The sequence below is a fragment of the Dama dama genome, chromosome X (genome assembly GCF_033118175.1).
Source record: "Dama dama isolate Ldn47 chromosome X, ASM3311817v1, whole genome shotgun sequence".
NCBI classification, from domain to species: Eukaryota; Metazoa; Chordata; class Mammalia; order Artiodactyla; family Cervidae; genus Dama; species Dama dama.
This window is the reverse complement of record NC_083714.1, coordinates 30,370,242-30,658,599: the sequence shown is the minus strand read 5'-3', so window position 1 is coordinate 30,658,599 and position 288,358 is coordinate 30,370,242. Positions and strand designations below refer to the sequence as shown.

At 37.0% G+C, this 288,358-nt stretch overlaps 1 pseudogene; it reads right to left on the bottom strand.

Moving 5' to 3' along the window:
* Positions 1–5,749: 5,749 nt before the first annotated feature.
* Positions 5,750–8,484, bottom strand: LOC133052585 (histone-lysine N-methyltransferase SETMAR-like; annotated as a pseudogene).
* Positions 8,485–288,358: the final 279,874 nt, after the last annotated feature.

Here is a 288,358-nt window from a genome sequence, read left to right as displayed (position 1 = left end):
ACAAAAAAGGATGGATAGCTGGTAAAGAGAACTTACAATTTGGACATTGACAGATAAAAATACCTATGAAACATGTCATTTGCATTCTGTTGTGTTTACTGGATAAAACTGATTACAAAAAGAAAATCATTGATAAGAACAGTAAGCACCCTAAAGGCCATGGACAAAGATGTCAAGGTAGAAGAAAACTTTCCTCTACCTTTCAAAGATCTTCTGGCTGCTCTAGGAATTGAACTGACATGATACAGATTAACAGGAAAAATCAAATTTAATTTTATACATATGGGAACCCCACATACATAAGAAGGTCAGAGACTCCACATATGAGAGAGATTCAGAGATAGAATGGAAAAATTAGATATATTTACTACCCTGTGGTTAAGTAATGGGGAGTTTGGGGGGCCTCAAGGACAGAAGGATCATTCTCAGAACAATTAAAAAAAAAAAGTAAATGTTGGGTACTTAAGATGTTTGCATGACATACAGATTGAGCCATTTAGATAAAGTGTATCTCCAGCAATTATTTTCTGGGAAAAAAATCCCCCAGTTAAATTATTCTAGGTTGGTAAGCAGTAGTCTCTCATAAGCCTGCATGGTCTTGACTGCCTTTCACTCAGAAAAATTCCCATGGCACAGAAGTACATCTTGTGGAGGGCTGTCTGAAGCACTACAAACACATGAATACTGAAGTCATCCAAGATGATGTCTAAACATCCAAGACTGAGAAATTCACTACAACCTTCAATAGGTAATAGTGTGGGGGCATACCTGGGATAATGATTTGGTAGTATACACTATTTCAAGGCTAAGGGAGAATATGCACAAAATGTTAAACACACTTGAAGAATTTTGAATTTTATAATGAAGAATGTTGCCTCAGACATCTTCCTACATATAGTTTGGTACAATTTTTATTTTGGTACCTCTTCCCCACACTAATTTTCAACTCTATCATAGTTGTATATCACTTCAATCACACATTTATATAAAGAAATCTCTAGAGCCAGAATGTAGAGAACCCATTTTAATGGCAGATAGTAAGATCTTAATCTTTAGAAAACGCTATTGATTTTTTTTTTTGTATGTCAGTTTCCAGGCTAGTCTCAAAATGGTTATTTCTAAGGACATTAAAGGGCTCTACCAGAAAAAGCACAGCAGTGTGAGAAATAGGAAGAGACAAAGGAAATGACAATAATTGTTTAAAAAAAACCCACAGGCCCCTTTGATAGAACAAATTCAATGTAAGAAGCAGAATGATAGCATCTCCCCCACCCCTTATTTATAACAAATCCCTTGATAGATAGCAGAAACCTTTAATATGTCAGCCCATGGCAAAGAAAACATTCTCAAATCTATTATTTTGCAACAAAAAAATAGTCCAGCTCTAGTCAAAGGGAAACTATGAAAGAACTGTCCCCTGACAATAGTCCTCTTTAGAGAGCAAAAACTAAAAGTGACTTGGAGAGACACTGTGTAAGTGTGTGTGTGTCCACACGCACGCTCATGCAGGTGTCTGTGCATTCACAGGCTCTGACGAGAATGACTTGATAAGACACAGGAAGAAAGAAGATTTAAAAAATTGTTTGGCTATAAAAGAACAGTTAAGTGAAAAACTGCTCAAGACCTAGTGGTAATATTTTTAGGATAATATTATGTCACAGAGAGAGACTAAATTAAACAAAAAACAGTGTAAAAAAGAAAGAAAAAAAGAGAGGCTGAAATTGAGTTAATAAAATGACCCCATCCATTAACAGGTAGCTCTCTGGTTTATTGAAGATTTATATACTCTGCTTTCGCCACCTCTACCCAAAATGCTATACTTTGAAAAGAACTGTACAGATAAAGATTTCCATGTTGCTAGTGAGAACAAGTCTGTTAGTATCTTTATTTCATGTGCCTCTTTCAGAAAAGTTTTTCATTGTTAACCAATAGGTAAATTCAGTATTTCACATTTTGGCTATGATTAGAAAAGTGTAGGAAAGGATGATTTGGAGAGGGCCAAGTACATGAAAATGTCCTGAAAACAATGAGACTGTACTAAGATTGCAGGAAAAAATGCAGGACACCCAGTTAAATTTGAATTTCAGATAAATAATAAGTACCATTGCACACAACATATTAATGCTAAAATATTATTATATGAAATTCAAATTTAACTGGGTCCTCTGTATTTATTTGCTAAATGTGGCACCCTAGGCATAGGATGAGGTAAATAAGAGAACTGAATTAATTAGAAATATGAGAGGGGAGCATTGATTTTTAGCATGGAATGACCCCATGGTATGTGCTGACTCATTTCTATCCACATAAAGATCAGTTACAGTGGACAGAGACTCATATTTAATAGTATAATTTTACATTTATTCATGAAATTACATGATACATTTACTCTGGCAATGATACAGTTCATACAATCATATGGTACATTAATCATAGAGTATTCATGGCCTTAATGGCTATTTTTATCAAAAATTAATTCCATAATAAAGTTTACTTTTGAGAGCCAAGATACTATGCCAAACCAAATGGAAGTTGGCAGCCTCTAATTACATCATAGAGTTTGAATGGTATTAAAGAAATTTTTTTATCAGTATCTGTCCTCTTTGCTAAATTTGACACTATTAATTGCCTCCAGTACTTCACTGAAATACCTTGTCTCTCCAGCCAAGCTTGCTCTCTTCCTAGGCAGATTTAATTGGGTAGTATATTCCTAAGATTGTCAAATATACAACTTATAAAAAATTCTTCTACTTTCCTTCAGCCTTCACATTTCCTAATTTAACACTCATTTTAATAAAAAAAAATTCTTACATAGCTTTCTTCCCAAAGTGTTGATGCTGGAAGTACATCCAGGTTTTAATTCTCTATTTTGCATTTATACTGTTGAATTTCCTTGAATTTTCCTATTTCTTGAACTTTCAATCATGAAGTAAAATTCTTACCTCATTAGGCATTTTTCTTGATTATTTCAAACAAACAAAAGCTGTTACTACCCTTACTGTGGAGGAATATATAATGAGATATTTGACTCATTTTATATGAGGAAAATATATATGACTATTTAAGTATAATTGGCTGTCTATAGGAAATTGAATGACCTTAGCTACTTTCTCTCATAAAAACACATGACTGTAGTAATTTATGTTCTTGGTTTACTGCCAGAGGGCCAGATTTATTGGAAAATCCCCTATTCCAAACCACTCCAGTTTCACTGGCTTACTGCAAATGCCCTCTTGGGTGAACAGTTCAGTTCAGTTCAGTTGCTCAGTCGTGTCTGACTCTTGGCGACCCCATGAATCGCAGCACGCCAGGCCTCCCTGTCCATCACCAACTCCTAGAGTTTACTCAAACTCATGCCCATCGAGTCAGGGATGCCATCCAGCCATCTTATCTTCTGTCGTCCCCTTCTCCTCCTGCCCCCAATCCCTCCCAGCATCAGGGTCTTTTCCAATGAGTCAACTCTTCGCATGAGGTGGCCAAAGTACTGGAGTTTCAGCTTCAGCATCAGTCCTTCCAATGAACACCCAGGACTAATCTAGTAGCAAACTACTATTGAACACCCACCCAACTTCTGCCCTCAACTATGGAAAAATCATAAATTAGGACCAAAGAGAAAGCATGAAAAAGGCAACTTCAGTATACTTAATTTCTAGTTAGATCATTCTATAAATATAAACTGCATCTGTGTGCATGTTCAGTCATGTTTGAATCTTTGTGATCCTACGGGCTGTAGTCTGCCAGGTTCCTCTGTCCATGAGATTTCACAGGCAAGAATACTGGAGTGGGTTGCCATTTTCTCCTCCAGGGGATCTTCCCAACCCAGGGATTGAACCCACATCTCCTGTGTCTCCTGCATTGCAGGCACAGTCTTTACTATGAACCAACCAGGAAGTCCATACATCTAGACTGTATTGTTGTGGTAACTGGCACATACTCACAGATAGATAGAAAGTGCTAAGTCATCAGCTCATATTTCATGTGTGCTCTGTCATGTCTGACTCTTTGTGACCCCATGGACTGTAGCCTGCAGGCTCTTCTGTCCATGGAATTTTTTTTTCATGGAATTTTTAAAAATTAATTTATTTTTTATTGAAGGATAATTGCTTTATAGAATTTTGTTGTTTTCTGTCAAACTTCAATATGAATCAACCATAGGTATACATATATCCCCTCCATTTTGAACCTCCCTCCCATCTCCCTCCCCATCCCACCCCTCTAGGTTGATACAGAGCTGCTGTTTGAGTTTCCTGAGCCATACAGCAAATTCCCTTTGGCTATCTATTTTACATACAGTAATGTAAGTTTCCATGTTACTCCTTCCATAAACCTCCCCCTCTCCTCCCCTCTCCCCATGTTCATAAGTCTGTTCTCTATGTCTATTTCTCCATTGCTGCCCTGTAAATAAATTCTTCAGTACCACTTTTCTAGATTCCGTATATATGCATAAGAATGAATGGATAAAGAAGTGTGGTACATATACACGATGAAATACTACTTAGCCATAAAAAGATCACATTTGAGTCAGTTCTAATGAGGTGGATGAAACTAGAACCTATTATACAGAGTGAAGTAAGTTAGAAAGATAAATATCATATTCTAATGCATATTTACAGAATCTGTCCATTGAATTTTTCAGGCAAGAATACTGGAGTCAGTTGCCATTCCCTTCTCCAGAGGATCTTCCTAACCACTGGTCATTAATTCATCATGTAAGTTTATATGATCAAACCTAAAATTCACTATAGCTGATATGTGTCAGGCCAATGAATGCAGCACTTCTCAAAATGTAATGTGCTTAAGAATCACCTGGAGATCTTGTAAAATGTCAGGAAGTGCTCTAGTGGCCTAGGACAAAAGCTGGAGACTCAGAATTGCTAACAAATTCCTGGGTGGTGTGGTTGGTCCAAAGACCATACTTGGAGTAGCAAGGATCTAGAGCCACTGCTGTTCAACAGAAATACAATGCAAGCCCATGTGTAACTTAAAATTTTATAGTAGCCACGGTACAAAAGTAAAAAAGAAACAGTTGTGATTAATTTTATTAATATGTGTAACCCAATATGTCCAAAATATTATTTCAATTTTTAATGTATATAAAATATTAATAAGCTATTTTAACTTCCTTTTACCTTTACACTAAAGTCTTCAAAATCCAGTGTGTATTTTACCCTTACAGCACATCTCAGTTTTGACTAGTCACATTGCAAGTGTTCAATACCACTAGTTGTTGTGCTCAGTCGCTTCAGTTGTGTCCAACTCTTTGCGAACCTGTGGACTGTAGCCCGCCAGGCTCCTCTGTCTATGGGAAGGCAAGAACACTGGGATGGGTTGCCATGCCCTCCTCCAGGGGATTTTATTGACCCAGGAATCAAACCCATGTCTCCCGTGTCTCCTGCACTGCAGGCAGATTCTTTACCCACTGAGCCACCTGGGAAACCCACATGTTGTTAGTAGCTACTGTATTGGATAGCACAGATCTAAACCATTCACAATAGGTGGCAATGTGTTGTTTTCTTCATCAATAAGAGAGGCCTTGCATTTCCTAAAGTTTTGTTACATTGATGGAAAGAAATTCATTCTTATGTATCAATTGAAACCATGATCACTTTTTACCTTATTTTAAGATTTCCATTTTTTTCCAATTTTCCATGGAACTAGAAAACAAATGTTTCTTAGGTTGGTCCAAAAGTGATTGCAGTTTTGGACGGTGAATTTAAAATCATTATAACTAGGCTCAAATGCATCTTTATTAATCAAAATAGGAACCATTACAATAAATACATTTTTGTCAATGAGAAATTAATTGGTTTATTCCTGTAGCATAAAAGTCTGTGCTTTGACATTTGATGAATACTTGGAAAGCATTTTCTGTATCCTGCTGGTTGTAGAAACGTTTTCTTTGTGAAAGGTTGTCAAGATGCTTGAAGAAGTGGTAGTCAGCTGGTGAGAGGTCAGGTAAATATGGCAGATGAAACAAAACTTCACAGCCCAATTCATTCAACTTTTGCAGCATTGATTGTGCAATATGCTGTTGGGGGTTGTTACAGAAAAGAATTGGGCCCTTTCTGTTGAATAAAGCTGGCTGTAGTTTTCAGTGCATCTCACTGATTTGCTGAGCATACTTCTCAGATGTAATGATTTCACCAGGATTCAGAAAGCTGTGATGGATCAGATGGGCAGCAGACCACCAAACAGTGACCATGACCTTTTTCTTGATGCACGTTTGGCTTTGGGAAATGCTTTGGAGCTTCTTGGTCCAACCACTGAGCTGGTCATCACTGGTTATATAAAATCTACTTTTTGTCACATCTCACAATCCACTCCAGAAATAGTTTGTTGTTGTTGCATAGAATAAGAGAAAATGACACTTTAAAATGATGTATTTTTTTTTTTTTATTTTGGGTCAGCTCATGAGGCACCCACTTATTAAGCTTTTTCACCTTTCCAATTTGCTTCAAATGCTGAATGAACATAGAATGGTCAACACTGAGTTCTTATGCAAATTCTCGTGTGGTTTTAAGAGGATCAGCTTTGGTGATGGCTCTCAATTGTCATTACCAACTTCTGATGACCGGCCACTGTGCTCCTTATCTTCAAGACTCTCACCTCCTTTGCAAAACTTCTTGAACCACCACTGCATTGTACGTTTATTAGTAGTTCCTGGGCCACATACATTGTTGATGTTAGGAGTTGTCTCCACTACTTTATGAACCATTTTGAACTTGAATAAGAAAACTACTTGTTTTTTAACATCATTTCCATAGTTCAAAATAAATATAAACAGCAAGTGATAAATCATTAGAAAAAAAAATAAAGCAAGAAATGTGCATTAAAATGATGTATAACATAACCATATTTATTAAGAATGTATTCCAATATCAAATGGCAAATTTCAACATTGCAAAAATCACAGTTATGTTTGTACCAACCTAATAGTATCTTTCTTATAAAAAATTCACTTCAAGTGTGTAACTAAGAATGAGAAATAATGCTAATTCTGAGTATATTTCAAACACTTTGTAAGTTCCCTATATATAAACTAATGTAATTATCTCAAAAACCCTTTGAGGTAGATATTACTTTTATCAACTTCACTTTAGAGTTGAGGAAAAGTGACTCAAGATGTGGAGTAACTTTCTTGAAATCACAAACATAGTAAGTAGCATAAGGAAGTTCAAACTATGGAAGTCTGTCTTTAGGGTTCTTGACTTTGACCATTACATTTGCTTACACATCTGGAGAGCATATTCAGTTCATTAACTGAGGTGCAACACTATTTGATGGACACATTTGCATGTTGGGAAAGCATTCCATCAAATTGTATGTTAATGCAACAAGTTGGATTTTACACAAATATGTTTATTTACTGTTTATGTGGAAGCTGCCTCCATTTGTCTTAGATAATTCACTGCTAAAGATCATCCATTGTAATTAAAATTAAATTCCTGCCCAAGTACTTTTATCAACTATTTTTACCTTTCCTTTTGTTTTGATTCAGATTATATCCTGCCACGTACTAGTCAAGCCAAGTACTAGTGGTTAAAAAAACAAACAAACCTATCTATCTGGATCATGATGGTGATATAAGATGTTTCTGGCTTCAGTCCTCTTCACACGAAGACCAACTAGCAACTATCCATAGAAAAGACAACCACTGTGAAGATCCCAGGGTTGAGGGTGAACCTGCCCCAGACCACAGAGACCAAGAAGAAATGCATCAGAAGGTTAAAAGGAATTGAAAGGTCGGGTATGTTGAGACATGCCCCGGAAAAGTGCTGCAAGGCAAATTCCGGAGGCTGGCTAAACTTCCAGAGACCGACCCCCTGCAGCCTGGTCCAATCAGGTACCAACACAGAGCCCTTAGACACTGACTGCCGCTGTAGCCCATGTTTTCTTCCTTATATGAAAAGACCTGGCTTGGACGCCGGCCCTGGCTATAAAACCCCTCCCCACCCCTCATACCTCACAGACTCCCTTTGTCTCCTCACTCACCCGCCCCTGGGAGTTCTGCCCGAGAGCGACCGCTCAATAAAGGCCTTTACCACCGGTCCTTAGAGGCGGCTTTTTTCCTCCCGCGGCGTTTCCTAACATCTGGCGCCCCAACGTGAGGCTCGAGTTGAGGGCCCCCGGCACTCGCCGTTGAGGCCCCCTCGAGCTCCACCGCCGTGGAAGCCTCGGACCCAGGCGGCTGACCAACCCCCTGGACAGCAGGATACGGAGTAAGTCCCTTCGGCTTTGGGGCCTGCCCTCCCTGGCGACCACCTCCTAGGGCCCTGTAACGGGTGCGCACTTACTGGGCCCTCCCGGTCACCAGCTGGTGGGGAGACGTCCCCAGCGGCTGAGTAGACCTCCGGCTTCGGCCTTTCCGGGTCCCTGCGGTCGTGAGGAAGACGTTCCCCGTGACTACATGGACCTCCGGCTCCCCTTGACTCGTCCGAAGACGTTCAGACAGCAGGGGTTGCCTCCACGCCCCGTGGTCACCATGGGATCGACAGCCTCCAAACCCGATCCCCAATACTCCACCCCCTTAGAGTGCCTGCTGACTAACCTGCGGACTCTAAGACTAAGGGGAGATATCCGCCCCAAGCAGCTCACTTTTCTGTGTTCACAGGCCTGGCCTCAGCATTCCCTAGATAATGGCTCACAGTGGCCAGCCACAGGGACACTAGACTTTGACGTCCTCCGTGATTTAGATAATTACTGCCAGAGAATGGGAAAATGGTCTGAGGTCCCCTATGTTCAGGCCTTTTGGGCGCTGCGCTCTCACCCCACCCCTTCCTCTCCGGTTCCTACCCCCTCCCCCTCCTCTCTGGCCCCTCCTAACCCCTCCCCCTCTAACCCTACTCTGGCCTCTTTTGCTTCTGTTCCCGCCCCTGAGGCTTCACGGCGGCCCCAGATCCTCCGGCCCTTAATCCTATCTTGTATCCTCCCCTTTCTCCCGTCACTCCCTCCTCTTCTCCGGTTAGCTCCCACACTCACTCCCATAGCAACCCTCCAGGAGCCTCCCCTCTCCCAGCCCCGCTATTCCCTTTGCGACAAGTGGCTGGAGCCAAGGGCCTGGCCCAGGTCCACGTCCCCTTCTCTCTCCAGGACTTAGCACAGATTGAGGCCAAGCTGGGATCCTTTTCCTCCAACCCCACTCAGTACATTAAGCAGTTTACTGGTCTGACCCACACCTACGCCTTAACATGGCAGGACATATATGTCATCCTGGGGTCTACCACCACCCCCGAAGAGAGGCAGGCCATTTGGACGGCAGCCAGGGCTAAGGCCGATCAGTGGCACAGTGCCAACCCCTCCCCCGAGCATCCCCCGGGAGCTCAGGCAGTTCCTGACACCGACCCTGATTGGAACTACCAAGAAGGGGGTGGCGGCCAGCTGCAGGTACGCTATTATGATAGAGTGTCTCCTCGATGGGATGGAAACGTCCTCTCATAAGGTAGTAAACCTCCTCAAACTAGATGAGGTGACTCAGGGGCCCGACGAAAACCCAGCCATGTTTCTTAATCGGCTGACTGAGGCCCTTGTTAAATACACCAGACTGTCCCCGGAGTCCCCCATTGGGGCAGCTACCTTGGCCAATCGTTTTATCTCCCAGTCCACACATGACATCTGAAAAAACCTGGCCAAGGCCGAGGATGGCCCTCAGACCCCTATTCAAGACCTGGTAAAAATGGCCTTTAATGTTTATAACGCCTGTGAAGAAACTGCTGAGGCCAGCCAAAGGGCAAGGCTCAAGCAAGAGGCTGAATTTCAGGCAAGCCTCCTAAACCAACAAACCCAGGCCTTGGTAGCGGCCCTGCGGCTGGCGGCGGGCTTGGGTTCCCAAAACCCCCCTCCGGGGGCCTGCTTCAAGTGCGGCCAAGAAGGACACTGGGCCATGATGTGCCCCAATCCGCGGCCTCCTTCCAAGCCATGCCCATTGTGCAAACAGCGAGGACACTGGGCTAGTGACTGTCCCCAGGCCTCTCGGGCCCCAATCTCTAGGGGCCAGGGACCAGAGTGCCCCAGGGAGACCTCCTGCCTTCCTCCGGCCTTCGAGCTGCTGAGCTTCGACGATGGCTGATGCCGCCCAGACTCGGGAACCCCGATAACCCAAGCCAAGCCCAGGGTAACGCTCCAGGTCACGGGTAAGTCTGGTTAATGCGGGGGCTACCTATTCAGTCCTTCCCTCTTTCGGGGACACTTTACGTCCTTCCCAGGTTTTGGTTATGGGCATTGATGGCCAACCCTCATGTCCACTCCAAACCCAACCACCACCCTGTCAATTAGATTCCTGCCTATTTACCCACTCCTTTCTGGTCATCCCCTCCTGCCCTACTCCTCTCTTAAAAAGAAATATACTCTCACAGATCTCCCAGCAGGTGGCTACGGCCCTGGACATCGACTGGCATCTCCACATCCCCTATCGGCCCCAATCGTCAGGCCTAGAACAAAGGTGCAGACAGCTCCAAGAAAGCCCCCTCTGGACCGGACTCAATGGGTCCAAGAAATAGCGCAGGCTGCGACCGGACGGGCCATGCTCCTAACAGCTTACACTCGACTCAATCAAGAAGACATAGACCCACCTCACAATCCTGCATAAGCTGACCTTTCGTCCCAGCTGGCCCCTACCCCTCGCCGCCCCTGTTTGGCAGGAAATACCCAGAGAGAACCGGCGCTCCTTGTCCTATAACAAAAAGGCTGGGATGAAAGGTCGGGTATGTTGAGACATGCCCCGGAAAAGTGCCGCAAGGCAAATTCCGGAGGCTGGCTAAACTTCTGGAGACCGACCCCCTGCAGCCTGGTCCAATCAGGTACCAACACAGAGCCCTTAGACACTGACCGCTGCTGCAGCCCGTGTTTTCTTCCTTATATGAAAAGACCTGGCTTAGACGCCAGCCCTGGCTATAAAACCCCTCCCCACCCCTCATACCTCACAGACTCCCTTTGTCTCCTCACTCGCCCGCCCCCGGGAGTTCTGCCCGAGAGTGACCACTCAATAAAGGCCTTTACCACCAGTCCTTAGAGGCGGCTTTTTTCCTCCTGCGGTGTTTTCTAACAGGAATGGCTACACTCTGACCTCATCACTTTCTCTCCTAGAAAAGCACAGCAAAATACAGAAAAAGTACTTTACAAAATTCAACATCCCTTTAAGATAAAAATCGTAACAAACTGTGTATAGAAGAAATGCTTCCCAACATAATGAAGACCATATATAACAAACCCACAGCTAACATTATACTCAATGGTGAAAGGCTCAGATCTTTTAAGATCAGGAACAGTCACTATTCCTATTCATAGTTCTGAAATTTCTAGCAATCAGGTATGAACAGAAGGGAAAATTAAAACTGTCTCTATTTGCAGATGATATGAATATCTAAGTGAAATGAAAGTTGCTCAGTTGTGTCCAACTCTTTGTGACCCCATGGACTATACAGTCCAGTCCATAGAATTCTCTAGGCCAGAATACTGGAGTGTGAAAACTTTCCCTTCTCCAGGGGATCTTCCCAACCCAGGGATCAAACCCAGTCTCCCACATTGCAGGTGGATTCTTTACCAGCTGAGCCACATGGGAAGCCCAAGAATACTGGAGTGGGTAGCCTATCCCTTCTCCAGCGGATTCTCCCAACCCAGGAATCAAACTGGGCTCTCCTGCATTGCACTGCAGGTGGATGTTTTACCAACTAGTCAAAGCTATGGTTTTTCCAGTAGCCATCTATGGATGTGAGAGCTGGACCATAAAGAAGGCTGAAGGCTGAAGAATTGATGCTTTTGAACTGTGGTGTTGGAGAAGACTCTTGAGAGTCCCTTGGACTGAAAGGAGATCAAATCAGACAATCCTAAAGGAAATCAATCTTGAATATTAATTGAAAGGACTGATGCTGAAGCTCCAATACTTTGGCCACCTGATGTGAAGTGCAACTCATTAGAAAAGACCCTGATGCTGGGAAAGATTGAAGGCAGGAGGAGAAGGGGATGACAAAGGACAAGATGGCTGGATGCCAACACCGATTCAATGGACATGAGTTTGAGCAAGCTCCAGGAGATTGTGAAGGACAGGGAAGCCTGGAGTACTGTAGTCCATGGGGTTGCAACTGAACCATGACTGAGTGACTGAACAATAACAACCACCATAAGACAGACTCTAGTATAAGTTTTGTGGAAATAACTTAGTTTTAGGAGCCCTAGTGAAGGCTTCCCTACAGATATGACACTTAGGCCAAATCCAAAAGGATGAGTAGAATTAACAAAACCTAGAAGGAAAGGCACATCTGAAATGTTTTCTAGCAGAGGGAATTTAATATTAAACTGTTGTTTATTATTTCTGTTGAATTAGAATCATAGTTGTTTGCTTGTTGTTTGTTTTTAACCCACACATAAAACCAACAGTAAAAAGATACAAATGGTTGTGTTTCACTTTGAGTCACTAAAAACAGCCATGTCAGTCTGCGAGAGATTACCAATTTCAGTTTATCAAATAAGGTGGTTTAATTTTCTAAAGCTTGGTATTTCGCTAAAGTATAGAGTCCACAGGTTTATCATATTGCAAAATTCTTCTAATCTGTGCTTGATTTCACAGTGGATACTGACAGAAATTTAATGCCTATTTTTATTAGAATTCTTCAGTTGCTATGATATAAAATTGATGTTTATTTCTAAAATAGATTTGGGCTTTTTGTTGTGGATATTTTTGTATTTTTTGAATTAGTGTGTGTGTGTGTGTGTGTGTGTGTGTGTGCGCGCGCGCGCGTGCACGTGCTCAGCTGCTCAATTGTGTCTAACACTTAGCAACCCCATGGACTGTAGCCCACCAGGTTCCTCTCTCAATGGGATTTCCCAGGCAAGAACACTGGGGTGGATTGCCATTTCCTCTTCCAAGGGATGTTTCCAACACAAGGATCAAACCAGCATCTTCCTGTGTCTCTTGCATTGGTAGGCAGATTCTTTACCACTGCACTACCTGGGAAGACATATTTTGTGTGTGTGTATATATATAAAAGAGCTAGCATAAAATATTGCTAGTATGTTAAGTGAACTCTAAGATTATGCTGATTATTACTAATAACTTTCTAAGGAAGTATCATCATATCCATTTTCACAGATGACAAAGTTAAGATTCAGAAAGATTAATCAATTTGTTCAAGGTCACATAGTAGGTAAGAATTAGAACCAAGATTTAAAGCTAGGACTGAACTGAGTCAAAACTATATTAAATTGTGTATTCCACACATATTTTACATATATATATATATACACATATAACACAAACATATATATGTAAAAATATATATATAGACAGAAATACTCAGTGTATCTCTATATTTGTATAGACATGTATATCAATAGACTGTAGATCGATAGATTAATAGGAGACAGAAATAATGCAAAAATCATTATGTCTCTTGCTCTGGATAGCATAGGATATTGAAGGAGGAGCATGAGGACAGTCTCATTTTTGGCAATATGTCATATCATTAAATAACATTAAAATTGCATGTAAACATAAGCTTCCCAATCTTGAAGTCTTATACTAGTAAAGTTGGTAGAGTTGGATGTTGAACTCATACTTTTTGATTGGTAAACTAAAGTTGTTTCTCTGTACTTCATGGCTTCCAAGGGCTTCTTCATTCTTTATTTCATCTCCATCCATCAGCAAATCAGCCTCAATTTTCAGAAGAATACATTCAAGAGAAATGTCTGGCACAGTATTTTATATATTAATGCTTACTTAAGCAAGTAAATTCTGATTCAACTGACAAATTTAAAACAGCTTGTAGAAAGAGAAGGAAATCCTGTTATTTGCGACAACATAGACTTTGAATCAGCCTTGGAGCTCAGATGGTAAAAAATCTGCCTGCAATGTAGGAGATCTGGGTTCGATCCCTGGATTGGGAAGATCTTCTGGAGAAGGGAATGGCGACCCAGTATTTTTGCCTGGAAAATCCCATAGACAGAGGACCCTGGTAGATTACAGTCCATGGGCTCACATAGAATCAGACACAATTGAGTGACTAACATTTTCACTTTCAATATATGAAATACTTTTATGAATATAAAGATGATGTGGACTTAATAACTGATAAAAATAATAATGAAATTAAATAACAATAAATATTTGAGGATTTTTAAAACTTGTATTCAAAGTTCTGTTAAACCAAAGTTAATTTAAATCAAAATTTTAAATTGGAATTTAGTAATGATTTTGTTTGAATATACATTTCATTTAAAGGTTACATAAAAACTGGTATATAATCAAGATCATATAACATCCCAAATCAAAAGTTGAGAAAACCTACTTGAGAGCTGGTTTGGGACATTTAATATTAATGGGAAACTGACACTAGAAAATTTAATCTAAAGGTCAGTTATATCTCACAGCCAAATAGAAAAATAATCCAAATTTAGATCCACTATTCTCATATGAATTATAAATGGTATTATTCATCCAGTACTTTTTGAACCAATACATCTTAAATTTTATGGATAATGACTTTCTGTACTAGTTTTTCTATGCAAAGGTCTTCCTCAGTTTCACAAAATGGGTTTACCATCTCATTTTCTCTTAGCATTGTAGTAGTGATTCTTACTACTGTTATAGAAGTTTCATTTTAATCTTTCATCCTATTGAGAAATTACTTTTAAAATCTAGATTGAATTGTTGTTACAACTGGTACCTCCTCACAGGTAGAGAGAAAGTGCTAAGTTAACAGTAACTCAACTCATAACTATTAAGCTACATAGCTACTAAGTTAACAGTAGCTAAGCTCATAACTCATAACACAACTCACGTGTGCTCAGTTGTGTCAGACTCTTTGCGAACCCGTGTACTGTAGCTCGCCAGATTCCACTGTCCATGGGATTTCCCATGCAAGAATACCTGCATGGGTTGCCATTTCCTCCTCCAGGGGATCTTCCTGACACAGGGATCAAACCCACATCTCCTGCATCTCCTGCACTGGCAGGCAGATTCTTTACCACTGCACCACCTGGGAAGCCCCAAGCTGACAGTAGATAAATACAAACCAACCTTCCTTCATTTTTTGGAAAGAAAAAATTTTGTACACATGGGTCTGAAACAAAGGAGAGAACTAAAAAAAAAACACACACAAAATTGAAAAGCTACAGAAATTTTAAGGGTCTCCTCACTTTTCTAGTATCACTTGACTCAATCTGTATTATTTATACAATGAAAATAAGCAATTGTAATATAATCCTGTTACATATCAAACACTGGTACGTGCCTAAGGCAAGAATACACAGAACTGTACAAAGAAGCTCTTAATGACCCAGATAACCATGGTGGTGTGGTCACTCACCTAGAGCCAGATATCCTGGAGTGTGAAGTCAAGTAGGCCTTAGGAAGCATTATTACAAACAAACCGAGTGAAGGTGATGGAATTCCTGTTGAGCTATTTCAAATCCTAAAAGATGATGCTATTAAAATGCTGTACTCATTATGCCAGCAAATTTGGAAAACTCAGCAGTGGCCACAGGACTGGAAATGGTCAGTTTTCATTCCAATCCCAAAGAAAGGCAATGCCAAAGAATGTTCAAACTACCACACAATTGCACTCATTTCACATGCCAGCAAAATTATGCTCAAAATCCTTTGAGCTAGGCTTCAGCGGTACATGAACCAAGAACTTCCAGATGTACAAGCTGGATTTAGAAAAGGCAGAGGAACCAGAGATCAAATTGCTAACATATGCTGGATCATATAAAAAGCAAAGACATGCCAATAAGACCATCTACTGCTTCATTGACAATGCTAAAGCCTTTGACTATGTGGATCACAAACATCTGTGGAAGATTCTTACTTAAAGGAATGGAAATACTAGACTACATTACTGCCTCCTGAGAAACCTGTATGCAGGAGAAGAAGCAACACTTAGAACAGGACATGGAGCAACGGACTAGCTTCAAGTTGGGAAATGAGTACATCAAGTCTGTACATTGTGACCCTGCTTATTTAACTTAAATGTAGAGTACATCATGAGAAATGCTGGGCTGGATGAAGCACAAGCTGGAATCAAGACTGCCAGGAGAAATATCAACAACCTCAGATATGCAGATGATACCACCCTTATGGCAGAAAGTGAAGAGCAACTAAAGAGCCTCTTGATGAAGGTGAAAGTGGAGAGTGAAAAAGCTGGCTTAAAACAACATTCAAAAAACAAAGATCATGGCATCTGGTCCTATCACTTCATGGCAAGTATATAGGAAAATGTGGAAACAGTGTCAGATTGCATTTTCATAGACTCCAAAATCAATGTGGATGGTGACTGCAGCTATGAAATTAAAAGACGCTTGCTGCTTGGAAAAATAGCTATGACAAACCTAGACAGTGTATTAGAAAGCAGAGACGTCACTTTGCTGACAAAGGTCCTTATAGTCAAAGCTATGGTTTTTCCAGTAGTTATGTATTGATGTGAGAGTTAGACCATAAAGAATGCTGAGCACCCAAGAATTGATGCTTTCTAACTGTGGTGCTGGAGAAGATTCTTGAGAGTCCCTTGGACAACAAGGAGATCAAACCATTCAATCATAAAGGAAATAAACCCTGAATATTCATTGGAAGGACTGATGCTGAAGCTGAAGTTGCTCAGTTGTGTCTGACTCTTTGTGATCCCATGGACTGTAGCCTACCAGGCTCCTCCATCCATGGAATTTTCCAGGCAAGAATACTGGAGTGGGTAACTTTTCCCTTCTCCTGGGGATCTTCCCAACCCAGGGATCGAACCCAGGTCTCCCACATTGCAGGCAGACGCTTTACCCTATGAGCTACCAGGGAACTGAAGGTAAAGTTCCAATACTTTCATCACTTGATGCGAAGGTCTGACTCATTGGAAAAGACTCTGATTCTGGGAAAGATTGAAGGGAGGAGGGGAAGGGGACAACAGAGGATGAAGGCTGGATGGCATCACTGATTCAATGGACATAAGTTTGAGCAAATTCAGGGAGATCGTGAAGGACAGGGAAGCCTGGTGTGCTGCAGTCCATGGGTTCGCAAAGAGTCAGACACAACTTAGCAACTGAACAATAACACCTCTCAACCCAAATTTCTTGGCTTAAAACCCAGCAGTCTCACAGGTCAAAGAGGGATGTGAAGAGTGTTTTTACCCTTCTGTACTTAAAATATATTTTGAATTGTAGTCCTTTTTTCCATCATCAGTTACTTATCTCACTATTTACTTGAACAGAAAATTTATTCTAGGGTGTTGAAGACAGAATTTTTACACAGGTTAACCCGTATGGGGTAAAAATGAGGTAAGAGCCTCATTACTTTAATGTTGACAGAACTCTGGTGATGGCAGGAGTGAACTTTTTTGACAGAAGATGATGTTTAAACAGTTCTTACCAACCTAGATTTTCAGTATGCATCAAATTCTCCATATTTCCCACACTTTGCTTTTATTTTGCCTTTCCTGTTTTTGCTAATTATGAGTCCTTCCTACCAAGTATACTGGATTGTGTTTGATTCTTCCTTATTACTAATGTTCGAACATTATTAAGGTCTGCTTCTTTAACCTTTATGGTGCCTTATTTTTTTCTCTAATCTAGTTTTCACCTCTACAGCTACCCCTCTTTATTGAGCATAAAATTTCTCTTCTGTAAACCACTGCTTAAGTCTTCCTGCTTTCGAGCCCTTCATTCTAAACATCCTTGTATTGATCAGTTCAAACTTCATCAAATAGAGCAGAGACCAGGGCATTCTCCTGCTCCCTAACCTTCTCTGTTCTTTCCTAGTCATGAATCATTTGTTGTCCCTCTTCTGAACTCCCATGAAGTGTTTTAATCTCTTATACCACACACAACACTGCATTACTGTGCTTTGCGTACATATTTTATCTTTCTGCTGCAGTGGTAGGAAAATTGTCTTATCACTGTAGGAATTTGTTAAGTATTGTTGACTAGATGAATCTATGGATAAACATATACTCATTATACAGAGATATGATTGTTTTTCTTTTATTTAGATAACTTCTGTGAAACTTGTCCTGTGAACCTATATTACTAATTATGAAATCTAGACAGTCTGGTAAGCATATAATAATCTAAAATTAAATCCTACATGTAAGCTAAGGAGATAGCTCCTTATATGAAAAGTTATTAGGATCCCTGTAAAAGGACTTTATCCAATTCTCACTTCACCCCCTCCAAAAAGCTCAAACTTCTGTGGAAGTCAGTTCTGAAGATTTATGTATCTATACAAGGGGTTTCTTATGAACTCAGAACCAAAAGTAACAGACCTCATGCTTTTTGTTTTGTTTTCCTTACCCTTACATTGACAATATTGACCATTTACATTTGCTGTGCACTTAATTTGATCCTGGGAAACATATCTTGACTTTTTGGCTAGTAGATCATTAAATTTCTTATTTTTTAAAGTTTCAAGTGTTCAAGCTGGTTTTAGAAAAGGCAGAGGAACCAGAGATCAAATTGCCAACATTTGCTGGATCATCAAAAAAGCAAGAGAGTTCCAGAAAAACATCTATTTCTGCTTTATTGACTACACCAAAGCCTTTGACTGTGTGGATCACAATAAACTGTGGAAAATTCTGAAAGAGATGGGAATATCAGACCACCTGACCTGCCTCTTGAGAAACCTGTATGCAGGTCAGGAAGCAACAGTTAGAACTGGACATGGAACAACAGACTGGTTCCAAATAGCAAGAGGAGTACGTCAAGGCTGTATATTTTCAGCCTGCTTATTCAACTTATATGCAGAGTACATCATGAGAAACGCTGAGTTGGAAGAAGCACAAGCTGGAATCAGGATTGCCAGGAGGAATATCAATAACCTCAGATATGCAGATGACACCACCGTTATGGCAGAAAGTGAAGAGGAACTAAAAAGCCTCTTGATGAAAGTGAAAGAAGAGAGTGGAAAAGTTGGCTTAAAGCTCAACATTCAGAAAACTAAGATCATGGCATCTGGTCCCATCACCTCATGGGAAATAGATGAGGAAACAGTGGAAACAGTGTCAGACTTTATTTTTCTGGGCTCCAAAATCACTGCAGATGGTGACTGAAGCCATGAAATTAAAAGACACTTACTTCTTGGAAGGAAAGTTATGGCCAACCTAGATAGCATATTAAAAAGCAGAGACATTACTTTGCCAACAAAGGTCTGTCTAGTCAAGGCTATGGTTTTTCCAGTAGTCATGTATGTATGTGAGAGTTGGACTGTGAAGAAAGCTGAGCACCAAAAAATTGATGCTGTTGAACTGTGGTGCTGGAGAAGACTCTTGAGAGTCCCTTGGACTGCAAGGCAATCCAATCAGTCCATCTTAAAGGAGATCAGTCCTGGGTGTTCATTGGAAGGACTAATGCTGAAGCTGAAACTCCAAACACATGGCCACCTCATGTGAAGAGTTGACTCATTGGAAAGACCCTGATGCTGGGAGAGATTGGGGGCAGGAGGAGAAGGGGCTGACAGAGGATGAGATGGCTGGATGGCACCACTGACTCAATGGACATGAGTTTGAGTAAACTCCAGGAGTTGGTGATGGACAGGGAGGCCTGGCATGCTGCAATTCATGGAGCAGCAAAGAGTCGGACACGACTGAGTGACTGAACTGAACTGATTAGATTTATGATTATAATACCAATGTTAATACTTTGATGCCACAGGAAAAAAGTGTATTCTTTTTGAGTAAAAGGTCCTATAGTTTTCTGAGTTAGTTCATTTCCCAAAGAGACTAGCTCATTACAATAGAGAGCCATGTATTAAGAGAATTCCTCATGAATAAATATTGTCCTCAATTTCAAAGGTCCTTAATTGGAGGATGAGCTTAAAAACATTAATGAATCATTTGAAATTGTATAGAGGCATATATATCTGTGTTACCTTACCCCAGCTTAGGGGAAAAAGTCATAATTTCTATCACATTTTCAAAGGGTTTCATGACCCATTGTTAGGAATTATCCAAAAACAAGACATTTTGGAATTTTGTTTATAACGACCAATACAGGAAATATAGACTAGAAATATACATCTCTATCAGAGTTTAGTGAATTTAAAATGCATATTAAACACAGAACTTAATAATTATCTCAGCTAACCATGTGGTCAGTATGGAAGTCCTGTGATTCAGTCTGCTCTCACTATTGTGTCACTCATTCATTTATTCCATATCTATTCTTCGCATGCATATCCTTCATGAGGCATTGGGGTATTCATAGAAGAAGCAGAAAAAAGGTAAGTGGCACTTTGTCTTCACTGATTCTATAAAGTGCATCCACACATAAGATCATCTTTTCCCACTTTTTGAACATAATAAGTTGATTAATTATTTCAGTGTTTACATACCCCAAAGCCAGAGACCTAATAGTACAGTGAACTGAAGAAACATTTTCTGTTTCATCATACTTTCCTGTACTTCTTAGAAAAACCTATAAATTAGCCTATATAAGTATGCTCTTATGAGAGCCTATAGGGATATTACTAATGAGTAACTCCTCAGTAGTCTATGTCTAAGATATTTTAGTGGGTGCAAAAAAAATAAAACAAAATCACACACACACAAAACTTAATTGGCTCTCATTATATAGTGCTTCTATAGCCAAAATAATCTGGGAAGTAATCACCAATTTGAAATAATAAAAAGCAAAGTCACTCTTACAAATTTTCTCCCTGGATTTAAAAGTAATGTTACAGACTTATACGAGCATATTGATGTCAAAACTAAGGTAAAGATAAGCACTGCCAGTTAAGTCTTCCCCCATGCTTTGTTTACCCTAAAAGGATCTATTATTTCCTATTAAGGTTGGACATTTAATCATTAAAAATGCAATTCTTACTAGTGCTTCTATGCTATGCTCATTCTTTCTTTCTTTTTTTTATTTTTTAGAATGTTCATAGGAAAAGATAATCCACAGAAAAGCCACATATTATTTTAAAGGACTTCCATATTTGCCACCATAAATATATCAATATTTTACTTTTATTTAAAATTTTATATATTATGCTCTTTTAGCCATTTACCTGATGGGTAAAATAAGCAAGGTTTTTTATTATTATTATTTTTTTTTTCCAGTGGGTTTTGTCATACATTGATATGAATGAAACAGATCACCAGCCCAGGTGGGATGCACGAGACAAGTGCTCTGGCCTGGTGCACTGGGAAGACCCAGAGGAATCAGGTGGAGAGGGAGGTGGGAGGGGGGATTGGGATTGGGAATACATGTAAATCCATGGCTGATTCATATCAATGTATGACAAAACTCATTCTTTATTTCATAATAAAATTTATTTTTCTTTTCCCAAACCTTTTTTTCCTATCAAGAACAATTCAAGACATCTTCTTCAGGCCACAATAATTCTTTTCTTCTTACGATCCTCTATGTTGCTGTTCTTTAGTCACTAAGTTGTGTCTAACTCTTTGCAATCCCACGGACTGTAGCCCATCAGGCTCCTCTGTCCACAGGATTTCCGAGGCAAGAATACTGAAGTGGGTTGTCATTTCCTTCTCCAGGGGATCTTCTCGAACCAGGGATCAAACCTGCGTCTCCTGCATTGGCAGGCAGTTTCTTTACCACTAAGTCATGAGGGAAGCAAGATTCCCTGTACCACTTAAAAATATGCAACATTGTGCAATAAAATCATTTTTCCAGTAATTTTAAATATTCTTTTATTCAGACACTCTTCAAATATTTAGTAATATGCACCTATATGTTATAAACTACTTTTAAAATTTGGGGTATAGCAGTATGCCAAATAGTACACTCATTCTCTCTGTACATACCTTCAAAAGAAATCAAGGAGACAATAAAAGTGTGGTTAAGAAAATCCTCTCTGAGAGGTAATATTTGAGAAGAGACCTATAGGTTGTAGGAAAATAAACCTTATGGTTATCTAAGCAAAGACACTGCAGTGTTGACTTAAAGAAAACACACAACGTAAGAGTTGTGAATTTAAGTTTTATTAAGGGTCTTACTATGGGCTATAGCCTGGGAGACAGCCACTCAGTTAGCTGTGAGACTTTGAAATTACTCTGAAGAGGTCGGGGATAAGCCAGGTTGTCTGTGACTTTTGGCTAGGAAATACTTGCAGTCAAAAGTAGAACTTTGTAAGGAATTACTCTAGTCACAAAGAACAGATAATCTCAAGTTAACGATTTTAGTGCTTTTCTATGTGTGGGAAGTTTCAAGAACCTGGAGTAATTAAAATTCTTCTTGAAATTTTCATTGAATTATGCTTAAGGCCTACTTGCCCAAATCATGGAGTGCCTTATCATGCTTTTCATCCTGAATTCCTCTCAGGATACATTGTTGGTCAGCAAATGCAGTGGGTTATGACTTAACCCCTGTAGAACTAGGTGGTGATCAACACACTGTGTCTTAGTGATCCTAATTTTCCTGTCTCCACAGCATCATGTGACCATCTTCAACCTATCATTTCTGCTTTCCATTTACCCACAATTCAGTCAAGCTCAACTCTTATTTAATCTCACTCTCTTCTCCATCCCAACTCCAGGCCTACTGTCTCCCAAATAGTTCCATATGGAAGGTACTGAAATTAAAACTGTAGGTTAATTATTCACCATTCTAATGCATTTCTCATAAAATATTAAGGGCCAATACTTTGTCCACCTAATACAAAGAGCCAGCTCACTGGAAAAGACCCTGATGCTGGGAAAGATTGAAGGCAGGAGGAGAAGGAGATGACAGAGGATGAGATGGTTGGATGGCATCACTGACTTAATGGATGTGAGTTTGAGCAAGCTATGGGAGATGAAGGACAGGGAAGCCTGGTATGCTGCAGTCTATGGAGTTATGAAGAGTTAGGCATGACTGAGCAACTGAACAACAACAACCAAGGGCTAAACCCAATGGATACTTTTCAGTCCTTGTTTTATTGATGTTTATTTGCTCAATCATGTCCGACTCTTTTGCGACCCCAAGGACTGACTGTAGCCTTCCAGGATCTCTGTCCATGGGATTTCCTAGGCAAGAATACTGGAGTGAGTTGTCATTTCCTTCTCCAGGGGATCTTCCCAACCCAGGGGTTGAACCCATGACTCCTGCATTGCAGGTGGATTCTTTACCACTGAGCCACACATTACTTTATTTCTCTATTATATTTAGAACTAGTGACTCCTTTATTCTTCTTGAAACATTAGGTCATTTGAAGGTGTAGCAATGATGAGATGTAAATTTTCCTACTGCCACTAACTCTTTCATTCAGAACAGAAGTATATGGGATCAGGAAAAAGAGCCTGAATTTTCTCACACCATAATGTTCCCAGAAAACTAAATTGTTGCCTACCTAGACACCTTATTCCTGCCAGCTGGTTGTTCTATGTTTTAATACATACCAGAAATCAGATTTCTACTGATTCCCTCCAGGAAAAAGCAGAAGAAAAGTGCAACAGGCAATAGCACTTAGGAAGAGCTAGATAACCACATGATCTATTAGATTCTTTATCCCCAGTGAAAACTGGCTTCTATGTTTCCCTGCAAAATGCATCCCAGGTCTTCTCTTTACTCCTTCCCACTACACTGCATGAAGATACTCCTACCAATCTCTTCTGTAAAATAAGACAAATTCTACTCTGAAAAAAAAAGTTATATTTGCATTTAAGACAACCTACTGAGTGGGAGAAAATATTTGGAAGTAATGCAACCAACAAGGGATTAATTTCCAAAATATATAAACAGGTTATACAGCTCAATATAAAAAAATGGGCAGAAGACCTAAATTGACATTTCTTCAAAGAAAATTTACACACAGCCAACAGGCACATGAAAAGATGCTCAAATCACTAATTAGAGAGATGCAAATCAAAACTATAATGAGGTACCACCACTACAGTCAAAATGGCCATCATCAAAAAGTCTACAAATAAATGCTGGAGAGGGTGTGGAGAAAGGGAACCTTCTTACACTGCTGGTGGAAATGTAAATTGGTACAGCCACTATAGAGAACAATAGGGAGATTCCTTTAAAAACTAAAAATAGATTTGCCATATGATCCAGCAGTCCCACTCCTCAGCACATATCTGCAGAAAACTGCAATTTGAAAAGAGGCATGCACCCTAATGTTCACTGCAACACTTTTTACAGTAGTCAAGACATGGAAGCAAAGCAAATGCCCATCAACAGATGAATGGATAAAGAAAATGTCATATATACATATATAATGAAATATTACCCAACCATAAAAAGAATGAAATAACGCCATCTGCAGCAACATGGATGGACCTAGAGATCATCATACTAAGTAAAATAAGTCAAAGACAAATATTTTATTTCTTATATGTGGAATCTAAAAAAAGATACAAATGAACTTATTTACAAAGCATAAATAGACCCACAGACATAGAAAACAAACTTATGGTTACCAAAGGGGAAAGAGGAAGGAATAAAGTAGGAGCTTGGAATTAACACATACATACTATTGCACATGAAATAGATAACCAACAAGGACCTATTGTATAGCACAGGGAACCATATTCAATATTTTTTAATAACCTAGTATGGAAAAGAATCTGAAAATGAATAGATATTTATCAGTATGAATCACTCTACTATAGACATGAAACTAACATGAAATTGTAAATCAACTATACTTCAATAAAATATTTTTCCCTCTAAGTGTTTGAAATTAAGAAATGTTGATTTTTTTTTCCAGAATGACTATAACATTATATTCCCTATTTAAGAAGTGTTAATTGTTAATAGCTTTATTTCCCTAAGCTAGGAATATTATGTTAGGAGATACCAACTCAAAAAAAGAAAATAAAAAGTGAATCATGAGATCATACCCCCTGTTAACTCCACATTTTAAAAGAATGGCTAATGCTATTTTAAGATTAAATATGCATTTGAATATTTTTAGCTTGAACTCTTGACTTTTTATACATTTAATTTACAAAGAGCTACCTGCAGTGCAGGTGAGAGCTTTATTTTTTAAATAGGTCATGTTTAGCATTCATAAAAAAATACTTTGTTTTTGAACATGAAGTTATATGAACTGGCAATTTCCAAAGAAACAAATGGGATAAATATGTAATTATCTGTGAGTATATGTATAAAACATCCTTTCTTATGTTTTATTTATTTTGGGGCTCTATGTATCTCCCATAAAAACTAAAGTACATATATTTTATATCTTCTAAAGAGAAAGACATCACCTTTAAAGTTTCATTCTAATTGATTTTTAGATTTTTAAAATTAAATAATTCAACAAATGGGTATAAATACAGCTGATCTATTTTATCTATAGAACTAATTCTAGACTGAGACTGACCCTAATAATCTAAAGATATATTGCTTGACTTCAGTAGAACATTTTGTGTTCATAAAACTTATTTCAAACTTTGAAAGATGAATACTGTATTTTCTTTAAAATAAGTGACCATAAAATTATATTATTATAATAAAATAGTTGTTAAACCTTACTGTATCACTTGGGTCATTTTAAGTATCATTTTATTTAATCTTCAATACAACTGAAGGTCACTCTTTTTCAAAGGTTTTACTCTTTAATCCCTTTAATATGATTTCCTTCTGCTCAGATTATTCATTTAACAGTTAAGTATCATCTTGACCTTGACAGAAAGTAGATTTGATTTTAACTACCAACCTCCATTGGAGAAGGAAATGGCAACCCAGTCCAGTGTTCTTGCCTGGAGAATCCCATGGACAGTGGAGCCTTGCGGGCTACAGTCCATGAGGTCGCAAAAGTCGGACACGACTTAGTGACTAAATCAATCACCAACTTCCATAGACAGATGATGGTTACTTGAGGTTTTACATTCAAAAGGACTGTAAAGCCATTAATATTTAGAAATAGCATTGTGATCAATTAATGATATCTTCATGGTCAAACAGGAGAATTGCTTTGTGTATATACAGGTCTTGGTATTGATTTATTCTCACCCACTAGATTGCAAGGGTAGAGATATTTCATACCTTGGTATCACTCACAGTACCTAAGATATATTTGACATTCAATAAATAAGGAACACTCTCCTATTCACAAATCAAGGTTTTCTATAAAATCAGTCTCTTTTAATTGGTTCCTGTTTTAATACAGAGTTTAGGAAAATATATAAAAGAGCAGTTTCTTCTATTTTAAGCCTGAGTTGTTTGATTATATCCAGAAGCAGTGCAAATGTAACAAATACTATTGCAATTTGGAATTACAAATTAATAAAATCCTAGTATTATTGTACCTGTTTTAAAAAGTAACCATCAAATCCTTAAAGGAATGATAATTATAATAATTATAACACATTAAGAGGATATGTGTTCATAAGCACTATAAAAATAAACTCATTAATTTCTCACATATATCTGTAAAGTGCATTCTATCAATATACCTACACAGATGTTAAATGAGTTACCTAAGGTCACGTGGTTATTAAATGGCAGAGGAGTTGGGGTTTTGTGTTTATGATTATAAGTTTTTTGTCAATTTACTTAGAAAAATAAGGGGGAAAGAGCAGTGAAAATAGCAAGGTGGAAGGGTCCATGGGAGTAGTCAGTCACGACAGGAAGAGTATCTTATCACCAACAATGTTTAGAAATTCTGACATATGGTGATATTAAAAGTTGATAGTCGTGTAAATCTATGGCTGATTCATATCAATGTATGACAAAACCCACTGAAATGTTGTGAAGTAATCAGCCTCCAACTAATTAAAAAAAAAATAAAATAAAACAAACAAACAAAAAGTCTGTTTGATTATTTTAAAATTCTCTTCAAGTACAGCATCCTCTTATTCATTATATTCATGGCCGACTATCCTCACCCCATCCTGTGCTCTCCCCATGCTGTTTGGCACAACCTTGAAAAAAAGTAAAGATTAAGATGACTAACACTGGTACCTGTTCTCCTGATTATACTGTTTCTAGAGCAGCTTGTCTACCAGGCTGAGAAAAGTCACTCTATTGGATCAGTAGAAAAACAAATACCAGGCTACACAGGGCATTATGAGCCAGGGGTGGCCTATTCTGAGCTCTGAGCCAAGGAGTATGAATACTCTTTTACCAAACTGGGAACATTAAGGCAAAAAGCAACTTGGAATCATATCTCACTCTCTCATGAATTCCTCTTTCTCCAATCCCAGTGAAGAGTGACTTAATATTACTCTGAAAAACTTTCAGGAAATAATCTCCCAACAAATAAAAAAATGCTTTCATGAAAAATCTGTCAGGAAATAAATGCACAAGAATAAAAGAGAGCTTTTGAACTGTGGTGTTGGAGAAGACTCTTGAGAGTCCCTTGGACTGCAAGGAGATCGAACCAGTCCATCCTAAAGGAGATCAGTCCTGAATATTCATTGGAAGGACTGATGCTGAAGCTGAAACTCCAAAACTTTGGCCACCTGATGCAAAGAGCTGACTCATTTGAAAAAACCCTGATGCTGGGATTGAAGGCAGGAGGAGAAGGGGATGACAGAAGATAAGATGGTTGGTTGGCATCACCAACTAAATTGACGTGTGTTTGAGTAAACTCCGGGAGTTGGTGATGGACAGGGAGGCCTGGCGTGCTGCAGTCCAGGGGGTCGCAAAGAATTGGACATGACTGAGCAACTGAACTGAACTGAATCATCATTATCCATATAAGTTAAAGTGGGTATGTATACCATTTTATTTGAGGAGCTCTGGAAAAGGCCTTCCCTTTGCCTCTACTAAAATAATCTTTTCACAGATGGATGTAATTCTGTTAAAATGTTTAAATGCAAATTATATTAATCACATGCTTTTAGCATCATTCATTTTGAAGCATATATACATTTCCACAAGGTTGAGGAGGAGAGTGTAGGATAAGAGAATTCCTCTTGATTTATATAATTCATCCCTTTGCCACAACTTGTCCCAATCATCCATATTTGGTCCTCAAACACTATGTCAGGGATTGCAAACTCAAAGGCTCACAAGGAAATAGAACATAATGGAGTGAAATGAGCTGGGAAGGTTGTTTGGAAAATTAAAGTGCTTGCCTCATCTAAAGGAAGTATCTGCTCTTCACTTTTGGCTGATTGCTGACATCTGGAAACGTGAGGTCAGTGTTGCTCAATCTTTTAAATTTTCAAGAGAGGCTAGAAATTCAAACTTGTAGTCACTCTGAATTTTTAAACACTGAAATTGTATTAAAGAATGATTAGAACACTAGTCATAATTGTTAATTAGTAACTAATAATTATTTGCTATTATTATTAATGGCAGAACAATATATGCCTGTAAGCTGCCACTTTGCTCCCTTTATCAAATTTATATATAGATTAGCTGTCTACTTAGTATTTAACTATAAGAGAAGGCTGTTTCCCCTAATTTTTTTTAAAAAAAGTGTATTTTCTAAATCCTATATTGACATTGCTTGCATTCTTTTCCTTTAAATAAGAAGTACAAAAGGGGGATGCATTTTTGTTTAGTATGATTATATGGAATCACTTTTTACTCTTTGAAATCCCATCTTAGATTATGTCTAGATATCTAGAAGAAAAATAAATGTACATTTATTTATCTGGATATTTCATCTATACAATACTTGAAAACATCAGCATGATTGAATATTCAATATTTATAAATCATTTGGTATCATATAGCCATAAATATAATTTGATACTTAATGTTCCCTTTTGTTATGCATTTTGGATCATTTTTCCTTGAGAATTCCAAACCTTTTATATATCTAAGGGAGTTAATTTTTTACATTTCAGATCTTTTATTTACTTCATTTGTTCCAGTTACCTTTCACAAAGAGTGCCATCCCATTGCTGCTCATCCTTTACTTGATTAAAGCCTATAGTTTACCCCAGAAACAAGTCTGCCTCTACCACAAAAACAAGGATTATATTAGACTGAACTATATGAAATTATTATTTCTATAGGTCAAAATGTCAAATGTCAGCAATTTCATATGGTTTATCATAAATGAAAAATATTATTTCTTTGGGCCATATTGATGCCAACATCAATCTAAATTTAAACTCAATTGTTAAACTTTAAAATATTGCTACACAAACCTCAACACAATGCATCCTCAGTCTTTATTGGCAATGGTAATAAAAAGTACAAAACCTATTAATTTTTCTTTGTAATTTATATCATTAAGATCTTATCTTTCCATGTTTACCATTTTATCTTAGTCTGGAGGGTCCCAAAGCACCTGAAATCTAAAATCCTAGAGTTGATACTTAATTGATTTGCTGCCTCCTCACTATGATTAAACATTGGGACCTCATATGACTTCTCCCCAAAACATCCAACCAACTCTGATTCTTCTCGCACTATAGTCAATTTTGAGATGTATCACAAGTAATTCTTTACTAATATGGAAGTACAATTTACATATGATTTAAATAACACATTTGACTAGATTCACAATTATTCATATAACAACATTATCACTGATTCAGAAACACCATTTTACATGGAAGAGAAGAGGGTGGAGCCAGAGCTCTTACTCTGGGAGTTAACATGTATCGCGGGATACACTTATGGGAATGCACTGTTCACCTGAATACCATCCATCAGATGCTACTGTTAGGTAGTTAGAATAGGAAACAGGAGTCCAAAATGGCGGTGAATAAAAGACAAGGAAGGGAAAAGCCCATGAAAATAGAAGAAAGGAAGGTCAAAGGAAGGCCCGAGGACCAGAGTGAGGACTTCAGGTAGAACAGCACTCCTGGCTAAGCCCAATTTGCATAGGCCAGTCCCAGGGGGAAGAAACCATATAAAAAGAGGAGCCAAAGGGCTCTCTCTCGCCTCTGCACTGGGGCGCTCTTCTCTTTGCATCTTTGGATAGACACGCCCTCATGCCTCGAAGATGGATTTTCCTGCTATCTTCTAAATAAAATAGAGCTGTAATATGAAGCTGTAACACTGATTTGTCTAAGAGCTATAACACGGTCTGTCCAAGACCTGAGAGCTGTGACACCGAGGGGGGCTTTACTGTCCATCACTCCAAATCTTTGTTGTGATGAGACAGAACCAAGGAGCATACACTCGCCTGACATCTATGGTTCCGTGACTTGGGTTTAACCTGGCTGAAACAACCTCCACGTGGAAGAGGCCAAGCGCAGCAGGAGCCCAACTCAGCGAAAGCTCCCATGGTCAAAGCGGAACGTGAAGAAAACCCAGCACAGGAGACTCAAGCAGAAAGCTCATGCGATTCAGCCTCAGATTCCAGAAGACCTCCGGTTAAGGTAGGAGGTCCTCTCTCCTATGGCAGGAGGGACATGCCTAACAATATCTTAATTCCTTTACAATCTCTCGTTTCTTTTTTCCTTGAACTCCCCCGTAAACAGGCAGGCAGCAGTGGGCACAATTGAGGGACCCTGGAGAGGCTCTAGCCTTTCTCATTCTGTTGTTTCCCTCTATTTCTCTGCACTGATTGCTAAGGAAGGCTTTCTTATCTCTCCTGGTTATTCTTTGGAACTCTGAATTCAAATGGGAATATCTTTCCTTTTCTCCTTTGCTTTTTGCTTCTCTTCATTTCACAGCTATTTGTAAGGCCTCCTCAGACAACCATTTTGCCTTTTTGCATTTCTTTTCCATGGGGATGGTTTTGATCCCTGTCTCCTCTACAATGTCATGAACCTCTGTCCATAGTTCATCAGGCTCTCTATCAGATCTAGTCTCTTAAATCCATTTCTCACTTCCACTGTATAGTCATAAGGGATTTGATTTAGGTCGTACCTGAATGGTCTAGTGGTTTTCCCTACTTTCTTCAGTTTAAGTCTGAATTTGGCAATAAGGAGTTCATGATCTGAGCCACAGTCAGCTCCCGGTCTTGTTTTTGCTGACTGTATAGAGCTTCTCCATCTTTGGCTGCAAAGAATATAATCAATCTGATTTCGGTGTTGACCATCTGGTGATGTCCATGTGTAGAGTCTTCTCTTGTGTTGTTGGAAGAGGGTGTTTGCTCTGACCAGTGTGTTTTCTCGGCAAAACTATATTAACCTTTGCTCTGCTTCATTCCGTACTCCAAAGCCAAATTTGCCTGTTACTCCAGGTGTTTCTTGACTTCCTACTTTTGCATTCCAGTCCCCTATAATGGAAAGGACATCTTTTTTGGGTGTTAGTTCTAAAAGGTCTTGTAGGTCTTCATAGAACCGTTCAACTTCAGTTTCTTCAGTGTTACTGGTGGGGCATAGGCTTGGGTTACTGTGATATTGAATGGTTTGCCTTGGAAAGAAACAGAGATCATTCTGTCGTTTTTGAGATTGCATTCAAGTACTGCATTTCAGACTCTTTTGTTGACCATGATGGCTACTCCATTTCTTCTAAGGAATTCCTGCCCACAGTAGTAGATATAATGGTCATCTGAGTTAAATTCCAGTCCATTTTAGTTCCATTTTAGTTCCATTCCAGTCCATTTTAGTTCACTGATTCCTAGAATGTTGACATTCACTCTTGCCATCTCCTGTTTGACCACTTCATGGACCTAACATTCCAGGTTCCTATGCAACATTGCTCTTTACAGAATCGGACTTTGCTTCTATCACCAGTCCCATCCACAACTGGGTATTGTTTTTGCTTTGGCTCTGATCCTTCATTCTTTCTGGAGTTATTTCTCCACTGATCTCCAGTAGCATATTGGGCACATACCGACCTGGGGAGTTCCTCTTTCAGTATCCTATCATTTTGCCTTCTCATAATGTTCATGGGGTTCTAAAGGCAAGAATACTGAAGTGGCTTGCCATTCCCTTCTCCAGTGGACCACATTCTGTCAGACCTCTCCACCATGACCCGACCGTCTTGGGTGGCCCCACATGGCACGGCTTAGTTTCACTGAGTTAGACAAGACTGTGGTCCTGTGATCAGATTGGCTAGTTTTCTGTGATTATGGTTTTAGTGCGTCTGCCCTCTGATGCCCTCTCGCAACACCTACCATCTTACTTGGGTTTCTCTTGCCTTGGACGTGGGTTATCTCTTTATGGCTGCTCCAGCAAAGCACAGCCGCTGCTCCTTACCTTTGACAAGGGGTATCTCTCACAGCCGCCCCTCCTGACCTTGAACGTGGAGTAGCTCCTCTCGGCCCTCCTGCGCCCATGCAGCAGCCACTCCTTGGAGGTGGGTTTGCTCCTCTCGGCCACTGCCCCTGACGTCGGGCATGGGGTAGCTCCTCTTGGCCACCGCCCCTGACCTTGGACGTGGGGAAGCTCCTTTCTGCTGCCGCTTCTGCGCTGTCACAGCCAGGTGCTCTCCGTGGCTACCCCTAATCTTGGGCGAGGGGTAGCTCCTCACAGTCACGTTTCTGTGCTGTCCGTTGCAGCCAGCGTGCTTCTGCGCAGTCCATTGCACAGAAAATTAGAGGTAGCAAGGGAATATTTCACACAAAGATGGGTTCGATAAAGGACAGAAATAGTATGGGCCTAACAGAAGCAGAAGATATTAAGAAGAGGTGGCAAGAATACACAGAAGAACTGTACAAAAAAGATCTTCATGACCCAGATAATCACAATGGTGTGATCACTCACCTAGAGCCAGACAAACTGGAATGTGAACTCAAGTGGGCCTTAGAAAGCATCTCTACGAACAAAGCTAGTGGATGTGATGGAATTCCAGTTGAGCTATTTAAAATTCTGAAAGATAATGCTGTGAAAGTGCTGCACTCAATATGCCAGCAAATTTAGAAAACTCAGCAGTGGCCACAGGACTGGAAAAGGTCAGTTTTCATTCCAATCCCTATCCCTAAGAAAGACAATCTGAAAGAATGCTCAAACTACCGCACAATTGCACTCATCTCACACGCTAGTAAAGTAACGCTCAAAATTCTCCAAGCCAGGTTTCAGCAATACGTGAACCAAGAACTTCCAGATGTTCCAGCTGGTTTTAGAAAAGGCAGAGGAACCAGAGATCAAATTGCCAATATCCGCTGGATAATTGAAAAAGCAAGAGAGTTCCAGAAAAACATCTATTTCTGCTTTATTGACTACACCAAAGCCTTTGACTGTGTGGATCACCATAAAGTGTGGAAAATTCTGAAAAAGATGGGAATATCAGACCACCTGACCTGCCTCTTGAGAAACCTGTATGCAGGTCAGGAAGCAACAGTTAGAACTGGACATGGAACAACAGACTGGTTCCAAATAGCAAGAGGAGTACGTCAAGGCTGTATATTTTCAGCCTGCTTATTTAACTTATATGCAGAGTACATCATGAGAAACGCTGGGCTGGATGAAGCACAAGCTGGAATCAAGATTGCCGGGAGAAATATCAATAACCTCAGATATGCAGATGACACCACCGTTATGGCAGAAAGTGAAGAGGAACTAAAAAGCCTCTTGATGAAAGTGAAAGAGGACAGTGAAAAAGTTGGCTTGAAGCTTAACATTCAGAAAACTAAGATCATGGCATCTGGTCTCATCACCTCATGGGAAATAGATGGGGAGACAGTGGAAACAGTGTCAGACTTTATTTTTCTGGGCTCCGAAATCACTGCATATGGTGATTGCAGCCATGAAATTAAAAGATGCTTACCCCTAGGAAGGAAAGTTATGACCAACCTAGATAGCATATTAAAAAGCAGGGACATTACTTTGCAAACAAAGGTCCATCTGGTCAAGGCTATGGTTTTCCCAGTGGTCATGTATGGATGTGAGAGTTGGACTGTGAAGAAAGCTGAGCATTGAAAAATTGATGCTTTTGAACTGTGGTGTTGGAGAAGATTCTTGAGAGTCCCTTGGACTGCAAGGTGATCCAACCAGTCCATCCTAAAGGAGATCAGTCCTGGGTGTTCATTGGAAGGACTGATGCTGAAGCTGAAACTCCAGTACTTTGGCCACCTCATGTGAAGAATTGACTCATTGGAAAAGACCCTGATGCTGGGAGGGATTGGGGGCAGGAGGAGAAGGGGCCCACAGAGGATGAGATGGCTGGATGGCATCACCATCTCAATGGACATGAGTTTGAGTAAGCTCTGGGAGTTGGTGATGGACAGGGAGGCCTGGCATGCTGTGATTCATGGGGTCGCAGAGTCAGACATGACTGAGTGACTGAACTGAACTGGAGAGGCTACTCTTTGGTATGTCCCAAAGGCACTATCTGCTGGACCCCAGTAGCTGTTACCCAAGCCGGTGGGGGTTCTTCTGTCCTCAGTCTTCTCTGTGCCAAGAATCAGGCCAATGAAAACTGTGAGCACAGGTCAGGAATTTAGCAGATTTTCTGGATGGCTATGAAGGGGATTCCTTGGCATGTTTTTCCCACTGCTTTTTCCTCCTGTCCTTGAGATCTCTCCCGGAACTCAGTTCAGTTAAGTCGCTCAGTCGTGTCCGACTCTTTGTGACCCCGTGAATCGCAGCACGCTAGGCCTCCCTGTCTATCACCAACACCTGAGTTTACTCAAACTCATGTCTATCGAGTTGGTGATGCCATCCAGCCATCACATCCTCTGTCGTCCCCTTCTCCTCCTGCCCCCAATCTCTCCCAGCATCAGGGTCTTTTCCAATGAGTCAACTCTTCACATGAGCTGGCCAAGGTATGGAGTTTCAGCTTCCTTATCAGTCCTTCCAATGAACACCTGGGACTGATCTCCTTTAGGATGGACTGATTGGATCTCCTTGCAGTCCAAGGGGCTCTCAAGAGTCTTCTCCAACACCACAGTTCAAAAGCATCAATTTTTCAATGCTCAGCTTTCTTCACAGTCCAACTCTCACATCCATACATGACCACTGGAAAAACCATAGCCTTGACCAGACGGACCTTTGTTGGCAAAGTAATGCCAACTTTGTTGAGTCCTGGGACTCAAGCCCAGCCAAATCCCAGGATGCCTGGCTTCAGGACCTAATGAAGCTCAGGCTCTGATGTCTCATTGCAAAAATTCATTGAGAGACAAAGTGATAGGTAAGAGGTGAATTTGTTAGGATTCAGAGAGAATATTCAGGGTGTGCACCATTGCCGAGGGCAAGGGCTCAAGCCATGGAATGTGGCCTGGTTAGGTTTTGCAAGTGGGGTGAATTCATATGCTAATGAGTGGGAGGATCATCACAACCATTTGGGGAACCACCCACTCCTCCCTCTTTTGACAGTGCCTTAGAGCTGTCCTGCCACCTCTGGGTGTGTCTGTTGATTTATAGATTGGGGATTAAGGTTTACTTGAATTTGACTTGTAATCTTGGACCCAATTGATTTTAATTGGTTTACGTTATGCCCTTGTGCTATGACATTCTTTCAAAAGTTGTGCTCTGCCTCCTTCCCTCCTGTTTCATGCTCCTTTCCTCAGCCCCATCTGGGCCCACAATGTTGCCTCTACAATCTTCTGGAGGGACAACCAGAAAATAACTGGCCTTGGGAGGGAAATACTGTATAATATCCAACCCCTCAATCCTACCCAGCACTGGTCATGCTGGAGATCTTGGGGACGCCCAACTCCAGTCCAGGTGTCCCAGGAGGTCAACCTGCCTTGACTTGCCTAGGGATCTGGTGCTCGAAAGGTTATCACGCCTCAAGTTGCTCGGGGACCTGCCAGTCCCAGGGGTCCCAGGAGGTCGTCACGCCTCGACCTGCCCAGGGACCCAATTCTCAGGAGGCCGTCATACCTCGACCTGCCCGGGGATTTGATCTCTAGGAGGCTGTCATGCCTCAGCCTGCCTGGGGATCTGCACCCTGACCCAGGGATGCCTGGCTCTCAGATTGCAACAGTACTGGGTAGGATAAGCTTCAGAAAGACTCACCCCTAAGGAAGTCCACCCATGGGAATAGAAGGAAGCCTATTACTTGTGGGACTGTGCCCAGTCTCAGCAATAACTCAGGAGTGCAATGAGAACCCCATTACCTTTCTGGAAAGGCTAAAAGAGGCCCTCCAAAAGTTTACCAATCTAGACTTAGACTCTTACAAGGGACAGGTGATTTTAAAGGACAAATTCCTGTCCCAATGTGCATCAGATATCAGAATTAAGTTACAACAGCTATAGCAGTAGGACCCTGCTTCCTCTTTAGATGAGATGGTCCAGACTACCACCAATACCTTTTATAACAGGGAACAAGAGAAGGAGGCCAAGCCCAGGAGAGGGAGAGAAGGAAAGAGACAAGGCATGCCCAGATGCTGGCCACCCTCCAGAGAAGCCCTATGGCAAACCCTGAGTCCTTGAAGGACAAGGCACGAGGCAAGTGCCTAATCTGTAGACAGGTGGGGCATTGGGCCAAAGAGTGTCAGAACCGTGACAAGTCTCCTAAAACGGCTTGCTACAAATGCCATCAACTGGGACATTCGGCGGCACTCTGCCCTCGGGACCCAAGAACCTCAAGGTCAAGTGCCAAGCCTTCCTTCATGATGGTTCAAGAGGACTGAAGCGGCCCACTCCAGCCAGCCTGCCTGTCACAGATAACCATCATGGGGCTGGAGCCAAGGGTGCAACTAGATGTGACAGGTAGGTCTGAGAATTTCTTGGTTGACACCGGGGCTACTTACTCTGTCTTGATATCCTACGCTGGAGCCTTCTCCTCCCAAACCTGTACCATTTTGGGTGCTACAGGAAAAGCAACTACTAAAAGATTCACCCAAGCACTTCTTTGTTGCTGGGATGGACAAATATTTTCCCACCAGTTTCTGATGGTCCCTGAGTGTCCTACTCCCTTATTGGGAAGAGATATACTCATTAAATTGGGGACCACCCTTGTGATGGGAAGCTTTTCAATCCCTGAGCTCTACAGCTCCTGGTTAGTACTGAAGAACCCATTACACCTTCTCCAATAGAGAGGGGCCAAAAACTATGGGAAGACAAAATTAACCCCCAGGTGTGGGACCAGGGAATTCCTGGATGAGCCCACCAAGCTGAACCAGTCATCAATTGTCCTTTGAGATCCCACTTGGTTTCCTAACCGGAAACAATATCCCCTCAAAACAGAGGCTTGGGAGGGACTACAGCCTTTAACAAATAAATTCCTTGCTTGTGGGCTATTGGTCCCCACCAACTTGCCATGTAACACCGCAATCCTCTTAGTAAAGAAAAAGAATGGAAACTGGTGAATGGTTCAAGATCTCCAGATCATAAATGAAGCTGTAGACCCCCCCCCCCCCATCCCACAGTACCCAATCCCTATGTAATTTTGGGAGAAATACCACCCAGTGCCAAGTGGTTTACAGTCTTGGATCTCAAAGATGCGTTTTTTTTTGCATACCACTGGCTAAAGAATCCCAATATATTTTTGCCTTTGAGTGGGAGGCCCCAGGAGAAAAACACCAACAGATGACTTGGACAGTATTACCTCAGGGGTTCAGAGATAGCCCCCACTTGTTTGGACAGGCCCTTAGCCAGGATCTCCTAGATCTGGACCTGGGATCTAATGGGGAATCATTACAATATATAGATGACCTATTAATCTGCTCTCCAGATGAGAAAAGTGCCCAACAACATGCAATTCAGGTTCTAAACTTTTTGGCAGAAAGGGGATATAAAGTCTCCTGTGCTAAGGCACAAATGGTCGAGACAAAAGTCACTTACCTGGGAGTTCAGATTACACATGGGTCCAGGAGGCTGTCCTCTGATCAAGTACAAGGAATCCTCCAGCTGCCCTCCCCCATGACTCGGAAACAATTGCGAGCTTTCCTGGGGCAAACTGGGTATTGTAGAATCTGGATACCCAAATATGGTCTAGTTGCCCAGTCCTTATATGAAAGCTTAATGGGACGAGATGATTCAATCCCACTGATGTGGGGAACTCCTCAAAAGAAGGCAGAGGCTACACTAAAACAGGCCTTAACTTAGGCACCTGCCTTGAGGTTGCCAGACCCAGAAAAAGCATTCCAAATTTATGTCCATGAAAGAGAGGGAATAGCCTTGGGAGTGTTAACTCAAAGGCTGGAGTCTGAGCCCCAGCCTGTAGCTTACTTAATCAAGAGACTCAGTCCGACCACCTGAGGCTGGCCCCCCTGCCTTCGAAATCTTGCAGCTATTGCAATCATGATAGAAGATGCTTTAAAACTCTCCTTTGGGGGCAAACTAACTATTTTTACCAGCCACCAAATAAAACAACTCCTAAATGGGAGAGACCATTTATGGATGCCTGATCAAAGAATCCTCAGGTATCAAGTAATGCTGATGGAAAATCCAGGCCTCACTATATCCCCTTGTGAGGTTCTTAACCCAGCCACCCTCCTGCCTACCCCCGAGGGCTCTTTCCCCTTTCACTCTTGTCTAGAAACCTTGGACCACTGGACAAAACCCCGAGAGGGATTGTCAGAAGATCCTCTGACCAATCCTGAGGCAATCTGATACACTGATGGAAGCAGCTTTGTCTTAGATGGAAAAAGAAGAGCCAGGTATGCAGTAGTCTCCAATTTTGAGACCATAGAGGCTAAGCCTGTGCCACCTGGTACTTCAGCCCAATTAGCTGAACTCATAGCCCTGATTTGAGCTTTAAAACTGGGAAAAGGAAAAAGAATAGCCATTTACACTGACTTCAAGTATGCCTTTCTGGTGCTACATGCACATGTGGCTATTTGGAAAGAAAGGGGTCACTTGACCACTTGAGGGTCCCCAGTCAAATATGGTGATCAAATTCTTAGACTCTTGGAGGCAGTCAGTCTGCCCACTGAGGTTTCAGTCTCTCACTGTAAAGGACTCCAAAAACGGAGCACGGAAGTGGCACGAGGGAACCAAGCAGCTGATCAGGCAGCTAAGAGAGCAGCATTACAGAACCATGACCTAATAGGGATTGCCACCTTAGTTCCACAGACTAATTTGCCAGAAACTCCTTCATATACTGAAGGTGAGACTCTTAAAGCTAAGAGTGAGGGCTTTCAAGAAGATAATATGAGGTGGTTCCAAAAGGAGGGACTCCTTTTTCTGCCCGGGAACTTCCAATGGAAGTTGGTTAACTCCTTACATGCTACCAGTCATTTAGGGGAAAAGGCCCTTCAAAGATTACTAGAAAGGCCCTTCAGAGGAACAAGCTTCCAAACAACTATAAGACAGGTGGTCTCCTCTTGTCCCACTTGCCAATTAAACAACCCCCAAGGAGCTTGAAGACCCCAGCTGGCTCAGCCCATCCAACGACATGGGACCTACCCAGGAGAGGACTGGCAGATGGACTTCACCCAGATGCCAGTTTCTCAAGGGTATAAATACCTATTAGTTATGATAGATACATTCACAGGATGATTTGAAGGCTTTCCCATCCAGACTGAGAAGGCTGAGGAGGTAGTAAAAAAACTGCTCCATGAAATCATATCAAGATTTTGTCTGCCCAGGTCATTACAAAGTGACAATGGGACATCGTTTACTTCTAAGGTCACCCAAGGGGTCTCTAAAGCATTGGGCAATACTTATTATCTCCTTTGTGCCTGGAGGCCTCAGTCTTCAGGAAAAGTAGAAAGAACCAAATAATTCTTAAGATCAGTGATAAAAGAGATAACCCAGGAGACCTCCCTGGGATGGAAGGAGGCTTTGCCAATAGCTCTCCTTCACACCTGTATTGCCCCTAAGGAACAGGTTGGTCTTAGTCCTTATGAGATGCTATATGGGAGACCTTTTGTTTATGTCAATGACCTCTTCCTAGATCCAGAGGTTCAGACCCTCCAGTCTTATACCATGGCCATTGGGCAATTCCAACAAGATATATGCTTGTGGGGTATGGACCAGGACCCAAAAGATTCTAAGGAGTCACCACTATATGCTCAAGGGACTCAAGTCCTAATTAAAGTCTGGAAAGATTGGTTCCCAAAGGCTCAATTCCAGCCCACAAGGAAAGGCCCCTACCCTGTAATACTTTCTACCCCCACAGCAGTCAAGGTACCAGGACATGACTCCTGGATTACTACTCACGAGTTAAGCCATGGAAGAAAACAGAAGAGGACAATCAATCCACCTGTGAGCCCCTTGGAGATCTCAGATATCTATTCAGAACTACAAATGAGTGCCATTCCAATGAACACCCTTAAAATCAAGTTTCTGGAGATAAGATTTCTCAGGATACTCTAAAGAGCCAACACAGCTTGGCAGAGACTGTACTCCACAACAGACAGGAGATAGATACTCTGATCCCTGAACAAGGAGGGACTTGAGTCATCCTGGCGATGTAAATTTGGAATTTGCTAATGCTCCTACTAGCCCTTGTTATGCCATATTGATGCTGCTTATGATTGTTCCATGTATTGTCAATTGTCTAACCTGTTTTGTCTCTGCCCAGGTCAACAAGCTACAACATGCAGTGCCAGTTCAAAAAAGATATAAAACTACAGCTGACCACAGAAAATATCACTCACCCTTAGAAGGACATCACTATAAGGACTCTGAAGCTTGAGACTAGCAAGAGGGGGAGGCCCTATACCCCTCGCCATCCCAATTCAGTTGGAAGTAGCCAGAAAGACCTCGATGCCCCTATTCCCAAAGAACTGGGCCTCCCATGTCTTGAGGGAGGAAAGTTAGGTAGTTAGAATAGATAACAGAAGTCCAAAATGGCGGTGGCTAAAAGATAAGGAAGGGAAAAGCCCACAAAAATAGAACCAAGGAAGGTCCGAGGACCAGAGTGAGGACTTCAGGTAGAACAGCACTCCTGGCTAAGCCCAATTTGCATAGGGCAGGCCCAGGGGGAAGAAAAAAACATATAAAAAGAGGAGCCAAAGGGCTCTCTCTCTCTCTTTATCCCACGTGCTGGGGCGCTCTTCATGTCTTTGGATCAACATGCTCTCACACTTCGAAGATGAATTTTCCTGCTATCTTCTAAATAAAACAGAGCTGTAACACGGAACCGTAACACTGATTTATCTAACAGCTATAACATGGTCTGTTCGAGACCTGAGAGCTATAACACGGTCTGTCCAAGACCCAAGAGCTTTACTGTCTGTTACTCCAAATCTTTGTTGTAATGAGACAGAACCGAAGCGCATACACTTGCCTGACACTACCAAAGAAAAAGGTTTGAGAACTGAAGTGTTACAAGTTAACACCACAAAAGCTTCAACTTGCCTTTCATAGCTTTCTATAACTGGACCTATTTCAGCATATATATTTCTTACATAAAACCTCTCCTTTAGCTCAGAAGGGCAATTTACCTTCCAAAGAATAAGCAATATGCTCTCCTGCTCCTACTCCAGGTATGGGAAATAGTTTCTTATCAGAAGTGCAAACTCTTATTATTTTGTAGTAGTGGCCTAAAGCACTGTTAAAACTAGGATAGGCAGAAAAGGAATGTCAGATGAGAGTTCTTCCAACTATATCCTAGTTTCCTGAAATTCCCTTTTCCTTCTCTGTCAAAAGTAATGTTATTTTGGTATTAAATACCTGCTTTTAAAAAAACAAATTTACTCATCATATACTAGGAATTTATTTTCATGAGCCTAAGCAATATTTGTCTATAAACACTAATTTTACATTAGTATGTTTGTGGTCTTTATTCTTAAATATGGAAATCCCTTTCCTTGTGTACACTTGATATTGCTGAAAATAGAAACCTTCATTTTTTTAAATAGAAGGAAACAAAACTTTAACCAAATATATCCAAGTGATTATAAATTTTAAATTACTGGGTGATTTAATTATACCAATTTACTGTGTATAATTTAGCTTTCCACAAATGAATGCACAAGTCAAACATTGATCTATTTTATATTAAACATATTCTCTCTGAAATGTACTGTCAAGTTAGATAGTTTGGTGAGATTTTCCTTTAAAAAAGTAAAATGCTAAATATACTCTGTATGTGGCCACTTGGAAAAGGAGCCACGTTTTCATTCTTAATGAAAATCCCTTCAAACAACTGAATAGAGTTCATTCTTATTAAAAGCTGTTCAACCTAACCTCTCCTCAAATGCAAAGAATGGTATTTTTGAACGTTGTCCTTTTTTATTGTGATTTTGCATTGCTGAAGTGGTGAATACAGATTGCTGACAAGCTCTGAAGTTGCTATTGGAAGAGTCCAATTAAGTTTGGCTTAATTTGCGTATAAAAGGCAGCACTCCAGTTCATACTAGTGCTGCCTATAAAGGAGTGGTTTATATTTTCTTCTTAGAACGGACTTTGATAGAGGTTTTTTCCAAGTGAATAGTGTAATCAGAGATGGTTTATGGGAATGAGTCTTTAGTAATCATTTCTGGCAGGTACAGGTATGGTACAGCACTTGAACAGTTTCCTTTTTTTTTTTTTTTTTTGACATTTCATTTATGTTTGACCATTTTCATCTGGGAGAAATGATGGAGTGGCACAAGAGTTTTTTTGAAGATGGTAGAAATAGTACCCTTCAGTATTGCCTCATTGTAGAGAGAATGTTCTAGTTACAGTCATTAATCCTTTTATATCTAGGGGAAACTTGAAAAACTGTTTTACATAACCTAAAAGTGCTTTTTAGTTAAAAAAGGCTGCTATAACAAGATGTTTTGAGTGCCCTGGATTCTCCTGTTTTTAAATTTACTTGGGATTTCATCTTCTTTACAACATTCTCTTCTAGGAAGTTTTTCTTATTTTAATTGTATTTGCCTGATATTAACCAATACAGTGTTAATAAACATGCAAAGTGAGTCCTTAGTTGTATCTTTGTTTCTCTGTCTTCTGTAATGTCTCTGTAGTTGGTTACAAAGCTATAATCAAGACATGATAATGAAAAATAATTTAAAGTCCTAGTTTATGTCATCCTAGCATGCTTTATTCCTGATATCATGTTCAAGTACACTTTCTTCTTATCTTAATACATTTCTATCTAGTTGGGTTGACAAGTTCTGACATGTAATGATATAGATAAAGCACAGAATTAATGTATGAAAAGTACTAATTTCAGCTCTTTTTCTAGAAATTATTTTTATAATTTTTGTATGTATACTTATCTATTGACTCCCTCTCTATTATTTCTGACCTTTAGAACATAATTCACTTAAAGAAGTAGAAATTAATTCAAGTACAAGCATCATTTTTCAGTATTTTTGTTTACTTGTGACAATATGCAAAAGATAACCCTAAATCCAAAACTTTCTGAGTGGAAAGTAATCTCAAGGAATGGTCATGTTTGTTATTTTTTGGACCATGGTTTTGTTCTCCTATCAAGGCAAAGGGGAGAATATGTTATGAAATTTTGTCATCATAAAAATGTTTGAAACTTTAAAATTTACCTCAGATTTACTGAATTTAAAAATTCTAATAAATTAGTTTATTGAGTCAATTAACTCTGTTAGGAAGATTATTTACATATTGTTGCTTGTGTATTAGACTTAAAGGGATGGTAAGAATAATCCAAACCTACCTGTTGACATTTAAAATATCTTGAGTAGACATCCTTTTTGTCCTTATCATAATTAAAGTGAAGGCTAAATGCCTTGGTAAACTAATACAGTACCTTATATTCATAATATATGAATGCCTATAGTTAAACTTTTAATTAACAATCAATGTAGACACTTGCTTTATTCTAAGAACTGAGATTGAAATGACACTCTTTAGGAACTTATGACCCAATGGAGAATTCAAACATGTAAATAATTATAATACACTGGGAGTAGGCTATAAAAGGTGAGAATCCCTAGAACCAGGTAACATTAAACAAGAGGGAAGAAGACTTCTAAGTGTGAAAAGACAGTTAACCAACCAAAGGAGGGGCTGAAGGCCTAATCTTTGGCAGCAGAGATGGTTCAATAGAATGATATTGAGGAGTTAGAATTGACAATACTTGGTAAATTATTGAGTGTGGAGAGTGTGAGAGAGGTAAGTATGAAGGAAAACTTCAAGATTTTTAGCTATATAAAATGGTTCAATGGCACTATCATTAACCAAAGTATGGACAATGGGAGCTGGAGTTACTTTCAGGAGATTGAAGAGTTAAGGAATTTGCTGGAGTAGCCTATCAGACAAGCATAAGGGGATTTCAGCAAGAAATTGAAAACATGATTGAATATCAGAAGGAAAATGAGTAATGAGGATATGGAAAATATAACAGAAAAAATAAAGACTTTTGGAGAGGATGAGAATGCCCAGAAAATTTTGGTAAGTGATAAGAATAACTGGATGGAATCTTAAGAACATCAGTGTTTAAAATGTGGTTAGAAGAGAAATTCAATAAAGGAAGCTGAGAAACAGACCCAGTACAGGGAAACCAAGAGGGGAAAAAATGTATAAATAAGAAAGAGTTTTAATGTAGTTATAAGGGTCATCATAGTCAAATGCCACAAATGAGTAAGGAAGGAAATATTTTTAAAAGCAGACCATTAATGAAACTTTCTCTAGCACTTCAGTAAAATAGAAGATGGAAGACAGACAATATCGATTTAAAGTGTTTGGTCAAATACAAAGAACTAAGAAAGTTTAAAGTATTTAAGCAAGTATGTCAGATAATTTTTTACATAAAAAGCATAAATATGATAACAAAATAACTTGAAGTTCCCAAAAATGTGAGCCAAAAATGATAAGGGATACTATCCAAAAGTTTAAAAAGGAATGGAAAAAAATGAAACCTGAGAAGTAAGCAAAGAGATACAGATTATAAACTCATGAGAGACAAACTTTATGTATATATATTTATATTCTAAATATGTATCTGTATTTATGAAGCATACTATCCCCATAACCTTTCCTGACATTGTGAAATGAATTCAGCACCAGCATGAATTACTTCTACCATTGTCAACTGGTACAATCTTTTAGACATTCATGTGATAATTTCTATGAAAACTATAAAATATTTATATCTTTTGACACTCTAACTCAATTTTTAAAAATCTACCATAAAGGAATTGTCCAAAATGTGCTCCAAATATGTATTAGGGTTATTCTTCTGAGAAGTATTTTCAGTGCTGAAAAAGTGGAAGCTAAATGCTCAACAATAAAAATATGTTCTTTTAAATAATGTCTTATCTAATAGATGACTTGCCAGAAAATCATTAAAGATTATGTTCATAAAAATAGCAGTAAGGAAATGTCTTCTCTATAATATTAAATGGAAAAAGTGTACAAAATTATGTTAACAACGATTTTAACTATGTGAAATATACTGCTATAATAATAGGTTTTACCCCATGTGTCAGCATTTTTTTTTTTATAATGAAAAGGGCCAGATAGTAAATATTTTTGGTTTTTTGGACGACACAGTCTTGGCTGCAGCTTTCCATTATGATGTGAAAGCAATCATATATAACACATAAGTAAATGGTTGTGCTGTTTTCCAATGAAACTTTATTAACAAAAGCAGGCGGTAGGCTATAGTTTGGTAGGCACCAAGCAATTAGTTTTCTAAAACTACATATAATATTTTTACTTTTTGTCTTCCTAGTTTATAAAAATAATTAAAAAAATCAAAAGTAGAGGGCAGGATCAAGATGGAAGAGTAGGAAGATGCTGATCTTACCTCCCCCTGACAAATGCATTAAGATTGCAACTACATAGACAGCAACTCTCTCTGAGAATCACTTGAAGACTACCAGAATAGTTCTACAACTAATGTTATAGGTAAAGAACCATATGAACTCTATTTGGAATGGAGGATAAGTGGTACAGTTGGGACCCACACCCTGGTGGGCACACCTGAAGAGGATGGTCATATCACAGGCTCAGGGATCCTGTGTAGGAGTGAAGGGATTCAAATCTCACATTAGGCCCTTTAGCCTCAGGGTCTGGCATTAGAAAGATGCGACCCCTTGGCTGGCTGGAAAAGCAGTGGGGCTTAGTGGAGGGCTGTAGGAAATTGAAATCTGCTTTTGAGGAGTGCACTTATAGATTTACTTGCCCTCAGGCCTAGTATAGAGGTAGCATATTGAAAACTACCTGGTACTTTGGCCAGTCTATCAGGACTACCCCCTAATTCACCCTCCAGCCCAGACCAAGTTCAGGCTCCAGTCCTTCCAGCTCTGGCACTGCTCCCTGCCCAGGTGGAAATCACCACTGCACTTTGGGAGAAACCAAGATTTCTACTGGGCTCCTGTTCTTGGGGCCACAACCCTACCTCTGGTCAAGGCAAAGGCAGACATTAAGCTAGGGAGAAGCCTAGGCCTTTTGTTCCAGCCACTCAGGTTCTGGCACTGTCTCTAGCCAAGGGGGAAACCACCATCATGCTAAGATAAACTTAGCTTGATTCAGACTGTGGCTCTAGCTCTTGGGGCCCTGGCCCCACCAAATGACAGGACATTTGAGTATCACTGAGCCTGGAAGAAGTCTCAGCTCTGATCAGGCTCCCACTATGCCTCTCTAGTTCCAGCCATTTTTGTTGTTGTTGTTCAGTTACTCAGTTGTGTCCAACTCTTTGTGACCCCTCACACTGCAGCATGCCAGGCTTCCCTGTCCTTCACCATCACCCAGAGCTTGTTCAAACCCATGTCCATCAAGTCAGTGATAACCATTCAACCATCTCAAACTTTGTCATCCCCTCTCCTCCTGCCTTCATTCTTTCCCAGCATCAGGGTCTTTTCAGAGATTCAGCTATTCACATCAGGTGGCCCAAGTATTGGAGCTTCAGCATCAGTCCTTCCAATGAATATTCTGGACTGATTTCCTTTAGGATTGACTGGTTGGATCTCCTTGCAGTCCAAGGGACTCCAAGAGTCTTCTTCAACACCATGGTTCAAAAGCGTCAATTCTTCTGTATTCAACATTTTTATGATCCAACTCTCACACCCACACATGACTATTGGAAAAACCAGTTTTGACTAGATAGACCTTTGTTCACAAAGTAAGGTCACAGATTTTTAATATGCTGTCTAGGCTGTTCATAGCTTTTCTTCCAAGGAGCAAACGTCTATTAATTTCATGGCTGCAGTCACCATCTGCAGTGATTTTCGAGCACAAGAAAATAGTCTGTCACTGTTTCCTTTTTCCCCCCATCTATTTGCCATGAAGTGATGGGACCAGATGCCATGATTTTAGTTTTCTGAATGCTGAGCTTTAAGCCAGTTTTTTTTTCACTGTCCATTTTCACCTTCATCAAGAAGCTTTTTAGTTCCTCTTTGCTTTCTGCCATAAGGGTGGTGTCATCTGCATATTTGAGGTTATTTATATTTCTCCTGGCAATTGTGATTCTAGCTTGTGCTTTATCCAGTCTGGCATTTTGCATGGTGTATTATGCATATAAGTTAAATAAACAGGGTGACAATATACAGCCTTGACTTACTCCTTTCCCAATTTGAAACCAGTCCATTGTTCCATGTCAGGTTCTAACTGTTGCTTCTTGACCTGCATACAGGTTTCTCAGGAGACAGATAAGGTGGTCTGGTATTGCCATCTCTTTTAGAATTTTCCACAGTTTGTTGTGATCTACACAGTCAAAGGATTTAGCATAGCAATGAAGATGTAGATGTTTTCTGGAATTCTCTTGATATTTTTCTATGATCCAACAGATACTGGCAATTTGATCTCTATTCCTCTGCCTTTTCTAAATCCAGTTTGAACATTTAGAAGTTCTCAATTCACATACTATTGAAGTCTGGCTTGGAGAATTTTGAGCATTACTTTTCTACTTTCTAGTTCAACATTCAGAAAACTAAGATCATGGCATCCGGTCCCATCACTTCATAGCAAATAGATGGGGAAACAGTGGCTGACTTTATTTTTGGGGGCTCCAAAATCACTGCAGATGGTGATTGCAGCCATGAAATTAAAAGATGCTTACTTCATTGGAAGGAAAGTTATGACCAACCTAGACAGTATATTAAAAATCAGAGACACTACTTTGTCAACAAAGGTCTATCTAGTCAAGGCTATGGTTTTTCCAGTGGTCATGTATGGATGTGAGAGTTGGACTGTAAAGAAAGCTGAGGGCCAAAGAATTGATGGCTTTGAACTGTGGTGTTGGAGAAGACTCTTGAGAGTCCCTTGGACTGCAAGGAGATCCAACCAGTCCATCCTAAAGGAGATCAGTCCTCGGTGTTCATTGGAAGGACTGATGTTGAAGCTGAAACTACAATACTTTGGCCACCTGATGTGAAGAGCTGACTCATTTGAAAAGACCCTGATGCTGGGAAAGATTGAGGACAGGAGGAGAAGGGGATGACAGAGGATGAGATGGTTGGATGGCATCAACGACTCAATGGACATGGGTTTGGGTGGACTCCGGGAGTTGGTAATAGACAGGGAGGCCTGGCGTGCTGCAGTTCTTGGGGTTGCAAAGAGTCAGACATGACTGAGTGACTGAACTGAACTTTCTAGCACGTAAAATGAGTGCAATTGTTCAGTAGTTTGAGCATTCTTTGGCACTGCCCTTCTCTGGATTAAAACCAAGGCGGAAGCCAACAGTGCAACCCAGGAGAAGATGCAGCCTATGTTAACCACTGATTCAGCTTTCCCACCAAAGCCAGTGAGCACAGATAGACTATATAGGGATACGCCTACACAGGGACATGCCTTCAAGACAAGGATGTGTTAACCATTTCACTTAATTTCATAGAGACAAACTGAGATAGTCAAACAAAATGAGAAGATAAAGAAGTATGTTCCAAATGAAAGAACATGATAAAAAATCCTGGAAAAACTCTCAGAAATAGTGTTAAGTAAATGATCTGATAAAAAGTTCAAAGAAATCATCGTGAAAATGCTCATTGAACACAGGAAAAGAACAAAGGAACCTAGTGATAACTTCAACAAAGAACTAGAAAATATAAGAACTAGTCAGATTTGAAGAATACAATAAGTGAAATGAAAAACTACTATAATTAACAGCAGATTTAGTGGTACATAAGAATGGATAAGAGACTTTGAAGATAAAAGAGTGGAAATCACCCAATGCAAACAGCAAAAAGAAAAATAATTGATGAGGATAATTTAAGGGACCTCTGGGACAACATCAGGCATACTAACACTCACATTAGAGAGGTCACAGAAGGGAAAGATAGAAATGGGCAGAAAACATTTGAGGAAATTATGGTTGAGAACTTCCCAGACCTAAAGGAGGAAATAGGTATCTACTCCAGGAAGCACAGAGAATCTCAAACAGGATGAACCAAAAGAGGCCCACATAAACACATATGATTAAAATGGCAAAAGTTAAGGACAAAAAGTATTTTAAATACAGCAAGAGAAAAACATTCATATAAAAGGGAACCTCTACGAGGCTATCAGGTGTCTTTTCAGCAGAAATTTTGCTAGCTAGAAGAGAATGAGGTAATGTAAAGTGCTGAAAGGAAAAATCCTACAACCAAAAATATTCTCTCCAGCAAGGCTATCATTCAGAATTGAAGAAGTAAAGAATTTCCTAGATAAGTACAAACTAAAAATGCTTGCGCCATGGAAGAAAAGCTATGACCAACCTAGACAGAATATTAAAAAGCAGAGACATTACTTTACCAACAAAGGTCCATTTAGTCAAAGCTATGGTTTTTCCAGTAGTCATGTATGGATGTGAGAATTGGACTATAAACAAAGTTGAGTGCCAAAGAATTCATGCTTTTGAACTGTGGTGTTGGATAAGACTATTGAGAATCCCTTGTTCTGCATGGAGATCCAACTAGTCCATCCTAAAGGAAATCAGTCGTGAATATTAATTGGAAGGACTGAGAATGAAGCTGAAAATCCAATACTTTGGCCACCTAATGCGAAGAACCAACTCTTTGGAAAAGACCCTGATGCTTCGAAAGATTGAAGGCGGGAGGAGAAGGGGATAGCATGGGTGAGATGGTTGGATAGCATCACCGACATGACAGACATGAGTTTGAGCGGGCTCTGAGTGTTGGTGATGGACAGGGAAGGTTGGTATGCTGCAGTCCATGGGGTCACAAAGAGTCAGACATGACTGAGCAACTGAACTGAAATGAAAACAGTTCATCGTTTGCTATTATTTTCTCCCAATCTGAGGGCTGTCTTTTCACCTTGCTTATAGTTTTCTTTGTTGTGCAAAAGCTTTTAAGTTTAATTAGGTCCCATTTGTTTATTTTTGCTTTTATTTCCAACATTCTCGGAGGTGGGTCATAGAGGATCCTGCTGTGATTTATGTCGGAGAGTGTTTTGCCTATGTTCTCCTCTAGGAGTTTTATAGTTTCTGGTTTTACATTTAGATCTTTAATCCATTTTGAGTTTATTTTTGTGTATGGTGTTAGAAAGTGTTCTAGCTTCATTCTTTTACAAGTGGTTGACCAGTTTTCCCAGTACCACTTGTTAAAGAGGTTGTCTTTTATCCATTGTATATCCTTGCCTCCTTTGTCGAAGATAAGGTGTCCATAGGTTCATGGATTCATCTGTGGGCTTTCTAGTGTGTTCCATTGATCTATATTTCTGTCTTTGTGCCAGTACCATACTGTCTTGATGACTGTGGCTACAGACAAAGGATTAATCTCAAAAATATACAAGCAACTCCTGCAGCTCAATTCCGGAAAAATAAATGACCCAATCAAAAAATAGGCCAAAGAACTAAACAGACATTTCTCCAAAGAAGACATACAGATGGCCAACAAACACATGAAAAGATGCTTAACATCACTCATTATCAGAGAAATGCAAATCAAAACCTCAATGAAGTACCATTACACTCCAGTCAGGATGGCTGCTATCCAACAGCCTACAAGCAATAAATGCTGGAGAGGGTGTGGAGAAAAGGGAACCCTCTTACACTGTTGGTGGGAATGCAAGCTAGAACAGCCACCATGGAGAACAGTGTGGAGATTTCTTAAAAAACTGGAAATAGAACTGCCATATGACCCAGCAATGCCACTTCTGGGCATACACACTGAAGAAACCAGATCTGAAAGAGACACGTGCACCCCAATGTTCATCACAGCACTGTTTATAATAGCCAGGACATGGAAGCAACCTAGATGCCCATCAGCAGACGAATGGATAAGGAAGCTGTGGTACATATACACCATGGAATACTACTCAGCCATTGAAAAGAATTCATTTGAATCAGTTCTAATGAGATGGATGAAACTGTAGCCCATTATACAGAGTGAAGTAAGCCAGAAAGATAAAGACCATTACAGTATACTAACACATATATATGGAATTTAGAAAGATGCTAATGATAACCCTATATGCAAAGCAGAAAAAGAGACACAGATGTACAGAACAGACTTTTGGACTCTGTGGGAGAAGGCGAGGGTGGGATGTTTCGAGAGAATAGCATCAAAACATGTATATTATCTAGGGTGAAACAGATCACCAGCCCAGGTTGGATGCATGAGACAAGTGCTCGGGTCTGGTGCACTGGGAAGACCCAGAGGGATCGGGTAGAGAGGGAGGTTGGAGGGGGGATCAGGATGGGGAATACATGTAAATCCATGGCTGATTCATGTCAATGTATGACAGAAACCACTACAATATTGTAAAGTAATTAGCCTCCAACTAATAAAAATAAATGAAAAAAAAAAAAAAAAGAATTTTCCACAGTTTGTGGTGACCCACACAAAGGCTTTGGCATAGTCAATAAAGCAGAAATAGGCACTTTTGTGGAACTCCCTTGCTTTTTTGATGGTCCAAAGGATGTTGGTGATTTGATCTCTGGTTTCTCTGCCTTTTCTAAAACCAATTTCAACATCTGGAATTTCACGGTTCACATACTTTTGAAGCCCAGCTTGGAGAATTTTGAGCATTATTTTTCTAGTGTGTGAGATGAGTGCAATTGTACGGTAGTTGGAACTTTCTTTGGCATTGCCTTTCTTTGGGATTGGAATGAAAACTGACCTTTTTTCTGTCCTGTGGCCACTGCTGAGTTTTCCAAATTTGCTGGCATATTGAGTGCAGCACTTTCACAGCATCATCTTTTAGGATTTGAAGTAGCTCAACTGGAATTCGATCATCTCTACTAGCTTTATTTGTAGTGATGCTTCCTAAGGCACACTTGAGTTCACATTCCAGGATGTTTGGCTATAGGTGAGTGGTTACTCCATCATGATTATCTGGGTCATGAAGATCTTTTTTATATAATTCTGCTGTGTATTCTTGCCACCTCTTCTTAATATCTTCTGCTTCTGTTAGGTCCATACCGTTTCTGTCCTTTCTTGAGCCCATCTTTGCATGAAATGTTCCCTTGGTATCTCTAATTTTCTTGAAGAGATCTCTAGTCTTTCCCAATCTATTGTTTTCCTCTATTTCTTTGCACTGGTCACTGAGGAAGGCTTTTTTATCTCTCCTTGCTATTCTTTGGAACTCTGCATTCAAATGGGTATATCTTTCCTTTTCTACTTTGCTTTTCACTTCTCTTCTTTTCACAGCTATTTGTAAGGCCTCCTCAGAAAACCATTTTGCTTTTTTGCATTTCTTTTCCTTGGCGATGGTCTTGATCACTGTCTCCTATACAATCTCATGAACCTTTGTCCATAGTTCATCAAGCATTCTGTCTATCAGGTCTAATCCCTTAACTCTATTTCTCAATTCCACTGTATAATCGTAAGGGATTTGATTTAGGTCATATCTGAATGGTCTAGTGGTTTTCCCTATTTTCTTCAATTTAAGTTTGAATTTGGCAATAAGGAGTTCATGATCCGAGCCACAGTCAGCTCCTGGTCTTGTTTTTGCTGACTGTATAGAGCATCTCTATCTTTAGCTGCAAAGAATATAATCAATCTGATTTCCATTATTGACCAGTCTTCTCTTGTGTTGTTGGAAGAGGGTGTTTGCTATGACCAGTGCATTCTCTTGGCAAAACACTATTAGCCTTTACCCTCCTGCATTCTGTACTGCAAGGCCAGATTTTCCTGTTACTCCAGGTAGGTCTTGACTTCCTACTTTTGCATTCCAGTCCCCTATAATGAAAAGGATATCTTTTTTGGGTGTTAGTTCTAAAAGATCTTATAGGTCTTCACAGAACCATTCAACTTCAGCTTCTTCAGCATTACTTGTCGGGGCATAGACTTGGATTACTATGATACTGAATTGTTTGCCTTGGAAACAAACAGAGATCATTCTGTCATTTTTGAGATTACACCCAAGTATTGCATTTTGGCCTCTTTTGTTGAGTATGATGGCTACTCCATTTTCTTCTAAAGGATTCTTGCCCACAATAGTAGATATAATGGTCACCTGAGTTAAATGAACCCATTCTATTCCATTTTGTTTGCTCATTCCTAAAATGTCGATGTTCACTCTTGCCATCTCCTGTTTGACTGCTTCCAATTTGCCTTGATTCATAACTTTCCAGGTTCCTATGCAAGGATGGAACAGGTTCCTATGTAGCAAGATGGTAGGCAGTGTAGCAGTGGCTGCATGGTGCTGGAGCGGCTATGAGGAGATACCCCCACTCCAAGGGCAGTGGACAAGCCCCAGCAAAACGGTAGGGGGGGCAAATTCGCATTTAGAATCAAACCCCATTCCTGCCAGGGATGCTCAGAGGGCTTAAACAAACCTTGTGCACACCAGGATCCAGGGACTGCACAGTGACAGAACTGTGTTTGAGTGTCTCCTGTGGACGTGTGGGTCAGCAGCAGACTTGGTTATGGCATAAGACCTCTTGGAGGAGGTCACTATTAACCCCATCATAGAGCTGTCAGAACTTACGCAGGACTGGGAAACAGAATCTTGTAGGGCACAGACAAAACTTTGTATGAACCAGGACCCAGGAAAAGGAACAGAGTCCCCACAAGAGACTGACCCACACTTGCCCAGGAATGTCCAGGAGTTTCCAGCAGAGGCGTGAGTCATGGTGGCCTGTTGCAGGGTTGAGGGCACTGAGTGTAGCAGTACATGCATGGATTCTTTTGAAGGAGGTCACCATTATCTTCATTACCTCCACCATAGTTTGCTACTGCTACTGCTAAGTCACTTCAGCTGTGTCCGACTCTGTGCGACTCCATAGACGGCAGCCCACCAGGCTCCCCCATCCCTGGGATTCTCCAGGCAAGAATACTGGAGTGGGTTGCCATTTCCTTCTTCAATGCATGAAAGTGAAAAGTGAAAGTGAAGTTGCTCAGTCGTGTCTGACTCTTAGTGACCCCGTGGACTGCAGGCTACCAGGCTCCTCCATCTATGGGATTTTCCAGGCAAGAGTACTGGAGTGGGGTGCCATTGCCTTTTCCGCCACCATAGTTTGGCCCCGGGTAAATAGCAAGGAGGGAACGCAGCTCCACTCATCAATAGAAAGTTGGATTAAAGATTTACTGAGCACGGTCCTGCCCATCAGAACAAGACCCAGTTTCCCCCTCAGTCAGTCTCTGCCATCAGGAAGCTTCCATAAGCCTCTTATCCTTCTCCGTCAGAGGTCAGACAGACAGAAAAACCATAATCACAGAAAACTAACCAATCTGATCAAAGGGACCACAGCCTTGTCTAACTCAATGAAACTATGAGCCATGCCATGCAGGGCCACCCAAGATGGACAGGTCATGGTAGACAGTACTGACAAAACGTGGTCCACTGGAGAAGGAAGTGGCAAACCACTTCAGTATTCTTGCTTTGAGAACCCTATGAACAGTATAGAGAACAACCTGCTAGTTACTAGAGGGGAGAGGAGATGGGGAGGATAAAAATAGGTAAATAGGATAAAGAGGTACAAACTGTTAGGTATAAAATAAATAATTTACAAAGATGTAAGGTACAGTAGGGAAATATAGCCAATATTTATTAATAACTTTGTATGAAGTATAATATATAAAAATATTGAATCACTATGTTGTATAGTTTAATATTTGAATTAAATACAATTGTATAAAAAATCAAAAAGTCTATGTGATATAAGAACATAGGGGAAGAAACTTTTGGGGAATAATACATAGTCAAGAGTAATATGCATATGCACACACAGGCAATTATTATAAATAGTTAACTCACTGTACAAATTCAATAGAAAGAGTAAAAATAGGAAGTCACACTTGTCATCTCGAAGTCCAGCCCAAGCACTATAATTTGAATTATTATACCTTATTCTTATGAAATTTTAAATGTTAACATTATTAGGGAACATCCTTTGTAAGTATATTTCTATCTACTGCATTATTTTTGGGCTTCTCTGGTAACTCAGATGGGGAAAAAAAATCCATCTGCAATACAGGAGACATGGGTTCAATCCCTGGGTTGGAAAGATCTCCTGGAGAAGGCAATGGCAATCCACTCCAGTATTCCTGCCTGGAGGATCCTATGGGCAGAGGAGCCTGGTGGGCCACAATCCATGGGGTCACAAAGAGTCATACGTGGCTGAGCGATTGAGCGCACACACATCCATTATTTTTATCAGTGACATAATATTTAACTATATGAATAAGATACAATTTATTTAATAATTCTCCTACTATGGCCAATTAGGACAGATTGCTTCTGTATGTATTACATTTATTTTAGGGTAGGGAATATTCAAGCATGTGTAGGCTGATAAGGGCTTCTCAGGTGGCTCAGTGGTAAAGAATCCACCTGCGTGCAGGAGAAACAGCAGACGTGGGTTAGATCCTTCAGTAGGGAAGATCCCCTGGAGAAGGGTATGGGTATTCTTGCCTGGAAAATTCCATGGATAGAGGGGTATGGTGGGCTACAGTCCAACGGGTAGCAAAGAGTCAGACATGACTGAGCGACTGAGCACACATGCATTCATAGACTGATAAACAGTAAATTGAGGGTATAAGAAATAGTGAATATTGATGGGGAGGGAACTAAAAGGTCAGAGGGGATAAGTGCAAGTGAAAGAATATAATGAACTTATCTGAGAAAGGAGGAAAACAAGTAGGTTTAAAGATGGAGGAAAACAATATTGAGTTAATTTTTTTCTCTATTTTCTTTTAGAAAATATTATGCTAGGATTGAGGGTATGGAACTTGAGAAGGTAAAGTTTAAAACAGCTTTCAGGGACAATGGAAGCAGGACATAAAATAATCACTCAGCTGCATTGACAATTCAGCAAACACATTCTGAGAGGTAGTGGAAGGAAGAAAAATGAGTGATTTAAGCACATAAAAGAATTGAGAACAAGACATCTTTCAATGTGGATTGAAATGTTGCTCCATATTTTATAGTAGGTTTTTTACTGAGATTGTGTTTCAAGATTTTTTTAATGACTAAGATTGTGTGTTAAATAAAAGTGAGCAAACTATTCTTTTTTAAAAAAGACTTGAGAATGAAAATGGAGTTTAAACAAAGGGGTAGATAACCTACAGGGAAAATTGGCAGTAAAGAATCTGCTTTAATTTCTGACCCCATTTCTGACTGAGATTAATATTACAAAATGGCTGATGAGACTGTAAGGATAATGCAATTAATCTTGGCTTGCTTCCTAGTTTTGCTTGGATTACGTATTTAAAATAAATTTGTGAAGAGGTGCATTAAAACATAAGATTGTAAATTTATGCTAAACTGTCTCAAATTTGTACTGGAGACAATCTGCACATTTCTACAGTACACCCCTAGAGGCCAGTTGTAAAGTATTGCTAATGATTAACAAAAAGAATTTATTCTATATTCAAGAAATATTATATAGAATCAACAGGAATAGGTTACCAGCTAGATTCTTAAGTGTGTGTATGGGAAGGTGAAAATGCAGGGAGTAAACAATGGTTACTGTTAAGACTAATAGGGATATTGTAAGGGAGGAGAGGCTTTGGGAAAAGATCTAATTTTGAATCTCAGGATAACATATTCTGTATATTGAAATAAATTATTATTCTAATTTTACTAATTATTCTAATTCTAGATTGTGATTTGTCTAAATTCAGTTTCCACAGATAATTTCAGAGAAGTGTTTTTCCCATATTAGATATTAATTGAAGCAGCTTTAAAGAAACCCAGGACTTTTCAACCTTCTTGTGTACTACTTCTTGGCAGTCTTGGGTAATTAATCCATTTTTAATTTTCTAGATCAGAAACAAATCACAGTATTTTATACAGTATTCTACCATTCCAGGCCCTTTACTCAGTAACTTATTTTTGTCTTTCTGTACTTAAAGCTGTTAATGAGTATTGACAGCCTTAATTGTGATTGCTTCCAATGCTGGAGGCTACTCATTTCACCAAAGGGTTTCATTATAAACATGACATTAATAAGGGTTGTTTTAATTAAGTTATGGATAGTTTTTGGAAGTCAATTTGTTGAAACTTGGCAAGAGAAAAGGCAAAAACGTCCAATCAGAGTTATGTGTCATGAATTCTTGGACACATAAACAAAATCAAAGTAATTGTGGGAAATATGTTGATATATCAATATTTTATATAACATATGTATATATATATCAGTTAATTTAGTGGTTTAAATTCTGGCTGTGCCACTTGTTAGTAGAGTTATTGTTATTTATCCCCTCTGAATTCAGTTTTCTCATCTCTAAAATGGGACTAATAGTTGATTTTATCAAGTCTACTCTGTGAATAAGTTTATAAAACAGTTTAAGTGCTCTATAAGTGTTAGATGTTATCATTTTGTTATTTCATAATCTAATCTTTACTGCATTTCTAGCCAACAACCTTGACATGGAGGATTCATATTATTTGATCTTGAATTCTTATTCCTCATTGTGTTGGTTGTTTGACATTAAAAAATTATATTTAACCTCTCAACATTATTTTCATTGTCCAAATGAATAAGTATAATTATAGAACCCCCTACACTGTTACTTATGTATGTTGTATTTCTTACTATTGCCTAAATAATTACAATCTACAAATAAGGAAACCAAGACTTAAGTACCTAGTCCCTTATTCTACACTTAGTATTTGGGAGAGCAGGGACCCAGTCCAAGCCAGTATTGTTAATACCATATTTTCTCCATTAGCATCATCAAAATCATGTCCTTGATTTCTATTCTCTCTGCCACTGTTGTTATCTTTGAGGCCTTCATCGTTTACTGGATTACTGCAAAAGCATGTTAACACCTGTCATTCATTTCCAATGCATTTTATTTTTTTCAAGGATGAATTCTGTAAAACTCAATTCTAATCATGTCACGTTTGTGATGGAAACTTTTCATTATTGAATGGTTGTCTGTTGCCCCAAGGAAATATGTATTCTAAAACATGTATTTTAAATATGTGGATTTTTAAAATATATTTGAAAGACCAACACAGATCTACTGAATCAGAATTGAGGCCGCTGTGATTTGGGAATTAAAAGACTACAGTATAAATTTTAAGCTCCTTAGAATAACATGTAAGACTGCATGATCTGACCCTTTCCTACTTTTCTTTCATGATCCCTAACTTCCTCTATCCTTTCCCTCTAGCAATATACATGTTATTACATAAACACACATACATGGAACCTACTCATCTGCAAATATGCGCATGCACACACATCCAGTTACTAGCTTGGAGCTTTGGGCAAGTAACTAAATCATTCTAGGCCTTATATTCTAATCTGAACTATGTGGATGACAAAATATTTTTTGTGAGCATTAAAAATAATAATGAAATTAAATATTTAGCAGTGTTTGATACAAAGTATGTTCTGAATTGTTATTGTTAATGTTACCATATAGTACCTTAAGACATACTTTTACTTAGGACATCTGTTCCATACTTGCCAATTCTAGATTTCCAAGCTAAACCTATAATTAGTAGTGGCATCAAATAGAGAGTCCTCAAACACTGAGTTGGAAAGCCTATTCTTTCACATTTCAAGCAGAATCTCTATTAAGTTGTTTCTAAAAAATGGAAAATGTTATAGTCATACACTTTGTTATATGACAAAATGTTAGATAATTTCCAATCAACTTCTTAACCATGGAGTATGCTTGTAACATTCTGATTACAAGGCTGTCTTTTCTCTGCAACCTGGCTTTCTCTCCATCTCCCACAAAGCTAATGGAAAGAGAAAGAAGACTGGGAAAAAATTACTACACATTTTATGTTTTGGGTGTTTGCTAAATATGCTGCCTTGTTTTGTTCTTGCTTTGTTCTCAGGAACATTAGAAGGTCTGGAGATTTTCTTCACACACTGACAAAAAAACCAAGAAGGTTCCGGAATGTGTCCTCCATTTTAAGGCAATAACTAGAGGTGAAGGGAGAGGCAAAACATAGAATTTCCTTTTTCTCTTGTTTTCATACTGTATAATTTCTCTCTTACAAGAACTCTCTGAGGATATGATGTTATACTGATAGAGTTAAGTGAACCTATAATATAAGTAACAATAAACTGGTATGCAAAACACATAACAATTAAAAATATTTCGAGACCATAGCATAAATCAACAAAGCTAAAAGTTGGTTTTTTGAAAAGGTAAATAAAATTGACAAACCGTTAGCCAGACTCATCAAGAAACAAAGGGAGAAGAACCAAATCAACAAAATTAGAAATGAAAATAGAGAGATCACAACAGACCACACCGAAATACAAAGAATCATAAGAAACTACTACCAGCAGCTCTATGCCAATAAAATGGACAACTTGGAAGAAATGGACAAATTATTAGAAAAGTATAACTTTCCAAAACTGAACCAGGAAGAAATAGAAGATCTTAACAGACCTATCACAAGCATGGAAATTGAAACTGTAATCAGAAATCTTCCAGCAAACAAAACCCCAGGACCAGATGGCTTCACAGCTGAATTCTACCAAAAATTTAGAGAACAGCTAGAACCTATCTTACTCAAACTCTTCCAGAAAATTGCAGAAGAAGGCAAACCTCCAAACTCATTCTATGAGGCCACCAACACCCTAATACCAAAACCAGACAAGGATGCCACAAAAAAAGAAAACTACAGGCCAATATCACTGATGAACATACACACAAAAATCCTTAACAAAATTCTAGCAAACAGAATCCAACAACATATTAAAAAGATCATACATCATGACCAAGTGGGCTTTATCCCAGGGATGCAAGGATTGTTTAATATCTGCAAATCAATCAATGTAATACACCATGTTAACAAATTGAAAGATAAAGACCACATGATTATCTCAATAGACGCAGAAAACGCCTTTGACAAAATTCAACATCCATTTATGATAAAAACTCTCCAGAAAGCAGGCATAGAAGGAACATACCTCAACATAATAAAAGCTATATATGACAAAACCAAAGCAAACATTATCCTCAATGGTGAAAAATTGAAAGCATTTCCCTTAAAGTCAGGAACAAGACAAGGGTGTCCACTCTCACCACTACTATTCAACATAGTTTTGGAAATGTTGGTCACAGCAATCAGAGCAGAAAAAGAAATAAAAGGAATCCAGATAGGAAAAGAAGTAAAACTCTCACTGTTTGCAGACGACATGATCTTATACATAGAAAACCCTAAAGTCTCTACCCAAAATTACTACAGTTAATCAATGAATACAGTAATGTTGCAGGATATAAAATTAACACACAGAAATCACTGGCATTCCTATATACTAATAATGGGAAAACAGAAAGAGAAATTAAGGAAACAATACCATTCACTATTGCAACAAAAAGAATAAAATACTTAGGAGTATATCTACCTAAAGAAATGAAAGACCTATATATAGAAAACTATAAAACACTGATGAAAGAAATCAAAGAGGACACAAACAGTTGGAGAAATATACCGTCTTCATGGATTGGAAGAATCAATATTGTGAAAATGGCTATACTACCCAAGGCAATCTATAGATTCGATGCAATCCCTATCAAGCTACCAACGGTATTTTTCACAGAACTAGAACAAATAATATCACAATTTGTACAGAAATACAAAAAACCTCGAATAGCCAAAGCAATCTTGAGAAAGAAGAATGGAACTGGAGGAATCAACCTGCCTGACTTCAGGCTCTACTACAAAGCCACAGTCATCAAGACAGTATGGTACTGGCACAAAGACAGAAATATAGATCAATGGAACAGAATACAAAGCCCAGAGATAAATCCATGAACGTATGGACACCTTACCTTCAACAAAGCAGTCAAGGATATACAATGGAAAAAAGACAACCTCTTTAACAAGTGGTGCTGGGAAAACTGGTCAACTACTTGTAAAAGAATGAAACTAGAACACCTTCTAACACCATACACAAAAATAAACTCAAAATGGATTAAAAATCTAAATGTAAGACCAGAAACTATAAAACTCCTAGAGGAGAACATAGGCAAAACACTCTCTGACATAAATCACAGCAGGATCCTCTATGACCCACCTCCCAAAATATTGGAAATAAAAGCATAAATACACAAGTGGGACCTAATGAAACTTAAAAGCTTTTGCACAACAAAGGAAACTATAAGCAAGGTGAAAAGACAGCCCTCAGATTGGGAGAAAATAATAGCAAACGAAGCAACAAAGGATTAATCTCAAAAAGATACAAGCAACTCCTGCAGCTCAATTCCAGAAAAATAAATGACCCAATCAAAAAATGGGCCAAAGAACTAAACAGACATTTCTACAAAGAAGACATACAGATGGCTAACAAACACATGAAAAGATGCTCAACATCTCTCATTATTAGAGAAATGCAAATCAAAACCTCAATGAGGTACCATTACACTCCAGTCAGGATGGCTGCTATCCAACATTCTACAAGCAATAAATGCTGGAGAGGGTGTGGAGAAAAGGGAACCCTCTTACACTGTTGGTGGGAATGCAAACTAGTACAGCCACTATGGAGAACAGTGTGGGGATTCTTTAAAAAACTGGAACTAGAACTGCCATATGACCCAGCAATGCCACTTCTGGGCATACACACTGAGGAAACCAGATCTGAAAGAGACACGTGTACCCCAATGTTCATCGCAGCACTGTTTATAATAGCCAGGACATGGAAGCAACCTAGATGCCCATCAGCAGACGAATGGATATGGAAGCTGTGGTACATATACACCATGGAATATTACTCAGCCATTAAAAAGAATTCATTTGAATCAGTTCTAATGAGACAGATGAAACTGTAGCCCATTATACAGAGTGAAGTAAGCCAGAAAGATAAAGACCAATACAGTATACTAACGCATATGTATGGAATTTAGAAAGATGGTAACGATAACCCTATATGCAAAACAGAAAAAGAGACACAGATGTACAGAACAGACTTTTGGACTCTGTGGGAGAAGGCGAGGGTGGGATGTTCTGAGAGAATAGTATTGAAACAAGTATACTATCAAGGGTGAAACAGATCACCAGCCCAGGCTGGATGCATGAGACAAGTGCTCAGGGCTGGTGCACTGTGAAGACCCAGAGGGATCGAATGGGGAGGGGGGAAGGTGGCGGGAGGCGGGATCGGGATGGGGAACACATGTAAATCCATGGCTGATTCATGTCAATATATGGAAAAAACCACTACAATATTGTAATTAGCCTCCAACTAATAAAAATAAATGAAAAATAAATTTCATGTGATATGTTTGGTGACAAAAAAATAACATTTAAATATTAAAGAAATTATCTTAAGTAAACAAGTATTCAATTGTTTTCTCTTCTGTTCTGTGAACAGTGCCCATCAGGAAGACATGCATGTAGACATTTCTATTTTTCTCCTGTCATCAAGGTAAAATGTCCTGACTTCCTCTATCAAAATTTACACCTGTCACACACTTTAAAGATTTAGACTTGAATTTCCCAGGGGAAATTCCAAAGCAATATCTTAATATTTATGCAAATTTCTAGGTAGGAATGTTTACATTGGCAAGATTACCTCCAGCTCCCTACTATTACCTTTGTTAGACAATTGTTTCCTGTTAGGAATGTTGAATTTTTTTCTTCTCTTGTATTTTCTTCAAATTGGAATTATCTTCCCTCAAGTGTCACACTCATAAACCCCTTTACAATGCAAACTTTAAACATTAGATGAGATTTGTTAAATAATGAGTCATGTAGATATTCCACAATATTTGAAACCTTCCCTCTCCTTTTCTATTGTGTTTTCATTCATTCCCAAATTTCTGATCCTTTCAAAAATAAAACAACATGTGCTTGCTATGCTTGTCTTGTTTCTCCTAAAACATGAGTTTTAAATGTCACCACCTTTCCCATCAAGCTTTATGAAGTATTACTAAACAATGCACCCAAAGAAATTTTGTTTCCATTTATTTAAAAAACATTTTCTTATCACACTGTATGTGCAACTTTGAAGTACTTGTCTGTATTTGAGCTTGTTTCACATTTCTCTCTCTAGTATCTTTGTAGTAATAACATTTTTCTCCATTATCCTTTAGAATCTTATTACTGACATTTAAGCAATTGCATTCTTCCATTTTGTTATCCTATTTTCTCCAGTATTTGCAATGAAGACATAGCACTAATGACAAATGTAACACTGAATAGTGTGAATTATAAAAATCTATCTTTAAGTATTTTAAGAATAATGCTTGCATTTAACACTCTACTCTTACCTCTGCTCATGTTCATTAAAGAGATGGAAACTCAATGACAAATATTTATGTGATTTGATTTAAAAATTTTGTCTAGTAATCATTGTGCCTAATAGGATATAGATTCCTGTTCAGGGTAAAGGTGTAACTGTGATTACAATGGAAAGCTAAACTAATAGTCAATATGTGGATAACCTGTGACCTTGTCATTTAAATCTGAGCTCTGCATAAGTAGTTTAATAAATGAGAATAAATTATCTGATAGCAAGCAGGCAGAAAAAATTATTCATTAGGGACATACTTTGGGAATATTTTTCATGAACACTGGACCTTCTCTTGCCAGAACTGAAATGACATGCTATATGATAATTGAAGTTAAATATAGACTTGAGTTTCCTGAAAATACTTCTTTCTTTGATTAGTTAATGCTGTAATTGTGAGCCCTGTGCTAACTCACCAGTAAAGCCAGTTGGCCTTAGAATTTTCTTCGCCAAAATAAAATAATATTTAAATTGAGATAGGGCTATTTAGATTTTCTACTTCCTGTTGAGTTAGTTTTGGTAACTTACGTCATTCAGGATATTTGAACGTTTTATTTATGTTGTCAAATTTAGTGCATAACATTGTTCCCTGTATTCCCCCCTTAATTTTTTTTAATTGATAGCAATATCTTCCCTTTTATGACAGATGTCAGTAGCTTGTGTAATTTCTTCTGCTTTATAAGTTTAACTAGACTTTAATCATTATGTTGAAATTTTCAAAGAACCAGTTGTGGGTTTCATTGTTTCTATTTTTTGCCTATTATCTATTTCAGTGATTATCACATTTTTCTTGTTTCCTTCTTTCAACTTAATTTGATTAGACCATGCTCTTTTGTTTTTCTAACATCCATTAAGTAGAAGCTTAAAATATTGATTTTGGGGGTAATTTTTCTATAATATAAGCATTTAAAGCTTGAAACTTTTCTCAACCCTACTTTAGCCACATACATTAAACATGCTGCATTCTCAATTTATTATGCTTAAAATATTTTATTAATTCCCTTGAGACTTGCTCTTTGTCCCATGGGCTATTTAATGGAAGTGTATTGCTTAATTTTCAAATAATTGAGAATTCCCAAAGATTTTCTGTTATTGATTTCTAGTTTAATTCCACTTTTATAGAAACAATTTTTGCATGATTTAATTTCTTTTATATTTATTGAGATCTATTTTATACCCAGTTTGCCTACCTTGAGGAATAGTCTGTGCCCTTGGAAAGAGTTTGTCTTTTGCTGTTGGGTAAAATGTCCTATGAAAGTTATTTTATAGTGTTACTTAAGTCATAAATTCTTATCTTTTCTCTTAATTACTTAGAAGTGTTGAAATACTCAACTATAATTGTGGATTTATGTCTTCTTTTTGTGCTGAAAAGTTTTGCTTCATGTACTATTGAGTCACGTATTAATTGTATGGGCATTAAGAGCTTTTAATGACTTACTAGTGAAGTGATTCCTTTATCATTATGAAATATTTATCTTTATTCCTAGCAATAATCATTGTTTTGAAGTCTATAATGTTTGAGATTAATACAGCTACTCCAACTTTATGATTAGTGTTTATTTGTAATATCTTTAAAAAATTCTATGAAAGTGCTAGTTGCTCAGTCATGTCTGACTCTTTGCAATCCCATGGACTGTAGCCTGCCTGGCTCCTCTGTCCATGGAATTTTCCAGGCAAGAATACTGGAGTGGGTTGCCATTCCTTTCTCCAGGGGATCTTCCTGACCCAGGAATCAAACCTGTGTCTCCCGCATTGCAGGCAGATTCTTTACTGTCTGAGCCACTAAGGAAACTATATTTCCTTTATATTTAAAAATGAGTTTCATGTAGACAGAATAAGGTTTTTCTTTATCCATCATATAATCTCAGTCTTTTAACTAGATATTTACTCATGCATGTAATATCTTTATTGATACTGTTGGTTTAAATCTACTGACTTTTCTATTTACTCTATTTTTCTTTGACCCAATCTATTTGTGCTTTGGTTTTTATTACATTATATTATGATGTGACCAAATACACTTATCTGTTTTCTTGGAGTATCTAAAGCTCTGTTAATCCAATACAGTTCAATTTGTATGTCCTACGTCTTTTTTTTCTTTTCTATAAATTTCACTTATTTTTGTTATGTGTTCTATTTTATTCTTCATTAAGTTTCTGTTTTCCAGTAAATACCTGAACATATTAATTACATTTTCAATGGCATAGTTTAATGATATCATCTGCTAATAGTAGAACCTCTGTAATTTCTGGATATGTTTATAATAAGATCTCTACTGCTAATGAAACCCATTTTTCTTCTCCTCTTTACAAGTTATTTGTTGAATTATAGACATTTTTACCTTAATATTCGTGAGTCAGAATTTGTTGTATTCATTCAAAGAGTGCTGGTCTTTGTTTTGGTAGGTAGGTTAGTTACTTGGAAATAAGTTTGATCCTTTTAAGGATTAATTTTTACCAGGGCAGATTGAGAATATTTGATAGTATAAGGTTCATTTACTACCATCACGAATATGTAATCTCTTGGGGTTTCTACTAAAAGCCTTGTGTATTCTAAGGTTGAAATCTTAAATGCTCCACGGACCTACCTGAGCTTGTAGAATTGTTACTCTTACTCCCCCCTAGTATATTTCTCCCAGGAAGTGGTTATATTCTCAACCTCTTACAATTTCTCCAAGTGTTTGTACAAAATGGATTTAAGTAAAACAGCTGAGGTGACCCTTATACTAGTTTGTAGAGCTCTTTCTTTGTTGGTTCCTTCTCTCTGGAATTCTGCCCTGCAACTTCCAGTTATTGTGGTCTCTCCAAATACCAATCTCTATCCCCTAAATGATGTAAGAATTTAGGGGTCTGTTTTGCTTCCCCCATCTGTGGCATGGTCCGGATTACCTTTAGGCTAAAAGCTAAAGTGAAAGCATGTCTCACCTTGGATGTTTCCATTTGCTCAGGACCTACAATCCTGTGATATCTGTTTTCTGGTGTCAGTGATAACTGTTTTCCAGTCTTTTACATACCTTTGTCTAGTTTTCAAGGTAGTCAAAATTCAAAGGCAAAGTGAGACCCTGTTATTCCCTTATGGTTATAAACACATATATTTTAATAATGTCACTCTAAAAGTAAGCCACCACCATGGAAGATAGTTAGTTGTCTTATAAGCAAAGAAGGAGTTGATAACACACACTAAGTCCTAGAAAGGATTTGTAATTTGCTTAGTGTCACACAGGTAGTAAATGATGGAGTAAAGTTTAAAAATCAGTCAATCTGGAGCTCGTGTTTTTAACCAAATTAGCTATTGTATTAATGAGATTTGTAGTTTATTTAGAAGGGTACGTTATTAGATAACCCTTCAATGCACAGTAAAATAGTAAAGTTTTTTTAAACTTTCCTTTATACTAAATAATCAGATTTCCAGCTGCATGTTATTATATTATGTCACTAATCTAAAAGGAAGTAAGATTTCAACTTGCTTTTAAAAAGTTGAAGGTAAGCATCATTTTATCTAAACTGGAAACCCTCAATCATACATTCATTCAATAAAGATGTATTGATCTTGGCACTGTTCTAGTATGCTGATGACAATATCCCTATAGAAAAAAAAAATTTTTTTTACAAAAATCAGCAACCTAAAAACTATATAAATCCCTCAGTCATTTTTTATTTTTATTTTTTTTCCATTTTTTTCATTTATTTCCATTAGTTGGAGGCTAATTACTTTACAATATTGTAGTGGTTGTTGTCATACATTGATATGAATCAGCCATGGATTTACATGTATTTCCCATCCCGATCCCCCCTCCCACCTCCCTCTCCACCTGATTCCTCTGGGTCTTCCCAGTGCACCAGCCCTGAGCACTTGTCTCATGCATCCGGCCTGGGCTGGTGATCTGTTTCACACTTGATAATATACATGTTTCAATGCTGTTCTCTCAAAACATCCCACCCTCGCCTTCTCCCACAGAGTCCAAAATCCTGTTCTATACATCTGTGTCTCTTTTTCTGTTTTGCATATAGGGTTATCGTTACCATCTTTCTAAATTCCATATATATGCGTTAGTATACTGTATTGGTCTTTATCTTTCTGGCTTACTTCACTCTGTATAATGGGCTACAGTTTCATCCATCTCATTAGAACTGATTCAAATGAATTCTTTTTAATGGCTGAGTAATATTCCATGGTGTATATGTACCACAGCTTCCTTATCCATTCGTCTGCTGATGGGCATCTAGGTTGCTTCCATGTCCTGGCTATTATAAATAGTGCTATGATGAACATTGGGGTACACGTGTCTCTTTCAGATCTGGTTTTCTCGGTGTGTATGGCCAGGAGTGGGATTGCTGGGTCATATGGCAGTTCTAGTTCCAGTTTTTTAAAGAATCCCCACACTGTTCTCCATAGTGGCTGTACTAGTTTGCATTCCCACCAACAGTGTAAGAGGGTTCCCTTTTCTCCACACCCTCTCCAGCATTTATTGCTTGTAGACTTTTGGATAGCAGCCATCCTGACTGGCGTGTAATCGTACCTCATTAAGGTTTTGATTTGCATTTCTCTGATAATGAGTGATGGTGAGCATCTTTTCATGTGTTTGTGAGCCATCTGTATGGTTTCTTCAGAGAAATGTCTGTTTAGATCTTTGGCCCATTTTTTGATTGGGTCATTTATTTTTCTGGAATTGAGTTGCAGGAGTTGCTTGTATCTTTTTGAGATTAATCCTTTGTCTCTTTCTTCACTTGCTATTATTTTCTCCCAATCTGAGGGCTGTCTTTTCACCTTGCTTATAATTTCCTTTGTTGTGCAAAAGCTTTTAAGTTTCATTAGGTCCCATTTGTGTATTTTTGCTTTTATTTCCAACATTTTGGGAGGTGGGTCATAGAGGATCTTGCTGTGATTTATGTTGGAGAGTGTTTTGCCTATGTTCTCCTCTAGGAGTTTTATAGTTTCTAGTCTTACATTTCGATCTTTAATCCATTTTGAGTTTATTTTTGTGTATGGTGTTAGAAAGTGTTCTAGTTTCATTCTTTTACAAGTGGTTGACCAGTTTTCCCAGCACCACTTGTTGAAGAGGTTGTCTTTTTTCCATTGTATATCCTTGCCTCCTTTGTCGAAGGTAAGGTGTCCATACGTTCGTGGATTTATCTCTGGGCTGTCTATTTTGTTCCATTGATCTATATTTCTGTCTTTGTGCCAGTACGATACTGTCTTGATGACTGTGGCTTTGTAGTAGAGCCAGAAGTCAGGCAGGTTGATTCCTTCAGTTCCATTCTTCTTTCTCAAGATTGCTTTGGCTATTCGAGGTTTTTTGTATTTCCATACAAATTGTGATATTATTTGTTCTAGTTCTGTGAAAAATACCGTTGGTAGCTTGATAGGGATTGCATTGAATCTATAGATTGCTTTGGGGGTAGTATAGCCATTTTCACAATATTGATTCTTCCAATCCATGAAGACGGTATATTTCTCCATCTGTTTGTGTCCTCTCTGATTTCTTTCATCAGTGTTTTATAGTTTTCTATATATAGCTCTTTTGTTTCTTTAGGTAGATAAACTCCTGAGTATTTTATTCTTTTTGTTGCAATAGTGAATGGTATTATTTCCTTAATTTCTCTTTCTGTTTTCTCATTGTTAGTGTATAGGAATGCAATGGGTTTCCATGTGTTAATTTTATATCCTGCAACTTTGCTATGTTCATTGATTAGCTCTAGTATTTTTCTGGTAGAGTCTTTAGGGTTTTCTGCAAACAGTGAGAGTTTCACTTCTTTTCTTATCTGGTTTCCTTTTTTCTTTTTCTGCTCTGATTGCTGTGGCCAACACTTCCAAAACTATGTGGAATAGTAGTGGTGAGAGTGGGCACCCTTGTCTTGTTCCCGACTTTAGGGGAAATGTTTTCAATTTTTCACCATTGAGGATAATGTTTGCTTTAGGTTTGTCATATATAGTTTTTATTATGTTGAGGTATGTTCCTTCTATGCCTGCTTTCTGGAGAGGTTTACTCATAAATGAGTGTTGAATTTTGTCAAAGGCGTTTTCTGCATCTATTGAGATAATCATATGGTTTTTATCTTTCAATTTGTTAACATGGTGTATTACATTGATTGATTTGCGGATATTAAAGAATCCTTGCATCCCTGGGATAAAGTCCACTTTGTCATGATGTATGATCTTTTTAATATGTTGTTGGATTCTGTTTGCTAGAATTTTGTTAAGGATTTTTGCATGTATGTTCATCAGTGATATTGGCCTGTAGTTTTCTTTTTTTTGGAATCTTTGTCTGGTTTTGGTATTAGGGTGATGGTGGCCTCATAGAATGTGTTTGGAGGTTTGCCTTCTTCTGCAATTTTCTGGAAGAGTTTGAGTAAGATAGGTTCTAGCTGTTCTCTAAATTTTTGGTATAATTCAGCTGTGAAGCCATCTGGTCCTGGGCTTTTTTTTGCTGGAAGAATTCTGATTACAGTTTCAATTTCCATGCTTGTGATGGGTCTGTTAAGATCTTCTATTTCTTCCTGGTTCAGTTTTGGAAAGTTATACTTTTCTAATAATTTGTCCATTTCTTCCAAGTTGTCCATATTTTTGGCATTGAGCTGCTGGTCTCTTATGATCCTTTGCATTTTGGTGTTGTCTGTTGTGATCTTTCCATTTTATTTTCTAATTTTTTTGATTGGTTCTTCTCCTTCTGTTTCTTAATGAGTCTAACTAACGGTTTGTCAATTTTGTTTATCTTTCATTTCTTGCAAAGTCAAAACAGATGAGATTGTATGCATTTTTTGGGTGTGAACAAGGGCGAAATTATCTTTGTATCCTTTAAAACAGCTAGCCTAGTCATAACAGAAGCTCTGTAAATATTTAATATTACAATATTAAAATTCATTGAAAGGCAGTTAAGGAAGACATTTTATTTTCAGTGTATTTTTTGCTTATATTTATTTGACTTCCTTAGAAAACTAAGGAATCTGCCTTTTTTCCTCTAAAATGCAGTATTTTTAATGCTAAGTAGTGACAAATTATATCCGACATTTGTCTGAGTGACTATTTTACTTAAGTAGTAAAAAGGTACAAAAAAAGAAGGCTGTATAAGAGTATCTAAGACTTTTCTGATCATATTTAACCTCTGTATTTTTGATTCAGGGCACTGCCTTACCTAGAATCACACCCTCCTTCCCCAGAGGTTCTACGTTCATTTGAACACATTTTCCTAGTTAAACTTGTTCCAGAACTGCATGGTTTTTATATCTTGCTCATTTGTAAATTGTTAAGTTAATGTTTGTGATCTATTGACAGTAGAATAAATGCAATTTTTCTGATTGGTTGCAAGAATTAAACCATAAAAAAGGTTAGGAATTAATTTCAGAATGCACATACTGGATTCTTCTAAAATGTGACTATAGGTATTTGTTAACTCAAAATTCAGCCCTCTTTCACAACGTGGCTGGATTAGAAAAATATTGAATTTCAAGTAAAAATGACTTTAAGACAGTAATTAACACTTCTAGTATTAAATTCTTGAGGTGGCTATTTTTTCTGTGCCTCGATCATCTTTCAAGTATTTTTTTACAATGAACATTAATTTGATATTTAGGCATACATATGTGTTTATACATATATATATATATATATATATATATGTGTGTGTGTGTGTGATTAATGAAAACAAAAGAGAAAGCATAGGAAAATATATCAATCCTTGATTTCCCACCTTATTCAAAGCATTTTACAGTTTAAAAGGAAGCATCTACTTCAAATCATAATTTATATTCAAAGTGCCTGATGTTCAGAGATTACCCAAAGTAGTATGTAACTAGTCAGTCAGGACTTCTGATTCACAGTCCAGGATTTTTCCATCCATCTGTACTGAATGTTTTCTTTGCCTTTAGCTACCCATGAGACATCAAAATCACCCTCTCTTTCAAGGCTTCAAAAAATGTCTGATTAATCTGCTGTGCTAATGTGAGAAACAGTTTTCTCGTATAGAAGTTTACACCTCATTGACAGTTTCCCATGGAAGTCTAAAGTGGAATTGACTGAAAAAAAGGAAGAAGAATGTATATGGGATTGAAGCAAGTAGAACCAGAAGTACTTTTAGAGAGAAAGGGCTACTTGAAAAATATAGTAACTGGTTCAGATGGATTGGTGAAGCAAGACAAAGAGGAATGATTCAGGCTGATGGAAAGTGGACTGTTTTTGAAAAGAGCATATAATGAAAGACAATGACAAAGTAAATCCATTTCCAATGAAAGAAGTCAGATACTTCTAACTTATATTTTAATTACAATCTGCTATTATTTATTTCCCATAATATTGTGACCTCATGAAAAGACAAGAAATTCGGGATTTAAAAACTTACTTCTAATAATAACTCCTACAAACTGGCTTTCAGTGGGATTTTTTCTGTTTGCTTGTTTTGCTCTTTATTTTTTATTTAAATTGATCAGTTTCACTGGACATATTGTTTTTAAAAGGACCAATTCATTGTTTCCCAACCATAGTTCACAAACAAAAGATACACTCTAAATCTCTAATTTCTCTAATTTTCATTCCTGGGATAAGTAGGACTGAAATAACACAAACCTGATATAAAGAGAATGGGACAAGACAGTGGAGTAGAAAATCTTTGAACCCACCTCCTCCCACAAGAACAACAAAATCACAACTACTTGCTGAATGATCGTCAATAAAAAAGACTGGAAGCTACCAAAAATGATATTCTACATCCAAAGACAAAGAAAGCACAAGATGGTACAAAGGGTGCACCTGTGATATAATCAAATCCCATACCCTCTGGGGGGACAACCCACAAACTGTAGAAAAATTATACCTCAGACGTACTTGCACAAGAGTGAGAGTTTTGAACTTCACATCAGGCTCCCGGTCTGGGGTCTGGCATGGGGAGGAGTCATCTCCAGGGCATTTGGCTTTGGAGGCCAGCAGGACTTGATCAGAGGCACGCCATAGGACTGGGGGAAACAGAGACTCCATGTTTGAAGGGTGCACACAGGGTCTCACGTGCACCAGGACACAAGGCAAGAGCAGTGACTTCATAGGCACCTCAACCAGATCTACCTGCTAGTCTTGGAGGATCTCCAGGGGAGGAAGTGGTTGGCTGTGGTTCTTTCTGGGGACATAGGAAATGGTGGCCAACAAATCTAAGAGTATTCTTCTGAATACTGGACATTTTGCTTAGGTTGTTAGCGCCAAGACCTGGCCCCACCTAACAGCCTGTAGGCTCCAGTGCTGAGATGCCTTAAGCCAAACAACTAACAGGACAGGAATGCAGTCCCACTCATTAACAGACAGGCTGCCTAAAAACTTCCTACACCAAGAACCACCCCTAGACAAACCCTTAGACATCGTCATGCGCACCAGAGGGCCAAGATCCAGCACCCACCAATGAGAGCCAGTCCCACTAGGAAGGTGCACAAACCTATAGACTAGCCTCACCCACTATGGGGAAGACACCAGAAACAAGAAAACTAAAATCCCACAGCCTATGGAACTGATTCCACAAACACAGGTCAGAAACTACCTTGGGACCAACTGGTCCCTAGCCACTGGGAGACAAAAGGGGAGTGTACTGCAGGGACACATAGGAGATTCCCTACAGAGGGCCAATTCTAAGGTTGAGAAACATAACTAACCTTCCACATACATAAAAATACAAACAGAAATTCAGACAACATGAGATGGCAGAGGATTAAAACCCTAGAAGAATAATTAAGTGACATGGAGGTAGGCAATCTATCCAAGAAAGAGTTCAGAATAATGATCATAAACATGATCCAAGAACTTGGGAAATTAATGGATGCAAAGAGTGAGAAGTTACAAGAAGTTTTTAATGAAAAGTTAGCAAACATAAAGAACAATCAAACAGAGTTGAAGAATACAATGACTGAAATGAAAAATACACTAAATGGAATCTATAGCAGAACAAATGAAGCAGAAGAATAGAAAAATGAGCTAGAAGACAGAGTGGTGGAAATAACTACCACAGAATATTGCTTTAGGTGTAGAGTTAGGTTATTTATTTGGCTTTTTTCTTGTTTCTTGATGTAAGCTTGTAATGCTATGAACCTTCCCCTTAGCACTGCTTTTACAGTGTCCCATAGGTTTTGGGTTGTTATGTTTTCATTTTCATTCGTTTCTATACATATTTTGATTTCTTTTTTGATTTCTTCTATGATTTGTTGGTTATTCAGAAGCGTGTTATTTAGCCTCCATGTGTTTGAATTTTTAACAATTTTTTTCCTGTAATTGAGATCTAATCTTACTGCACTGTGTAGATCAATGGAACAGAATAGAAAGCCCAGAGATAAATCCACAAACCTATGGACACCTTATCTTCGACAAAGGAGGCAAGGATATACAATGGAAAAAAGACAACCTCTTTAACAAGTGGTGCTGGAAAAACTGGTCAACCACTTGTAAAAGAATGAAACTAGAACACTTTCTAACACCATACACAAAAATAAACTCAAAATGGATTAAAGATCGAAATGTAAGACCAGAAACTATAAAACTCCTAGAGGAGAACATAGGCAAAACACTCTCCGACATAAATCACAGCAAGATCCTCTATGACCCACCTCCCAGAATATTGGAAATAAAAGCAAAACTAAACAAATGGGACCTAATGAAACTTAAAAGCTTTTGCACTACAAAGGAAACTATAAGTAAGGTGAAAAGACAGCCCTCAGATTGGGAGAAAATAATAGCAAATGAAGAAACAGACAAAGGATTAATCTCAAAAATATACAAGCAACTCCTGCAGCTCAATTCCAGAAAAATAAATGACCCAATCAAAAAATGGGCCAAAGAACTAAACAGACATTTCTCCAAAGAAGACATACAGATGGCTAACAAACACATGAAAAAATGCTCAACTTCACTCATTATCAGAGAAATGCAAATAAAAACCACAATGAGGTACCATTACACGCCAGTCAGGATGGCTGCTATCCAAAAGTCTACAAGCAATAAATGCTGGAGAGGGTGTGGAGAAAAGGGAACCCTCTTACACTGTTGGTGGGAATGCAAACTAGTACAGCCGCTATGGAAAACAGTGTGGAGATTTCTTAAAAAACTGGAAATAGAACTGCCATATGACCCAGCAATGCCACTTCTGGGCATACACACTGAGGAAACCAGATCTGAAAGAGACACGTGTACCCCAATGTTCATCGCAGCACTGTTTATAATTGCCAGGACATGGAAGCAACCTAGATGCCCATCAGCAGATGAATGGATAAGGAAGCTGTGGTACATATACACCATGGAATATTACTCAGCCATTAAAAAGAATTCATTTGAACCAGTCCTAATGAGATGGATGAAGCTGGAGCCCCTTATACAGAGTGAAGCAAGCCAGAAAGATAAAGAACATTACAGCATACTAACACATATATATGGAATTTAGAAAGATGGTAACGACAACCCTATATGCAAAACAGAAAAAGAGACACAGAAATACAGAAGAGACTTTTGAACTCTCTGGGAGAAGGTGAGGGTGGGATGTTTCGAGAGGAATCGGGTGGAGAGGGAGGTGGGAGCGGGGATTGGGATGGGGAAGACGTGTAAATCCATGGCTGATTCATATCAATGTATGACAAAACCCACTGAAATGTTGTGAAGTAATTAGCCTCCAACTAATAAAAAACTTAAAAAAAAAAAAAAGAAATAACTGCCACAGAATAAAGAATGAAAAGAATAGCTAGAACATGGAAGCAACCTAGATGTCCATTGACAGATGAATGAATAAAGAAGCTGTGGTACATATATACAATGCAATACTACTCAGCTATAAAAAGGAACACATTTGAATCTGTTCTAATGAGGTGGGCAAAACCAGAGCCCATTATACAGAGCGAAGTAAGTCAGAAAGGGAAATATAAATATTGTATACTGACACATATATGTGGAATCTGAAGAGATGGCACTGATGAATTTATTTTCAGGGCAGCAATGGAGAAATAGACATAGAGAACAGGCCTATGGACATGGTAGGAGGCTAGGCGGGAGAAGGGGAGATGTATGGAGAGAGTAACATAGAAATTTACAATACCTTGTGTATAACAGATAGCCAATGGGAATTTTCTGTATGACTCAGGATACTCAAACAGGCGCTCTGCAACAGGCTGGAAGGTGGGGAGGAGAGGGAGATGGGAAGGAGGCGACATGGGTGTACCTATGGCTGATTCTTGTTGATGTATGACAGAAAACCACAAAATTATGTAAAGCAATTATACTTCAATCAAAAAAATAGAGAAACCTCTGGGATGTAAAATGCACCAATGTTCTCCCAGAAGGAAAACAGAAAAAGGGTCTAAGAAAATATTTGAAGAGCTAATAGCTGAAAACTTCCCTAACATGGAAGGAAAACAGTCACTTAAGTCCTATATAGTATTAACCCAAATAGGAAAACAAGACACCAAGTAATCAAATTGAAAACATTAAAAGCAACCAGGGAAAAGCAACAAATAATATACAAGGGAACCTCCATAAATCTATCAGCCAATCTTCAGCAGAAACTCTGCAGGTCAAAAGAGAGTGGCATGATATATTTAAAGTGATGAAAGGGAAAAACCTACAACCAAAAATACTCTACTCAGTAAGGCTCTCATTCCGAATCAATGGAGAAATCAAAAGTTTTAAAGCAAAAGCTAAGAAAATTCAGCACCACCAGCTTTACAACAAATGTTAAAGGAATTTCTCTAGGCTGAAAAGAAAAGGCCACAATCAGAAACAGAATTATGAAATGGGAAAGGTCATTGTCAAAGGCAAACATACAGTAAATGTAGGAAATCATCCATACATAGGTACAATATCTAAACCAGTAATTATGAGAGGAAGAGTGTATAAATGCAGGATATTTGAAATGCATTAGAAATCAAGAGAAAAGCAACTTTAAACAATTGCATATATATGTGTATATTCACATATGTATATATGCTTCCCAGGTAGAACTAGTGGTAAAGAACTTGCCTGCTAATGCACCTGACATAAGAGTGATGGGTTTGATCTCTGAGTCTGGAAGTTCCCCTAGAAGAGGGCATGGCAACCCAATCCAGTATTCTTGCCTGGAGAATCCCATAAAGAGAGGAGCCTGGCTGTATATGGTCCATAATGTTGCAAAGAGTCAGACACAACTGAGTGACTATCACATTCACAAACACACACATATATATGGAAAGAGAGAATGCTATATCAAAACTTCATGTTAACTACAAACCAAAAGTCTATAGTAGAAACACATACACAAAGAATCCAAATACAACACTAAAGAAAGTCAGCAAATTACAAAAGGAGAAAACAAAAGCGAAAGGAGAGAACAAAGATGTACCAAAACAATTAATGAAATTAATAATTACAATTAATAATTACCTTAAATGTAAATGGATTAAGTGATCCACCCAAAAGACACTGACTGACTGACTGGATACAAAATAAGATCCGTATATATGGTGTCTACAAGAGACCCACTTCAGATCTAGGGACACATACAGACTGAAAATGAGGTGATAGAAAAAGTAATTCCATGCAAGTGGAAATCAAAATAAAGCCATGGTAGCAATGCTTATATCAGGGGAAAAAAAAAACATATTTTAAAAGAAACTGTCACAAGAGACAAAGATACTACATAATGATCAAAGAAGTTGTAACAGTTGTAAATACATACGTACCCAGCATAGGAGCACCTCAATATATAAGGCAAATTCTAACAGCCATAAAAGGAGAAATTAATGGTCACACAGTAATAGTGGGAGACTTTAACACCCTACTCTCATCAACAGACTGTTCATCCATATAGAAAATCAATAAGGAAACACAAGCCTTAAATGACACATTAGACCAGATAAAATTAATGTTTATAGAGCATTCCATCTTAAAGCAGCCAAATACATTCTTTTCAGGTGCACATGGAAGAATCTCCAGGACAGATTACATACATGCTGGGACATAGCTCATATAGCTCAATATCAAAAACAAACAAAAACTCAAACAACCCAGTCCAAAAAAAAAAAAGAGGGCAGAAAATATAGAAAGACATTTCTTCAAAGACATATAGATGGCAAAATGGCACAATGAATATACTCAACATTGCTAATTTTTAGAGAAACGCAAATCAAAACTAGAATGAGGTATCACCTCACACTGGCTAGAATGACCATTGTCTAATAGTCTAGAAATAATAAATGCTGGTGATGGTGTGGACATAAACGAACTCTCCTATACTATTGGTAGGAATATAAATTGGTACAGCCACTATGAATAACAATATGGAGGTTACTTAAAAAAATAAAAATAGAGCAACCATATGATTATGCAATTCCACTACCTTGGCATATATCCAGAGAAAAACTGTAATTTGAAAAGATACATACACTCTAATGTTCACAGCAACACTATTTACATTAGCCAAGACATGGAAGCCACCTAATGTCAATCAAAAGATGAACAGAGGATGTGGTGTATATAAACAATGTAATACTACTCAGTCATAAAAAGAATAAAACAATGCCATTTGCACCAACATGGATGGACCTAGAGATTGTCATACTAAGTGAAGTAAGCCAAAGACAAATATCATCTGATATCACTTATATATGGAGTCTAAAAATAAGAATGATACCAATGAACTTATTTACAAAAGAAACATACAGAAAAAAAATGTTTGGTTACCAAAGTGAAAATGGGGGAGGGATAAAATAGAAGTTTGGATTAAAATATCTACACTACTGTCTGTAAAATAGATAACTGACAAGTGCCTATTATATAGCATAGGGAACAATATTCAATATCTTCTAATAACCTATAATGAAGAGAATATAAAAAACAATATATATGTATATATAAAATGAATCACTTTGCTGTTTCATTTGAAACACAACACTGTAATTCAAACATTTCAAAAAAATTTTTTTAAATAAAATTACAGAAAAATCCTGATATAAAATATATTGTCAAATACTGCTCCAGATTTTCACTCAAACCTCAAAGTGACAAGTGGACAGTTTCCAGGGTCCAGAACACATTTACAAACTATAAATTATTAAATAAATTCAAATACTTGAAATTCTAAACTGACATTTTTAAACTGAAATACCCAAGTAAGAAAATGCAACTAAATATCATCACAGAAAACCACTTTCATTTCTGGAATATTAAATTCTATTTCATGTCACATAAGTGTAGAATATTGTTTACCCTATTTGGCTTCACTGAAGAAAGTAAATTTCAAGACAGTGAAATTTTAATGAGAAATAGTCACTTTTTTTTTTTCCACTTTATTATTTTTTTTAACCTTTTTTTTTTATTAGTTGGAGGCCAATCACTTCACAACATTTCAGTGGGTTTTGTCATACATTGATATGAATCAGATGGGGAATACGAGAAATAGTCATTCTTGATGGAAAACTTTCTATTATCTATTATACTCCTGGCATTCCAAGAAGGACACTGCACATAATTTACCTATTTCTTGATAACTCAAGATGAACATTAAGAGCAACCTTTATTGTACTGTGACAAATTATGACAAATTAAATTTCACTACTATCTTTTAGTTATTCTATTCCTATCATTGAAGTAACATTTTGAGCTATTACTTCTCTTGTTGCCGTTATAAATGCCTTAACAGTTTCCTCCAGTTTCTCTCTGGTTTATTGCTTCTAATGTTCTCTGAGTCAGAAAACAAGGTTGCCAATCTGCCTATTAAAACAAAGTCACTATATCTCTGAGAAATTGTTTCGACTATTTTAGTAATTTATAATTTTACCCCTTATTTTTTGTTTCTATGTTCTTAAGGGTTGAGGCTATACTTTAATTTTCTTTGAACATTTATATGACATTCTGATAAATTTGTGTATTAGATAGTTTTATATAAATGAAAGCAAGTCTAGCACTTAAAAAAAACTGTTAATTTTAGAAAATTTACATTGTAAAAGCCAATAGTTAAACTTTGCGGGGGAGGGGGGCATATCATGGCAGTTTGTTCCTATCAGAAGATAGAATTATCCTTCAAGGTTGAGTGGATATAATTGACCATCATATAACTCTCTTGATAAATAGTGCCTTTAGGCAGTGTGGCTGCAATAATTGTTCAATTACATACTTTTGGCTTTCAAATGACCAAAGCCATTATTATGCATCACATTAATAGATATACAGGCATATTTTAATCACATGGATAAAATGTTTTCTTTGGAAGATGAGTTTAGCTTTGAAATTTAGCTGTATTGTAATTACCTGTAATTTTTAGTAATTGTAATTTAATTCCCTGTAATCTAATAATGATGATTACTCTCTAATCAAATAATTTTACCAAATGCAAGCTCTGTCATCCAACTGAACTGAAAGAAGACTGATCCCTGTTGAATTCAGTAAAACTGGAACTGGTAAAAAAAAAAAAGTGTATTTTTGTTAAAATAAAAGTTGTGTATTTCTGAAACACAACATCTAGGATTTGAATTTTGTTGGCTATATCTAGGGTACACTGAGTACACAAAAGTTCAAAGTTCTTAAGTGTTGGCATATTTATAAACTAATTTGGCACATATGCTTTCATCTATAAAATTATATTTAAATCTATAAACATATCCTTAACAAGAAACATTGTTATACTAAGTTTAATGTTTTATGTTATTATCATCCCTTATAGATATAATAGAGAACGGAGTCTATTTTCTCTTAATCACACTCTCATATTGAGTAAGTTAGCTTACACTACTGTTTATTACTTTGTATTTCTATAGGATAAATGTCCATTATTCTTAAAGGGTATTATCATATGGAGTCCATCATAACAGTATCATCTTAAGTTAAAAGGAGAAATGGTTTGCCATAATTATCATTGCAAGCCTGGAATCTGTGACATATTAATTTTATACATAGAACATTTGGAATTCAGAATTTATTTATGGAAATGATGCAATGATCAGTGAAAAAAAAATTACAGTGTATTACAGAATTGTAGTGCAGAAGCACAAACAAGCTGTTAATTAAAGAAATGGGAACTGAGGCAGGAAACCAAAGATGCAGTCGGTGGCTTTTTAATCAGGGAAGGCTTTATATCTGAGGTTCTCAAGCAAATTGAGGCCAACTTTATTATTTTTTAAAAAGCAAAGTGAAATAAATGTTATCTGGAAAATCCTCTTTAATACTTTGACTTCTAGATAGAAAAGAATTTCAGTTGGAATATCCAGGAAAAAATAAAGAGCAAAAGATGTACTGTCAAGTTTTCAACTATTTCAACAAGTATCTCTGAGTTTTCTACTTAGCAATGGCTACATTTAGATTCCCGGCACTTGTTTGTGAAGCGTCTCAATTTATTTCCGAGTTATATTACTACATTATATACATTTAAACATTTTCCTATCCACTCTCTCATTCAAGAAATATAATTACTTTTGCTTCCCAGGATTTAAAACTGTGAAATTCAACTGGGTTTATAAAGCTAGTTTGGTTCATGAGCAACCTTTTTCTGAAATGATGGACAAGCTCTATACAGTCAGCAAAAACAATACCTGGAAATGACTGTGGCTCAGATCATGAACTCCTTATTGCAAAATTCAAACTTAAATTGAAGAACAAAGGGAAAAACACTAGGCCATTCAGGTATGACCTAAACCAAATCCCTCATGATTATACAGTGGAAGTGACAAATAGATTCAAGGGATTCTGTCTGATAGAGTGCCAGAAGAACTACGGACGGAGGTTCACAACATTGTATAGGAGGCGGTGAATAAACACCATACCCAAGAAAAAGAAAAGCAAGAAGGCAAACTGATTGTCTGAGGAGGCCTTACAAATAGCTGAGAAGAGAAGAGAAGTGAAAGGCAAAGGAGAAAAGGACAGATACACTGATCTGAATGCAGAGTTACAGAGACTAGCAAGGAGAGATAAAGACTTTTTAAGCGAACAATGTAAAACAATGCAAACATTCTATTGATTTTTCCTCTAAAAACAATAGAATGGGAAAGATTAGAAATATCTTCAAGAAAATTAGAGATAACAAGGGAACATTTCATGCAAACATGGGCACAGTAAAGGACAGAAATGGTATAGACCTAACAGAAGCAGAAGATATTAAGAAGAGGTGGCAAGAATACACAGAAGAACTATACAAAAAAGATCTTCAGTTAGTTCAGTCGCTCATTCATGACTGACTCTTTGGGAACCCATGAACCATAGCACACCAGGATTCCTTGTCCTTCACCAACTCCAAAGCTTGCTTAAACTCATGTCCATCAAGTTGGTGATGCCATCCAACCATCTTATCCTCTGTCATCACCTTCTCCTCCTACCTTCAATCTTTCCTAGGATCAGGGTCTTTTCAAATGAGTCAGTTCTTCCCATCAGGTGGCCAAAGTATTGGAGTTTCAGCTTCAGCATCAGTCTTTCCAATGTATATTCAGGACTGATTTCCTTTAGGATGGAAATGTTGGACCTCCTTGCAGTCCAAGGGACTTTCAAGAGTCTTCTCCAACACCACAGTTCAAAAGCATCAATTCTTCGGTGCTAAGCTTTCCTTATATTCCAACTCTCACATCTATACATGATGACTGGAAAAACCGTAGCTTTGAAGAGATGGACCTTTATTGGCAAAGCAATATCTCTGCTTTTTAATATGCTATCTAGGTTGGTCATAGCTTTTCTTCCAAGGAGCAAGCGTCTTTTAATTTCATGGCCACAGTCACCATCTGCAGCGATTTTGGAGCCCCCCCAAAATAAAGTCTCTCAGTCTCCATTGTTTTCCCATCCATTTGTCATGAAGTGATGGGACCAGATGCCATGATCTTAGTTTTCTGAATGTTGAGCTTCAAGCCAACTTTTTCACTCACCTCTTTCACTTTCATCAAGAGGCTCTTTAGTTCTTCTTCACTTTCTGCCATAAGGGTGGTGTCATCTGCATATCTGAGGTTATTTATATTACTCCTGGAAATTTTGATTCCAGCTTGTGCTTCATCCAGCCTGGCATTTTGCATGATGCACTCTGCGTAGAAGTTAAATAAGCAGGGTGACAATATACAGCCTTGACGTACTTCTTTTCTGATTTGGAACCAGTCTGTTGCTCCATGTCCTGTTCTAACCATTGCTTCTTGACCTGCATACAGATTTCTCAGGAGGCAGGTCAGGTGGTCTGGTATTCCCATCTCTTTAAGAATTTTCCAGAGTCTGTTGTGATCCACACAGTCAAAGTCTTTGGCATAGTCAATAAAGCAGTAGTAGATGTTTCTCTGGAACTCTTGTTTTCTCAATGATCCAACGGATGTTGGCAATTTGATCTCTGGTTCCTCTGCTTTTTCTAAATCCAGCTTGAACATCTGGAAGTCCCTGGTTCACATACTGTTGAAGCCTGGCTTGGAGAATTTTGAGCATTCCTTTGCTAGCGTGTGAGATGAGTGCCATTGTGCAGTAGTTTGAACATTCTTTGTCATTGCCTTTCTTTGGGATTGGAATGAAAACTGGCCTTTTTCAAACTGGTGACCACTTCTGAGTTTTCCAAATTTGCTGGCATATTTTGTGCAGCACTTTTATAGCATCATCTTTTAGGATTTGAAATAGCTCAACTGGAATTCCATCACCTGTACTAGCTTTATTCATAGTGATGCTTCCTAAGGCCCACTTCACTTCTCATTCCAGGATGTCTTGCTGTAGGTGGGTGATCATACCATCGTGGTTATCTGGGTCATGAAGATCTTTTTTTGAATAGTTCTGTGTATTCTTGCCACCTCTTCTTAATATCTTCTGCTTCTGTTAGGTCCATACCATTTCTGTCCTTTATTGTGTCCATCTTTGCATGACATGTTCCCTTAGTATCTCTAATTTTCTTGAAGAGAAATTGTAATGACCCAGATAACCATAATGGTGTTATCACCCACCTAGAGCCAGACATCCTGGAATGAGAAGTCAAGTGGGCCTTAGGAAGCATCACTACAAATAAAAGCTAGTGCACGTGATGGAATTCCAGCTGAGCTATTTAAATTTCTACAAGATGATGCTGTGAAAGTGCCATACTCAATATGCCAACAAATTTGGAAAACTCAGAAGTGGTCACCAGTTTGAAAAAGGTCAGTTTTCATTCCAATCCCAAGGCAGAGTATTGCCAAAGAATGCTCAAACTACCACACAATTGCACTCATTTCACATCCTAGCGAAGTAATGCTCAAAATAACCAAGCTAGGCTTCAACAGAATGTGAACTGAGAACTTCCAGATGTACAAGCTGGATTTAGAAAAGGCAGATGAATCAGAGATTGAATTGCCAACATCATTGGATCACAGAAAAAGCTAGAGAATTCCAGAAAAACATCTACTTCCGCTTTATGAAAGTTAACATCGCTCAGTCGTGTCTGACTCTTTGCAACCCCATGGACATAGTCCATGGAATTCTCCAGGCCAGAATTCTGGAATGGGTAGCCTTTCCCTTCTCAAGAGGTTCTTCCCATACCAGGGGTTGAACCCAGGTCTACCATATTGCAGGCAGATTCTTTACCAGCTGAGCCACAAGGGAAGCCCCAAAATACTGGAGGAGGTAGCCTATCCCTTCTCCAGGGGATCTTCCTGATCCAGTAATTGAACCAGCATCTCCTGCATTGCAGGTGGATTCTTTGCCTACTGAGCTGTGAGGGAAGCCTCAATGGCTTGAGTAAGCTAAAACCTGTGATGCGTAGATCACAACAAACTGTGGGAAATTCTTAATGAGATGGGAATTCCAAACCACACTACCTGCCTTCTGAAAAACCTGTATCCAGGTCAAGAAGCAACAATTAGAAGCAGATATGGAACAACAAACTGGTTCAAAATTGGGAAAGGATACATCAAGGCTGTATATTGTCAACCTGCTTATTTAACTTATATGCAGAGTTGTTGTTGCTGTTCAGTTGCTTAGCCATATCAGAATCTTTGTGACCCCATGAACTGCAGCATGCCAGGCTTCCCTGTATATGCAGAGTACATCATACAAAATGCCGGGCTGGATGAAGCACACACCAGAATCAAGATTGCAAGGAGAAATATCACTAACCTCAGATGCAGACAACACCAACCTTATGGAAGAAAGTGAAGAGGAATTAAAGAGTCTCTTGGTGAAGGTGAAAGAGGAGAGTGAAAAAGCTGGCTTAGATCTCAACATGCAAAAAAACTAAGATCTTGGGATCCAGTCCCATCACTTCATGGCAAAGAGATGGGGAAATGAAACAGTGACAGATTTTATTTTCTTGGGCTCCAAAATCACTGTGGATTGTGACTGCAGCCTTGAAATTAAAATACATTTGCTTTTTAGAAGAAAGGCAGTGACAAACCTAGACAGCATATTAAAAAGCAGAGACATTACTTTCCCTACAAAGGTCTGTCTAGTCAAAGCTATGGTTTTTCCAGTAGTCATGGATATGAGAGCTGGACCATAAAGAAGGCTGAGCACTGAAGAATTGATGTGATTGAATTGTGCTGGAGATGACTCTTGAGAGTCCCTTGGACTGCAAGGAAATCAAACCAGTCAATCCTAAAGAAAATCAACCCTGTATATTCATTGGAAGGACTGATGCTGAAGCTGAAGCTCCAGCTCCTGTACTTTGGCTACCTGATGAGAAGAGCAACTCATTGGAAAAGATTGAAGGTTGGAAGAGAAAGGGATGGCAGAGAATAAGATGGTTGGATGGTGTCACTGACTCAATGGACATGAATTTGAGCAAACTCTGGAAGATGGTTAAAGACAGGGAAGCCTGGGTTGCTGCAGTCCATGGGGTTGCAAAGAGTCGGACACGACTGAATAACTGAACAACAACAAAAAGTGAAAGTGTTAGTCTCTCAGTTGTGTCCATCTCTGGATATTGATCTTTTCAACCCAGGCCCAGAGACTGAGCCTGGGTAAGTGCCCTCCATTTTAAAATAGAACATATTCAGGACTTCTTGAACTGTGTTGAGAGGGTGAGTTACAAGATGAGTGAAGGAACATTCCATTCTCAGAAAAAGAGCTCTTCATATCCTATCTCACCTAAACTATATAGTGAGAATTTGCTTCCCTTAAAACATGAAGTGAATTCTTGTCTTATACTGTTTGCTAAATGAATATTTAAATTATTTATCTAAATCATATATATTTCTATAATTTAAGGGACTGTAAATACACACACACACACACACACACACACACACTTTATTGACTGAATTGTATTCCCTCATGATTTGTATGTTGAATTCCTAACCCCAGTACCCTAGAATGTGACATTATTGCTGATGTGGCTTTAAAGTTAATTAAGGTTAAATGAGATCATATGGGTAAACCTTACTCCAGTATGATTGGTATTCTCATAAGAAGGTAAAATTTGGGCAAATGAAGAGACACCAGGAATGCTTGAGCACAGAAGAAAGACAATGTGAGGATGCAGCAAGAAGGTAGCCATCTGCAAGCCAAGGGTAGAGACCTCAGAAGAAACCAAACCTCCAGAACTGTAAGAAAATAAACTTCTGTTGTTTTAAGTCAAATCAGTCTGTTATTATATGGAAGTCCTAGCAAACTATATGTGTGTGTGTGTATACGTGTGTGTCTATACAGACACATATATACATATTCCACCATATTCCATCATTGTTTACTTCTATGCATTCTCCTGCCAACTGATAAAATAATATTTTTCAAAAAGATTTTCAATCCATATGTCCGCTCCCTCATAGGTATACCTATGGCTGATTCATGTTGATGTTTGGCAGAAAACACAATTCTGTAAAGTGATTATCCTTCAATTAAAAAATAATTTAAAAAAAGATTTTCAATCCAATGCATTATGATGACAATCTCTATTGACAGAAGCTCTTCAGAAAGTAATATATATTACCTGGCAAAGATAAATTATAATTGCCATTTCAACCCCTAGGTAAATACCCAAGAAAAACTCCTGCACATGTACACAAGGAGACATTCATACACTGTTTATAATAGCAAAAAAAAAAAACAACCAAAATCAATTTAAAACCCATATGTAGAGGTCCATATAGTTTATGGTATATGGATACAAAGACATAGAACTATATATGATTAAATGACTAAAATAGGTCTGTGTGAATCAAAATGAATATATATGAAGAACATAATGTTAAGTGAAAAACCAAACTGCACAATGATACAAGCAATAAAGTGCCATCAATATATATTTAAAATGTACAAATATTAATACCCAGCAGTATATGTTGCTTACTAATATAAATTAGAATTATAAAACATTTACAATAGTGATGTGCCCCTATGACGGTAGGAGGAGAACTGGACTGAGGGAAAAAACAAGTGGTTTTAAACAATGTTCTCCATGTTAAATACATATAATATGAAAAAAAAGATGACAAATCTTTTCATTAGTATTAAATTTGTTAACTGAAAGTTATATCATGGGTGTTTGTTGCAGTTTTAACATATTTTTGCACAAAATTTAGCTAATATAAGGTAAAGTGGAAGTCTCTTAGTTGTGTCCAACTCTTTGCAACCCCATGGACTGTAGCCCACCAGGCTCTTCTGTCCATGGAATTTTCCAGGCAAGAATACTAGAGTGGGTTGCCGTTCCCTTCTCCAGGAGATCTTCCTGACCCAGGGATCGAACCTGGTTCTTCTGCATTGCAGACAGATTGTTTACCATCTGAGTCACCAGAGAAGCCCAAAACACAAAAAATGAATCCTAACAGAATGATTGTATCATGTACTTTTAGAAGCATGGATATGTTAAAGGCAGTGACTGAAATCTAAGATATAATGGAAGAAACTTCCTTTAAACCTTGAATTTTCAGTTTCTGTGGCTATGTTCTAGACATTGTTATGCTATATACATGCAATTGACCTCATTAAAAAAAGCCTTAAAATGATAAATGTAAATATGACATTACTTAAGATAATAGCTATTTTTGAGACCACTTTCTGAAAATGTTGTTTTTGTTGTTTTCTGTCATTTCTTGAGAATAAGAAGGAGTTTTTTTGTGTGTTTTAAGTTCTAACATTTCTTTTGTGGTCTGATTGATCTTTGAGTATAAAGAAAAGTCCACTGAAATGTATAGACAGGCAGGAACTGTTGAGCAGAAGAATGAGCCCTACTGGGAATTTCACAGCTAGTTTCTACTAGGTAAGCACATGATCTTCTAAATTTCTCATGGATAAAAGTAATGGATGTAATACACTAAGCCTTTCCTGAAGTTTAAAATTAGAGTTGATCTTGCTTAAAATGCAAGATTTGCAGTCTACATCAAAGTAAGTTGGTATTGTAGTAATTTACCAACCTTTACAAAATCGATACGGTCATTTCTAGCCTATCTAGCTCTCCCAAATTTTGCATTTTTGACATTTTTGCAAAATTATCTCCTAGCATCTCTGTAGTAATTCGCATTGATTGCAATGCACTTGATCAGAGACAAAGCAATAAACTGCAGGTCCTGATGCTGCTAAAGTCAGCAAATAAGCCAGTTACTGTTTCATTTTCTATTTTTGCTTTTTTTTTAGCCCCCCCCCTTTTTTTTAAGTTTTGCATCAGGGTATTTTTATGCTTGTGAACTTAGAAACCATCTTCACACCAGGCTTGGCTAAACCATCTAAGCTAACTTCATTATCCCAAATGTTAATAATTGCATTTCAATAATGGCTTTCATTAAAGTACCTCCAGGCACTTAACACACATCAATTAAGGTACAGCACGCCTCTGTAAAGCAGGTCAGGATTATTATATCCTCTGAGACACAATGAGGTTACTGACTGAAGGTCACAGAGCAAATTAACAACCAAGTAAGTGGTAGAAGACCACAGTTCAAACTGAAGTCTTGTTTTCACTCTTAAAATTATATTTGGTTTCTTAAATGCTATCTGCTTCTCGTTCTCCTTTAATTATAAATGAAGTGGAAATTTAATACTTCAAATACTATGAACTTAAAATGCATAACTATAGGTAGTTTAACCAATTCAAATCTACAAAGATTGATCAATTTATGTCTAAATTTTAAACACTGCTTGGGCTTTATACTTTCTGTTCATGACAAATCTATTCCAAGCCACTTGAATTTTAAATATTAATGCTGATGTTTATCCTTATGTATAATTTTCTCATGAGTCCCCTAAGGAAGATTAAATATCTATGAGTTAAATTACTCCCTACAGAAGCCAAATCAGTACTCATAATTATACACAGTGAATAGCTGATCACTATCATACCCTTGAAGGAACTAAAATAAATAGATAATAAAGAAATAATTGTTTCTTGATAGAGTATTTGGTAGTACCTACTTGGAAAAGAATCTCTATTTGACAGATATTTAACTTGGGACACTAGAGCAGTTTTCAGAGAAACTCAGCTGCAAAAGGTTTGGTGAGAGAAACTAAAATGATAGAAAGATTGGTGAGACACATACATACTCAGGCAACAGTGTTAGGACTTGTGAGTCTAGGAAGATGAAAGCTGTGGAGATATGTTAAAATATAGTCAAGGAGCATGTGGCAAAAAGCATCCTGGGCCTTGAAACAGGACCAAACCATTTCTTGGATTTTCTAAAGGGCATCTTAGAACCATAGAAAATATCCATTTAAATATCAGGCAATAGCTATATGGTGAATGTGTAAATCTCCCAAAAATGGCACTAGCAGAGGTTATAAAAGCTTCCAAATTGTGTAGATACATTCCATAATGATAGTTAAAATTTATATATAAGTTGCTGGATTAAAGATGTTTCAGAAAGACAACCCCATTATAGAAGTTACTGTTCATTTTAAACAGATGTTATCTGGGTTATTTGTGGAGCTTTTGTCCCTGAAACTAGATAATGAATATCGATTCCAACTGTATGATTATCCATAGACCACTTAAGTGATCTGAATAAATCACTTGGTCCCGGACCATGTTGAGGCAAAGATGAACCATTTTCCCTGACAACTGATGGCCTGTTTCATTACCCAACCTTTCAACTTTCATATAGCATTTCTGTTATAGCAAGGACATAATATATGTTTAATGGTTAAATATCAGAGCTATACTTGTGGATAAACAGACTTCTAAATCTTTGTATGTCCATTCACTGTAAATCACTGCTTAATTCAATAGTTTATCATTCTCTCTTGGAGGTTTATTTATGCTGTGTTTCTTTTCTTTCTTTCTTTTTTTTTTTTTTTGCTTTAGCCTTTTCATTAATTTCTCTGAAAAAAAAATTCAGTGAAGAGGGAAAATACCTTTTAGCAGGAAAACTTAAAGGGGTAGAAAATCTTAACGCAGAATATGAGACTTAAACATATCATGTAAATGACTACATTAATGATGAAGTGATTTGATTACTAAAAGTTCATTTTGCTCAAGATGGTTTCCTTCATATTTATTTAACTTCGGAGAATCTGGTCAAGGTGGACATGACAGACTCTGGTCTCTACATAGTTCTCGCCTAATCAGCACTAGCCATCTTGTGAATTGCCTGTTCGTTATTTTCCTATTACAGACAAGTGTGGTAATGTGGGTAGGTGATAATACCAACTAAATTTGTTTTCTTTTGAACTATTTTGAATTTCATATGGAAAGGTTGACTCACATTTTCTGGGCCAGTAAATATGAAAAAAACCCCAAACATGAGATAACTCTAAAACTAAATTCTAAAATAAAAATCAACATTACAGTGTGAGCTTTTAAAATTTAAAACAGAGCTAACTAAAAATTCAGTGATACTGTAACATTAAAAAAAATGTTTGTCATGAAGTCACAGAGAAATGAAGAAAACCTAGTAACCAACCCAGGAAGAAAGGGGGTACTCAATAGTATACTTATAGCAAGTGCAGTTTTCCATCTTCTATTGCATGCTAGTTGAGCAAACCAGTGTGGGTTGAGTAAAGGGCATGGAGGGAGGGGCATTGGTAGACATGTGTACTGCTGATCCTTGATGATTACTTTTGAACTTTATTACTCTTGCAGTGTTCAGGCAGTTATTTTATAAACACCAAAGAATGCAAAGGAAGATATCAAGAAGAGCTGCATATTAACATTAAGGGATGTTAATTGGATTCCCTTATTCTTTGATAAACCTAAGAAAATCGTGCATTCTGGCCATTACAGGAAGATAAAATGACATAAAGGAAAGGCTATAGAAACTGTAGAACTGAAAATATTAACTCAGATTTGCTTCTCTAACTCTATTTGAGCATCCTTTAAGTAGAAAGGAAGGAAGTGGTATACTCAATTTAAAAAAAAAGAGAGAGAGAGAAATTGGTCATTTCACTGACTAGAACTGAGAAAACACAACCAAAATTGCAATCTTCATTTTATTGCACATAACTACAGCACATGGAGGTGAGTTTTCAAATAAATAAAAGCATAAACTATATCAATATAGACAAAATAACTATTTGAGCTCCTGGGCAAAGTTGCAACAAATGAAGCAATGATTTCTCAGACCAGGAGAACTCGTATTCTACTACCTCTCTTAAGAAATGCTGCTGAGATTTCTGCTAGCTACCAAACTATAAAGACATCTGAGATTTGATTGAATAATTTTATAACACACACACACACACACACACACACACACACACAATTCTTCAGGGAAGTCAGTGTGACCAGGATGGTGTCATGCTTAGAATTGATGTACTGAAGTGCAAAGTGAAAATCTCTCATTGAACACAATTTTCTTGACACAGAAATTACAAAAGGGCTGAATCTCTTAAAGTAGAGCAAAAATTGGCTCCTACTTCTCAGGTCCATGTGTACAGATGATGCTAATGACAGCATAGGTCCAAAGCTTGACATACTGACAGGAAATATGCCTCCAGAGTGTTTCACACTGGAAAGGAGAAAAGCCCAATACTGAAAATCACCATACAGATGGCAAAGTCACAATCCTTGCTTCCAAAGTACTTACATTTTAGAGAAAGGGAGCGACATAAACACATAAATAGTTACTCTGAATACAAGGAAATATTACTCATTTAAAATTAATTATGCCAAGTGCTGTGCAAGTAAATGAAAGGAAGTTATTAACTGTGATGACCATTAATAATGGTTTCATTGAAGAGATGGTACTGAAACAATTGAGATGGGCACTAGAAATATGGTTTGGAAGTAACAAGCACATAAGATGAATCTGGGGTATTAAGATTAAAATAAAATATGAAAAGAGAAGGAAAAATTCAACCACTGTACAATATCTAATAATTAAGGGTGAATAAAGGCAGAGAACTTAGAAAAGTAGAAAGAGAAGATATGATCAAATAGAATGTGAGCTAGAAGTGAAACCTGTCTTATAAAAGAAGGTGTGGGGAAAGGAGAATACTAAGAAAAGGGTGTGGTAATCAAATTCTGGTGAGAGATAATCAAAATGCAGTAAGTAAAGTTGGCTGATGGGTTTGGTAATGAGCTGATGTTTATTCCATGAGGTTAATAAAGGGGCATCTAGTAAAGAGTTATATAAATGTGTGTGTGTAGAGAGACAATGAAAGACAGTTTGAAAGTGATGGTTTTTCAAAAAAGTGTTCTAATCATTGTTTTTCAATAGGCACATTTGAAAATTGTTAGGCTGAACAGTAAGGCCTAGAGGCAGGGGAAGACACATATACATTCAGAGGTTCAAGGAGATGAGATATGAGGGTATATGGATCAACAGAAAAAGAAGAGACAATTCTTCTGAAGTGGAATGAAGAGAAGAAAGATTGAAAGAATACATGGAGCCATTTGAAAAAGTTGAGAGAGCTCAGATTGGATGGTTTCTTTCTTCTCAGTGAACGTGAAAACAAGGAGAGCAAATTCAGCTGCAGTGTGAAAAGAGAAAGATTCAAAACATTGACAGCGAGGGTTGAGATAATTCAGTCAGTTCAGTTCAGTTCAGCCGCTCAGTCATGTCCGACTCTTTAAGACCCCATGAATCGCAGCACGCCAGGCCTCCCTGTCCGTCACTAACTCCTGGAGTTTACTCAAACTCATGTCCATCGAGTCGGTGATGTCATCCAGCCATCTAATCCTCTGTCGGCCCCTTCTCCTCCTGCCCCCAATCCATCCCAGCATCAGGGTCTTTTCCAATGAGTCAACTCTTCGCATGAGGTGGCCAAATTATTGGAGTTTCAGCTTCAGCATCAGTCCTTCCAATGAATACCCAGGACTGATCTCCTTTAGGATGGACTGGTTGGATCTCCTTGCAGTCCAAGGGACTCTCAAGAGTCTTCTCCAACACCACAGTTCAAAAGCATCAATTTTTCGGTGCTCAGCTTTCTTCACAGTCCAACTCTCACTAATTAGAGGTAAGTAAAATAACTGAACAGCATTGTCAGGACTTGTCTGGGGAAAGTTGATGTGGATTTGATCACTGAAGATTCTCTGATTTCTAACCAACTTTGTGTTCACTCACCTGGGATCAAGAGCAAGGCACATGATATCTCATTTGACCAAAGTTAGGAAATCAGCCAATGAAGGGAGGTGTGTGAAAGCAGGAATGATTTCAAAGAGTAAGAAAATAGAATGTGAGAAAATGGTAGACTGGGTAGAGTGTGGGTGAAGGATCAAAGGACATTTTGGCTTAGAGGGAGAGAAAAGCCTGAATTGTAGATGAGGAAAAGTTATCATTGTTGTCCCAAGAGAATGAAAGTACACTCAAGTAGAAGTATACGTCTTCAGAGGAGAGTTAAGGAATTACAGTACCAGTCACATGGATTATGCAATGTGAAAATTATGTAACCTTGAATAGGAATCTGTGTAAAAGGAAACATTATTAGAAACAAATGTGAGTGAAGGACCTAGAGTGGGTAATACCAATAGGGAGGATGAGAAGTTGAAGGTGTGCTTGAACTACAGTGTGTTTCAAAGAAGGAATTGTAGCGCAAGAAGGTGATGGAATGATGGAAGGTAAGCAGCTGCTATAAGTGAGAAAGCTGAACTGCTCTTTTGGCTCTGAGAGGAGATTTAGCAGCTTCTCTTCAAAGAAAAAATCTAATGTATTGAAGATATTATTCCTTATTAATATTATTAGATTCATTAGTTTCAGTCATATTGGAATATGTGATCTACTTGAATAATGTGTGTGTGTGTGTATGTGGTGTCAATTAGGGGTTCAGTTTCATTTTCCTTCACATTAATATCAAGTTGAGTCAGCTCCATTTATCAAAAAGTGTTTTGTTTTCTTACTTATCTTCCATGCCAACTTTGTAATAAAATAAAAATCCATGTATTTATGGGTTTGTTTCTGGATTCTCAACTCTGTTACACTTATGTTTCTATACTTGAAACAATACCATGCTGCCTTAATTACCGTTGGTTTATAGTTATGTAGGCTTCCCTGGTAGCTCAGCTGGTAAAGAATCTGTCTGCCATGCAGAGGACCCCAGTTCAATTCCTGGGTCGAGAAGATCTTCTGGAGAAGAGACAGGCTACCCACTCCAGTATTCTTGGGCTTTCCTGATGGTTCAGCTGGTAAAGAATCTGCCTGCAATGAGGGAGTCCTGGATTTGCTCCCTGGGTTGGGAAGATCCTCTGGAGAAGGGAAAGGCTACCCACTCCAGTATTCTGGCCTGGAGAATTCCATGGACTGTATAGTCCATGGGTCACAAAGAGTCAGACACAACTGAGCAACTTTCACTTTCTTTCACTTTATAGTAATGTATTTGCTAAAGAGTTATTTTAACAGTGATTTATTTGACATCTACTAAATTACATCCTCCTACATTGTTCCCACCATCTGAGCAACCAGGGAAGCCCAAGAATATTGGAGTGGGTAGCCTCTCCCTTCTCCAGGGGATCTTCCTGACCCAGGAATTGAACCAGGGTCTCCTGCACTGCAGGCAGATTCTTTACCATCTGAGCTACTCAGGGAAGTCCAAATTTAATGTAATTACTGATATATTTTCCTTCAGCATAAAGTAACCTTTGTACAAGTCTGCTAGTAACTAAATTACCAATTTTTGCTTTTAAAAGTCTCTATTTCAGCTTGTTGAAACCTATCTTTCTTGGTATAGAATCCTATGCATGCAATTAAGTTCTGTAAGCTCACTGACACTATTTTTGTATTATATTCTACCTGCATTGCTGTTGTTCTTTGGAAATTATTTTTTTCTCCTAAAACTTTTAAGATTTTTTTTTTTAGTCATTGGTTTTATGTTCATGTTCCTAGGTATTCTTTTCCTGTATTCTTATTAGGGTTCATATGGATTATTGTATCTGCATCTTGATGCTTTTCATAAATTTGAGAATTTTCATCTATTATAATTTAAAATATACTCAGATACATTATCCTCCTTCCCTTTCAGTGACAATACTTGCATATAAAAGCTCTTAAGTCTGTCCTATCCATGTATTTTCTCTGACTTCATAATGTATATATATATTTTCATCTACATTTTCTAGTTTTCTAATTATACAACCAGCTATCTTTAATATTTTAGTAAAATCATACATTAATTTCTTACTTTCACTTGTTATACTTCACTCTAAAATTTCCATTTTTTTTCAGCTTTCAGTTCTTTGCCAAAAGTACCATGTCTTTAACCAAATTATTTAAAACTTTGATACCGGGATGGGGAATACATGTAAATCCATGGCTGATTCATGTCAATGTATGACAAAAACCATTACAATATTGTAAAGTAATTAGCCTCCAACTAATAAAAATAAATGAAAAAAAAAATAAAGCAGAAGTAGATGGTTTTCTGGAAAAAAAAAAAAAAACTGATACCTAAATTGTCTGGAGCCCTAGTGGGTCTGCTTTTCTTCTGTGATTTTGATGTTAGTATTATTGTTCATGCTTATCTCATGTGCCTGGTTATTTTTAATGAATTAATTTTACATGAAAAAATATAGAACTATTTTGAAGACTTGGATGGTATTTTCAAGAGAGGATTAACATTCAGATTTGTAATGAGGCTGGTAGTACTCACAATCTCCTTATTTCAGTTTTAAAGACTTACAAAATCTGAAGTTGGATTCTTTTAACTTATTTGGAGTGGTATGGTTGGTTGGCCAGTCACCTCTTGGCTGACAAGTGACCCCAATTTATGCCTTAATCAGATTAGGTAATCAATAATTCTTGTTATATTCTGAGCATTATCTTCTTCCCCCAATGCAATCCACAAATGTTCATACAGGCAGAAGGAATTCCATATTTGCAGATAACCTCGATGAGTTTTCTTTCTCAGACCTTGACTCCATATTTTTTCACTGCCAGTTATCTCTCATAAATGTAAAACATATGTTTTAAATTCCCCATTTTCTATTTTTCTCAGATTTATTATTAAAATAACTGAATTTATCATTACTATAACTGAAATTAAAATTATCTAACTTTTACAGTAGAAACAATACACATGATTGTTAAAGTGATATTAGCCTAAACTACTGTTCTATTAGGTCAGGCTATCTTATAAGTATTTAAGGTAAACTAGAAAAGTATATTGTTTTTTTAAAGGGATGGGGTGGGGAGGGAGGTGGGAGGGGGGATCGGGATGGGGAATACATGTAAATCCATGGCTGATTCATGTCAATATATGGCAAAAAACCACTACAATTTTGTAAAGTAATTAGCTTCCAACTAATAAAAATAAATGGGAAAAAAATAAAGGACTCTTATGAAGAAAGTATTTTAGAAATCTAAAAAAAGGCAAGGAAGGGCTGACAGAGGTGCATGGGATAAAAAGGAAAAAAAAAAATCCCAAGTTATAAAATGGCAAAATGAAATGCACATCAATAATCACATTTTGTGAATTATCTTTAAAAATCTATTACAGACTCAAATTGTAAAAGGAGCAAAAAGACCTTATTGTATTCTGCCTACAAGGCATACCCATATTACAAAAAAATACACAGAAAGAAAGAAGAATGAAAAAACTTGTATAATGAAAAAAGTAATCACAGAGGCTGGAGTTCATAGTTTAATGACAGATAAAATAGATCAAAACAAAGTTTTATAACTAAAGAACGATGTGTCATAATGATAAAAAGGAAAATTATCAGGAAAACATAATGAGTATATTGACTACACATATGCCTTTTAAACGTTTCTTAAATTACATGAAGTAAAATTGACAATATGAAAGGGAGGAACATATTCTACATTTGCAGGAGTAGGCTTTATATGCATCTCTCAGTAATTGATACAGTTAGAGAAATTCCATAAGGATGTAGAATACCAAAATAGTACTATTGATTACTTTAACCTGATTGACAAACATCAGAATACATGCTTTACAAGGACATATATATTTGAACAATATATAAGGACAGGGGAGTGTGGCATGCTGCTGTCCATGGGGTTGCAAAGAGGCACAACTGAGCGACTCCAACAACAACAAAATAAATTATATTGGACTTTAAAACAAGTATCCATGTGTCTAAAAATATTAAATACACCAGACCACCTGACCTGCCTCTTGAGAAACCAGTATGCAGGTCAGGAAGCAACAGTTAGAACTGGCCAAGGAACAACAGATTGGTTCCAAATAGGAAAAGGAGTAGGTCAAGGCTGTATATTGTTAACCTGCTTATTTAACTTATATGCAGAGTACATCATGAGAAACGCTGGGTTGAATGAAGCACAAACTGGAATTAAGATTGCCAGGAGAAATATCAATAACCTCAGATATGCAGATGACACCACCCTTATGGCAGAAAGTGAAGAGGAACTAAAAAGCCTCTTGATGAAAGTGAAAGAGGAGAGTGAAAAAGTTGGCTTAAAGCTCAACATTCAGAAAACTAATATCGTGGCATCTGGTCCCATCACCTCACGGGAAATAGATGAGGAAACAGTGGAAACAGTGTCAGACTTTATTTTTCTGGGCTCTAAAATCACTGTGGATGGTGACTGCAGCCATGAAATTAAAATACACTTACTCCTTGGAAGGAAAGTTATGACCAAAATAGATAGCATATTAAAAAGCAGACACATTACTTTGCTGACAAAGGTCCGTCTGGTCAAGGCTATGGTTTTTCCAGTGGTCATGTATGGATGTGAGAGTTGGACTGTGAAGAAAGCTGAGCACCGAAAAACTGATGCTTTTGAACTGTGGTGTTGGAGAAGACTCTTGAGAGTCCCTTGGACTGCAAGGTGATCCAACCAGTCCATCCTGAAGGAGATCAGTTCTGGGTGTTCTTTGGAAGGACTGATGCTGAAGCTGAAACTCCAATAATTTGGAGACCTCATGCGAAGAGTTGACTCATTGGAAAAGACCCTGATGCTGGGAGGGATTGGGGGCAGGAGGAGAAGGGGATGACAGAGGATGAGATGGCTGGATGGCATCACCGACTCGATGGGCATGAGTTTGAGTAAACTCTGGGAGTTTGTGATGGACAGGGAGGCCTGGTGTGCTGCAATTCATGGGGTCTTAAAGAGTCGGACACGACTGAGTGACTGAAATGAACTGAACTTTCTGACCACAACAGAATTAAAACAGAAGTCAATAACAATATCCAGAAATACCCCACATATCTAAGAGTATAAGCATCATGTTGTACATGCTAAGTCTATTCAGTGGTGTCCAACTTTGTGACCTCATGGACTATAGCCTGTCAGGCTCCTATGTCCATGGGATTCTCCAGGCAAGAATACTGGAGCGGGTTGCCATGCTCCCCTCCAGGGTATCTTCCTGGTCCAGTGATTGGATTCATGCCCCTTAGGTCTCCTGCATTGGTAGGCAGGTTCTTTACCACTAGCACTACCTGGAAAGCCCATAAGTTAAAGAACTGTGAATAAGCATCACAGTTCTATTTAAATCATGAGTCAATCACAAAATTAACATATCAAAATGAGTAGGATTCAGCTAGAGCAGTGTTTAGAAATAAAATTTTAGCTTTAAATGCTGAAAAACCCTTAGAGAAAACCCTTAGAGAAAAAATTTCAGTGTAAGTGCTTTTGTTAGTAAAGATAGCCTATGGTTCAAATTAAGAAAGTTTACAATAGAAGAGCAAAGAGCAAAAAGTAGAAGGAATGAAATAAAGATTAGAACAGAGATTATTGGGATAGTTCTTTATGTAAATAAATTCTTGTCATAATGATAAAAATTATATAAAAAGAACAGAAAAATGATAAACTCCTAGATGAAGTTTTGTCAATTGAAACACTTAATATTTTTATTTTTCATCTCAGTTTAAAAAAATTATTTTTCAGATGTTGGTTGAGGTATAATTCACAAATGCCTTTCATAACAATTAGGTTGTTTTTTATATTTTACAACATGATGCATATTTTTCCAAGGAAAAAAAGAGGGCCCAAATCAATAAAATGAGAAAGGATTGGTTGAAACAACATACTTGCAAAAAATCTAATTATTGCTTCAGCTTCACTCAAATACTACAACTAGTCAAAAGATACAAAGTAACCTATATTTTATACATAACCTTTCTCAAGATTCCTCACAGCACTGGTAAGTGGAAAGACTGAAGCAAGATGGGGGTTGTTTACACCTCATAAACTCAGGATGTTTGACTCCAAAAAGGTGGTGGCTTCTGTTGTGAATCCCTTGTTACTTGTATTAGAGGATGCCTGGCGTGTGTCTGTGTGTGCATGTGTGCATGCTCAGTCATATCAGACTCTGCGACCCCATGGACTATAGCCTGCCAGGCTCCTCGTCCCACGGGGATTCTCCAGGCAAAAGTACTTCTGTGGATTGCCATTCCCTTCTCCAGGGGAACCTCCTGACCCAGGGATCCAACCCATGTCTCCTGTGTGGGCAGACAGATTCTTTACCACTGAGCCACTATGGAAACCCCAGAAGATATCTTAACATATGCTTCAAATAACCCAGGTATGTTTGGAAGCATACAGGTGTATGGATGAAACAAAACTGGTCATTAGTTAAGTGGTTTTTGCTGGATGAAGAGTATGGGTGTTTTCTTTATGTCCTCTCTACGTTTGGATGTGTTTGAAATTTTTTTTTTCATTTATTTTTATTAGTTGGAGGCTAATTACTTTACAATATTGTAGTGGGTTTTGTCATACATTGACATGAATCAGCCATGCATTTACATGTATTCCCCATCCCAATCCTCCCTTCCACCTCCCTCTCTACCCAATCCCTCTGGGTCTTCCCAATGCACCAGGCCCGAGCACTTGTCTCATGCATCCAACCTGGGCTGGTGATCTGTTTCACTATAGATATATACATGTTTCGATGCTGTTCTCTTGAAACATCCCACCCTCGCCTTCTCCCAGAGTCCAAAATTCTGTTCTGTACATCTGTGTCTCTTTTTCTGTTTTGCATATAGGGTTATCGTTACCATCTTTCTAATTCCATATATATAATATGCAAAAAGATGAAAAAGAATGCTTTTAAGGTATGACTTAAAGGAGTTAGTAACAAAGTACATTCCACATATTAAGGCTGTGATTAAACAACTTAGACCCTCAAAATTATGAACATCTTAATTCTAGAAGACAGGTTGAAAGATAATAGTGTAACTAGGAAATATATACCTGAATTGCCATTTATTTAACCCTATGTTCCAGTACTAGAGAATCAGTCAAAAATACAAGAAACCAAAGACTGTATAAAATATCTAACAGTTTACTGAAAGTAACAGAAAAAATATTAAAGAAAGAAATCACAGTGTTAGAATTCACCCATGAAGAAAAATACGGCAGGTTTAAAAAACAGGATAGGAGCCTAGAGGTTTGGGGGAAATGGGATCAGATGCCATTTTAGATAAGTCTTCTCTCAGATGGGGAAGTTAACAAGATACAATCTACTGAGGGTTAGTCGACCAAAGCTAGTAAAGGTCTGTTTAATATTGAACTCTCTCCCTTTTCCCTTGGGCTGCAATTCAAGTAGAAATGCAAGAAAAGAGCAGCATGCAAAATAAAGAGTAAACACGAGAAAACAAAAATTACAGAAAAAGAAACATCTGAAAGCATGTGTTGTAATTGAAATTGAACTACTTCACTGATGTGGTTATCCTATACAACATATGTTGCAAAGGGGCGTCCAAGATTTTTATTATACACTAACTTATCCCACTGTGCTTCCTTCTGCAGTAACACCCAATCACAGCACAGCAGGATACACACATTGGCTGCAATATTCTCTCGCCCTGTCTTTGGGTTAAAAATAGGAACCCAAAGAGTTGTATATATCTGGATTTCACAGATTACTAACAAGTGTGTCTACTGATAGTATTATGCTCTCCTCTTTGTTTAGCTTTCTCATGAAGAGCTGAAAAACTTTGCACTTTCTGGCAATGGGAAACAGTGAAAATATAAATAGTATATCAAGGGTAAACACTTTTAAATATTAAAGATGTGTAAATTTCTTATTTGTTCCAATATGTGTAGGAAGATTTATTTATCTTGTAGAATCAGTTAGAAAAGTCAATATTTACATGTATACATCAAATAATATAAAAAGTACATGCAATGTGTTGTGTTATGCCACACACAGAGAGAAAACTAAATAGAAACACTTGATATATGAGTTAATTTCTATCACATCAGCATTGCTTAGCCATCATATCGTATTTACTGCATATTACCCAGCTCAGAGCAAAGAATCACTATACTTTCTTGCTAAAAGAATATAATTCAAATCAAATAGTACTTACAGAGGAAGAAACCAGGTGTTGGATGGATGTGGGCAGATGAAATTTTCAACTTATACCTCTCTGAAACTATGGAGAAATAAATTTTGTACCCATTGGCAGGCGACCACTTTTTCTTGTTCTGTTAGAGTATATAGCAGACGCCATGATGCTTCTCCTAGAACGCCCCTTCAGGAATGAACTTTCCCCTGACTTTAGCACTCAGCTGTCAGCCTTCTTTGGAGATTGCCTCAGCTGGAAGATATTGCCTCACCCAAGATTCCCTTACTTTTGGCAGCCTACATCAAATTACTGATCATTGTGACGATACAAAGGCTCAGCCTCTTTGCTTCTCTCTGGAATAATCTGGAGGGGCAGTACCAGCTCCCGAGTTCTCAAGGAGGGCCAGCTGAGACCTTATTTGGGATGATACCACAGCTCAACTTCTCCCTTCCATTCAATGCTTCTTCCCCCCACCCCCGCCGCCCTCTCTTGTTTCTACAGGTGTTGATTCTAAGAGCACTGATTAGCATCTTATATAGTAAATCCTGCCTCAGAATCTGCTACCTGGACTTCTCAATTTGTGATATGTTATGAGAGGGATATTACATGATACTTAATGCTAGATTGTTCAAGTGTTTTATATTATGTATTAGTCTCAAAGCTTTGTATAGACAACCACAATATTCCACTAACCAGGCAATTTCTCAAGTACTGTGATTAATCATAAACACACATTAATCCAAGCCTTGTTACTAAATTAAGAATTATCATTGGGGAATCTATAAATATACATAGACCTTATTCTTATTGCTGCAATATCATTCCTAAAGCCTGATAGGGCAATAATATAATTCAGAGCTGTGGAAGATTTGGAAATCTTTACTCAGTATAACAAATCCCTGTTCATACTTTCTATGGTCTGAATGTTTGTGTTCCTCTAAAATTTATATTTTGAAATCTCAATGCCCATTGTGATGGTATCAGAGATGAGGTCTTTGGGAGGTGATTAGGTCATGACAGTATAGCAGGCATGAATGGGATCAGTGTTCTAATAAAAGAGAGTGCACAGAGCTTCCTGGCCCCTTAATACCATGTGAAGACACAGCCAGAAATGTGTCTTCAACCAGGAAAAGGGTCCTCACCCAACCAGGCTGTCACCATGATCTTGGATTTCTAGCCTTCAGAACTGTGAGAAATAAATTCTGTTATTTATGTTTCCCAGTTTCTGGTGTTTTGTTATAGCATCCTAAACAGACTAAGATAAATATTATATAGACAATTATTCTTATGGAGGTGCATTTAAAATGTGTCATGGTGACCATGATTCTCCAATGTCCTTATTTTCATTGACTTGTGAAATATAGGCAGTTTCTATTACAACTAGTTCTAAATAAATTGTAGCATATTTTTCTATGAATAATATATATTGAACACCTAATCTTTAGTATTAAGGCTGGTGGTTGAAATAGTCATTCTGAAAAAAATCATTATGTGATTGCATAATTTTTATTGCATAATTCCAGACTTGTGAAACTATGGCATTTTCTTCCTCTGAGTTCCAATTGTTAGAGAAAATACTTTGAAATGCCTTGTTTCACAATGTAGTGTATTTCAGCACCTATGTTCTGTTAATTAGCCAATCACCTGTGTTTTGAAGGGTGTTTTAACTTTTCATGTTGTAATGTTACAAAAACGTAAAGAATAGCTTATATTTTTTTACAATAAATTTCCCAGTATAACCAGCTTTTTTGCTACATTGCCTGAAATTAAAAACCTATTTGACTTGAAAATATGCGGCTACAGAATTAACCATTCTCAGTATGTTATTTTACTGAATAATGTTCATCCCCAATACTTAAAAGATTGAGGCAGTATTATCCTAAATGATAATCGACATACCTACATGATGGATAGAGGTTTTTTATTATAGTATGGAGGGCAATATTCTTAACAAGGAAACAACTATATAGCAAATTGATCAAAACAGACTTGTTCTTTTCCCTTTATTTCAATAGTTAGGAATGATAGATTTCTCTTCTGTTTCCATCATGCAGCTCTGAAATCCACTACGGTCAGAGAGGAAGTTTGAGATGAGTCAAGTGATATGCTGGAGCCAACTCATACTGATTTACAAGTACCAATTCTATGCTTCTATTTCCAACTCTATGTTTAGTGAGATAACATTGGTAGCTTGAAACTGACATGGTGGGTGGGCATATATACATACTAGAAATTGGGAAACAGTGTAAACCCAAACTTGTATTCCTAAGAGAGCCAGCTGTTAAACATTTCCCAGCACACCACTTTAATTCCTGTATAGCCAGTAGTATACTAGTGAGCTAGCTGTCTGAAATGAGTATAATCAACTTTCTTAAGCTGGTGTGCGCTACCTCTAGCAGGCCGTTGTATATAACTCCATTGGTACCATTTATATTAAAACTGAGAAATTATACACATGGCTCTTTTGTTATGAAGGAAGTTGGCATTTTATCAACATGGTAAAAAATTAAAATATCCAAAAAACATCATTGTTTTTGTAGTAAGTGTAACTGAGTAGCACCTTATGGGGTCCTCCCGGGATAGACTTGCCCTCACAATGTCCTTCAATTGTCTGTTTGTAGAAAAACCTGAGTTACTTAGGCCTTCCCCAAGTTCCAAAGAATAAATTTAATCAGAGAATTGAAAATATACAAAACAAAGGAAAACAGTCAAGCAAGGCAAAATAATAACAGTTTAGCCATCAGACAAAGTCAAGGATCTTAAGTTCCTCCTCAAGGGATATAGTAATATTCTGAGCCATATGCTTTGATATGTTTTGTGGATACTGAAACCCCTAACAGGTGGAAGAACTTAACTGTGTGCTGACCACCGCAGCACATAGTCCTCAGAGCAGTTGGAACCAGAAGGCTGATGATGGACTCCAGATTACCTCAGTTCAGTTCAGTCACTCAGTTGTGTCTGACTCTTTGTGACCCCATGGACTGCAGCATGCCAGGCCTCCCTGTCCATCACAAACTCCCAGAATTTACTCAGACTCATGTCCATTGAGTCGTTGATGCCATCCAACCATTCCATCCTCTGTCATCCCCTTCTCCTCCTGCCTTCAATCTTTCCCAGCATCAGGGTCTTTTCAAAAGAGTCAGTTCTTCACATCAGATTACCTCACCACCAACAAATCAGAAGAATGTCCATCAGCTGATTACTCTCACTCTATTTTTAAAAACTTTTCCCTCAAAGCTATTGAGGATTTCAAGTATTTGGGTCCTTAGCAGCCCGGATTACTTGTTTCATGCCTGCAATAAATGCTACCATTTCCTTAACCACAACCTGGTATCAGTAGATTGGCTTTACTGTGAGCAGGAGAGCAAATCCAAGTTTGGTTCAGTAAGGATGTAGTGTACTCATTTCTTAGGATACAAATGTTCTTCCAGATTAAAAATTTAGGAAGTCATCAGGAGTGTAGAAATGATTGCATAGTTATTTGATCTAAATCGTTCTGATTTGGATATCTTTTTCAGTTATTATTTTTTAGTATCTTCTAGCATTCATTAATGACTTCATCCAAGTTTTAATATGTAGTGTTTATTAGCACAGCACTTAATATGTTTTGTACTTGCTTCTCTGGTATCTTAGATGGTAAAGCATCTGCCTGCAATGCGAGAGACCTGGGTTCAATCCCTGGGTCAGGAAGATCCCCTGGAGAAGGAAATGGAAACCCACTCCAGCACTTTGGAGAGTAAATGGAAATTGTCTGTCCTGGAAATCCCATGGATGGAGGAGCCTAGTAGGCTACAGTCCATGGGGTTGCAAACAGTCAGACATGACTGAGTGACTTCACTTTCTTGAATATGTTTTACTTTCCATTATGCTTTCTGTGAACCATGTATTGTTTTAAAGTAAGTTTCTGAGCAGTCTTAAGATGGCAGAGGGATAGGATGGGGAGACCACTCTCTCCCTAAAAAATTCATCGAAAGAACATTTGAACACTGAGCAAATTCCACAGAACAACTGCTAAATGCTGGCAGGGGACATCAGGAACCCAGAAATGCAGCCCATTGTCTTGGAAAGAAGGTAGGACAAAATATAAAAGACAAAAAGAGAGACAAAAGAGGTAGGGACAGAGATCTGTCCTGGGAAGGGAGTCTTAAAAGAGGAGAAGTTTTCAAACACCAGGAAACACTCTCACCAGTACATCTGTGGGGAGTTTTGGAATCTCAGAGGGCAACATAACCCGGAGGAAAAAATAAATAAATAAATAAAAACAAACAAACAAAAAAACCCACAGGTTACATGCCTAATGGCAACTCCCAGCTCTCACAGCCACCACCAGCAAGCAGGGGCTGAACAGGGAGGTGTGGGCTGCATTGCTAAGGGTAAGGACAGGGCCCAAATGCCCTGAGGGCAATCTGAGGGAACTAACATGAGATAGCAATCCCAACTGTGGGATAGCCAGAGAGAGAGAGGAGAAAAAAGAGAGAGAGAGAAATATCCTGTGAAAAGCCCTAACCTAAGGCACTGCTCACAGAACAAAGGACTGAGCGAATACCAGAGGCGAGCTAGCAGGCTGTGGACCGGCCCATCCCCCGCCGGAGACAGGCAGGCGGCGGGCAGCCAGAGCTGGAAAGGGGCAATCTCGGCCGCAGAGAGGCATCCTCTGCCAAACTGCAAGCAGGCTCCGTTGCTAACCAAGACTTCTTGGGATTCTGGATTATTGACATCTGCAGGGAAGGTTGCAGCTAAAGATCAGCTCCCCAGAAGAGACACACAGCCCAAGTGAGAAGGCGTGCCTGCTGCGCACCCAGAAAACCTAGCAACTAGGATGGGGGAAGGTGATAAGATGCAACCCCACCTGGGGGAGACTGCGCTTGCCAAACACCTGGTCACCTGAGCTGCTTGAACCTGGGAAGGGCACAAAGCGCAGGCCCAACTGAGTCTGAAACTTTGTGAAGTACCCAAGAACCTGAACCTGAGCGACGTACACCTGGGAAATGCACACAACCCAGGGCCCGCCTGAGACAGTTCCCCAGCAGAGCAACCTAGAGCCTGAGAAGTGTGGACCATGAAAGCACAAACACCGTGAACCGGGGCAAACCCAGTGCAGCTGAAACACTGCAAGCACTCCCCACACACGCCAGTGAGATTTGTCTGCAGTGTTCCTCCTCCCCACAGCACGACTGAACTAGTGAGCCTAAATAAGTGACCACCTTCATGCCCTTGTGTCAGGGCGGAAATTAGACACTGAAGAGACCAGCAAACAGAAGAAGCTAAAATAAATAGAGGGAACTGCTTTGGAAGTGACAGGTGCAACAGATCAAAACTCTGTAGTTAGCACCGACTACCTTGGAAGGGGCCTATACATCTTGAGACGTATAAGCCAGATCAAGGAACTATCTGAAACTGAACTGACCCCACACTGTCTGCAACAGCTCCAGAGAAGTTCCTAGATATATTTTTACTATTATCATTTTTTTAAATTTTTGAAAATATTTTTTATTTTAAGTCCTCTATTACTCCTTTAATTTTCATTTTTACAACCTACTATTACCTTGCAAAAGAAGACCCTATTTTTAAAGCAAATTTCATATATATATATTACAATTTTTATGACTCTTTTATTTTTTTAATATTGTATTTTTGAAAGTCTAACCTCTACTCTAGATTTTTAATCTTTGCTTTTTGGCATTTGTTATAAAATATTGTACCTTTAAGAACCCAATCATCAGTACCCATTTTTACTTGGGAGTGTGATTACTGGCTTGATTGCTCTCTCCCCCTTTTGACTCTCCTTTTTCTCCACCAGGCCGCCTGTATCTCCTCCCTCCCCCTTCTCTTCTCTACCCAACTATGTGACTCTCTTTGTGTGTTCCAGGCTATGGAGAACACTTAGGGAACTGATTACTGGCTGGATCTGTCTCTCTCCTTTTCATTCCTTTTCTCCTCCTGGTCACCTCTATCTCCTTCCTCCCTCTTCTCTTTTCTGTGTAACTCCATGAACATCTCTGAGGGGTCCAGACTGTGGAGAGCACATAGGGAACTGATTACTGGCTAGCTTGCTCTCGCCCCTTTTGATTCCCCCTCTTCTCCTCCTGGTCACCTCTATCTCCCTCCTCCCTCTTCTCTTTTCCATGTAACTCTGTGAACCTCTCCAGGTGTCCCTCACTGTGGAGAAACTTCATCATTAACCTAGATGTTTTATCATCAGTGATGTATAGATGGAGAAGTCTTGAGGCTACTGTAACAATAAGACAGAATACCAGAGGCAGGAGGCTTAAGTCCAAAACCTGAGAACACCAGAGAACTCCTGACTCCAGGGAACATTAACTGATAAGAGCTCATCCAAAAGCCTCCATACCTACAATGAAACCAAGCACCGCCCAAGAGCCAACAAGTTCCAGAGCAAGACATACCATGCAAATTCTCCAGCAACACAGGAACATAGCCCTGAACTTCAATATACAGGCTGCCCAAAGACACACCAAACCCATAGATATCTCAAAACTCACTACTGTACACTTCATTGCACTCCAGAGAGAAGAAATTCAGCTCCACCCACCAGAACACTGACACAAGCTTCCATAACCAGGGAATCTTGACAAGACACCCATCCAACCCCACCCACAGCAAGGAACCTCCACAATAAAAAGCAATCACAAACTGCCAGAATACTGAAAGGCCACCCCAAACACAGCAATGTAAACATGATGACAAGGCAGAGAAATACTCAGCAGGTAAAGGAACATGATAAATGCCCACCAAATCAAACAAAAGAGGAAGAGATAAGGAATCTGCCAGAAAAAAAATTCTGAATAATGATAGTAAAAATGGTCCAAAATCTTGAAAACAAAATGAAGTTACAGATAAATAGCCTGGAGACAAGGATTGAGAAGATACAAGAAATGTTTAACAAGGACCTAGAAGAAATAAAAAAAGAGTCAGTATATAATGAATAATGCAATAAATGAGATCAAAACACTCTGGAGGGAACCAACAGTAGAATAATGGAGGCAGAAGATAGGATAAGTGAGGTAGAAGATAGAATGGTAGAAATAAATGAAATAGAGAGGAAAAAAGAAAAAGGAATTAAAGGAAATGAGGACAACCTCAGAGGTCTCTGTGACAATGTTAAATGCCCCAACATTCGAATCATAGGAGTCCCAGAAGAAGAAGACAAAAAGAAAGACCATGAGAAAATACTTGAGGAGATAGTAGTTGAAAACTTCCCTAAAATGGGGAAGGAAATAGTCACCCAAGTCCAAGAAACCCAGAGAGTCCCAAACAGGATAAGCCCAAGGTGAAACACCCCAAGACACATATTCATTAAATTAACAAAGATCAAACACAAAGAACAAATATTAAAAGCAGCAAGGGAAAATCAACAAATAACACACAAGGGGATTCCCATAAGGATAACAGCTGATCTTTCAGTAGAAACTCTTCAGGCCAGAAGGGAATGGCAGGACATACTTAAAGTGATGAAAGAGAAAAACCTACAACCCAGATTACTGTCCCCAGCAAGGGTCTCATTGAAATATGAAGGAGAAATCAAAAACTTTACAGACAAGCAAAAGCTGAGAGAATTCAGTACCACCAAACCAGCTCTCCAACAAATGTTAAAGGATTTTCTCTAGACAGGAAACAAAGAAAGGGTGTATAAACTTGAACCCCAAACAACAAAGTAAATGGCAACAGGCTCATACTTAACAATAATTACCTTAAATGTAAATGGGTTGAATGCCCCAACCAAAAGACAAAGACTGGCTGAATGGATACAAAAACAAGACCCCTATATATGCTGTCTACAAGAGACTAACCTCAAAAAAAAAAAGGACACATACAGAATGAAAGTGAAGGGCTGGAAAAAGATATTCCACTCAAATAGAGATCAAAAGAAAGCAGGAGTAGCAATACTCATATCCGATAAAATAGACTTTAAAATAAAGGCTGTAAAAAAAGGCAAAGAAAGACACTACATAATGACTAAAGGATCAATCCAAGAAGAAGATATAACAATTATAAATATACATGCACCCAACATAGGAGCACCACAATATGTAAGGCAAATGCTAACAAGTATGAAAGGGGAAACTAACAATAACACAATAGTAGTGGGAGACTTTAATATCCCACTCACACCTATGGATAGATCGACTAAACAAAATTAACAAGGAAACACAAACTTTAAATGATACAATGGAACAGTTAGACCTAATTGATATCTATAGGACATTTCACCCCAAAACAATGAATTTCACCTTTTTCTCAAGTGCACATGGAATCTTCTCTGGGATAGATCACATCCTGGGCCATAAATCTAGCCTTGGTAAATTAAAAAAATTTGAAATTCCAAGCTTCTTTTCTGACCACAATGCAGTAAGATTAGATGTCAATTACAGGAGAAAAACTTAAAAATTCCAACATATAGAGGCTGAACAACATGTTGCTGAATAGCCAACAAATCACAGAAGAAATAAAAAAAGAAATCAAAATATGCATAGAAATGAATGAAAATGAAAACACAACAACCCCAAACAGATGGGACACTGTAAAAGCAGTGCTAAGGGGAAGCTTCATAACAGTACAGGCTTACCTCAAGAAACAAGAAAAAAGTCAAATAACATAACTCTACACCTAAAGCAACTAAAAAAGGAATAAATGAAGAACCCCAGGGTTAGTAGAAGGAAAGAAGTCTTTAAAAATTAAGGCAGAAATAAATGTAAAAAAAACAAAACAGACCATAGCAAAAATCAACAAAGCTAAAAGCTGGTTCTTTGAGAAGATAAATAAAATTGACAAACCATTAGCCAGACCCATCAAGAAACAAAGGGAGATGAATCAAATCAACAAAATTAGAAATGAAAATGGAGAAATCATAACAGACAACACAGAAATACAAAGGATCATAAGCGATTACTATCAGCACCTATATGCCAATAAAATGGACAACATGGAAGAAATGGACAAATTTTTCAAAAAGTACAACTTTCCAAAACTGAACCAGGAAGAAATAGAAAATCTTAACAGACCCATCACAAGCATGGAAATTGAGACTACAATCAAAAATCTTCCAGCAAACAAAAGCCCAGGACCAGATGGCTTCACAGCTGAATTCTACCAAAAATTTAGAGAAGAGCTAACACCTATCCTACTCAGATTCTTCCAGAAAATTGCAGAGCAAGTTAAACTTCCAAACTCCTTCTATGAGGCCACAATCACCCTAATCCCAAAACCAAAGATGCCACAAAAAAGGAAAACTACAGGCCAATATCACTGATGAACATAGATGCAAAAATCCTTAACAAAATTCTAGCAAACATAATCCAACAACATAATAAAAAGACCATATTTCATGACCAAGTGGACTTTATCCCAGGGATGCAAGGATTCTTCAATATCTGCAAATCAATAAATGTAATATACCACATTAACAAATTGAAAAATAAAAACCATATGATTATCTCAATAGATGCAGAGAAAACCTTTGACAAAATTTGGCATCCATTTATGATAAAAACCCTCCAGAAAGCAAGAATAGAAGCAACATGCCTCAACATAATAAAAGCTATATATGACAAATCCACAGCAAACATTATCCTCAATGGTGAAAAATTGAAAGCATTTCCCCTAAAGTCAGGAACAAGATAAGGGTGCCCACTCTCACCACTACCATTCAACATAGTTTTGGATGTTTTTGCCATTAAGAATCAGAGCAGAAAAAGAAATACAAGGAATCGAGATTGGAAAAGAAGAAGTAAAACTCTCACTGTTTGCAGATGACATGATCCTCTACATAGAAAACCCTAAAGACTCCACCAGAAAATTACTAGAGCTAATCAATGAATATAGTAAATTTGCAGGATATAAAATTAACACACAGAAATCCCTTGCATTCCTATCCACTAACAATAAGAAAACAGAGAAATTAAGGAAACAATTCCATTCACCATTGCAATGAAAAGAATAAAATACTTAGCAATCTATAAAACACTGATGAAGGAAATCAAAGAGGACACAAATAAATGGAGAAATACAACAAGTTCATGGATTGGAGGAATCAGTATAGTGAAAATGAGTATACTACCCAAAGCAATCTATAGATTCAATGCAATCCCTATCAAGCTACCAACAGTATTTTTTAACAGAACTAGAACAAATAATTTCACAATTTGTATGGACACACAAAAAAACCTCAAATAGCCAAAGCAATCTTGAGAAAGAAGAATGGAACTGGAGGAATCAACCTGCCTGACTACAGGCTATACTACAAAGCTACAGTCATCAATACAGTATGGTACTGGCACAAGGACAGAAATATAGATCAATGGAACAAAATAGAAAGCCGAGAGATAAATCCACACACCTATGGATACATTATCTTTGACAAAGGAGGCAAGATGGAGAAAAGACAATCTCTTTAACAAGTAGTGTTGGGAAAACTGGTCAACCCCTTGTAAAAGAATGAAACTAGAACACTTTCTAACACCATACACAAAAATAAACTCAAATGGATTTAAGATCTAAGTGTAAGATCAGAAACTGTAAAACTCCTAGAGGAAAACACAGGCAAAACACTCTCTGACATAAATCACAGCAGGATCCTTTATGACCCACCTCCCATAGGAATGGAAATAAAAGCAAAAATAAACAAATGGGACCTAATTAAACTTAAAAGCTTTTGCACAATCAAGGAAACTCTAAGCAAGGTGACAAGACAGCCTTTAGAGTGGGAGAAAATAATAGCAAATGAGGCAACTGATAAAGAATTAATCTCAAAAATATACAAGCAACTCCTGCAGCTCAATTCCAGAAAAATAAACAACCCAATCAAAAAACGGGCCAAAGAACTAAACAGACATTTCTCCAAAGAAGACATACAGATGGCTAACAAAAACATGAAAAGATGCTCAACATCACTTATCAGAGAAAAGCAAATCAAAACCACAATGAGGTACCATTTCACGCTGGTCAGAATGGTTGCTATCTAAAAGTCTAGAAACAATAAATGCTGGAAAGGGTGTGGAGAAAAGGAAACCCTCTTACACTGTTGGTGGGAATGCAAACTAGTACAGCCACTATGGAGAACAGTGTGGCGATTCCTTAAAAAACTGGAAAGAGAACTGCTGTATGACCAGCAATCCCACTCCTGGGCATACACACTGAGGAAACCAGATCTGAAAGAGACACGTGCACCCCAATGTTCATTGCAGCACTGTTTATAATAGCCAGGACATGCAAGCAACCTAGATGTCTATCAGCAGATGAATGGTAAGGAAGCTGTGGTACATATACACAATGGAATATTACTCAGCCATTAAAAAGAATACATTTGAATCAGTTCTAATGAGGTGGAAGGAACTGGAGCCTATTATACAGAGTGAAGTAAGCCATAAGGGAAAACTCCAATACAGTATACTAATGCATATATATGGAATTTAGAAAGTGGTAAGGATGACCCAATATGCGAGATAGCAAAAGACACACAGATGTATAGAACTGTCTTTTGGACTCTGTGGGAGAAGGCAAGGGTGGGATGATTTGAGAGAATTGCCTTGAAACATGTATATTATCATATGTGAAATTTTTGGACTGGACTGTCCACCTCAGGACTTCCGGGTCAGGTTGTTGACTGCTTTTGTCAAATTTTTACATTATTTAAATTTATTATATGTTGATAACAAATTTAAGAAATCCCACTACATGTGAAAAGGGAAACATTCTGCAAATAAAAATAAATTATTCCTCTTATAGAAATCTGGACATTTGAAATCTAAAAAAAATTACTTAAGTGTACATTATATACAGGAATAAACACATACACATAGCATATGCACCACATAATTAGATTAATAACATAGAACCACATAAATTCCAACTAGATTGACTAGTTTGACAGAATTGATCAAGCAAGCAAGTAACTACCCAGGTAGGAAGACAAAGAGGTAAAGAGAGACAGACAGAGACAGAGATATTTTAATTTGATTCATTACTAAATTCAGTCGAAAAGCATGAGCTGGTGCATGTGTAGACATGACTTCTAAACAATAATTTGAGGGGCTCTTATTCTTGCCCTTTAGAATGAATATATGAAATATGTAGGTGTAATTCACCCCTCCACCAAGGTAGGCATAACCTTGCCACTTTTATGCTGACTTCCTAAGATATAGAAGTTGTTTGGTGACAGTCACACCTCCTCTGTGAGGTACTGCATTTGAAGACTGCATTGTCCTTCAAAATGACTATGAATATTGGACGGTGATTGAATGTCGTCTGGTGCTTATTAATATGCATGTTGTCATTTGTCATCTCAGTCATCACTGACACTTTGTCATTTATGTTACTGTAAGCATTATATCTACCCTGAGTTGCTAGATTTCAGGCCCTTCTGTCTTGCTTGCAAACTCATCGAAAATACAGGTTACCATCTTCAAGAATCCATGCTGATAAAAAAGGTAGGCTTAAGGTTGTTTGACTCATTCTATACTTTAATAGAGAACTACCAAAATTATAAAGGAAAAAAAAATGATACATTTTGAACTCTTTGCCATTTAAATAGATTGTGTCTAAGTGTACTGATTACTATGTAAAAAGGTTGAATTTCCTTTCTCAAAGATAGCTAAATATATTAAAATAAGATAGTATTTCTAAGTAAAAGAGCTCTCATATTTATTATTTCACTTTACGATCATAACGTGTACTTGACTAATAATAAGTTAGTAATACCATATATGTAGGTAGGGAAACTGAGGCTCAGCTATTTTAAGTGATTATCTATGGACATAGTTTTGTAATGTGAAAACTGACACTATATCCCAGACCTTCATATCTTTGGTCTGATGTTTCTCTTCAATGTTTCTCTATTTCAACTCAGCCGATTATTTCTTTGATTGTCTTAATATTTGCTTGAGATTATGCAACAGAACTTGTTTTTGTCTGCTCAATATTTCATACCCTTCTCCCCTCTAAACGTATACTGCTTTTTTTTTTTTTTTAACAATTATCAACTTTCCAGCATATAATCATGTATTTCAGGGGAAGCTGCCTGATCTCTATTTCCAAATGGTGGATAAAATTTGGATCAGTTCACTCATGGTAACCGTATCTTTGTTGGCAGTATCTGAATTAAGAATATACAAGTGACCGATGACATATGAAGTCATCTGAAGAGCTTCTGAAAATATTTTCCTCATTCCTAAGAAAAGAACACACGAAAAGGTAGTCATTTTCTCCTAAATGTCTCCATATCTGGACTGATGACAACTTCTATAGCCGTTGTAATATATGACTGGAAATAAAACCAATATCTAAGTTCAAACTAAAAAATTACAGAGAACTGAAAGTACAACTCCTTAACTCTGTCTTACTTTTAAATCTTGTTATATAACAATGCTTTTATAATTAAAGCCAATGTGAATCAGGATTTTGTATTATTTTTATTCAACACATGACTGATTCATAGAAACTCTACCAGAGTGTACTTTTCAAGCAATAAGAATAAGTAATTATTGAGTGTTGCAAGCATTGTTTTGAAGCATCACTAAAGAATTGCAGTAAGAACCATAGAATGTACCAGAAAGACCATCAGAGAGAAGAACATAATCTTATATTTCCCAAAGCATGTTCCATTGAAAATATTTTATATGGGAGATAAGGATGGACATAAGCAGGAGAGTATTTCCATATCAGACAAAATTTAGAAAAAAATATGGGTTAAAATATTTCTGCACTGAGTTTCCAAGTTCCTTTACTGAGTACATCTTACAACAACATGATTGTGTACGCCAGGCCTCCCTGTCCATCACCAGCTCCTGGAGTTTACCCAAACTCATGTCCATTGAGTTGGTGATGCCATCCAACCATCTCATCCTCTGGCGTCCCCTTCTCCTCCTGCCCTCAATCTTTCCCAGCATCAGGGTCATTTCAAATGACTCAGCTCTTCGCATCAGGTGGCCAAAGTATTGGAGTTTCAGCTTCAACATCAGTCCTTCCAATGAACACCCAGAACTGATCTCCTTCAGGATGGACTGGGTGGATCTCCTTGCAGTCCAAGGGACTCTCCAGAGTCTTCTCCAACACCACAGTTCAAAAGCATCAATTCTTTGGTGTTCAGCCCTCTTTATAGTCCAACTCTCACATCCATACATGACTACTGGAAAAACCACAGCCTTTACTAGATGGATTTTGTTGGCAAAGTAATGTCTCTGCTTTTTATGTGCTGTCTAGGTTGGTCATAACTTTCCTTCCAAGGAGTAAGCATCTTTTAATTTCATGGCTGCAATTACCATCTGCAGTGATTTTGGAGCCCCCCCAAAATAAAGTCAGCCACTGTTTCCACTGTTTCCCCATCTATTTGCTATGACGTAAAGGGACCAAATGCCATGATCTTAGTTTTCTGAATGTTGAGATTTAAGCCAACATTTTTACTCTCCTCTTTCACTTTCGTCATGAGGCTCTTTAGCTCTTCTTTACCTTCTGCCATAAGGGTGGTGTCATCTGCATATCTGAGGTTATTGATATTTCTCCTGGCAATCTCGATTTTAGCTTGTGCTTCATTCAGCCCAGCGTTTCTCATGATGTACTCTGCATATAAGTTAAATAAGCAGGGTGATCATATAGCCTTGATGTACTCCTTTTCCTGTTTGGAACCAGTTCCATGTCCAGTTCTAACTGTTGCTTTCTGACCTGCATATAGGTTTCTCAAGAGGCAGGTCAGGTGGTCTGGTATTGCCATCTCAGAATTTTCCACAGTTTATTGTGATCCACACAGTCAAAGGCTTTGGCATAGTCAATGAAACAGAAATAAATGTTTTTCTGGAACTCTCTTGCTTTTTCGATGATCCAGTGGACATTGGCAATTTGATCTCTGGTTCCTCTGCCTTTTCTAAAACCAGCTTGAACAACTGGAAGTTCACGATTCATGTATTGCTGAAGCCTGGCTTGGAGAATTTTGAGCATTACTTTGCTCGCATGTGAGATGAGTGCAATTGTTGTGTGGTAGTTTGAGCATTCTTTGGCATTGCCTTTCTTTGGGATTGGAATGAAAACCGACCTTTTCCAGTCCTGTGGCCACTGCTGAGTTTTCCAAATTTGCTGGCATGTTGAGTGCAACACTTCCACAGCATCATCTTTCAGGATTTGAAATAGCTCTACTGGAATTCCATCACCTCCACTAGCTTTGTTTGCAGTGATGCTTCCTGAGGCCCACTTGACTTCATATTCCAGGATATATGACTCTAGGTGAGTGATCACACCATCATGATTATCTGGGTCATGAAGATCTTTTTTGTACAGTTCTTCTGTGTATTCTTGCCACCTCGTCTTAATATCTTCTATTTCTGTTAGGTCCATACCATTTCTGTCCTTTATTGAGCCCATCTTTGCATGAAATGTTCTCTTGGTATCTTTAATTTTCTTGAAGAGATCTCTAGTCTTTCCCAATCTATTGTTTTCCTCTCTTTCTTTGCACTGATCACTGAGGAAGGCTTTCTTATCTCTTCTTGCTTTTCTTTGTTTAGTTTGTGGTTAAACTTATTTAACTAGAGAATATCCTGTGCATGGGTGTGTGATGTTGTGGGATAGTGTTCTCAGAAACATATTTTAGGAGAATATGATGACAAACTAAAATTCAGAATAGGGATAAGACTCTTCAGCACTTTCAGATACCTTCATGGAAGATTTAAGATTAGCATCCTGGATTGCTGATTTTCTGGTCAATAATATTTCAGTCACATCAGTTACTTTAACAAGCTAAATAAAATACTGTTCCTACTCAAATACAAAGTTTTAATTATACATATTTGATGGTAATAATGGAATTTTAGGGAGTGTTTGTACATAAAAAGTAAAAACTTTAAAAACAGGAAGAGAGAAGCATATTGAAAAGGATATAGACTTGAAGTCATACATAACTGGGTGACTATACTTATATCAGACAAGATACAGTTTCAGTTAAAAACAGTAACAAGAGAGCTTCCCACTCAAGATGGTGGAGTATAAGTAGGTGCACTCATCTCCTCCTGTGACAGCACCAAAATTGCAGCTAGCTGTTCCACAACCATCAAGAGGAGGATGCTGGAACCCACCAGAAAAAGATACCCCACAACCAAAGACAAAGAAGCCTCAGCAAGATGGTAGGGAGCAACCAACATAAAATAAAATCCCATACCTGCCAGGTTGGTGACCCACAGACTGGAGAACAATAATACCAAAGAAGTTCTCACACTACTGTGAAGGTTCTGAACCACGTATCAGTCTTCCCATCTTGGGGATCTGACAAAGGGACTGGGAATCTCCAGGGAATCTGGCCTTGAGGGCCAGCCAGATTTGATTATAAGCCTTCCAGAGGACTGAGGGAAACAGAGAGTCCAAACTTTGAGGGCACAAGCAAAATTTGGTGAGCACCAAGATCCAGAGGAGAGGTCTTGGACTGAATAAAACTACCCACAACCAAAACTACCTATTAGTTTTGGAGGGCCTCCTGTGGAAGCATGGGTTGGCAGGGGATTACAACAGGGAGGGGGGCACTGGAAGGGTCCCTTTGGTGTAAACCCTCTTGGAGTTCACCATTAACCCTACCATAGACCCCCAGGGCTGGGTCACCTCAGGCCAAACAACTACCAGGGAGGGAGTGCAACCCCACCCATCAGCAGATAATTGGACTAAAGGTTTACTGATCAAGGCCCTGCCCACCAGAGCAAGACCCAGTTTTTCCCATTGCCATTCCCTCCCATCAAGAAACTTACACAAGCCTCTTAGCCTCAGACATCAAAAGGCAGACAGAAGAAGCAAGAAGAAGCATAGTTTCACAGTGGCTAAAACAAAAACCATATTACAGAAAGTTAATCATGATGAAAAATCAGAAAGTTATGTATTAGGTTAAGGGACAAGATAAAATCCAAGAAAAACAACTAAATGAAGTGGAGCTAGGCAAGAATTCAGAATAATGATTGTGAAGATGATCCAGGATCTCAAGAAAAAAAAAATTGAGGCAAAGATTGAGAAGATGCAAGAAATGTTTACCAAAGACCTAGAAGAACTAAAGAACAAACAAACAGAGATTAATAACACACTAGAAGCAATCCACAGCAGAGTAACTGAGGCAGAAGAATGGATAAATGACCTGGAAGACAGAATGGTGGAAATAACTGCCACAAAACAGAATATAGAAAAAAGAATGAAAAGAAATGAAGATAGCCTATGAGGGCTCTGGGACAACATTAAATGCACCAATATTCACATTTTAGGAGTCACAGAAGGAGAAGAGAGAGAGAAAAGACTTAAGTATCAGTACTCATTGTTATTATATTATATGCTCTAATAGTTTCTGGGTACAGAAATGAATATTGTATGACATCTGCCTTCATTAAAAGTAATGCCAAGTTGGAGACCTTAGGGTAGACACTTTGCACATTTTAAGTTTAACTGAGTGTTTTCGTCAGTTTGGGCTGTTGTAACAAATTTCCAGAGACTGGGAGACTTAAACAACAAACATTTATTCCTCACAATTCTGGAGGCTGGAAGTTCAAGATTTAGGTGCCAACATGATCAGGTTTTTGGTGAATGCATCTTCTTGGATTACAGAGAGCTTATTTTTGTGTTCTCACATGGTGAAAAGAGAGTTAGCTAGTTATTTGGTGTCTTCTGGTAAAGACACTAATTACATTCCCAAGGGATCCACCCTCTCATCTTAATTACTTGCCAAAGGTGCTTAGGGTTTCAATATATGTATTTTGGAGGAACACAAACATTCAGTCCATTGCAGTGCTTGTGAGACAATCAAAGAGAAATGTCAACTATATCTAAATCTTAAGGGAATTGATCAAGGGAAGTAGAGATTTATCAGTCACCACAAAATTAGTATATAAAACAGCAGAAAAGAGAAGATGCACTGAAGAAGAGCATGTATAATAAGGAGATTAAAAAGCACTTGATCTTGGAAAATGTCAATATTTGTGGGTCAAGCAGGCAGGATATGGATGTACTATGATTCTTTATTTTTGTTGTTTGTTGTTGTTCAGTCACTAAGTCGTGTCTGACTCTTTGTGACCCCATGGACTGCACAGCATGCCAGGCTACCCTGTCCTTCACAATCTCCCAGAGTCTGCTCAAACTGATGTACATTGAGTTGGTGATGCCATCTAACCATCTCATTCTCTGTTGCCCTCTTCCTGCCGTCAATCTGTCCCAGCATCAGGGTCTTTTCCATGAGTTGGCTCTTCCCATCAGGTTGTCAAAGTATTGGAGCTTCAGCTTCAGCATCAGTCCTTCCAATGAATATTCAGAGTTGAATTCCTTTAGGATTGACTGGTTTCATCTCCCTGCAACCCAGGGGACTCTCAAGAGTCTTCTCCAGCATCACAAATCAAAAGAATCAATTCTTCAGCACTCAGTTTTCTTTATGGTCCAACACTCACATCCATATGTGATACTGGAAAAACCACTGCTTTGACTACATGGACCTCTGTTGGCAAAGTGATGACTCTGCTTTCTAATGATTTTATTTTTTAATGATTTATAATGATTCTTTATAAAAAATACAATTAAAAATCCTGTAAGCATAAAAGGGTTAATCTGAAAAAGTAAGTACATAACTACATATAATGTAGTATTTATACCAAAGGTCTCATAAAGGTAAATCCTAAAGTAAGATTAGCTTTAAAAGAGACCAATTAATATCACTAGATCCCTGGGGCCCATGTTGCATCTATATCCAATGAATAAGACCTATTTTTACAGTCAAGGAGGCTGAAAAATTAAAACAAAATCTTAAGTCCATTAAATTGTGACATTTATAAGACTCAGATAAATAAGTAAAGAATGTTTTCAATGGATCTTAAGAGTGTGTAACTTTAAGACCTTCAATCATTTGTGAAACTATTTTAAGTTTCTGATACAAAGAAAGACAAAATTCTTATTAAATTACCACCCTAGACATAATCTTATTCTTTTGGAATCAACTTAACCTCCCAGGAATCAGTTTTCTGGTTATAAATAAGATTTTTATGCATTTATATTTGGTATATATTTTTGATAGATTCATAAATTCATAGTATATTATCCATTCTGAATCCTTATGCATACATTCCAATTATTAGTAAAGCTTCAAGTGCTGTTAAATATTTTAGAGTACTTTAAATTGGATTATCAGATGAACACAAGGACATTTTTGTGAATATATGTTAAATTATTTGGTGGAATTAGCATTTAAAACATTATTAGAATACATGTTAATGTCCTTGGATATTTATCAAAGAATAAGCTACTTTCAGCTCCTCAAGTATTTGATATGTTCAAATTCCATATTAAATATTGAGTATTCCTCACTCTCATAATTATCTACCTTGATTTAAACTCTGCCTACAGAAAATATTCTAGGAAATAATACTAGAAGTCATTTTAATGTTCCAGAACTAATAAGACACTTGTTTTAAAGATCTATTTGAAAACTGATCTACACTTGGAGCTATTCATTCAGAGACACTCATATAGAGCCTCATAGTTAAAAGGAATTATGCTTGTTGCCAGGGATCTCCATTCACGGGAAAAATGGGTTATAGGCATTATTTGTTTCTTCTTGCATTTTTCCCCCCATTTTTTAATATATAATCAAAATCAATGAGATATTTTGGATGATTTGCATTTTCACAGTGGTATACCTGAATCTATGATGCCACAGACCTATATTAGAGAGCCCTAGTTTAGAGTCTTTAGAATATAACATCACATAATTTAATTAAAATCCAGGGAATTGCTTTATTGCTAAATCACCTTAATTTTATTGCTCTCTTTCTCAAGTTGTTACATTGTTTACCAAATAATGCAATAAAGCAATGGAAGTTCATTACTGTGTCCTATAAATAATAGAATAAAATGTTAAATAGAACAATAAAAATGATCAATAGAAAAATAATTTAATTATAAATGCCAGTATATTTTAACTATTTAGGCAATATGCTTTTGAAAAGCAAGCAGCTTTCCTAAAGAAAGCTGTACTTGGGGGCAATTTGCATACTAAAATTTGAGGCATATACTTTGGAAGAAAAACGTATGAAATACATAATGAAATTTATTTTTGATTTGAACATTAACAGCATTGCTCCATGAATAAAAATGACTAAATGATTCTAATTATTCATTTATTTTCCCCACTTTTGGCCTATTAAATAATGGGAGTACATGTGAAGTCGCTCAGTTGTGTCCGACTTTTGCAACCCCATGGACTGTAGTCTACTAGGCTCCTCTGTCCATGGGATTTTCCAGGCAATAGTACTGGAGTGGGTTGCCATTTCCTTCTCCAGGGGATCTTCCCGACTCAGGGATCGAACCCCGGTCTCCCACATTGTAGAAAGATGCTTTACCGTCTGAGCCACCAGGGAAGTCTATGAGAGTACATGTAATGCATTTAAAATACTAAAATTCTGAATAGGTGGACCAGTTTTGTAAATACAATAGATACTAAAACTATAATACCAGAAATAATTTGAATCTGCTAATTAATAATATATAAATTTGGACAAACCAGAGCTGAGATTAATCTGCCCACTGATACATTGCATTAAAGTGTATCTATACTTCATACCTATATCTATATACACATACATATATCTATATACACAATAGTATATGTCATATACAAAGCATTATATATTACATTATATTATAGTAGAGTACTACTATATACAATAATTACTGTTGTTCAGTCCCCAAGTTGTGTTTGACTCTTTGCAACCCCATGGACTACAGCATTCCAGGCTTTCCTGTCCTGTACCATCTCCTGGAGTTTGGGCTTCCCTGGTGACTCAGATGGTAAAGAACCCACCTATAATGCAGGAAACCTGTGTTTGATCCCTGGGTCGAGAAGATCCCCTGGAGAAGGGCATGACAACCCACACAAGTATCCTTTCCTGGAGAATTCCAATCCTGACAGAGGAGCCTGGTAGGATATAGTCTATGGTGTCATGGAGAGTCAGACACAACTTGGCAAATAACATTTTCACTTTTCATAGTACTACTATATATTATAATATAGAGTACTATATATAAAACATATAAACACATATTACATGTATGCTTTGTTATCTTCTTGAAGGGTATTTTGTTAAACGTTTGAATTTAGAAGAGGCATGGAACAGTTGTTAGGGTGGAGAGGGTAGACACCAACATCTTTATCAAAAGATACTGAATCATCCTTCAAGAGATTTAAAAAAAATAAGTATATGTATAAACTTGAAAAGAAATGTAAGAAGTGCAAATACTGTTTCAACCATTTTGAGATTTTTTAACTCTGGGAACAGTAACTCAACAAGAGAACAGTCCTATTTTTTAGTTCCATATGGTAGGATGAATCTTTTTAGCCCAGAAATAAAGAATATGCTAAACAAAAATGTTTTAATTTTATCTCTTGGTTAAAGAAAATTCTACTAAGAAAATATGTGTTGTATATGCATAGATCAAATTACACACACACAGGCACACACACACATACACACACACACACATGTATATGCATATGATCAATGGATTGAAGCCTTCTCTCTTTCTCCCTATTTCTCTTTCTCTCTCTTCTTTCTTTCAGGTTTTCCACTATTTATTCAACAGCAATATGCAACACTAGTTGTTCAGTTCTTACTGAAACTTAGAAACAGTGACCTGAAATAAGTAAGGTTTACTTACAATTGTCTTTGTAGAATGCAGGGTTGAATAGGCCCTGGCACAGCCATTTGTTTTTAGTTCTTCCTACTACATTTTCTACAATAGAAGCTAATGTTTATGTATTGAATCTACAGGCAAAAGGCCCTTTTACCAGTTGAGGAAAAAACAGAACCACTTCATCAAAGGAAGTGTATTTTCAAGTGAAGGGTATACACACGGAAGAGTATTTATATCTTGAAATATTTAGGAAGCATTTTGATTCCATCTGCTGCTGGAAAATCCTGAAAACTTTTTGTCCATGGAACATTTTTAGAATCTCTTGTCATTTTGAGACAAAATATTTCAACATCCATATGTAAAAAGTCAGCCACATCACTTTGATCTACTTGTTTCTATTTTATATCTCTGTCTACAAAGATGTATCTTGTTACCAGATTAAAATATGATATATGACAGTAAAGTGAAATGACTTTTCCAAAAGTTATCTTATAGTTAGATTTGAAGCCAAACTCACAGTTTCTGATATCTAAGAATCTTAATGTTGAGTGCTCTCCTTTCTATAGCATACTGTTCTTATTCCTTATCACTAATTCATCCTCTTTAATAATAAAGCCATTTTTTAAAAAATAGCATTTGAAAAAATGAAGAAACCTCCATTATATATCAAATTAAATTTGGATGCTATAAGATATATTAATCTCTATATAAGTAATATATAATTTATTTTCAATGTTTCCAGCATCAGATGAATAATCAACAATAATGACTAACTTTACACACAAAGCTTTGCACCAATGTTCTACAGGTAGGATATTAAAAGTAGAAATGATAAGATTGGTGACCCCATGAATCTTGTAATCTAAGGAGATTTAGCATGCATGCAAATGTTCCTGTATATTATAGCATAAAAAGGAAAACATAATCAAGTGTAAAGTATTATAAGAATACCCAAATTTTATCTATCTCTTACATTTAACTAATGCCATGTTTTAGAAACTATGATAGTGACTGGGGATACAATAGTGAACAAATTGTATATAGTACTTACAACTGAAGAGTTTACAGTTCTGAAATAAACAACAACAAAAAAAGAAATCTTCACAAAAGAGTGTGATGGGAAGGAATGCACAATATTCTGTGAGAGCACTAGCACAGGTAGCCAATATTTGGGGGGAGTTGAAGAGGCTTTCCACAGAATAAATAGCATATATATAAATTTTACCACACATATGTTGATTGTTTTCAGTCAAAACATCAATTTAAAAACCTACACACAAAGTTCTGAAGGCTGGAGAGGAACAGATGGAAATATGGCTGCAGAGAAGAGTAGATGGAAGGTATCTGGAGATGACTTTAGAGAGAAAGGAAGCTAACTGAAGTGCTTAAGTGCTTAAATATTAACAGACCTTTTGGTTTGAATCTTGAATCCAAAACAAACTAAATGTATACTAGCAACATTCATTGGATCATAGAAAAAGCAAGAGAGTTCCAGCAAACATCTACTTCTGCCTTATTGACTACGGTAAAGTCTTTGATTGTGTAGATCACAATAAACTGTGGAAAATTCTGAAAGAGATAGGAATACCATACCACCTTACCTGACTCCTGAGAAATCTCTATGCAGGTCAAGAAGCAACAGTTAGAACTGGACATGGAACAACAGACTGGTTCCAAATTGGGAAAGGAGTCCATCAAGGCTGTATATTGTCACCCTGCTTATTTAACTTCAATGTGGAGTACATCATGCAAAATGCCAGGCTGGATGAAGCACAAGCTGGAATCAAGATTGCCAGGAGAAATACCAGTAACCTCAGATATGCAGATGACACCACCCTTAGGGCAGAAGGTGAAGAAGAACTAAAGAGCCTCTTGATGGAAGTGAAAAAGGAGAGTGAAAAAGCTGCCTTAAAGCTCAACATTCAGAAAACTACAATCACGGCATCTGATCCCATCACTTCATCGCAATTAGATGGGGAAACAGTGAGAGAATTTATTTTGAGGGGCTCCAAAATCACTACAGATGGTGACTGCTGCAATAAAATGAAAAGACCCTTGCTCCTTGGAAGGAAAGCTATGACAGACCTAGACAGCATATTAAAAAGCAGAGACATTACTTTGCTGACAACGGTCCATCTAGTCAAAGCTATGGTTTTTCCAGTAGTCATGTATGGATATGAGGATTGGACTATTAAAAAAAAAAAACTGAGCACCGAAGAACTGATGATTTTGAACTGTGGTGTTTGAGACGACTCTTGAGAGTCTCTTGGACTGCAAAAAGATCAAACCAGTCAATCCTAAAGGAAATCAGTCCTGAATATTCATTGGAAGGACAGATGCTAAAGCTGAAACTCCAATACTTTGGCCACCTGACGCAAAGAACTGACTCATTTGAAAAGACCCTAATGCTGGGAAAGATTGAAGGCAGGAAGAGAAGGGGATGACAGAGAATGAGATGGTCGGATGGCATCACCGACTCAATGGACATGAGTTTGAGCAAGCTCTGGGAGTTGTTGATGGACTGTGAAGCCTGGTGCGCTGCAGTCCATGGGGTCGCTAGAGTTGGACACAACTGAGCTACTGAACTGAACTGAACTATCTGTTTTTATCAGTAATGTGTAAACAGTTTTATCTACTGTATAGTTCTGATGAGAGAACTTAAAAGCATATTGGATTCAAAGGAGTAGGCACATAGTAAGCGGCCAATAAAAGATAGTGATTTTTAAAGGGTTTCTCATCTCCATCACTGGGATTGTGACCTACCATATTCCAAAAGAAATCAAGGTAATTTTCCTTTTAGCTTATTTATAATATCTTTGGTTGATGATCATTGCTGATCATCGCATTTAGAGCACACTTTTTTGTCATATGTGTTATATTGGCGATCATTTCCATTGATTTATTTCAGGAAATATTAGGTCTTATAGGTACCAAATATTTATGTCTAAACTGCATATTTGACCCTTAAAGAGAGTTGACATAGTATATGCTGCATTTTTTCTATGATCTGCCAGTTTTATAAAACCCTCGTATAATCTTCTAAATGATTTTGGTATGTCTTGGTAAATAATACATAGCTATTGCCTAGGTGTGAATTTTTCTGATGATACTGCAGAGAAAAAAAGGAAATAATTTGTCTTAAAATACTCTGAGAAATTATAGTTCCCTTAAAACTCTACCATCAATAAACTCCTCATCCTTCTTATTGTATGTATCAATATCAATAATAATAAAGGTTCTATCATTGAGATTTTGCCAGTGCTGCTTGTAATCAATATTGAGACTGAGACCCATCCAATGGCTAGAAAAATTAACTAATTACTAATTATTTGCTGAATTCCTGAAAGACATTAAGCATATATCCAGTGAAGACAAAAAAGGAGTTAAAGTGTTTCATCTTGGATCAGCCTAATCATTTATCTTTAAACAGTCTGTCTCAGACTGAAGCATAAAAAACTTAGAAGAATCTTTGATAGTTTTCATTCATGATAATAGAAGGAAGGCAATGGGCATCACTCGGGTTGAGACCAGAGTTAACACCAAAGACAGTGTCAAAAAGAAAGACTGCCAATCCCATATAAGTAAAATCTCACCACCATAGGTGACAGAGTTTTAAGGGAGGATTGCTATTGACTGAGATTTCCTGGTGGCTCAGACAGTAAATAATCTGCCTGCAAATGCAGGAGACCTGGATTTGATCCCTGGCCTGGAGATCCCCTGGAGAAGGAAATGGCTACCCGCTCCAGTATTTTTGCCTGGACAATTCCAAGGACAGAGGAGCCTGGTGGGCTACAGTTCATGGGGTTGAAAAGAGTCGGACACAAATGAGCAACTAACACTATCTTTCTACTGACTAGTAGTTATCTTTCCTTTCACCTAGAAATGAAATGTTGACTTCTAAAAATATTCAAAGGGCACTGATGATCTTACAAGTCAACAGGCAAATTGCTATGCCGAGGGATATCTTTCTCTTGATATAAACATCAGGGATGAAAAATAATGTCTTCAAATGGTTAAGTTTAAATAAAAATAATATGTACGGTGGATAAGAAAATAGACTTTCAAATTAGTCTTGGGTTTAATCTGAGATTTCCCAGTTTACTAGCCTACTTTCTTCAGCTGTAAACTATGAATAATAAAGTCACTTGCTTCTTAGAATAGTTTTGTACACTAAATAAGATCATAAATGCAAGGTACTTATCAGAGTGTATGAGAAATAATATATAATAGACATTCTTTTTATTACTTTAAAAAAGAATGACTTTGAACAAATAGCTAAATAGACTAATGCCATTATCTGGGTCAGTGCATAGCTGTTCAGTCAATCTGGCTCAGGCAGAATAAGCTTATGGGCCAATGATCAGCAAGTGGCACCTCTAGTTTCAGGGAAAACATTTCCACCCACCAGGACACTTCAGTGTCAGTATTCTAGGGGGAATCCTAACCCATACTAGATCTGGGAATTCAGCTAGACTGATTCTGTTTTCATCGTGTGTGGACTGAGTAAGAACTCAGAGCACTAGAGGGATATGCGATATTTATACATTGACAACTGAATATTAGAATTCTGATGCTCCAGAACTCTTACTAATGATAAGAAAGGTAGCCAATAGTGAGTCACAGGCCTGCTGGAAGAAAAGCTAGATGACAGGCTGGTCAAATGGGAAAAGTACACAAATACAGCACCATAGTTTAGAGTATGAATTTGGAGTTACTTGGGGGTCCTTCCTAACCCCCAAACCATCCCTTACTGGTTTAAAATTGTAACTGTCCATTATTAGCTGTATGACTACAGGCACACCACTTAAGCTTATCTATAAAATGGAGAAGGTCATTGAAGCCACTGCACAGGTTTCTGGGGAAGATTACAATGAGACTCCATGTGAAAAAATGTTCTTGTGCCTGGCACATATTAAGTACACAATAAATGTTATTATTGAAACACATACACAGACATACATGCACACATGGGTAAATCTAACTTCATAGTTGGTATAGAAAAATATAAATAAATAAAGCTACCCAGACCCCTTCCCATTTGTTTCTTGAGGAGAGAGCAGCAGGAAGTAGAAGTAAAAAGTGGAAAGAGAGAGAAGAAAAGGTTATAAAATTCAAAATGCTGGGAAGAAAGTGTGGTTGGCTCTTAGTAGTAGGGAGAGAATACGAAACTAATAAAAGAACCCAGGTGTTATATCCCATTCTATTCAGCTCTGTGCTTGATTCACCTGCTCCCTGCTCATCTCAAACTTTGGTAACTCATGGAGAACAGCTAGCAGATGGTCCAGGCTGACCTCCAAAAGTCATGAATTCATAAAGCTACATGGAGAAATTGAAATGCAACAAAACTCTAAATAGGATTCTTTTAAGAACTAGCTGTTGAAATGGCTCAATGTTCACATTGCTGTCTCCTGCTAAGATTTCTACTGAACTCTGAATAATGGAAATTTAGAACCCCCAGATGTGTTTATTGATAACAATGAAAAAAAGACTCAGTTGGTTAACTCTGTAAGGCAAAGAAGAATATCAAGAAATGGTTATTATTTTCTATGTCTATGCAGCATTTCAAATCGTTATTTCATTCCTGTTTGTATAACAACGTTAATACAGACACGACCATCCAATTCAAAAGATGTCAGCAATTAACACGACTCCAGTTTCCAGCAAAACACAAAGTCAACATGTGCATGACTGGCTAAATCAATTTTATTTAGACAACTAGGCATGTTTATCAAGTGAGTTAATCAGTCACACTGTGTTTCAATTTTTTTTTATTCCTACACAAGAGAGCCCTTCTAGGATGCAGCAAAAGACATTCATCAAAGTTAGGAAAAGACAAAAACGAGGGCAAAAATGAATGGCTCCAAATGATGGACAGAGGGAATTTTGCTTCACTTCTGAATTTATCTCAATGTTAAAATCAAGTTCATTAATATATTCCTGAATCAAATTATTATATATGTATTGAGCACAAAATTGCCATGTACTTAGCATCCAGTCCTCCAAAAGTTATCCATCTTGTTGAGGAAAAAATAGAGATAAGAACAGATATGTAAGCATCAGAATGTTTAGCAATGTTTTTAAATGTTATATACGAAATGAAAAATGAGGTTATAAGTTTGAATTGTAATGATTGAAGATTTTTTAGAGAAGATGTTAAACTGGGTTTGGGGGGTAAAATTGCATTCCTCCATTCAATAAAATAATTTTCAGTTAAAATTTAACATGGTGTTTACAATGCCAGAAACATCACCAGGGTGCTGAAGATCCTTACCAAAACCATCTTAAACTATAGAGTTTATGGAAAACTGGCTCTTGTGTTGCCACTGACACAAATGTCTTAGAGACTATTCATAACTTTATTATGAAAATTTGTCACTTTTTTGCAGTCTTTACTTGAAATCTCTGCAGGTTTTGACAATGATGCTTTTTACTATTCTTTTTGAAATTTTCTTCTCCTTTGGCTTTTAACACAATACACTCTAAGTTTTCCATCTATTATTAGTAGTTTATCAATTATTCAGGTATCAACACTCTTCTCTAATTTCACTACACATATTCTATTGGTCATCCTATCTATTCCAGCTGCATGACACTTAAAGGGAGAGATGTTATTAGTTTTGTTCACTGCTAAATCCCCAGATCAGTGACAGACAGAGTATGGACTCATTAACTATTTGTCGAATGTATTGATAAAAAAGCTTCCAGTAACATCTGCACTGATTACTTCCAAATATAATTTTCCAACCTCTTCTTTACTGAACTCAAGGCCTATATCCCAAACTGCCTAATGTAACTTCTTCAACAAATATTGAGTGTTTATTGTGATAAAGCAATGTTCTGGACTATAGTGATACAATGAATAAGAGAAGAGTACCCTTTTTTTTTTAAATAAATTTACATATTAAGCATAAGACTTTTCTTAATAATGAGGAACACAGATGCAAAAGAAAAGGTCTAAATTTTGGTTCTGATTGAGATTATTTGGGGAGACACGAACTATTGTGAAGAAGTATGCTCTTAAACTTTAGATTCCTCATTTGTAAAATGACTCATGGTGTTTTAAGGATGAAATGAGATAATATAAGAATACAACTAGACTTTTCAAGGCTCAATGGTCATTAACAATTATTGGCAATTTAAAAACATTTTTCAATTGGTAAAATAGTTCAAGAATAAATGCAACACATTTTTAATATTTTTTATTTTTATTTGGAGGATAACTGTTTTACAATGTTTCTATCGAATTCTTCCATACAATAACATGAATCAGCCTTAAGTATATATATGTCCCCTCCCTCCTGAGTCTCCCTCCTACCCTTCACCCTATCCCACCCCTCTAGGATGTTACAGAGCACCAGGTTGAGCTCCCTGTGTTATACTTCCCACTAGCTATCTATTTTGTATACAATCAGTATCATTTTTCCAGGTTCCATATGTATATGTTAATATACAATATTTGTTTTTCTGATTTACCTCACTCTGTATAACAGGCTCCAGGTTCATTCTCATTACATCTACCTCACTACATCATCTTGCTGCACCATCTCACTCCACCTCACTCCACCACCTCACTACAACTGACTCAGATTCATTACTTTTTATGGTGGAGTAATATTTCACTGTATATATGTACCACAACTTCTTAATGCATTAATCTGTTGATGGACATCTAGGTTGCTCCATGTCCTAATTACTGTAAATAGTGCTGCAATGAATACTGGGGTACATGTATCTTTTTGAATTATGGTTTTCTCAGTGTAGTTGCCCAGTAGTGGGATTGCTGGGTCATATGGTAGTGTTACTCCCAGTTTTTTAAAGGAATCTTCATACTGTTGTCCATAGTGGCTGTATCAATTTACATTCCCACCAACTGTGCAAGAGAGTTCTCTTTTTACCACATCCTTTCCAGCATTTACTGTTTGTGGATTTTTTTGATGATGGACATTCTGACTGGTGTGAGGTGATACCTCATTTTAGTCGTGATTTAATGCAACACATTTTTATAACTTGTCTTTATTCTATTCCCTATATATTATGAGATTATTTTCATTGTCTTTTAGTACAACTCTTCCATTAAGTCAAAAAACATTTCATTCATATACCAGACACTGTCCTGTGTGCTTCAGCAGTTAAAGGCAAGTAAGGTTTCATCCTTCCTCTGAAGAAAACTGGATTCTGGTAGAGGTTGGAGACAAACTATAGATGCCCTTTTCTTTCAGATTCTTTTTCCTGTATAGTATATATAGAACCATTTCTTTAATCAGTCCTTTGATTCTGACTGAGCATCTCAATGTTCTAGGCATTGTGCTCTGTACTCAAGTTATAGAACTAGACAAAAATAGATCAACATCTGCTCTTCTAAAACTCACATTATAATGAAAAACCTACTAAAATATGTTAGACAGTAGTGCAGAAAAATACATCCAGGTAAGAATTAGATCATTTTTTTTCTCTAATTTGTCCTTGAATTCAAAACACAGAGTTGATCTGTATATTCCACACCAGCTCTTCCATTTCCATTTTCCTTTGGGAGACTATTTTAACTTTGGGGGACTGCTTCTCCAAAAACATCACATATGAGCTCTCCCACTGAGCCTCCAAGGTTTTCTGGGGGTTAAAGTTTATCAAATGGATGCCTGGATAGATTAGATAGATGGACAGATGAACAAATTAGTTAAATAAATGGATAGACAGGTAGATAGATGATGATGATAGAATGCATGCAATAATCACTATAACAAAGGAGTGGCTGCCCAAATATCTGGAGTAATAGAAATAAAACCAAAATTAAACAAATGGGACTTAAACTCAAAAGCTTTTGCACAGCAAAGGAAAGCATAAACAAAACCAAAAGGCAGAATATTTGCAAATCATGCAACTGACAAGCGATTAATCTCTCAAATTTACAAATAGCTTATGCAGCTCAATATCAAATAAAAAACACCACCAAAAAAAAGCAATCAAAAAAGGGGAAGAAGACTTAAATAGACATTACCCCAAAGAAGATATACAGGTGGCCAACAGGCACATGAAAAGATGTTCAACATGCCTAATTATTAGAGAAATGCAAATTAAAACTACAATGAGATAGCACCTCACACCAGTCAGAATAATCATCATCAGAAAGTGTACCAAAAAAAAAATGCTGGAGAGGGTATGGAGAAAACGGTTAGTGGGAATGTAAGTTGGTACAGCCACTATGGAGAACATGGTGGCATTTCCTTAAAAAACTAAAAACAAAACTACCATATGATCCAGCAGTCCCATTCCTGGGCATATATCCGGGAAAGCTCTACTTGGAAAAGATATATGCTGTGTTCATAGCAGCACTATTTACAATAGTCAGGACATGGAAGCAACCTGAATGAACACTGACAGAGGAATGAAAAAAAAAAAGATGTGGTACACATATACAGTGGAATATTAGTTATAAAAACGATGAAATAATGCCATTTGCAGCAACACAGATGAAACTATTCATACTTAGTGATAAGTCAGACAGAGAAAGACAAATATCATGTGATGTCACTTACATATGGAATAAAAATGGTACAATGAACTTATTTACAAAACAGAAATAGAGACAGAGATGTAGAAAACAATCTTATAGTTACAAGGAGGAGGGAGGAGAGATAAAGTGAGAGAGGGATTGACATGTTACACACTACTATATATAGAAATAGATAATAAGGACCTACTGTATAGCACAGGGAACTTACTCAATACACTGTAATGACCTGTATGGGAGAAGAATCTAATAAAGAGTGGATATATGTATATATATCACCGATTCACTTTGCCATACAGCAGAAAGTAACACAACACTGTAAAGCAGCAACTATGTATGCGGGTTAAGTCACCTCAATCATGTCTGATGCTCTGTGACCCTATGGACCATAGCCTGCCAGGCTCCTCTGTCCATGGGATTCTCCAGGCAAGAATACTGGAGTGGGTTGCCATGTCTTCCTCCAGGTGATCTTCCAGACTGAGGGACAGAACTCGTCTCTTATGTCTCTTGCATTGGCAGGTGGGTTCTTTACCACTAGTGCCAATTGGGTCTATACTCATTTAAAAACAAAACAAAACAAACAAAACATGGTTCAAAAGGATACATGTGCTCTACCTCAATGTTCACTGCAGCACTGTTTACAAGAGCCAATATATGGAATCAACCTAAATGTTCATCAACAGATGAATGGATAAAGAAGATGTGGTACATATATATAATGGACTACTACTCAGCTGTTAAAAAGAATGAAATAATGCCATTTGCAGCAACATGGATGGACCTGATGAGTATCATACTAAGTGAAGTAAGTCAGAGAGACACAAATATTGCTTATATGTGGAATCTAAAAAAAGATATGTATGAATTTATTTACAAAACAGAAACAGGATCAAGGTATAGAAAATAAACTTATGGTCACCAAAGAAGAAAGGTGGGGGGAGGGATAAATTGGGAGTTGGGATTGATGCATACACACTACTAAAAACAGATAACCAACAAAGATCTACTATATAGCAAAGGGAACTCTGCTCAATATTCTGTAATAACCTAAATGGGAAGAGAATTTGAACAAAAATAAATAGATGTATATATATAACTGAATTACTTTGCTGCACACATGAAACTAAACATTATAACTAAACTATACTATAATATAAAATAAGAATGAAAAAAACACATATAAAGAAAAACACCATGATTTACTTATTGAAAAAGAAAAATAGGCTGTGTGGGCCATTCTGTCATTGCTGAAACTACTCTATTTTGCTGTAGACTGTAAGCAGTATTAAATAATAGGTAAACTGACAAATGTGGCTGTGTCTGTTCTTGACCACTTAGCCACCAGAGAAGCCCATTACACCTATAGTCTTCCCTATTGTTCTAATGTATCTCCTTGCACAGTTAAAAGAACTGCACTCTTAACCTAGCAAAGTTATAGGATGATGACCTTCTCGTAATCCTTGGAGAATTCTACTTAAGAAGGGCAAAGTGAATAAAGTTGATATGTATGTGTGTGTCTATGAAAGTTTATCAGTCATGTCCGACTCTGCTATCCCATGGACTAGAGCCCACCAGGCTCCTCTGTCCATGGAATTCTCCAGGAAAGTATACTGGAATGGGTGGCTTTTCCCTTCTCCAGGGGATCTTCCCAACCCAGGGGTTAAATCCAGGTCTATTGTATTGCAGACAAATTCTTTACCATCTGAGCCATGAGGGAAGTATGTATAAAAATATATAAACAGACCCACACAGCCTAATTTTTGCTAAGTAATATGCAGTATTTTTGTCTGTTTTTAATTTTTATTTTATAATGGACTATAGTTGATAGTCCTGGAGAAGGAAATGGCAACCAGCTCCAGTATTCTTGCCAGTAGAATTCCATGGGCAGAGGAGCCTGGCAGGCTATAGTCCATGGGGTCACAAAGAGTCAGACACATCACTCATAGTTGATTTACAATGTTCAGTTCAGTTCAGTTCAGTTCAATCGCTCAGTCATGTCCGACTCTTTGTGACCCCATGAACCCCAGCACGTCAGGCCTCCCTGTCCATCACCAACTCCCAGAGTCCACCCAAACCCATGCCCATTGAGTCGGTGATGCCATGCAACCATCTCATCCTCTGGCGTCCCCTTCTCCTCCTGCCCTCAACCTTTCCCAGCGTCTTTTCAAATGAGTCAGCTCTTCGCATCAGGTGGCCAAAGCATTGGAGTTTCAGCTTCAACATCAGTCCTTCCAATGAATACCCAGGACTGATCTCCTTTAGGATGGACTGGTTGGATCTCCTTGCAGTCCAAGGGACTCTCAAGAGTCTTCTCCAACACCACAGTTCAAAAACATCAATTCTTCAGTGCTCAGCTTTCTTTATAGTCCAACTCTCACATCCATACATGACCACTGGAAAAATCATAGCCTTGACTAGATGGATCTTTGTTGGCAAAGTAATATCTCTGCTTTTTAATATGCTGTCTAGGTTGGTCATAACTTTCCTTCCAAGGAGTAAGCATCTTTTAATTTCATGGCTGAAAAAAAAATTGTAGAATAGAAATTAAGTATCTTATTACAGTCATACACACACACACACATACACACAGATTTACAATGTGTGTGTGTGTGTATATATATGTATGTATATATATATATATATATATATATATATGACTGTAATAAGATACTTAATTTCTATTCTACAATTTTTTAGGTAATTTCACTTTTGTGGAAATTAAACTCTTCCAAAAGAGAAAGAAAATAAATATAGCTCTTGAATGGGATGCAGAAAAGCTTTTAAGGAAAGAAATCATCTTGAAATGAAGAAAGAAAAAGCCATAACGTTTTTATTAGCAGAAACAAGCCTACTAATAGTTACCTCAGATAATGGCTATTCTAATGAATGGAAGAAAACTGCCTAGATTTTTTTTTTTTAATTTTCAGATTTATTGCAACAGATAAGCACTAACAATGATCAGATAAGCATGTATCAGCCAAGCTTTGCATGAAAATGTCTTTTATGTTTAATATAGGGGAAAAGTAACACAATTCTGGAGTATTGTGAACCACCTAGAGATGTTAGGTATAATTATTTCTGTGCTTTTCTTCTATAAAAATGTGCAGTCTTGTTTCAAAAATAACACTGGAGATTTTAAAAGTTGCACCAGAAATGGATTAATTTAATTGCCATTCATGGAGATCTTACTAAATACAATTTTCCTATAATATATGCAGCATGAGGGCAAGAATTAGGTCTTTTTGTTCACTATTTCCCCTGAGGTTAGAACGATTCCTGGCAAATGGTAGGTACCTGATAAGTACTTATAAAGTGGAATAAGGAAGGAAGAAAAGAGGGAAGAGAGGGGGGAAGGGAAGTATGATATACTGTGGAGTTAATATAACTTTCAATCCATATCTTATATATGCAAAGTGTTTATTCCCCTGTAGTTCTTTGTCAGGTCAATAGTGGATAAGGCTTTATGTTTTCTGGCTGATTGTAAAACTATGCATGTGTTCTTGCTAAATTGCTTCAGTTGTGTCCAATTCTTTGGGACCCTAGGGACTGTAGCCTGCCAGGCTCCTCTGTCCATGGGATTCTCCAGGCAAGAATACTGGAGTGGGTTACCATGCCCTCCTCCAGGGGATCTTGCTGACCCAGGTTTTGAACCCGCATCTCCTATGTCTCCTGCATTGGCAGATGGGTTCTTTACCACTTATGCCACCTGTAAAACTATAAATAGCCACAATAAGAAGGTTCTCAAACAATCAGAACTTAAAAAAAAACTCATTATAGATTTCAATCACTTGAATTTACTGAGGCTGCTTTTAGAAAAGGTTTATTTTTATGTCATTTTCTTTTGATAAAATTTTCTCTCTTTAAGAATGTAAGCATAAGCATGTTTTACAAATGTATAAATGACATCATCACTCTAATAGTGACATAAAACATTTATCTCACATCAGAATAACCTGTAAACCATTTTGTAGTAAATTCTCATGTATTGCCTCCCATTCTTGAAAACCACTGACAGCTTACTGCCTCTGTAATTTTGCCTTTTCCAAAATGTCATATCTAAGAAATCTTTGTAAAACATCAACTCACAAAGATTTTCTTCTATGTTTTCTTCTGCAATCCTTTATCAGTTAACAGAAAAATAGGGCCTCCAATTTTTTTGTCTGTCTGCAATACCATTATTACTAACAGGACTATAAAGCATTTATAATTTTTAATAATGTATTATGTATAAGCAGCTCTGATATTTGGGCCCTTTTTGAATCCTTTTATATTTTCAGCTTATATGAAATCAATATTAAATGTGCATTAAATATTACATTTAATATTTGTTAAATTTTACTTAATAAAATTTATATTACACATTAATGATTATTTATATAAAATTTAAGGAGAATTAATAGACTTATAAAGTTCGTGAGAAGAGAGGCAATCATTCTGTTTTATTCCTCTTGACAATATTCAGAGCAAATTTAAGGCAATTATCAATTAGGATAAGCTAGAATATTTTGAGGGCACAAGCAGTCCTTGATGGTTCCTTTGGAACTCAATTTTCTTTAAAACTGATTAGGTTTTTTACGTATTTGATTCTAGTCAGGTACACCTGCTACTGTCTACACCCAGAATTATTTTCTTGTTACTTTCTTTAGATTTGCTCTATTTCTTCACTATCTTGTTCTCATGCATCTGTTAACATAATTGCAGAGACTTTGGGGCCAATTAGGCTGTGGTGGAAAAGCCTAATATTTCTTTTCCCCTGAACCATCTTGTCAACTGGAGGAATTTATTGGATGCTAGAAGGTCTTATAGGTCTTCATAAAACTGTTCAGCTTCTTCAACATTATTGGTTGGGGCATAGACTTGGATTACCATGATATTGAATGTTTTGCCTTGGAAACAAACAGAGATCATTCTGTCATTTTTGAGATTGCATCCAAGTACTGCATTTTGGCCTCTTTTGTTGACTATGATGGCTACTCCATTTCTTCTAAGGGATTCTTGCCCACAGTAGTAGATATAACTGTCATCTGAGTTAAATTCACCCATTCTAATCCATTTTAGTTCACTGATTCCTAAAATGCCATGTTCATTCTTGCCATCTCCTGTTTGACCACTTCCAATTTGCCTTGATTTGTGGACCTAACATTCCAGGTTCGTATGCAATATTGCTCTTTACAGCATCGGACTTTACTTCCATCACCAGTCACATCCACAACTGGGTGTTGTTTTTGCTTTGGCTCCATCTCTTCATTATTTCTGGAGTTATTTATCTACTGATATTCAGTAGCATATTGGGCACCTACCGACCTGGAGAGTTCATCTTTCAGCGTCCTATCTTTTTGCCTTTTCATACTGTTCATGGGGTTCTCAAGGCTAGAATACTGAAGTGGTTTGCCATTCCCTTCTCTAGTGGACCACATTTTGTCAGAACTTTCCAACATGACCTGTCCATCTCAGGTGGCTCTACATGGCATGGCTCATAGTTTCATTGAGTTAGACAAGTATGTAGTCCTTGTGATTAGATTGGTTAGTTTTCCCTGAGTGTGGTTTTCAGACTGTCTTCCCTCCCATGGGGAAAGATAAGAGGCTTATGGAAGCTTCCTGATGAGATAGACTGACTGAGGGGGAAACTGGGTCTTGTTCTGATGGGCGGGGCCATGCTGAGTAAATCTTTAATCCAATTTTGTGTTGATGGGTTGAGCTGTGTTCCCTCCCTGTTATTTACCTGGGGCCAAACTATAGTGGCTCCTATAGACTTCCTTGGTGGCTCAGATGGCAAAACGTCTGTCTACAATGTTGGAGACCCGGGTTCGATCCCTGGGCCAGGAAGATCCCCTGGAGAAGGAAATGGCAATCTACTCCAGTACTATTGCCTGGAAAATCCCATGGACAGAGGAACCTGGTAGACTACAGTCTGTGGGGTTGCAAAAGTCGGACTGAGCGACTTCACTTTAACTTCATGGTGGAGGTAATGAAGATAATGGCAACCTACTTCAAAAGGTTCCATGCATGCACTGCTACACTCAGTGCCTGCGATCCTGCAGCAGGCCACTGCTGATCCATGCCTCCACCAGAGACTCCTGGACACTCATGGGCAAGTCTGGGTCAGTCTTTTATGGAGTCACTGCTCCTTTCTCCTGGGTCCTGGTGCACACAAGGCAGGTCAGGTGGTCTGACCCACATAATCATGATGACATGATCACTCACCTAGAGCCAGACATCCTGGAATGTGAAGTCAAGTGGGCCTCAGGAAGCATCACTATGAACAAAGCTAGTGGAGGTGATTGAATTCCAGTGAGCTATTTCAAATCCTAAAAGATGAATCTCTGAAAGTGTTGCATTCAATATGCCAGCAAATTTGGAAAACTCAACAGTGGTCACAGGACGGGAAAAGGTCAGTTTTCATTCCAATCCCAAAGAAAGGCAATGCCAAAGAATGCTCAAACTACCACACAGTTGCACTCATCTCACAACTAGTAATGCTCAAAATTCACCAAGCCAGGCTTCAGTAGTTTATGAACTGTGAACTTCCAGATGTTCAAGCTGGATTTACAAAAGGCAGAGGAAACATAGATCAAACTGCCAACATCTGTTGGATCATCAGAAAAGCAAGAGAGTTCCAGAAAAACATTTACCTCTGCTTTATTGACTATGCCAAATCCTTTGACTGTGTGGATCACAACAACTTGTGGAAAATTCTTAAAGAGATGGGAATACCAGATCACCTGACCTGCCTCTTGAGAAATCTGTAGGCAGGTCAGGAAGCAACAGTTAGAACTGGACATGGAACAACAGACTGGTTCCAAAAATGGAAAGGAGTATGTCAAAACTGTATATTGTCACCCTGATATTTAACTTATATGCAGAGTACATCATGAGAAACACTGGGCTGGATGAAGCACAAACTGGAATCAAGATTTCCAGGAGGAATATCAATAACCTCAGATATGCAGATGACACCACCCTATGGCAGAAAGTGAAGAAGAACTAAAAAGCCTCTTGATGAAAGTGAAAGAGGAGAGTGAAAAGACTGGCTTAAAACTCAACATTCAGAAAACTAAGATGATGGTATCTGGTCCCGTCACTTCATGGCAAAAAGATGGGGAAACAATGGAAACAGTGAGAGACTTTATTTTGGGGGGCTTCAAAATCACTGCCAATGGTGACTGCAGCCATGAAATTAAGACGCTTGCTCCTTGGAAGAAAAGTTATGGCCAACCTGGACAGCATATTAAAAAGCAGAAATATTACTTTGCCAACAAAGGTCTGTCTAGTCAAGACTATGGTTTTTCCAGTAGTCATTTATGGATGTGAGAGTTGGACTATAAAGAAACCTGAGTGCTGAAGAATTGATGCTTTTGAACTGTGTTGTTGAGAGTCCCTTGGACTGCAAGGAGATCCAACCAGTCCATCCTAAAGGAAATCAGTCCTGAATGTTCATTGGAAGGACTGATGCTGAAGCTGAAACTCCAATACTTGAGCCACCAGATGTAAAGAACTGACTCATTTGAAAAGATCCTGATGCTGGGAAAGATTTAAGGCAGGAGAAGGGCACGCCAGAGGATGAGATGGTTGGATGGCATCACCGACTCAACGGACATGATTTTGAGTAAACTCTGGTAGTTTGTGATGGGCAGGGAGGCCTGGCATGCTGCAGTCCAAGGGGTCAGAAAGAGTCAGACATGATTGAGCAACTGAATCCAACTGAAGTAATTGAATGCTAACTTAACCCATTGAAAGGTTTTTTTATTTTTATTTTTATTATTATTATTTTTTTTCCAGTGGGTTTTGTTATACATTGATATGAATCAGCCATGGATTTACATGTATTCCCAATCCCGATCCCCCCTCCCACCTCCCTCTCCACCCGATTCCTCTGGGTCTTCCCAGTGCACCAGGCCCGAGCACTTGTCTCATGCATCTCACCTGGGCTGGTGATCTGTTTCACCATAGATAGTATACATGCTGTTCTTTTGAAATATCCCACCCTCACATTCTCCCACAAAGTTCAAAAGTCTGTTCTGTATTTCTGTGTCTCTTTTTCTGTTCTGCATATAGGGTTATCGTTATCACCTTTCTAAATTCCACATATATGTGTTAGTATGCTGTAATGTTCTTTATCTTTCTGGCTTACTTCACTCTGTATAATGGGCTCCAGCTTCATCCATCTCATTAGGACTGGTTCAAATGAATTCTTTTTAATGGCTGAGTAATATTCCATGGTGTATATGTACCACAGCTTCCTTATCCATTCATCTGCTGATGGGCATCTAGGTTGCTTCCATGTCCTGGCAATTATAAACAGTGCTGCGATGAACATTGGGGCGCACGTGTCTCTTTCAGATCTGGTTTCCTCAGTGTGTATGCCCAGAAGTGGGATTGCTGGGTCATATGGCAGTTCTATTTCCAGTTTTTTAAGAAATCTCCACACTGTTTTCCATAGCGGCTGTACTAGTTTGCATTCCCACCAACAGTGTAAGAGGGTTCCCTTTTCTCCACACCCTCTCCAGCATTTATTGCTTGTAGACTTTTGGATAACAGCCATCCTGACTGGCGTGTAATGGTACCTCATTGTGGTTTTGATTTGCATTTCTCTAATAATGAGTGATGTTGAGCATCTTTTCATGTGTTTGTTAGCCATCTGTATGTCTTCTTTGGAGAAATGTCTGTTTAGTTCTTTGGCCCATTTTTTGATTGGGTCATTTATTTTTCTGGAATTGAGCTGCAGGAGTTGCTTGTATATTTTTGAGATTAACCCTTTGTCTGTTTCTTCATTTGCTATTATTTTCTCCCAATCTGAGGGCTGTCTTTTCACCTTACTTATAGTTTCCTTTGTAGTGCAAAAGCTTTTAAGTTTCATTAGGTCCCATTTGTTTAGTTTTGCTTTTATTTCCAATTTTCTGGGGGGTGGGTCATAGAGGATCTTGCTGTGATTTATGTCGGAGAGTGTTTTGCCTATGTTCTCCTCTAGGAGTTTTATAGTTTCTGGTCTTACATTTAGATCTTTAATCCAGTTTGAGTTTATTTTTGTGTATGGTGTTAGAAAGTGTTCTAGTTTCATTCTTTTACAAGTGGTTGACCAGTTTTCCCAGTACCACTTGTTAAAGAGGTTGTCTTTTTTCCATTGTATATCCTTGCCTCCTTTGTCAAAGATAAGGTGTCCATAGGTTCGTGGATTTATCTCTGGGCTTTCTATTCTGTTCCATTGATCTATATTTGTGTCAACATTAGGTATGACAGCCAGAACTTCAATTTGAATCTAATCACTAGGATGGTTTAAATAGGCCTTTGTAAATTAAATCATTTCTTGATTTCTTTCATTTGTTGTTTGGAATTGAGAAGCAGTTGCTTGTTCCACCCCAACAAGTCCATGACTTTATGGAAACTTTCAATTCACTTTACTCATACCTGCAAAAATAATCCAATCAGTCCATCCTAAAGGAAATCAGTCCTGAATATTCATTGGAAGGACTGATGCTGAAGCTGAAACTCCAACACTTTGGCCACTGGATGGCGAAGAATTGACTCATTTGGAAAGACCCTGATGCTGGGAAAGTTTGAAGGCAGGAGGAGGAGGGGACAACAGAGGATGAGATGGTTTGCTGTCTTGGCACTGGGGTGTGCCAGGAGCTTCGGACTATGGGAACTGGCCTGGCACTGGGGAAAGCCAAGAGCCGAGATCTGTAGGAGTCTAGATCTGAGGAGCAGGCTGGTACTACTACCAGTCCAGCACCATGAACCCAAGATTTAGGAGGATTCCTACAGATCTTGACTCTTGGCTGTCCCCAGTGCCAGGCCAATTTCCATTCCCAGATGGAAATAGGGAAATGTTAGATAGGAGTTTTTAGTTCTCCTCTCCTCACAGATATATCAGTCTGAACAACTATTCATGCACAAAAACATCTTCCCCAAAACTAAGGATTTCATATGAGGGATTACAGAACCTGGGTGGAACACAGAAATAAGAGTAGGAAAAACAGTATGACATTGTCCCTGTCACTCATTCCCGTAATGGAGAAAAAAAATTAAACAGGTGACAGATGCAGATTTGAGGAGCAGAACAGTACCAGTATCAGTCCCGCACCATGAACCCAAGATTTAGGAGGACTCCTACAGATCTAGGCTCTTGGCTGTCCCCAGTGCCAGGCCAGTTCCAATAGTCCTAAGCTCCTGGCACACCCCAGTGCCAAGCCAGCTCCTATGGCCTCAGGATCCCAGTGCACCCCAACCACCAGGCTATCTGCCATAGCTCCAGGCAATAGGAGGGCTCCTGCTGATAGATCCAGCCTCCAGGCCCATCCCAGGGCTAGTTATGACATGGTCTGCTTTCCAAACAGTCATAAGCAGCCATTTTACTGATAGTGTGCCACTGAATAACATTGATCTTCACCTTTCAGCTTCCAGTTTCTTATAGCCTGCTACCTAATCTCTTAAGTCACTGCCACATAGTTTAGTTTGCATATGTATATGAAAGCAACACACATTTATGGTAACAATTTCTTCATCAATCAAGATAAACTAGATTGTGCTGTCATAATTAACAACATTCAAATCTCAATGAATTAAAATATTAATCATACATTTTAATTTCTTGCCCGTTTATATGTCCAGAATGGAAAGTGTAGACCCTCTAGTGTTGCCTTCACTCTGAGATGTAGACTGGTGGAGCAGCCTGTTTACGGTCGCCGTGAATGAGGAAAAAGAGTGATTGTCATGGATTCTATGCTGACTTTGAATCTTTCACCTTGAGGTAACACAAGCCATTAACATAGGCAATTCATTGGGCAAGGTAAGTTATTTGGCCAGTCAAACTCCTAGAGGATAGGGAAATAGAATATTGTCATGTGCACCAAGGATAATAATATTCACTGAGCAGTGCTAAGAACTACCCAGTTATCATCTCCAGTTCTCATCATAAGAATTAAGTGGAACATGAAGAAACGGGTATATATCCAGAGTAATGTGATCTAGATAGTAAAATGAATTGATATACTTTGGATGAAGAATTGAAATAATGTTTTGCCAAAATAAGAAAGTCCATGATTATAATATGCAATATATGAAGCATTATGTTGAATAAAATGGACAGGTAAGCCAGCCAATAGGTATGGGTCTTTGGCAACCAGAAAGTACCTGCCTCATCTGAAGGTATTATATTTGTTATTTTTATCAACATAGTTTAGTTTGCATATGTATCAAACTCTGGTGCCATATCAACACTGCGGTGCCAAACAAAATAGCTAAATAGTTTTTCAGACTAAATTGATTGAACTGCTGACTGCCAATTTGGAACACTTGTAAATTTTTTTTAGAAATAGTTTCACTGTTGGCTGTTTTGATTGTCCTTCTCTGGATCTCCTACAGTGCCAATTGTCAAAATTTTTATTTTGCTCTTATTGGTTTTCCTTTCAAGGTTGTTGTATATTTAGAGTCATTTTGACTCATTTTAAGTCACACCAGTCTTTCAATATATTAACTCCTAAAATAATTACAAAAACAACAAAATTATATCCTTTAGGTAAGTATAAAGGACAATGGCAAAATAATATTATTTTATATAGAAGTTAAAATTTTTTTGAGAAATATGATTGCCAGAAAATATGCACTAAATATTTTATTTCTAGCTTTCAGTGAAATCAGAATTGTGAAAATAACACTCATGGAATAGTTAGAGATTAATGGAAGACAATAACAAATGTTAGTCAACATACATGCTAGTAGAAAACCAGCAAAACCAACAAAGGATTACCTATCACATTATCACATTATGAATCAACCACTGACCTGGAGTGTGGTGTGACTCTTTGTGATCCCATAGACCATAGCCTATCAGGTTCCTCCATTCATGGAATTTTCCAGGCCAGAGTACTGGAGTGGGTGGCCATTTCCTTCTCCAGGGGATCTTCCCAACCTGGGGATCAACCCCAGGCCTAAAAGGCACTAAAAGGCAGACACTTTACCCTCTGAGCCACCAGGGAAGCTCCAGGGAGTGGGGTAGAAGGGAACAAAATCAAATTAGAAAAATCATTTCAGAGCATTTTCTGATTATCTATATCTGGTAAAGGTGTGGTCAAAGGCAAATGTTACAGGTGTAAAAGTAGTCTGATGTCAACTGACTAATGACCAACAGACATCTAGGGAAAATACAAGCTATCCAGAAAGGAAGTAAAGAAAAATGCATAAAGAAATGGGACTGCCACTTATGCAAAAAAGTTTAAGTAAAACAAACTTCATAAAATAAGTCTTGCTGAACTGCTACTAGGTTTAATGCTTCATGTTTCATATACTTTGTTTAAAAAAATTGGGAATGACATTCTTTTACATGTTGTCCAGTTTTCCCACCATTTACTGAAGAGGTGGTCTTTTCTCCATTGTATATTCTTGCCTTCTTTGTTAAAGATAAGGTGCTCATAGGTGCATAGGTTTATCTCTGTGCTTTCTATCTTGTTCCACTGGTCTATATTTCTGCCTTTGGGCCAATACCACACTGTCTTGATGACTGTAGCTTTGTAGTATACTCTGAAGTCAGGAAGGTTGATTCCTCCCACTTCATTTTTCCTTCTCAAGATTGCGTTAGCTATCCAGGACCTTTTGTGTTTCCATACAAACTGAATTTTTTTCATTCTGGTTCTGTGAAAAGTACCAAGGTAGTTTGATAGGGATTGCATTGAATCTATAGATTACTTTGGGTAGTATAGTCATTTTGACAATATTGATTCTTCCAATCCAAGAACATGGTATATCTCTCCATCTAGTTGTGTCATCTTTGATTCTTTCATCAGTGTCTTGTAGTTTTCTGCATACAGGTCTCTTTTTCTCGTTAGATAGGCTTATACCTAGGTATTTTATTCTTTTTGTTGCAATGGTGAATGAGATTATTTCTTAGCTTTCGCATTTTTCATTGTTAATGTATAGGGATGCAAGGGATTTCTGTGTATTGATTTTATACTTTGCAACTTCACTATATTCATTGATTAGATCTAATAATTTTATGGTGGAATCTTTAGGATTTTCTAAGTATAGTATCATGTCATCTGCAAACAGTGAGAGTGTTACTTCTTTTCTGATCTGGATTTATTTTATTTCTTTTTCTTTTCTGATTGCCATGGCTAGGATTTCCAAAACTATGTTGAATAACAGTGGCAAAAGTGGCCACCCTTCTCTTGTTCCTGATCTTAGAGGAAACCTACATCATACATAAAAATAAACTCAAGATGAATTAAAGACTTAAATGTAAGGCCACAAACTATAAAGCTCTTAGAGGAAAATATGGGCTACACTCTTTGACATACATCACAGCAAGATCCTCTTTGAGTAATGGAAATAAAACAAAAATAAACAAATAGGACTTAATTAAACTTAAATTTGTCCATTTGCTTTTGGACAGCAAATGAAAAAATATACAAGATTAAAAGACAACCCTGAGAAGGGAGAAAATAATTGTAAATGAAACAACTGACAAAGGATTAATCTCCAGAATATATAAGCAGCTCATATAACTCAACATCAGGAAAATAAATAGCACAATCAAAAAAAAATGGGGAGAAGACCTAAATAGACATTTCTTCAAAGAAGAATATAGATGGCTAATAAACACATGAAAAGATGCTCAACATTGCTCATTATTAGAGAAATGCAAACCAAAACTACAATGAAGTATCACCACACACCAGTCAGAATGGCTATCATAAGTCTACAAAAAATAAATGCTGTAGAGGGTATGGAGAAAAGGGAACCCTCTTGCACTGCTGGTGTGAGTGTAAATTGGTGTAGCCACTATGGAGAACAGTATGGAGATTCCTTAAAAACCTAGGAATAAAACTACCATATGACCTAACAATCTCACTACTGGGCACATACCCTGAGAAAACCATAACTGAAAGAGATGCATGTACCCCAGTGTTCATTGCAGCACTATTTACAATAGCTAGGACATGGAAGCAACCTATGTGTTCATTAACAGATGAGTGGATAAAGAAGTTGTTGTACATATACACAAGGGTACATTACTCAGTCATAAAAAAGAACAGATTTGAGTCAGTCCTAATGAAGTGGATGAACCTAGAACCTATTATATGCAAAGTGAGGTCAGAAAGAGAAAGAAAATATTGTATATTAATTCATATATATGGAATCTAGAAAATGGTATGGATGAGCCTATTTGCAGGGCAACAGTGGAAAAGCAGACATATAGAACAGACTTGTGAACACAGTAGTGGAAGGAGAGGGTGGAAAGAATTGACAGAGTAGCATGGAAACATATAAATTACCATATGTGAAATAGATAATCTGTAAATTTGCTGTATGATGCTTAGAGCTCAATTCAGGTGCTCTGTGACAACCTAGAGGGGTGGGATGGGGTGGGAGGTGGGAGGGAGGTTAAAGACGGAGGGGACATATGCACCCCCATGTTTGATTCATGTTGATTTATGGCAGAAACCAACAAAATACTGTAAAGCAATTATCCTCCAATTAAAAAAAATTTTTTAAAGCTATAAAAAGTTACGGAATGGCAAAGGAGGTTAAAGTGGCAAGGAATGGTTCATGAATCACCTCACATTCTTAATCTTGTCCTACTACGTTTGAAATGCATGCAATGCTACTAACAAAAGACAATTATGTATCCATTTTATACTTTATGTATAGTATTCTAAACGACAGGACAGGAAACCAACTGGCATATTTTTTAAAGATTGAAGAAGGGACTTGCCTGGTGGTCCAGAGGCTAAAGCTCCAAGCTCCCAATACAGGGGTCCTGGTTCGATCTCTGGTCAAGGAACTAGATCCCACATGCTACAGCTAAGACCCAGTGCAGTCAAATAAATATTTTTTTAAAAAGATGATTGATGAAAAAGGTGAGAATTTTGTAGGATATAGTTGATAATGTTGATAGCTATAGGAGATTTAACAATTCACTACAGATGAAACTAATTTTTTGCCCTTCATAGCTTGGGTTTTCTCAGGCATTCCTTAGTTTTCCATAAGTTTAAAATTAGCCATCATTTTTTTCTCATATTTTTTCATATTTCTCTCATTTTTTCTCATATTTTCTCATATTTTTCTCATATTTGCCAATCAGCATTGAGAAATGAGGAACATTTAAAGTCATTTTGAGAACCGAACGGAAAGAAAAAAATAATTAATAAGACTTCTACCCTCTTGTGCCTTTGTGCTGTGCTTACTTGCTAAATCATATCAGATTCTTTCTAACCCCATGAACTGTAGCCAGTCAAGTTCCTCTGTCCATGGGTTTTCTCCAAGCAAGAATACTGGAGTGGGTTGCCATGCCCTCCTCCAGGGGGTCGTCCCAACCCAGGGCTCACCTTTAACAAATCCAAAAGTACACCATTTATAGAAAATAACAAGCAATTTGTCATAATGAGATATTTAGCTCCTTGATGAGGAAATATCTCTTACTATTCAGTACTTGGAAGAAATGCACAGTTTCAATAAGTTCATTCATCTCTAATTTGCTAAGGCAGTTTTTCTTGCTCTGGGTAACATCAACTAATATTTTACAAAACACCTTTCTTACTCTTTCAAATTTAATGGACAGGCACTAGGGAGTGGCAGAATTGAATGTGGGATAAGCCAAGGCAGGAGGAAGGAAAACTACAACACAGTTTATAAAGCCATTTTTTTTTTTTACTATTGATCCTGGTTTCAAAATGTTTTGTTTTCATTTGTAACCACTACAACCTGTTTTCCAAATTTCCTAAAAAATACATGAGCTTAGGCTGTATGAAAGATTGTTTTGCCTGCTGAATGAAGAAAATATCCCCTTGGGCCTCCCAGTTTGGAATCCAAATCTGTATTTCCTGGTTAATGATAAATTGTTGATACTGAAAAATGGTTTCAATACCTCTGTTACATAATACCTGTTTCAAAATGACATTTACAACTTACAGTTATGTTTTGTAAACATAGTTACCTATTCAAAGATATAGAACATAAGCAACTCATATTCAGGTAAAATAAAAGAGGCAAGTTAAACTGTACTCTGATATACCACATTTATATAATTTTAAGATATTTTATAATACAGACCTTGAGAAATTTTATACAGGTAAGTTTTGCTAAAATGTAGGCAATTACAGTAAATAAACCCAGGAAAATCTTTGTAACTGAGTTGCTATGCTTCTTTGGATAAGTCACAAACTCCTTGAGTCTCAATTCTTTCAATTGTGTTATGGACATAAATATAACTGCTATATATAATATGTACCTTGGGTTACTATTTTGAGGCATATATGAGTAATACAATTTTAAAACAGAAAAATAACTTTTAAATTATCCAATTTGCCCCTACCACTAGTATGTTTACAATAGATTTTAAGAGATTTATATAAGGAGTCGAGGTCTTTATTTTTCTATTGATATTTCCACTACTGTTCCACAAACTACATTGATTTATGTAGAAATATCCAGAGATCAAATCGCCAACATCCATTGAATCATAGAAAAAGCAAGACAATTCCAGAAAAATCATCTACTTCTGCTTCATTGACTATGCTAAAGCCTTTGACTGTGTGGATCACAACAAACTGTTGAAAATTCTTAAAGTGATGGGAATACCATACCACCTGACCTGCCTCTTGAGAAACCTGTATGCAGGTCAGGAAGCAACAGTTAGAACTGGACATGAGACAACAGACTGGTTCCAAATAGGGAAGGGAGTACGTCAAGGCTGTACATTGTCACCCTGCTTATTTAACTTATATGCAGAGTACATCATGCAAAATGCCAGGCTGGATGAAGCACAAGCTAGAATCAAGGCTGCTGGGAGAAATATAAATAACCTCAGATATGCAGATGACACCACCTTTATGGCAGAAGTCAAAGAGGAACTAAAGAGTCTCTTCATGAAAGTGAAAAAGGAGAGTGAAAAAGTTGGCTTAAACCTCAACATTCAAAAGACAAAGATCATGGCATCTGGTCCCCTCACTTCATGGCAAATAGATGGGGAAACAATGGAAACAGTGAGAGAATTTATTTTCTTGGGCTCCAAAATCACTGCAGATGGTGACTGCAACCATGAAGTTAAAAGATGACTGCTCCTTGGAAGAAAAGCTATGACAAACCTAGGCAGCATATTAAAGAGCATAGACATTACTTTGCTGACAAAGGTCCAGATAGTCAAAGCTATGGTTTTTCCAGTTGTCATGTATGGATGTGGGAGTTGGATCATAAAGAAGGCTGAGCACTGAAGAACTGATGCTTTTGAATTGTTTGAGAAGACTCTTGAGAGGCCCTTGGACTGCAAGGAAATCAAACCAGTCCATCCTAAAGGAAATCAGTCCTGAATAGTCATTGGGAAGACTGATCTGAAGCTGAAACTCCAATAGTTTGGCCACCTGATGTGAAGAATTGACTCATTGTAAAAGACCCTGTTGCTGGGAAAGATTGAAGGCAGGAGGAGAAGAGGATGACAGAGGATGAGATGGTTGAATGGCATCATCGACTCAACGGACATGAGTTTGAGCAAGCTCCGGGAGTTGGTGATGAACAGGAAAGCCTGGCACGTGGCTCACAAAGAGTCGGCCACAACTGAGTGATTTTCACTTCCCAATAGTATTATTACTCCTATGAAAATTTAGAAATATCCTAATTAAAGTAATAATAATAATAATTGTAATGGTGACACAGATTTTTAGGACACATAGATCTCAGATAATGTTATGAAGAGATCTAGAGTCGTCTTGGTGGCTAAAATGACAATGTCCCATGAATATAAAAATACTTTTCCTTCAGGTCCATCAGTTTGAATTGAGGACAATAGTTACTATTTTAAAAAGAGGACCTAAAACTGTGTCCATAAGAAGTAACCCATGGCAACTTTTATGCTGCCAAATTTTGATTACTGTGTAAAATATATCTTTCCTCCTATTAAGTGAGCATTGTCTTACAGAAAGTTTTATCAGATATAAAGTCAAACCAAATAAATAATAATTATACATTTTTTGAAACATGGAGACATTTTGTCTTGTTTGAATACAGGACAGTGAGATCAGGGCATTAAACACCTTTAAGCAAAAACTAACAACATGCCTAAAATCCATGAAGTGAATAGTGCAATTAATGGAGCTGCTCTGCCAAATACTGTGAGACATCATATTGCTGTAGTAGTGATATTATCACAATTACACATTGTTTGTTAAATATTGTTTTGGAAATTTTTTTGATATTTTTAATCCCTTCATGATTGCCACAGATTTTTTTTACCAGTATTACACTGTAAACAAAAATTAATTTGCCAGTCACTGGTTCATAACATCTTTTTGGAAATAGATTTATCATTCGTATGCATCCAAAGACAGAATTTTTTCTATTGGTATTTTACACCTTTTTGACTGACACACCAAGTCATCTGTGTTTTTCTTGTGAATAATAACTGGAACATTGAAGAGAGCATAGTAGGTGGTGAGACATCTGAGATTATCTTTTGTCTACTTTTTACACATTGTACTTAATTGACTAATCTATATCAGAAAATGGACAAGTCAGTAGAATATAACCATAATGTTAAATTTTATTCTTCACCTTTGCATTATTTTTGGCTCCAGATGAAATGAGGACTTGTTTGTGGAGTCTTGTGTAAATACTGTATTGATTTGAAAGAAATTATTCATCTTTCCTTTATGTAGTGGACGACAGAAAAGCATTAAGAAGACTGAAAGACACTATCAGGGAAAGAGCAAAATCACAAAGTACTGCTTTGTTGAATAAAAATAAGCCTTTATTACCTTCAGCTGGAAAAGAACATGAATTAGGATAAAATGTCTTGTCACTCAAAGGATGATAATAAAACTAAGCTAGAGAAATAATAGTCAGTGATGAAACTTATGACTCACATAAACACCAAATATAATAGCTATTAGCCTTTGTGTCACTTGCTTTTTGAATCAGACTCATAACTTTCACTTTCATTTATTCCAGTTTTCTTTCATGTTAGTTATTGTGAATAAAATTATTAACTTAAATTGTTTGAATTAAGACTAGGATGTAGGGCTAGTCACTAAAAGGCAAATAACATTTATGATTTATAACAAAAGAGGAGGAAATTGGGTAAGTTAAAATATATATCGGTCAGAGTAGACAAAATGACACCCTTAAAATAAATTCAACTCTATATCTTAAAGGAAATATAGAAATGTGTCCATATATTCAGTAAGTTGTTTGAAAATCTGTTTGTCTTGAGTTACCAAATTTCTATTACTCGGATTCATAATGTAAAATATTTTAAATAATAATCAAATTTCAGATCACTTTAACAGATATTATTAAAATGTTAAACTACATGATGACTTAGTTTGAAAATTGTCAAGGGAGATTCATATTATGCACACAGATTTCTATCAAATCAACAGTTCTGACCAGAATGTATGCTTCTCCATAATAACGGTTCCACACTTGACTACTCATGACACAATGTCGTACTTACAACACATTGTGGCTGACTTGACAGAAACATCCAAAATTTATTTTTAGGGTTTGAGCAAAAATCTCTTGTAGTTTAGTCTGCTGTGTAGTTTAGTCTGCTGTGTCTGCTTGTAGTTTAGTCTTTAGTGTGTGTAGGCCACTCTTGAGAGCAAAAGAGTAGAAATAAAATTCACTCATTAATTTGGCCTCAGCCAGTCAAAATTTGAGATCCACTCACCTTTTTTGTAAGGTCAGCTGGTTAGTGTGAGGAAATGTCTCCAGCTCTTCCTTCAGAGACTTCGCTTTTGGCTCAGATGGTAAAGCATGTGCCTACAATGCAGGAGACCTGGGTTCAATCCCTGGGTTGAGAAGATCCTCTGGAGAAAGAAATGGCAACCCACTCCAGTACTCTTGCCTGGAAAATCCTGTGGATGGGGGAGCCTAGTAGGCTACAGTCCATGGGGTCGCAAAGAGTTGGACACGACTGAAAGACCTCACTTCACTTTCAGAATCTACTGTTTATCATTCACTTAAAATGTCTGAATTGTTCCAACACATTAGTATGTATTGTAGTCTATCTCCTCAATATATGGGGCAAAGAAACAGCTCATCTCTAAGCAAAAGAAATCCCCAAAAGACTGTTCTCTATATTACTTGAATTATCATTCAGCTGAATTTACCTAATCCAAGTAAAACTAGATTTGGGAGGTTATACTTTATTTGATCATTCAGTTCAGTTCATTTCAGTCACTCAGTCATGTCTGACTCCTTGTGACCCCATGAACCACAGTACACCAGGCCTCCCTGTCCATCACCAACTCCCGGAGTCCATCCAAACCCCTGTCCATTGAGTTGGTGATGCCATCCAACCATTTCATCCTCTGTCGTCCCCTTCTCCCCCTTCCTTCAATCTTTCCTAGAATCAGGGTCTTTTCAAATGGGTCAGCTCTCCACGTTAGGTGGCCAAAGTATTGGAGTTTCAGCTTCAACATCAGTCCTTCCAATGAACACCCAGGACTGATCTCCTTTAGGATAGACTGGTTGGATCTCCTTGCAGTCCAAGGGACTCTCAAGAGTCTTTTCCAACACCCCCCACTTTAAAAGCATTAATTCTTCTGTGCTTAGCTTTCTTTAGAGTCCAACTCTCACATCCATACATGACTACTGGAAAAACCATAGCCTTGACTAGATGGATCTTTGTTGGCAAAGTAAAGTCTCTGCTTATTAATATGTTGTCTAGGTTGGTCATAACTTTCCTTCCAAGGAGTAAGCATCTTTTAATTTCATGGCTGCAACCACCATCTGCAGTGATTTCGGAGCCCAGAAAAATAAAGTCAGCCACTGTTTCCCCGTCTATTTGCCATGAAGTGATGGGACCAGATGCCATGATCTTAGTTTTCTAAATGTTGAGCTTTAAGCCAACTTTTTCACTCTCTTCTTTCACTTTCATCAAGAGGTTCTTTAGTTCTTCTTCACTTTCTGCCATAAGTGTGGTGTCATCTGCATATCTGAGGTTATTGATATTTCTCCCAGCAATCTTGATTCCAGCTTGTGCTTCCTCCAGCCCAGCATTTCTCATGATGTATTCTGCATATAAGTTAATTAAGCAAGGTAACAATATACAGCCTTGACATACTCCTTTTCCTATTTGGAAGCAGTCTGTCCATTGCCTATATCCAGTAAAATATGCCTAAATAAGGTAACCCAAGAAAAGAACTTGGAGAAAACACTTCTGCAATTAATCAAGATGATGTCCTTATAATAATTAGCTTTCTGTATTAATTACATTCCAAAATTCTACCCCCAAAGCCCATAATTTGAACATTTGACTTTCCCTTTGTAACTCTAATGATATCTGAAAGTTCAAACTCTCCTTCTACAGAAATAAGGAAATAAGTGTTAATAATATATAAAATATTTTTTCCATTTATTTTTATTAGTTGGAGGCTAATTACTTTGCAATATTGTAGTGGTTTTTGTCATACATTGACATGAATCAGCCATGGATTTACATGTGTTCCCCATCCTGTTCCCCCCTCCCACCTCCCTCTCTACCCAGTCCCTCTGGGTCTTCCCAGTGCACCAGGCCTGAGCACTTGTCTCATGCATCCAACCTGGGCTGGTGATCTGTTTCACCCTAGATAATATACATGTTTTGATGCTGTTCTCTTGAAACATCCAACCCTCGACTTCTCCCACAGAGTCCAAAATTCTGTTCTGTACATTTGTGTCTCTTTTTCTGTTTTGCATATAGGGTTATCATTACCATTTTCTAAATTCCATATATATGTGTTAGTATACTGTAATGGTCTTTGTCTTTCTGGCTTACTTCACTCTGTATAATGGGCTCCAGTTTCATCCATCTCATTAGGACTGGTTCAAATGAATTCATTTTAATGGCTGAGTAATATCCATGGTGTATATGTACCACAGCTTCCTTATCCATTCGTCTGCTGATGGGCATCTAGGTTGCTTCCATGTCCTGGCTATTATAAACAGTGCTGCGATGAACATTGGGGTGCACGTGTCTCTTTCAGATCTGGTTTCCTCAGTGTGTATGCCAAGAAATGGGATTTCTGGGTCATATGGCAGTTCTATTTCCAGTTTTTTAAGAATTCTCCACACTGTTCTCCATAGTGGCTGTACTAGTTTGCATTCCCACCAACAGTGTAAGAGGGTTCCCTTTTCTCCACACCCTCTCCAGCATTTATTGCTTGTAGACTTTTGGATAGCAGCCATCCTGACTGGCGTGTAATGGTACCTCATTGTGGTTTTGATTTGCATTTCTCTGATAATAAGTGATGTTGAGCATCTTTTCATGTGTTTGTTAGCCATCTGTATGTCTTCTTTGGAAAAATGTCTGTTTAGTTCTTTGGCCCATTTTTTGATTGGGTCATTTATTTTTCTGAAATTGAGCTGCAGGAGTTGCTTGTATATTTTTGAGATTAATCCTTTGTCTGTTTCTTCATTTGCTATTATTTTCTCCCAATCTGAGGGCTGTCTTTTCACCTTGCTTATTGTTTCCTTTGTTGTGCAAAAGCTTTTAAGTTTAATTAGGTCCCATTTGTGTATTTTTGCTTTTATTTCCAATATTCTGGGAGGTGGGTCATAGAGGATCTTGCTGTGATTTATGTCAGAGAGTGTTTTGCCTATGTTTTCCTCTAGGCGTTTTATAGTTTCTGGTCTTACATTTAGATCTTTATTCCATTTTGAGTTTATTTTTGTGTATGGTGTTAGAAAGTGTTCTAGTTTCATTCTTTTACAAGTGGTTGACCAGTTTTCCCAGCACCACTTGTTAAAGAGGTTGTCATTTTCCATTGTATATTCTTGCCTCCTTTGTCAAAGATAAGGTGTCCATAGGTATGTGGATTTATCTATGGGCTTTCTATTTTGTTCCATTGATCTATATTTCTGTCTTTGTGCCAGTACCATACTGTCTTGATGACTATGGCTTTGTAGTAGAGCCTGAAGTCAGGCAGGTTTATTCCTCCAGTTTCATTCTTCTTTCTCAAGATTGCTTTGGCTATACGAGGCTTTTTGTATTTCCATACAAATTGTGGAATTATTTGTTCTAATTCTCTGAAAAATACCGTTGGTAACTTGCTAGCGATTGCATTGAATCTATAAATTGCTTTGGGTAGTATACTCATTTTCACAATATTGAGTCTGCCAATCCATGAACACGGTATATTTCTCCATCTGTTTGTGTCCTCTTTGATTTTTTTCATCAGTGTTTTATAATTTTCTATATATAAGTCTTTTGTTTCTTTAGGTAAATGTACTCCTAAGTATTTTATTCTTTTTGTTGCAATGGTGAATGGCATTGTCTCCTTAATTTCTCTTTCTGTTTTCTCGTTGTTAGTGTATAGGATTGCAAGGTATTTCTGTGTGTTAATTTTATATCCTGCAACTTTAGTATATTCATTGATTAGCTCTAGTAATTTTTTGGTAGAGACTTTAGGGTTTTCTATGTAGAGGATCACGTCATCTGCCAACAGTGAGAGTTTTACTTCTTCTTTTCCTATCTAGATTCTTTTTATTTCTTTTTCTGCTCCGATTGCTGTGACCAACACTTCAAAAACTATGTTGAATAGTAGTGCTGAGAGTGGGCACCCTTGTCTTGTTCTTGACTTTAGGGGAAATGCTTTCAGTTTTTCACAATTGAGGATAATGTTTGCTGTGGGTTTGTCATATATAGCTTTTATTATGTTGAGGTATGTTCCTTCTATTCTTGTTTTGTTATCTAGTGAAGAAATAGGTTGGAAACAGTTGATCTGATAGCATGAGAGCTTCCTTGACCAATGTTTTTGGAAACTACAAGTAGAAATACATTATGAGTCTTGAAATAAATTGAATAGGCTGCAACCAGCAGTTAAAATATAAATAGAATAAAAAATGTCAGCAAGCATTGCACATAGTAAATTTCCATTAAAATATTTTTCAGAGTGTGTGTGTGTTTATACAGTCTATATAAAATATATTTTCACTATTTCTTACCACAGGTCAAAATAAAAACAGGCTGGAAAGTCACTGGTCAAGGCTACGTACAGCCGATTCCATTATCTATAGACCCATAGCTAAGGAAATGTGACCTCAGCACACAGGGAAAAATGGTTTTATAAAGACCTTTCAGGCTTGCTCTTGTCCATTTTGAGAACAGTGACAGAACAATGAAAGTGAGCGTGAGGTGGATGTGCCCCAGGGGTATCAAATAATTTCCAAATAGTCAAGAGATAAATGTCACATTTTGCATGCTCTTTCAGGGCTGTCTTCACTCACTGAAACCACTCATTCCTGTGGGGACAGTTGGGTGGCAGTGGCAGCAATTCTGTCATTTACAATACAAATACATCTGGGATCCCTTGATAATAAGAAGATGCCCTGTGTCACCTTAATTTATATCACTGCTAATTTTAAAAAAAAATCTGCTGTCTAAAAAGCTGACATATTTGGGATGGCACTGCTTCCTGTGGATTGAACCAATTAGCAGAACTGTTACTATTCACAAATGTCTCCACCATGTACCATGTGTACATCTCATGACTTTATGTTTTTTTTTTTATTTTGTTTTTCTGATAAATCAAAACAAATCCTGCATGTTACCCATTTCAAACCAAAATAAAATCCCCCACTGAGCCATTTCATTTTTCTTGTATAGCTACAGCTACTTTGCATTTCTTGTAGAACAAAATGTTCTCATAGATTTTTAATGCAATAATGTGAATGGAATCAATGATGACTTCATCTGGTAAGCTAGAAGAAATACCTTGATACAGCACAATGTGCTACTTGGGAGAGAGTAAAATAAGCCAAATTTTACAAGTAAACTACATGAGCTGATTTTCCTTTTAGCATAATTCCTTTCTAATTGTATCTTTCTGTCATTAAAATTTGACATTTTCTTGTTGCTTTACCAGGAAATATGACCATTTTTAGTTCCTCTGGACAACAAATTAGTTGTGCTTATTGCAAAACTGTTTACCTGTATCTAAACCATATGTGAATTAACAGACTGCCTTTTTTACAGCCTATCTTTTTCAATATGAGGTTCAATGCCTACTGCATTTTCATTTAGTATCACACGATTGATAGTTCTCCAGTTTTTTCATGTGTATTTATCAAATAACTCCATTTTTCTTCCTTTCCATGTAACCCTCTCAGAATCTCACACAATCTTGGCCTATAGTAGATTTTTATTGCTTGTAATACTGTTTCCAATTCACACATACTTGGGATAGTCATTGCTTATATGGCTGAATATGAAATTCTTTCCCTATAGGAAAGATGTCATAGAAAAGGACCAGTAACTGAACATTATGATAATTTGTTCATCTGCTTTAGTGAGGTTTGGAGACATAATGGTTTATGATGAAAAAAGGCCTTAGTAGAACACTTGGTTTGAGTCCTCACATGTGCCATCCAGAAAGCACCTGAGACCCACTAGTGTCTCATACTGATCCTCTCCTATCCTTCTGAGTTAATGTAAATCCAAAATGAAATAAAATGGGTGAGGGTACTCAGTTGACTGTAATCATCTATAAATGTCACTGGTTAACCCTGCCTGGTTATAAACTGCTTGCAGTGGAAGAGACTCTGGTTCAATCCCTGGGTCAGGAAGATCCCCTGGAGAAGGAAATGGCTACTTATTTCAGTGTTCTTGCCTGGGAATTCCTATGGACAGAGGAGCCTGGTGGGCTACAATCCATGGGGTCACAAAAGTCGGACACGACTTAGCGACTAAACCACCATCATTGCCTCACCTTCTGCATGTGAATTTGAGTGCATTTATTTAAATGCTCATCTTCCTCAGTTTCTAACTATTACTCCTTTTTCCTCTAGAGCAATCAAGATGACAAGGTGATCCAAACATACAGCCAACTTTTTACTATCCATGAAGAATTTAGCCACGGTATCCTCTCTCATAACTAGCTTTGATATTGTTTGTGAGATGGGCTGCTGGAAGTCAAATTAAATCAGAAATAGGTTAGAAATGGAAAAAAAATGAGTCTGAGGATGTTTACATGTGTTGCATATTACTGATTATCAAGCTGATTATGCTTAGTTTAGGAGGTCCTCAAATGCAGCACGAGCTCGCTAAATTCTAAGAATGCATACTGTTCCTTTTGACTAGAACTATTTCTTCTCTTCCCCATGCCATCCTTCTGCCATCAGCTGGCAAATCTCTAATCATCCCTCAGTTATCTACTTAAAAACACTTTCTACATGAAAATTTTCATGACAGATTAAGTCTGTTTCAGGGGTCTCTTTAATATAATTTTATACAATTTTGTATTATAAGTCCCTGAGTACCTATCTCTATCACTCATTATACTATAAGGACATTGTTGTTGTTGTTCAGTCTCTCGGCTGTGTCTGACTCTGTGACCCCATGGACTGCAGCACACCAGGTTTCCCTGTCCATCACCAACTCCCAGAGCTTGCTCAGACTCATGTCCACTGAGTCGGTGATGCCATCCAACCTTATCATTCTCTGTTGTCCCCTTCTCTTCCTGCCTTCAATCTTTCCCAGCATCAGGGTCTTTTCCAATGAGCAGGTTCTTCACATCAGGTGGCCAAACTATTGGAGCTTCAGTTTCAGCATCAGTCCTTCCAGTGAATATTCAGGGTTGATTTCCTTTAGGATGGACTGGTTTGATCTCCTTGCAGTCCAAGGGACTCTCAAGAGTCTTCTCCAACACCACAGTTCAAAAGCATCAGTCCTTCAGCGCTCAGCCTTCTTTATGGTCCAACTCTTATATCCACACATGACTATTGGAGAAACCATAGCTGTGACTAGATGAACCTTTGTCAGCAAAGTAATGTCTCTGCTTTTTAATATGCTGTCTAGGTTTGTCATAGCTTTTCTTCCAAGGATCAATCATCTTTTAATTTCACAGCGCCATCACCATTTGCAGTGATTTTGGAGCCCAAGACCAAGAGATATCATGATTATCTCTTCACCAATGTTCACCAATAACCCCTGGAATCATGACATTGCCATGAATACTGTGGTAATACTTGTACTGGATCCTTGCCCTAGTCCTTAACACTAGGACAATATAACTCTGATTTCTAGGCTTAGCTCTGAATTAGATTCTATTAGCAAATATGAGTGCCTGAGTGAGTGAAAGTTGCTCAGTCATGTCCAACTCTTTGTGACCCCATGGACTGAGCATGACAGGCTCCTCTGTCCATGGAATTCTCCAAGTAAGAACACTGGAGTGGGTATCTGTTCCCTCCTCCAGGGGATCTTCCCAACCCAGGGATCAAACCCAGGTCTCCCACACTGCAGGCAGATTCTTCACCATCTAAGCTACTAGGAAAGCCCAAGCACACTGGAGTGGCTAGTCTATCCTTTCTCCAGGAGATCTTCCTGACCTAGGAATTGAACCGGGGTCTCCTGCATCACAGGCAGATTCTTTACCAGCTGAGCTACCAGAGAGTACAGTCATCATTTAATAAACAGCTTGGTGACCAAGAAACGAATCAGACTTGCCACTCCAGCCTTATAACTTTTACTGACATTTTCCTATTTTCCTTTTAACCAACAGTCTTCCTTCTATAAACTTGATCTTTGTCTTTATTTTATGCTAAGTCCCTAACTTGGAGTATAGACCAAGGTGTACCTTACTCTGCTTTAACATTCTAAAGGCTGAAGCCCTACTGAGGTTGGATCTCAACTGATCCAAGTCCACCCTGAGTTCCACTACTGGACTGCCTACCTGGATTCAGGGTTATTAAATTATCCTTACATAATGTTCTTATTTCAGGTATTACCCATGCTTTTTTGAAGTCTCCTGCTGGCCCTCTTTGATGACAGTTACCCACTATTCTAGGATTCCTCTAATCTTCCTTGCTAGATCTGTCTTGACCTGTTGTGTAAATTCCAGTTAATGCTAAAACTTTGGTCTATAGTCAAGTCCTGCCTCAAGCAATCCACAAGCCTTATATTTGAAAAGAAAAATTGCTTGGAACTTTTGAGCACTTTCTGTGGGGTTGTATGAAATAATAAACAGAAGAGGAATTCAGTTATTTGGATCAGAGATACTTGATACTACAATTGGGTATATTTCTTACTCATAGACTATAAGAACATTTCTTATTCATTTAAAAGTGCCCACTATTATCTTCATAATAGAGATAGTTAGCAAAATTAATCATTAAGGCTTATGTTAGTGTTTTAGTGGGCCAAACAGCACCTTATTCATCTTCTGTAGCATTTGGAATCAATTAAGAGATGCATTCAGGAGTAAGAGAAAACCAGATCAAAATGTCAATATTTTTGTCAATTAAAAGCTATTCAATTAAATTGGAGAATGTGACTTACAGTTATAACTGCTTGCTAGCCTCCACCCAAATCACTGACATTTGCCTACCCATTCAGCTTTGAGTAACTGCCATCCATTCTCTTCCGGGACAGGGTCATTCTCTCTAGGTTTATCATATGACCTAGAGAGAACAAGAATGTACCTTTTCTGAGGACAGGCCAAGCCAGAGAAAAGATAGAAGAGTCAAATAAAACACCCACTTCTCTTCCAAAAGGAGTGGGGAAGGAGTGTCATCTTATAAAGGATAGATATTGCCATTGTTCTTAAAGGTGTCGATGTGCATAAAACTCTTTCACTGAAAGATGTTCTGCAATGATGGCCACAGAAGCAATTTACAAGAATTAAATAGGAAGCAATTTAATGCATGGCTGTGGGGACAGGCTGACCTAGGTTCTTATGTGGGCTGTGCCATTTACCAGAGCACTTAAGCTGTCCAAGCTTTTATTCCTACATCTGTGAAATAAGAAAACGTGTGCCTACTTTCTCTAGTGATTGTGTAAATAAAATTAACTATTTTATTTGTTATCTTTAAAGCCCCCACACATGAAAGGTGATTATTACTTTCACAGAAAGCACAGATGGGGAACTCCACAGAAGAATAAATCTCTAAGAAAGGAAGAGAGATATGCTCATATTTTCTAATAACTGTCAATATTTTTGGTTCACTGGATCATATAGTCACATCTTATTTGTATCAGGGCAAAAACAGATACTTGAGTGCAATCATTATGCCACCTTCAGGCATCTTTCTTAGAATTCTTTTTAAAATAAACTTTGCTTCTTATCCCTCCAAAAGTCATTAATCAAACCATTGATTGATGCTTGAAATAGTGCAGGTGCTGCTATTACATATTCATTATTAATCAAATTACTTATTCAGCCCAGTAGATTCTATACGCACAACACAATCTCCAGCATCCCGTCATGCTATCCAGAATCTTTAATTTATCATAGTAATATTCAGATACATTTTCTTAGGGTTATATGAAATGCTGGTGCTGCTGCTAAGTCGCTTCAGTTGTGTCCGACTCTGCATGACCCCAGAGATGGCAGCCCACCAGGCTCCCACGTCCCTGAGGTTCTCCAGGCAAGAACACTGGAGTGTGTATATGAAATGCAAGTTCTCCAAATTAAGAGTCCCAAAAGACTAACTTCTCTACTTTTACTTCTTAAGAATATTGGTTGCCTTTTTTAACGCAATCTTTAACACATTTTAAAATAAATTTTTGTTCCATTTTCAATAATAAGATTAGATTTTAATATGCAGATTCAGATTTTTTAATATCATCATCCTAGAGTGATTCAGGGACAAAATCTTCAGGATGATCTAGTTTAATGCCCTCTGTTTCAGACAAGAAAACTAGAGACTTAGAAGTAACTTATTCAAGATTACAGTGTGCAGAAGAATCTGGTCTGCTTATGTCTGTATTCTTTCCATGGCTTCCCAATGTGGTAAGGTTATTGACTGAGCTGTTCAAAAATACAATTTGTGATGCAGAAATAGCAGGAAGACCAATATGCTGAACTTGCCAAGGTGAAGTATTTCAAATTCTATCAGGTCAAGTTTTAACTGATGAGCACAATCTGGTAAAGTGCATATTAATATGCACATGGTAAGGTGCCTTGCATAAAGTAAGTGTTTAATAAAAATGTTTTGAGGACAATTTTTATCCTTTTGTGCTGTAGTTGTATCTCTAGCACGTGAGACCCCCAAGCCATCCAGGCAGAGTGTAAATGCATATGCTAATTCACTGCATTTATATCAAGCATAAATGTAAGTATCATCCTGCTTATTGAGAAATATCGCTAACATTTTACTGCAAGTGAATCTACAGAACTGTCTTCAGAAACGAAACAAAGAATGCACTGGATTATTACATCATATGTTAAAATAAGAAAAAATTAAATAAATTGACTTTTCAAAGAGCAAATTTCTAAAAATAGCCACTAATTTGCTTGCATAGAGCCTAAAATACATCATCTGCCTCTTCTTTGTATTTAATCAACATCTGTTGAGACTAGTTTGACTTAGAGCCCATTACTGAGTGTCATGGGAAGATAAAAATAAAATCAACACATCCTTTATGCTTAGAAAGTGTGCTCTTTACTTGTAAATCTATATTGTACGTGGGGAGGAGGAGAGAATGCCCCATAAAACTTTTAAAGTAAGTTAAGTCTCCTGTTATAATTTACCATAATTTCCTTTGGCTTCATTTCTGTTCATTGAAATTACTCCATTACCAGTGAACATCTAACCACCATGAACATTTTATTTTATTATTGTTAACATTATTAAATATTTAATGCCTAAAAATTATAGACTGTAATATAACAAATACCCAAGAATTTAAAACATTAACCTCATAGAGCAAGATCAAATAACTTAAAAAAAAAGATCAAATAACTTAATACTTATGAAATACCTGAGTAATACTAAATACTGAATAAATATTGATATGATAATATCATCCTCATTTGCTGTGTTTTCTTTTGATATTTTAAAGAAGAAAGAAAACCTTATTGTTACAGTTGATATTCCCATTGTAATCTTCTTCATTCCATGTTTTTATAAATTACCACATATGTATGTGTATTTTCATAAATAATATAAAATGCTTTGAAGTTCTATGTTATATCATGATATTTTAAAATGATATAATTGACTATTATATCATTTATATTATAAATATCATATATAAATGATATAATATTGCAACATAATTCTGTATTTTAAAAAAATCATCCTGTTCTTGCTATCTGAACAGGTTAAATGGATACATAGATTGATTGATTGATATATAGATGATAAATAGTTGATTTATTTTAAAAATGTTACAGTATTCCATCCTATTCATTGGTCTGCTACTGGTTAATACTAGTAGTACTATCATTTTTTTCCATATTTTGGCAGTCTATCTTCATTAAGACATATATGGATTGTATCTCTACCAGTCTTTTACTAGATTATTTAATAATTTTACTTGTAATTATTATGTAATTGGATTCATCTCTACTATATTTCCTGCCATATAAATTGATCAAGTTTTTATCATAGTTTCATACATTTTTTCTTTCCTCTACTTGTCCTAAATTTGTATTTATATTATGTTAGTGGTATCCTTTACATTGTAACATGTGTGCTTAACCTAAAAATACTATAATGAATCAGTATCTATATCCTCTTTCTCACAAAGATCTTAGTATGCAGTGAATCAAACATCTCTTGCAAGTTTTCAACTATTGTTGTCCAGCATTTTAAACGCATGTTGCTTTTAAATTCTGCAGCTATCATCATTATTATTGATTATCACTTTAAAATATTTATTTATGTATTTATTTGGCTGTGCCAGGTCTTACTTGCAGCACAAGGGATCTTCCATCTTTGTTGCAGTGTATGGGATCTTTAGTTGCGACATGCAAACTGTTAGTTTTGGCATGTGGGTCTAGTTCACTGACCAGGGGTCAAACTCAGACAACTTGCATTGGGAGCAGAGTCTTAGCCACTGGATGACCAGGGAAGTCCCCAAGGAGTTGTGTTCTATCAGGTTTCTGAAAACATTCCATTTTCTTCTGACATGCATTGCTGTTGATGAGAAGTCTTACATGAGTCTGATTAGAGTTCCATTGGAAATAAGTGTTTCTTTCCTCTGGTAGGCATTAAGATTTGACTTTGACACTTTTCTTTTTTACCACTTAAGGAGTCTAGATGTAAGTTTGTTATTTGGGATTTTATTTAGTACCTACTGCATTCCTTAAGGTTAAGCAGTTTTGTCTTTCCTCAGTTCTGGGAACTTCTCAAGCAACTATTTTTGGAAAGTTGTCTCTTTCTCATCTTCATTCTCTCTTCTGGAACTCTGGTTAGATATTTCTTGACTTGATCTTTTTGAATATTGTCCTCCACATTGACTGGATTTCTCTCTTGTTTCTTCTATTTCTTTGATGCTCTGTGCTGCAATCTGGCCAAGTTCCTCAGATCTATACTCTATTTCAATAAGCTCTTTTTCAACTATGTCTAATCTACTTTCCTATCTTCCTCACATTATTTACGCCTGTATTTTTATTTCAAGAATTTCTACATGATTGTTATTTTTGCTTTCATGTTCTGATATTGCTGTTTTGGTAACTATTATTTCCTTTAACTCTTGATTATTTTTAAAATACTTACTTGAAATACTATTTCAATCTTTTTCACAATGTGTTACTTTTTATGATTATTTTTATTTTCTTACTCTCTCAGTGATTTGCCTCCATGGGTAATATGCAATTTTAATTGTAACCTCATTTTCTGAGTAACTGTTTTTTATGGGATTCTTGTATGTTCTGGACAGTGCAGATTTGCTTCAAGCAGTTTCATATTTACTACCATTGAGCCTATAGAGGTCTCAATGTTTCTGAGGCTTCCTTTATATTACTTTATTGGTTTTCACTTTTCATTCTTTTTGTACAGTATGAACTGTATGTTTTTTGTGTGTGTGGCACTGGCTTGGGGTTCTAATTCCTTGCTGGTGATTTTTTTAAAATAACACTTTCAAGAAGGCCAACTTTCTTACTAAGTCCCTAGGCTAGTGGATTGAGACATTTTAATGCCTATTTTATAGCAATATGGTTCCTAGCTTCTTGCAGAGAACTTAGTTCGAGTTCTAAGCTACTCAGAAATCCAAAACCTTGCTTGCTTCATTTATTTACATAAGTATTGAAAGAGCAATGTCTACACAATATTCTTGGATCTATTCATCCATTAGGCATTCGAATTCCACTCTCATGATCCATATACCTCTGACCATATAAGTAACAAACATTTAAATCCAATCTGAGCTTCAGTTCTACTTTTATTAAGTGCTTTCTAGCACCTTTCTACCTTGATGTTCACCAACACTTAAAACTGCATTTCTAAAAAAATGTCAAAAAAAACCTTGTTAATAGGCATATTTCATTTTACTGCACTTTATTGTGCATTGCAAATATTGATGGATTTTTGCTTTGTTTTACTTTGTTATAACTTGAAGGTTTGCGGTAACCCTGTCTGAGGCATGTTTATTGACACCATTTTCCCAACAGCATTTGCTCACTTTGTGTCTCTGTGTCACGTTTTGGTAATTCTTCCAGTATTTCAGACCCTCCACCAGAAAAAAAAAAAAAAAAGATTATTGGCTTATTGAAGGCTCAGATGATGGTTAGCATATTTAGCAATAAAGTATTTTCATAAGGCATGTAAAGTTTTTAGACATAATGCTATTGCACAATTAATAGACTATAGTACAGTGTAAAAAAGAACTTTTATATGCACTGGGAAACCAAAAAAATTGTATAACTTGCTTTATTGTGATGGTCTGGAACAGAACCCACAAGATCACCGAGGTGTGCCTGCACCTTCATAAATTTCCTACTGTCAGCCCTTTACTATAATGCTGCTGCTGCTGCTCCTCCAGCTGCTGCTAAATCACTTCAGTCGTGTCCGACTCTGTGCGACCTCATAGATGGCAGCCCACCAGGCTCCTCTGTCCCTGGGATTCTCCAGGCAAAAACACTGGAGTGGGTTGCCATTTCCTTCTCCAATGCATGAAAGTGAAAAGTGAAAGTGAAGTTGCTCAGTCATCTCTGACTCTTCACAAACTCTTGGACTGCAGCCTACCAGGCTCCTCTGTCCATGGAATTTTCCAGGCAAGAGTACTGGAGTGTGTTGTCATTGCCTTCTCCGTTACTGTAATGCACATCAGAGCAAACATACCAAGCCAAATATGTCACATGCCAAAATTAGAATTTTGTACTACATAAGGCCTCCTGCTCTTAAAGACAACAAATTAAAATCCTAAAATACAACTTATTTAGATACACATTTAGTTGATATATTTTTGTGATGTGATTTATCATAAAATTCTTCTTTTCATAATTTAGTACAAGCTTAAATCCAACAAGTCTAGACAGAATTCATTCCACTAGATTTTCATCTTCATTTTGTTTGAATTAATTCATGAGACCTGTGCTATTATAAGTGTCAGAGCTTTCTCTTTTATTCATATTCTCTCTCATTTGTCATAAAATGAAATTAAAATGTATCTAAATAGTCAACACTTGTACCAACAGGTGCAACTGTATAGACATAGATGAAGATGCCACCTAAACTAAATTACTGGCTGGCAGGTAGCACCAGTATGTGACAATTCCTAATTATTATTTGTCAACTGATACACAAGTCCAAATTAGGCAAAGGAAAGACATTTTAGAGTGTCATTGTTGAGTATATGAAAGTGAGGACTCCATGCAGACTAAGTGTAACAAAGCCGACAATATTTCCTTTTTGGTATTTATGAATGTGTTTTATGAATCCCCCATGTTATACCATTCCCACTGTCACAGTAAGCTCATGATCTTGTGATCACTTATGGAGGCTTATAACTCACCTCAATGATGCCAAAGTATTCATCTCACAGGGCCCAAAATGCCCCTCATTTTCTCATATTTATCTTGTTTTCATCTCGGTATCCTCAGAGGAAATATGGTCCTTCGTTATGTCAACCACTGTCCCTGCGATGCTTATCAGAATTATATGCTTCTTTGAAACACTATTTCAAATTCTGCCTGTTCTATGAGGCTTTCCATTACTATGTTAACCTGCAATAATCTCTCACCTCTCACTTAAGTATATGCTACTTGTTTCACACACATCATTATATTGCCTTGCATAGTGATGAGTATGTTATGATAAAGGCAAAAATTCCATGGACCACTAGAATTCTGTCAACACAGCAGTCTTTATGAGTACTTGGAAGCTGACTTATTCTGCAGACATATTCAAATCATTTCAAATGTCTAATTATTCTCAAATAGATTGTAGTTTGCAATTGATCTTAGCATTACAACCTTAGTTTTTAATACAGGACTCATGAGATATGATGTGACATGTCTTTGTCTCAAGCATACTGCTATTCTTTTGAAGCTTTGATCATACACCATGATCTATCTCAACACCAGGCCTTTCTGCATGCCATCCTTTCTTCTTAGAATCCACCCTTCACAGATTCTAACATTCACTTGTGTGATTTCTAATCATACTTCATCTTTCAGTTTAAAATTCCTTCTTCAGGGATGCCTCCCCCGGGCTCTAGGATTAGTTTGTTGTTGTCACTGTTTTACACGTTCATAGTATGCTGCAATTTCACTCTACAGTATATTTCATAACCTGAGTTTATGGACCAGTGGTGACTAATATAAATACTCTCCAGTAAAGATTTCTAATCTTTATTACTTCCAAAATTTAGGGTAAGAGAGGAATCTACATATTCTGTCCAGAACAACTCTAATTAAACTCTATTACCCTCCCATAATCTTTAGTACCTATAAATTCCTAGGATGATCCTGGTTTTCCAAACCTATAGAATTTTCTTTATAGTCATTTCATTCTACTTAAAACCTCTTGGTCTCTTAATCTTTCTCCCCCATAGTATGTTCAGCTCTGCATAGTCAATGTGTCACTAATGTATAATTTACTGGAGTGGTATACAATTCCTTATGAGCTCGGGGACTGTGATTCTTATTCCATTCTAAGTGCTTTTTTTCCCTTAATACTCTACTTACAAATCAAGTGACGCATTTTTAATTCTTTGCCTGTATTGGGAGAAGGAATGTTTATGAATGCCTACATTTGATAATATGTATTTCATTAAGCATTTAAAAATTTTTATTTAATACCTTTATGCCTAAATGAACTTCTTTCCTTCACTTTCTTATACCTAAATAGAGGGTCAGCTCTAAATGAGTAAAGAATGTTACCTAGTTTTGTTAAATGTTCTATCTCCAGAACCTAGTGCTATATTTTGCACACAGATTTGCTAAATAAGTCTTTGTCAAATAAATGAATAGTGAGCAAAAAATCAATAAAAATCACAATTTGGCAGCCATCTTGACAGCTAAAGTACTGAGTGGAGGTTTAAAAAGTTGAGTGTGGAAGTTTAGGAAGGGATGTAGAGGAAAAGTAATAGTGAATATGGATGAATAAAGGAATAGTAAACTAATCCATATAAGCTATTGCCTCTGTATTGAAGAGCTTGTAGTTTTCCTTACTCTTTAACATTTATTACCTAAATCAAGATACAGCGTTAGCCTCGATGGAACAAGAGTTTTGGGAGAGAATGGATACATGTACGTATGGCTGAGTCCCTTTGCTGTCCACCTTAAACTATCATAACATTGTTAATCAGTTAAACTCCAAATAAGATGGATTCAATACAGTCTTGTGCCAAAACAGAAAGATAGATCAATGGAACAGGGTAGAAAGCCCATGGATAAACCCACATACCTATGGTCAATTAATCTACGACAAAGCAGGCAATGATATACAACGGAGAAAGGACAGCCTCTTCAATAAATGTCCCTGGAAAAACTGGACAGCTATATGTAAAATAATGAAATTAGAATACTCCCTAACACCATACACAAAAAATAACTTGAAATGGATTGAGACCAAAATGTAAGGTTGGACTCTTAGAGAAAAACATAGGCAGAACTCTCATTGACATAAATCTATTTTGACCCACCTCCCTGAATAATGAAAACAAAAAGCAATCAAATAGGACTGAATTAAACTTAAAAGCTTTTTCACAGCAAGTGACAATGAAAGTCATTCAGTCATGTCTGACTCTTTGTGACCCCGTGGACTATACAGTCTATGGAATTCTCTAGGCCAGAATCCCAGAGTGGGTAGCCGTTCCCTTCTCCGGAGAATCTTCCCAACCAAGGGATCAAACCCAGGTCTCCCACATTGCAGCTGGATTCTTTACCAGCTGAGCCAACAGGGAAGCCCAAAATTATATTAATTAAGTGAGTGAGTGTATGAAAGTTGCTCAGCTGTGTCCAACTCTTTGCGACCCCATGGACTGTTGTCTGCCAGGTTCCTCTGTCCTTGGAATTCTCCAGGCAGGAATACTGGAATGGATACCCTTTCCCTCTCTAGGGGATCTTCCCAACCCAGACATCGAACCCAGGTCTCCTGCATTGCAGGCAGATGTTTTACCATCTGAGCCACCGGGGAAGCCCTAAAACTTAATATTGTTACTATGATAGTGGTGGTTGGGGTTTAATCACTAAGTCGTATCGGACTCTTTTGACCCCATGGACTGTAGACCACCAGGCCCCTCTGTCCATGGGATTTTCTGGGGAAGAATACTGGAGTGGGTTGCCATTTCCTTCTCCAGGGTATCTTCCAGACCCAGGGATGGAACCCAGATCTCCTGTGCTGAAGGAAGTCTCCTTCACTGCAGGCAGATTCTTTGCCAATTGAGCCACCAAAGAATCCTTCCGCAATGTGGGAGACATGGATTCTATCCCTGGCTTGGGAAGAGCCCCTGGAGAAGGGAACGGCTATTCATTCCAGTATCCTGGCCTGGAGAATTCCATGGACTGTATAGTCCATGGGGGTGACAAAGAGTTAGACATGACTGAGTGACTTTCCCTTTTACTACTTTGCACAGCAAAGGAAATAATAAACAAGAAGACAGTCTTCAGAATAGGAGAATATATTTGCAAATGAAGCAACTGACAAGGGATTAATCTCCAAAATATACAAACAGCTCATGCAGCTTAATATAAAAAAATAAATAATCCAATCAAAAATTGTGGGAAAAGCCTAAATAGACATTTCCCCAAAAAGACATACAGATGGTTAAAAAACACATGAAAAGATGCTCAATATCAGTCATTATTAGAGAAGTGCAAATCAAGATTAGAATGAGACAGTCATTGGTCAGAATGTGTGCATGTGCATGGGTGTGTATGCTCAGTCATTCTGACTCTTTGCAACCCCATGGACTGTAGCCCACCAGGCTCCTCTGTACCTGGAATTTTCCAGGGAAGAATACTGGAGCAGGTTGCCCTTTCCTTCTACAGGTAAACTTCCTGACCCAGGGACTGAACCTATGTATCTTGCATTGGCAGGCAGGTTCTTTACCAGCTGAGCCAGAATGGCCATCATCAAAAAATGCACAAAACAATAAATGATGGAGAGGATGTGGAGAAAAGGTAACCCTCCAACACTGTTTGTTGGAATGTAAATTGGTAGAGCCATTATGGAGAATATTATAGAAGTTCCTCAAAAAGCTAAAAACAGAACTACCATATGATGCAGCAATCCTACTCCTGGGCATATACCTGGAGAAAACCATAATTCAAAAAGATGTATGTAACCCCAATGTTCATTTCAGCATTGTTACAATAGCTAGGACGTAGAAGCAACCTAAATGTCCATTGACAAAGAAATGGATAAAGATATGGTACATATATACAATGGAATGTTGCTCAGCCATAAAAAGGAATGAAATTGTGCCATTTGTAGAAACATTGATGGACCTAGAGACTGTCACACAGAGTGAAGTCAGAAAAAGAAAAACAAATATTCGATAATATTGCTTGTATGTGAAATCTAGAAAAATGGTACAGATGAACTTATTTGCAAAGCAGAAACAGACATGGATGTAGAGAACAAATTTATGGATACCAAGCTAGGGGTGTGGGAAGAATTAGGAGATTGGGACTAACATATATACGTTACTATGTATAAAATAAATAATTAATGAGAGCCTGCTATATAGCACAGGAAACTCTATGCAATGCTCTGTGGTGACCTAAATGGGAAGGAAATCTACAAAAGAGGGGACATGTGTATCTGTGCTTTCCTGGTAGCTCTGTGGCAAAGAATTCACCTTCCAATGCAAGAGACATACATTCAATCCCTGGGCTGGGAAGATCCCCTGGATAAGGAAATGGCAAACCACTCCAGTATTCTTGTCTGGGAAATCCCATGGACAGAGGAGCCTGGTGGGCTACAGTCTACGGGGCTGCAAGAGTCAGATATGACTTAGAGACTAAATAACAACAATATATGTATATGCATAACTGATTCACTGTGCTATACAGAAGAAATGAACACAACATTGTAAAGTAGCTATACTCCAATAAAAATTAATTTAAAAAATTAATTTAAAAAATGAGTAAGTTCTATAGGTACTACACTAGGCCTATAGTTAACAATATTTTATTGTGTACTTAAAAGTTTTCTGAGGGTAGATCTCATGTTAAGTGTTCTTACTGAAATAAAGTAAAATAAAACAAAATTAAATTAAATAATAAAATATAATGAAAATTTTAATTTTAAAAACATTCAACATTACCAAAATAATTCATTCAGCTTTATTTTCTCTATAATTTATTTATTCATTTTATTTTTTGTCTAAAATTTTGTTTTCCACTTTTTTAGTTCTAGAATTTATGTTTTATATTTGTTTTAAAATAGTGGGGTTAAATGTTTCCCCTATCTTGGTGTATAGGATTTGTGCTGTATTTTTTTTGAGCATATTTTTAAACTATAAAGAAATTGGTGTAAAAGGTAAATGTAAAGTTATTAATGCTGAATTATTATCATATACATATAGGTGCATATTTGCCTATATTCTATGATCTAACATGCTGTCATATGGAGTTTTATCTTTATGCATTGCTTTCTAACAACACTGAATTAGAGCAAGAGAAGTTTGTGTTCATTTTCTTTGGCTCTTTACTAACTGAATCTTTCAAACTGTCTCTTTACTTTGGTTAGTGTGGCTAGTTTAAATGTCAATATATAGATACATATATCTTAATAAATATATATATATAGATAGATATAGGTATAGATATAGATATATAGGGAGAGAGGGAGACTTATAGTCAATGGTTTGGCAAACATCCCTGATTTAGAGTATTCTAAATCCACATTTCATTGAAGTGCTTCTTTTTGCATGTTTGTTGTTAGGTTGTATTTGTCAAAATCTTGCCAGTTCCTTTCTGTGTATTGTTGAGACAAAAGTCCTTTCATTGACTGCTTCTCAATTTCCTTGTTGATGGCCCCCATCAGACAAACAAGCCCTGAGCTAATTAGCAGAGCTTTGTTCTTCACTTCTCATTTCCTCAAATTCTCTGCAGGGAAGGAAACTTATGAACACTGTGTGAAATTCAATCATATACAGGATAATTATATAATGATAGTAAATATGCTGCAGAGATTTTTAATAAATTCAAGACATAATACACCAATCTATACATCAATAACTGGTAAAGGGACAATCACCATGAAAGTAGTTGGGGTAATATCCATGATGCCAAGTCACTGAATGCTCTTCCACTCAACAAAATTCAGAAAAGTAAGGTGCTCTATGGTCCAATGAGCCAATGCCTGTTTGATCTGACCCTATCTTATTTTCTGGAGCTAACATTAATAGCTGAATATTTTAGGCCTAGGAACTTCCTCATCTTTTGAGATAATAATAACAATGTACCATGGGGCTTTTAAAGGTATTATATGATAGTAATAGGACATAAAATAGCATTAAGGGTGTTACATGAAATTATTAAGTTAATGCATACCAATTGCTTGGCATGGTAACTTGAATACACAGTAAAAGCTTAACAAATATTAATATTAGTCATTATTGCTGTCATGTTGTTTCTGCTGCTGTGTGGTTATTGCTACTTTTATTGTCATATTTAGTGAAAAGCTCCCATGTAAGAAAGTACATGACATTTATAACATAGGTAGAGTGACTGTATTTCCTCACCTGTGGCCTATGTTGATTGCATGTATGGAGAAAACCAAAGACTGTATTGGAAAATCCTTGATAAGTAGGCTCATTAGGTGAAGAACACAATGTCAACCCATTTTATAAATACCTTCAGGCTCAGGATTAGATAGGGTTCAGTAGTCCTAGAGATTGCTCACAGATTTGCAATTTTCTTTGACTTGGAAAAAGAATCAATTCAATGCTTAAGATGTTAAAGTTGTACATCCATCCTTTGATATATTTCCCCTGATTTGTCATTTGATGTATAGAGACAAGACAGTGACTGTTTGGATCCTAATTCATACGTACACCTGAGTAACCAACTCTGAGTTCATTTGGTACTGATAAGAGGGTCTCGGAAAGCTTTTGCTGAATGTGAATATTATACATTTCTCTATGTAACACTGTCTTTCAATTATCTTAGCAACATTTCCAGGATTAGAATTCCACCAAAGCAAGTTTTACTCAGGAGAGACTCAAATTAACATACTTGTTAGGTCCTCTCTCTTACTCTTACTACCAAAACTTGCCCCAAGGACTATACAGTCCATGGAATTCTCCAGGCCAGAATACTGGAGTGGGTAGCCTTTCCCTTCTCCAGGGAATCTTCCCAACCCAGGGACTGAACTCTGGTCTCCCACATTGCAGGCAGATTCTTTACCAGCTGAACCACAAGTGAAGCCCAAGAATACTGGAGTGGGTAGCCTATCCTTTCTCCAGCAGATCTTCCTGACCCAGGAATTGAACTGAGGTCTCCTGCATTAGAGGCGGGTTCTTTACCAATTGAGTTATCAGTGAAGCCCGAGTTTGAGTTTATTTGTCTCTAAAATATATATTTAATTAAAACTTCCAGAAGGGAACTATATTTATGATTTTAGATAATAGGCTTTCTTATTACCTCTAAGAAGAGTCTTTCAAAGTACCTTAATATGGACAGTAAAAACTTTCCTTCTTTAAGGAAGGTTTTTTTTTTTCCTTTTAATACATCTGTCTCATCAAATGTTCAAATTTGTGTGGTATATGGAACAACAGTTATTATATGTAATGAGAACCACTGATGAAAATTTTCTGAAATTAGGTAGTTCAAGTCTTTTACACAAGACCTGCACACAGTTCTAGATCTGTCCTTCAGTTCTGAAAAAAACTGAGTCCCCTTTTGGATAAAGTGGTTATCACAGAGTCCCTAAATAACTTTCTATCATTTTGTCTGCAAAAGCATTTTCTTAAAATGAGATAGCTTTATGAACCTACATAGTAAGGTGAAAAGCTCCCATAAATTCAGTAACATTAGTACAGACAGAAATTACAATACTTCAGTTACTGTCAGGAGCCAATCGGAAAACATAAATTAATCTCCCTGACAATCCTGTTATGGGGAGAAGCAGTTTTCATTTGAAGTACTTGCTGACAAGGCTGCAACTTTATTAATACAAAACATGTCATTTAGCCTTAGGCCCCACATTTTGGCAGCTGAACAAAATGCAGAAGAGTTTGCAGCTGCCTTTCACTATTGTACTGAGGCAGTTTTCAAGTACATCTCAAGTTTCTAGTGTGTGCATAGCTTGCTGTGTTGAATATGTGAGGGGTGGTAAAGAAATCACCTATGGCTTTGAGGAGTTTACAGTCCAATAGAGGAAAGAAGATGCAGTCCAAGAGAAAAAGAAAACTGAAGAAAATTACAAAGCAGTATGCCAACAAGTGCAAACCAAATACAAAACAAATACAAACTATCTTTGTAAAGGAACGTGTGTGTTGATTGTGCAATAACAAGGCTGCATTTGGGTGATATTTTAGGTATGCAATTCTGTATCTATTTTACTCTACCCTTTCTGATGTATACAGGATATCATGCAGGAAGCTGAATGATGAACCAGGAAAGATGGGGCTATGCCATCTAGACACCAATTCATACTACTTGTACTCTGTAGCATTTTTCACCTTAGCCATTCTTTGTCAAAGCCCAAGGCCAGGCCTGCCTCTCACCTGTTTCTCTCTTAAAACTGGACAATAACCAAATCTATGAATTTTGCCTCTCCTGTTCATATTCAGTTTATACTTCTTAAAGCCTTCTACCCTAATTAGATTTGAAACTATGGGAAAGTGTTTTCTGAGCCTGACTTTCCTGGGTAAAAGGCACATATTTCTTTAATTCAAGAGGTGCTGAACTTGTCTGGTGGAACAGTGGATCCACCTGTCAATGCAGGAGACATGGGTTCAATTCCTGGTCTGGGAAGATTCTACATGGTGCAGAGCAACTAAGCCCAGGCACCACAACTACTGAGCCTGTGCTCTAGAGCTCGTGAGCTGCAACTGCCAAGTCCACATGCTACAACTATTGAAGCCCACGTCCTAGAGCCTGTTCTCTGCAATAAAAAAAGCCACCACAACAAGAAGCCCATGAACCACAACAAAGACTAGCCCCCACTCACCACAACTAGAGAAAGCCCTCACACACTGAAATTTGGAAACCTGAGCTGAAAATCCCACTAATAACTAAATAACCACAAAGCATCTATGCTTGGAGAGGAGATTGGTGACAATTTAATCTTAAGATAAAAGTGATATAAAATGGCCACCCTGGGCAAAAACATAGACGATAACACAGAAACAGTGGTAAAGCTCTTTGAGGGAATAGAGATAAAATTTGAATTGAGCACGTGCAGTTATGAGAATGTCATATCTTACAGTAATATAAGCATAATGATGTAAGATATGAAAAAAAGGGGGGTGGCAGAGATATGAAAAGCAGTCAGGGCCATGGATACAGCTCTTATGGCTGGCAGAGCTGGAGTATGAACCCAATTAAGCCTGATTCCAAATCCTATACTCTGAACATCTATACTGTGTCTTTGTTCAAACTTTTGCTTCTTCCTAGAATGTCCCTTCTCTCTGTCTTTGCCTGTGAAAACCCTACCCTGTCTTCAGCACCATAACACCTTGCACCTGGGGCTGTCCCACTCTGACAATAATAACTGATACTCTTCTTTCATTTGGGAAGCATGGAAGTGTACTTCCCAGGGCTCTTTTGCTAGAAACCTCACAGGTCCTGGGGTTCTCATCCCCTGGGTAGCAGTCCACATTCCCTGGGAGGCCCAGATAAAGGAAGGTCTTTCCAGGGCAAAGTGAGGTCTGGGAATCAGTTGGATCAGCAAAACTTGATTTGAAAAAACATACTTCAGGGCCCTATCCTGTATCTCTTCAATCAGAATCTTCGGCTCCAGGCAAAGGAATTTCCAACAAATACTCCCCGATAATTCTGATATATAATAAATTTTGAGAACCAGTAATTCAAGTTCTTCTAGAGAGCTGACCAATATGCTAAGCCTTTGTTCATTTCAATGCTTTCATGTCATTAAGCCAGCACAGCTGACTAATTCTCCATTTCTTTTCTTTAGCATTAAAAAAGCAGAGTTGTGAATTGTAATTACTTCATCTGGGGCAAACATCACTAAACAACACCTGACATCTCTCCTCTGTTCAGCTGTCCCACTTATGGGTCCCTAGTTACATTAGTTTTAGAAAAAATTCTTAGGAAAGATCAACTGAAAAAAATTCACAAAAAGAAAAATAAAACAGGAAATCAGTCAAAATATCAGCTGAATATAGAATTCCTCAGTCATAATTCATAGGGAAACAGACATTATATTGCAAATTAAAATTCCAAGTGATGAATTTAAGAATTCTAATAATCCAGATTTTCACAAATTCTAAGGATATAAATGCAACTGATTGCAGTTTGTGTAAATATTCTTCTAATTTTTTATAACAAAGGAAGACATTTAAAATTTTGTTTTGGAAATGGGGAGAGGAATTACTAAATTTAAAATCATAATGGACTGAATAACTGTTGCCAACAAACATCTCTTAATTCTTAGAACCATAATGCAGCTGCCTCCTCTTTCCTGTTGGAGGGAAGTAACACATTTTTCCTGGAGCTGACAACTACCTCCATGACATGTATGCATTAATAGTCCCCAAATATTATATTTGTTCAAACTTTTGCAGCTACGCTTATTTAACACAAATATACATGCACACATATCTTGTTATGACAACTTGACACTTTATTATAGATTCATAATGAATAGTTTGGTCTATTAAGTGTTCTGAACCTCAATATACTATATTGTTATATCAGAATTTTTCATACAGTATTTGCAAGTTAGCCCCCATGAAAGACAGAAAAATAGATCAAGGTGTTGGATGGGAGAATTTGAGAAAGGTGATCAAAGGTACAAACTTCCTGTTATAAGATATATAAGTGCTGGAGATATAATATACAACATGATAAATATAATTAACATAGCTGTGAAATGTATTTGAAAGTTGCTAAGAGTAAATCCTACAAATTCTACTCACAAGAAAAAAATATTTTTTCTATACCTAGGAGGTAATGGATTCTAACTAAACGTGTTGTGGAAATCATTTCATAATATATGTATATCAAGACATTATGCTATATACCTTAAACTTATATAATCTATATGTTAATTATATCTCAATAAAACTGAAAAATAATTTGCTGCAATGACATTTTGCTTTTGTCAAACATTTTTGAAGATTTCACAGATTATATCCAATTGGATGGAATATAACTGGTTATATGAACATTTAACTTATATCTCACTTGAGCTATATACTGAAAGAAAGTGTTGAATGAAGTAAATGAGTTAATCTAGATCAGCAGTCCCACACCTTTTTGGCACCAGGGACTGGTGGTCTCAAAGAAGACATTTTCCCAAGAACTGAAGAGGGGTGGTTTGGGGATGATTCAGGTGCATTACACTTATTGTGCACTTTATTTCTGTTATTATTACATAAACTCCACCTCAGATCATCAGACATCAGATCCCGGAGGTTGGGGACCCCTGATCTAGAACATTAAAGACAGAGGGCAAAAGAGCAATCAAAAACTAAAATCATTTTGCCTGATTTATGCCATATTATCTTTTCCTCCTTCCTTAAGTCACATAAAATTGTAGCTGTAGTTTTTACAACTAAAAATAAAAATAAATTCTAAAAATGAAAATGGTTCAGATGGTGAAAGAAAACAGACCTATGGTGAGATAAGTAGATGCTTGCCTTGATTTAAAAGAAAGAAAGAAAAACTATTATTTTTATTTATTTAATTTTATCTTTATGTTTCCAAGTTTTAACTTGATATTTGAAAGTATCAGTACAGCTAATTATCTTTTTATGTACTTGAATTTAAAGTTTAACAATTTTGTTTTTGTCATGAACTTAATTATATTTACAATGTGTATTACTTTCTTACTAATCACTGGTAGATTCTGCTGTTTTCATGTTGGATTTTCGTCATACTCTTTTATCAAAGAAGTGAAGAAGTGATGCTATAGTCTATATATTAAAATCCATTTCAATGAACCATTAACAAATTTCTGCATAAGTAAGCATGCGTTTTAAATGCCTGACAGGAAAACAATACAGTTGCCCAAGGGAGTCATAGAATTAGACTATCCATGCACATTAGAATGTTAGAATTTTATGACTCCCATGCAATTAATTTGTTTACAAGGGAAATTTATAGACTCTATTTTGGAAAAACTAAAATTTAACAAAAAAGCAGTTAGCATGAAACTAAGTACTGAACTAGACAAATGCAATAGGAACTAAAACTCCTTCATATAATTAAAACATATAATACTTCATATAATTAAAACATTTTAAAAATAGTCTATTTCATGAAATAATACAGTAAGGCTTTGAAATTCTTTTTGAAATTTAAAATTAATTGAACCTGATAAAATTTGGAGAACTATAATTCATAGCAGGAATTAATTACCCCAGGTTGTTGTAGACTCCTTAATATTTAGAAGAGGTATTATGTGATTGTGGGATGATTGAAACTATTTCCTTTTTAATGGTCAGGACAATAAAAGTAATGATGACACAGAAAATTATAGCTGTGAGGAGCTCTTGCACACATTGTCTCATTTGAACAAACTGGTGATGCAATTCTTAATGGTTACATTTTATACATGAGAAAGTGCAAGGGACTTGTAACTGGTTCAGAGTCACATTGCTAATAAATGGTGAAGATGGAAATAAAATTCACATCTTCCATGTCTACTGTACCATATGGATCAGGAATGCCACACCATCACTCTCAATTTTAAACTCACTTTCGCATTCATCTTCACCAACATTATTTTATTTGGCCAGGTTTTTCTGTTCCACTTACAAATAGCTGTGAAAAGAAGAGAAGCAAAAAGCAAAGGAGAAAAGGAAAGATATACCCATTTGAATGCAGAGTTCCAAAGAATAGCAAGGAGAGATAAGAAAGCCTTCCTCAGCAATCAATGCAAAGAAATAGAGGAAAACAATAGAATGGGAAAGACTAGAGATCTCTTCAAGAAAATTAGAGGTCCCAAGGGAACATGTCATGCAAAGATGGGTTCAATAAAGGACAGAAATGGAAGGGACCTAACAGAAGCAGAAGATATTAAGAAGAGGTGGCAAGAATACACAGAAGAACTGTACAAAAAAGATTGTCATGAACAAGATAATCGTGATGGTGTGATCACTCACCTAGAGTCAGACATCCTGGAATGTGAAGTCAAGTAGGCCTTAGGAAGCATCACTATGAACAAAGGTAGTTGAGGTGATGGAATTCCAGTTGAGCTATTTCAAATCCTGAAAGTTTATGCTGTGAAAGTGCTGTACTCAATATGCCAGCAAATTTGGAAAACTCAGCAGTTGCCACAGGGCTGGAAAATGTCAGTTTTCATTCCAATCCCAAAGAAAGGCAATGCCAAAGAATGTTCAAACTATTGCACAATTGCACTCATCTCACGTGCTGTTAAAGTAATGCTCAAAATTCTCCAAGCCAGGCTTCAGCAATATGTGAACCGTGAATTTCCAGATGTTCAAGCTGGTTTTAGAAAAGGCAGAGGAACCAGAGATCAAATTGCCAACATCCGCTGGATCATCAAAAAAGCAAGAGAGTTCCAGAAAAACATCTGCCTCTGCTTTATTGACTATGCCAAAGCCTTTGCCTGTGGGGATCACAATAAACTGTGGAAAATTCTGAAAGAGATGGTAATACCAGACCACCTGACCTGCCTCTTGAGAAACCTGTGTGCAAGTCAGGAAACAACAGTTAGAACCGGACATGGAACAGACTGGTTCCAAATAGGGAAAAGAGTATGTCAAGGCTGTATATTGTCACCCTGCTTATTTAACTTATATGCAGAGTACATCATGAGAAACGCTGGCTGGAAGAAGCACAAGCTGGAATCAAGATTGCTGGGAGAAATACCAATAACCTCAGATATGCAGATGATGGCACCCTTACGGCAGAAAGTGAAGAAAAACTAAAGGGCCTCTTGATGAAAGTGAAAGAGGAGAGTGAAAAAGTTGGCTTAAAGTTCAACATTCAGAAAACTAAGATCATGGCATCCGGTCCCATCACTTCAAGGCAAAAGATGGGGAAACAGGGGAAACAATGGCTGATTTATTTTTCTGGGCTCCAAAATCACTGCAGATGGTGATTGCAGCCATGAGATTAAAAGATGCTTACTCCTTGGAGGAGAAGTTACGACCAACCTAGAGATCATATTAAAAAGCAGAGGCATTACTTTGTCAACAAAGGTCCATCTGGTCAAGGCTATGGTTTTTCCAGTGGTCATGTATGGATGTGAGAGTTGGACTATAAAGAAAGCTGAGCACTGAAGAACTGATGCTGTGGTGTTGGAGAAAACTCTTGAGAGTCCCTCGAACTGGAAGGAGATCCAATTAGTCCATCCTAAAGGAAATCAGTCCTGGGTGTTCATTGGAAGGACTGATGTTGAAGCTGAAACTCCAATAGTTTGGCCACCTGATGCAAAGAGCTGACTCATTGGAAGAGACCCTGATGCTGGGAAAGATTGAGGGCAGGAGGAGAAGGGGACGACATAAGATGAGATTGTTGGATGGCATCACTGACTCAATGGACATTGGTTGGGTGGACTCCAGGAGTTGGTGATGGACAGGGAGGCCTGATGTGCTGCGGTTCATGGGGTTGCAAAGAGTTGGACACAACTGAGCGACTGAATTGAACAGATCAACAGGGAACTTCTAATTTCAAGTTTCAGCCATACACTTTGCTTTCATAGGTTCTATAGGGTCATATCAGGTAAATATTTTTAGTCACGTCTGATTCCTGCTGTGCATAAGACACTTGATTCTTTCTGTTACAAATCTAATTATTAGTACCAGATTCTTTACTCTTCCTGATATTGTTCCCCAATGTGGAATATTTTTTCAATGTAATATTTACTACTTACAGTAATGATCCAAATCAGTTAAAGAAGGGACTGAATTTACACATCAGTCTTCAACATCACTGCAGATAGTATAAATAAACTGATGTTTTACATTCCAATGTCATTTGACAATCCATTCAATTTTAAATATAGAGTTATTGTTTTGTTACAAAGTGTTTTATTTATGAAAATATTAAGTTTATGCAAAATTTATACAGAATTTATTACCAATAAGTAATTAATCATTTAAGGAAAACTGAGATATATATATATGCAGCAATTAGCATGCATATATGTGTATATATGTAATTTACACACACATATTAAAATGCTGAATTATATGTACACACATATAATTCAGTATTTTAATTCTGTAAGTCTTTTATTAACAAACAAAATCAGTGTCCATTTATCTTCTATTTAAATTGCAATTACAATTTGGTCATTCAAACTCAGCGTAGCATTCTTTTCAACTTTCCTAATGATAATATTAAATATACTACTTACCTATTTTTAATTCCATAATTTTTCTGGAGAATTACAGTATTATGGAATTATGTAGTAGTCTTGTAACATGAACTAAAGCAAAATAGGGTCATAAATCCCATTTCTAATTATAACATACTCTGCATAATTAAATGTTTGGTTAATTAAGTAAATAGATATTAGGTTTACTTCTATGCAAGATATTTTAAATACAATAAGTTATGATCTAAATTTTGGGAATTGGTTGCTATTTCTCTAATATACAATACCCTTTGGTTAATCTAGGATAAAATGCTAATTTGTAATGATAAGTTTAAAATGATTTGTGTTCACAAGATCAGATCAATATTTTCTCAAATATATGTCTCAGATTGCCACATAAAGATACTTTGCTTTTATGATTCATCAACTGTATTATTTTTATATTTTTAAAAATTGCAATTATGAATAGGAATTATATCTAACATACAGAAATCTTGGGGATTTTCACCCAAATCACCTTTCTACTTATCAAATATTTTCAGTATTTTGAGAGAGATATTCTTTCAGACCATCTAAAATCCTCAAATACCTTCAGTTATGTGTTTATTAGTGCTACGTAGGGAAATACTCCTTCACAGGTACAAAAATAATCTGAGCTGAATTCATTCCTGTTTTTACTTAAACAAATTAAAGTGAAACTTGCTGTCCATTGGAGATCTTAAAAAATTCAAAAGTTTTAAAAATTATTTAATAATTTTAAGACCCTGATGCTGGGAAACATTGAGGGCAAGAGGAGAAGGGAGCAACAGAGGATGAAATGGTTGGATGTCATCACCAACTCATTGGACATGAGTTTGAACAAACTCTGGGAGGTAGTGGAGGACAGGGGAGCCTGGCGTGCTGCAGTCCGTGGCATTGCAAAGAGTCGGACGTGACTTAGAGACTGAACAACAACAATTATTTTTATAGTAATAGCTTCTTTATTTGACATGAATCATGAATTAGAATTCAGAGAGATATGTTTATCTCAAAAATATGTTAAAACACTCTGACTAGCCCCTGATGTTGGTAATAAAAACCAATTACTTGCAAGTTTGGTACATTCAATTCCAAAACTGGTAATAACCAAATATGCATGTGTGTGTAACTTCTCAGTTGCTAAGTTGTGTCTGACTCTTCTGCGACCCCAGGAACTGTAGCCTACCAGGTTCCTCTGTCCATGGAATTCTCCAGGCAAGAATACTGGAGCAGGTTGCCATTTCCTTCTCCAGGGGATCTTCCTGACTCAAGGATCAAACCTGCATCTCCTGTATTGGCAGGAAGATTCTTTACCACAGAGCCACCAGGGAAGCCCAATAACCAAATATCGCAATATATTACATGACTGAACAGCAACAATTAATTACTCGTCCTAGTAGTGAGTGGTATTTGTTTTGAATCTAGAGCTGTGTACCATATATCATCACATGTCTCTGGGCTGATCAGAAGAAACAGTCTTCACTGTGCTTCTAAATCCTATTTACTTAGCTTCCTTATTGTCTCATCTTTACAGTTATCTTTTGACAGTTTATCTCTAAATGCTGGCCATGGAAAAGAACCAAACCTGAAGAAACCAATCTGATATTAGCAATCATATTACTTCCTGTAAACACATAATATTATTGAGAGGATATTTTCTTAGATTGTGAACTTGAAATTTACATGAAAATGCTGAGATGGGTAAAGAAAATAATTAATATTTTACTGGGTACTGAAAATTCCTTCAGAAGTTTTTACAATACTTATATAAAATGAAATTTAAATTATATGTATATATACACACACATATATATATGTTTTAATCCTATGGCTTTCAAATTTTTTCTTGCACATAAATCACCTAAAAAGCTTGTTTGAAATGCAGTTTCCTTTTATCAAAGATCAAAATTATGAGACTGAGACCTGGGGACTTGTGTTTATAACAAGTTATCCATGAATGACTCTAATGTTTTTTTTATCTGTGGTTCACATTTTCACTACATTCTGAAATCAGCAAGCTAATGGGGTTCACAATCATTCTCTTCAGTTTACTAAAGCTTTAGGAAATATAAATAGATGTTGCAAATGTAGACAAGAGTTACTAATTTAAAAAGCCATGATTAAAATGTTCTGCCTCATTTTTAGTCAGGTATGGTCTATTTTTCTATCAGAGCATAAATGAATGCATATGGACCTTCTAAGTCATGGATGCTACTGGAGAAACAGTCCCAGAAGTAGTCACTGAGGGATATTTTACTCTGGTGGCTAAAATATAGCATCCATGAGTATATGGTAATAGAATTTTGTGCTGCAGGCATGCACTTAGTAATGAATAAAAGGTCAAGATAAAGTATCTGGATGTAACAATGGGTAATTAGAGCACAGTAATGGGAAATTTGGGGCAAGCAATACTTCAAAGTCATGATCAGTAAGCAGTAGACATCAGTTAGATATGTTTTATGGCAAAAGAGTCTTGAATTTATGAAAGGACAAGGAAATAGGCAAACTACTAGAAAATAAACTATTAAAAATCCATCCACATATGTATCATCATTTTCATTACAAGAACCTGCTACAAATGTGATGACCCATTCTAAACTTACTGAATTTTTGTAGCATCCATCACATCATTTTGTGCCTTATTTTTTCCCTCTCCACATATAACCACTGCCTTTCAGTACTCTTTCTCTTGCCAGTATATTTAAGCCCTCATTAAGCCTATGGATATGCTCATTGTTCTGAAAACCAGGGATAAAAGCAATATCCATCTATATAACAGGCTAAAAAACTGTATTTTCAAGTTCATATTCCAGAATAAGAGCTATTCATATTACTTCATAAGAGTAGACTAGAACAAATACAGACCTTTGTTGGTCTTTTGTCCAAACTCTATTCCTCAGTTTGTCCTCCTCTTGACATCTCTGGCCATTTCATTTGCTTTCCATTTTTGTCTTCACTTCCTTCTTCTTATTTGCACATGCCGTTTCCTCTCACATAGTTTTCTATTTTAACTGAGCTTTACTATTTTGACAAAGCATAACTCGACTGTGTTTTAATTTTCTACTGCTGCATAGCAAATTACCATGAACTTAGTGGTTTAAACAATACAAGTCCTTTATCTTACAGTTTACATGGATAGGGGTCTAGGCATTGAATAGCTGGGTCCTCTGCTCAGGGCCTTACCAGGCTGAAATCAAGGTATTGATCAGAGCTTGTGTCTTATCTAAGGCTCAGGTTTCTTTCCAAGCTCATGTGGTGGTTGACACACTCTATTTCTTTTCAGCTCTAGAACTCACAACATGCATAAAGGCTGCATTTTCAAAACCAGGATGACCAGAACCTTTTGACACTTCATCTTCTTTTAAAGCCTTCTCTGAGACATCAAGGCTGTGGAGTATTAGCTTCCTTTTTTTAGTATCCTAATCATAGGAGTAATATCCAATCATATTCACAATTTCTACCCATACTCGAAGGGAGGTAATTATGTGGGTCATATATATTGGAAGTAAGGATTTTGTGGCTCATCTAGAATTCTAAGTGGCACAGACTGTTCCATATAATTATTCTCCTAGTTGGCAGGGAGCTCATAGGCTTTTCTTGCCCAGTTCTTAGAAGAGCACCTACTCAGCTCATCTTTCTTCTCAGGTAGGATGCAGGAACTGGGCAGCCCATGTCCCCATGGGGTATCCACAAGGGTATCCACACCTGAAGGTATTGAACTTCTAATCTGATTTGAGGGGCTTCTGTTCTAACCATAGATAAAAGCTTCCCCAACTCATCTTGAGGCTTCTGGTGGCTCAGAGGGTAAAAAATCTACCTGCAATATGAGAGACCCGGGTTCCAATCCTAGGTCAGAGAGATCCCTTGAAGAAGGGAATGGCAACCCACTTCAGCATGCTTGTCTGGAGAATCCTATGGATAGAGGAGCCTGGTGGGCTACAGTCCATGGGGTCACAAAGAGTAGGATACAACTGAGCGACAAACACTTTAACTTTTCTTCTCATCTCATCCAATGACAGGGACATATAATTTGTGTCTGAACATATGAGTGAAAGTGGCAGTTGATAACATTAAACCTACAATGCTGGACCTCAACAGGGTTTTTGAATCTGCTCTTATCAATTTTTCTGATTTTCCAGGTTTTATCGAGAATAATTTGCTATCCTAACTTTTAACATAAAATTGATAGGCTGTCCGTTTTATTTTAACCCTTGAGAAGAAGCCTCTACTACCCCCTATTTCATTCTATTTCTCTATCTTTCATTTTCTACTGCCCTGAGTGTTTTCAAAGTATCTATGATTTATTCTGTATGAATTTTGGAGTTATCTTTAGTAATCATATTTATATCTGAAATAAATAAGTTTTAATTACTTTAATCACATAAATTAAGCATCCAAGTTGATAACATATTTTACTGCATAAAAAACCTTATTTTGCATATTAATACAAGGTAATGCAGAATAGTTATAAATATGGAACACTGATGTTCATAAATTCATCATGTTTATTCTATTTCAAATTAAATTCACACACAGTTCTTATTTCCTGTAGTGAAATTTTATAAATTTATTTTGTTTTTGGTTAGAGATCACTGATTGTTTTATGAAGAGCTGCTTGTAGAGAAACCTATGCAATATCGTCTGCAGTTACATGTACAGATTTTCACTTTGAGCACAGCTACAGAAAAAAAATAACATGTCAAAAAAGAGGAAAATACAATATAGTCACAGATTGTCCATTTTTAAATTATTTTGCATTAGTTAAGCAATGGTATTCTCTAATGGTGCCCTATGCCATACATCAATTTTATGGTTACCTATGACTTAAAACACAATTTTCTTCCTAGATTGGTGAGAGATGAACTTTAAAAAAAAATAAGACAGTTTGTCTCTAGTGGAGACGTGGGTCGGTGGTGGCCTGCTGCAGGGTTAGGGGCACTGAGTGTAGTAGTACATGCATGGGATCTTTTCAGGGAGGTCACCATTATCTTCATTACCTCCACCATAGTTTGAAAAAAGTGAAAGTAAACTCACTTAGTCCTGTCCAACTCTTTGAGACCCCATGGACTGTAGTTTACCAGGCTCCACTGTCCATGGGATTTTCCAGGCAAGAGTACTGGAGTAGATTGAACCCAGGTCTCCTGCATTGCAGGCAGACGCTTTACCATCTGAGCCACCATGGTGCTAGTTTTGCCCATAGTTTGGACCCAGGTAAATAGCAGGGAGGGAACACAGTTCCACCCATCAACAGAAAATTGGATTAAAGATGTACTGAACATGGCCTCACCCATCAGAACAAGACCCAGTTTTCCCCTCAGTCAGTCTATCTCATCAGGAAGCTTCCACAAGCCTCTTAACATTCTCCATCTGAGGAAAGACAGTCTGAAAACCACACTCATGGAAAACTAACCCATCTAATCAAATGGACCACAGCCTTGTCTAACTCAATGAAACTATGAGCCATGCCATACAGGGCCACCCAAGATGAATGGGTCATGTTGGAGAGTTCTGACAAAATGTGGTTCACTTGAGAAGGGAATGGCAAACCATTTCAGTATTCTTCCCTTGAGAACCCCATAAACAGTATGAAAGGCAAAAAGATAGGACACTGAAAGATGAGCTCCCCAGGTCGGTAGGTGCCCAATATGCTACCAGAGATCAGTGGAGAAATAACTCCAGAAACAATGAAGAAACAGAGTCAAAGCAAAAACAATACCCAGTTGTAGATGGGACTGGTGATGGAAGTAAAGTCTGATGCTGTAAAGAGCAATATGCATAGGAATCTGGAATGTTAGGCCCATGAATCAAGGCAAATTGAAAGTGGTCAAACAAGAGAAGGCAAGAGTGAACGTAGACATTTTAGGAATCAGCGAACTAAAATGGACTGGAATGGGTGAATTTAACTCAGATGACAATTATACCTACTACTGTGGGCAAGAATCCCATAGAAGAAATGGAATAGCCATCATAGTCAACAAAAGAGGCCAAAATGCAGTACTTGGAAGCAATCTCAAAAATGACAGAATGATCTCTGTTCGTTTCCAAGGCAAACCATTCAATAGCATGGTAAATCCAAGTCTATGCCCCGACCAGTAATGTTGAAGAAGCTGAAGTTGAATGGTTCTATGAAGACCTACAAGACCTTTTAGAACTAACACCCCAAAAAGATGTCCTGTTCATTATAGGGGACTAGAATGCAAAAGTAGGAAGTCAAGAAACACCTGGACTAACAGGCAGATTTGGCCTTGGAGTACAGAATGAAGCAGGGCAAAGGCTAACAGAATTTTGCCAAGAGAACGCACTGGTCATAGCAAACACCCTCTTCCAACAACACAAGAGAAGACTCTACACATGGACATAACCAGATGGTCAATACCTAAATCAGATTGATTATATTTTTTGCAGCCAAAGATGGAGAAGCTCTATATAGTCAGCAAAAGCAAGACTGGGAGCTGACTGTGTCTCAGATCATGAACTCCTTATTGCCAAATTCATACTTAAATTGAAGAAGGTAGGGAAAACCACTAGACAATTCAGATATGACCTAAATCAAATTCCTAATGATTATATAGTGGAAGTGAGAAATAGATTTAAGGGACTAGATCTGAGAGACAGAGTGCCTGATGAACTATGGACAGAGGTTCATGACATTGTACAGGAGGCAGAGATCAAGACCATCCCCAATAAACAGAAAAGAAGAAAAGCAAAATGGCTGTCTGATGAGGCCTTACAAATAGTTGTGAAAATAAGAGAAGAGAAAAGCAAAGGAGAAAAGGAAAGATATATATACCCATTTCAATGCAGAGTTCCAATAGGAGAGATAAGAAAGCCTTCCTCAGTGATCAGTGCAAGAAAGAGAGGAAAACAATAGAATGGGGAAGACTGGTGATCTCTTCAAGAAAATTAGAGATACCAAGGGAACATTTCATGCAAAGATGGGCTCAATAAAGGACAGAAATGGTATGGAACCAACAGAAGCAAAAGATATTAAGAAGAGATGGGAAGAATACACAGAAGAACTGTACAAAAAATATCTTCATGAACCATGGTGTGATCACTCACCTAGAGCTAGACATCCTGGAATGTGAAGTCAAGTGGGCCTTGGGAAGCATCACTATAAACAAAGCTAGTGGAGGTGATGGAATTCCAGTTGTGCTATTTCAAATCCTAAATGATGATGCTGTGAAAGTGCTGTACTCAATATGCCAGCAAATTTGGAAAACTCAGCAGTGGCCACAGGGCTGGAAAAGGTCAGTTTTCATTCCAATCCCAAAGAAAGGCAATGCCAAAGAATGTTCAAACTACCACACAATTGCATTCATCTCACACTCTAGCAAGTCAATGCTCAAAATCCTCCAAGCCAGGCTTCAACAGTACATGAACTGTGAACTTCCAGATGTTTAAGCTGGATTTAGAAAAGGCAGAGGAACCAGAGATCAAATTGCCAACATCCACTGGATCATCAAAAAAGCAAGACAGTTCCAGAAAAACACCTACTTCTGCTTTATTGACTATGCCAAAACGTTTGCCTGTGGGGATCACCATAACCTGTGGAAAATTCTGAAGAGATGGGAATACCAGACCTCCTGACCCGCCTCTTGAGAAACCTGTATGCAGGTCACGAAGCAACAGTTAGAACTGGACATGGAACAAAAGACTGGTTCCAAATAGGGAAAGGAGTACATCAAGGCTGTATATTGTCACCCAGCTTATTTAACTTATATGCAGTTACATAATGAGTAATGCTGGGCTGGAGGAAGCACAAGCTGGAATCTGCTGGGAGAAATATCAATAACCTCAGATATGCAGATGACATCATTCTTATGGTGAAAGGGCAGAAGAACTAAAGAGCTTCTTGATGAATGTGAAAGAGGAGAGCGAAATGTTGGCTTAAAGCTCAACATTCAGAAAACTAAGATCATGGTGTCCGGTCCCATCACTTCATGGCAGATAGATGGGGAAACTGGAAACAGTGGCTGACTTTATTTTTGGGGGCTCCAAAATCACTGCAGATGATGACTGCAGCCATGAAATTAAAAGATGCTTACTCCTTGGAAGAAAAGTTATGACCAACCTAGACAGCATATTGAAAAGCAGAGACATTACTTTGCCAACAAAGGTCCATCTAGTTAAGGCTATGGTGTTTTCAGTAGTCATGTATGGATGTAAGAGTTGGACTATAAAGAAAGCTGAGCACTGAAGCATTGATACTTTTGAACTGTGGTGTTGGAGAAGACTCTTGAGAGTCCCTTGGACTGCAAGGAGATCCAACCAGTCCATCCTGAAGGAAATCATTCCTGAATATTCATTTCAGGACTGATGTTGAAGCTGGAACTCCTTTACTTTGGCCACCTGATGCAAACAACTGACTCATTTGAAAGACCCTGATGCTGAGAAATATTGAAGTCGGGAGGGGAAGGGGATGACAGAGGATGAGATGGTTGTATCGCATCATGGACTCAATGGACATGAGTTTGAGTAATCTTCGGGAGTTGGTGATGGACAGGGAGACCTGACATGCTGTACTCCATGGGATTGCAAAGAGTTGGACACGACTGAGCGACTGAACTGAACTTGAAAGCCAAATAGGAAAATTCATTGGTTATGCTGTTTCTTTATCAGAACAGTCACTACAATACGGGTTTATTTTTGAGTTCTTCCTAGGTAAACTTTCCTTGGTGTGGGAAAGGCAATAATCACTACCATTTACTGAGCACATACATAGTACCAGTTCTTCTATATATATATGTATATTATTTCTAAGTTTTAGAACTACTCTGCAAAGCTGGTATTAACATTCCAGTTTGGGATGGGGAATACATGTAAATCCATGGCTAATTCATGTCAGTGTATGGCAAAAACCACTACAATATTGTAAAGTAATTAGCCTCCAACTAATAAAAGTAAATGGGAAAAAAAAAAAAAAAAGGAAATCAGGACACATTTATTTGCCAAACGTCATTGTATTAGAAAGTTCTGAAGCCAGACTTCAAATCCAGGACTCTTTGACCTCACGTTCTCACTGCATTCCACTGCCTAAGCTTTTTCTAACTAGCTCCCAGCCTACAACCACACCATTCCTCTACCAATGTTAAAGGATAATATACACCATGGAATATTACTCAGCCATTAAAAAGAATTCATTTGAATCAGTTCTAATGAGATGGATGAAACTGGAGCCCATTATACAGAGTGAAGTAAGCCAGAAAGATAAAGAACATTACAGTATACTAACACATATATATGGAATTTAGAAAGATGGTAACGATAACCCTATATGCAAAACAGAAAAAGAGACACAGATGTACAGAACAGACTTTTGAACTCTGTGGGAGAAGGTGAGGGTGGGATGTTTCGAAAGAACAGCATGTATATTATCAAGTGTGAAACAGATCACCAGCCCAGGTGGGATGCATGAGACAAGTGCTCGGGCCTGGTGCACTGGGAAGACCCAGAGGAATCGGGTGGAGAGGGAGGTGGGAGGGGGGATCAGGATGGGGAATACGTGTAACTCTATGGCTGATTCATATCAATGTATGACAAAACCCACTGAAATGTTGTGAAGTAATTAGCCTCCAACTAATAAAAAAAAAAAAGAAAGAAAAAAAAAGAAATAAAATGAATAACCAACAAGGGCCTACTGAATAGCAAAAAAAAAAAAAAGGATAATGGCAATTCTTCCACTTTCCTTGAATGCAGTAAACAGGGAACTGTGGTGGGACTTGAGTTACACTGTTTGCTTGCTCAGAGGACAGGATGCCACCAGAATGTTACCGCTGCCATAGCTTTCCAATTTTCCACCATTGTTCAGTTCCTATTATCAATTTTCCAGCTTTCAAATAAAAATAATCTTTCAGACAGGTTTCTTGGTACAGTGTCAAATGTTATCTTCTCTCTTCACCTCAGACTGAAACTAAATGTGTATGGGGTGAAAATCCTCTAAACAGGAACTATTTGCTGAAAAGAGTTTTCATTTTTAGCTGCAATTTCCCTTCAGTGTTATTTCATTTTTATTTTGCAAATTTACTTTGCTTCACCACAAAGCTCACAGGAAAAATGGGGTGGTAGAGAAGCTCTTGTATCATCCAGCACTGCTATAGAGGAAAGTATTCTGTTTAAGCAGACATTCTTACAGCGCTTTAAAGAGTACTGGGTAAGTGTGTAAGAAATGCTATTAGTCATGAAGTTAGAATTTAAAAATACAACAATTCCTCAATAAAAATCTCTCAAATAACCTTCATTTAAAACCTCCTGGATTTAAACAAAACTGCATAAATCCTGTGAGGCAGAGTTGCTTATATTTACAGAAGTCAAACCCACAACTATTACCTCACTACATATGTTTTTGCCCAAGGGAGACCTAGAAGAATCCATTCTAGATATACTTGAAGTCAATAACGAATATGTACTCTTCTTTCTCTACTCCCTTCTCCCTTAACAATCTACTCTCTACTCTCAGCTCCTTTTTCATATCTTTTCTTCACTCCCTTCTCTCTTTTCAAAATGAAAGGATCATAATCAGTTTGTTAAGCTTTTGATTGACTGGCTCTTTATACTTCAACTCCATGATGCACTTGAGAAGTTGCAAGCATTAACAAGAAAACATAGATTACCTACTGATCGAAACATTTGGCTTGAGAAGTGGACAGGTGGGGGTTGAGAGACAAGGGGCAGGTGGCTCAAATCACACCAGCCAGTAAGCAAGTTCCGAAGATCAGCTTAATAGATCTCTTTGTTATATTTACTCCACATGTTGGAGTGTGGAGTAGTGTAAACCACACACTTGTAGAGGGTCTTTCATTTTCTCTGCACTCTCAGTCAACAGTTAGTGAGCTCTATCACACAAAGGTTACATCTTGATATTGATGTACAGGAAAGGATTTGGATTTTCATTCTCTGGACACAGAATATGTGATACTGATGGGAGAAATGTGAGTCCTGTGAGCTTTCCATATCTCCAATTTAAATACCCAGTGAAACATGAAGGTTTGAAGGTTTTGTTGTTATTGTTTGTTTTTAACAACAACAACAACAAAAACTCCCGAGAGAAAACCAACGTCATGTGGAGGAGTCTTCAGTATGTTCAGTAGTCTTCAGTATGATCCTTTTGCAAAGGATCCATAAATGCTTACTCCATTCCAGAAAGTAGCATTATAGTAGAGCATTTATGGAGTGAGCTTTCTGGTTTCTCTGAAAAATGGACAAGGTAAACATTAGGAGAAAACTGGAGGGTGAATGCCTTTCCTGACTTCTTACATTCTTCTGTACTTTGTCTACAGTAAACCTCAAAAATCCTTTAACTGAACTTTTGGAAAAGATAGGTATGTGTTACTTCCACCACATCACTCAGTCTTAACTAAGAGTAAAACATCAGGACCATGTGTTAAGATTTTTCAAAATAGGTATTATTTGGGCCCCAACTCAAACCTACTGAATCATAATCTCCAGAGGTTGGTTCTTAATATTTGTATTTTTAACAAAGCACTCTGATACAATCAGTAGACTTCTATCTAAGAAATAGCTACTATGCTAGATAACTCATTAAAAGAGATATCAAACCTGTTTTCTTTAGAAGCTGGGTAACAGTTTTTCTGAGATAGAAACACAAGAATAAGAGTTTAGGTGCTAAGATATATACATTTTTAAGTTAAGTACTGTTAAGTATAGGCTTCTCTGGTGGCTCAGTGGTAAAGAACCCATCTGCCAGTGCAGGAGATGTGGGTTCACCCCTGGGTTGGAAGAGCATCTGGAGAAGAAAATGGCAACCTACTCCAGTATTCTTGTTTGGGAAAATCCCATGGACCGAGGAGCCTGGTGAGCTACAATCTATGGGGTCACAAAGAGTCAGACACAACTGAGCGACTAAACAACTGTTAAGTATACTTTTAAGAATGAACATCAGTTTGCATTCTCAGTAGTGGTACATGATATTTCCTGTTGCTCCCGGATTATTGCCAACAGTTAATAATATGCCAAATATACCTCAATAAAGCTGTCAAAATATTTTGGGACAATTTTCATCATTTTAATTTATTTTTCTATTTTCAGGAGAAAAATACAAGGTATGAATAGATATTATTAACACATGTTTATTGAATGTTCGCTAGAATTCAACTGTTAAACTTATCTAATTCTGGGGCCACTGGCAGTGGTGGGCAATTTTTATCATCAACATCTGTCTCCTTCAGGTTTTGGGATTGGGAAAGGGGGTCCAAATTCCAACTAGTGTCTTATGTTATTCAAAAGTATAATTATCTAATATACTTTATATCCCTCAAATAACTGTTATGTTATAGATGTAGTAGAAGTTCAACAAATTTTAATAGGTAAGTGAATGAATTAATTAATAAAGCTTAAATATAGAAAATGTGTGATGCTTGATGGAGCAACTGATATTTTTTCAGGGAAACATAAAATCAATCCAGATGCTTAGGAGAGATGATTACACAGTCTCTGGGTCCATATCAAGTAATTTCTAGCACATTAAGATAATGTTCCCAAAGCATGGAGAATATTCCCTATGTTGCCATGCTATGCAATTCTGCATAGACTCACAGAAATATTGCTTTTCAGGCTATAGAAGATGGGAAGAGTATCCAGGAATCATCTAATCAAATTGTAACACTTGAAGCTGACAAATGGCTGTATCATGCTAAACAGGTGATTGTCTTTTCTTTTCCACAAGCATCTCGAGGTGATGGAACAACCTGGTTGACTGTTATCCAGTTTTACTTTAATTTTTATGTTGTTTATTTTAATCACACTGATGGTTGACAAGATCTTGAAATATACACATTTTGTGAATTCCCCTAGTCTTCCCCTTTAAAGAATTGTACATAGTTCAGATGTATGCCCCACAATATTATTGGAAGGTTAAAGGTCTGTTGCCAGGGTTCCTTTTCTTTCCAATTATACTTTTTTTCAGCTTATTGAGGTATTATTTACAAAAACTGTATATATTTAGGTTGTACTACATGATATTTTGATATATTATACATTGTGAAGTAATTACCATAGTGAAGATAATTAACATGTCTTATCTCCTCACTTACTTACCATTTGTGTGTATGTGGTGAGAACATTTAAAACCTACTGTCTTAGGAAATTCAGAGTATATAATACAGCATTATTAACTATAGTCACCATGCTACAGATTAATCTCCAGAAATTATTCATGTTGCATAACAAAATTTTATTCCCTTTGACCAGCATCTTCCCATTTCCCATATACTCTAGCTCCTGCCATTCAAACCCCTGCTTTTATGAGTTTAACTTTTTTAAAATTCTACATAAGTCAGCTCATGCAGTATTTGTTACTCTGTGTCTGGTTTATTTCACATAGCATAATATCCTTCAGGCTTATCCATGGTGTTTCATGGCAGGAGTTCCTTCTTTGTAAGGATGAATAATATTCTATTTTGTATTATATACACACACATATATACCACATTCTAATCATTCATCTGTCAAAGAACACCTAGATTTTTTCCATAGCTCCGTTATTGTGAATAATATTTCAGGATATATGGAAGTGTAGACATCTCTCTGAGATAGTGATTTCATTTCCTTTTGGTATATACCCAGAAGTGAGATTCCTAGATCATATGGTAGTTTTATTTTTAATTTTTTGAAGGAACTCCATACTGTTTTCTGTCTGTCTGGCTGGCTGTCTGTCTGTCTCCATACTTTCTGCACTGGTTTACATCCCCACCAATAGTTTATACTCCTCCACATTCTCGCCAACACTTGTTATCTTTTGTCTTTTTGATAATTAAGCATTCCAACAGGTATGAGACAATATCTAATCATCTTGTTTTTCCCTTCAGATTTATCAAGACAAGGTTGACATATAACGTTGTGTAATTTTAAGGTGTATAACCTTGTGATTACATATAGATAGATAGATAGATAGATAGATAGATATAGCTATAGATGATATAGATATAGATATAGATATATAGATATAGATATAGGCTTCCCAGGGGGCTCAGAGGTAAAGAATCTGCCTGCCAATGCGGAGACGCAGGTTCAATTCCTGGCGTGGGCAGATCCCTGGGAGGAGGAAATGGCAGCCCATTCCAGTATGTGCTTGGAGAATCCCCGTGGACAGAGGAGCTTGGCAGACTACAGTTCATGGAGTCACAAAGAGTTGGACACGACTGAAGTGACTTAGCACGTATATATATAAATATATATTGCAAAATGATTAGTGCAAAAAGGTTAACACATCCATCACCTCACAGTTACAGTTTTTTAAATTGTTTTTGACTTGCATGCCTTTGATCATTAGTGATGTTGAGCACCTTTTCCTATAAACATTGGCCATTTATATGGCTTCTTCAAAGAAATGTCTATTCAGGTCATTTGCCCATTTTAAAAATCACATTATTTGGGTTTTTTGGTTTATTTTTGTTGATTTGGTTTGGTTTTTCTTGTTGTTGTGGGATTGTTTGTTTTTGTTTTCATGTTTTACTATTGAGTTGTTTGAATTCCTTATATATTTTGGGTTTAACTCCTTATCAGATGTATGGTTTGAAAATATTTTCTCCCATTCAATAGACTGCCTTATCTCTCTATTTATTGATTCCTCTGCTTTTTAGTTTGATGCAATCCCACTTGTCTATTTTTGCTTTTATTTTCAGTGATTTTGAGATCATTGTCCAGGCCAAAGTCAAGAAGCATCTTTCCTAGGTTTTCTTCTAGAAATTTTACAATTTCAGGTCTTATGTTTAAGTCTTTAGTACCTATTGGGTTTACTTTTAGTTCAATTTAATTATTCTATGCATTAATATCCAGTCTCCCCAACACTATTGAGACCATCCTTTATCCATTGTGTGATCCTGACACCCTTGATGAAGACTGTAAATGTGTGGATTTATTTCTGGGGTATTTATACTGTTCCAGTGGTCTATTTGTCTGTTTTTATGTCAGTAACATACTGTTTTGATTACTTTAATTTGGAACATATTTTGAATTTTGGAAGTATGATGCCTCCAGCTTTGTTTTTCTTATTCAAGATGCTTTGGCTATTCAGTCTTTGGTGGTTCCACATACACTTTAGTGGTTTTTTTTTGGTTTGTTTGTTTGTTTTTTAGTTTCTGTGAAAAATGTCATTGGAATTTTGATGGGAATTATATTTAATCTGTAGATTTCTTTGAGTAGTTGTAGATTTCTTTGAGTAGTATGTATATTTTAACAATATAAATTATATCAATCCATGAACATAGGATATCTTTCCAATCACTAATGTCTTTTTCAATGTTTTTCATCAATATGTTATAGTTTTCAGTGTACAGATCTTTCACCACATTGGTTACACACATTCCAAACTATTTTGCTAACTTTTATGCTATTGTAAATGGGATTGTTTTAATTTCGTTTTTTGGTTAGTTCATTGTTAATGTACATAAGCACAACTTATTTTTTTAACATATATTTCTTTATTTATTTAACTGCATCAGCCTTAGTTGTGGCCCCTGGGCTCAGTAGTTGTGGCACAGAGGCTTAGTTGCCCTAAAGCATGTGGGATCTTAGTTCCCTGACCAGGGATGAAATCCATGTCCTCTGCATTGCAAAGTAGATTCTTAGCCACTGAACTGCTGGGGAAATCCCATTTTGTATGTTGATTTTATATTATGCAACTTTACTGAATTTATTAGATACAACAGGTTTTTTGATGGAATCCTTAGGGTTTTCTATATGTAAGATCATATCATCTGCCAGTAGAGACAGTTCTACTTCTTTCTTTCTAATTTGGATGTCTTTTTCTTGTCTTACTACTCTAAGATTCCCAGCACTATGTTGAATAGAAGTGATGACAGTGGGCATCCTGTCTTGTTCATAAGTGTAAGTGTTAGTCGCTCAGTCATGCCCAAATCTTTGTGACCCCATGGACTGCAGCCCACCAGGCTCCTCTGTCCACGAGATTTTACAGGCAAGGATACTGGAGTGGGTTGCCATTTCCTTCTCCAGGGGATCTTCCCAAACCAGGGATTGAACCTGGGTCTCCTGCACTGCAGGCAGATTCTTTACCGACTGAATTACAAGGGAAGCCCATCTTACAAGAAAAGCTTTTAGCTGTTCACTGTTGAGTATGATGGTCACTGTGGGCTTGTCATACATGGCTTTTATGGCGTTGATGTACATATTTTCATACCTAACTTTTTGACAGTTTTTACTAAGAAAAGACATTGAATTTTCTCATTTTTTTCTGTATCTATTGAGATGACTATATGATTTTATTCTTTCATTCTGTTAGCCTGGAATATCATACTTACTGACTTGCATATGATGAATCATCCTGGCATCTCAGGATTACACCCTAATTCATCATGGCGTAGGGACCAGTGGACTCTCTCTAGGCTTGATTTTCATGTGATGCTTTTGTTATTGTAGGATGAGAGAGAAACAGAGACAGATGGAGAAAGAGACAACCTTTATCTCCATTACCTCATATTATAATCTCTTCTCATATTTAAGAAGGTATGAAGTGACTTTTCTACCTCACTATGTGGAGACAAGTTTTTAAATCCAATACCAAGTCTTTGAATGCCAAGCTTGGTTAAGTGTATTTCTATGTTTTCTTTTTAAACCTTTGAAAAGGAGCTTTAAATTGTTAGCCGATTCCAAACTGCACCACTTCAAACTAAAGTAGAACCAATTAAGATAGAATGCAAAGTTAATCCAAAAATACAATTAGCACTGCATCCAGGAAGACATTATGCTGTAAGCAAGAAGTGTTAACAAATGACACATGAAAATTTTATAAGGAAAAGAGAGATAGACTGGCCATGAGGTAAACATAGTAACATTACAAAGTTGCAATATAAGTATAGAGCACCAAGGTTGATGTTTTATAATGATATATTAACTTTAAAACATTATTTTAGAATTACTATGCTATAGAAGAGTTGTATATCCATGTAGATTTAGAGCTTTGGAAATATATTTCGAAATATGTATGCAACAGTTCAAAGACTTCAAAGGAACTCTTTTAGAAATCAAATTATTACAAGTAGTAGGATAGTAATTAAAATAAAAGGAAGGAGGAAAAAGAAAAGGAGAGGAGATAGAGGGTAAGGAGGAAAAAGAGGAACAGGAGGATAAGGTGGAGGAGGAGAAGAAAGCTATACTGTATTTAAATCCGGATATATAAAGAAGTAATATGAATAAGAAGAAAACTACCAAGATATCTGAACAGGTGTTTCATAAAAAAAGACAACTACATGGTCCCCAATAATAAATAAAAATTAATTATATAAATTTTAAATTACAATCAAGCATTATAACTCAGCTGTCAAACTGAAAGCAATTAAAGAGATCTGACAATATTACATATTAAATGTTGGCAAGAATACACAGCGAAAGGAATTATTGTATAGTTCTGGTGAAAGTACAGTTTGGTACAAATACTTTGGGAAACTGACATTATCTAGTAAGTTTTAAGATACACATATGCATGATTTAGGAAGTCCATTCTTAATCATATTATACCCCAGAGAAAGTCACATATTTAAGTGCATCTGGACATATGTACAATAAAGTTGATAGTAGCCTTTTTGTAATAACTTAAAAATGGGAATAATCCTATGTCCATCAACAAGAAAATAGATAATGTTGGTATATTCATACAGTGGAATACTATACAACAATGAGAATGAACAAATACAATGTTGTCATGGATGAATCTCACAAAGACAGTATCAAACAAAAGAAGAAAAAATAATACAGCAAATTTCCAACTATATTTATATTTCAAAAACAGGCAAAAACAAACCATATTATTTAGGGATGCATACATATGTGGGAAGGTTATAATGTACAGTAAAGAAATTAGGGAAAAAAAAAGAAATTTGGGACAGTGTTATATCTCTAGGGAGGAGTGATGCTTTGATAAGGAAGGATCAGATATTGGGAGCAGGGAAGTAGCTCTGGGGTACTTTAAAACTACTTTTTTACCTGTGTTGTGATTAGTTATTGCTTTGTAAATATTTGTTAAATTGTATATTTATGTTTTATTAACTATTCTGTGTGTTGTAAGAGTGAGGACGGGGAGATGAAAAAGTAAGAGTGCATATGTAGATAATTTGTTCAAAGATATTTTCTTTAAAGAAGAGCAGACATACACAGTGATAGCTGGAGTCATGTACAAGATCAAGGAAAGAATTTATTAAGATAGGAGGGATTGTGATACGTCTATATGCCGTTGGCAATGTAGCAGGAGAGGTGGAGCAATTTATCATGGAGTAGGAAAATAAAACTGAAAGAAAAACTTCACATTGATGAGACAGGTAAGACCTAGTACATAATGTGATAATTGTCTTTATCAAAATGCAAGGATAGTTCATCCACAGTAATATAATAAAGTTGTAATGGGGCACAGAAGAAAGCAGTGTGGTAGATTTAAATTTGGAATTGTTGGATGGTTCTCTTCTCATTGTATCAATTTTCCTGAAAATCACAAATAATTTCATCATCTGAGATGGAAAAGGGTTGGAGGAAGTGATAGACATTTCAAGTGAGATAAGTCATCTATACACATGAACAGAAACAATTGACTAGGAAAACACAGTAGGATTGTCAGGTTCATTTGAATTTAATACTTAAGATTTTCAAGTAATAAAAGCAGTTACATTGCTGGATGTTTTCTAGTCATGATATTGTCTTCCTACAGTTTATGATTAAACAGAAAAGACAAGACATTAAACCAGCACTTATCTAAGTCATCTGACCAAAAAATTTGTGTGTTAAAGAGTCTGTATCCCATAAGAATACTCAATGATGGAAATTTCTAGCATTGTTTTTGCTCCTTAAGTATACCACTTCAGTTAGAAAAAATATGTTGCTGAAAATAGCACTACTTCCCTAGCTTTGGGTTTTTTTTTTTTTCCTTCCAAGCAATCACTTTTATTTTTTTTTTTATTTTTATTTTTTAATTAGTTGGAGGCTAATTACTTCACAACATTTCAGTGGGTTTTGTCATACATTGATATGAATCAGCCATGGATTTACACGTATTCCCCATCCCGATCCCCGCTCCCACCTCCGTCTCCACCCGATTCCTCTGGGTCTTCCCAGTGCACCAGGCCCGAGCACTTGTCTCATGCATCCCACCTGGGCTGGTGATCTGTTTCACCATAGATAGTATACACGCTGTTCTTTTGAAATATCCCACCCTCACCTTCTCCCACAGAGTCCAAAAGTCTGTTCTGTAATTCTGTGTCTCTTTTTCTGTTTTGCATATAGGGTTATCGTTACCATCTTTCTAAATTCCATATACATGTGTTAGTATGCTGTAATGTTCTTTATCTTTCTGGCTTACTTCACTCTGTATAAGGGGCTCCAGCTTCATCCATCTCATTAGGACTGGTTCAAATGAATTCTTTTTAATGGCTGAGTAATATTCCATGGTGTATATGTACCACAGCTTCCTTATCCATTCATCTGCTGATGGGCATCTAGGTTGCTTCCATGACTTGGCTATTATAAACAGTGCTGCGATGAACATTGGGGTGCACGTGTCTCTTTCAGATCTGGTTTCCTCAGTGTGTATGCCCAGAAGTGGGATTGCTGGGTCATATGGCAGTTCTATTTCCAGTTTTTTACCTCTCCTCTCTTTGGTAGATTTCTTTGGTGAGTGTTATTAAAATTATGAATCATGGAATCAAAGCTGGATGTGGAAGAGAGTAAATAAAAAACAGGTCTGATGGAATGGGATAGATTGGAAAGATTACTGAATTGTGGGCCATGGAAGTGAAGTTTTGTTTAGATAGCAGTGATGGTGGGGGTGGCAGTTAGAGGGAAAGATAAAGTCTAAGGTATGACTGTGAGAATGGGTGGCTGAAAGAAAATTGAGAACTCAATGAATATAAGGAGGTCAAGGAACTGAGGCACATGGTAGTAATCAAGAATAATGTCTGAAATAGAGATGGAAGAAAAACTGTAAGCCATATTACAGACTCTTTAATAAATACAATGCAGAGTAAGTAGATGGGAACTGGGTAGCCTGTGTCTCAGAGAAGCAGAAATTTTTGTTGTTGTTCAATTTTTCTGTTTTCAAGATGTTTGGAGCCTTTAGGTCTCAAAATATCAAAGGGAGCCAGAGGAAACCACCAACCTCCAGAGGCATATGGAGAATGAGAGGGAAACATAAAACATCTTTCAAGAGGATTGTAGGGTCAGGCAGCCTAACTGTTAGGGGTGAGCCTGATTTTATTCATGGAGGGGACTCTTGGAGAAGCAGTGGAAAATAAATAAAAAGTTCTTTTGGCATAGAAAATGGTGGACTCATAAACTGCCCTTCTGCACCCTGAACAAAATACATGTGATGCTGGATCCACAAATTTTTGGAAGTAATCTAATTCAATCCAAGCATCAGTTCTTTGAATCCCCTCCAACAACACACACCCTTTGTTCCAAAACAGTGGTCAGGAGCTTTCTCCTTTCTTCTTCCTCAGCACCTCATAAAATTTTTATTATAGCACTTATCACATTACTGTAATTATCTGTTTCCCCCACTAGATTTTAAGTTTCTCTAGGGCAGTCAGATTTAGACTCTATTTTACTTTGTGTCTCAGGGGCCCAACAAATAACACTGCAAATTGATGAATGAATAAGACATCCATTAGTAGGAATTAGTTTATCTAATTAATCCATCACTACTCATTCCCACTGAGATTAGAAAGTGGTCAAGGGATGAAACTGCACCACTAACAAGCTTGTGGTGGGTGGAGAGGTGGAAGTGGGAGGATAATGGAAAGGCCTTTTAACTGGAAGATGAGAGACCTGGTTTCTTATCTCTTTTCTGCCACTTACCGGCTACAAGATTTTGAATGCCTTAGGGATCATATGGTAGCTCTAATTTCTTCATCTATAAAATGTGGAGGAATAGACTAAATGGTGTCAAAGTCCAGCCTTCATGCACCATGCTAGAACTATCATTTTGGTAAAAGCTGGCTTACACTGGAAAGTTGGAAGGATTAAGTAGTTAGCTTAGTGTTTGAAGACAAGATATGTACAGGTTTTTTTTTTAATGTGATTAACTTAAAGGCTACATAACTCACTTTAGTCTAAAGTATCTTAAATAAATGTTATATTGAATAATGATCTAGTTTTGCTGTGAATAAAATGGTTTTGTTATGTATTGTATACACATTTTATTTTTTACTCAATTTAAAGTTGATAATTAAAGTTGTCTAATTCAAGAGGGCATGTAACAGAAAATCAATGCCTGGGATATTTGGACAACTGGATTATTTGATAAGTCCTCTGTTCTACCATGATATCAGAGGTTCTGTCTTAGAGACTATAAGAAATGAAATCATACCAGATATAGTTCACAGAATTAGCCATCATTAGAATTCTAGTATAATCTATATAATCATAAGGGATTTGATTTAGGTCATACCTGAACAGTAGTGGCTTTCCCTACTTTCTTCAATTTAAGTCTGAATTTGGCAATAAGGAGTTCATGATCTGAGACACAGTCAGCTCCCAGTCTTGTTTTTGCTGACTGTAGAGAGCTTCCCCATCTTTGGCTGCAAAGAATATAATCAATTTGATTTAGATATTGACCATCTGGTTATGTCCATGTGTGGAGTATTCTCTTGTGTTGTTGGAAAAGGGTGTTTGCTATGACCAGTGCATTCTCTTGGCAAAACTCTATTAGCCTTCGCCCTGCTTCATTCTGTACTCCAAGGCGAAATTTTCCTGTTACTCCAGGTATCTCTTGACTTCCTACTTTTGCATTTCAGTCCCCTATAATGAACAGGACATCTTTTTTGGCTGTTAGTTCTAGAAAGTCTTGTCGGTCTTCATAGAACCATTCAACTTCAGCTTCTTCAGCACTACTGGTTGGGGCATAAACTTGGGTTACTGTGATATTGAATGGTTTGCCTTGGAAACGAACAGAGATCATTCTGTCATTTTTGAGATTACTTCCAAGAACTGCAGTTTGGCCTCTTTTGTTGACTATGATGGCTACTCCATTTCTTCTAAGGGATTCTTGCCCACAGTAGTAGATATAATGGTCATCTGAGTTAAATTCACCCATTCCAGTCCATTTTAGTTCACTGATTCCTAAAATGTCAATGTTCACTCTTGCTGTCTCCTGTTTGACCACTTCCAATTTACCTTGATTCATGGGTCTAACATTCCAGGTTCCTATGCAGTATTGCTCTTTACAGCATCGGACTTTACTTCCATCACCAGTCACATCCACAACTGGGTGTTGTTTTTGCTTTGGCTCTGTCTATTCATTCTTCCTGGAGTTATTTCTCCACTGATCTCCAGTAGCATATTGGGCACCTACCGACCTGGGGAGTTCATCTTTCAGTGTCATACCTTTTTGCCTTTTCATACTATTCATGGGGTTCTCAAGACAAGAATACTGAAGTTGTTTGTCATTCCCTTCTCCAGTGGACCACATTTTGTCAGAACTCTCCGCCATGACCCGTCCATCTTGGGTAGCCGTATATGGCATGGCTCATAATTTCATTGAGATAGACATGGTCATGGACAGTATATTAAAAAGCAAAGACATTACTTTGCCAATAAAGGTCTGTCTAGTCAAAGCTATAATTTTTTCTAGTAGTCATGTATGGATGTGAGAGTTGGACTATAAAGAAAGCTGAGCACTGAAGAATTGATGCTTTTGAACTGTAGTGTTGGAGAAGACTCTTGAGAGTCCCTTGGACCACAAGGAGATCCAGTCAGTCCATCCTAAAGGAAATTAGTTCTGAATATTCACTGGAAAGACTGATGCTGAAGCTGAAACTCCAATACTTTGGCCACCTTATGGGAAGAACTGACTCATTTGAAAAGACCCTGATGCTGGACAAGATTGAAGGCAGGAGGAGAAGGGGACGACAGAGGATGAGATGGTTGTATGGTATCACTGACTCGATGGAGATGAGTTTGAGTAGGCTCCAGGAGTTGATGATGAACAGGGAAGTCTGGTGTACTGCAGTCCATGGGGTTGCAAAGAGTCAGACACTACTGAGTGACTGAAATGAACTAAGAAGTCTAGAAACATTTAGATTTTCATTTGCAGAAGTTCCTGCAGGCTTTAAAGTGGAAAGCTTTATTACTGAAACGATATCACTTTGTTTCTCTTTTTATTTAAATTTCATCATAACAAATATTCCTATGTCACATGTGTTTATTGTTTAGCAAATACAGGCTCAGTTCCAGTGAGTATATCCTCTGCCTTAGGGTCGATGGACTTAAAAAGTGAAATATTACTGTTTCGTACTTACATAACACATCCTTACCTAATACTAGTGGGGCTTCCCAGGTTGCTCAGTGGTAAAAAATCTGCCTGTCAATATAGGAGACACAGAAGATGTGGGTTTGATCCCTGGCTTGGGAAGATCCCCTGAAGTAGGAAATGGCAACCTGCTCCAGTATTCTTGCCTGGGAAGTTCCATGGACAGAAGGAACCTGCCCCGTTACAGTCTGTGAAGTCACAAAAGAGTTAGCCTCGACTTAGTGAGGAAACAACAACAATATAATACTAGTAGAAAATTTATCTCAAGCAAAAGAAAGAAGAAATAAAGGAAGGGATGGAGACAGCCTATCACTACCACCAAAATTCCTCCTAACCATTCAAGTACAAGTTTATGGAAGGACATTAGGTGTCGAAATAGGTTATTGGGTTTCATTATGCAAGCACAGTATTGTGGATAACAAATAGTGACCTCAAGAATTGAAAGCCTTAGTATTCTTGAAATATCTAGTCTTCTTTCCCATTTATTGGTGTGTCCAGAAAATTAGCCTACTTTGTATAGGGTTACTGTCAAGAAATATTGCTTCTGAACTTTTGGGAATTAAAGTTTTAGTGTTTATCAATAGCCATGGAAATGTTCAAGTCCTGCCATCCAGAAATTCTAATTGTGCTAACTTAATCAAAGAAGATCATGCAGCATAATGAAAATATAATTTGCAGCAAAATATTTTTGAAATTATATAAGTGAAAAAGAGACCAAATTTTATCAATTACTGATAAGTGATTAAGTTAACAGTACTACATTCATGATGGAATATTATACAGCTCCTAAATGATATATTTGCTCATTTACTTATTCATTTATATTCCACATCTTTCAAAAATGAACTTGAATGTGTTTATATAAATATAGGCAGTATAATAGTTAAAAAAAGTCCTTTTCATTAAAATTAACTATAAAGACTATGTTGCAATGGTATAATTTTTAATGGAAAATTATATAAAGTTGTATATGCAACTGGATTATATGTATAACTAGAAAAATACTGTGAATAAAATATTAATAGTGATTTTGGTAAAACAGATTATTAATGAATTTCCCCTCTTTTTCATATTCCCCAAATATTTGTACAGCTTATATTGAAATACATATATATATATTCCAATATATTTATCCACATATATAAACAAAGTTGTTGTCAACTGAAGAATAACATCTTAAAAGTATAAATTGAGACTATAGTAAATGAAGAAATTTTAAATGTCTTGTTTCTTATGCTCTTATCAGATCAAGGTCAGTTCTCATTAATCTATGAACTTTTATTTATTTTTTTAAAGATTATATCTAGTCCATACTTAGTTGCAGTGATCCCCCCACATTAAAAGCAGTTACTGATAGGGTAAGACTTACTATTGTCAGTTTATTGTTTTCTGTCTTGTAACTTTTTTGCTCCTGTTTCCCTTGATGTCTTTCTATTTCATTTACTTTTCTGAAGTGACATGCTTTGATATCTTTCTCATTTTCTTTATGTACCTTCTATTTGTATACCTTTGTGGTTACCATAGAGCTTACATAAAATATCTTATAGTTACAATAATCTTTTTGAAGTTGATAGCAACAACTTCAATCACATAAAAAACTCCACTCTTGTACTTTTCCCTGTCCACACATACTTCATGTTATTGGAGTCAAAAATAACATCATTTATTTAGAGCATGGGTGTGTAGTTAATGGTATACTACATATCTATATATACCATTTACATACTCTGTATTGTACATACATTATTTTAACTATTGTGGTTATATTTATACATTTGTCATTTTACTTATTCATCGGAAGGACTACAAGCGAAGTGGGGAACATCCTTTCAATTGTAACATACTGTGCTGAGGAAAAGGAATATGGCAAGTGAGTACCATGAATTTTCTTATAGGTTTTAATAGAGCATGGGATAAAGAAATAATTTGTTTCTCCATTTGTCACAGAGGAAATTTTTTAGTGTATTCTTGAGTGTGTTATTGAGTTGAGGTCCCTGTGGAAAGAAGGGCAGTATGGGGCTTCCTCTTCTGCCATCTTGCCCTGTAATTATTAAAAACTTCTTAGAGTATAAAGCCATTTTCTTTCTTGAAAATGGGAAAAAATACATCTCTAAATTGACACCTAAGAAATTAGAGTGCTGTATATTTCTAATGAGCAAAATATTTTTATCTGTAATGAGAAAGAAAGGAACTATAAATATATGCCAGGCTGACATTCTCATGTAATTAAAAAGGGCAGAACTGTTGCTTTTCCTCACCTTGACATTTTCGAAACAAAATCAAGTTTTGTTTTGAAAAGTCATCCCCTGAATTATTTCTATCTCATCATTGGAATATCTGTTTCCTGAATGCCACTGCCCTCCACACTTCCTCTCCACTCGTTTAGTCATTTAACAGAAATATAACACCTCAGTATTTTAACAATGAAATATTAAATATTTAACTTCCACATGTAATGACCAGTTCCATTTTAGCCCAGGCATACTGATTTTCAGGAAAACCTGTTTTCTTCACAAAAAGCTTATTTAAAAGTTATCTGTGTCTTGTGAATCAACACCACCATTTTGTAATCATACAGTATTCTGGAAAACACTAAAAGCATGTGGCTTAATTTTATGAGAAACAGCCATGGTTTCCTTTATACTAAACTTTAAAGTTGAGTAAAAATTTGCAGGGTATTACTAGTTAATATATATTCAATACATAAGAATACTATCATATATATTTAGATTTTATTTTTAAATAATAAAATCCTAAGGGGAAATACACTACTGTCTCTAGATACAGATGATTGTGACTTCAGATTATGATCCAGAGTCATGCTACTTATGAATTTGGTATTGTTCTCAGGCTGCCATGTTCAATATTAACTAAAATACATACTAAAACAATTTTTGCCTTAACTTTGTAATAATATTTTATAGGTAAACAATAGAAGAGATTCTTAATACTTTAGATTCAGGTTCAATATTTTAGAGTGTCTATTATGTGTCTGATCCTGATTACAGTAGTCAAAAAATGTTTGTATGAATAAATGAAAAGCATAGTGTAAAAATAGGTAAACTTATTTATGAATATATTGTTGTTGTTGTTTTAATCACTAAGTTGTGTCTGACTCTTTGTGACTCCATGGACCATAACCCCCCAGGCCCATGGGATTTCCCAGGCAAGAATACTGGAGTGGGTTGCCATTTCTTTCTCCAGGGAATTTTCCCAACCCAGGAATCCTACCCACGTCTCTGGCATTGCAGGGGGACTTTTTACCACTGAGCCACCTGGGAGGACTTTGAATGTATGTACCTTAAATTATTTAATGTACCCAAATAATTAATTGAAGAATAATTGTTAGAAAAAAAGACACTATGTGATTTAAAACACTTTAAGACAATAAACAAATTACTAATTTAAGCATTTTATAATGTACAAATTTAAATACAAACAAGATAATTTTAGGTAAACTGACAAATTAAAATGTTCCTGGTTGTTCTTAATTACTTACAAACAAAAATATATTATTTATCTTTTTACTTAGAAAATTAGAGTCATCCAACTAAAATTTCCTTACTACCTGCCAGCCCCTGGCAGCTAACATTCTTTCTGTCTCTTCACTTTGACTTTTCTGGATACTTCATGTAACTGGAATCATATAATGTTGTAATTTTATGACTGGCTTTTTTCACATTAGGATAAAGTCTTCAATGTTTCTGTATGTTGTAACACATGACAGAATTCCCTTTATTTTTAGGGCTGAATAATACTCCATTTTATATATACACCTCATTTTCTTTTTACATTCATCTATCAATAGATACTTGGCTTTTTCTACCTTTTAGCTACTGTAAATAATGCTGCTGTGACCACAGGTGAACAACATTATCTTCAAGGATATGCTTTTAATTATTTGGGGGCACATAGCCAGAAATGGAATTGCTAGATCATATAGTAATTATATTTTTAACTTTTTGAGGAGCCACCATACTATTTTCCAGAGCCAGCTACACCATTTTATATTTCCACCAGCAATGTACAAAGGGCTCTAGTTTCTACACATCTTTGCAAACACTTTTTATTTACTATTTTTTTACAATAAACATCCAAATGGATGTGAAGCAACATAACATTGTGGTATTGATTTGCATTTCCTCAGGGATTAGTGATACTGAGCATCTTCTTATTGGTCATTTATAAATGTTTTCTTCAGGAAACCATCTATTTAAATCTTTGGCCCATTTTTAATTTGGATTGTTTTTTTTTTCCTCTGTTGACTTGTAGAAATTCTTTATCCTGTGCATTAATTCTTGATCAGATATATGATATTTTCCCATTCCATGGGCTGCCTTTTCATTCTGTTTCTAGTGACCTTCAATGTACAAAAGTCTTTGATTTTGATAAATTCCACTGTATCTACTTTTTTCTTTTGCTGCCTGTGCTTTGGTTTCACATCCAAGAAATCACTGCAAAATCCAGTGTCATGTAGCTCTTTCTTATGTTAAACTTCAAAGCTCTTACATATAAGTCTTTGACCTATTTCAAGTTAGTTTTTATATAGGGTATAAGGTCAGGGTTCCACTTCATTGTTTAGCATGTGGATATCCAGTTTTCACAGTGCCATTTGTTGAATACTTCCTTAAGTTTCTTAAACGTACAAAGTTAACTCCTGCTTCTGGGCCTGTGTATTTATAGCTGCTTCCACTTGAAAAGCTCTGATTCTTCATATTTATGAGGTTGGTTCCATCTTTTCATAAAGGTTCAATTCAAATATTACATCCTCACATAAGCCTCCTGTTCTCAAAAAGCCCCTTGATCACCACCCAAGGATATCGCTATTAAATGACCTTACTTCACTTTGTTCATCACATTTTTTACTATCAAATTTTTCATTTATTCAGATTTGTATAGCTTCCTCTATCCTCCCTCTCCCTGTCTTAATGGAAGGTAAGCTCCATGAGATCAGGGACTCTGCCTATCTCCTTCATCCCTATGTAATTAGTAACAACAACAAGAAGCTGGCAAACACAGGAAAGCAATAAATGTTTGTTGAATTATAATTGTCAATAATAAGCTACAAACTGTCTTTCTGCTTCAGCATTTGTCCTAGGCTGTTGAAATCAAATGAATCAACATTGCATGGAGAGTCACGATATTATTTCACATGTGCATTCACACTTATCTTTCATAGAGTAAAAAAAAAGTCTGTTTTATCATCAAAGCAAAATTCAAGTAACAAAATATATAATACAAAGGAAGGTAGTTACTATTTCCTTTCCAGTGTGTCTCTTTTCTTTTGTCCCATTACTTTTGAAGAAAATGCCATATGCTGTAAAGTTTAATGGGATGGCAAAATGACTTGAATACAAATTGGTCTGCCTGACTTGGAAAATACATCATTTGGTGATGTAGCTTCTCTGAAAGATGTTTTGGAAAGTGTTTTTGTATATTTACTAGAAATACTAATTTAAATTGGGCTATATTTCTCAACAGGGTGCAGATATGATTTTCAGCCAGAATAGTTATCAGAGTATGTTGTTTCAGGCTATTTATTCAAGAAGAGAGAATAGAGGACAATTCTCCAATGGGAGTGAAAAAGTTGCATAATGATGTCATAAAACATTAACTTAGCAGTAGGAAATAGCACTTATGACCCACTGTAAGTTCTGTTCTCTTGGGTTTAATTTTTTTGCAACCATAGTAAATCCAATAGACACATAATTTCTTTATTGAGTCAGAAATTGTATTTGTTTTCAAAAACTAGCAATCTTCTACTAACACAGGCAAACACAGACCCATAGACCACATATACACAAAATACATGAAATTTCAAGCATATTTTAAAATATTCTGAGCACTTCTCCCTTTGGTAATTATTTAGACATTATGAACTGAATATATGCTCCTGTTGACTCTCAGAATACCGTGATGTGTGTATATTTTGAAAAACTACTAGATGTAGAAACATTATGTTACTCTCTTACCAAATTGGTATATAAGAAATGGTGAAGAGGTTTTCAGTCTCAATGAGAAAATGGCCTGCTCATCTGAGTCCCTTCAAAGTGAAATGAAGCACAAATGTGTTGTCTCTATTTCCCTTACAAGCTATTCCAAGTGATAGCACAGACTCTCTTGTTCTCAGAAATACAAGGATCCCTTATATTTTCAAGGTAAGTTCCTCTGCAAGTCTGAGTACCACAAATATCAAATTTCATGTTATCACTAGAAGACATCCTCGGATTCTTAAATGTTTCAGTACTTTAGTAAAGCCCCCGTTTACACAATAGTTAAAAATAAGATTTTACCCTTCAATATTTAAAATGTATTTTACTTTATTGTTCACAATGCTTAATTCCTCCTTAAAGGAATTGACTTCACATCACCAACACTTCCAGTGCCTCAACTAATTGCTAACTTTAGATAATCCATAACCCTACTGTTTTGGGCTTCCCTGGTAGCTCAGCTGGTAAGGAATCTGCCTGCAATGCGAGAGACCTGGGCTTTATCCCTGGGTTGGGAAGATCCCTTGGAGAAGGGCATGGTAACCCACTCCAGAATTCTTGCCTGGAGAATCCCCAAGCACAGAGGAGCCTGGCGGGCTACAGTCCATGGGGTCACAAAGAGTCGCATGACTGAGCACAGCACAAGCCTACTGTTTTAGCTCTTTTATTGTTGCTCTGCTGTCAGTGGAGATGGAAGACAGATATATAGTGTTCTCTATATAACAGACTTTCATATACTTGAAACCCATTATTAAGTTTCTCTTCAGTCTTCACTGCCTCAGCCCAAATAAGCTTAGTCCTTTCCACCTATTCTCATGAGTCTTAATTTCTGAAATTTGAAATACTTTCAGAATCCTTTCAATTATATCTTTGAGTTTTCTAAACCTATATCATCTTTTAAAAATGTTAAATGATATATTTTTGCCAAAGCATATTTTTAGTACTATAACTACAGAGCTTTGCCAAGTGATTACAAATCTACAGGTTGCTAACAATATATGTATATTCAGTCACTGAAAAGGAGTTTTATTGTCCTTTCCATCTTTTTAGTGCTTCCCAGGTGGCACTAGTGGTAAAGAACCTGCCTGCCAATGCAGGTGACATAAGAGCTGTGGGTTTGATCCCTGGCTCAGGAAGATTCCCTGGAGGCGGGCATGGCAACCCACTCCAGTATTCTTGTCTGGAGAATCCCATGGACAGAGGAGCCTGGCGGGCTACAGTCCGTAGGGTCATAGAGAGTTCGGACACAACTGAAGCAACTTAGCATGACTTAGCACACACGCGTCTTTTAAATGAACTCAATTATGCCAATTATTCATCTTGAAAATGACTTAGCTAGCTCTAGTGATATGAATAGACATTCACTTGGTTCTATGCATTATTTCTGAATCAGAAGAGATTTAAACCTACCTTACATACATGTTCCATTTCACACAAATTATCAGTACTAAAGATATTACTAAAGAATACTGTAAATAATCATATTAGATACTATTTGACTATAGCAAAACAATTTTCTTTATTATGAACATAAACACATGATAATAAACTTTACAAATAAGCATACTTACTTGTAGATTTTGGAGAATGGATAAATATATCCCCTGAAGAGTTGCTTAAACAGACAATGGTGAAATTACATTCTTGAGAATAATTCTCAATAAAATGTGTTCATCAACAAAGACATTGTCTTAGTCCTGGGAATGCTACCCTTATGTGTTTCTAGGGTTAAATGTAAAGTGAAAAAAGTGAAAGTGAACTCACTTAGTCATGTCCCACTCTTTGTGACCCCATGGACTGTAGCCTACCAGGCTCCTCCATCCATGGGATTTTCCAGGCAAGAGTACTGGAGTGGGTTGCCATTTCCTCCTCCAGGGGATCTTCCCAACCCACGGATCAAACCCAGGTCTCCCGCATTGCAGGCAGATACTTTATCATCTGAGCCACCGTGGTGCTATAAATGTTAGGATTAAATGTAAAGATTTATTAAAACAGGATTGGTAACACCACAGTTCTTGGTCTGTTGCCTAGTCAGCCAATTGATTATGTAAGTGGTATTAACTAGTCTGCCTGCAGGATTGGTTGCCTTCATTAGAAAAGAAAACAAAATCACAGAAAGAGTAACTCCCAGGAAAGATGTGATCCCTATAGACTGGCCAGCCATCTCATAATGCCTCCCTGAAGTCACAAGAGTAAGTCACTAAGAAAGTGCAGATGACTCTGCTCATCCAGTAGTTCAAAGGCCAACAAAAAATTAAGCTGCACTATTGGAGATTCACTAATATGGAAAGGTAGCTTTTTTAGTATGGAAAAATGGCATGGAACTGTGAAGCCATCTAAATGGAATACAAAGCCCAATCCTGTCATTCACTTACGCTTTGGGAAAATTCCTTAAGTCTCTTCCCTCACTTTTATCTTCTGTAAAATTGGGATGAAAATAGTTTCTGATCATAGTGCTGCTATGATGATTCAAGTTAATAATTACTGCAAAGCTTTGGAAGTAGCATGTGATCCATAATACAAACTATATGGAATTGTTAAATAAAAATTCTTGCAAGCCTTGCAGTTATGCTTCTGAGCAGGAATATCTCATAGATGTCAGAAGCTCCATAGTTAAAGGTCACAACGGTCACATAGAACATCAAAAATGAAGGGAATTTTAGAACTCTTTAGTTGAATACTTTGCAAAATACTTTTTAGCACCTAGATCCTGTTTTTAAGTGAAACTTTTTTAGATACCCAATTTATGGAATAGATAAAAGCAGAGTTACTTTAAGAATGGTCCTCTTTCAGTCTTGGCAGCTGTAAAGGTCTGATTCTTCTTAAAAACAAGAGGCCCATAAAATGTACAACACTAGGACCAAAATGCACATGGTGAACTTTTAGTAATTATGATCTGTCAGTATAGATTCATCATCTGTACCACTCTGGTGGAAGATGTTGATGATAGGGGAGGCTATGGATGTATTGGAACAGGGAGTATACACAAAATCTCCACCTTTCTCTCAATTTTACTGTGAACACTAAACTGTTCTTAAAAATCTGAATGAAAATATATAAAGGTTCGTTTACAAAAAAAGAAACATTCTATATTCTAGGTGCTATCATTCAAATAAGTAGCTCCCAAGAAATGTGAACAGTCAGCTTTAATGATGTATTCTGTCCAGTTTGCAGTAGAGCATTCTACAATTAGTTTAAGTGTCTGTCTCCCACAAATCTGGAGCACACAGTGAGTTTTTCAGTCATCTGATCAGAGATCAAGCCTCCTCAAAGGAAATGTTTTCCATTCCCTGGCTTAATTCAGTGGCTTTTGGTATTAATTCATCCACAATGCTGTACAGTCACCACCACCATCCAATTTCATTACCCTGAAAGAAAACTCTGCTCTCATTAGTCACTCCCCATCCTCCACTCTCTCCCTCCAGTTCCCGGCAACCACTCATATGCTTTCTTTCTTTATGGATTTGCCTATTCTGGACACTTCAAATAAATGGAATCATACAATATGTGGCTTTGCTCTCTGGCTTCTTTGAATTAACATAATATGTTTTGAAGTTCATCCATGTTGCAGCATTTTCATTCCTTCTAAGGGATACATAATATTCCATTGTATAGCTATACTACATTTGTTTAGCAGCTGATGGACAAGTTTTTTTTTTCCTCACTTCTGGGATAGAATGATAAATGGTGCTATGAACATTTAAATACAAGTTATTTTAGGAATATATGTTTTCAGTTATTGCAGGTATTTACCTAAGAGCACAGCACAGACTCATATGGAAATTGTATGTTTAAATTTTAATGAACAGCCAAAGTTGTGTGTTCTATAGCAGTTCTATCATTTTTACATTCCTACCAGCAAGTGTTCTAATCTCTCCACATCCTCATCAACTCTTGTTATTTTTTAATGACCAATCTAATAAATTTGAAACAATATCTCACAGTGGTTTTAATTTGTATTTCCCTGATGACTAAAGAATCAATGCTTCTGAATTGTGGTGCTGAAGACTCTTTTGAGAGTTCCTTGGACAGCAAGGAGATCAAACCAGTCAATCCTAAAGGAAATCAACCCTGAATATTCATTGAAAGGACTGATGCTGAAACTCCAATACTTTGGCCACCTGATGCAAAGAGCTGACTCATTGGAAAAGACCCTGATGGTGGGAAAGATTGAGGGCAGGAGGTTTGGAAGGGGGTGACAGAGGATGAGATGGTTGGATGGCATCACTGACTCAATAGACACGAGTCTAAGCAAACTCCGGGAGACAGTGGAGGACAGGGAAGCCTGGTGTGCTGCAGGCCATGGGGTCACAAAGAGTCGGACATCACTTAGTGACTGAACAACAATGACTAAGGATGCTGAGCATTTTCAATGTGATTATTGGTCATATATTTATCTTTTTTGGAGAAATTTATTTTCAGCTATTTTGCCAATATTGCCCATGTTTTAGGTGTATAGCTTTTTTTGTTCCTGAGTGGTAAGTAATCATTATATTTTACAGACACAGATCATTACTATATATATGGTTTTGAAATATTTTCTCACATTCTCTGGATTATCTTTTCACTTTTTAAATAACCCTGTATGCACAAAAGTTTTCCATTTTTTTTTTCATTTATTTTTATTAGTTGGAGGCTAATTACTTTACAATATTATAGTGGTTTTTGTCATACATTGACATGAATCAGCCATGGATTTACATGTATTCCCCATCCCAATCCACCCTCCCACCTCCCTCTCCACCCGATTCCTCTGGGTCTTCCCAGTGCACCAGGCCCGAGCACTTGTCTCATGCATCCCACCTGGGCTGGTGATCTGTTTCACCCTAGATAATATACATGTTTCAATGCTGTTCTCTCGAAACATCTCACCCTCGCCTTCCACAGAGTCCAAAAGTCTGTTCTGTACATCTGTGTCTCTTTTTCTGTTTTGCATATAGGGTTATCGTTACCATCTTTCTAAATTCCATATATATATATGCATTAGTATGCTGTATTGGTCTTTATCTTTTTGGCTTACTTCACTCTGTATAATGGGCTACAGTTTCATCCATCTCATTAGAACTGATTCAAATGAATTCTTTTTAATGGCCGAGTAATATTCCATGGTGTATATGTACCATAGCTTCCTTATCCATTCATCTGCTGATGGGCATCTAGGTTGCTTCCATGTCCTGGCTATTATAAATAGTGCTGCGGTGAACATTGGGGTGCACGTGTCTCTTTCAGATCTGGTTTCCTCAGTGTGTATGCCCAGCAGCGGGATTGCTGGGTCATATGGCAGTTCTAATTCCAGTTTTTTTAAGAAATCTCCACACTGTTCTCCATAGCGGCTGTACTAGTTTGCATTCCCACCAACAGTGTAAGACGGTTCCCTTTTCTCTACACCCTCTCCAGCATTTATTGCTTGTAGACTTTTGGATAGCAGCCATCCTGACTGGCGTGTAATGGTACCTCATTGTGGTTTTGATTTGCATTTCTCTGATAATGAGTGATATTGAGCATCTTTTCATGTGTTTGTTAGCTATCTGTATGTCTTCTTTGGAGAAATGTCTGTTTAGTTCTTTGGCCCATTTTTTGATTGGGTCATTTATTTTTCTGGAATTGAGCTTCAGGAGTTGCTTGTATATTTTTGAGATTAATCCTTTGTCTGTTGCTTCATTTGCTATTATTTTCTCCCAATCTGAGGACTGTCTTTTCACTTTGCTTATAGATTCCTTTGTTATGCAAAATCTTTGCTAAGGGGAAGGTTCATAGCATTACACGCTTACATCAAGAAACAAGAAAAAAGTCAAATAAATAACCTAACTCTACACCTAAAGCAACTAGAGAATGAAGAAATGAAGAACCCCAGGGTTAGCAGAAGGAAAGAAATCTTAAAAATTAGGGCAGAAATAAGTGCAAAAGAAACTAAAGAGACCATAGCAAAAATCAACAAAGCTAAAAGCTGGTTTTTTGAAAAAATAAACAAAATTGACAAAGCGTTAGCAAGACTCATTAAGAAACAAAGAGAGAAGAACCAAATTAACAAAATTAGAAATGAAAATGGAGAGATCACAACAGACAACACTGAAATACAAAAGATCATAAGAGACTACTACCAGCAGCTCTATGCCAATAAAATGGACAACTTGGAAGAAATGGACAAATTCTTAGAAAAGTATAACTTTCCAAAACTGAACCAGGAAGAAATAGAAGATCTTAACAGACCCATCACAAGCACAGAAATCGAAACTGTAATCAGAAATCTTCCAGGAAACAAAAGCCCAGGACCAGATGGCTTCACAGCTGAATTCTACCAAAAATTTAGAGAAGAGCTAACACCTATCTTACTCAAACTCTTCCAGAAAGTTGCAGAAGAAGGTAAGCTTCCAAACTCATTCTATGAGGCCACCATCACCCTAATTCCAAAACCAAAGATGCCACAAAAAAAGAAAACTACAGGCCAATATCACTGATGAACATAGATGCAAAAATCCTTAACAAAAATTCTAGCAAACAGAATCCAACAACATATTAAAAGTTTTCAATTTTGATGAAGCCCAATTTACATGTTTTCTCTTTTATTGCTTGTGATTTGGGCGCCATAGCTATGTGTACATTGCCAAATTCAGGAATATTAAAATTTACTCCTGTTTTCTTCTATGTGTTTTACACTTTTAGCTCTTATATATAGTTCTTTGATCCATTTTGCATTATTTTTTAAAAATGGCATGAGGTAAGGGCCATGCTTTTGCAAGTGAGTATCTGGTTGTTGCAGGACCATTCTTTTTTTTTTTTTTTTCAGTGGGTTTTGTCATACATTGATATGAATCAGCCATGGATTTACACGTCCATTCTTTGAAAAGACTATTCTTTCCCCATTAAATTATCTTGGCAACCTTGTTAAAAATCAACCCAAGAAGGATATATGGATTTTTGGACAATTCTATTCCACTGATTTGTAAGGATATCCCTATGGCAGAAATACACTCTTGATTACTGTAGCTTTGTTTGAAGATTTAAAATTAGGATAGGCGAGATCATCAACTTTTTTTCTCTTTTTCAAGACTGCTTAGGTAACTCAGGTTCCCTTGCAATTCCATATACATTTCAGTATCAATTTGTCCAGTTTCACTAAAAATACGGTTAAGATTGATATCTTATCGAATCTGTAGCTCATTTAAGGGAGTATTGGTATTTTAACAATATTAAGTATTTCAATCAAGTAAACATGGAATATTCAAGCAAACTGGAATATTTTCCTATTTATTTAGGTCATTTTTAATTTCTTTCAACAGTTTTCAGTATGTGAGATCTGCATCTGCTTGGTTAAACTTATTCCTAAGTGTTTTGTTCTTTTGCATCCTGTTGTAAATGGATTTGTTTTAGTAATTTCATTTTTGGATTATTTGTTTCCAGTATATAGCAATATAAATGATTTCTGTATGTTGATCTTACATTCTGCTCCTTTGATGAATTTATTAGTTATAATATTTTTCTAGATTCCTAGAATTTTTATTATGCATTCTCATGCCATCTGCAAGTAAAGACCATTTCATTTATTTTAAATTCATTGTATATATCATTTATTTCCCTTTACTAATTGCCCTAGTTAGAACTTCCAGTACAATGTTGACTAGAAATGGCAAGATTAGACATCCTTGTTCTGGTAACCCTCTCTGGAGCACAGCTTTCCATCTTTCACCAGTGAGTATGATGTTAGATATGGCTTTAAAATTTTTTTAATTTATTTTTATTGAGGATAATTGCTTTACAGAATTTTGCTGTTTTCTGTCAAACTTCAACATGAGTCAGCTGTAGGTATACATATATCCCCTCTCTTTTGAACCTCCCTCCCATCTCCCTCCCCATCCCACCCCTCTATGTTGATACAGAGCCCCTGTTTGAGTTTCCTGAGCCATACAGCAAATTCCCGTTGGCTATCTATTTTACAGATGGTAATGTAACTTTCCATGTTACTCTTTCCATAGATATGGCTTTTTAAAATAGATAACCTAAAAAAAAAATAGATAACCTTTATCATGTTGGAAAATGTCCTTGCATTGTTATTTTGTTGAGAGTTTTTATCATGCTAGGGTGTTGGATTTTGCTGCATGCTTTTTCATTTATTGAGATGATCATTTGGTGTTTTAGTTTCTTCATTCTATTAAAACAGAGTATTACACTGATTGATTTTTGCATGTTGGAATACCTTGTATTCCTGGGAAAATCTAATTTGTTCATGCTTTTAATACACTATTGAATTTAGTTTCCTAGTATTTTTGTTTAATTTCTTTGCATTTATACTCATAAGGGATGTTAGCCTATTGTTTTCTTTTCCTTTGATATCTTTGCCTGGCTTTAGTATGAGGGGGGATTGGGGCCTCATATAATGACTTAGTAAGGGTTCTTTCCTTTCTCTGGTATAGGCAGGGGTGGTAAGAGTTTGAAAAGGATTGCTGCTAATTCTTTAAATGGTTGGTAGAATTTACCAGTGAGGTCCTCTGGTCCTGGGCTTTTCTTTGTTAGAATTTGTGATTATGTATTCAATCTCTTATTATTGGTCTATTCAGATACTCTATCTCTTCTTCAGACATTTGTGGTAGTTTGTGTGTTTTCAGGAAATTACCCACCTAGGCTATGTGATTTACTGGATTGGATATCTACACTTGTTCATAGCATTCTCATATACACTCCTTTTTTCTTATGTCATGTTGGCAGTTATGATTTTCAGTTTGTCTATTGTCTACCCAAATGTTTATCCCTCGCTTGATGGGACAGAGGCTAATGAACTTGCCTTTACATATTTTCAACAATCACCCCCCAGGGTAGCCACTTCAACCATGCTAACTTACTGAGGTAGGTGAGATAAAAGTAAGCCCTTTGAGCAGATCCGTCAGGATGTTATTAGACAGATCAAACAAATAATCACAATTCTTGGAGTATATTGCCTTCTCTCCTTCCATCACTAGGAAACTCTACCAGGATGTGGTCAGAGTTCTTTAAGACTATCATCAAGGTGAAGAAGGCAGGGTAGGGTTAGGGTAGGCAATAATCCCATAAAGCACTGTTAATGAGATTCAAGTGTTTAGGTTTTCTCTTGATTAAGCATTTTTCAGGTTGCTATAAACTTTTGATTAGTTTCCAGAGTTCTGCTAAAGGTCATTATGGCAGTTTATGCAAGTTAATTCTCTGCTTTTGTAGAACAATGAGCTATTGGAGTTCCCTACTCTCCCATTTTTTGCTGACGTCACTGGCAATCTACTTTTAAATAAGTCATATATTACTTTAATAGGGCCTAGAGACCTATGTGTAATAATGGCACCATGTCAAGGGGATGAAGTTTGGGAATAATCACTGCTGTAACTTCTTATCTGTGCTTAATCATGGCATTAATTAAATTAAATTTTGTTAATTTAATTAGCGCCCCAGTGTTTAACTGATTCTGCATTCCTATAACAAGGAAATTGTTAGAAATGGCTTTGTTCTAATTAGCTTTAAAGAGACATCAAAACCTCATTTTCATGTCAAAAAATTATCACCTTGAAACATTTATTTTAATGTGGCCAATTTAGATTTGTTAATGTGCATGACTGCAAAATTTCCAATTTGTAACAAAAATGTAAAAGTATTAATTTGTATAAACACCTCAAATCTACACATTCAAGATAACATGGAAAATAACAACTATTCAGAAACTCAAACTAAAGCACTGCATTTACTTTGAACACCTATACTCAACCCAAATATGATTTCGTGGAGAAGGAAATGATTTTGAGCCAATTGTTTTTGTTATCTGTGTAACAGTACCACAAATAATGAGTTGACCAAACCAACATCTAAATGAAACACAATTTTTCATTATAAATTTATTTTTACTGAAGTATAAACAGCATTCCTAAAACTTTATTAATAACAGTTATATAAATTTCAATCTTTATCGTCTTTTGAATCTAAAATTATAGCTATGTTTTATTTCATTTTCAGAACTAATTTATCATAAATATTCTAATTTACAAAAAAATGTAGCAATACATCTCTTTTGAGCTCACACTTTATTGCTCCTTCAGTTAATAAAAGGTTCTTGTTTGCATTTGTATAACTCAGTTATTACATGTGCCTCAGTTTCTCTACATAAAGTGTATGTGAAAGGAACCTATAAGGAAAAACACACACACACACCTTCATACTGATTAAGCTTTTCTTATTGAGAGTAACATAGCTTTTCCTTTAGAAGCCATGTTTAACCAACTTTCACATGCTGACTATTTAAAATATGCTTGGAGGTTTCTCGCACATGCAAGAAATGATCTTGCAGAGACCTGTCCTGTATTGATTAAAAGCACAGACTCTGAAATTAACCAGATCTGGATTGGAACCTCAGTTCCACAACTAACAAGTTGTGTGACCTCAGGCAGTTTAAATAAATTCTCTGTTTCTTAATTTTCTCAACAGTCAAACATCAAGACATGATGGGAGAATTAGATAAATTAGCTCTCAGAAATTTTTTATGCTATTAAATGTTTCCACCTGAGGATACAACTTGGTGAAGTAAACATAAACCTTGAAGCCAAACTGCTAAGGAGATCCCAAATATTCAAATATCATTGATACCTGCTTCTTAGGTTCATAAAACATGCGTGTAATGATCTTAGCACATAACTTCTGTCTCATAAATGTTAGTTTTTTTCTTCCACTCTTCCGTTTGTAAAAGTATATCCTGCTATTTTTACTGTGGATTCAGATTTTCTGCCACAACACAGAGTAATAATTGAGATTGTATATAGAGCCCTATATATAGTAGAAGTCCAATACCATTTTTTGATGATGAAGAGGATAACATTAACGTTAGTAAAGATACCAAATGGGCTTTGCAATAGAGTGGAGGGAAAAACTAGTAAACGGCTGCTTTAAAGGAGTAAGACAAATACTTAGGAAATAGAATTTAATGGATCACAAGACTTGGAGAGTGATAGAAGAACGCAAAATAGAACTGAACTAAATGTTACAAAGGAAATGGCTTCAAACATTTTCTTTCTGTAAAGAACAAAAATGTCATTTCCAAGATTTTCACACTTCCATTGGGCATACTCAAGCTTATACTCAATTCCTGTTTTACTTTCCAAAACTAAACTTTTCTTACATCAGATGAAATGTTCTATTGTGAGTGAGAAAGGCATAATTTGAGAACAAACGTTAATCAACTGTACTTTGTTTGAGTAAAGCAACGTACTGCTTCTAGCAACAGAATGCTTCTAATTTGGGGATAGTACCCTTAATGAGAAACAAAGAAAATGATGAAGAGAATATTGAAAAATAATTTATGTGAAATAAGTAGTATGTGGACATTTCAGTTCAGCTCAACTCAAATGTAGGACAGGAAGAAATCCACAGATATAAACTAAGCATTTATGGCAACTTTTTTCCAGACATATCTGCTAATTCTGAAAGTTCAACTGAAACACAAAGCTGAGCAATTCTTTCAATAGACTCACTGATCCTATTCTTAATAGAGTTATTAATACTGATGATTAGGGCCTTTCAAGGAGTAAGCATCTTGACCAAGGAATCTAAGGGACTGTATCCAATGAGGAAGAAAGAACTAGAAACGGATCACTCCTCACAGAGACCAAACTCCATTTCTGAATCATATCAATCCTAGTCGGGTAAACAGATAAAGATTTGCTAGTTGTTCTAGCTAGTCCCCTGTTGAAGTACTGTAAATAAGTATAAAATCCCTCTGAGGAGAGAGATATTTATCAATATCCTGCAGAGTCTCAGATTATCTCTACAACTTTTGAAACAGAATATATGAAATCCAATCAGAAATTGCCAAGCACATGAGTAGTTATATTCTGTGATCAAAAACTAAGGCACATACTACAAAATAATAATAAACTCATGGATTATTGAAATAATGGAATTTTTATGTATGGAGTTAAAATATTATAAACAATAAGACAATAAAATATTGATAGAACAGAATACTGAGAATTTTAACTAAAAGCTATAGAACTAAAAGCTATAAATATGAACTAAATAAATCATACAAATATGAAGTAAAATAACTCAAGTAAAAGATGCAATGAATAGGCTAGACAGCAGATAAGACTGCTGAGGAGAGAATTAGTAAACTGAAAAGTAGGTCCAAAGAAAATATCCAGAAACAAACTTGGAGAGATAAAAGGGAGGAAAATGCTGAAAAGGCATTAATTTTGTATGATGATTGAATACCTAGAAGGAAAGGAGAGACAGAAACTGTCATCAATAAGAAATACGAGGACTAAATAAAGGCCATACTCTGGATGGGATACTGGAACAAAATAGGTCAGACTTTAAATTGCTACAACAATTTATAAGAATCTTCAGCACTGTATGCCAAAATTGGAGATATAGATACCCTATGATGCAGCGATTCCACCCCTACATATATACCTGACACAATGAGTTACTATTTTCGCCAAAAAATAACAAGGTCAAGATGCTTCAAATCAGCACTAATCACCACAGCCACAAAATGCTAACAAATGCTCATCAACAATATAATGGATAAATATATGTCTGTATAACCACACAGTATAATATTAGTAATGAAATTGTATTAAGTACTACCATACATGACAATATAAATAAATCTTAAATCATTGCACTGCTGAAAGAAGTGAGACATAACAGAATACATAATTACATATTTTATACAAGGCTTAAAATTACAGAAAAGTCTATTTTTTTAGTAGTCAGGATAATGGTTCCCTTTGGGATATAAAGTGGGGAGAGTAGAAAGGAAGGACTTTAATGGGGCTTCCAGAACACTGGCAATATTATTTCTTTTACATAGTAGTGGATACATGGTTTTACATGGGAGTTACAATGAGTTGTAATTTGGGATTTTTGTACTTTTCCAAATGTCTTACTTACCTCCAACTTTCTCTTGAGTTCAAAGCATGGAAAAAATAATTTTTTACACAATGTGATATTTTATCTAGACAGCAACCTAGACAGCATATTAAAAAGCAGAGATATTACTTTGCCAACAAAGGTCTGTCTAGTCAAGGCTATGGTTTTTCCAGTGGTCATGTATGGATGTGAGAGTTGGACTATAAAGAAAGCTAAGCACTGAAGAATTGATGCTTTTGAACTGCAGTGTTGGAGAAGACTCTTGAGAGTCCCTTGGACTGCAAGGAGATCCAACCAGTTCATCCTAAAGGAGATCAGTCCTGGGTGTTCATTGGTAGGACTGATGTTGAAGCTGAAACTCCAATACTTTGACCACCTGATGCAAAGAACTGACTCATTTGAGAAGACCCTGATGCTGCAAAAGATTGAAGGCAGGAGAAGGGGACGGCAGAGGACGAGATGGTTGAATGGCATCATCAACTCAACGGACATGATTTTGAGTAAACTCTGGGAGTTGGTGATAGACAGGGAGGCCTGGAGTGCTGCAGTCCATGGGGTTTCACAGAGTCGGACACGACTGAGTGAGTGAACTGAACTGAACTGAACTGATATTTTATCTATCATTAAAAGCAAATTACTGGTGACAAAGTATGTGGACAAATTGTCTCCAAATTAAAATCCTTTTGATAGCCTATGTTAAACATCCTTACTTATTGTTTCAGGTCAAAATAGCAGGTGGGTGGATGTATGTATAATAAATGGGCCAATTTTCAATTTCTGTATTTAACTGTGGGATTTAAATCAACTACCAGATAACATTATTATCCACATGGCTGTGCTGATGCTTTTGACAGTGTTTGTATGTAAAGTGATTTACCCACAGTATGCATGTATCTGCAAAGTGATTTACCCATAGGACTTATCACTTTTACTGGATTCATGTTTCACTTGGGAAGTAGGAAAGAAGAGGAAAAACAAAACAAAATGATGGCTTAGTATAAACTTTTAGTCCCCCAAAGTAAATAACCAGGAATAAGATGAAAAATATTGAAAATTTACTATAAAGTACATTTGTTCATTAGTGTCATTTCCTTTGGCTATAGTGTCTACAAGATAGCTGCTGTTGTCTCTGGATAAAAACTGAAGATAGTATTTTATATTTTCAATGATTAACCTCAAATCAAAGGGACATTGAGAAAATTTTAGTCATTAAAAAGTTTTTTTTTGCATGTGAAAATAAGTTCTAGTGCATAAATTTACATTTTCTTTAGGAATGAGTCTTGTAACCATGTACAGCATTTAATATCTCATTAAGACAAAGGGTCACAATAGATTGCAGATTATACTGATCATTGCACCTGAATAGCCCACTAGGCTCCTCTGTCCATAGAATTTTCCAGGTAGGAATACTGGGGATCTTCCCTACCCAGAAATGGAACCTGCATCTCCTGCACTGCAGGCAGAATTCTTTACCATGTGAGTCACCAGGGAAGCTTTGTGAAGCAAGAAGTCCAGACCAAATGGCAACATAGCTACTTTGAAGATTTATACCACAACTTATAGTTCAATATTTCTTACGGAGATGGTAAACATTAAAATAAAAACAATATCACATATTTTAAGTATAAGTCTTATCTCAATTCAAACACAAAACAATTGAAGAAAAGATACTGTCCATGAGTATTTATTCAATGACCTTTCTTTTACAGTCCTTATCTAATATATATTGTTAAAAAACTGGAAGGTATATTTCATAGTAAGTTAGGAAAAAACTCAAAAAATCTTATTATTTTGAACTTTACTAATTCAAGTGCATGGTCATTTTTTCTGAAGAATTTATTTATGTCTGTTTTTGTCATCTTTTATTTCTTCCATTAGTGTCTAATAATTTTCTGTGTACAGTTCTTTTGTCTCCTTAGGTAAGTTTATTCCTAGATATTTAATTCTTTTTGTTGCAATGGTGAATGGGATTGATTTCATAATTTCTCTTTCTGATTTTTCATTGTTAGTATACTAAATAGTGGGATATTTCCATGTATTGATTTTGTATCCTGCAACTTTGCTAAATTCACTGATTAGCTCTAGTAATTTTCTGATAATATTTTTAGGGTTTTCTATGTACAGTATCATGACATCTGCAAACAGTGAGAGCTTTACTTATTCTTTTCCAATCTGGATTCCTTTTATTTTCTTTTCCTTTTCTGATAGCTGTAGCTAGGACTTCCAGAACTATGTTGAATAATAGTGGTGAAAGTGGACACCCTTGTCTTGTTCCTGATCTTAGGGGACCGCTTTCCATTTTTCACCATTGAGAATAATGTTTGCTGTAGGCTTATCATATATGGCCTTTACTATGTTGAGGTAGGTTCCTTCTATGCCCATTGTTTGAAGAGTTTTAATCATAAATGGGTGCTGAATTTTGTCAAAGGCTTTTTCTGTATCCGTTGAGATTATCATATGGTTTTTATCTTTCAATTTTTAATATAGTGGAAAAAGCACAGAAGTATTTATATATCTATCTATCTATAAAAATATACAAGGGTGACTGTCACAATTAAATGAGATAATGTAGTAACTGTGCATTAAAAATTAACTAATATTTGCTATTACTCAATATTATAGAAGCATGATACCTGAGAGAGGTATGCTGATGATACTTTAAAAAAACTACAGTGTTTGTATAATCAATATTCATATTATTAAAATCCAAATAATAATATCAGTAGCATAACTCCAATTAATATTTCTGATGAAATGCAATAGTTGTGTTCTACTCATAATATACAAATCCTTTTAATGGATCATAGGTAATACCAATGGTTTACATCTCCCTGTCAAAGTAATACATAGTTATTGTTCAAAATATGCTTACTGAAATATTCTCTGGATTTTGGATTAATATGCTAACATTATTAGAAAAAAAAAAACTGCATTTGTACCCAGCTATCCTATGCCCACTCCCATTTGTAGACGCTTCATAATATTTCACATTAAGTTTGCTCTAATTAAGCATTCAAACTATAATAGCACTTTTCCTTTTGGACATATATTTCACTTCAGCTTTCTCTTTTTTTCTTCCATTGCATTACATTCAGTTATTACCATTACCTAATGCTCCATCATACACTATTTGTGTGGCCTTTGGTAAGTTACTTAATCAATCTGAGCTTAGTTTCTTAGTTTCTCAAAAAAGACAAATTAATAGTATCTACCTTGCAAATACATGATGGGAAATAAATGTCTTAACTTTGGAAAAGTGCTTAGCATAATACCTGGCACAAAGCAATTACACAAGAAATATTATGGTTATTATTTAACAATTCTCTCTAGGATCAGACCCACATTATTGGTGAATAATATCAATCAGAAACTAGCATTATATGCTGAACATTTACTGGGAGATTTTTACCATATTTCAGTAAGGAAATTTTGTCTGAATGAAAGGAAGAAGTCTGAGTGGGGATAGTTGGGACCTCTCTGACATTCTGTTCTTAGGAGTAATTAGAGATGACTGAGGGAATTGAGAGCTGTATTTTCTAGTTCTAGGTACTTTTGTCACAAAGAGGGAATGAGAACAGAACCTTCTGGTTCTGTCCATATGATGGACAGAGACCAATGAAAGAGTATCACTGAGTGGTTTAGCTTGAGAATCAGGTGAGATAAATAAAAAGCAGAGTAGAGTGACTCAATAATACAGTAAGTTAAAAAATATTGCTCTGTTGTTTAATAGTTTTGAGATCTTAGACAAGTTGTTTAATCTCTGTAAGTCTGATAATTTAAAAAGTGAATAATAATATTATTTATTTTAATTGGCTATTAAAATAATGAACAAATAATGTATTCCATGTGCAACACTTTTCATATATTAATTCTTCAACAATATACCAACAATATAACTTATCACTTCATTCCATCTACCCATTAAAGAAGTCAGCATCCTATTAACATACACTATTGTCTCACTAATCCAAACCCAGCCTCTTTCTAGGGCATCCCTAAAACAGTCTGACATCAGAACATATAAGATATTGCATTTATCTAATAAATTTAAATATAGACTATCAACAACATAATTCCGAATTATATTTTTGTTAAAATACATTTTGTAAAAGGACCTCAATTAATATGCCTAATATTGGTAGTAATATTTGCCTAGTTATTTGAACAAAATAATTTTGTTCACTGCTCTGTATCCAGCAAGTAGAACAGTGCCTAGTACATAAAACCCATTGAATAAATTCACTCAGACTGATTTCTCTCTAATGTATACAAAGAAACAATTTCAAAGAACAAATAGATAACAATCCTGTGGAAATCCATAAATTTCTAGCAAATTAGTTGAAGTTACTAACAGAACACTATGTGTGTATCTATAATATATATATATGTGTGTGTGTGCATGTGTGTATAATATATGTAAAGAAATAATAAATACCAATATATTTTAGATACCTGCTGACCCATATTTGAATTCCTGGAACCAAACTTAAAGTGGGAAAAGGGTTACCCATACCTCCAACAAGCAATGCTCCGACAGCACCACAGTGTCCTACAGTCAGACTCAGTTCTGACACATCTACTTGGAGATGGTGTCACATTTTACAGGTTAAATGTTCAGTCTACAAGACTACCTCTCCCCACTTACGGCACCAATTGCAAGCCCAGGTTATCCCCTGGGCTTCTGACAAACTAGCTATAGACTAGATGTTCCAATGACCCCCTCCTTGAACTTAGATGCCCTTTGCAAGTCCCGTTGTTACCTGTACTTCTGACGTACTGGCTATAAGTCACAGGTTCCCACAACTTCCTCCTCAGATTCAATTCATTTGCTAGAGCAGCTCACAGAAATTAAAGAAATTTTTCATTTACTGAAACACCAGTTTATTATAAAAAAAGGTATAACTCAGAAACAGCTCAGTGGAAGAGATGCAAAAGGAACGGGCTTCCATGCCCTCTCCAGGTACACCACTCTCCCAGAACCTCCATGTGTTCACCAACCCAGAAGCTCTCTGAACCCTGTCCTTTTGAGGTGTTTGTCATATGATTGACTAAATCATTAGCCATTGGCAACTGATTCAACCTTCAGCCCCTCTCCCTCCCTGAGGTCACTGCTAGGGCTGAAAATTCTAACCCTCTAGCCTTCAAGGTTGGTTCCCTGGCAACCAAAGACACCTTGTTAACATAACAAAAGACGCATTCCCTGCTCTCAAAACTTAGGACCTAAGTCCAAGGGGTTTTTAGGAGTTCTGTGCCAGACACTGAGATGAAGACCAAATACATATAAATGACAATATCACAACCCAACATCATCATTCATTATTAAAACATACTGCAAATCTCCATGTCTGTCTTTATGAATTCAGATATATAAAAAACACTGAAGAGAATGCAGGTAGATAGATGACAGTGACCTTAATTCAGAAAACTGAGTGAATGCTAAGCAATTCAGTACAATTTCTGCACAATGATAACTTACTTACAGAGAAAGTTCCATTCTTTTGAGTAAAAGTTGGTATTTACCATAGAGGAAGTTTCCCTAGCCCACACTCCTTAGATACTTACTATTTACTGTGCATCCTCTCATAGATCTGGTCTTTTATCATAAGTATTGGGTCCTTCAAAACAGAAAGAAACAAGGGAGATGTGAATTATTTTTAATATGATACTTGTATATTATTTTTTAAAATTTGTTTTAAAACATGTAAAAATCTATAGGTGTGAATATTACTCATAAACAATTTTCCCACTTCACAAACTAAATGTATTAAGTTATGGCAACATATTGTTCACTCTAATTTTTCTCATTATTTTATTATATAACATGGATAAATAATGACCAGCAACTATGATGATGACTTATTGAGAGGGTAATAGACAGGAAGGCCACATCTCCAAATGCAGGAAATAGGCTGCAAATGTCAGACATTTGTTTATCTCTCTCTAAAGCGGCAGGAAGAAACAAACTAGTGTTACATTTTTTCCCCTTCTCTATATGAAGGAGTCTTTTGGGCCTAGAAAAGAGAACAACAGTCTCAAAGGCCCCTTGCTGAATCATCTAACTTCGGAGAAAACAAAACAGAATTTTAGTTCCACCCTGATGCTCCAGGCCAGTTGCATCTATCTGGAACTTATCAGCCCCTGTCCAGAAACCTTCCACCCTCTACACCTGCCCAGAAGACTTATCACCCCCTGTCCAACTACAAATGTCATCTCAACAAAAGAATACTCAAAATATCCCGCCTGATTAACGTTTCCCTTATCGCTTCTACAAACCTCCCTATAAGTATGAAGCCTCCCTGATCCCTCTCGGCGCTCAGCCTGGTCGTTAGGCCGACTGTCGCCCCTCCTTGCCTGAATAAAGGTAACCTACTTCTGTTGAGGTCATCTTTCCTTTTCTGACTTGCCGGAACTATACCCTACACTATACAAATATAAAAAGAGGTTTCTCTTAAAATTTTATGTTGCTATAATGACACCCAGTTCCACCTGAACTTAACTTTTCTCAAACCTTGAACTAACCAATGCATTTTTCTTATGTTTGTCTTAGGCTATGTTAATGTACTATGCATTTACCCTAGACTGTCTTCAAGTCAAGCCTAAAGGCTCAGAACCTACTTGACAAACCAGTATGTTATACTCCTACATTGTTCTCCTAATCTATGTTAACGAAATTGTATATTTGTATGGAAATCTGCCTTTCTTCAAGATTCATGTCAATCATTTTATGGCCCGGATGACTCACCTGGTGCCATTCTCTGAGTTTTGAAACATTTCCTTTCTTTAATTAGCAGACTGCTAGTAGCTATATAATATCCAGCTAAAGACTAGCAGGGGGGTACTCTTTCTGCCCCCTTCTGATGTCTATGTCAGAAGCTTTCTCTATCTCTTTTATACTTTAATAAAACTTTATTACACAAAAGCTCTGAGCGATCAAGCCTCATTTCTGGCCCTGGACTGAATCTTCTCTGGAGGCCAAGAATCCTGGCGTCTTTTCGTGGTTCAGCAACAATCTTTCATCATCAAGAAAAGTTCCTTACGTCAGGTTAGCAGAAGTGAGGAGGAAAACATTACTTTATGATGGTTAACAAAAAAGCTGGTTGAAAAGTGAAAATCACATGAATTTAGAACCCACTTTTGACCTATGTGGTCAACTCTTTTGAGTGTTTTAATAAGTGAGATTATCATTCTGGCATAATGTCAAGTAATAGAGAATTTTAGTAAACTACAATAAAACTTCTATTAGCCAAAATGTTCACCTATTAGGAATATTCTGGCTATTCAATATTTCTTAGGAACAGAATCTTAACTCCAAAAACTTTTGGTGAAGACTATTCCAATATGTATGCACATTTTGGTGCATTTGCCAAATCATATAGACAACATATTTCAACATTTTTGATGATTGGAGGACTCATGGTTTCTCTGTCTCAATAAACTAAATACCTGTATTATTTGAAGAGATGATATAAGAGGCTGAACTGAGTGTATTTAGACTCTCAGACCTCTCTGGTGTGTTTTTGCTTAATTTGAAAAAATACACTTGCATCTAGCTTGTATGTTTATTATAAATTTTAATTTAGACACATATATAAAAACCTATATGAAAATCTATTAAAATATAAGGTATGTGTTCTTTCAATAACAATTATTGAATACTTAAGTGTGCCAGATTCTATGCTAGCTATTTGTGTTAAGTATGAACATGTGCATATATTTGAATATTTGCCTTTTAGGCAGAAATATTGCCAGAATAGCATAATTACAATAAGGAATTAAAGTTTATTTCATCATGGTTAACTAAAGGTTTTACTGTATGTTCAGATGTTAGTAATGTTAGTTTTTTAATCTATGGATAAAGAAGTAAAAAGACAAATACTGTATCATATGACTCATATGTAGAATCTAAAAAATACAACAAGCTAGTGAATGGAGAAGACTCTTGAGAGTCCCTTGGACAGCAAGGAGAGCTAACCAGTCCATCCTAAAAGAAATCAGTCCTGAATATTCATTGGAAGGACTGATGCTGAAGCTGAAACTCCAATACTTTGGCCACCTGATGTGAAGAACTGGCTCATTTGAAAAGACCCTGATGCTGGGAAAGATTGAAGGCAGGAGGAGAAGGGGACAACAGAGGAAGAGTTGGTTGGATGGCATCACTGACTCAATGGACATGAGTTTGAGTAAACTCTGGGAGTTGGTGATTGACAAGGAGGCCTGGCATGCTGCAGTCCATGGTGTTGCAAAGAGTCAGACACGACTGAGCAACTGAACTGAACTGAGTGAATATAACCAAAAAAAGCAGACACGAATATAGAGAATAAACTAGTAGTTAACAGTAGGGAGCAGGGAAAAGAGGCAATATAGAGGTGGCAGAGTGGGAGGTACAAACTACTGGGTATAAGATAGGCTGAAGGATATATTGTACAATACAGGGAATGTAGTCAATGTTTTGTAATAACTGTAAATGGAAATTGGATAAATTTTTAAAAAATTCTCTCTCTTTAGATTTGAGCAGTCTTTAGTCTTCCCTGCGGAAGTGTACTGTCACAATTTAAGACTTCCTCAGATTTTTGTCTGAGTATCCTTTAGATTCTTACAAATTGCAAATACAGATGCACACATAGATATACACTACATCTATATATTATTACAAGTAACTTCAATTACTATCTAATATGAGATACTATATCAGAGATGTAGCCTGCATATCTGCAATAATATATGTTTACTAGATCATTCAATCTCTAATCTATAAATTGACTCTGTCAATGAACAATATGTGATTATTATACCACCTGAGATCTGCTACTTTTACTTTGTCTATGAGAGGGACGAGGCTATGAAGATTTTAATCAATGATGACTGAATAAGTGTATCCTTAGTCCACTTGCCTCAGTTTCCTGAATTATGTACACTACAAAGCATTAGTGAGTTATCTTTATGTTCATTAGAAAATAGGAGGGTTTGGGTATTTTGTACTTGTAATAGATGACAAAATGATCACAAATTCTTTGCATCCCTGTCACCACTATCCTTCTCTACAATGAGACTTTTATAGCTCCTCTCATCAAGAGCTGGCACTTATCTGAGTTTGGTCACATGGCTTGATTTGATTAATAGGACATTAGCAGACATAACACAAGCCAAGGCTTGGAAACTGCTGTTCCCAATGCTCTAGAGAACACTGCAACTATCACCATGTGAAAGAACCTGGTTGGTAATGAACACATGGCAAGCTTCCTTTATCACACCTGGTGACAGGCAGACAACTGCTAGACATGTGAATGAGGATATCAACCTCTAGCTAACTACAAATATTTAAGAAAATATAGTTTACACAACAGAGAAAAAAGTCCCAGCTGTATGTATTAAGCTGAAATTAACTATCCACAAAATCCTAAGGAAACAAATAAGGTGTTTCTTTAAAACATTCAGTGTTAGGTTGTTTGTTCAAACCAAAGTGAATCAATAAAAGTCTATACGCTTATGTCAATACTTTTTGATACTTGCATGGGAATATGAATTACCTAAGGATCTCATTAAATGCAGATTGTGATTCAGCAGGTGTGGAGAGGCACCCAAGATTCTGCAGTTTTAATGAGTTTCAGAAGATGATGATGCTACTGGTCCATTGGACACATTTTCATTAACAAGGGCCTCTGTGATAGGAGATATAAAACTGTTCATAAAAATATGAAATGTTCTTATCAATGATGTCCATGACTGATCAATAAAGTCTTTTTGAACTTAAATAAATTTATATTATCTTCCCACCTAATCACCTAATATAACAGATAACAACATCCACCTTAAACACAACACACACAATCTGATGCACAGTCCTGCACACACACTCCTCACTTCATTGTCAGAATGCAGTGAACATACAGAGAACCATCAGAACAGAAGGCTAGAAAACAATAGTAGCATGCAAATAAAATAAGTAATAATTAATTGACAGTGGAAATATTTCAGGAAATAAATTTGCTTTGCAATAAATTTTATTTAAAGACATGTTTAAATATCTAAACTTTAAGCAATTAGAGTCCCTGCTCTCATTGAGCTTACCAAATAGTACTTGGTTTGCGGTGTATAGAGTCACAATTTCATTCACTCGTTTATCATAAATGAATAAGGCACTGTATTTATGCAGCTTAGAATAAAATTCCCTTGCAGGTATTATTATGGAAAGAAATGAAGACTGAGTAGATCTCAACTAATTACTGCTATAAATATTGTAAAACTCAAACCAAAATTTAAAAATCCTAGGGGATATTCCTAGCTGGTTTTGCTATACCCTACAGAAACATAGTAGAGTGTGCTATTTGATAGCTTTAAATTTTGCATTTTGAAAATTGCTTTAAATAAATTTGAGATAGAAAGGATCAGACAAAAATTAATGTTGACACAAATTCAGCTCTTTTTGGGCTAAGCCAAAGTTCAACTGGATGATGCTTAAGATCACTCCAATCTTACAAGGTGAGATTTCATGAATTTTTTGAAGAGGAAATTGTTTAACTACAACAATATGTGATGTATAGAAATTATCGCTAGTGGTATTCATTAAGATCTTTTCAAATACAACAAATAAGGAGGCAGTTTTTATGTTGAAGAATATCTTATTGTGGTTTTACTTTACAAGTTCTTTTTTATTCATAAAATAAAGGCATACTTACTAAGAATGGTTTTTAAGATCGTTTAAAAGTATATGATGGTTTGTTGTTTAGCCGCTAAGTCATGTCTAACTCTTGTGACCTATGGACTGTATAGCTCACCAGGGTCTGCTATTCATAGGATTTCCCAGGCAAGAATACTGGAGTGGGTTGCCATTTCCTCCTCCAGGGGATCTTCATGACCCAGGGATCAAACCCATAACTCCTGTTTGGTAGGTGAATTTTTTATGCCTGAGCCACCAGGGAAACCCATATGATGATTTACCTCTCTATAATTAGACACACATGCATGCTCTTTATGTAGAGATTTTAACCCTACATCCCCACCACTGCTACCATTACACACATATACAAACAAACATACTTAGTTAATAATAAAGAAAATTTGTTATTCCTGCTGTTCATTTGCTAAATCATGTCCAACTCTGCAACCCCATGAACTGCAGCACACCAGGCTTCCCTGTCCTTCACTATATCCTGGAATCTACTCAAATTCATGTCCATCAAGTCAGTGATGCCATCCAACCACCTCCTCCTCTGTAGCCCCCTTCTTCTCCTGCCATCAATCTTTTCCAGCATCAGAATCTTTTCCAATGAGTCAGCTCTTTGCATCAGGTGGCCAAAGTATGAGAGCTTCAGCTTCAGCACCAGTCCTTCCAGTGAATATTCAGGGTTGATTTCCTTTAGGATTTACTAGTTTGATCTTGCTGTCCAAGGGAATTTCAAGAGTCTTTTCCAGCACCACAGTTAGAAAGCATCAATTCTTTGGTGCTCAGCATTCCTTATGGTTCAAGTTTCATATCCATACGTGACTACAGGAAAAACCATAGCTTTGACTATAAGGATCTTTGTCAGCAAAGTGATATCTCTGCTTTTTGATACACTGTCTAGGTTTGTCACAGCTATTCTTCCAAAGAACAAGTGTCTTTTAATTTCGTGGCTGCAATCACCATCAGCATTGCTTTTAGAGCCCAAAATGAAATCTGACACTGTTTCCACATTTTTCCCATCCATTTGCTGTGAAGTGATGGGACTGGATGCCATGATCTTCTTTTTTTTGAATGCTGAGCTTTAAGCTAGCTTTTTCACTCTCCACTTTCACCTTCATCAAGAGGCTCTTTAGTTCTTCTTCACTTTCTGCCATTAAAGAGCCTGTAAAATCTCTTACCAGCATTTTTGAGATACAATTCACATACTAAGCAATATGTGGCTAGCTGTGGTGGCTCAGACAGTAAAGCATCTGCCTGTAATGCGGGAGAACTGGGTTCGATCCCTGGGTCAGGAAGATCCCCTGGAGAACGAAATGGCAACCCACTCTGGTACTCTTGCCTGGAAAATGCCATGGACAGAGGAGCCTGGGAGGCTATAGTCCATGGGGTCACAAAGAGTTGGACATGACTGAGTGACTTCACTTTTACTTTCATTTTTCAAGCAATATACCCATAAGTTGTATACTTTGGCTGTTTTATATATCATATTAACACTTTAACTATGAAAGAATATAACAAAATTTGCCATTTTAACCATTTTCAGTGTGTAATTCAGTAGCATTAATTCACAGTTTTGTGCTATCATCACTATTTCAAAAATTTTTCATCATCCCAAACAGAAATCATATAGCAATTAAACCATAAATCTCTATTCTACCCTGCTCCAGCCCCTAGTAACCTCTAATCTACTTTCTATCTGTGTGAATGTGTCTATTTGAGATACTGCATATAAGTGGATTCATAAGATATTTGTCTTTTTGTATCCAGCTAATTTCAGTTAGCATGTCTTCAAAATTTATCAATGTTGTGGCATGTATCAAAGTTTCATTGATTTTTATGGCTAAAGAATATCCTATTGCATCTTTGTAGCCATATTTTACCCATTCATCTGTTGATGGACATAGGTTTTTTCTAACCTTTTGCTATTGTGAATAATGCTGTGTCACTGATGTACAAGTATCTCTTTGAGACTCTGCTTTCACTACTTTGGGTAATGAAAGGAGTATTACAGAGTCACAGGGTAATTCTATGAACAGCTATTTGAGGAACTTCCATATTGTCTTCTACAGCTGCTATAAAATTTTATATTCCTACCAGAAATACACAAGGGTTTCAATTTCTCACCTTTTTCACCAATACTTGTTATTTTTTGTGGTTAATTAAAAGGAAAACATTTAAGTAGAAAGTAACAGAACATTGTCAATCAACTATACTTCAATTAAAATATATTTTAAAAAATCAACAAAGTTTTAAGTGTACAACATTATTAACTATATGTGCATTGGTTTACTACATATCTCTGGAACTTCCTCATCTTGTATGACTGAAAGTCTATAACCATTAAACAGAGACTTCTAATGTTTCCTGTCCTAGTCCCTTGACAACCACTATTCTACATTCTACTTCTATGACTTTGAATAATTTAAATACTTGATTTAATTCTAATCAAGTCATATTCATCCTTCTGTTACTGGCTTGTTTCACTTAATGTCCTCAAGGTTCATCTAAGTTGTAGCTTACGGTAAGATTTCCTATTTTAACCTTGAAATATGTATATATTTCTATTAAATAGAAAGATGTGGAAATATATCTCCTTTGGGGACTTCCATGATGTATACACTGAGCATCCATTTGACATGTGTGTTGCTGTTCCACAGGTTATATTTATTACCATTCAGTCACCTTACTTGCTTCATCTTACTTTATTTAAGTTCTACTTACTTTTCTTCATTCTTTATTCTTCTCAAACTCAATAATTACAATTGTCCTATCTTCAATATCCTGTTATTTTTCTCCTGTATGCTCAAATCTGCTTTGAATTCCTCCATTGAAAATTTTGAAATTTTTATTTGTTTATTTTATGGCTGTATTGGGTCTTCATTGCTGCATGTAGGCTATCTCTAATTGCAGCAAGTAAGGGCTACTCTCTAGCTATGGGCTTCTTACTGCAGTAGCTTCTCATTGCAGAGCATGGGCTCTAGGCACGTGGGCTCAGTAGTTGTGGTGTGAGGATTTAATTGCCCTGTGGCATGTGGGATCTTTTGGGACCAGGGATCGAACCTGTTTCACCTCAATTGGCAGGCAGACTCTTAACCACTGGACCACCAGGGAAGTACCCTCCACTGAAGCTTTAATTTCAGTTACTGTCTCTACTTTTCATCTCCACAATTTTTTTATTTGATCCCTTTTTGTAAATTCTCTTTTTTGACATTCTCATTTTGGTCATACATCAATTTGCTTTCATTTATTTTGGGGGGCCCATGTTTTACTTTAGGTCTTTGAGCATATTTAAGACAGTTATTTTAAAATCTTTTTATGGCAAGTCTGATATTCCTCAGAGATGATTTTTATCAACTTATTTTGTTACTTTCAATGGGCCAAATGTTCCTGTTTTTTGTCTGCCTTGTGATTTTTTGTCAAAAAGCAGACATTGAAATATTATAATGTGCCGCGGAAATCATATTCTCTCCATTCTCCAGGGTTTCTTTTTGTTGCTGTTGTTGCTGCATGCTTTAGTAGTCTATTTATTTAGCTACTTTTCCAAACTCTTTTTCAAAGCCTATATTCATTGTCACATGTGATAACTGAAGTCTCTATTCTTTTAGCTCAAGTTCAACTAATGCTTTTTGACAGAAATTTTCTTGAATCCCAAGATCTTAAAAAAAAAAGGGGGGGGGGAAATATAAAGGTAAACACCTCTCCCAGTGTTGGCAGATTTCTTTTGCTGAGGGAGTCCCTCAATAGTCAGCCGGTCTTTCACCAAGTATAGGAATCAGTCTGGGGTGAAAGCTAAGGGTCTATTGTGCTATTTTTGAGTACACACTCTGACCTTGACATGTATGTGGCTTGTGAAATCCTCTCATATACACAATTGGTTTTGATTTTCCTAATTTCTCAAAGAATCTTTAGCAGCTTTTACTGGGCCTCGTGTGTGTCTACTGTATATTTGGACCAGTTATCTTTTGTCTCAGACATCATTCATTTATGAGTTCACCTTGCAGCACTTTTCAGCAATTTCTGCCAGCTTTTCCAGCCTGTGTTCCCAATTTGCTGAAATAGAAACAAGTGTCTCACATCATTCTTTCAGGAAGCCCTTGGACATATTAGAACAGATGCACAAAATAATGTGTAAATAATATCTGATCTGCACCATCTAGAACTAGGGTCAAGTCAATTCCCATAGTGGGACACAGGCTGGAACTGCTTTAAAACTGCCAGCACATAAGGTTGGGGGTTGGGCAAGGGCAGGTAAAAATGCCACAAAACTTTCATACTGTTTTCAAATTGCCTGTTTAAGAAATTCAGTGTTTTCCTGGTAACTATAAACCTTTGACTGTTTTCCAGAGTGCTGAAAATATTGGTTCTGACAGTTTCTGCCATGTGTTGATGTTTCTGTGAGGGAGTAAGAGCATGGAGCTGCCTGTTCTGCCATTTTGCTGATGTCATTTTCCTACTTGATTTTAGTTCAGGCTTCAAATGTTCGTGATTAAATAAGCCATATCAAGCTAAGTGTTTCTACCAGATGTCAAAAATACAGAAAGAGCAGAACTAAAACCACCAAGTCAATAACTAGTTTTTATGAGTTTCACTTCAGTTCAGTTCAGTCGCTCAATCATGTCTGACTCTTTGTGACCCCATGGACTTCAGCAAGCCAGGCCTCCCTGTCCATCACCAACTCCTGGAATTTATTCAAACTCATGTCCATTGAGTCAGTGATGCCATCCAACCAACTCTTCCTCTGTTGTCCCCATCTCCTCCTGTCTTCAATCTTTCCCAGCATCAGGGTCTCTTCAAATGAGTCAGTTCTTCCCATGAGGTGGCCAAAGTATTGGAGTTTCAGCTTCAGCATCAGTCCTTCCAATGAATATTCAGGACTGATTTCTTTTAGGATGGACTGGTTAGATCTCCTTGCAGTCCAAGGGACTCTCAAGAGTCTTCTCCAACACCACAGTTAAAAGCATCAATTCTTTGGTGCTCAGCTTTCTTTATAGTCCAACTCTCACATCCATACACGATGACTGGAAAAACCATATCTTTGACTAGACAGACCCTTGTTGGCAAAGTAATGTCTTTGCTTTTTAATGTGCTGTCTAGGTTGGTCATGGGAGAAGGCAATGGCACCCCACTCCAGTTCTCTTGCCTGGAAAATCCCATGAATGGAGGAGCCTGGTAGGCTGCATCCATGGGGTCGCGAAGAGTCGGATACGACTGAGTGACTTCACTTTCACTTTTCACTATCATGGATTGGAGAAGGAAACGGCAACCCACTCCAGTGTTCTTGCCTGGAGAATCCCAGGGAAGGGGGAGACTGGTGGGCTGCCATCTATGGAGTTGCACAGTCGGACATGACTGAAGTGACTTAGCAGCAGCAGCAGGTTGGTGATAAATTTTCTTCCAAGGAGCAAGCGTCTTTTAATTTCATGGCTGCAGTCATCATCTGCAGTGATTTTGGAGCCCCCAAAAATAAAGTCTGTCACTTTCCATTGCTTCCCCATTTATTTGCCATGAAATGATGGGACCAGATGCCATGATCTTAGTTTTCTGAATGTTGAGTTTTAGGCCAATTCTTTCACTCTCCTCTTTCACTTTCATCAAGAGGCTCTTTAATTCTTCTTTGCTTTCTGTCATAAGGGTGGTGTCATCTGAATATCTGAGGTTATTGGTATTTCTCCCGGCAATCTTGATTCCAGCTTGTGCTTCATCCAGCCCGGCATTTCTCATGATGTACTCTGCATATAAGTTAAATAAGCAGCATGACAATGTACAGCCTTGACGTACTCCCTTCCCTATTAGGAACCAGTCTGTTGTTCCATGTCCAGTTCTATCTGTTGCTTCCTGACCTGCATACAGATTTCTCAGGAGGCACGTCAGGTGGTCTGGTATTCCCATCTCTTGAAGAATTTTTCAGAGTTTGTTGTGATCCACACAGTCAAAGTCTTTGGCATAGTCAATAAAGCAGATGTTTTTCTGGAACTCAGAAAACGCAGAGAAGAGAATAAATAAATATTCCACTTCTGTTTGCTGCTTCTTCTGCTGCTAAGTTGCTCGGTCATGTTCGACTCTGTGTGACCCCATAGACAGCAGCCCATCAGGCTCCTCTGTCCCTGGGATTCTCCAGGCAAGAACACTGGAGTGGGTTGCCATTTCCTTCTACAATGCATGAAGGTGAAAAGTGAAAGTGAAGTCACTCAGTTGTGTCTGACTCTTAGTGAACCCATGGACTGTAGCCTACCAGGCTCCTCCATTCATGGGATTTTCCAGGCAAGAGTACTGGAGTGGGGTGCCATTGCCTTCTCCAACTTCTGTTTGAGTCATGGGTTTATCAGTTTGAATTTTTGTGGATATGACTTTATTCTATTTATTTTATTTGTTATTTTATTAAGTATATTAAGTCAGAAATTTGAAAATGATATATATTTCTTATTCCTATCAGTTTTGATTTCTGATCATTTGACTTACAGTGAGTGCTTGGAAATTTATCAACTACAAACAACTATTTTATGTAGAAGCATTCCTGAGGAAAAAAAGGCTCTTTATTTAAATTAAAAACCATTCAAATACCTAGTGTGTATCAGGAACTATCTGAGATGTTTCACAGACTATATCACATTATCATATTTATCTTCATCACGACTTTACAATTTTACAGAAATTTGTTATTAAAGAAGTTATGCGACCTTCCCAAAGTTACTCAGCTGGTAAATTAGAAAATCACATTTACACCAGGTTTTCTAACTTCAGTGCTAATTTCCATTCTGCAGTTCCATGGTTGACTGTTATTTTCTTAGCTGTTTTTAAAGTGGATTTTAATATGACATTATGAAATCATGTAGAGAAATGTGAAAATGAGAATCTCAATTTAAGAAGAGTGTGATATTTTAAAATGAAAATATATACAGTGGTGGGGTGGGAGGGAGGGAAAAGGAGAGAAGAGTGGTATTTTCTTTTCAGTATTGTCCATTGTCATTTATACAGAACTCACGGACTATATCTTGTTAGTCTCACTTTTTGTTATTTTCCTATGGATATTTCTGTAAATAATTATAATATCATTTAAAAGAACAAAAGTAAAAAGAGTGAGCCTAAAGAGTCAAGACTGCATAACTATGTAATACAAATATATCCAATTTATCAGTCACAAGCTCTTTAAACTGACAAACCACTATTACTTAAATGCTTTTTGCCACCAACAAAATCATAGTCGTTTCTGCCTCTACTACTGTAAAGACCATTTACTCGTATTTTGTCAGGTAGGCTAGACCAAAATGACAGCAAGGAAGAAAAATGCCCATGCACACTGGGAAAAGAATAATATGATAATTGTGAATGAGTTGTATATTAACCAACGTTCCTGCCTTTCTTGCCCCCTTGAACTTTGCTAATCTATTATTATCTCTCTTCTGTGTCAAGCTTAGACTTCAGCTAAGAATTTCTCAACATAGATCTGCAGACAGCACACTCTGGTATAGAATATCATTTACAGTTCTATAATACCAACATCTACTGCTTTATAGGCCAAAATAATTCAATGTGAAATTCATTCTATTTCCACTTGAAATTCTATCACAAATATGGAACTCATTATACAGAAAGAAGAAAAAGAAACAAACCAAAATGGAAAACAAAACAAAAAAGAACAAAGCCTGTGCTAAAAGTTGTTAACAATTTTGGGGACAACTGTATGGGCCTTGCAGTCTATTGGCAGATCTTTTCTGATAATACTCTGCTGCCAATAGATTAAGACCCATGCTTCCCTTCTTTCCTTCCACTCACTGTTTTTTGCAGGACTTCATACTAACTCCCTTTGCTCGGTGTCTAACATGAAATTCCTCACCTTATTGAAATATTAATAGGGCCACTACACTCCTTTTGCATTTCTAATTCAAAGTCACTATTGAGTTGGAACTGTATTAACAAGGGTAAGATTGAGTTATTCCTAGGTTTTAGAAGAACATACATTTTAGAAGGCTAGTATAGCTTTATTTTTGTCACAGAGGTTTAAGTATTAACAAATAAAGATTAATATATTTGACTTTACCATCAACATGAAATGTTATTTTTAATCAGCAAAAAACGAACAGTCTGATACCTCCCATTTCCCTTTGTTCCAATCCACCATGATGCTTTCCAATGCCAGAGTGCACTAATGCCTTCTGTATTATAGCTAGGAGTTCAAGATATCATTCAGAAAGAAGGCATCCACACTACTTCAATATGACCACCAACAACACTAAAATATTGTCAAGGATACTTTGAGGCACAATCAAAAGTAATGTAACTCTAGGCCAATGAACAAGAAACAAAAAAGTCACCCAAGAATATGAATCTAAGCTCAGAGAATAAGGTCACATCTAATGGTGATAACACGCCACATCACTCCTCTGGTAGTAAATATTCTACTTTACTGCTTGATAATGATGCTATAAACTGTAGATGTTTGTTCACTCTGGTTAAATTCACCTAAGTGTGTGAACCCCTTTTCTGTTCAAGTCAGAAGCCCAGTAAGAGACCTATGAAGCCAAAACATTCAGTCGTCCAATCCCCTTCTTACTCCTAGCACTAGTCAGATGAGCTAACTTTATATTCCTTTTTAATTCTGTGACAGTTTCGCAGCAGCAGTTCACAGAGCTCATGACCAATAGTCTGGCTAGGCTTTGGCCTCTCAGGGGATCCTGGAAGTAACACAACAACATGCTAAGCTGTCTTCTCACTATTTGGCACATTTCTATCTGGCTAACAAGGCTGTTTGCATCATATTCTGCCCTCATCCTCCAAAATGCTCTCCACTGGCCACACATTGGCAGGGCTTTGACAGTTCTGAGCCAGAAGGCACAGCTCTCGAATAACTTTTCATAGACAACAGCGTTTAGGTCAGTGGTTGCCCTTCCATACTGATGATTTTTCACTCAGGTAGCTAAAGACCTGTTCAAAAGGTGGAGACTCAGTCGGGCTGCTACCGGGGTTTTTTGTCCCACTCACTCTTACTCCCTTGTGCCTTTCTATCACATTTCAGAGGAAGGTATTGAGATTCAGCTCTGGTGCAAAGCAATAGAAGAGTCTACAGAACCTAAGAGAGTCAAAGGACTGCTAATGATACACTGTGTACCTTTGAGCACTTTATGGCTTGATGATAAGAAATGGTGGAGGTTTTTGGAGTACCCAGAGACTTTCTGCTCCTTAGGCAGATGTGGTTCTTTTGATTCCTACTTTTTATTTCTTCTTAATAACACATATTTGGTTGTTTGTCTTTATTTCTTTAGAAAGAACAAGCTTTATTATTTAGTGGCCTATAATTTGACCACCAAATCATGTTATGGAATAGAAATAATAACAGTAATGCATATAGAGATATAGAAATTTTTAAATTCTGGGTTTAACATCACATAATGAAAAATGGAATGTTTGCTTCTCTCTTAATGGTAATGGGCTTCCCTTGTGGCTCAGCTGGTAAAAAGAATCTGCCTGCAATGTGGGAAACCTGGGTTTAATTCCTGGGTTGGGAAGATCCCCTGGAGAAGGGAAAGGCTACCCACTGCAGTATTCTGGCCTAGAGAATTCCATGGACTGTATAGTCCATGGGGTCAGAAAGAGTCAGATATGACTGAGTGAATTTCACTTACTTACTTACTTAATGGTAAATCTATATATGTATAATATCTAGATATATACATGCATTTTTGTTTATATAAAAAGGATCACTGATAGCTCTGTTTGTTTTCATTAAATATTGAATTTTTATTGAATATTGAATTTTGGAATATTGAAATATTGAATATTGGAATTTAAGGTGAAGAAAAGTAATGAATGCACTTAACATCCATGTTCCTACCATTCAATTTAAAGAAAACAACAAAAGCCTGCATTGATATCAATGTTGCCTGTGTGACACTGAGGCAACCTATATCCTTTCTTGCCCACTCAGAGAGTCTCAGAATCCTGAATTCTGTATGTGCTGTCCCCAATTTTCTTTACAAATTTTCATCTTTTTCCTTAAACAACTCTGATGTTTTTGTTTGTTTTTTGAAACTTATATAAAGGAATTATGCTGTAGGAACTTTCCTCTGACTTCTTAACTTCTTAAACATCATTTCTTTTTTGCTTAACATTATGACAGTGAGATAATTCATGTTACTGTGTAGCTGCAGTATATCTTATTAATACAGCACAACTTATTTAACCCTTTTCTGTTGATAGGCATTTGATCTGTTTCTGGTTTATTTTTTCTGCCCATAGAAACAATGCTCATACAAATGCTCTTATATGTATCTCCTGGTGGACAGGGGTAAGACATTTTCTAGGGTATATGCCTAGGAGTGGAATGCTGAATCCAGTGCTCTTTCACATATTCAAAATTATTGTGCAATATTAAATTATTTTCCAAAGATCTGTAGCAATTTATATTCCAAACAGCAGTGTATAAATGTATAGATTTATTTCACATCCTCAGCAACCTGGATAGTGTTAAATCTAACATTTTTGCTTCCTTGATGGATATGAAGTGACATCTTCCAGTTTTAATTTGCATTTTCCACTTTCTATTGAGATAGAACATCTTTTAGGTTGTGTGTTTGCCATTCAATTTTCCTTTGTTGGGAAGTGCCTGTTCAAGTCTCTTGTCCATTTTTTCATAAGGGTGTTTTTCCTTTTCTTATCAATTTATTGGTGCTCTTTATATATACTAGATACATTCCCCTTTTGTGTGATATGTGTTGCAAACATCCTATTCAGTTTCAATTTTGTCTTCTCATTCTCTTACTGGTGACTTTTCATGAACATGCTTTTTTATGAAATTTTGATTTAGTTTGATTCAAACATATTTTCCTGTATGTTAGCAGTTCCTGTGTTCTTCCTAAGAGTATCTTTTCCCACCAAAGGTTCTACAGATATTTGTTTGTATCATCTTCTAAAAGAAATATATTTTGCTTTTCACAATTTTATCTACGTACTGCCTAAAATAGATTATTGTGAATAATGTAGGTAGGGACTGAGATTAATTTTTTTTCATATAACTATGCAATTGAGCCAGAATTATTTATTAGAGATGCTATCTTTCCTCTGATGCCTTTATCAATCTATCTCTATGTCTCCATATAATCTCTTTCTGATATCTGTTTGTCTATCAAGCATTAAATCCACACCACCTTTGATTGCATCAAATCCAAAGCACCTTAACTGCAGCTTAATAGTAAGTCTACACACTGAGTAAAATAAGTCCTTTGATTAAACTCTTCTTCCAGAATACTTCAGTTATTTTTGGCACTTGTCATTCCTATATAAATTTTTGGATCATCTAGTCAAAATGTAAAGTACATTTTCTTGTTTCCTGTGAGGAGTTTTTATATAATATGAATACAAGTTTTCTGCCAGCTAAATGTCTCTTCAACATAGTCTCTAGTTTACCTCATGTCTTTTCTCTTTGTGGTGTTGTCTGATGAATAGAATTTGCTCATTTTAATATGATAAATTAAAATGATTTTTTTCCATTTTTAAATTTTACAAGTTTTGTGCCTTCTATGTTTTCTCTTACCTGGGTTAACAAACTCATTTTTCTATATGTTTTATAAAACTTATCCTGTTGCTTTTTCACATTTAAAGCTTTTATCTACCTGAGATCAATTTTTAAAATGCATGGTTTAAACATAGGTCTGAATTTTTTTAAAAAAAACACATGGTCAAGCAATTGTCATAACATTATTGAAGTCTATCTAATCTTGCCAACTCATTATACATTACATCTCTGTGTGTATATGGTTCTGTCCCTGGATTCCCCATTCTGTTCAGTTCATCAGTTTGTCAAAGTTCACCACTGACTTAAACTGATTTGACATAGTTTTAAATTACTGTTTGAGACTGGGCTTGACAAATCTTCCTATCATGTTTTTCTTCTTTATGTGTTCTGGCTATTTTTGGACATTTGTCCTTGAATATAAAATTTTAAATCAGATTAAGTTGTACCAAAATAACCTGCTGGTATTTTTTATTGGAACTGCATTGAATTTAGAAGTTTTCAAAATTTGGACTCTGTGTCTGAAACAAATTGGCTCTGCACTCCAGGAGCTAATACAGAGCATCATCAAGGCAGGGATTTTGATTCTTTGTTCACTATTTTATTCCATGTGCCTAAAATAGTGCTTAGTGCATAGTGCATGTGTGCTCAGTCGTGTCCCACTCTTTGGACAGTATAGCCAGCCAGGCTCCTCTGTCCTCTGTCTCCTCTGGAATTTTCCAGGCAACAGTACTGGAGTGGGTTACCTACTCCAGGCGACCTTCCCGACCCAGGGATAGCCAACCCACGGCTCCTGTGTCCCCTGCATTGGCAGACAGATTCTTTACCACTGTGCCACCTGGGAAGCATGCTTAGTGCTTAGTGGGGACTCAACAAACAATTGAGTTGGACGCTGAAGGAAAGAATAACTCTCCAGATAATTCTGGGGAGATTGAGTATCTTTACGCTTTTCAGTCTTCTGATCTATATACATGTTGTATCTCGCCTGTATTAATCTGCCCAGGCTGCCACGACAAAATACCACCAGGTTTGGCTGCTTCTTTTCTCACAGTCTGGAGGCTGGAAGTCCCGGATCAAGGTGCCATCAGGACTGCTTTCTGGTGAGACCTCTCTTCCTGGCTTGTAGGTAGCCATCTTCTTGCTTTGTCTTCACAGGGCCTTTTCACTATGTGGATGCCCAGAGGGAGAGAACAAGAGAGAGAGAGGTTTTTGAGATTTCTTCTTCTTACAAGGATGTCAGTCCTATGGTATCCTGGTATCACCCCTATGATCTCATTTAATCTTAATTTCTTTTTAATGTCCCTGTGTATAAATACAGTCACATTAGGGATTAGGGATTCCACACAGTAATTTGGAGAGGGAACATAATTTAGTCCATAATACCATAACTTAAATATTCTTTAGTCTCTTTCAATAACATTTTATAATTTTTTCATGAAAGTAGATTTCTAGTAAGTATAATTTATATTTTGGTATACTTATAAATACATTAAAAGTTATATTTTTTCCTGTTAGTTTTTGGTATATAGAAACCTAACTTGGTTTTGTATGGATATTTTTATATCCAGCCACCTTGCTGAACTTTGTACTTAGTTCCATGATTTATCTTTAAATTATTTTGAGTAGTCTATCTATAGATCACATTTTCCTTTTCAGTTCTTATGACTTTATTGTTTTGACTTCCATTACTGACTGGGATCTTCAGTGCAATGTTGAAAAGAAAAGGACCTTTTTCTAGACATTGTAGCCAGTAAACTGTAGAATATATTCAGTGTGCAATAACTATTAACATAGACCTAAACAAATAAATTATCTTTTTAATACTTCAACCATAAATATTATGTTTGCTGTTGATTTTGTGGATATTTTACTTATTAAAAAATATTTTTGTTTTGTAAGGTTTTTGTCAAACATGGATATTGAATTTTAACAAATGATCTTTATCTAGAGAATTTGTTGATTTTTCTGACAGATACTCTAAAGAAGTAAATTATATTAATTAATTTTTAAAAGTTATTACAACCGCTCTAAAGTATCACTAATCTAGTTTACCATTATGGTGGCATTGTTTTTATTAGCAACATCAGCATAGGCTTATCTAGTCTTCTTTGAGAGTGCATAATCTAAATTTCCCATTATGGTTTGAGAAATAAGCCATGCCATGATCCAGGTTATACGATAATCACGCCAAGTTTCAGCTTCCCTTCACTTTGTTTTACAATTTGTTTCTGACCACTCACTCTCTTAATTCTTACCTCATGAGAAAATAACTTTTTCATTAAGTCACTATATACAGGTTTGTTCAATATACAGAAACTTTATTTCTTCTTCACAAGAGAGAAAAATCTAGAGATGGCCAACAGTACTTTCACCTCACATTAAAACTGTAGAAAACAACAGTTCTGTTTTCAAAATGACTTCTAGGTCGAAAGTCCCAAGGGGAGGGAGTTTTGTTAAGGGTAGAAGTACAGGTGACACAAATTAAATGGAATCAAGGAATATATTGAAATAGCATTTGGAGAAGTCCCTTTCTTTTCTGTTGTTAGCTAAATGCACTAGAACAACAACAACAAAAAATGATGACCTTCATTGATAGGGCTGACATGAAGTAAAAATGCTTTCATTTCCTTTTTCACCCTGAAAGTTGATTTTTATCAGGGCACCTAAATGCATTTAGAAATGATGTCTATTGGCAAGGGCAAACTTTTACTTCATGTTTTTCCCTGCTCATTTTTTTCTGGTCAATTATATCTATATTTGTATATATAAATATATATATATATATATATATATATATATAATCAGCATTGTCATCTAGAACTTATTATTTTAAATATCAATTTAAATAATTTTATTTAACTAAAAACCTAAAGTTGTATTTTTAATATGACATATATGTCTTGGGGTTTATGCAGTGTATATAGCAATTTAAAATGTGTAATTTCTAATGGAATGTGTTAATATAGTCTATTTACACATTTTTTTCCATTCAATTAAATGTAAGGATTCAGAGATCTTTTAATTTTAAACATACTGTGTGTCAGAGATTTTAACTGATGTCAGACCCTGCATTATTTTCTTATTGGTTTTATACCAACATAGTTTAGCTCTCTTATTTGGGGACCAGTGGTGATAATAACTGGTTTCTTATATGCTTTCTATGACTGTGCATTACACTAGATGTTTTATTTACACTTTTAAGATACAAGAAAATCCTGTAAGGTAGATTATATTTAATAATTTCATATAAGAAAAACTGAAATGCTGAGAAGTTATATAGCCTGTCCAAGGTTATATAGCCAATAAGTAGCAGACTGACATTCAAGTGCAAGTTAATCTATTGCCAAAATCTGGCTAGAAATAGTTGAAGACAGAAAAGAGATAACTGTTTTAATACTTATTGACTGTTTCATCAAATATATATTTAACACCTAAGTCTATTGGTGGTAGTGTGTGTGTAATAGTTATGGGGGTAAAACCATTTTACATAGGGATACATAACTGAGACATTATAAGCATTAAGATAGATCACAAAATTCCTTTTATTTTTTTAATGTTTCTTCTATACTTGGTGTTTAACATACACTATCTCACTGGAACTACACAAAACTCTTTCAGGAAGCTATTTTTATTCCTTTCTAAAAACTGAGGAAATTATGACTAAGAGGAGTTAAGAAACTTGTTTTCTTCTACAGAGCTCATAAGTGCTCATATAGGGCTTGACTCATTCCTAATCAATTATTCTAAATCATCCAGACTTTTCATGTATATTTAATGCTATAGGTATTTTTTAATATTAGAGTATAATATTAGAACACAGAATCATATGTCTTGAAAACATTTCAATGATCAGAAATTATGTATCTTGAAAACATCTTAATGATAATCTAGTTTAATTCCTTCATAACAGAGTCAGGACTCAAGGCTTCCATTGGTCAGGCCACTGGTAGGTCCCTGGCACCCTACTGCCTCTCTGCATCAGGCCAATATATGCTTGGTCTATCACTATTTAAGATTGTTGAATAGAATGCTCTCCAGCAACCTGGCTCATCTATAATCCACATTTTGTCTCAACATTTCCATCAAAAGAATATATAAATATATTATTTTGCATGCAAGGGATATATGCCATGGCAAAATTTCATGGAAATCCAAGTTAGCCAAGGGTGATATTTAATCACTCAGATGTAGTCAGAGAAGTATTTTCAGAATTTGCTTATAATCACTGTCACTTGTTTCTGTGTTCTCTCCTTATGACAGAATGAATAGCAAAAAACTTTTCTTGAGGGCTATATTGTTTCTCATTTGGTTGCAGCTTACCAAAAGACATTTTAAAAAGGTATCTAATCTTACGTTAACCCTAAAGCTTGAGGAAGAAGGAGTGATGCCAATATTTTATTGTATATTACTTCACTGTGAATTCCTAATGATGGTTTTAATATGAAATGAAAAAAGTAATCTGCAAAACCCTAAATTGCAATGACTACTACCCTTGAAACTTTCCTATACCACCCTTCTTTTTGCCACCCAAATCCCACTAGATTATAAAAACACCCCTTTAAAAAGTTAACTTCCTTTATTAATGAGAAGAAAGGTTGTTGCAATAAAAATCAGAAAGAGATTTATGAGGCAATGCTTGATTTCTATGGTCCAGCCTGAATCTATTGAAAGAAGTAGTATTTGACTTTTATCTTTTTTTAAAAAAGAGAAACATTAAAAAGGATTTAAACAAAAATAAATGTAGTGTCATTACCTTATCTTTGACAAAGGAGGCAAGAATATACAATGGAGAAAGACAATCTCTTTAACAAGTGGTGCTGGGAAAACTGGTCAACCACTTGTAAAAGAACAAAACTAGAACACTTTCCAACACCATACACAAAAATAAACTCAATATGGATTAAAGATCTAAATGTAAACCAGAAACTATAAAACTCCTAGAGGAAAACATAGGCAAAACACTCTCTGACATAAATCACAGCAGGAGCCTCTATGACCCACCTCCCAGAGCAATGGAAATAAAAGCAAAAATAAACAAATAGGACCTAATTAAACTTAAAAGCTTTTGCACAACAAAGGAAACTATAAGCAAGGTGAAAAGACAGCCTTCAGAATGAGAAAAGATAACAGCAAATGAAGCAACTGACAAAGAATTAATCTCAAAAATATATAAGCAACTCCTGCAGCTCAAATCCAGAAAAATAAACAACGCAATCAAAGCATGGGCCAAAGAACTGCAGACATTTCTCCAAAGAAGACATACAGATGGCTCACAAACACATGAAAAGATGCTCAACATCACTCATTATTAGAGAAATGCAAATCAAAACCACAATGAGGTACCATCTCACACTGGTCAGAATGGCTGCTATCCAAAAGTCTACAAACAATAAATGCTGGAGAGGGTGTGGAGAAAAGGGAACCCTCTTACACTGTTGGTGGGAATGCAAACCAGTACAGCTACTATGGAGAACAGTGTGGAGATTCCTTAAAAAACTGGAAATAGAACTGCCATACGACCCAGCAATCCCACTGCTGGGCATACTCACCGAGGAAACCAGAATTGAAAGAGACACATGTACCCCAGTGTCCATCACAGCACTGTTTACAATAGCCAGGGCATGGAAGCAACCTAGATGTCCATCGGCAGATGAATGGGTAAGAAAGCTGTGGTACATATACACGATGGAATATTACTCAGCCATTAAAAATGCATTTGAATCAGTTCTAATGAGGTGGATGAAACTGGAGCCTATTATATAGAGTGAAGTAAGCCAGAAAGGAACACACCAATACAGTATACTAACGCATATATATGGAATTTAGAAAGATGGTAAGGATGACCCTATATGCGAGATAGTAAAAGAGACACAGATGTAAAGAACAGACTTTTGGACTCTGTGGGAGAAAGTGAGGGTGGGGTGATTTGAGAGAATAGCATTGAAACATGTATATTATCATATGTGAAATAGATCGCCAGTCCAGGTTTGATGCATGAGACAGGGTGCTCGGGGTGGTGCACTGGGATGACCCTGAGGGATGGGATGGGGAGGGAGGTGGGAGTGAGGGTCAGGATGGGGAACATATGTACACCCATGGCTGATTCATGTGAATGTATGGCAAAAACCACCACAATATTATAAAGTATTTAGCCTCCAATTAAAATAAATTTTTAAAAAATCAATTAAAAAAAACCTCTTTGAACAGTATATAATACAAGCCACACAAATTTGGTGCTTAAAACAATGTTTTATGTAGGCAGGGAATGAAATATAATTATGTAGATTATTTACTGCTGATATTTCCAGTATTGATGTTATATCCTATGATTATACCATGCCATATATAACTGACTAAAAAGGACTAGAAACTAGTGTCTGGAAATAGGGAACAGTTATTAGCTCATTCATTAATTAGGGCTCCATTTGTTATTCTATCATGAACTAATAATCATTAGTTAGCTTAATTAACTCTCTATACCTCATTGAAACCTGACACCCTGGGAATATATTGAATAAAGTGGGTCTATGCTCATGAAATCCCAATAAAACACTGTGATCTGCAAAACTATTATTTCATGTGTACATGTCTGCTTTCAAAAAAAAAGACTGTAAACTTACAAAATACAAAAGTAAGAAGACCACCCAGGGCACACTACAATTATGTATTCAAGAGATGATGAAGACCTGAAAAAAGATCATAACAATGAAGCAGTGGATCTGAGAGAGGTTTTTCATTGATTATATAATTATAAATATGATTCTTATTAATGAATTTGATAATATACATTATATTTTTATGAGTCAAGTTCACTGTGGGAAATATATCTACAAATTTATTTTGTTAATGGGGTGCCTACTGATCAAAAACAAACAAAACAAAAACAAAAAGGCCACACAGGGAATAAAAATAACAGAATGAATTATGTACAAATAGAACAACCTTTAGACAAAATTGTACAAACTTCAGTTTTGCTTTAAATTTAATTGCATTTTTATCAAAATTAGACACTCACAGAGTCTAAAAAGTAAAATTGTTCCACGTGGTTATAATGGAAAAGAAATTGTTCAGTTTCCTTCCATTTCACTCCTCGTAACTGATCCCTCTTCACCAGATAAAGGTTTTCAGTTCTTAGCTATGACTTCCACAATAGTAAATAACATGTCTATCTATATTACTAGAATTCATTTTTTAATTTTTTATATTACTTGTTGATATTTTATTATGGAAGATGAGGATTTAGTTTTAACTTCTCTACCTCGGAAAGCACAAACTGTCCCCTTTCTCTGCTTTCATTATACTTAAATCAGTATTTTCCATTGCAGTCATTCTTTCTGTAGATTGTTATGACAATGTTTTATTTTCCTTGGAATTAAAAATGACCTCTGTTTTTGTGTCCCTGATCACCTGTGAACCTATACATAGTCCATGACTACACTTTCTTTTAATAATGCAAATCTCTTTTCAATATATATGGATATGACAAACCTAGACAAAGCTATGATAAACCTAGACAGAATATTAAAAAGCAGAGACACTACTTTGCCAACAAAGATCAGTATAGTCAAAGCCATGGTTTAACCATGTAATCACGTATGGATGTGAGACTTGGACCATAAAGAAGGCTGAGTGCCAAAGAATTGATGCTTTCAATTGTGGTGCTAGAGAAGACTCATGAGAGTCCCTTGGACTGCAAGGATAGCAAACCTGAATCAGTCCTGAATATTCATTGGAAGGACTGATGCTGAAGCTGAAGCTCCAATACTACAGCCTTGTGATGTAAAGAGCCGATTCATTAGAAAAAACTGATACTTGGCAAGACTGAAGGCAGAAGGAGAAGGGGATGGCAGAGGACGATGTGGTTGGATGGCATCACCAACTCAATGGACATGAGTCTGAGCAAGCTTCTGGAGATGGTGAAGGACGGGGAAGTGCGGCATGCTGCAGTCCATGGGGTCGCAGTTGGACACAACTAAGCAACTGAACAATGACAACTTTCCATTATATTCAGACATAGCAAATAATCTGATTTTTTCTTCCTTCCTTTCTTCCTATCCTTCCTTTTCCTTCTCTTTTTCCTTCTCCTCCTCCTAAATCTGGAAGGCATTCCTCCTGGATCCTTCTGTCCTCTGCTACAATCTGGACTACAACATAGTTTTTATGGAGCTCCGTTTGCCATCATCCTGGAAATTGATCTCAAAATTCACTTTGATTCTCCTACCCTTGCATTGCATATCTTAGGCAACATCACCATTTTGGGAAATATATTCTGAAATTGTTCTGGTTGTTTTTACCTTTTTGTCAGTTTTGTTGAGAAATAATTGACATACATCACTATATAAGTTTGATGCATACAACAACAATGGTTTTATTTACATATTTTGTTAAATGATTACCACAATAGGTTCAGCTAACATCCATCATCTCTTAGAGCTAGTAAAAAGAAAGAAAAATAGAAAGGAATTCTTGTTGTGATGAGAACTCTTAGAATGTGCTCTCTTAACAACATTCCTCTATATCATGCAGCAGTGTTAACTATACTCATGGTGTACATCTCCAGTACTTATTTATAAGCCAAAAGTTTGTACGTTTTGACCACTGGCCTCCAATTTCCCATCCCTCACCCTCTGCCTCTGGCAACCACAATTTTGATCTCTTTTTTATGAGTTTTTGTTGTTTTTGTTTTAGATTTCACATATAATATAAATGAAATCATACTATATTTGTCTTTTTCTGTCTGAATTATGATACTTAGTCAAATGCCTTTAGTGTCTATCCATGTTGTACCAAATAGTAGGATTTCCTCATTTTTGATGGCTTAATAATATTCTACTGTGTATATATGTTTAAATATATATATATATATATATCATATATATAAATATATAAATCACATATATAAACATATAAATCACATATAATATATTAATTCATATATATAAACAAATCTTCACTATCCATTTATCCACAATGGAAACTTAGGTTGTTTCCATGAATTGGTTATTGTAAATATGGTGCTATGAACATAAGGGTACAGGCATATTTTTGAGTTGATGGTTTTGTTTCCTTTGGCTATATTCCTACAGGTGCAATTGATGGATCAAATGGTTTCCTGGAAAAGGTCAGGAGATGTTCTTTGTTAATTTGTTTTCATGTCTTAAAATGTTGTTATTCTAATGTCACCCCTGATTAATAGTATGATTGGGTATTGAATTTTATACTCTAAATTACTTTTCCTTAGGATTTTAAAATCTATCCTTCTTGGTCCTCTACTCTTCAGAACTACTATGGAGAAGTCTGCTATCACTCTGATTTGTGATCTTTTAAAAGGGACCAAAGTGTTGTTCCATTTCTGTAACCTTAAGGATCATCTCTTTATCTTTATTGTTAAAATGTAGCAATATTTGTCTTTGTTTATATTATCATTCATTGTAATGGGTGTTCAATGAGCCACTCCAGACTAGAAAATCATATTCTTAAGATCTATCAAATGAAAAAAAATCTATCAAATGTTCACACATAATTTATTTTTCTTTTTATTTTCTTTGTTATCATAATCTTTCTTTCCTTCCTCCCTTCTTTTATAAGCTGTGAAGAATTAGTTCAACTTTATTCTTCTCTCTATATATATTCAGTTCAGTTCAGTCACTCAGTCATATCTGACTCTTTGTGACCCCATGGACTATACAGTCCATGGGATTCTCCAGGCCAGAAACCAGAGTGGATAGCCCTTCCCTTCTCCAGGGGATCTTCCCAACCCAGGGATCGAACCCAGGTCTCCCGCATTGCAGGTGGATTATTTACCAGCTGAGCCACAAGGGGAGCCCAAGAATACTGGAGTGGGTAGCCTATCCCTTCTCCAGGAAGATCTTCCTGACCCAGGAATTGAATTGGGGTCTCCTGCACTGCAGGCAGATTCTTTACCAACTGAGCTATTAAATGCATGTATTTAATGTAATATATAATATAGTAGTTATTTAATCTGACAAAAAATGAGATTATATCCTCATATATATTCCCCTAAATCTCCAAAAACAAAATTGATGTTTTAAAATTTTTAAAAATCTTAATTATTAATTTTTTTCTGCAATGGCTGTTTAATTATTGGCTGTAATTTCATATTTTTCTGGAATTCCCTTGCTTTTTCTATGATCCAAGGAATGTTTGGAGTTTGATATCTGGTTCCTCTGCCTTTTCTAAACCAAGCTATACATCTAGAAGTTCCCAGTTCATATAATGCTGAAGCCTAGCTTGAAGGATTTTGAACATAATCTTACTCATATGCACACTGAACACAATTGTACAGTAGTTTGAATATTCTATGGCATTGCCCTTCTTTGGGATTGGAATGAAAACTGACTCCAGAGAAACATCTACTTCTGTTTCATTGACTACACTAAAGCCAATGACTGCATGCATCACAACGAACTTGGGAAAGTTATTAAAGAGATGGGAATACCAGATCACTTTACCTGTATCTTGAGAAACCTGTATGTGGGTCAAAAAGCAACAGTTAGAACCTTACAAGGAACAGCAGACTGGTTCAAAATTGGGAAAATAATACAAGGCTGTTAATTGTTATCCCGTTTATTTAACTTACATTCAGAATGAAAAGTGAAAGTGAAGTTGCTCAGTCATGTCCGACTCTTTGCAACCCTATGGGCTGTAGCCTACCACGCTCCTCCATCCATGGGATTTTCCAGGCAAGAGTACTGGAGTGGGTTGCCATTTCCTTCTCCAGAGGATCTTCCCAACCCAGGGATCGAACCCGGGTCTCCCACATTGAAGGCAGAAGCTTTACTGACTGAGCCACCAGAGAAATGAGTACATCATGATAAATGTCGAACTGGATGAATAACAAGCTGGAATAAAGATTGCCCAGAGAAATATCAACAGTATCAGATATGCAGATGATATTGGAAGAAAGTAAAGAGCAACTAAAGATCCTCTTGTAGAGGGTGAAAAGGGAGAATTAAAAAGCAGGCTTAAAAGTCAACATTCCAAAAACTAAGATCATGGTATGTGGTTCCATTACTTCATGGCAAACAGAAGGGGAAAAGTGGAAGCAATGACAGATTTTATTTTTTTGGCCTCCATAATCACTGCTGATGGTGACAGCAGCCAAGACTTAAGACAGTTGCTCTTTGGAAGGAAAGCTATGACCAACCTAGACAGCATATTAAAAATCAGAGACATCAATTTGCCAACAAAAGTCGATATATTCAAACCTAGGATTTTTCCAAAATATGTAAGATGTAAGAATTGGACCAAAAAGATGGTTGAGCACTGAAGAATTTATGATTTGGAATTGTGGTGCTGGAGAAGACTCTTGAGAGTCCCTTGGACTGCAAGGACATCAAACAAGTCAATACCACAGGTAATCAACCCTGAATATTCATTGGAAGGACTGATGCTGAAGTTGAAGTACCAATATTTTGGCCACCTGATGGGAAGAGCCAATTCATTGGAAAAGACCCTAATGCAAGGAAAGATTGAAGGCAAAAGGAGAAGATAGCACAGAGGATGAGATGGCTAGATATCATTGATGACTTGATAGACATGAATTTGAGCAAACTCCAGGAGATAGTGAACAACAGGGAAGCCTGACGTGCTGCAGTCTATGGGTTCACAAAGAATTAAACATGAGTTAGTGACTAAACAACAATCACTTTCATAGTTAAAAGGAGACCCTAAAACTTGATTGGAAGGGCTAGGTACATTGTTGGGACTTATTGATTATAGTGTATAACTGTATAGTGATCCTACTGATATGGTTTCATAGACAGATTTCCAACACCCAGTTCCTCAGGCTTTCTTTTACCCTGAAAATTAACCTGTATTATACTTCACATTTTAATATAGATGACTATGAGCCAGCTTTCAAGTTACGGAAAGAAAACAATATGAAATCTAAAAAAAGAAATATATTTTGTCCTTGAATAACTAAACATTATTTTAATAATTATTTACATATGTGAGTGTGTTTCTGTGTGTATATGTACATATATATGTATGTGTGTGTGTATCCATTAGTACAATTGAGACAAAGAACTAGAAAGTATACATTCTCTAGTTTTACAGAGACTTAAACCAGAGCTTGAAGGATGCAATGACTTTCCCAAGTCACAAGCAGATCTGTGACTCCAAGCTCAGTGTTTAGTCCTACATTATTAATTTAATTAATTGATTGATTTAATATACTATATAAAACATTGAGTATGCAAAATAGATTATAGGACATGAAATATGAGTAAGGTTATTTTGTGTCATGTAGTCACAATCTCAAATGAAAATTTTACCTTCCATTTTAGTGTAACTGTTGAGCAGCTTTTGATCAGGAACAAATATGTGGGCTTCCCAGGTGCAGTGGTAAAGAATCCTCCTGTAAATGCAGGAGATGCAAGAGATGTGGGTTCAATCCCTGAGTTGGGAAGATCCCCTGAAATAGGAAATGGCAACCCACTATAATATTCTTGCCTGGAAAATACATGGACAGAGGAGTCTGGCAGGCTACAGTCCATAGGGTCACAAAAGCTCAGACACAACTGAGTGACTGAACACTGAGCACAAACATACAGATTTGAAAGAAAAAAAAAACATAATAGTAGTGATAATCTCCTTGATCTCTGAGAAATTTCTTTTAGATCAAATCATTTTCTCTTAGGACAACATATAGGAATGGGGCTAGGATCAAGTCTAAAATAACAAAGCTTACCATTTTCACATTAGTAAGATTGCTTTAATTGAAGTATGCAGGGATTAACAAAAGTTGTATTTTTGTTTTATTTTTTATTTTTTTATTTTTTACAACCACCATGCCTCCAGTTAAACTCTGGTTCCTACCAATCTAGGTAAATTTGGAAAAACCCAGAAGTGTTAGATCTGTGTGCCTGTATATGCATATAGCCTTCACATCTAGATGGATAAAATCTTAAAATAACTTAAGGGTTTTCCCCACCAATATCTACTGACATGTACCTTTTATGTATATGAAGGCATCTAGATTCAGCTACCTTTATTATGTAGAGGTTTCTGCTTTTTCTAAATATGAAACTTGATTTGGGGCACTGACCCTGATCTAGTAGATCTTGAAGAGAGGGTCATGGTCTGTATGACACAGCACATGATGTTTTACCTACAGACTGAATATGCAAAGTGTTTAAATACTGTAGAATACAGTATTGAGTAGATGTTTTGAAATGCTGGACTTCCCTCTTTTTTCTGTATATTTATCTGTTTTTTCTTCCATCAGAATGTTATCTCCCGAACATTTGAATCCTGGTGGTGCAAATATCACATGGTGTTGAGTCTGGCACATTGCAGGTACAGTACTGAATAAGAGCTTATAATATTACTGCACTATTTCATATCATGATATTACTGTATGAAGTTATATTTCTCAGACAGATTTGGACCTGCAGTCTTTACAAAAGCATAGAATAAATGAACCTATATGAGAATTCTCAAAACACTGTTATTTACATGAGAGAAAAGCCACATATAAAATAAGTTTTCTGTAAATGTATTGCAGTGCTAAAAGATTGTTTATAATTAATAGGTTTTGAGCTTCTTTAGGTCAGAGAACATGCCTTCCACTTTATGGATAACTCCCTGGTACCTAGATACAGTATTATGTTCTTGCACAGCTTAATAAATGTTCAATTGATTGATTGTTAACTGTCTCAGCCCTTTTTAAGAAAAATACTGAACTCTTCACTTCTCAAGTTAGTTCTCTTCCTCTCATATTAACACGTTCTTGCTAGAAACCTAACATTTTATGCAACACATTACTTAGATTTGAAAAAGGAAATATCATGAACACAGGGAAGAAAAGTTGGAACATTAAATTTTGTGAATCTAGTTGGTAAAGATTTTTTGATAGAATAAAGCCAAGGCGGCTATTTCTGATCATATTCAGTCCTCGCTTCTCCTTTCTTAACACTCTGTTTATTTTACATGAGCTTCCCAAGTGCCTTGATGAAAAAACTTTTCAGTTGCCATTGGTTTCAGACATGCTTATTTGTCTCATTTTACTGAATTTTCAGTCTTGAATGACATGTTTACAAGAGATAAGAGCCCCCCAAATTACTTCTTTTTTCTTGATTGTGTGCCAGCAGTGTTGCACAAAACAGTGAATAATCTGACACTCTGGCCCTTTATGACTAGAAGCTCAGTAAAAGAAATTCTGTGCTTGTTAAAACTAATAAAAATAAATGAAAAAAAAAGAAAGGAAAAAGAAATTCTGCGCTTGTTAAATATGTACTAGGGTTAACAAGTACAAAGTGTTCAGGTATGAGGAGAATTTGCCCAAGGACTCATTATAACTGTTCTATTTCATGCATGCCTTATAGCATTTTAGCCTTAGGGCTTCACATAAAAGCAAATTTTTATGTGTGGGCAATAGATAAATTCAATTGATAAGGTATATATATTGAACATCTGCTATTTTAGAATACAATGATAAGAATATAAAATGGTTATTTCATTCAAGTAGTTCAAAATCTAGAAGAAGAAACAGAGATATAGGTTAAAAAAAACATTTAGTGGCTAAGCAATTACTTGAAAGCAGAACTTGAACAGTAATATAATAGAAATACAGACAAAAGTATAGTAAGAGGCAAGAGAATAAAGCAATTAACTTCAAGGAGCAAGTCTTAAAGGAGGATATAACTTTGGGATTGCTCTTTGAAAAATGGATATGATCTTGATCAACAGAGATTGAGCAAAGAAGGACATTCCAGGGAGACAGGAAAGCATGAGCAAAAGCAAAGAGCTAAACAAGTACTGTCCAATGTACCTGGAGCAGAGGAGAGGATATTCAGAATACAGGCTGAAGTAGGTTGAAAAAGATGACTGAAATTCTGAATGCCATAGAGAGGAATTTAGATATTATTCAAAGCAAACAGATTTAGATAAAGTGAATGGCATAATCAATTTTGAATATTAGGAAGCTTACTATGATTGGAATATTATGGTTTAGAACAAGTAGAAACTGGAGGCAAGGGGGATATTACAATAGACTCCAAGCATGAAGGAAAGCTATGACAAACTTTGACAGTGTATTAAAAAGCAAAGACATCACTTTGCTGCCAAAGGTCCATATAGGCAAAGCTATGGTTTTTCCAGTAGTCATGTCTCAATGTAAGAGTTGAACCATAAAGAAGGCTGAGTGCCAAAGAATTGATGCTTGCAAATTGTGGTGCTAGAAGATTCTTGAGGGTCCCTTGGACAGCAAGGAGTGCAAACCAGTCAGTCCTAAAGGAAATCAACCCTGAATATTCATTGGAAGAACTGAAGCTGAAACTACAATATTTTGGCCACCTGATGTGAAGAGCTGACTCATTTGAAAAGACCCTGATGTTGGGAAAGATTGAAGGCAGAAGAGAAGGGGATGACAGGAGATAAGATGGTTGGATGGCATTGCTGACTCAATGGTCATGAGTTTGAGCAAACTCTGGGAGATGTGAAGGACAGGGAAGCCTGGCATGCTGCATGCAGTCCATGGGGTCACAAAGACATGGTTTAGCAACAGAACAACAATGAAAGAAGGACATGAATTAGAGTGAAAGGAATGAGTAGAAAAAAGGATGAGTGAAAAGTATTGTGCAGTTGAAATCAATAGGGAGAAGATGTAGTCAGAAAGTCAATACCAACACAACTACCCTAGGGAAAGGCAACACAGAGAATACAGAAGAAATTGGACCAGATGCCAAACCACTGTGGGTGAATTGAATAAAATGGAATTGAATAGATTACAAGAAGGCTTTGGCAGAAACCACTAGTCATTAAATGTCAATCCATATGACCCTAAGACAAGTCCTCCAAATTAAGGACTGGTGAATTAGTGGTATGCTCTACATAGATTTAAAAGATGGCTGGGCTGAGGAAGGAGACAAATGGCAGAGTAGAAAGATTTGAGCTCTTTCCTCTCTTGAAAACACAAAAATTCTCAACTAACTGCCAAACAGTCATTGACAAAAAAGACTGGAACCTACCACAAAAGATATTCTATATCCAAAGACAAGCTACAACAAGATGGTAGGAGGAGCACTTTCACAAAATAAGCAAATGCCATACCTGCCTGTGGGAAACCCACAAACTGGAAAGTAATTATATTGCAGAGGTTCTCCAACAGGAGTCAGAGTTCTGAGCCCCACATCAGGCACCCATGCCTAGAGGTTGGACATTGGGAGGAGGAGCCCTGAGAGCATTTATATCAAAGGCTAGTGGGGCCTGAGTGCAGGAGCTCCACTGGATGGGGAGAAACAGATTCCACCCTTAGAGGACAAAGACAGTTTCATGTTCACTGGGACCCAGGGTAAACAGTAATGCCATAAGAGCCTGGGTCAGACCTACCTTCATTCAGGTCTTGGATGGTCACCTGAGGGAGTAGGGAATGGCTGTGGCTCATTGTGAGGGTGAAGATACTGGTGGCTGAAGCCCCAGGGAATATTCATTAGCATAAGCTCTCCTGGAGAACACCATTTTAGCACTGAAACCTGGTCTCACCCAACAGCATGCAGGCTCCAGCGCTGGAATGTCTTAGGTCAAACAGCCAAGAAGTTGGGAACATGACCTTATCCATCAAGAGACAGGCTGCTTAAAGCTATCCTGAGCTTTCAGCTGCAAAAGAAACTCAAATTCTTCCCAAAAACTGCAGAAGAAAGAACATTCCCAAGCTCGTTCTACAAAACCACCATCATTCTGATACCAAAATGAAAGATATCACACAAAAAGATAATTACAGGCCAATAACACTGATAAACATATACACAAAAATCCTCAAAAAAAGACTAGCAAACAGAATCCAACAATGCATTAAAAGGACCATACACCATGATCAAGTAGGGTTAACCTAAGGATGCAAGATTCTTCAACATATACAAATCAATCAATGTGATAGACCATGTTATCTGGTTGAAAAGTAAAAATCATAGGATCTTCTCAATAGATACAGGAAAAAGTTTTTCAACAAAATTCAACACCCATTTATGATAAAATCTCTCCAGAAAGTGGGCATATGGGAAAATACCTCAACATAATAAATGCCATATATGATAAGCCCACAATTATCATCATACTCAATGGTGAAAAAATTGAAAGCATCTCCTTGAAGATCAAGAACAAGACAAGGATGCCCACTCTCACTACTTTTGTTCAACAAAGTTTTAAAAGTCTTAGTCACTGCAATCAGAGAAGAAAAAGAAATAAAAGGAATCCAAATTGGAAAGAAGTAAAACTGTCACTGTTTGTAGGTGACATGATACTACACATAGAAAACCCTAAAGATGCCACCAGAAAACTACTAGAACTCATCAATGAATTCAGTAAAGTTGCAGGAAACAAAATTAATACATAGAAATCTCTTGTATGTCTATACACTAAAAATAAAAGATCAGAAGGAGAAAGTGAGTAAACAACCCTATTTCCCATCATATCAAAACAATAAATTACCAAGAATAAACCTGCCCAACAAGGCAAAAGACCTGTACTCTAAAATCTAAAAGACATTGATGAAAGAAATCAAAAATGACAGAAACAGATGGAAAGATATATACCACGTTCTTGGATTGGAAGAATCAATATTATCAAAATGACTATACTATCCAAGGCAATCTACAGAGTCAATGCAATCCCAGATGGTAAAGAATCTGCCTGTAACACAAGAGACCCGGGTTCAATCCCTGGGTCGGAAGATCCCCTGGAGGAGGGAATGGCAATCCACTGTAGTATTCTTGCCTGGAGAATTCCATGGACAGTGGAGCCTGGCAGGCTACAGTCCCTGGAGTCACAAAGAGTTGGACATAACTGAGTAACTAACACTTTCACAATCAAAATACCAATGGCAATTTTCACAGATCTAGAATAAAAAATCTTAAAACTTGTATAGAAACACAAAGACCCTGAATAGCCAAATCAATCCTGAGGAAAAGAAAAAAATGGAACTAGAGGAAGCAGACTCCTAAACTTCAGAATATTCTACAAAGCTACATTAATCAAAACAGCAGGGCACTAGTGCAAAAACATAAATATAGATAAATAGAACAGGATAGAAAGCCCAGAAATAAACACATGCACAGACTCAAGGAGGTAAGAATATACAATAGAGAAAAAGTCTCTTCAATAAGAGGTGATAGGAAAACTGGACAGCTATATGTAAAGGAATGAAATTAGAACTTTCTCCAACAACATTCACAAAAATAAACTAAAAGTAGATTAAAGAGCTAAATGTAGGGCTGAACACTATAAAACTATTTAGAGGAAAACATAGAACATTCTGACATAAATTGTGGCAATATCTTTTTAGATTCACTTCCTAGAGTAATGAAAAGAGAAACAAAAAGAATCAAATAAAATCTAACTAAGCTCTGAAGCTTTTGCACAACAAAGGAAACCATAGATAAAATGAAAAGACAGCCCATAGAATGGGAGAAAACTTTTTCAAAGAAAATGACTGACAAGGGATTAATCTTCAAAATATACAGACAGTTCATGCAGCTCAACATTTAAAAAAATGAAAAAATGAACAAAGGTCCAAATAGTTTTGCAAGGAAGATATACAGATGGTCAGCAGGTACTATAAAAGATGCTCAACCCTTAATTATTAGAGAAAAGCAAATCAAAACTACAATAAGCTATCACATCACACCAGTCAGAATGGCCATCATCAAAACATCTATAAACAGGATGTGAGGGTGATCTGGTTGTGACATCTATCACCCCATTGATTGCCAGGGTGGATTCAGCTGATCTGGCTGGCTAGGTGGGTGACCCCTTCCTTCCTCACTGCTCCATGTGCATCCCTCCCGAAGCTGTGCACTTGGTCAAAGAGGACGACTATCCCCAATAGAGGAGGGCTGGTCTCAGTCAAGGGTATACCAGTAGCTGTGCTCCCTTGCTAGACCATCCAAACAAAAGTCTACAAACAATAAATGCTGGAGACGGTGAGGAGAAAAGGGAACCTTCATACACTGTTGGGAATATATTGAATAAATCAGTACAACCACTATGAAGAACAGTATGGAAGTTTCTTAAATTCAGAAAACCACATGATCTAGCAATTGCACTCCTGGGCATGTATCCAGGAAAACCATAATTTTAAAAGATACGTGCACTCCAGTGTTCATTGTAGCACTATTTACAATACCCAAGACATGGCTATGTGCTATGCTTAGTTGATCAGTCATGTCCAAGTCTTTGAGACCCCATGGACTGTAGCTTGCCAGGCTCCTCTATCCATGGGATTCTCCAGGCAAGAATACTGGGGTGGGTTGCCATGCCCTCTTCCAGGGGATCTTCCCACCCCAGGGATCGAACTCAGGTCTCCTGCATTGCAGGTGGAGAAGCAACCTAAATGTCCATTGACAGAGCAATGGACAAAGAAGATTTGGTACAAATATTAATGGAATATTGTTCAGCCATAAAAAAAGAATGAAATAATGCCATTTGCAGCAACATGGATGTACTTAGAGATTACATACTAAGTGAAGTAAACCAGACAGAGAAAGAAAATATCATATGATATCAATTGTATGTGGAGTCTAAAAAAAATGATACAAATGAACTTATAACAAAACAGAAACAGACTCACAGGCTTGGAAAACAACCTTAGGGTTACCAGAGTTGAAAGATTGGAGGGGAGAAATAAGGAGTTTGGTTTTAACATATACACACAGCTATAATCAACTAGGACCTACTGTATAGCATAGGTAACTCTACTCAATATTCTGTAATGACCTATATTGAAATAGATTCTTCAAAAGAATGGATACATGTACATGTATAACTGAATATTTGCATACACCTGAAACTAACACAATATTGTAAATCAATCAAAATCCCATATAAAAAATTATATTTAAACAACACCTCAAAAAAGACATCTAATAAACTGCAACATTACTTGGACTCATATCTTTATGGTATGGGGACGATTTTGGTTGAAAATATGTTTTACTAGGAATAAAACCACCATATGACCCAGCAATGCCATTCCGAGGCATATACATTGAGGAAACTACAATTAAAAGAGACACATGTATCCCATTGTTCATTGCAGCCCTATTTACAATAGGTAGAACATGGAAGCAACCTACATGACCAATGACAGATGAATGGATAAAGAAGTTGTGGTACATAGACATAATGGAATATCACTCAGCCCTAAAAAGGAACACAGTTAAGTCATTTCTAATGAGGTGGATGAATCTAGAACCGATTATACAGAGTGAAGTGAGTCAGAAAGAGATAAATTTCATATTCTAATGCATAAATGCAAAATCTAGAAAAATGGTACTGAAGAATTTATTACAGGGCAACAGTGGAGAAACAGACGTAGAGAATAGACTTATGGACATGGGGAGAGGGTAGGAGAGGGTGAGATGTATGGAAAGAGTAACATGGGAACTTACATTACCATCTGTAAAATAGATAGCCAATGAGAATTTGCTGTATGGCTCAGGAAACTCAAACAGGGACTCTGTATCAACCTAGAGGGGTGGGATGGGGAGGGAGATGGGAGGGAGGTTCAAAAGGGAAGGGACATATGTATACCTATGGCTGATTCATGTTGAGGTTTGACAGAAAACAGCAAAATTCTGTAAAGCAATTATCCTTCATTTTCATATAATCTTAAAGTTTCAGATATTACTTAAATAAATCAGGTTCAAATCATCTTGGGCTCTGTATGTGCAAAAATTAAGTAGTGATCATGGCTGGGAAATTTTGCCAGAAAATCAGGGTTTGGCAGTGAGTTCTGCACATATGCAATTTTTTTTTTTTTTGCTTTTTTTGCTTTTCAAGTGTGAATCATTTTGTGTATAAAATCAGAAAAAGAATTTTTGGCAGCCTAAAGCTCCTTTTTTCTGCATACCACTGAGGGATGTGTGGAGAGCTGCTAGGCAGAATTAAGGATTGGGGCCTTTTGGATAGAGGTTACAGATTGTGCAAATACAGTAGGTATTTATAATTACATTACAATCACACTATTAGCTCCTGGGGCACATTTGTGCCCTATTCCTGAGTTATTAAAATTCTGTAATTAGAATTCACTGTTACAGACTATGGTGTCAAGACAAGAGTAAATGTAAGAGTAGTACTCACAGCTGCAGGGAATTATAGTTCTAATTGGAGTAAAAACATTTTTTTGAGAAAACACTGTAGGTGTGATTAGAAGGTATAAAGTAAAGGGCAATGGGCATAATTCAATATTTACCCTGCCATAGTCACGGTCAGATGGCAATTGGCATCAGAAAAGTGTGACATTTCTCTTGTAGACAAGAGTGTTTTCTAGTAAGCAGTGACTAATTCTGTTTCTAATGCATACCTACTCAATCATATGGAATGGGAGAAAAAGCCTGCATTATTAATTATTAATGCTCAGTGTTAAAGAAGAAAAAGAAAGAGAAAAGAAAGTGCTAAAATTTCAGCAGAGTGGCTCATGCGAAATCCAGTGTTCCTGGACAAACATTTCTTTTGTACAGCTGTCCCCCAAGCAGTGACTCAGAGATCTAAGTTCCTTGTATTTAGTGGTTCTGCCATTCTAGTTGGCTTCTGCAAAATACTATGAAACAGATAATGCACTTTCAGGCAGCTTATGAAATGAGAAGGGGTGTGTGTGTGTGTGTGTGTGTGTGTATGTGTGTGTTGGGGAGAGAGAGAGATCATGAAAGACCATGTGTGTTTTTAGCAGTACAGTCTGTAACTGACATACATCACTGTTCATATTCCATTGGCCAGAGCTAGTTATATACAACTACCTTTCTCTTGTGTGTACAAGAGAGCTGGGAAACAGATTTTTGTATGTACAGGAAGACGAGGAAATGGTGTAGAGATTGGATTCCCAGCACATCACAATAGGACATGGTTTACATGAAATTTAATTATATCCAGTGGGGAAAGCACAAAGTACTTCTCCTTAAAGAGGAAGATTCCAATATAACAACTACAAGGGTTATTTTGTGGATTAAGGTTGAACTATTTTCACATAAAAAACCAAAAAGCTATCAATGAATTCCTCTGTCAGATACTTCAACCAGTGTGATCGTTCTATGGTTAAATGAGGACACTTGGCTGGGAATTTAGATATTTAGTATTGTTTTAACTTTATCAATAAGTAGTTGAACAAATTTTGGTATAGTCCATAGCTATTCCAATCTCTTCCATCTGTAAAGTGAAACTACCAATTCTAGCCTTTATGTTTTCCAATTCATACAAGATTCCTTTGATAGACCTAAAAGTAAAAGTAGCACAATGCACATAATATATTAACCTCATCTGCCAAGTGAGCCTAGCTCCTTTGCTTTCTGTATTTTCTGTCAACTCTGATTTCTCTCTGATTTCCCTCTTATTGTGTAAGAATAGTTGTTGAATAGAATATGATTGGCTGACAGAGAGGATTTATGATAATTTCCATCTATTTTTTTTCTTTCCATTACCCCAGGGTAGACAAATGAATACAGAAGAAAGATATTTCACAGGCCATGTCTACTGAGAGATGCTGAAAATAATAAATAAGAGGCAGAAATAAATTTTGCTTTAACAATTCCTAGTTGAATCTGTAGTTCTTTTAAGATAAAAATAAACCTTTTAATACTGGAAAAAAGATTAAAAATTGGATTCAAAAGTGTAATAAAAATGGACTCTCTACCTCAGTCCTCTTCTTCCAGCTTATTTCTGTTTTACTTTTATACAAATATTTTCATGAAGCAGGTAGCAGAGTTTCATATTAGCTTGTTACTAATATAAAATAGGCAGAGTTACTAAATAAGAGAAATTAAGGTAGTGTCAGAATAGGGATCGGTGACAGAAGGCAAATTAATAATTGGCCTCTTGAGATGGGGGTCCTTGCTTACTTTTTCCAAATATTTCAAAATCATTCTGTGCTATGAGTTTTTCATTTGATTCTAAGATTGAAATAGAAGAACTTTCTATAAGGTAAAAATAATTTTTAAAACCACAGAGAGGCCAAGCAACTGAATAATATTGGTCTTCTCAAAATTATCAATACAAGAGAAACACAGTAAACTTAATAAAATTTGCACTATTTCTATCAGTTCAATAAGTTAGAAAATACAATTATTAAGCATCAATTACCAGTTAATAGTTAAACAAACATTATTACTAATCAATATTAAATATATCAGGTATTGCTAACTCACTGGTGTGAATGGGTGATACATTTTTTGAGGGTGAAGATAGAGCCTCTTAATACAGCTTGGTAATTCAGTCTAACGCAATATTTATTTATTGAACACCTGATAAATGTGTGGGCTTCCCTAGTGGCTCAGCTGGTAAAGAATCTGCCTACAATGCAGGAGACCTGAGTTTGATTCCTGGGTTGGAAAGATCCCATGGAGAAGGGAACAGCTATCCACTCCAATATTCTGGCCTGGAGAATTCCATGGACTGCATACTCCATGGGATCGCAAAGAGTTGGACATGACCGAGCAACTTTCACTTCACTTCACTTGAATGTGTAACATTAACCAGTGATGGTAGAGAAATACACAAGAAATATACAAAAATATACAAAAAGCAAAATCTTGTCCCTATCTCAGTTAACATTATTAAGGAGATAAAACTACCTTTAAAGAATGTTTAAATAAAACTGTGAAACAATAGTAAATACATTCTTCCAAAAGCACTGGTAGATTATTTTAAAGTAGAGAGATGAATGCACTTTAAAGAGGTGGTGAAGAGTGCTGATAGATTGTTGGGATTTTTCTTGTGGATAACATCCTAGGCAGAGTGAGAATGGCATGGCACAAGGTATAGAATATACAACTTGAGGGGAAAAATGAGCATGTTGACTAGAACCATGAATTCTTACATATTAGATCAATAGACAAAGAAAAATGATCTAGAATATAGTTTCTATGGTCTGAATGTTTGTGTCCAACCTGCCCCTTGCAAATTCATATGTTGAAATCTTAATGCCTTATGTGCTGGTAGTAGTAGACTGGACTTTGGGGAGATGTTTAAATAAGTCTTAAGGTTTGAACCCTCATGAATGAGACTAGTGTCTTACTAAAGAGTTTCCAAAGAGATCTCTATTCTCTTCCACTTTGTGTGGACACAGACAGAAGACACTTGCTGTGAACCAGGAAGATGGTCCTTACCAGAGAATGAATGAGACCATACTATAAACTTCATCTTGGACTTCCAGCCCTCAGAACTATGAAAAATAAGTTTCTTCTATTTAGTAGTTATCAAGTCTGTGGTACTTTGTCATAGTAGCATGCCTGGACTAAGACAACAGTCAACAGCCAGGCTGAGATTTTGTACTTAATTTTATAGGAAATTATAAGATTTTTGTACAGAGGAATTCCATCATGAAAGTGACACTTGGGGCATCTATATAACATCAAATTCTGCTCTTATATATACACCTCTAACTAATGAAACTGGCTGAAATCCCCTCCTTCCATTATTGTATTCTATTTTTCACTTTATAATTCTTGTGTTTTCTGATTGGAGCAGCCTAGGGAGGAAAGTAAATGCAGTAAGTATGGTGGATAAGAGACTGCTGCTTAGACCAAAAAGACTGTTTTTTCATTCATGCTCCTCCACTTATTGGCTCAGTGATTTTGGACAAATTAGTTATTCTAACTATGCCTCCCTTTCCTTGTTTGTATAGTAGAGATGATAATAACAGTATTTATATCATAGGTTTGTTGTGAGGATTGGAATTCCAAACTATTCAGCAACTTTTTAGAGTTTTACAATACTTGGCATATAGTAAGTACTTCATAAAGTTTGGTTATTATCTTTATTAGGACTTCCCAAGTGGCATGGTGGTAAAGAATCCACCTACCAATGCAGGACACACAGAAGATGCAGGTTCAATCCCTGAGTGAGGAAGATGCCCTGGAGTAGAAAATGGCAACCCACTCCAGTATTCTCCCCTGGGAAATTCCAATGACAGAGGAGCCTGGCGGGCTACAGTCCATGGCGTCACAAAGAGTCAGACACAACTGAGCACGGATGCATTATCTTTATTATTGTAGTGCCTTTTGCCAAGAGTGTATGTGGCCATCAATATTTACAAAGTGGTTTGAGTCATGTCATTACAAATGCATCTTTTCAGATTAAAGTTAATGAGTTGAGAAAAGAGACTCTAAGCCTTACACCAAAGATGATGATATGTATTATAAATATGTCAGTGTGAAAATATACAGCAGATGTTTCAATAAACTAAGATCAACCTAGAGAATATAATCAATTCCCATTTTAACTAAGCAGGTTTTTATATATTTGTGTATATCCAGTTTGATCAACAAGTCTTTTTTAAAGAATTTCTGTTGTGACAGCTAGTACTACATACCTACATTTAGTGATAAGAGAAACAACTGTCTGGTTACGTGAAGACAATGAGGATATATAACCATTTAACTTGGAAGCTGTCAGTTCATTTCAACTCAGCTCCCTTCAGCAACATTCATAAATCACTTACTTTGTGGCACACACAAAGCTAGCTGTTGAGAAACCAAACATGACTAAACATGGCTCCTATCCCTCAGCAACTTGGGAGGAGTGATGAATTTACACCTTGGGTGTGTATACGTTTCAGGAAACCATGATACCAATAAGAATCAGAAGAGTAAATAACATAAAGACCAAAAGCAGGGATCATAATAAAACAATTAGATTTTATAAATATTTGTCATATTTACTATTAAATAATTATCCTGTGGGAATTTAGTACCAATAAAGATAAAGGGAAATATCTGTCCATCTTAAATATGATACCCTATAGATGACTAAATATAATGAGAAAAAATGAGTAAAACTGGGGAGAAATTCTCCATAGAGGTCTCCACGTCTTAGGGAAATAGAATGATTACTATTACACTTATTAAGCCATGGCCAGGCAGACAGTACAGAAGAGAAGAGTTAATCTCAATACTGCTAGCCTTACATATTATTAAAATTAAAGACTCTGGAAGTTTTCATGAACATAAATGTTTTATAGCAAGAATCTTAAGTTGCATGAAAAGTGGGCATAAAGAACATACCCATAGGGAAAGCCAAATGAAATATGAAAGAGAATAACATAATAATAGACCAGATGTAAAGAGGTGATGCAGAGAACTAAGCCTTCTGTCTGCCAAACTTTATTTAAAGTATCATCTACTGAAATATCCCCATAGCCCCTGCTCTGTGAGTATCCTGTGAAAGCTCTGGTTGGCTTCACTGAGAAAATCCAATTCCTTAGATAATTCTGCAACAGTTAATTATGTTGCCTGTCCAAGCACCTGGACCAAAATGGCACACCACAGCATGGCCTTCTGCACATACTAATCTGTGGGTAGGAAAAACTGTATCACTTGGCATGGGATTAGAGCAAGCAACAGTGACAATCTATATTTTATAAGGGGCAAGATGAAGGAGAGGAGGAAATGATCCAGGGTTTCCAGCATGCTTAATTCTGTTTCAGCTAACTAGAGGGACCTGATTTGGGGAACAAGCATTGTAAGGGATTTGCGTGCATGTATGCATGCTGTGTGTGTGAAAAAAAAATGTGAAAAATACATGAGATCAGGTATATACAGATTTGTTAAAAATAAATGATACCACGTATAAATGCATCTGTCACAGGCCCTTGAACATGGCCAATATTTAAAGCAATTATGCATTAGCAATAAAACAGAAGCTAACAGAACACGTTAGAGAAAGACTTCCCCACTAAAAAATAATTTCAGGTAAGTAAAGCTTTTTCCGGACCCTTTTCTGGACCAAATGATGAAATATTATTCATATTGATAAAGATATTTCTAAAATATTTACCAAACATCAACCACATCAAGTCATTGTTATGGGAGCTGTAAATACAGCAGAGAACAGGAAGAAATGATATTCTTACATTTGCAAAATGTATGTTCTAGTGAATAGATGATTGGGATTAAATACACTAAAGTAATAAATAAATGAATATATAAGAAAACATAGTATGTGATAAGTGTTATGGAGATATGAAAACAGTGTAATGTAAGATAATAGCTAAATAGAGATGGGAAATTTACCTTAGAATGAATGGTCAAAGAAGGCCAAGATGATAATTGAATGAGACCTGAAGAATAGAAAGGAGCAATGGAGGAGAAAGCATGAGCTGGAAAGGCTAACAGGGACCAGATCATGCAGGGCCTTACAGGTTGGGTTAAGCAATAAAAAATGTCGACTCATCTTTGACAAAGGTACTTTATTGTACCTTTGTACTTTGTACTTTACTTTACTGACAAAGTAAAGTACTTTGTATTGTACTTTACTTGACAAAGAAACTAAATTGGGGCAAAAATAGACTCTCAACAAATGGTGCTGAAACAACTGGATGTCCCTATGCAAAAAATAAATCTAGACAGACCTTACACTTTTCACAAAAATTAGCTCAAAATGGATCACAGACATAAATGTAAAACACAAAACCATAAAACTGCTAGAAGATAACACTGGCAAAAATATAGATGATCTCGGGCTTGGTGATGACTTTGTAGATACAACACCAAACACACTACCCGTGAAAGAAATAACTGGTAAGCTGGACTTCATTAAAATTTAAAACTTCTGCTCTGCAAATGACAATGTCAAGAAATTGAGAAGAAAGCCACAGACTGGGAGCAAACACAGTTTAACCTTGAACTACACAGGTTTGAACTGCATGGGCCCACTGACAGGCAAAGGTTTTGCAACAGTAGCTATGACAGTGCTACAGGGTTCACAGTTGGTTGACTCTGTGGAGTGCCAATTCTAAATTATATGTAGATTTTCAACTGTGTGGGAGGTTTGGTGTCCCTAACTTCTGTGCTGTTTAAGGGTCAACTGTATTTGCAAAAGACACATCTGATAAAGGACTGTTAGCCAAAATACTTTGCCAAAAAAAAAAAAAAAAAAAAAAAACCCATAAAATGCAATGGTAGAAAAAGCCAAACAACCCATTTAAAATTTTTTAAATGGGTTGTTTGGCTCCCAAAGACCTCAACAGATACCTCAAAGATGGTACACAGATGGCAAATGAAAATATGAAAAGATGCTCCACAACATATGCTGTCAAGAAAATGAAAATTAAAACAACAGTGCGATACCACTACATACCTATCAGAATGGCCAAAATCTGGAATACTGACAACATCAAATGCTGATGAGGACCTAGGGCAATGAAAACACTCAATCACTGCTGGTGGGAATGCAAAACAGTACAGCTACTTTGGAAGACAGGTTGGCCATTTCTTAGAAAACTAATCATACACTTAGCATACAAACCAGCAATCATGTCCATTGGTATTAACCCAATGGAGTGGAAAACTTATGTCTACACAACAACTTGTACACAGATGTTTATACCAGCTTCATTCATAATTGTCAAAGCTTCGAAGCCACCAAGATATCCTTTAGTAGGTGAATGGATAACAAATTTTGACACATCCAGACAATGAGATATTACCCAAAGATGTGAACTATCAGGCCATGAAAAGACATGGAGGAATGTAAATGTATACTGCTAGCTGAAAGAAGCTAATTTGAAAAAATCTATGTAATGTGAGACTCCAACTATATGACTTTCTGGAAAAGTCAAAACTATGGAGACAGTAAAACGTTCAGTGAATATCTAAGGGTTGAGGGTGAGGGGAAGACTGAATAGGCAACACACAGATGATTTTTAAGGCAATGAAAATACTCTGCATGATATCCTAATTATGGACACATATCATCATACATTTGTTCAATCCCTTAGAATGTACAACACCAAAAGTGAACGGTAATACAAACTATGAGCTTTTTGTGATGAGGATGTTGTCAACCTAAGTTTATCAGTTTTAACAATTGGAGCATTCTAATGAGTGATGTTGAAATAGGGGAACCTGTGGAGGGGGAGACACATGAGAAATATCTGTCCTTTGTCCTAAATTTTGCTGTATATCTAAAACTGCTCTAAAAATAAAGCCTTAATAACAATAAAAAGGAAAGTCTTGTGTTTTATGAAAGGTCACTGTGATTTCTGTGTAGAGAATGGATTGAAGTAGGGCAATAGTGAAAAGAGGCTGCTGCAGTGATTCAAATCAAAGAGAGATGGCTTGGGCTTAGAAGTTACAAGTGCATTTGGAGAAAGACCAAATGGGTTTGGGTACATTTTAGATGCTAAACAGAAAAAGGTGCAATGGTAAATATGATTGGGGAAGGGTGTGAGGGGAGATGAGGAAAATGGAAAACCTTAAGCTCTCAGTTCAGTTGTTCAGTCGTGTCTGACTCTTTGTGACACCATGAACCGCAGCATGCCGGGCCTCCCTGTCCATCACCAACTCCCAGAGTTCACCCAACTCATATCCATTGAGTCAGTGATGCCATCCAACCATCTCATCCTCTGTCGTCCCTTTCTCCTTCTGCCCTCAATCTTTCCGAGCATCAGGATCTTTTCAAATGAGTCAGCTATCTGCATCAGGTGGCCAAAGTATTGGAGTTTCAGCTTCAACATCAGTCCTTCCAATGAACACCCAGGACTGATCTCCTTTAGGATGGACTGGCTGGATCTCCTTGCAATCCAAGGGACTCTCAAGAGTCTTCTCCAACACCACAGTTCAAAAGCATCAATTCTTTGGCACTCAGCCCTCTTTATAATCCAACTCTCACATCCATACATGACCACTGGAAAAACCATAGCCTTGATTAGATGGACATTTGTTTACAAAGTAATGTCTCTGCTTTTAATATGCTGCCTAGGTTGGTCATAACTTTCCTCCAAGGAGTAAGCATCTTTTAATTTAATGGCTGCAATCACCATCTGCAGTGATTTTGGAGCCCAGAAAAATAAAGTCTGCCACTGTTTCCACTGTTTCCCCATCTATTTGCCATGAAGTGATGGGACCAGATGCCATAATCTTAGTTTTCTGAATGTTGAGCTTTAAGCCAACTATTTCACTCTCCTCTTTCATTTTCATCAAGAGGCTCTGTAGTTCTTCACTTTCTGCCATAAGGGTGGTGTCATCTGCATATCTGAGGTTATTGATATTACTCCTGGAAATCTTGATTCCAGCTTGTGCTTCCTCCAGCCCAGCATTTCTCATGATGTACTCTGCATATAAGTTACATAAGCAGGGTGACAATATGTAGCCTTGATGTACTCCTTTTCCTATTTGGAACCACTCTGTTGTTCCATGTCCAGTTCTAACTGTTGCTTCCTGAGCTGCATACAGATTTCTCAAGAGGCGGGTCGGGGGTCTGGTATTCCCATCTCTTTCAGAATTTTCCACAGTTTACTGTGATCCACCTAGTCCAAGGCTTTGGCATAGTCAATAAAGTAGTTCAGTTCAGTTCAGTCGCTCAGTCGTGTCCGACTCTTGAGACTCCATGAACCACAGAATGCCAGGCCAATAAAGCAGAAATAGATGTTATTCTTGAACTTTTGCTTTTTTGATGATCCAGTGGATGTTGGCAATTTGATCTCTGCTTCCTCTGCCTTTTCTAAACCAGCTTGAACATCTCGAAGTTCACAGTTCACAAACTGTTTAAACCTGACTGGGAGAATTTTGAGCATTACTTGACTAGCACATGAGATGAGTGCAATTGTGCCATAGTTTGAGCATTCTTTGGCATTGCCTTTCTTTGGGATTTTAATGAAAATTGACCTTTTGCTGTCCTGTGACCACTGCTGAGTTTTCAAATTTGCTGACATATCGAGTGCAGCACTTTCACAGCATCATCTTTTAGGATTTGAAATAGCTCAACTGTAATTCCATCACCTCCACTACCTTTGTTCATAGTGATGCTTCGTAAGGCCCACTTGACTTCACATTCCAGGATGTCTGCCTCTAGGTGAGTGATCACACCATCGTGATTGTCTGGGTTGTGAATATCTATTTGGTACAGTTCCCCTGTGTATTCTTGCCACCTCTTCTTAATATCTTCTGCTTCTGTTGCTGCTGCTGCTAAGTTACTTCAGTCGTGTCCGACTCTGTGCGACCCCATAGACGTCAGCCCACCAGGTTCCCCATCCCTGGGATTCTCCAGGCAAGAACACTGGACTGGGTTGCCATTTCCTTCTCCAGTGCATGAAAGTGAAAAGTTAAAGTGAAGTTGCTCAGTTGTGTCCAACTCTTAGCGGCCCCATGGACTGTAGCCTACCAGGCTCCTCCATCCATAGGATTTTCCAGGCAAGAGTACTGGAGTGGGGTGCCACTGCTTCTGTTAGGTCCATACAATTTCTGTCCTTTATTGAGCGTATCTTTGCATGACATGTTCCCTTGGGATCTCTAATTTTCTTGAAGAGATCTCTAGTTGTTCCCATTCCATTTTTTCCTCTAATTTTTTGCATTGATTGCTGAGGAAGGTTTTCTTATCTCTCCTTGCTATTATTTGGAACTCTGCATTCAAAAGGGTTTATCTTTCCTTTTCTCCTTTGCCTTTCACTTTTCTTCTTTTCACAGCTATTTGTAAGGCCTCCTCAGACAGCCATTTTGCCTTTTTGCATTTCTTTTTCTTGGGGATGGTCTTCATCCCTGCCTCCTGTACAATGTCATGAACCTCTGTCCATAGCTCATCAGGCACTCTGTCTATCAGATCTAGTCCCTTACATCTATTTCTCACTTCCACTGTATAATCATAAGGGATTTGATTTAGGTCATACCTGAATGGTCTAGTGGTTTTCTCCACTTTCAGTCTGAATTTGGCAACAAGGAGTTCATGATCTGAGCCACAGTCAGCTCCCGGTCTTGTTTTTGCTGACTGTATAGAGCATCTCCATCTTTGTCTGCAAAGAATATAATCAATCTGATTTTGGTGTTGACCATCTGGTGATGTATTGTGTAGAGTCTTCTCTTGTATTGTTGGAAGAGTGTGTTTGCTATGACCAGTGCGTTCTCTTGGCAAAACTCTATTAACCTTTGGCCTGCTTCATTCTGTACTCCAAGGCCAAATTTGCCTGTTACTCCAGGTGTTTCTTGACTTCCTACTTTTGCATTCCAGCCCCCTATAATGAAAAAGACATCTTTTCTGGGTGTTAGTTCTAAAAGGTCTCGTAGGTCTTCATAGAACTGTTCAACTTCAGCTTCTTTGGCATTACTGGTCGGAGCATAGACTTGAATTACCATGATATTGAATGGTATGCCTTGGAAACAAACAGAGATCATTCTGTCGTTTTTGAGATTGCATCCAAGTACTGCGTTTCAGACTCTTTTGTTGACTATGATGGCTACTCCATTTCTTCTAAGGGATTCTTGCCCACAGTAGTAGATATAATTGTCATCTGAGTTAAATTCACCCATTCCAGTCCATTTTAGTTCACTGATTTCTAGAATGTCAGCGTTCACTCTTGCCATCTCCTGTTTGATCACTTCCAATTTGCCTTGATTCATGGACCTAACATTCCAGGTTGCTATGCAATATTGCTCTTTACAGCATCAGACCTTGCTTCCATCACCAGTCACATACACAACTGGGTGTTGTTTTTGCTTTGGCTCTGTCTCTTCATTCTTTCTAGAGTTTTTTCTCCACTGATCTCCAGTAGCATATTGGGCACCTACCGACCTGGGGAGTTCAACTTTCAGAGCACTATCTTTTTGCCTTTCATACTATACATGGGGTTATCAAGGCAAGAATACTGAAGTGGTTTGCCATTTCCTTCTCCAGTAGACTACATTCTGTCAGACTTCTCCACCATGACCCGTCCATCTTAGGTGGCCCCATGTGGCATGGCTTAGTTTCCTTGAGTTAGACAAGGCTGTGGTCCATGTGATCAGGTTGGCTAGTTGCCTGTGATTGTGGTTTCAGTCTGTCTGCCCTCTGATGCCCTCTCTTAGCGCCTACCGTCTTACCTGCGTTTCTCTTACTTTGGACATGGGATAGCTTCTTTCGGCTACCACTCCTGACCTTGGACATGGGTTCCTTAACCCTCAAGAAACATTAATTCCCTAATGGCCATCCTTTGTTTTGAGTACTAACCACTTAGTATAGGACAGGAATGTAACAACTCTCCAGTGAACAAGGAATGCATGCATTAATATATCCTATATATTTTAATTTTCAAGCCATTTTATTTTCTTTTCCCTTTTCTTAGCTGTTATTATTAAGTTGTGTGAGAAATCAGGCTTTACTGTAGTACTTGGTTTTAAGTGATGACACTTAGCAATACTTGAGGAACCACTGGATACTGCATTCAATGTTTTACTAGAGTCACTCTTTATGTTTTATGTGGTTTATGTTACAGCAACATTCAGTGAGTGAGCTGGGAATTAAATTTAGACTAGGATTAAGTTTTCCTGGACAAAGAGCTGTCATCAACAAATTGTGTCACCATAAGAACATTCCTTAACTTTGTTACTCCATTTACTCATCTAAATAAAGGGAACAAATACTAATTATATACCTGAAATGATCACTGCATGCAGTATTATAAATGCTTTATCAAATAAATCAAAATGAGTAAAATCACTCTGCAAATGTACATGAGTAACAAGAAATAACCCCTTTTATTCTTTTTTTTTTTTTTGTAAATGGACTGATTTTGAGCAGTTCAGCCATTGCTTTTCTCTTTGAACATTTCTCTTCACATCTCTATTCCTATAATGATAAGTTTCCTACTTTGTGAGTGAAGAATTTCTCTGGGTGTCATAGGTTGGGAGTAGTTTTCCTTGTCTGATGTTCTAATGGCTCAGCTCTGATGAAAGCTTCTTGAGGCACTCTGTGTTCACTTTTGTACCATCAAGGATTCTTTCTCTCTAATGTCCTTTCTTGTGATGCATGGCAAGAAGAACTTCCCTTTAACCAGTGTGACAATGAATAAAATAATAAACATAACTATTATCTCTATTATAATTTTTCTATCATAAGCAACTACCATCACTGAATAATTGTAGTGTTGTCAACACCATACCTACATTAATTAAATTAGATCTCAATTAGGACCTGTAAAATCAGTATCTAAAAAGGCATTTCTTCATTGTTACAGCTAAGGAAACCAAGGCTAAGTGAGATTGTATAACTCACTCATGAAGTAAAAGCACTGAGATTCAAACACAGGGCTGTCTGATAATATTAGCCTTCCTAATTCACAGAAAAATCAGATTAATTAATACAATTTCTTTCTTTTGAATATTTCCCCTGTATATCTTTCTGGAACTTGCAGCACTTGCAATACTAGTGAATGATCAACTTGTTTTGGTCTTTTTATATCTACCTCTGCCCTTCTTTTTTTTTTATTTATTTTTATTATTATTGTTATTTTTTTTTCCAGTGGGTTTTGTCATACATTGATATGAATCAGCCACGGATTTACATGGATTCCCAATCCCGATCCCCCCTCCCACCTCCCTCTCCACCCGATTCCTCTGGGTCTTCCCAGTGCACCAGGCCGGAGCACTTGTCTCATGCATCCCACCTGGGCTGGTGATCTGTTTCACCATAGATAGTATACATGCTGTTCTTTTGAAATATCCCACCCTCACATTCTCCCACAAAGTTCAAAAGTCTGTTCTGTATTTCTGTGTCTCTTTTTCTGTTTTGCATATAGGGTTATCATTATCACCTTTCTAAATTCCATATATATGTGTTAGTATGCTGTAATGTTCTTTATCTTTCTGGCTTACTTCACTTTGTATAATGGGCTCCAGCTTCTATGTTTTCCACTCTTCAGAGTAACTTTTTAAAGAGAAACTCTCTTACTTAAAATCCAGCAGTAACTTCCCATTGTTCTTGGGCTAAGTTCATAAACCCTAACCCATTCCTCTCTTTGCAAACTTAATTTTGCATTCCTCTTCTCCAGCCTCACTGGACTTTTCTCAGTTTTTTGAAATCTGTCATGCTTCTCATAGCCCACGGCCTTCATACGCACTGTTTCCTCTCCCTAAAATGTCTGATTACTTACTTATTTGACTAATAACCATCTATTCTTAAGGTTTCAGTTTTAACATTCTTTTTCTCCCATGGACTGTAGCCTTCCAGGTTCCTCTGTCCATGGGATTTCCCAGGCAAGAATACTAGAGTGGGTTGCCATTTCCTCCTCCAGGGAATCTTCCCAACCCAGGGATCAAACCCATGTTTCCTGTGTCTCCTGCTTTGACAGGCGGGTTCTTTACCACTGAGCCAACTAGGAGAGTGCCCAAGGGTTTTCTTAATCTATATCATTTGTTTATAACACATGACTGTAGTTTAACAACTTATAGCTATTTTTTTAAATCTGTCTTCCATGTTATACTATAATCTCCATGAGAACAAGGAGCACTCGTTGATGCTTATCCTTTCATTCCCAGTGCCTATCATACGCCTGGTACATAATAGGAATTCAGTACATATTTACTGAGTAAATAAATGAGATACAGGAAAGAACAATGAAAAGATCAGCTCTATCTAATTAACATTCTTCCATAGGCCTTTTCTAGTGTCTGTGTATTTCAAGTAAAAGGACACACTTTATCTGAAAGCAGCAAAGAGAAATAGCAAATTAATGCAGGGATCATGAGTGTATTTTGAACAAAAAGTTCTACTTGATTAACGCAAATCATCCCCATGGGTAATGAAAATGTATTTAGAAAACCTTAAGTGTAAACATACATTTACAGACATTGTATTTTTTAATAGGGTCCCAGACTCAGCAGAAATGCTCCAGGGTATCAAAAATTAATGAATAGAACATTATTCAAATCAACAGAAGATTGCCAAACTGAAAGATCATACCATAAGGAGACTTTTGTAACTAATATTTGTTATGTACTTAATATTTATTTCGTTCTTTTCTGTACAATAACCTAATATTCACAAGTATAACAATTATTAGCCACTTGTTATACATGAGGAATCTGAAGCTCTGATAGATTAAATAATTAGCATAGGCGCAAGAGATTCAAAATTGTTTCAAATTCCAAAGCCTATGTTCTTCTCAATATACCCTGTTGACTCTCTTGACCTCTGCATTTGCTCATTATTATTTTATACTATGGCCACTAGCTAACAGTTGATAGAGTCACAGTATTTAGGTACAAATTATAATAATTAGTAAATAATGTTTTATCTCAACATTTAGTTGTGATATTAAAAGAGATATCATGCTATTGTATGTAAAGACTTTATACCATAAAAATGAAAATAATACTAAAATGAATATACATGTTTAATGCAATTCTAATTCCAGAGTTGTACATTAGTAAATTTTCTTATTATTAGAAACAAAAATAATTTAAGGCTCATTTGGAAGAGTAACTGACAACAATAACCAAGAAAAATCAAAAGATCAGTGAATAGTCACTTGCCCTAACAGATGAGAATATTCTATCAATCTACTGTAATCAAATCCATGTGGTATTGATACAGAAATAGAGAAATACATCAGTGGAACAGAGAAAAGAATGCAGAAGCAGATGCTCGGACATACAAGAATTCACTATAATAAACAGATAGGATTTCAGTTGAGTGTTAGAAGAATAGTTTAATATTTAGCATAAGCACAACTGGCTAGTAATTTGTAAGAATATAAATTAAAATCCTATTTCCCAATATATCAAAATAAAAAGAGGTATTAAAGTCAATGGGAAAAAAATGTAAAACTTCTTAAGATATGTATGAGGCTAAAAATATAACCTAGGGATTCTTGTTCTCTAAGAAGTCTTTCACCAAAGTAAGAAACCTAAAATCTGCAAAAGGAAAACAAAATAAGCATTCCAATTTATAAAAAATTAATAACTTTTACAAGGCAAAAATCAGAGAAGGCAATGGTAACCCACTCCAGTACTCTTGCCTGGAAAATCCCATGGACAGAGGAGCCTGGTAGGCTGCAGTCCATGGGGTCGCGAAGAGTCGGACACGACTGAGTGACTTCACTTTCACTTTTCACTTTCATGCACTGGAGAAGAAAATGGCAACCCACTCCAGTGTTCTTGCCTGGAGAATCCCAGGGACGGGGGAGCCTGGTGGGCTACCATCTATGAGGTCGCACAGTCGGACACGACTGAAGCGACTTAGAAGTAGCAGCAGCAGCATAAGGCAAAAATGCATTAAACAAAGTGAATGCATAAGAAAGAAATTTGGAAATAAGAAATTAGATGACAAGAAAAGGTGAAACATCTACACCAATGCTTCTCAAAATTTAAGGAGCATTACCTGGGGACCTTATTAAAATGCAGATTCTAATACAGTAGATCAAAGATGGGGCATTTCCAATCAACTCATAGGTGATGCTAATACTGACACTCTAAGAAATTTGTCAAGAGGAAACAAGCATCCACATGGGAAAAAAATAGACAGAATATGCAAAGGCAATTTAGAAGCAAAAACTCAAATGACTAACATGTTTCAGAAGATGCTAAAATCACTAATAGTGAAATACATATAACACTGTGATATGAGCTTTCATGCATTATTTTTTATTTGGCAAAAAAAAAAGAGAGAGAAAAGGGAAAAAAAAGTTCTTTTATGATGAGAGGGATATACAGTAAAGGACTGCTTTCATAAAATGTAGGCTTTGAATTTGAATTATCAGAACCCTTTGGAAAAGTTATTTAATAAAACTATCAAACTTTAAAATATATAAATCCACGAACCTATGGACACCTTATCTTTGACAAAGGAGGCAAGGATATACAATGGAAAAAAGACAACCTCTTTAACAAGTGGTGCTGGAAAAACTGGTCAACCACTTGTAAAAGAATGAAACTAGAACACTTTCTAACACCATACACAAAAATAAACTCAAAATGGATTAAAGATCTAAATGTAAGACCAGAAACTATAAAACTCCTAGAGGAGAACATAGGCAAAACACTCTCCGACATAAATCAAAGCAAGATCCTCTATGACCCACCTCCCAGAATATTGGAAATAAAAGCAAAACTAAACAAATGGGACCTAATGAAACTTAAAAGCTTTTGCACTACAAAGGAAACTATAAGTAAGGTGAAAAGACAGCCCTCAGATTGGGAGAAAATAATAGCAAATGAAGAAACAGACAAAGGATTAATCTCAAAAATATACAAGCAACTCCTGAAGCTCAATTCCAGAAAAATAAATGACCCAATCAAAAAATGGGCCAAAGAACTAAACAGACATTTCTCCAAAGAAGACATACAGATGGCTAACAAACACATGAAAAGATGCTCAACATCACTCATTATTAGAGAAATGCAAATCAAAACCACAATGAGGTACCATTACACACCAGTCAGGATGGCTGCTATCCAAAAGTCTACAAGCAATAAATGCTGGAGAGGGTGTGGAGAAAAGGGAACCCTCTTACACTGTTGGTGGGAATGCAAACTAGTACAGCCGCTATGGAAAACAGTGTGGAGATTCCTTAAAAAACTGGAAATAGAACTGCCATATGACCCAGCAATGCCACTTCTGGGCATACACACTGAGGAAACCAGATCTGAAAGAGACACGTGCACCCCAATGTTCATCGCAGCACTGTTTATAATAGCCAGGACATGGAAGCAACCTAGATGCCCATCAGCAGATGAATGGATAAGGAAGCTGTGGTACATATACACCATGGAATATTACTCAGCCATTAAAAAGAATTCATTTGAACCAGTCCTAATGAGATGGATGAAGCTGGAGCCCCTTATACAGAGTGAAGTAAGCCAGAAAGATAAAGAACATTACAGCATACTGACACATGTATATGGAATTTAGAAAGGTGATAATGATAACCTTATATGCAGAACAGAAAAAGAGACACAGAAATACAGAACAGACTTTTGAACTTTGTGGGAGAATGTGAGGGTGGGATATTTCAAAAGAACAGCATGTATACTATCTATGGTGAAACAGATCACCAGCCCAGGTGGGATGCACGAGACAAGTGCTCCGGCCTGGTGCGCTGGGAAGACCCAGAGGAATCGGGTGGAGAGGGAGGTGGGAGGGGGGATCGGGATTGGGAATACATGTAAATCCATGGCTGATTCATATCAATGTATAACAAAACCCACTGGAAAAAAAAATAATAATAAAAAAATAAATAAATAAATAAATAAAACTGAAAAAAAAATAAAATAAAATAAAATATATGTATCTTTCAAGGTCACCCCGATAACTCAATTGGTAAAGAATCTGCCTGCAATGCTGGAGACATGGGTTCAATCCCTGGTTGGGAAGATCCCCTGGAGAATGGCAAGGCTACCCACTCCAGTATTCTGGCCTGGAGAATTCCATGGACTGTATGGTCCATGGGGTTGCAAAGAGTCAGACAGGACTGAACAACTTTCACTTTCACTTCAAGATCACAGCTCCACTACTAGGAATTTGGCTTACTGTGATAAAACCAACGATATGGAAAATGTACATACATATATGTTTGCTGCAGCATTGTTTATAGAAACAAAGAACAAAAAGAAAAGGGAATGTTTACATTTACTGAAGTTATTAGATAAACTACAAAGCAGCTATACTTATAAATATAACCATTAAAATAATGAATTAGCACTATACCATTTGAGATGAAATAATTTTCATAAGTTATTATTGGACAGGAAAAGCAAGATGGGACTCTAACAGCAACAAAGCCATTGTGTGTGTGTGTATATATATATATATATATTCACTAAGATGTTAATTCTTAGTTATATGTTGATGTTAATACATATGCACTATGATGTTAACTCAAGAGTTCATTCCCACTAATATACAGTTTATTTAGTGATAGGTAAAACAATCAGGGAACAAACACTAGCTATCTGTGTCAATGTTTACAAATCACCTTTCTATAATACAAACAGTCTAAATGGTTGGAGTTTGGAGGAAAGCAACTTGTAGAGGCGTAAAATAGGAATATGATTGCACCCTCCCAAACCTATCAAAGAATAGTATAATGTCATTCACAGGAAATTGCATAAAAGGGTGAATATGCACATTAAAACAGAAAAAAATAACAGAACTGTACCTATCAACCTGTAGATATCAACAAGATAGAATAAGTGAAATTAAAAAGTTGTTTACACACACACATATATAGTCTTAAAAGCAAGGGCAAAAGAACTATATAGTTAATATCAATTATCAGTTACCTCAGGGATAAAGTCAGTGGGAAGATGGGATGGGAAAATAATTTCTCATTACAATAAAAAAAAATAGGCTATGTTTTTATAAAATGGATTATGTTTTCATTCTAATGAGCAAGTTGGCTATTTAAATACATTCTACACTAATTTTTGTAAGACAGATAATGATCCACCAACCATTATCTTTTTATGATTTTCAATATTCCTATATGGCTCTGTATAAAATGATAAATGCCTGGAGAAAGGTGATGTCCCTAACAGTTCAGTCACTCAGTTGTGTCTGACTCTTTGCAACCACATGGACCTCAGCACACCAGGCTTCCCTGTCCATCATCAACTCCCGGAGCTACCTCAAACTCAAGACCATCGAGCTGGTGATGCCATCCAACCATCTCATCCTCTGTCGTCCCTTTCTCCTCCCCCCTTCAATCTTTCCCAGCATCAGGGTCTTTTCCAATGAGTCAATTCTTCACATCAGTTGGCCAAAGTATTGGAGCTTCAGCTTCAAAATCAGCCCTTCCAATGAATATTCAGGACTGATTTCCTTTAGGACTGACTGGTTGGATCTCCTTGCAATCCAAGGGACTCTCAAGAGTCTTCTCCAATACCATAGTTCAAAAGCATCAATTCTTCGGTGCTCAGCTTTCTTTATGGTCCAACTTTCACATCCATACGTGATTACTGGACAAACCATAGCTTTGACTAGATAGACCTTTGCTTTGTAGGCAAAGCAATGTCTCTGCTTTTTAATATGCTGTCTAGGTTGGTCATAGCTTTTCTTCCATGGAGCAAGCATCTTTCAATTTCATGGCTGCAGTCACCATCTGCAGTGATTTTGGAGCCCAAAAAAATAAAATCTGTCACTGTTTCCATTGTTTGTGCATCTATTTGCCATGAAGTGATGGGAATGGATGCCATGATCTTAGTGTTTTGAATGGTGAGTTTCAGGTTAGCTTTTTCACTTTCCTCTTTCACTTTCATCAAGATGCTCTTTAGTTCCTTTTCACTTTCTGCCATAAGGGTGATGTTATCTGCATATCCAATGTCCCTATAAAATTGCCTAATTCAAATATTAAAAAATAATAATTTTATTCATTTTGTAAATGATATTTTATTTGCTGATTTTATTTTCCTAAATGTGAATATAAACCTATAGAACTTTTCTACTCTAGGCAAAATCACGTGGAGAAACATAAGGAAATAAAAGTCAGGTGGCCTGGATTCTAGTCCTGTCTCTGCCACTGTGTGACCTTTAAACATTTCAACAAAGAAAAGGAAAAAAGGGCAGCCTAGAAGTAACTGGGATCAGCAGAAACATGACACTAAACAAATATGTCTAATTCATCATGTTATTATGCTTTGAACCCAGATGTGTTCAAATAATCCTTTACAGCACAAGAAGCCACAATCAATTGGACAGTTTGCCCAAGAAATAACGTTATTTTTTTTTGTCATTCTATATAACAACTAATTTTTTTCTATCTCTACTTCTCAAAAGCTGTCCATTGTTCTTTATTGTCTTCCTTACTGATGTGTCATTCCCACACCCCTTGCCTTTCCTTTGCAACATCACTGTTTAGTATACACTAAACATTCATGAAATACTGAAAAACAAATAATTCAGATCACTATCACCAAGGAAAAAGAATCCATATCTTGTCGTCCATATCTTTCCACTTACCCTCACCCTGGATTCCATCTACTTGTTTCTTTTTTAAAAAATAATTTATTACAGTATATTTGAAAAACGAAAAGATACACATTTTTAACATATATAGCCTGGCCATGGGAGAAACTACACCTTATATTGGATGTTAATTCAAAGCATATAGAGCCACCTGGAGAATCTTACCCCTGACCTACAAAGTATTGCCACCTAGCTGACACTGTAACTGAGTTTTCAAAAGGCCATTCCACTCTTCTATCAAGCCAGCTGCTTCAGGATGGTGGGGACAATGGTAAGACCATTGAATTTTAGGATGATGGGCCTATTGTTGCAATTCATCTACTCTGAAGTTGGTCCCTTAACCAAAAGTAATTCTGTGTGGAATACCATGACGGTGCATAAGGCACCATCAAGTACACATCTGGCAGTTTTTGCAGAAGCACTGTGTGTAGGGAAGGCAAATCCATATACAAAGTGTCTATTCTGGTAAGAATCAGGCAATTCCTCTTCCATGATGGAAGTGACCTAATATAATCAACCTGACATCAGGTCTGATCATCCTGAACAGTCCATGTTAGAGACTCAATGTTGGCCTCTACCACCAGCAAATTGGGCACTCAGCAGTAGCTATAATCAGGACAACCTTGGTGAGTTGAAGTACATGTTGCTGAGCCCATGATAATTTCCACCCCTGACATTGTGACCATTGTTATAAGTTCACCTGGTAATGACCAGGGAAGCTGGGGAAAGAGTCCAACTGCTGTCCTTAGGAGGTGCTATCCTACTCACTTGATTATTAAAATCCTTTTCTGTTGATGTCACTCATTAGTAGCACTCACATAGAACACAAATATCTTCATGTTGTTGTTATTGTTGCTTTGCGCATTCACAAAAGTCTATCCACATATCTCGATCCTAGACCTCCTTGTTACTAATTTTCCAATCATGTTTCAAATCCCTACCTACCCAGACAAATCATTTTCCATAGTCAATAAATGGGAATATACTTGTGCTTCTGGCAATTTCTCCTTCTTTGAAAATTAAAAACAAAGTGACCAGATCAAAGCTCTGCACACTGGGAGGACTTCCCTTCACTAATGTTCTTCAGGGATGTCTCAGAAAGGTGCTGTACTGCTGTATCTGTCTACTTTCAGATGATGCCTGCACGCCATAAAGAACCATCTGTAAATCAGGCCTGAGTTTTCTCTTACTGAGTCAACTAATCATATG